At 39.8% G+C, this 264300-nt stretch overlaps 1 protein-coding gene and 1 long non-coding RNA gene across 3 annotated transcripts; one reads left to right on the top strand and one right to left on the bottom strand.

The window, feature by feature from the left end:
• Nucleotides 1–65659: 65659 nt before the first annotated feature.
• Nucleotides 65660–226195, bottom strand: FOXO3 (forkhead box O3). Of its 2 annotated transcripts, XR_014174515.1 has the most exons (4): nt 224180–226195; nt 98438–99874; nt 87724–87911; nt 65660–66051 (listed from the first exon to the last, which is right to left on the bottom strand). XR_014174515.1 is itself a non-coding variant. In XM_081942861.1 (3 exons), the coding sequence occupies exons 1-2, from the start codon at nt 224741–224743 to the stop codon at nt 98474–98476; spliced, it is 1965 nt and encodes a 654-aa protein (XP_081798987.1). In that variant the 5' UTR covers nt 224744–226195; the 3' UTR covers nt 85558–87911; nt 98438–98473. The 2 variants fall into 2 exon arrangements, 1 of the variants encoding a protein (XP_081798987.1); XM_081942861.1 differs by lacking the exon at nt 65660–66051 and having other exon boundaries at nt 85558–87911.
• Nucleotides 80918–83903, top strand: LOC309386924. The gene is made up of 2 exons (XR_014174517.1): nt 80918–83493; nt 83564–83903. It is a non-coding gene; the product is annotated as an uncharacterized lncRNA (long non-coding RNA).
• Nucleotides 226196–264300: the final 38105 nt, after the last annotated feature.

Here is a 264300-nt window from a genome sequence, read left to right as displayed (position 1 = left end):
CATAAATACGGTATGAACAAGTTGCCAAGAATCTGAAATCTGATCATGACTATTGGTGAAAACGGTCATAAGTCTCTTTTTTTCAGTGCCATAACTTTGAACGGTCACTAAACGAACTGTTGTAAATCGAGAATTTCCTGTAAATATTTTCATGACAAAATACAGAAAATAATATTGTGGAATAGCTATAAAATAATGTAAAAACTGAGATTTGGTTATTTGCCACTAGTGATTTTTAGCAACCTGAAAAACTTTGGCTGTGCTAATTTTATGGCTTGTTCACAATTTACACTCCCCATTTTTATCCTACGCCCATAATAGAAATAGCCTCTTCCTACATTTTTGTGTTGCACATGGCCATGTTGCATAAATTTCATCACACAATCCACTTCTCTGCTAAGGAAGTGCGTTCATGTAAATAGACCATAGCCTGGATAATCACTGATATATTCCTCCACCCCGATTACATTAAAAAAAGAAGGTAACTGTATTATAGGGGGAGGGGAGGAAAAGACACACAATAGTTGCAAAATACGGGCGATTCATGCAGTTTACTGATGAAACACAGATGGAACTCAAAACATTCAGCCATAGCCTTCTGTGAAGACAACAGTCATATAAGATAATGATGAAAGGCTACCTGATATGAATTTTAGCCATCCTCCTATCCTTGTTAGTTCCAGTTCAAAAATTGTCAGTGAAAAGACATTTCCTTCCAAAATAAACAGCAGCGATAGAATGCAAATACACTAAACCTGAAGCCATAATAAGGAAAAAGTTAAATTTACTTATCTGGTTTAGTTCTTTGGTTGGAAAAGTATAAGTATTTCACATGCTGTTTGGCCCTGAGATTTATGCTGAATGACCTATTTATGCTGATTTTTTTTAAAGTCAAGAACTGGTTAAATAGACACCTCTATTTCTAGAACTTTTTCTCTTACTTACTAAAATACAAAATTAGTCTTAATTAGATAATAGTCAGTCAGTACAGTAGATTTGAATCTAACCATTATGTAATATTTGTGGCGTGATTGCACATATTAAGAGAATGAGCCCTGTAAACAAGATCTTCTGGGTACCACCAATTTAGAGGTAGAGCATACCGTATTTTTCAGAGTATAAGACGCACTGGAGTATAAGACGCACCAAGATTTTGAAGAGGCAAATTTTTTAAAAAAGTTTTTGCACTTTGCAGACCTCCCAAAAACGGCTCATTTTTTTCAAAAACAGGCCCTTTTTGTCAAATAAAGGGCATGCATAGCCTTTGGGAGGCTTGTAGAGTGTTCCTGGAGGCTGGGGGGGGCAAAATGGCCCCTTTTTGCTCATTTTCGCCCTCCCCAGCCCCCAGGATCACTCTGGAAGCCTCCTAAAGGCTATGTACGGCCATTTTTGCAAAGGGGGTGAGGTTTTGGGAGGCCAAAAATGCTGTATTCAGTGTATAAGACGCACCCAGATTTTCAGCCTCTTTTTTGAGGGAAAAAGGTGTGTCTTATACTCCGAAAAATACGGTGCATCACCAGCAAGGATAACCTTAATTAGGCTCCAGAAATCTGAATGACTTCTGGTTGGCAGAAATGTAGCGATTATTCAGAATTCCAGAGCCCGGATACAGTAACTCTATTGATCAGTTCAATCCACTAAGACTGTAATTCTCCATCTGAAATTAAACATTTTGCTGGTTAAAAGCTAAGAACCTGGCATACTGGAAATGGTCTCATTCCACAATTTTCAGCAGTCCCAAGTGGAAAGAAAAACCTTACAGTAATTTTCGATGTGTATAGAATATAATATAGAATAGAATATATATTTATTATGGTCATAGACCAGCAATAGGCATCACTTTTTACAATATATTAAAAAAATAGTTTTAGGAATGTAAGCTAACAGTTGGGTTAGCAATATATAAACCAGGATGGTAGCACTGTAGCTTTAAGTACTGCTGTAATGTGATTGGTTGCTGTTACCTCAAGCAGCCATAAGAGGGAGACAGAATGACTGTTAGCTCTCTGTTAGATGCTGATCGGTGTATCATGAGGTACTGTGTTTTTGCTACTGTTAGCTGCTTTGTGTGCTAAACTGATTATTTGATACTGGACTGTGTTCAAAGGATCATTCCTTAACTGAGAACATTGATAACTGACTGACTGAACCGTGCATGACTTGGACTGTAAATTGAACTCTGAATACCTCTATATTCCATATAGTAAACTACTATATTTTATACTATTCAGTGTCCCTGTATGCTGGTTTGTGTGTGTTCTTCCATACCACTCTCACTACGCTTCTCTGCACACTTGCTCTCCTAATGGGGAGCTTACTAACTTAACAAATAGTACTGACATTAATAGTGGACCCCTGTTATTTTTGATGTGAAATTTTAAGGAGATAAGAGGAAGAAGAACATCAGGAGTACTGAATAAGCTAAGAAATGAAGATGAAGAAAGAAGCTTTATTTCAAAAGCTTGATTGCTAAGAACCAAATTGCTGTAATGGCAATAGTATAGGCAATCTCCCCCCAAACTGTGCTCTTGAGATGTGTGCTACGCTATGACATTTCAGGAAATGGCCCCTTTGTGCTTGTTCAAAGAAAATAAATACAGTTGAAAAAAAACCCAAACCAGCCCTGCCATATGTCAAGTGATGTCGATCAGGTTTGCTCATTGTTGCATGGGTTCTCCACACCAATTCAGCTTTGACTAATGTTGAAAAGGGGGCCATTTTAGTACTCGGATGGTAGACTACCAGAAAATTCCAGGGCTGTTGATTATACTTGAAAGCTGAAACAGGGGGATGGCGGGAGGAGAATCCAGAACAAAAGACCACAGCATTGTCATCACAAATACTGGAAATGCCCCTATGGAAGTCTCTCTTGCTGCCGATCTTTTTCATCTCCTGCAAAGATGTGAAGGTTGTTCCAAAAAGAGATTGAGAGAAGATAAACCCATCCCCAACCTATTCACAATGATCTACATCAGGTTCCTGTTGAAGGCAAGCAGGAAATAACAGTGATCAATAGAAGAGAATATTGGTAGCTCAGGCTTGAAATGATGGGTCCTTGGCACTCTCTGAACTTGGCGGCTTTCTTGTAGACGTTTCATTACCAAACTAGATAACTTCATCAGAGCTCATGATGTTATGAGATTTGGTAAGGAAATGTCTGCAAGAAAACCACCAAGCTCGGAGAGCACCAAGGACCTCACAAGTATCAGCTAATCATCACAAAGGCAAAAATCTACAGGAAGGGGAGTATTTGTAAACAAGTGTCAGCAGCAGATGCCTTTTCCTCTGCAGCATGCAACATGACACATTAAACTAAGCTAATATCGCATGAGAAAATGTTCATAATAAACATAAGAATCAGATTCTGTGCCCCCGGATGTTCTTTCTGACATCTTAAATGACATCTTCCCTTTTATTATTGTTAGATTTGCTTGCTGAGGTTGATCAAGCTATAATCCAAGCCTGCCAAAGGGCACCCAAAGGGACATTTATCTCCTGGTGCTCTTCAATTGTGCGAGCTATCACAAGTTCAAACTGGAGTCCTAATTAGATGCCATTTAAAAACAGTTACAATAAAAGCATTTTCGTGACTGCACACTCTTTGTCCTATGACATAGTTGCAAAGTTGTAGTGCCATTGCTACCACAATAAAGCAATGAAAGAAGCAAAATGTTAAAGTATGCACATTATGCCTCTACAGTTTGCATCATTTCTAAAAATGGTATGTTCTTTGATGGAAAAGTAACTCAAATGCCACATTTCATTTAAAATGAAAAACTGGTGTCTGGTATTTTTCTAACTAAATGCTAAAAACCTAATTTGTAAATGCAGCTTAATTTGCAAACAATAAAAACAGTTTCTAATGCTGAAGTCAAAAGTGCATCTCAATTTTTTTTTACTCTCGCCTGTTAAGCCACTTTTTAACCAAACCAAATTTATATGGTGCTAGTTCAAAATGAGCTGCAGAGGTTATTATTTGATTTATGTTTTTGTTTTGAAAGCAGGTGAAGAAATAAAGCCATAAAAAAAATTTAAAACAATTAAGATACCACCACCCCAATTCCCTGAAAATAAGACCTCCCCAGATAATAAGCCCAATTGGGCTTTTGAGCGCATGCGCTAAAATAAGCCCTCCCTGAACATAAGCCCTCCCTAAAAATATTGCAACATAGCAGCAGCCATGGGGTGACCACATTCACCACTTCCTGCACCTCAAATATAATAAACCTCCCCAAAAATAAGGCAAAGCGCTTATTTCAAGGGTCAAAAGAAAATAAGACCCTGTCTTATTTTCTGAGAAACACGGTAGTACAAAATAAATACATATGGCGTCAAGTAAAACTGTTACTATGGAGGCTAACACAACCAGGAAACAGGGCCCTTAACACACTCAGGGCCCAGGCTTGGATACAGAAGGCCAACAGGATCGGGGTCACTCTGATATCTAAAGGTCGTATATTCCAGAGTAGAATCCCCAATCCCAGGGCCGTGGCCTGTTTGCAACTGGGCCGCACAAGCAGCGGGCACTCACATGTGCAGTTCCACTTGCATGAGCAGCAGGCACTTGTGTGCGAAGCTCCACTTGTATGAGCGGTGGCTGCTTACACATGAAGCTCCATTTGTATGGGCAACTGCAATGAAGCTGTGCGTGCTTGTGCGCACACCTTCCACTCACATAGAATCATTCCCTCTCCCCCACAGATATTCTTTGTCTGACAAAACAGGATCCCGACCTGCCTGATCAAATTGAAAGGTTAGGAATAACTAGGAAAAGACGGTCCCTTAGGTAACCTGCCCCTAAGCCATGAAAGGACTTTAAAAGTGATTACAGCACCTTCAATTGTACCAGGGGTGGGTTCCTGCCTGTATTACTACTGAAAATCAAGATGGCAGCACCGAGCATAGAACCAGTTCGGGTGCGTGTCCAGCTCAGTTACTATCTACTCGGCCGAAGCAGGTAGAACCGGACGAAACCAGTAGGAACCTACCTCTGAGTTGCACCCAGAAACACACTCTCAACCAATGCATTTCACAAAGCAGTGGTGTTACATGTATTGAATTCTCAGCATCTTTTACTCCCTTGTAGCCATATTCTGCACCAGCTGAAGCTTCCAAATACTCAAGGGCAGCCCCACATAGAGCACATTGCAGCAGTTTAGATAAAAGGTAACAAGAGCATGATTTGCCATGTTCTAGTCCAGGGGCACCAGGGACCCAGTCCCGTGAAGAGAGATTTTTCCATGGACCAGAGCAGGCGTTATTTCATGTGCTGCCTGCATCTCATGGATGGGACTTTGCTTGACCCTGTTTCTGGCATGCCGGAGCCTGATGCCGGTCCACAGACTGGAGTTTGGGGACCCCTGTTTCCCCAAATCTTTGTGGCCTGTTTTATATATATTATAAGCTATTAGCTAATTAATTATTAGCAGCCCCAAGAGTTGCTTTGTAGGCAGGAAATAAATACATGAAAACTCATATATTTTGCAAACACATATTTGGATCCTAAATGCTTAAACTGCAAGGACTTTTCCAGGCAGTTATCAAGAGTCAACAGTGACTTGAAGGCACCAAAATATGCCAATATATAATGCAAGACATCTGGAGTGCTAGGTTACACACTGCAAGGCAGGCAGAAGAAAAGAGCAGCACTCTCTCCCATGCATACCCCTGCCCTGCTTTGTCATTTCTCAACACTCTAGTCAGCATCTTACCAGGGTTTTTCTGGGCATGTTTGTTAGAACACCAGTAAATCTTCCCTTCCAATGATTTTACTGCCATTGGGAAAATACAAGAAGCTGGTGCAAGTACAGGCAGCTCTTGAATTAATAACAGTTAACTTAGTTCAAACTTAGGGCACTGAAAAAAGTGAATTATGATTATTTTTCATAGTTACAACCGTTGAAGCATCCCCATGGTCATGTGATCAAAATTCAGATGCCTGATAGCTGGATCATACTTATGACCATTGCAGTGTCCCAAAGTCATGTGATCACCTTTTGCAACCTTCTGACAAGCAAAGTCAATGGGGAAGCCAGATTCACTTAACAACAAGGTTACTAACTTATCAACTGCAGTGATTCACTTAACAGCTGTGGCAAGGAAGGTTGTAAAATGGGGCAAAACTCTATTAACAAATGTCTCACATAACAACAGAAATGTTGGGCTCAGTTGTAGTCGTAAGTCGAGGACTATCTCTAAAGAAGGGAAGGGAGGCTTGTGCCTTGTCCACTGACTTGCGATGCATTCCAGAAAGACGTGAGCAGGCTTAAAGCTACAATTCCATGTGTATACATCCAAATAATGAATCTTCTCAGAGATCACATAGTCTAATAATGTGTAATCCCCAACTCCCTGCCAAAACTGAAGTATTTTCCCCTAATCTTCCCTTCAGGAAGAAGGAGTATGAGAAACTGGAGAAGTACTAGGGCCTGAATAAGGAACTAGAAGGGGTGTGGAAAGTAAAGGTAGGAGTACTTAGGACTGTGTTTCCTAAACTCGGACAGTGGCTCCAACAATTCCAGGAACAACATCAGAACTCTCTGTCCAGAAGAATTCAGGACTAAGAACAGCTAATGTTAGATCGGGTAAAGGAAGACACAAAAGGCTAGCGATAACAGCTCTTTATTGAAGTACGTGCAAACATCCACTCAGGAGATGGTCGGCCAGCTCCCCTTTTTAAATGGGAGCTGTCCAGCCTCTCAGCCAATCAGGTGCTCCTCTGTTCCCGTCGGCAACAGAGGACCTGAGTGGAGACTTCTATTGTTTAGCCGCAATAGAGCTGGGAAGTATCTAACACCCCTCCCCTCTAGGATGGAACATTCTAACTGGTAACGTAGTCCCGTAAGTAGGCGGGCCTTTGCGTTGCCCGGCTGGACCTGCACAGTTCAGTTTGCTAGTTGCCCTCGCGCAGGTTGGAGGGACCTGGCGCTTCTTCTGCTGCTCGAGTTGTGGAGGAGTCACTGTTGGTTGTCGGAGTGGGGAGTTGGTTAGTCGGCCCCGGAGTTGGTCGATGTGCCTCCTCCAATGTTGTCCGTCCTCGAGTCTTACCGAGTAGGATCTCGGGCCGGTGATGCCGACGATGGTTGCGGGTATCCACAGCCCCCCCCTCGTGTAATTGTGCACGTATACTGGGTCGCATATGCTGAATGATCTGACCTTGCTCGTGGAATCTGGGGGTGTTTCTGTGGAATAGTTGGGGTGTAGCCGGTCCAGGTGGGACCTGAGACGGTGACCCAAGAGGAGTTCGGCCAGGCTTCTTCCAGTGGTGGCGCTGGGTGAAATATGTTGTATTAGTAGATAGTGGTCTATTCGCGTTTGCCAGTTGCCAAGGCCCATCCTGTTGAGGGCTTCCTTTGCGGATCTCACCATACGCTCCGCCTGCCATTGGAAGCCGGATGAAATGGTGCGACCAGGGCATGTCAGATTCCTTGTGCCACTAAGAACTCCTCAAAACCCCTGGCCGTGAATGTGGGCCACTGTCTGACACTAGCACGTCAGGAAAACCGTGAGTTGCGAAGAGCTTCCTTAGTGCCTTGATGACCCCATCAGTGGTAGTAGATGTCATCAGGACTACCTCTAGCCACTTGGAGAATGTGTCCACAATTATGAGGAAGGTTTGGCAGTGGACTGGCCCAGCAAAGTCTATATATATTCTAGACCACGGTGCTTGGGGCCACTCCCACCCTTTTACGGGCGCCTCTGGGGGAGCTGGTCTGGATTCCTGGCAGGGTGTGCATGTGGCTACCCACTCCTGTATGTCTCTGTCCATGTTGGGCCACCACACATAACTCCTTGCCAGTGCCTTCATCCCCGGGTGCCCCATGTGAAGCGCCTTCAAGATGGCTATTTGTAGATGTTTAGGAATGACCACCCGGTCCCCCCATAGCAGACAACCCTTGATTGACAACAATTCATCCCTCTTTGAAACATACATTTTATATTCCGGCCCAACCAGCCCCTTGGGCCACCCCCTCCACACCCAGTTCAGAATCTGTTTGATGATGGGGTCCTTTGTGGAGTGGAGTGCGATGTCACGAGAGGAGACAGGTCCGGAGTCCAGGCAGTCAAGCAGGAGCACCACGGCCTCAGGGGTGGGGTCATCCAGCAGTTCTGGTAGGGGGCAGCGGCTCAACGCGTCGGCATGTCTTAGTGTGGTGCCTGGGTGGTGGATGAGCCGATAGGAATAGGCTGCCAGGAAAATAGTCCATCGGGTCATTCGGGGGGGAGAATGACACCGGAGTGGGGCGGTCCCCTGCCAACAGTCCCAGTAGAGGCTTGTGATCTGTAATTAGGTCAAAGTCCCTGCCGTACAGATATTCGTGGAACTGCTTGACTCCCGCCACTTCAGCCAGGGCTTCACAGTCCAGCTGGCTGTAGTTCCATTCCACCATGGACAGTGTCCTTGAGTAGAACACGATGGGGGATTCTGTTCCGTTCGGTATCCAATGGCTCAGGACAGCGCCAACACCGAAGGGGGAGGCGTCGCAAGTCAGCCCCAAGGGCAGGGTCTGGCTGTATTGCACGAGGAAAGAGTCCTCCGGAAAGCCACAGCCCACTGCGAGTTCCTCAAGCTTAATCCCTCCACTCTTACATGGCATGATAAAATCCTATTTGTTCTTATGGAATTAAGGGGAAGATGTGAGCAAGCTTGGATGTAATGAAACACAAGAAAGAATTGAATATATATTTTGTCTCATACCTGAAAAACATTTAAAAAGACAGATGGGGTTTTTGAGTTGTGCCCTATTTGGGAATCAACATTTTATGGGCTTAGTGGTAAATTTAGATTCTCACAACCTCTATATAGTTTTTCAAGCATCCCAAGAACAGTTATGTCAAATCACAGTAAGAATGATATATTTATATTGCCTAAATGCTTTTGCTTACCTAATTTGTATATAAATGCAATAAAAGTGTATTCCTTGTAGAAAAATAAAAACTGAAAATTGGAGAAAGAAATGTGATTTTTCCAGCATGACTCTTAAAATTTCCAATTTCTGTGTTATAATGATTATTTATATCCATTATAAGTAGACAAGCTTCATTTTTAGTTTATCTCCAGTTGGTACCTTTCTAATGAATTTTGTGTATAGGTATTGTATTATAAATCTACCCTGACAAATAAAAGGATAACTTGTGACTAGTTGAAAAATGCATTTTAAAAACACTATATATTGAACTCCATGGAGAAGATTGCATTCCAAGGCAATTACCTATTATATATTCCTATATAGTTATACGGCAAAGGTACTTAAGATTTTTTTTAAATTGGCTCAACTGGAATGTCCACAATTGCAAAATCACCCACATCTCACTAGAACTAAACTAAAACTAAATCTCAGAACAAGCTTTGTTTGGGCTTGATAAAGTGGACAAGGATGGCAGAGAAACATGCAGCTTCAAGAGGATTGCATGGGGCAAGAATCATAATATATCAAATGTACAAATGATCAGAAAAGGGAAAAAGTAACTAAGGACAATTTTAAATGACCTGCCATTCCCCCATATAAAGTTCTTTTCATCCCATGGCTAAAAAGCAATCAAGATTAAGTCAATTACATTGACTATTTCTAAGAATATTGAGATAATATGAGAATTCACGTGCTTGTAAGTCTATAGAATTGGCCAAGAAACATATACTTACCTCTCTGCACAGGATAACAGAACTAAGGACACACAACCAAGCATACCTCCCACATTTACCCCAAAATACCTTTCTAACCATTCTTAGTTGGGATGCCGTGGCTCAGTGGCTAAGATGCTGAGCTTGTCGATCAGAAGGTGGCAGTTCAGCAATTCGAATCCCTAGCACTGCGTAACGGGGTGAGCTCCTATATATGACCATGGAGACGTCTTCAGCAGTGCTGGCTTTTCAGCTTAGAAATGGAGCTGAGCCCTTAGAGCTGGAAATGAGTAGCATGCATGTGCAAGGGAACCTTTACCTTTTAACCATTCTTGAAGGATGTTCCTGCATCACTTAACGTTCCAGGTGTCCTTGTTTTCTATTTATCTGATCCAATGTTGAAAGCATGTTTTCCATCTTCTTCCAACACAGACCATGAAGTGCACATGATATATGGCACAGACATTGTGGTGAGAGTGAGGCTTAGGTTGGGATCTGTTCAGCTCCTATGGGGTGTTTTTTTGCCACCCTTTCTTCCAGACACTGGTAACCCTCCGCCATGGCCATTCAACAGCAATAGCAAGATAATAAACTATTACAGAGTCATAACAAGATCAGGCATCTATTCATATAATGCCTTTGCAAAGTTCCATTGGGAGCCATTGTGTGGTCCCTCCTTATCTAAACAGGTCTATCGGTCTCATATGAGACCACTAGACAAATGTAAAAATAAATGCTCTGACAGGTAACATTGACTGATGTGGCTGAAGTCCACCTGCCAGTGTTTGTCAAGAGACCCCTGTCACTAGTAGTAGTACGTAGTAGTAGTTAAACAGAGCAAGAGTGTGAACAATTGAGAGAACGTGAAAGAACACAAATGAGGGAGCAGAGAAAGAATGCAGGGGACACACATGAGTGAGCAAGACAAATAAGCAAAAGACGAGCTAATAAGAAACGAGTGAGATCCAGAAGTGAAGGACTGAATGAGCATTAGAGCAAGAGACTGTGAGTAAAACAGACAAGCAAGAAAGAAGAGAGAGAATGAGAAACAGACAAGAGAGTGTGTGAAAGTAAGAAAGAGAAGTGAGCATAGGTCATCCAGAAGTAGGTGGAGACTTCCAGGGAAACTTGTCCAAACTCACTCTCTCCCTCAGTTCCATTCCCACCCCCCACTTGTTGGGGAGAATGATTGGTGGGTGTTTTCCCGCATGTCAGGAAATCCACCAATCATTGTCCTATAACAAGGTTTGTAGTAAAGCACTCCTCTAGCTGAGGCTAACTCGCAAACTCTGCTGGCAAACTTTTGTGCTGCTCCACAGATTGGAGGAAAGCACATTAAAGCAGATACCTGGATACTCCTCTAACAACCAATCAGTGCTTGGTTGCCGGCCAGAAACAAGTTACTCTTCCTGCCAGCATAATTTTCTTTCAAACATTCTTCCCCTTCCTTTCAGAAAAGATCACAATTGTGGGTACTTGTGTGATCACCATAGAAACAAGCTTCCTCATTGGGCTGACATTACTATAATACTGGGTGGTAGTACCAGATCATCATACTGTTTCCCAAAGGGCTGGAAGGTGAAACACGCCAAGCATTTCTTTCTCTTCACCTCACAGCTGTGAGTCTAGGCTGAAGATGCCATAATTAAAGATGAAGCAGGCACATAAACAGAGAGAACAAAAAGTCAGCAATTTTGTCTAAAAGATCCTTTAAAAGAGGTAGGGAAAAAGGAAACAAATTGATAAGAAAACATAGGGGGGAAAGTCACCAGAATCAAATAAAGGAAATTGGGCTTAAGCACACAGAAACCCTCCCCCCATCCTCTCCAATCCCATCAGCAGACATGTAAATGACAAGGCAAGAATAGCTGCCAGTTCTAGGAATCAACCAAACAAGAACTTTTGGGCATATTAAGAGGACATGAAACCCACCAACTCAAGCCATCTCCAGAATTGGTGGCTTCTGTCCATCTAGCTAGTGCTTAGCTGCCTAGTTAATAAGGACACAGGTAAGTGTGGATGAATGTGTGAGTGTGAAAAAAAAGTAAATGCACATTGTAACCAGTAAAATTTTACTGTTACTTTAAATTCATGAGACTCTGTATTCCAAAGAACCTGATGTAGAGCCTTAGAAGATCTGCAAACCTCAACAGGCTGTGAGTGAGTGACATAAGCTGAACCTAGGTGTGCGTGTAACACAGCATAACCCAGACAGTCCTTCGCTCAGGAAAACATCTTATTCACTGCTATGAAACAAGAGTTTTCCATTTGATAAATGGATCAAGCCTATTTTATCCACTGGGGAAAGCTCAAAGGTGGTTCAGTAATGGAATTGTACCCTTGCATGGAAGAACCCTAATGGAGAAGGTAACAATGGGGGGTTATGTAACTATAAATGGTATAAAGATTAAGTAAAAATAAATGTCGGTATTATTCCCTGAAATGGATGGGCAATAAACATTAACAGCAGGCATGGGCCTTTGCCTTTATTCACAGTTTGAAGACTCACTACTGGCATTTCTCTCCACTGTTGCTAAGGAATGCTGAACTTAATACATAGATTCATAGAGGTCTTCTAGTCTAGTGGTCACCAACTAGTGGTCGGTGGACCTCTGGTGGTCCATGAGAAAATTTTGCTAGTCCACAGAAAAATTATTTGCATTTTTTATATTGCACTAAATCATGGATCCTCGAAATACGACCCCTGGGCAGGATACGTACAATGAACATTTGTGTTGCTGCAGAAAGTCTCCCCCTTTGGGGTCTTTTTGTGTGGGGCGGAGGGGGGGAGAAATTCTTACCTGGGGCCTGCTTCAGCCTCCTGGTGCGGGGTTTGGGCAAAGGCTGGAGGGAAGCACCACTGGTGGGGAAGAGCTGGAAGACCTTGTTTCATGGGACTGTATCATGGCTTGGAATTGGCTGACCATCTCAGCCCACTGAGCCTCCAGGCACCGGTACCTGGTCTTGCACTCCACAGGCCCTAAGGAGCCCAGGTTGGGAGGCAAGGAGTGGCTGGGAAGGGAGGGGCGAGTAGAGGACAGCGAGGCCCCCCTTGATATGAGTGACATTGAGTTGGCCACGCCGACCCAGTCACATAACCACATAGCCGTGCCCACCCAGCCAGTCATTAGGCAGATCATATTAGTGGTCTGCGGGATGTAAAAATTTAAAATTATAAATTTAGTGGTCCCTGAGGTCCGAAAGGTTGGTGACTCACAATCTATTGTGCAGGACAGGAATATTTAGATCATCCCAGACAAATAGCTATTCAATTTTTTTTTGAAAGCTTCTACTGAAAACTTCTACTGATGGGCACCCATAACTCATAAGTGAGCACTCCAGGGTACATCCATGCACACAAATGGTAGGTTTGCCTCAACACATTTCCATCTATGTATGGACTTCGTTTGCAAGAAAAATATGTTACAGAACTACCTTGTTATTTTTGAGACAGTGGTCAGAAAGTGAAAAGAAGGATTTTGAGGGGGTATATCTTCAGAAGCCAAGCTTGGAAATCAAGGCAGAACCTTTCCCTGTCCACTTATGGCTGTCAGACATAAGCCCTTGATCTTTCAAGTCCACTTTGTATCTCATGTGAAACTGTAATTAGCTTTTAAACACTAAACCTATAAGGAAGTCACTTCACCAGGTAAATTCTCATAATTACCTATGCACAAGTATAGTGTAGTCCTTCAGTTTCAGGCATTAGATAAATCTCATCAAGTAATCAATCACTCAATCACTCAATCAACAAAAGAATAATTTTATTGTTTTAAGCATTAACAATTCTACTGTACTGAAAGTCCAATGAAAAACTGGAGAGTTTGCCCAATGACTGACTTTTAATTTTTCAAATGTTATTCTCCACACAAATAGTCAGTTCTGCTATTTGGGGATATCTTTATTCTAAAGAATTATGTGAAGGGAATCATTACGTTATACAGGATTATCATGAGAAGCAATTCCAAGTTTTCCCAATTATAAAGCTCTGCCCAGTTCAATGAATTTGCAAATGCAATCATATGCAGAACTCGTCCTTTATGCCAGGATGTAGCAAATAAATAAATAAATAAATACAAATCTAGTCCAATTTTATTTGTTTGTCAAACATATACAAGGTAACAGGTATAAGTATGAACGTAAACATGAGCAAAGGAAGTAAATACAGATAAAGGCAGGTACACTGGTGCACTTATGCAGGCCCCCTTTAAGGACTTCTTAGGAATGGGGTGAAGTCCACGGTAGACAGTTTAAGGTTGAAGCTGTGAGTGTTTGATGATGTAACAACGGAGTCGGGTAGAGCATTCCAGGCACTGACCACTCTGTTGCTGAAGTTGTATTTTCTGCAATCAACTTTGGAGTGGTTTACCATGAGTTTGTATCAATTGCTTACCTGTGTATTAGTGTGGTTGAAGCTGAAGTAGTCAGTAGTAGGACGTTGTAGACAATTTTTGTACTATGCTTAGGTCCGACCGCAGGCGGTGCAGTTTCAGATTGTTCAAGCCGAAAATTTCAAGCCTGGTGGCATAAGGGATTCTATTGTGAGCAGAGGAGTGGAGTACTATTCTCATGAAATACCTCTGAACCCGTTCAATCGTATTAATGTCCAATATACAGTGTGGGTTCCAGGCGGATGAGCTGTGTTTGAGAATTGGTCTGGCAAAGGTTTTGTATCCCCTACTTAACAATTCAATGTACTTGTTCTTGACAAGTATAAAGAACAAAATCAGTACTGCTTTATAATGGGGTGGAATAATTAAATCACCATGAAAGGAAGAAAGATTGGACTTTTTGAACTTACATGCGGATGGAATTAAAAATATGGAGCTTAAAATACATACCTCCATTCTTACTAACTGGCCATAATTCTTTGCAGTGATACTCTTGGACAAAATAGTGCCCTCAAATGTACCTATTTAATTTTCTACCTTTCTCTGTATGAACTTTTTATCAACTCAACTAGTATCCTAAGGCAACCATGGTGATGTAGTCAGCACAGCTGGAGATACTAGATTAAGAGATCACTGCTCTGAAACAAACCATTAAGCAGAAGATCTATAACACAGGTGTCAAACTCACAGCATCATGTGACATTTTGTGATGTTTTTCCTTCGTGGAGCTGGGGTGGGAGTGGCCTGCACATGATGCATCTGGCCCGCGAGCCACCAGTTTGACACCCCTGATCTATAATATCCACCACGCCACCATTTTTAGCAATGAACCGGCATTATTTTTCAAAGATATCATTTTAAAGCAAATGTACTATATGAAGATCAATGCTTCCTTACTATACTGGCAAAAGTATTTAACAAATTGCAAATGAATCCCAATGTTTTAAAAAATATAACCAAGGAAGAACATTATCTTTGAACTACATGTGAAAAATTGCTAAAATGGTCACTTTTTTCAGTGCCATTGTAACTTTGAACGGTCACTAGAATAGAATAACAGAGTTGGAAGGGACCTTGGAGGTCGTCTAGTTCAACCTCCTGCTTAGCAATAGTAGTAGCACTTGGACTTATATACCCTTTTACAGTGCTTTACAGCCCTCTCTAAGCGATTTACAGAGTCAGCCTATTGCCCCCAACAATCTGGGTCCTCATTTTACCCACCTCGGAAGGATGGAAGGATGAATCAACCTTGAGCCTGGTGAGATTTGAACTACTGAACTGCAGCTAGCAGTCAGCTGAAGTAGCCTGCAGTACTACACTTTAACCAGTGCGGCATCTCGGCTCTGCGCCACCACTGCGCTACCTTAGGCAGTTAACTCTATACCATTTCAGACAAATAGGTATCCAAGCTCTTCTTAAAAACTCCCAGTGTTGGAGCATTCACAACTAAATGAACTGTTGTAAGTCGAGGACTATCTGTACCTCCCTCTTACTGAAAGAGTGGGGTTTTTAAATCCCACGCCAATGGAGGGGTTAGGGTGCCCCAAAAACGTTACAGTGAGGATTTACTGTGGTGATATGGTCCTTCACATTTTGCTTCCAAAAGTCTGTAGAGATTCTCAGTCATCCAGGTCATGGTTGTCCAAAAGGTGCTTTTTCGGGTGGCAATTGGACTTTCTTGTTTGTTCTTTGAAGACGTTTCGCTTCTCATCCGAGAAGCTTCTTCTGCTCCGACAGGATAGTGGGGAATGGAAGGATTTATACTCTAGAGGGGGGAAAAATGCAGACTACAGGAACCAGGAGCATTACTCAGGTGGCCCTGAGGACACAGATAAATCTCCAAGTGCTTCAACAACCCTCTAGTACAGGGCTGGCAAACTCCCAGCCTGTAGGCTAGATGTGTCATGTGCTGGCCATGTCCAGCTTAGCAAGGGGAAAAAAGTCCTGATAAGTCACGTTACGTCACCGTGACATGCGAGTTTGACATTCCTGCTCTAAAAGGATGCAAATTTACTTGTTTATTTATTTATTTTAGTTTGTCAAACATGTAAAAGATAACAGGCATAAGTATAAACATAAATATGAACACACAGTAAACAGATACGAACAAATGGAGACAGTAGGACAGGTACGCTGGTGCGCCTATGCACGCCCCTTACAGACCTCCTACGAATGGGGTGAGGTTTACAGGAATGAGGTGACCAGCTCTCTGCAAGGAATACAAATCCTTCTATTCCCACTATTCTGTCAGAGCTGAAGAAGCTTCTTGGATGAAAGGCGAAACATCGTGTTTCAATAGTAGTAAATGTGAGAGGGATCTTGGAGTCCTAGTGGACAACCATTTAAATATGAGCCAGCAGTGTGCAGCAGCTGCCAAAAAAGCCAACACAGTTCTAGGCTGCATCAACAGAGGGATAGAATCAAGATCACATGAAGTGTTAATACCACTTTATAATGCCTTGGTAAGGCCACACTTGGAATACTGCATTCAGTTTTGGTCACCACGATGTAGAAAAGATGTGAAGACTCTAGAAAGAGTGTAGAGAAGAGCAACAAAGATGATGAGGGGACTGGAGACTAAAACATATGAAGAACGGTTGCAGGAACTGGGTATGTTTAGCTTAAGAGAAAGAAGGACTAGGGGAGACATGATAGCAGTGTTCCAATATCTCAGGGGTTGTCACAAAGAAGAGAAAGTCAAACTATTCTCCAAAGCACCTGAGGGCAGAACAAGAAGCAATGGGTGGAAACTAATCAAGGAGAGAAGCAACTTAGAACTGAGGAGAAATTTTCTGACAGTTAGAACAATCTATCAGTGGAACAGAAGTTGCCTCCAGAAGTTGTGAATGCCCCAACACTGGAAGTCTTTAAGAAGATGTTGGATAGCTATTTGTCTGGAACAGTATAGGGTTTCCTGCCTAGGACTAGAAGACCTCCAAGGTCCCTTCCAACTCTGCTATTGTGTTTGTATTTGTATTTGTATCTTCAAAACAACAACAACAAGAAAGTCCAGTTGCCTCTTGCAAAAAGCAACTTTGGGACATTTTGCCTCCAACCATTCCGATTTAGTTCGGTCAGGTGTATGTCTCTTGCTCTATAACTGCTCCAGCTCGCTTTTTGCCTACTTTTTCTGCCCCTTTGCAAGACCGCGCGTTTCTCCGCGCGGGCCGCCTGGCCTCCAGCGCTGACATCACTCTCGTAGGATCGAAATAGCTCCTCGTGCCATGTTTCTCCTGGAAACAAAAGACGCGATTGGCCGGCCTGACCGCCAGCCTTTTCCCTACCAACAGAGCTAAGCTCGACCCGTTCGGCCAATCGCAACAGAGCTTGCGCCGCGGCTGAAAACCAATGAAACGTCTGTCACTAAGGGAGGGAAATACATAGAGGCAATAAAAGGTCTGTCGGCTGTTCTGCTTATTTTCATGGCATGTCGGTGGTTTTATTTTCCTTCTGATCCTCGCGTCTTTCAAAGCGTAGATTAAAGGCTTAAATGAGATCCTCTTGTTAGCCAGAAAACAGGAGGCGAAGGTGTTGCATTTTCGGGTTTGCAAAAGGGGGAAGGGGGCGGAAGTCAGCACGAGTGGATTGTAAACACAGTTTCCTCGCGTGTGTTTTCAGTGTTTTAACCCTTGGGATAAATGGTAGCGTGATGTCGGGCGGAATGTATTTGCTCTGTGCTTTATTTTCCATCCATTTTAGTTTTCTTGGAGGGTTTAAAAGGACAAGCAAAACACAAACAACCTAGTGCTGACTTGTGTGGTTTGTAAACAAACAGCTGGGGGTCTAAGTCCTACAGTGAATGTTATGCAAAGAAGACAGACAAAGGTAAATAACTTGTTTACATGGAAACGTGCGTTTGTCTGTGTGTGTGTGTGTATGTGAGTCTGTTATTCTGTGTTTTGGGAAAACGAGGGAGAAGGAATTCGTCCAGTATATTATATATACTAATAAGTATTTTGGTGGCTTGTTTTTAAGTAGAATAAGGAGGAGAAATGTGCCCCGTCGTAAGTTATATAAAAAATGAAATAAGAATTTGCATTACTTAAAAACATGAGGTATAGTAGGCAGACAGACAGACAGACAGACACACACACACACACCCGACAGACACACACACACATTCACTCACTCATAACAAATCCAGGCTAATATTATTGATGCAGGCTAGCACTAAATACTTTTTTAAATCTTGTTTTGTTTCCAACTGAATGCAGCAAAGAAATAGATACTTCTCCCTATATGTTTAAATAGATAGAATGTAGCAAGCAAGTGATATCGTATGTAAATACAGCGTTGTATTTCATTTAGAATTTCTCCATCAAGACATAATGTAAAAAAAAGGGGGGCAGAATTGTTGGAAAGGGATTTTTACATCCCAGAAATGAATGCATATATATGCAACATTATAAATGATCTGTGTCAACACAGATTTAATTCTGCTTACCTGTGTTTCAGAGATGTGCATTTTAATATGGATTAAACTGTAAACATAATGTTCGGTACACAGCACGTACCAAACGAAGTTGAGATGGCAAAGCTTTGGTATTTACTGTACAATTGCTAGAATTCTCAGGCAAAGTTGTGTACAGGAATATTGCTGATAAATTATAAGGGAGATCTTTGATAAAGAGGGATATGGGAATCTGGACACTTCAGCTACACCATCTAAATGATTTTGGTGGTGTTTTTCCCCCTAGACTCTGTCCTTTAATCCTTTTACTTTTTTAAGAGAGACAGAGATAAAGGCCATAACAACAGCTTTCCATAAGCCTAACCTGGATAAAACAAACATTACTTAAAACAATATTAAAAGAAATCAACCAACATTAATAATTCATAAATTCTATTTGCACACATATAAATGAAATGTTAGGAGAACACCATGGCTAAATTAAAAATCTAGGATTTTCTTCCATTACAGATTGCTCAGCTTCTTGAAAAGACAGGCCTAGATGAGCAGAAATATATTCCATAACACAATAAATAAATAAATAATAAATAAATATTTATTTCTTAGCCGCACCCTCTCCCGAAGGACAATGAAGGCTCTGGGCTTGTAATCTCATGCCAGTCATATTTATGCAGTCTCCCTTACTTTGAAATGTGCTACAAACATCAACAGTACTTAGGACTACATTGGCCACTTGGAAAAGTTGTTTGGAGTGCTGAGCATTTGTAGAGCAGCAACTAGTTTTCTGTTTTTCTCTCTGTCTTCCCAAATGTGTACGTCACATTTGGGGAAAGCAGAAACAGGACATATGTTTACTAGGGCGTGTTTATGTTAAATCTATATAAACATATTTGTATTGAAATTGGTACAAAAATGAAATAAAATGTACATGTCTCTAGATGAATAAAGATCTTTTTCATAAAGCTTTTTATCAGAATAATAAAGTAATCTTACTCTGGTGTTCTAAAAGACAACTTGGGGCTTGTTAAGTAACTTCACAGAACGTTCTCTGCATGCTCTTTATAAGTCTAGGAAATAATAATGACATACAGTGCATGGGAAGAGAGAAAACTTGCATTGGGATGGAATGTGGGTAATGGAGAATTCATTGAACGCAAAGTGGGAGGGAGACCACAGACAGCAGGCAGTCCTAATCTTCAAGCCTCCAATCTTAGAAATGTCTAAGAACAAACTTAAGCAGTACTACATTGAGTGTTGATTTCTTATCTAGGCACTTTATGTTTTCTGAAGTTACCTATTACTCTCAGCATGAGGCATGAAATGCGGTTGGTACCTGCATTTAAAGATACGCAATAATGCCAAAGGTTAGAAATAAATTGGGACTGGTGATAATAGATTCTTCACAAGCTTTTTATACATTGCCTGTGATTAAAATGAAGAAAAGTAAAATAAGCTCTTATGTAAGTGCATCTTATATTCTTCTTCTAAGAAAAAACAATGTGCTTTGCCTATACTACTTTTTCTTTCAGTGGACTTGCAGTTCGTGGAAATGATTTTTTAGAAATGTGTTCATACGTAAGTAAACCAAATGTATAAACCAATATTAGTTTAGTTCTACTTTATGGAGAATCACTTAATATGAAAATATTTCAGATACCCAACATGCATCGTGAAAGGTTTAGAAATATTGAAGGGCTATTTTTAATCTTGAACATTTTCTCATATAGTTTGGAAGACAAAATATATGTATTATCTTCCTCTAGTATTCCAGTCAATGGAAATTTAAAAAGTAGGAAATTGTGTTTAGCAATGTTGATTGTTTTTTGCCCATATATTATATAATAAATCTTTGTGATCTGTAGATGTTGAGGCCAAATCACATTTGGTGTCATTCAGCAATATTTGATTAAACCACTAGGGGACCTGTTGGCACTAAATATTAGCAGGCCTTAGGAAGGTTGGCACTCTTAATTTCTATTACTTAAAACCTAACTTCATTCTTTTGGACTATGCTTTTTACAGGAAGGTTTCTATAATAAAAGCTTTTTAGTAATTTATTCCTGCAATTTTTGGAGACAGTGACTTCACCAAAGGAATTTCTTAGTGAGATTTGGATTTCATTGTGCTCTTTGGTCCTCCTGTTTCTTTTTTAAAAATTTAATCTATTTTGAACTTGGATTAAAGTGGAGCGGGGGAGGGTATACATTATAAACACCAAATTACATTGGATTCTCACATTTCCATGTAATTTCTTTCCATGCATTTTCTAGAACCCTTTTTCTTCCCTAAAGACTGTCCTGGCATTTCTATTGCATTTTGAGCTCTGGAAGAAATCATAAATGTGATAAGGCCTTCTCATCATTAAGATTTTTTAAAATTATCTAACACAATTCTTACTTTGTTTTGTATTTTTCTGTAAAGCTTTCCTCCTCTAAAATAATACATAGATTTTTTTAAAAAATCACTAAATATGCAGCTCAATTCATGACTACCTGGAAGTAAGTCCCAATGAGGTTAAGAGAAGAATGTTAGGAAACATTGGATTACATGCTGGAAAAAAATGAGAATACAATTTAAAGGCAATTTAAACATGGCCAGCTAAGGTGACAGAAATATAAAAGCTTGCCAAAATAAAATATCCTGGACATTTGAAAGAGTGAGGGGTCCTTGGTGGTCTCTGAGATGGCTTGTTTTCTTGCAGACATTTCATTAACTAGGTAACCTCATCAGGGCTAGTAAGGAGTACTGTTTGCTGTCAGTTTATATTCTGGTGTCTTGCCTGTCTGTATGAACGGGGGCAGTCTTAGAGATTCTTTGGTTGGGCTGTTTACTGATGGCTCTTTGGCAGTTTCTTGATTAGGATATTGTTTACTTGATTGTTGGTGTGAAAGAGCTGCAGAGAAGTGATTCTCAAGCTTGTAGTGCCACTATTAAAAAGGCCCTGTTTTAAATTGTGGGGCACACATCTCATCTTCCATTTTGAAATCTCTCTGAAACAGGTACTGAAATAAGGAACAATTTATAGGGTAAAGTGATAAGTACAATTTCCTCAGACTCAATCCAGACTATACTGATTGATTATAGAGACTGGTATAGAATTAGAGGAGCTGTGCACTTTGCACACTGGATGTTATGCAACGAAGACAGTTATATAAAGGGAAAAGATGTCAGCTTTTCCCAGGACACAAGGCTTTTCAAATATAGGCCATAAATATAAGAAACTCCACAAACCCTTCAGCATCCATTTGGCCTCTTACAAGTTTCTTTTATTTCAGATCAACAAAATGTTGCAGTAAGGCTGGCAGTAAAACAGAAGATGCACACCAAGGCACAGTTTTTATTATTTGGAATCAGTCCTGCTATACAGGAAATACCCAGGTTAGACCACTGCAGAAGTTTCCCTTCATTAAAAATGACAATAGACACTTTCAGACAGATTCAGATTTCTGCAAGAAATTTCATTGTTCAGTTTAAAGACATTTTTTAAAACATACATCTGTCCCGCTTTTTAGTTCTAAAAGGAAAAATGGGGATAGAGAAAATCCACAAATCTTTAACTGTCCTTTATCTTTATTACATTATTAGACTATAAATATTAGACACATATATTCTAGAATATGGGTCTATGCATGATTATATAGTTATATACACAATCTTTTTATGCAACTTACAAAAATGATATGCAATTTGACTTTGGTAACATTGCAGGTGTTGTGAAAGAATCTTGTTGCAAAGAGGTAATTATCTCTTGTACCCTAGCTGTATGCCAATATCATTCATGTGCTTTATCTTTTAAATCTATTCATTAGACAATATAATATACATTTGATATATTTAATAAAGTAATTTTAAATTTTACCTCTACCATATACAAAATATAGCAATTCCAATACCAATGAATGAAAAGCTAACATATTCTTTACTGATCGAATTTGGAGATCTGAATCACTATCTATATCCTCTTTTTGGATCAGAGGTGAAATAATTATTTTAGATACCTTTTAGTAGACTTTGTATTGATTCAGAGGTACCAGATCAGCTTTCATTTACATAATGCATCTATAGTTACTATCACTGAATTCTTTGCTAAATTTCCAATAATTGTTTTATAACAATTATATAATTTCCAATAGTTGCTTTAAAACAAAAAGTAGAGGGTTTCAGAAATGTATCTGTTTTATGTTAGATTATTTTAGTTTATTAATTGTTCTACAGAATGTGAAGAAGCTTATAGATGTTATCTTAACAAATTATGAGACTATCTTGTCTTCCAATCAAATGCATTATCATATATATGTTATACTAGCAATTACATAAGTATGTTCCGTTGCAATATATAGAATTAGCTTACGTGTTATGGAACAGATTTCATTAGATTAGAACTTCTTTGCATTTGAAAGTAACAGTCTGGTTAATCTAGAAGCTAGCTATGCGGCAGTTGAAACATTGTCAATGATGCAATTTAGGTGCTTTCATAGTTTGGAAAAAGGAAGAGATCCCTTTTTCTCCTTAATTAAAATATGAACAACCCTGACCACAAAATATTTTCTAAAATAGATCTTGGATACAAAATGATTAATGAATTGGTTTTGTAATTACAGCATCTCTCTTTTAATGTTTGTATCATTCTTCAGAAGGAAATATCTAAGGTTGGAGATTATTTATATTAATTTTGTGATGAAGCCAAATTGTTGACATTCTTCTCTAAACCTTTCCTATATAAGACAGACACTTCATGTTTATTTTTTTCTGTTAGTATATTTTTAATTTTAGTTTATGCATTATCCCCTTTTTTAGGAAATTTCTAAAACGTTTCTTCTTGTCCTTCCCCAAAAATACTTCTTTTTATTGGAGATTCTGATCAGACATCCAGCAAATGGATTGTTCTGTGCTTTTCACAAGTGTTGCCACAAAGTGCTGGTGACTTAAGAGGGCATTTGCTACATTGACATAACAACTATAGTGGCTAAGGATGGTTTTTCCTCCCCAGAATGTTTAATCAACTTTTGTAAAGTTGATAATTTACCAAATAAACAAAATCTATAATACAAAGTGCAGAGGGCAGATATAAACCTAAATATTAGAACTGAGAGAGATTGTCTCAGAATGCATCTAAAAATTATATGGTAGATGAAAAATTTAGCTAAATTGAATACATGGCTCTTGTGAGACTTTTAAATAAGAGAACTGAGTCAATAAGGATTGAAGGAAAAACTGATTAAAACCAACAATGTTTCTATAGCCTATATTTTTCAACACAGATTTGGTAGCTGTACTTGAAACTGGCTATAACACTAAATGGAATTCTTCATTACTCAAAACATATAACATTGTGCTGCTATAATTTTCCCATAATATTCAATTAACAAGTTTAATTTATAAACAAATTATTTTACAGATATCTTCATCAATTTTTTTAAATTGTCTAGTAGTGCCCATTGTATAATCTAGCCAGTTTACTGCAGTGCAGTTTTTTAAAAATCCAGCTACATGCTATTGTTCTTAGATCATTTAGGAATCAATTGATTATCAAAGTATATCACAATCCTCCTTTAAAATAGTATAAAGCTAAAATTATATTTCATTTAACTATTTGTTGACTTTTTTTAACAGTGATAATGTGACACTTTATACAACTTGCTTTCTTGTGTGCCTCTTTTATATCCATTTAGTTTTTGATTTTATATGTAGAATATCAAGATGAAAGCAGTTCCTTACCTTTAATATGTAAAGGCATACTCTATATTCCTGTCAGAATAATAATAACAACATTATTGTTATATTTTGACAGGAATATTTCTGATGCATGGAAATATATTTGCTGCATAAATACAGTTATGGTTATGTAATGCTAACATATGAACTATTTTTAATAAATACCCAATCTAACTTTTTGAATACTGCTATTATCTATATCTTCCTTACTTGTGGAAAGCAAAATCTAAATGTTCTTACCACATTTTTGGATTTATTGTTTTTCCTATTTCCAGCATGCAAGTAGAAATAATATACTAAACGTATGAATTTCTGTAGTTGATGAAGTAACACAGAACATTTAATGCTGTTTATATCCAAATAAATTTGAAAATCGTGGCCTATTATAAATCTTCTAATTTGAGTATGGAAAAAATAGCCTTGTGGTAGGTTTGCTAAGTCTTAACTTATACCCATAGATGGCAGTCTGATTTCATTATAGAAAACTTGCACTCTTAGTTCAAAGTGTACACAAGGTGTGAGGGAAATTTATGCTGATTATCTGTAGGATGCATGTACTGTATATATTTAGATTGGATGAGAATGGACAGGTTCTGTGTTTGTGAAAAATACAAGAAGTTAAGTGACAGCTTATAATTATCTTCATTAATGAATGTGGATAAATTGCTCCTTCATAAAACTTACTGTGGACCTTTAAATGTTTAGTGGGAAAGACTGAAATGCAGTGATGGAATTACAAGGTATATATTAAAAGGATAAATCACTGAAAATGAGGACTCCCAATTCTTATAGCATTACTACTTGCTTGCATAATTTTTCATCATTTTATGTAATGTCCCAAAAAATAAAAATATTGCAAAGCACTCTTGTGCAATGTTTTCCTATATTTTCCTAAATATTCACTTACATAAACTATGTTATTTTTCTTAATTCAGTTCTCTGTGGACATTATTTTTTGGTACTTCCATAGGAGACAAAAGAGCTAGGGCAGCATGTTGAATTAGCCAATTTATGCTAGGGGAAAAACATTTTTGGTGAGATTAGGGCCTTTGTGCTTTAGATTACCTACCTACCTACCTACCTACCTACCTACCTACCTATCTATCTATCTATCCAGTGTGTGTGTGTGTGTGTGTGAATATAAATATAAAACACAAAATGCAAAGATTAAAGGAAAAAGGGAAGGGGATAAAAAGATAAGGTGAAAGAGTGACCAAAAATACATACGTTATATATGGTAAATTTTTACCTCTGGCTTTCTTCAATATAGACAATAAAATACAACAAACTCCTCGAAGTTTAAATAAATAACCTCAATATTTTAAAACCTTTAAAATACAAATGATCAAGGTTAATAATATTCATATATTCTTAATTTAAATTTAATCTAGTACATATATAAACTATATATAAATATATGATTTATCAACTGTCTATAAATCATAGCCATATACTTAACAATTCAAAATATTTCTTTAACCAAATTTGATCTAATTCTCAAACCCAGAGTCCAAAATCTATTTTCCTCCTTTTCTTGTAGGAAATCTAACAACGGTTTTCCAAGCCTCAAGAAGTTTAGCCAGGTTACTGTGTCTAATCAAAGGTATCACTTTGATCATCTCAGCCAGTTCCATTAGTTTCAAGATCTATTCTTCCACTATGGGTATTTCATTCGTTCGTTCTTTTGTCCGTTTGTTCATTCAGTTTCTATAGCCAGCCATCTTGCTCAATGATTATGGTTGGTTTACAATTCAAAAAACGCAATTGCAATTAAAATATTAAAAGCATTTTAAAACAATAAAAAAGATATTCCTCTTTGAATCTTTGTACATATAATATTTTTGCAGCAGATGTCAAGCATAAAAACAACGTTCTATGTTTTCTTTCCCCTGTTTATCTGCCAACCCTAGCATCCCCACAAGTATTCTCTCATTGAATCATAGATCTAGGGAACTGGTCAATCTTCACTTTTCACAATGCTGGTAGTCCTTTGTTTAGCAACTGTCTCATTTAGTGACTTTGCAGTTATGACAGTGATAAAAAAGTAACTTTATGACCAAAGCTCGCATTTATGACCTTTGCAGGTCTATAAAGCAAAGGAAAGCTGAACCAAGATCATAATAAGCACAGTCACAGTTTCACTTAGCAACTGTTTCATTTAATCAGTGAGTTGCTTTCCCCAGTTGTGGTCACTAAACTCAAGAGTACCTATAACAGAACAGCATTCTACCCACCTATGCAGTAACAATAGCACTAGCACTTAGACTTATATACTACTCCATAGTTGTTTACAGCACTCTCTGAGGGGTTTAGAAATATCAGCATATTGTCCCCAACAATCTGGGTCATAATTTTACTGTCCTCGGAAGGATGGAAGGCTGAGTCGACCTTGAGCCCTGGTGGGATCAAACTCCAGGCTGTCAGCAGAATGCTGCATTCTAACCACTGCACCATCACGGCTCCGTGCATCATGATGTCAGACACCTCATGCATCTGACTAGATGTGTTTTGGAGAGATTGGTATATTCAATAAGCTGATTTATTATTTTTTTGGTCCCCTCCACACACACACTCCTTATGGAAGAAGAACAGCATAAATAAGATATGCATTATACAAGTCTCCTACATTACATACCGAGTAGGGACGTGCGGTCAGGGGAGGCAGGGGAGGCAGAGCCTCACCTCTCATCATGAAATAATATATAATATATAATAATAATATATATTTCCTCCCATCCCTTTTACACGGCTCCCGCTAAGCTCCGGTAAGGAGAAGAGCCTTTGGGGAGTGAAGAGGAAGAGGAGGGAGGAGGAGGAGGTGTGCGCGTGGGCCGGTGCCAGCTGGGCAGGAGGGCTCTTGGAAGCGCCAATAACCTTCCTGCCTCCGCTGTACTTTGCGCGCTCCTCGTGACTGCAATAGACATCCAGAAGTGGCAGGGGCTGTTGGGCTGGAAGCCCAAACCCCATTAGCCACAAAAGCCGCTTCTGGACGTATATTGCAGTCGTGAGGAGTGCACGAAGTCCAGCAGAGGCAGGAAGGTTCTCGTCATTCCCCAGTCGCTTTCATGGCTTCGGCATCAAGACGAAGTCTGGGAGTGCCGACAACATTTCTGCCTCCGCTGGACTTCGTCTTGATAACGTCGCCGCAGCTGTCGGGCGCGACAGACGGAAGTAGCCAGAGTGGCGCCGAGGCAGTCCAGCGGGCGAGCGACCAAGGATCAGGCTGCCTGATCTTCCATTGCTCGCTCGCTCTTTCGTCCGCCCGGACCGCCTCAGCGTCGCTCTGGCTACCTCCGTCCGGCTGCGCCCAGCAGCTGCGGCGACATTATCAAGACGAAGTGGCTTGGAGGCGAAGTGTTTTTCAGTGCTTTTCTGTGCGTCTGGCGTTTAGGTAGTTAACTGGATGTCCTAAACGCCAGACACACAAAAGCACTGAAAAGCAGCTGCTGTTGGGGACCGCAAAGCGTGAGCCGGCGGAGCGCGCTCAGGAAGGCAGGGAATGGGATCACGTGTGCTGGTGGCTGAGGCAGCCTCAGCCTCCAGCATACGTGGTCCCATTCCCCGCCTTCCTGTTGACGTCACCAGCCTCACCAGCCATAAACCTCACCGCACGTCACTGATACCGAGGACATGTGGGGTTGAAGGAAGGTGCTTGTACAACATCATCTACTACGCTGCTCAGCCTTTTAATCCATACGATATGCAAACTATTACGTTGGTTTGATTAATATACTACATGCTTGGTACTACACTCAGTGTGTTAGGTATTACATAAAACGTACAAATTTCATTGCCAATCAAGAATGCCAGTACAGGTAATCCTTGACTTACGACCAAACCTGAGCCCCAAATTTCTGTTGCTAGGCAAGACAGTTGCAATACAGGTAGTCAACATTATGATGCTTACTGCTCTTGCTTGCTTCTTGCCATTTCCCTTGAGTTTTGCTCCATTTTACGACCTTTCTTGCCATACTTGTTAAGCGCATTTCTGCAGATGCTAAGTTAGTAACATGGTTATTAAGTGAATCTGCTTCCCCATTGACCTTGCTTGTCAGAAGGTCAGAAAAGATGATCCCAAGGCCAAGGAACACCGCAACTATCATAAATATGAGCCAGTTGCCAAGCATCTGAATTTTGACCATATTGTAAGTTGAGGACTATCTCTGTAGAAAGGGCAGAAGTGAGCAGAAAGGACAGGAAGTAAGCAAATATAGTGAGCATAGTAATGTTGAAAGAAAATTTTAAAAAATGATATGAACATTGTGTCTTCGTAAGAACTTTGCCCAAAAAAAATGAAAATAGGAAGCAGATGACTTGAAAGATAGTAGTAGAGAAAAGGCTATTATAGAATAAAGACATGACAATCAGAGGACAGAGAAAGGGTAAAAAACTTAAGAGGAAGAAAGGGAAATATCCACGATTTGTATTTAAAATTAGAGATTGCACCCACTTAAATGAAAAGAATAAGAATTTGAAGATGTTTCAAAGTGCCAATGAAAATATTAACAAAATGAGAAAAAAAGATAGGAAAGATTAACGCTAGTGGTTGTCATCTTTCCTCATTGTTCAGAAAGCATTTGCTTTTGGTTTCCCTTACCATCTATTCTTACAAGGTGTAAAGGTGTATTTCTACTTGAATGTTCCAAGAACATCAGTAGAACAAATATTACAGTCATGATACCAAAGCATTCCGATACACTTTTATTAAAGATACCTAGAATTTGATGATAGGTACTGTGCTTTCTTCTTTAGATATGCAATTGAAAATGAATTTTTACGGTGATTGGGTGAAAGTGTCTATTGCTTTATAGGTTAGAACCCCAGCCAACAAAAGAGAATAATAATAATTTTGAGGAAAATGTAAGAGACATGTATTTGTTTTAGTTTTCCTATAGATTCTTTTTTAATGAAGATTTTCATACAGATTTCCTTTTTGCTATATAAACAAACTCTAAAATTAGACACAAAAGTGAAACCTGTTCATTTTCATATAATCAGTAGTGTTAGAATTGTAGGATATTTTTTGAAGGCCCAAAAGACAGTGAGAAAATAAAATGTTAAAATTATTTAACTGGTCAAAATATATCCCTTTGTGCTGTTACAAGCAATAGAAACAAAGTATATAGAACTAAGATCCAGAGCCAAGTTGTTGGTTAACTACAACTGAACCATAGAAAAACCTGACCTGGTAATATGAGCTTTGCAGTTTTAAAAGTGAAAGATGAATAGTTAATTATTATTTTATTCTTCACCAGCTTAATCCTAACACTTTTTGTTATAGGCAGAATAATGAAGTCATTTATATACTTGGTTTATAAATGACCCATTCTTCAAAAAAGTTATTTGATTCATTTGTAAGGCTATTAAACAACTTAAATTAAGAAATAAACACAACATAAAAATGGAGAGTTTTCTCTTAATTATTTGTGGCAACCATGTTCTATTAAATGTATGTGAATGTTTGTGTATAAGTTATATATTAAGATACAGTCAAGGGATTTATACTTGCAATTATTTTATTTATAAATACAATACTAAATACATTTAAAGGAAATTATACATTGTATTCAGCAAAGTACAATTTATGCCTTAACATAAGCAGAATTGTTCTGTAAGGTAATGTTCTGTAAGGTAACAATTATGCATGTTGCATAAAAATAGGTTTTGTAACAGGAAATTCTGAATTAGCATGGGCTCAAATGTACTTTAATATCCTGGTACGACTGCTTATTTATAAATTGTTGCAGAGTTTAAAATGTACATTTGTAGTTTTGATAGGCTATGGAAGCTGCTTAAATTCTGAAGGACATAAGTTTTGGGTGCTTACCATTTTATTTGCATCTTAAGCTGATGCTGAATATCTTGAAGCTTTTCAAGTCCTTATTGATGCAATGTATGAATTCTAAGTATTTCTATGAGAAAGCAAAGGTGACAGTAGGTTTTCTACTAAGGTGCCTATGGCTTTATGCTTCTTGATGTAATTTCCCCATCTTTGGAAAAAAAATACATACTGTTATATAGTTGACATGTTCTGCAGGATCGAGTTGCACCATACAAAGCATCACAGTTGAAGGCATATTCCTGCCTAGCTAAAAGAGACCTAATTTCATGTTCACTGTTACATAATGAAATATAGACAATCATGAAATAGCACGAATAGGAATCTTGTTTAAATGTAGCCATTTGCTTTATTTTCCAAATTGAAACCATATTGTAGGGGGCTTTTTTGAAAAAAATAACAAAATGATTTAAATTTAAAATAGGTAAAACTGCCCTTGGCTTTCTTATACTGGAAAGGCTGGGATTCTCTTAATTTACACTGAGTTGAGCATTGCTCCTTTAGAACAGAAGTATTCTGGAAATATCAGACATAGCTCAACAAATTGCCAGATTCACCAGGATACATTTCTTCTTATTTATCATATTTTTGATCCACATGTCCTGCACAGAATTAATTACTAAAGTTTTAGCTGCTGTTCATTGGAACATTTGAAATTGAATATGTGACATGTTGTAATTTTCCTTTTTTTTTCTTTTTTGCTCACATGCATTTAAAAAAAATCATGTTTTGTTATTGATAAATGAGAGATAAATATCCATAAAGTCAATATGTTTATAGCTGTGTATGTTACAATGTATTAAATCCAGGTTTATGGTAAAAAAATAACACAACTGTATCATATCCATATGCCCCCCAGTATTTAGTCTCAAAAATTGGTAACATTTTAAACCCTTACATTGATTTGCTTTTATATTAGCTTCTTTCTATTATGTAAAATAGTATATTAGCTTCTTTCTATTATGTACATTAGTACATGCTTTGAAAAACCTTCTAAAAAAATTAGTTGTACCTAATTTTTATGCATGCTTTAGCTTTAATCGAAACTCATTTTTAAAAAATACTTTAAAGTACAGTTGTTCATACCATTAAATAAACTCCTGTTTTTTTCAAAAACATTTAAACTATGGTGTTTTAATATATTTGCTATGTATATATAAATTAAAATAAGAAACCTGGAAATTGTGATGATAAATTTTAGATTGCTATAGTTTAAAAAATGTGGATTAGAATTGATAAGGAAACATAATTATGGAGGATAAAATATCTAATTGGGCTAAATAGCATTCAAGAGTTAAAGCATGTTTAAAGGATAACAGCTCTGTATTTTAACAGTGAAAAATAAATATATACAAAAATGTTTTTATTTTTTGTTATGTTATCAGTCTCTGCAATTGTGAAAATTTTATTTCACATAAGAAAAATAGATCTTGCAACAATTTATAAATCGTATCTCTTTGAATTATGTTTAAACAGTTTTTTTCTTGAAATTTGCCAAACCTGATTCATACACCATTGGATAAATATAGAAAAATCATATTCTTTCCTACTGAAAAGGTGAAACAAGGACAAGAGCGGAAATATTTGTGCAATATGGGCTGTCAGATTTTTTAGTTTAAAGGGCTTTCCTTATTTTAAAGGTTTGTTTCTTATTCCAGAACATTTTATTTCCATTAACATAATCCTAATGTCCATTTGAGTTTCATATAAATTCAGACATTTCTCTTTAGAGGTCTGTTGTGCTTTTGAAATGTTGATGGACAATTTAATTAAAATAAAATTTGCAACAATTGCATTCAGGATTGAACAAAAAATAGCTACCAGCCTTTAGCTCCTATTGCAACTGTACACATACCTCACTATTCTAGTTTAATTTTCCTCCCTATTTTCTAATTGCGATTACTGACACACAGACAAACACACTAAACAATAGCAACAACAATTAACGCTAACATTCTTTTATACTTGCTGCTAGATCTGGGAATTCACTCTCAGATGCGTTAGTTCATTATAAAAGTTCCCAGCCAAATATTGTTCTCATTTCATTCTTTCTATGTAGACACAGTGAGACTAAAAACACATTGTTGTCATGATGGGCAAGCTTGAACATGTAATACTTTTGGCTATAATCTCTATAAACCTACTTCAGCTGTGCCCATAATTTTAGCTATGTCAGTCATAATTTTGATATCGAATGGATGACCTTAATTGTATATCACAAACAATGTTTGACTCCTAGCTTCAAGCTAGGGGTAATGTGCAGTAAGGTTGCTCTCCAGAATCATCTTTGTCATATTGAAATAGTGCAATACGGGTTTTGGGTTTCTTATCATCATTGCATCTTTTTTTCTTTCACCACAGCATCTTACTTTAAATTGCAGTTCTTTTTGGAACCATAACATTTTCCCCGAAATACAACAGTTATTGGATGGCTAAATTGAAATGATTTATTTTCTTCAACAGATCTTTTTTTCATTTTGAGAATATCTTTGTGAGCTCAATTTGTTTCAGGAGTTTGTACTAAGGACAATTATATTCACTTGGTGCTCCTATAAGCTCCTATAAGAAATTGTAGTTTGAATATTAAACAAAGTATATAGATTTCTCTCAAAAATATTCCAGGTTGAAATCCCAAACCTCACTTTTAATGTTTCTTCTAATGCTTCCTTTCCAGCTTGCCAAATAACATAAAGCTAGTGCTCATCATCCTTTTTTTAAAATTTCAACAAGCTTCTACGTTTTTAAAAGTCAAGAATGAAACTGATGATAGAAAGTGAATAGTTTTAATCTACGTATGCATACGCAGATAAAATTGTTCTAATAGATTATGGATACCACGTTAGAAGAAATAATCTTCATAAGAGTGAACAGCAAATTGAAATAAAATTATTTGATAGGTCTGCTACCCCAATTATTGAATGGCTTCAAGATTTCCAGGGTGCATCAAGAAGTTACTACAAAGTAAGTAATAATGAGAATCCTGGATTCCATATTTCTTTTGTGTTTAGTCTAAAAAAATAGTGTGCTTTAGTTTCTTGAAATTTATTTTAATGTGGTAAAGCAAATATTATTGGGAATATATAAAACTGCAGTTTTGAATGCAACCCATTTGATTAAGTTAGTTTATTTAAAACGTTATTCTGAGATACACGAATAAATAGAATTTATAAAATTAACAAGAGAAGGAAAAAAACATAATTTTAGAAGAGAGACATTTTCTGTTTCCTTTCTCATGGGTTTCCTCTGTGATCTATTTTGGTTGAATTTAACATTATGTGACTTCCATATCAGTCTGCTAGTCCTATGCAAATTTATATAGATCTAGTTCCCAAGTGAAATTAGTTCCTAGGTTAAGTTTGTAAGAAGAATTTAAATAACATTTTTATAAACTGGATGAAAATGATATGAAATCTTACACTGCAAATAAGATCAACTTTTAAAAACATTTTATCAGCAAATATAAAAAAATAGATGGTTCAGAATTCTGAATTTTACAGTGCAAATGTGTGCAAATAACATAGCTGTCTTGTAGATTTTTGTTTTTACTGTACGATTGCTCTCCTTGCGGTACTGTGTGGTGCATTGAGGTTGTAATCTTATGCCAATTTACTTAGAAGAAAGAGTCCCCGAATAAGCTACTTTTGAGTAAATGTACTATATATGGAAATGCACTTATAGTACAAAACATATAACCTATCAACATAAATAAAATTGTAGCACATTTGAATCTATAAAATTTATTCATATATTAAATTGCATGTATTCAGTTTTATAATTGAAAATTAATACTGCATCTACCTATGTACACTCTATTAGCTGATTCTCCATCAGAATCAAAGTCATAGTAGCTATTGTATAGGATAAACTGTTATAAATGCGTGTTCATTTTTATCATTTGATCAACTATTCTGAATATCTTGCACTATATATGCACCTTATTTATGCACTTAATGGAATTTGCTGTTCTCCGTCTCACATTCACTGGTAGTGCGGTTTGGTTAAAAAAGCATTGTTCTATTTAAAGAGAAAGGGCAGCAGAAACTAGCCAATTATGAAAGGCCATAAGAAAAACTAATTTTAATTAAGCTTTCCCCAAGCTTTCTTAATTTATAAGATATATTGTAATAGTTCTGAAGGGAATCAAACTGGAGAAGGTGGAACAAATCATTCAGGCAAATCCAAATTATTTTGCCTTCCCTTGTGTTTCTTGTCAATGAATTCAATATCGTAAGTCATAAGATATTGAGAAACACTGTCTGTGGCCTGGCCCCCCAAATAAGGTGCAGGTCACTATAAGCAGGGCCATTGGGCAGCAATCAGCAAATGCTGATTGTTGTCACAATGATGGCCTGTGTTTAGTTAGATTCACTTTTTTCTTTTTCCAAAGTCACTTCGGGGATTGCTTCTGGTACTCCCTCGGGAAATCAAGGTACACCGTGGGATTGGCAGATAGAGAAATGCAGCACAGGAGCAGTCTGGTTCAAGGTCTCAGTCATCCACTTATTCCAGGCTGCTACCAAAGCCTTGTCTGAAGGGCCCAACAGATTTTCGGGGGGGAAACCCAAAGTCTCTTTGGAGCTCCATGAGGTCCATCAATCACCCAATGTGGCAAATCTAAACAGCTCTTGTCTCATTTCATCATCGTCAGAAGAAGAAAGTAAATCTATAAGGGGGTAAACTATATGAATAATCCCGATATCCTGATTTTGGCATTGTGCAGCTTGATGCCTCCAAATAAACCAAGAAAAGAGCGCAAGTAGATTAATCACATCAGTGTCTTTTTTTAAAAAAATGCTCTGAACTATTTATATAAATTTAAAATACAGGTGTACACATGCAACCAGTATACCACCAACTTGTGTATTTTGAAAAAACAAGGTGCAATCTAAGACTATTTCTGGATATTTTTTTCTCCCAAAACTTAAGTTTAAAAAGATGTACATAAAAACTTCATTTGTTGTCCTTTTTCCCATAACATATCTCTAACTTACTAGTGCATGATCTTTTCTGCAGTTCACAAAATGTGTTGTGAAAAAAATGAGTGTGGCCAAAGTAACTGGGGATGTAACTGGAATAAAAACCGCATTTTTCTGTACCCACATTTTTTCCCATAAAGATGATTTCCTCTGCATCATTTATTTACCCTCTGGTCTGAAAATTTCTAAATTTAATCCAATCTTTTATTGAAAATCTGTAGTGGAGACCATAGAAAAATATATGATCCCAGCCTATAGCTACTATGTAATGTTGGTGGCAAATTGGGAAGCAATCTGCCGAAAAATATCCGGATGGAGTTTGTGTGATTTATGGGTAGCATACTTGAGATCTATAAACTTAGAAACAGGCAACAGTTTAGAAACTTGCACCAAACAAGAAAGGGAGCAAAATGTAATCCAATCAGAGTGGCATGAACAATTTCAGAAATAAGAATTGCCTAATCTTTTATGTTCTAGAGCAATCTGTTCGAGAGTCAACTTTTCCTAGGGAGCACAGGAGATGCCTTTATGTCCATGAAACTGACTTGAGGATCAGAGAAGAGAGGAAACACAGCATTCAAAAATCTCTTAATTGTGCAGAAGCCCGTCAAGTCTTCCATTTCTTTGTAGGCAGATTTAGTTGACAAATATTCACACTTTTGGAGGCTTGAAGAAAGAACAATGACCACATCTCCAGATTTTCTCAGATGAAACTACACTTAAAATATTGAATTGATTCTTCAGCAGTTGTGAGCAGGTGACAAAGGTAGACAGGCTGGAGTGGCCTCCTTTTAGCTGCAGTTTGGCCCACACACTCCACCAGAGGAGCCCATCTGTAAGGCTAAAAGGGAGCTGAACTGGAAATACCAAGCAGCCATGAAGGGAAGGGTCCCTAGGAGGCATGACTCTTTTTTTAAAACCCAAGGCACATTTTAAACCTTCCCTCAGGCAGCTCATAGTTGACTTTTAATTATTTAGCAGACCACCTAAACTGACAATAACTTTGGCGTCAATACATGAGGAATAGCCACAAAAGAACGAAACGTGTATCTTTTAAAGCAATCTCTAATATACTGGATGCAGATGGGCTTTTCTTGGTCAGAAAGCAGGCATGTCTTGATGAGGCAGCAGGGTTGCTCTTGTACAAAGGTAGCTATTGTAGACCCAAGCGATAAATAAAGAAACGCTGCTCTCCCTTTAAGCCTCTGTTTTCCCCTTTCTTACACTTAATGTGTCCCAGAACACTGGGGCCAAAGAGAAGAACCTTGTTTTGTATCGGGCCACTCCGTTCTCTCTGCGTGTGCGCACACACATTTGCAGGCAGGCATTCTTTTTTGCCTTTTAATGCTTTCAGTGTTATAGGACACTAGAAGGTTTGTGAAGCCCTTGGTGTGTTTGAAACACTTTGTGCCTTCGCTGTTTCCCCCCCCCCAAAGTAAACAATGTTGTTTTGCTACCAAAAAGAGTAAACAATTTTTTGGCAGCTCAAGATGAGGCGGTAGCAGCTCCTTGGTGCTAGGGAAGTGGGTGCACCTGGTCCATGGCCTTGAATAGCTGCTGAGAATTTTCTCACACTCTGCCAGTGAACCCTCCCCTTCATTTAGCAGCCCCTTGACAAGGCTGGCCTCTGTTCCCCAGGCAAAAAGGGGCTGATGGGGGATTCTGAAAGAATCGGCCACTTGGATGAGTTCAGGACTGGTGAGAACAAGCAAAAGAATACAGTTTAAGTGGCAAAGGGAAAGGCAACCTTGTGCCAAGTATGGCTGTGGTTGCAAGCTCCAGAAATCACTTCTGATGCTCTTCAGAAAATCCATGACTCTTGACAAGGGACCGCTTTGTTTTTAATTGAAGGCATAGGTGCTTCCAAAATGAAATCTTTTTTTTCCCGCAAATACTTATCTAGGTAACTCCTAAGAACCTAATCTTGTGGCGGGATGTCAACTGCAGTATGTCACAGGCCAAAAGCATAATTCCCGAATGTAGACACTTGGTAGTGGACAATTTTTAGAAGTGATGCTAATTTCCTTTTACAGTATGCAAGCACTGAAAATGAGGAACAGCTTGGGCCTGAAAAAGATGATCAGGCAGTTGATAAAATATCAACTATACTAAACAGCTAGCTCAAATTCTGGGAAGTAATTTGATCATAATTGCAGCTCTAAGTCAAAGCTGTTTTTGTATCAGCTCTTTAAATTGTCAACAATGACCCACTGTTCTAATTTTTTTTACATTTTTGTAGAAGGTAAACTATGTGCTCTATCAAAACCACAATTCTTTATTTCCTTCTGATCACAGCATAGATTGAAGGTCACACTATTACGGAACAACCGGTGATACAAGGACAAGATGGAAATTGCTGAAGTAAATTGTTAAAAATAAGCCACAAGCAAGATCTCGCACACCCCAAAATTATTCTGTGCATTTCATTTTAGCAGGGCTTGCTCCTGATCAATTTTTTTGTATTGGATAATCCAGTTTTACTATATATATTTTTTCATTTGTGGAAGAATCTGAATCTAGAGGTTTTCCAACAGCAACATTCACCAGTTCTTTCTTCAACCTGCAGTCCCCAACATCATTGTCCCAATGCTCTAAAATGCCTTCCAGTCTTCTGGAATCATGTAGCGGGAGTATTGGGGTCAAACGCTAAAGTACAACAATGGAAGGGCTACAAAACAAGATCTATTCTAAAAGGAAATTGCTAAGTGCCTGCTAGGCTAGAAACCAATAAGATATACAGCACATCTATCAAGAATATTAGATATCTGGTAAGCATCAGTAACTGTAATGTACCTATACTACTGCAGAGGAAGTGGAGGAAACTATCAAAGAATTCTGTACACAGTACAATTTTTGTATAAAATTATATAAAACAAATACATAGGAGGTAGATTAATAGGGGTTTGAAAAGTGATTTTTTTTGGGCTTATTGTCATTAATGTTTATATTGCTTTCAGGAATATAAGCATGGCCTTTACATGCAAACTTCATTGAATTGACAACAGTGGAACCAAATCAATTGCATAATAGGATACAAAAGATGAAGAAGTACAATCCAGTCAGCCAAATACTTTTGGGGCAGATTATTGACAAACCATTAATTATTGGTGTTGAGTATGTAGGTTAAACTTAGAGAATTACAGACAGCAGATGTGCCATTAATGTATGACCTAGAAAATACGCAATCGGAATATAAGATCAATGTTAGAAATAAGGTCCCATATGGTGAATACATGTGAAAAAGCAACTGAAAAGCTATGGGAAAAGATAAGAAACACTGATAAGAAACATACTACCAAACCAAACCAACATTTTAAAAAGAAAAAAAAATCTTCGTGACTGGCAGAACAAGCCAGCATGACAGTGAGGGAAAAACAAAGCTCTGGACAATGACTGTAAACTCCCAATGTCCAGCAACGAAAGGCTAAAACATCTTCAGTATGAATGTTAACATGCAGAGGAATGTAACAATAGAAAAAGTGAAAGATCTTTTTAAGAAGGTCAGAAGAATCATAGGAAAACTTAACACTTATGTAAGGAATACTTAAAAGAGTAATTTTGGAAGAGATCTAATAGAGGCAAATTATTTTAAAAGATGATGTAAAGAAAGCCATTATGAACAGGAGTATAAAATGAAAGATTTTAGAATCATCCCTAATAAAAAATGAGGAATAGAGTTGCTGTCAAATATGGAAGCATCCAGAATAGATATGAAAATATTTAAATATTTAAGCCTGTAGAGTAACATCTATATAACACTTAACAGAGAGCAGGCAACAGAATTTCATTTTTAATGTGTGCCAGAGTGCCCAAAGAAAAAATGACAATAAAGATTATCTTACAACAAATGTGAATAAAGTTGTATAATAATCTAGCTTTTTTGACGTAACTCCATTTATTTAATTTTGGCCATGCTTGTAAGTGGAATGTTGCTTAAGATTTACAAAGAATAGTAGAACCATGCAGAAATAACACCTGAAAAAAATCAGGCTTTGGAAAAGGCAGAGGGGCATGCCTTCAGAAGTGAAGGCATTACAAGGAGGAGGTTTATCTTTACTTTATTGAGAGGCCTTTCACAAACAGCATCTTCAGGGGTGGGTCAAAGACAAGATGGTGGTTACAACATTACAATTAAAGCCTCACCACTTTTGTAGGACAATAATACCTCCAGAATAGCGAGGTTTTAACTGTGTGACTTTGACCATCATCTTGTCTGTTTTGACAGATTTCCCCTGCCCCTGGATGCTGCGGCACTTGAGCTGTTTGAATCACGCTAGCATGTATGTTAAGGTTGGTGACTGTGACAAAACATCTGATGATTATTCTAGGGAATCTTTACAGTGAGCAAGAAGCCTCCATAAAAATTTAATCTGGACAAAAACTGAACACTTTAGAATATGAAAGGGAGATGCTTATTGGCCTCATAATCTACTAAATCTACTCAGTGAATACACAGCATGAGCACTAGTAGAGATGAGAGCTACTAGGGACTTCTGGGTGAGTGTTACAGATGTCTCTATGAGTGTCTGTGTAAGTAGAGACAGCCCAGCAGTGGAATTGCCACGGAGGAGATGGTTGAGGTTGACAAATTTCTCCAGACGAAAGAGAAATTAGGAGATCACCCACACAAGCTCTGGAAGAACTGTGTCTCTCAAGGAGGCTGCAGGATATTCGTTTCTTATGGTCAATCGTCAGTCAAGCGGCTTGGGAGTTAAGGGATTTACAATGTGCCCTAAATTGCCGGGCAGCCTTTATAGTCTTTTGACCTTGCAAATGCCTCACCTTCTTAATAACTATACAATTTAATTGCTTTATAACATAAGAGAGATATTCCAAATAGCATCGAAGATCAAAGACTCAGTGAGTGCCTTCTTTTTGAAATTTAAGAAGAGAAAAATAAAACCCTGCTATTTTAGAGGATTTTAATTTAAAAAGCAAAAAGCTTAACAAGATTATGATATAAGAAAGTTTTACATGGACAAGGGGGACAATGTTTTTTTTTTAAATAAGAAAAACTATTTTTACTGAGAAACTGTCTTTGAAAATAGAAACATTAATTAGACTAACAAATTGGATCTTTATGGAAATATTGATGGTTTATTTTTAAGGATAGTAATAATGGATGGATTTTACAAAACAAGATTATGAACTTCTTGTTATGAAGAGTTATGAAGAGTAATATGAACTGGACTGTATGACTGAATATGGAGACACAATTAGGACTAAATTGTTAAATATAGGAAGAACAAAACAGAAAAAAGAAGCCTGCCTTTTACTTTCTCTGTAGTAATTAACATTTACTTTCTTACCATGGCAACCACAAGGAAAACTGTCAAATTGGGAGAAGAACATGGGGTTCATTGGAACAACTTATAGATAAGGCCATTTTGTCAGATTTATTGCAGAAATTGTTTGAACAATTTGGTAAAAAGTTAAAAAGGTAAAAGAAGAAAGATTTGCTGGAAAAAAGATCAGAAAGAAGTTTAAAAAACTGAAAAATTTATAGGACTTTGGCTACAGATTTCAAACAAATTATTATAATACAATAATACAATAATACAAATTATTGACAAAGTGGAAGTTTGGGGAAGCAGGATAGAAGTTATAAAGAGAATTGGAGAAGGATTCAGACAGTTTGGTATTATTGGAACTCAGAGAAAAAATTGCTTAGGATTTAGAACAATTCTAGAAGAACATGGAGAGGATATCAGAGAAAAGATTGCCAAATCTCTGTTGATTTCCTGAATTGGGATTGGGACGTTATACTAAAGTCAAAAAATATTATTTTGCAGAATGGAAAGATTCCTGATAGTTGGAAAGAGATTATAACGGTATCTAATGAGGGAGAAGAAATTATCAACCAATGTCTTTATTGGATAATGATTACAAACTCTTTTGGCTGAAAGATGAAAAATAATTTTACAAGATTTTATTAATGAAGATTAATGCAGGTTTTTACATAAAAGGCAATTACAAGGTAATGTTAGAAATGTCAATATTCTGCAATAGTTGGAGAAACATAATGAGAAATAATCTGCATTGATAGATGCAGAGAAGGCATTTCACAATTTGAATTGGATTTATTTTTTTGTTTAGAATTCTGGAACATATGAATCTTGGAAATAATGTTATTAAGTAGGTAAGGTCAATTTATGCTTCTCAAAAAGCAGAGATAATTGTTATTAGAAAACTAATAAAACAATGCTAGATTAAAAAAGATATAAGACCAGGATGTCCGCTGTCTGCACTTTTGTTCATTTTGTTCGTGAGATATTAAATAGAGTCATAAGACAGAAAATTATGGGAGTTAAGATTTAAAAAGAACGCATTCATTGAAGACATTTGCAGATGATTTTTGATAAGATCCACTCAATGGACTAGTAATGGAAAAATTAAGGGAGGATGGTACATTAGTAGGTTTCAAGATTAATAATCAGAAGGCAGATGTTGACAAAAATATGAAATTAGAAGATAAAATAGAACTGATGGAGAAAACTGATTTTGAGAAAAAAGTAAAATACTAGGTTATTACTATGCTAAATATGAATTGCTATGTTACTTCAAAATAATAGTATTAAGACACTGTGTGAAAAAGATATATTAAGATAGAAGAAATTGAAATTGTTACTGTTGTAATGAATTTCTGTGATAAAAATGTATGTTTTGCCTAAAATTTGTTTCGGGCCATACTAGTTTTGGCAACTGATGCATCATTTAAACAGTGGCAAACGGGGAAAAAAACACAAGCTAAAGTGTTACAAGATGCAAAGGAAAGGAGGCTTGGCTTTCCTGAATTTGAAATTGTACTGGTTGTTGATTTGTCTGAATGAAAGAATGAATATTGCTGAGAAATAAGATACTTTTACAGTTAAAAGGTCACAGCCTACAGTTTGGATGAAATGAACATTTATGCAATGATAAAGTTAAAATTAACGTGGACAGTAAAAATCATATTAAAGATGTCATCTTGACAATATGGAATAGATATAAACCAAAATTGTGTCTGAAAATACCTTTATGGATCTCGATTCAAGAAGCATATAGTAGAAAAGTAAAGACTAATAAAGATAAACGGTTGAATTACTGGAACTTATTTGAAGACAATCAAAGGGGGAATTTAAAATCAAATCAACAGAACAATTATCTGAAAGACTTAAAATGAATACAAAGACTTATTGTATGGAGCAAAGTAAGGATTTGAAATACAATTGTGTACTTACGATAAGCATTAATTGCTAAAATGTACAAACTGTTTTGAAATTTGAAACAGGAAGAACAGGTTGATCAATGGATGATAAAAGGGATTAAGAATTTTGGTTATAGTATACAGATGGATCAATGGGAAAATAAGTGGTTAAAGGGTTTGAAATTTATACCATATTATAATCTCAAAGAGAATTTTTATAAAATGATATACTGTTGCTACACGATATAAGAGAAATTTTCTAGTATGTGTAAAGGCGCTTCAAATACATGTATGAAATGTGAACAACATGAAGGGACATTTTATCATTGTTTGTTGAGATACAATTTTTTTAAAAAAAAAATGGATTCAAATATATACCTTGATATAGAGGATTTTGAAGATAAAGATGCAATTAAAACCAGAACTTTTCCTTTTAGGACTAATGGATAAACAGAAAAAAGCCATTGAAGATTATTTCAATCTATGATTATGAAAGCAAAGTTACCATACACATAAAGATGGAAAGATTCAACATTACCCATTCTAGATAAATGCTTGGTGGAATTGTCAGATTTTACTGAAATGGATGAATTGACATCTTTGATTATATAAAAGTTATTATCTATATTTATTGTTGATTGGAAGCTCCTTACTGAAAATAAATGGATTTGTGATCTGTGGTTTGGTTAGATAGGATATAGAAAGAAAAGTAATATGATGTAAATTTAGAAAGATATTAAAACATGTTTGTACTTATAATTGCTGTGAAGAACATTGACCATTTCTTTATTTTTTTAAAAAATGTTTTTTGCACTATTTGCTTTTTCTTTCATTTATTTCTTTTGCTTTTTACATTCCTTATATCAGTTTGTGTTACTTTTTAAATTCTTGTTTCAGTTTTAATAAAATAATTTGCAAATTATGCAAAAAAGAGATGTGAGCTATAAAAATGGATATTGAATCAGTAACAACTTGAGCTACTTAGAATATTCCACTTTATTGGCCAAATATAAGGAAGACTGAAAAGTGCTAATTATCAAAATAGGAATGTAAAGTGAACATCTGGGATAAGGTTAAATATTAAGAAGACCAAAGCAATGTCAATTTACAGTATTTAATAAATTTACAGTTTATGGCAAACAAATGAAGGTAGTAAACAATTTTATTTTCTTGGGCTCAAAAGCTGAGCAGTGCATGAAAGATCAGAACAGTTGATGCAGTAGTCTTTGCAGTATAATTTACAGCCATGAAAGGATGAAATATTAAAAAGTGAATATGCTTCCCAGATTAAATTATATTTTGAGGATAATTCTAGTTGACATATCTAGAAAATATTTTCAGAAAATAAATTCTTTGTTTAGAAAATTTCTATGGGGTTCTTTAATGCCAATATAGAAAATGCTATTACCAATGAACGAGGGAGGATTCTGAATCTGGAGTTATATCATGAAGCTTACTAACCTACTGTAAATGAATGCCATATATCATTATACAATGTTTACATCAGAGGTGGATTGCTCCCGGTTTGGCCCGGATTGGGTGAACTGGTAGTGGAGGCGGCGGGAGGCTCCACATGTGCAGAAGCGTTGCATGAGAGAGAGATAGCAAACCGGTAGTAAAGAAAATGGAAACCCACCACTGGTTTTCATTTATAGGCATTCCACTCAGAGGTGGCAAGTATAATGAGGTCTTCAATCCATTGAGTCAATGGAATCATACATTTATACTTCCAGTGTTGTAATAATCACTTTTTGGCCCTAGAAAGGGCAGGGAAATCCATATACACTGTCCAGTTGTCAAATTCCATAATTCAAGAGAATATTATACTCTGACTTTTAGCCCACAATTCCAGCAGAATTTTATGAGTAAGGTTTGAAACCTACCTGAACGACTTGACTGCCAAGATAAAGGCAGGTGTACTATATGAACCTTTCTGATGAAATCTACGAAGATATGCCCAAAGAAATTGGTATTATCCCTTTTTTCTTTGCATAATTTCATTGAACATTTTTGTTTTCTCTTCTTCGTGTTGCTGGACTAGGTTTTTCACATTTCAAAACTATTCCACTCCCTTCCCATAAGTGAAAATTGATCTGTATTAATGCCTTGGAGGTTAAAACAAATATATGACAAATTGGCACAAAGGAAGGTGTATCTTTTCACACACATGTATCTTTTCACACACATGTAGTCCAGAGTTTGCTTAAGGATTACGTTTTAATTTACAAGCTTTACATAAAATGTTTTTTTAAAAAAAGAAGCTATAGGCCCGTGATGGCGAACCTATGGCATGCGTGCCAGAGGTGGTACGCACAGCCCTCCCTGTGGGCCCGCATGCTGTCGCCAGCTGCTCTTCTGGGTTCCGTTGCAGGCATGCATGCTGGCCAGCTGGGCCAGCACGCATGTCCACCGGCCAGCTGCTCTCTCCCTGGTTCCGTTGAGCGCAGGAGCATTGGCCAGCTGGTCTTTGCGCAAAAAACTTAAAGTTTGGAAGACTTTGCACAACTTCAAAGTTTGACTTCAAAGTTTTAAAGACTTCATGTGAAGACCAAGAACCCAGAAGAGAACAGCTGGCTACTACGCTTGTGCACCAGAACCCAAAGAGCAACTGGCTGCCACGCACATGCACACCAGCCAGCCGCTCTCTTCCAAATTCTGGTGCTCTGGAACGCACATGTACACATGTGCATGCTCCAGTTTCGTCACTAAGTGCTGAAAAAGTTAGCCATCACTGTTATTGGCTATAGGTTCTTAAACTGTCATGTTCTCTAAGAATTCAGTATTTTTATTAATGCTGTTACCCAAATTAAAATTGCTTATTTCATAATATGTCTCTTTTGCAGCTGGCTCTGTCATTCTGACAAGAAAAACATCTCTACAGATTGTACCATTTTGGGGAAACTTTATGCTATATAGAAATGTATACCATGTTTTCTCAAGTTACATGATCTCAATTTCTAACCAAAATGTAATGAATCACCAGCAAAGTACTTTAAAAACAAATGAACCAAAGAGCTGCTGTTTTACTCTATTGGACACCAACATACTGCTACAAGTTGTGATCTCCTTGATCAAGAACCTTTTGGATGAGAAGAACACACTCTAATTTGTTCAGATGCATGTCCCTTTAGTCATCTTGAATCCTGATATGGAGAATGGAATCCATAGAATCCATGACTGTGTCTTGCTGAACTTTAGCCCAAAAGAAAACCACATTATTTTCTTTTAAAAATCATCAAATGCAGCAGACATTCTCACATTGTTTTTTCACCAAACTTTATTCCGAATACAGTTAGTCCTCAACTTAAGACATAAGCCCAAACTTTCTGTTGCTAAGTGAGACATTTGTTCGGTGAGTTTTGCCCCATTTTACACCCTTTCTTGCCACAGTTGTTAAGGGAATCCTTGCAGTTTTTCAGTTAGTAACAAGGTTGTTAAGTGAACCTGGCTTCCTCACTGACTTTGCTTGGAGAAGGTTGCAGAAGGGGATCAGATGACATCGAGACACTGCAATCGTCATAAATATGAGTCAGTTGCTCCCGTGACCATGGGGATGCTGCAATGGTCATAAGTGTGAAAAACAGCCACAAGTCACTTTTTTCAGTGCTGTTGTAATTTTGAATGGCCACTAAATGACCTGTAGTAAGTCAAGGACTACCTGAGTATGGTAGCAAACAGTTCTGATACAATCAAAGAGAACGAACAAAGTTGGGCCCATAACTTCTTTTCATTAATTTAGTAAAATAAGCCAAGTTAAAAACAATAAACTGAAGTATTCATATTTGAATGCCATCTACTGATATGACTAGAGGGCTAACATTATGCGTGCATTAAAACCTCCATAAAAACAATTCTGTACTAAACTGTAAAATCAAGGCCTGTCAGTGTTCTCATTTAAAGGGTCCCTCACGGAATGTCTTATGAAATAAGGAGAGTTTTGCCTGCTTCTATTAAGATAAAAGGATGGAGGTTAACTTAACCTTGGGGTTAATGAAGAGTCTGCCATTGATAATACTATTTACTGGGTACGTGCCCTCTCATCTCTCTAAGGATGGGACCCATAGTCTACATTCTTGGCTAACTATGTAGAGAAGGCAGATTCTAGAGAAGATGATCCCAAAGATAACAAGGGCCCAAGTCAGCATGGACTTTAGCGACTGCAACCCCCTGCTTGAACTGAAGCCTTCTGGCAATCAATGCAGCTCCTCCAAAATAGATATTATTCTGCTGGAGTGATTAGTGTTGGCGGACAAGCAGACAGCTGCGTCCTATGCCAGCTGGTACTTCCCAAGTCATCTTCAAGGGCAGGCCCATACAACATAAGTTACAGACTTCTGTGTCAGCTACACAAACATCACAAAATGTCAATCAAGATGAAATACTAGAAATAGAAGGAAAAGAAAAGGATCGTTTCTAATGATGATATCCTGGTAATTCATAAAAAATTAATAAAATTTTAAAATGTGGAGGGTGCCCAGGCCACACGATTAGTTTTCTCCTTATATAGAAAAGGACCCAACTAGAGCTAGACCAATTTAGACAATTCATTTAAAACAAGATACAAAGATCTCAAACAATGTGCCTTGAATTTGTGATTCTGGAAATCCATAAATGGCTGTTTGTGTGTGTGTGTGTGTGTGTGGGTAAAATCAGAATTCCATAAAATTAACAGGCCACTTGCCGACTTTCACAAATTATTATGGGAGTTTTTGCGTCAGCTTTTTAAAATAAAGAAAGTTTTAGTTTTTATATTGAATTCCATACCATCTGCAGTCATAGTTATCTATTCTATTGGAATAAAGACAATTTTACATTTCAAAGTTTTGTTTTGTTTTTAAACAAGAGAAACAAATGATCGAAATGAAAATATGGTTCCAATCATTCCCAGTTTTGTTTAACTGGAATAAGATGAGGATTCATAGGATTTGATAAATGACATAGTAAAACATTAGCTTCCTTTGCTTTTTTTGAATTTTTTTTAAAAGAAAAGCCAACGTTAGCTTTAGTTCCTCCAGTGTAAGTTCTGCAAGAAGAATTTACTGTATAACAAGCTAATTGCATTCCAAAATGTTTTTTTTTTGGTTTTGTTTTCCCTTTCTCCCTTACCATCCAATGATGCCATTGTTTCTCTTTTTTTTTAATTTGCCTCTCTACATCTGGATATCATATTATTTCTTTAACTGCATATATGACTGCATATAATATTGTTCCAATTTGCTTGTGCATATGGGCTATTTATAATTGCACTCTTCTCTATTTACATCCTACTTTAGAGATAAGGAAAGGGCTAAATATATACTGGCCAGCTTTCTTTCTCTCCGAGACTGGCATATGCTCTGTTTTCAGCACTGACTGACAGAATGTTCTGGGATCCCTGAGATGTCATCTGTGTTGAGTAAGCAAAATCTTCTCCCAGATCTCATCCAAATCTTCCTTACAGCAAAGTTCTCCAGATTTTTTGCTTGAATTAACAAGCCCTCCACATTTTAATACAGGCCAATTTAGGTCCAGCAACCAATATTGCTTTTTATTGAAACCAATAAGAAATCCTGAATAGTTGCACACTGTCTGGATCCATTTTTCTTTGTGCCATCCATAATGCATGGACACACTGTCCAAGTTCTCTTTCCATTTTTTATCACCCAGTTGCTGTCTGCTGTTTTTTAAGAACCCTCCTCTGATCCCTCTTCTAGCTTTCTTACCAGAAAGTGTTCTATTCTTTCTGTTTGTACTTATCTGCAAAGTGTTTCAGTGGATATATGAACAGTCCGAAGGCAACAATGGCTGAATGCAGGCTGTCAGAGGCTAATTTCATGGCCTCTTACTATAAAACAAATCAGATTTTAAAAAGTGATAATTTCTTGTACTTCTGTTCAGTGAAATGCATCCAGATTTACTTTGGTACTGGAAGAGAATTTATCTACCCTATTTTGAGCAGAATAAAATGCAGTCTATGGACAGGCATGGTATGCCGTTGTTTGGCAATGAAAAAGGAAAGAACATGATAAATAGGTGGAATGAAAGAATATTGCAAAAACCTCTTCACCCTGTGCACATTCAAAAACAAATTTGTCCATAGAGACATTTTTGAAGTTGTTTGGATTAGAAATGAAAGTAGGAATATCTCAAACCGATGAATCTACACATGACTAAAGACCATGGCAGTGAGATTCTTTTTCCCCATATTATGATAAAAGGTTTGGATGGAAAACATTAATATAATCCTATTTGCTTCTATACATTGGCAGCAGCATTATGCTACTACTGGTACTTAGAGAGTGATTTTTATTGAGGTGATATAGAAACATTTGTGGTAAATAAAATGATGCCCCTGGACAATTTGTGAATTGGTAGCATCCATGTAGTTTACTGGCTACCATAATACTGCATTTTGGTAGCCTTTACAAAGAACTTTAGGCCACTTCTGATAAGATACACTGAATTCCAACTAAGCTTAAATATAGTTTTGTATGTGTATTTCAACATGTTTTCTCCACCTGTATATAAACTGAGCTGTATGCACTCACACAAATTATGCCTTATTTAATAAATCATGGTTAGTCAGTCAATGCTTAACATGATCCATAAATTCAGTCAAAGGAAATGGAAAACAGGAGCAGAAGAAAGAATTAAGCATCACGTCAGTGGCTGTGTTATTCCATTTTCTGAGTTTGCTGGTTACATGAACAATAAAGTAACCACATTGACTGGATTCACACAATACACTGAGGCACAAGCTAGCTAATCGCATTCTAACCTAATATGTTCTGCAAACTGAACCATTCACTAGATTAAACTATTTCCTTTTCCTGAGAATGTGATCAACTAAATAATGTTACCGTTCTAAATCAGGAAATATCACAAAATGTCAACCAGGTCTAACTTGACAGGGAAAAGAAAGAACAGAATTTGAAATGTCAGTCTGTGTTTCACAGGTTGATAAAACAGCCTAATTATCATTGATATTATGATCTTTGAAGACTGAAGGCAACTATAATTTAGTTCTTATTCACATTTTATTTGTTCTATTCCCGGGAATTAAGTGGATAAAGAATTAGTAAAAATAATTTCTTCACAAGTTTTAAATAGTAATGTAGATCACAGTGTATGATCTTTTAAACAGAGATAATGTAACACACATGTGACTTCTAAAAATAAATTCACTTTATATTAATACTTTAGGAGAAACTAGAACAGGGGTATCAGACTCAAGGCCCAGGGCTGGATCCAGCCCACTGGGTGCTTAGATCTGGCCTGCGGTGGCGCTCTGGAAACAGTGAAGGACCGGCCCACAGTGCTTCTGCATGCAGCTGTCCTGATCTCCGTCTTTGATAGCAGAGGCTTACAGGAGGCCATCGCAGTTGAAAATGGAGCTCGCAAGGACCACAGGCAGCACTCCCAAACTCCATTTTTGCTGACAGAGGGTTGCAGGAGGCCGTAACAGCTGAAAGAGCTTAGGAGTCCGTTTTCGCTGGCAGAGAGCTTGGGCCACCATAGGCACCCCCGACAGGAGTGACGTCAAGCTGGCCATGTCCAAACTGCCCCTCCAAGGTCACACATAACCCTGATACAGCCTTCAAAGAAATCCAGTTTAACACCCCTGAACTAGAAGGTAATTTTTTCTAATGTTTTTTTAATATACACTATGCATCTGAACGGGACGCGGTGGCTCAGTGGCTAAGACTCTGAGCTTGTCGATCAGAAAGTTGGCAGTTCAATGGTTCGAATCCCTAGTGCCACATAATGGAGTGAGCTCCCGTCCCAGCTTCTGCCAACCTAGCAGTTCGAAAGCATGTAAAATTGCAAGTAGAAAAATAGGGACCACCTTTGGTGGGAAGGTAACAGTTTTCTGTGTGCCTTCGGCGTTTAGTCATGCCGGCCACATGACCACGGAGACGTCTTCGGACAGTACTGGCTCTTTGGCTTTGAAACGGAGATGAGCACTGCCCCCTAGAGTCAGGAATGATTAGCACATATGTGCAAGGGGAACCTTTACCTTTACCTTTATGTATCTGAGACCTCTGGAAAACAAAGTATCCAATATACAGTTTTCAATATACCTGATAAGCCTCTAAAATAAGGTCTCATTCATCACCACCTGAAAACAGATGAGCTCTTAATGGAATTAATTTCAAAAATCACTAACTACAGGAATAAAAATTACAGTTTGTGCTATCACTTCGCAAGATCATCCAGTCAGGTAGCAGATTTGATATGAAACAAAAGGGAAGCAAATACAATAAAAAGCATCTTCTCTCAATTTGTATTAAACATCTCTGTTGCAACATAAAAAGACTGCCAAGTTCAGAGATAACCGATACTCAGAAAAGCAGAGTAAATTTGCAATAATTAGTAACAAAAATGTAGTTATTAAAGTCTTACAATGAATAATGTTCTTTTTAATTAATATTTCAGAAGGTTCTGGAAGGATTTACTGTCCCAGACTGTACTTCCATTAAAAAACAATACCAAGGGAGATTAAATACTGAGAACCAAGAGGATGTAGCCTGACGTGGCAAAACAGCGTGTAATATAATAATTGCTGTAAAATACCTCTGATATTAGCGATTGGCTTTAGCGCTCTTGGCAGCTGAGCTCTCATTATTCCTAACTTTTTCAGCCTCTTCTCTCGGAGATGATGGAGATAAAAAAAAAATACAATTAAGATCACCTATGTCCAAATCACTAATCATGCCCTCTCAGTTAGCTTTAAGAAAGAAAAATTGGCTATTCCACATTAAAAAAAATACAAGTTTATTGCATGGCATACATAAGAATAGCTACAATTCCTACGATCCATTCTTTTACTTTTGACCAATATTGTGAATAATCAAAACCACTATTCTTCCGACATCTTATACTATTATATGTGCTCCCTCATTTCCAAAGTCTGCACTGCTCAGCAAAGGAACACAAAGATTCCAATACCCTTTTCTTTGCTAAATAGTTAATAAGCAATGAAGTTGCAATTCTATAGTACATGCATCTAAGAAAGCTTGGGAAAGCCTCCAAGATACAAAGATTGAGGTCATACATTATCCTAAATTATAATGTCTTTACCCCAGACTTTTTAAAGAAGCTTTCGTGGCCTGGTTCAAAATATGACACGTGGCCCAAAGTGTGAGTAGCATCATTTAATGCTGGAGGGAAAAGGAAATGAATCTACACTGCTTTAAATTGAAGAACATCAGGTCTGGCATGGTAAGGATCCTGTCTAGCAAGGAATGTCATCTGATGGGACCTAGGAGGAGAGACTTTTCTGCTACAACACCTGTCCTGCTAGACCAAGTCAGCAAAGCAAAGGTGGCTGAGGAATTCTGGGAGTTGAAGTCTACAAGTCTTAAAAGTTGCCAAGGTTGGAGACTCCTGCTTTACAACATTGTCCACCTCCTTCCCCCATAGGTGAGATGGGCCCCATCCCTGTGGGCCTTCTAGAAAGCTCTTAAGATGTGGTTTTGTCATCATGCCTGGTGGTCTGATAGTGGTCGAGAGCCTGCTGATTAGTTGCTTTGTTAGTAATATACTGTACTCTCTCACAAATTAGTCATACTGTTTTAATTAACTTTTAATTATTTTAATGACTTTTGTTGTGATTGTATTTTAAATAGTTTTTAAAATTATTCATTGCATTAATTATTTAATTGAGTCACCCTGCGTCATTCAGGTGAGGTGGGCAGCAATATAAATTAATCAATAATTAAATAAAATAAATAAATACATCATTTCCATCCACCAAACCATTTCTTTCATGGTGAAGAACTGAGCACGGATCATCTGGTGTTCCATTTATTTCTTTATTAATGAAATTTGTTTGCCACCCACTCTAGGGGCCACAAAGACTGCCTGTGCCTCACTCTGCACCAGTTGAAGCTTGCAAATGCTCTTCAAGGGTAGCCCCTTGTAGAGTGCATTGTAGTAGTCCAACCATGAGATAACCAGGGCTTGAATGGCTAAGTGCAGGGACTCCTGATCTAGGAAATGCCACAACTGGCACATAATCTGAAGTTGTGCAAAGGCTCTCCAGGCTGCAACTGTCACCTCCTCTTCAAGCAAGAGTCGCAAATAAAGGAGTTGCGGACAGGGTCTGTCTGATGTAGTGTCACCCTATCCAGAATTAAAGATGTCAAAAGTCCCAGATCTTGAAGCTCCATACACCCAAAGCCATTCGGTCTTGCCAGGGTTCAGCTGAAGCCAGTTGTCTCCCATCCAGGCCTCCACAGCTTCCACCAGAGTTCAGTGATAGCATCACTTGGGTCACCAAGAGATAAAATAGCGATATTTTCCATCTCTATTCGGCAGTTGTTACATTATATTGTCATAAGGCTGGAATAACCAAAAGTCATTGTCTTCGGAACTATTCATGCCGCTTATCCACGATATGATTTCCAGGGCCTCTGGAACTTTCTGCCTTTTTTTTGATATTTAGATCTCAACATAGGTAATGCAAATCCTTGCTTCTTATTCGTGTTTCTGTTTCTCTGTGGTTTTGCCTGCTTTTTACCCTGTTTTTCCCACTTAAATTTTATTGGTTTGGTTTGGTTTGGTTTTATTGGACTTATATGCCGCCCTTCTCCCAAAGGACTCAGGACAGCATACAACATAAAAACACATATGACAAAAGTTCAAAAAGATTAAATAGGAAATCCAATAACTTTCAATTGACAATTTACATCAAATTTAGGATTAAATTAAAATTTGATAATTTAAAATTAATAATTTATTTTATTCTATTCAGGCCAGGCCGGCTTGCTGAAAAAGGCAACTTTTTAGGGCGCGCCGGAAGGACCGGAGGTCTGGGGTTATGCGAAGCTCCGGGTGCAGCTCATTCCAAAGGGAAGGCGCTCCCACAGAGAAGGCTCTCCCCCTGGGGGTCGCCAATCAACACTGCCTGGCCGACGGCAACCTGAGGAGGCAAACTCTGTGGGATCGTACTGGATGGTGGAAGGCTACCGGTGGCAGTAGGCGGTCTCGCAAGTACCCTGGGCCTAAGCCATGGAGCGCTTTAAAGATCATAATTAACACCTTGAATCGCACCCGGAAAGCAAACGGCAACCAGTGCAGGCCGCCTAAAAGAGGTGTAACATGGGAGCACCTAGGTACCCCCATGACAACCTGCGCAGCTGCATTCTGGACCAGCTGGAGCCTCCGGCTGCTCTTCAAGGGCAGCCCCATGTAGAGAGCATTACAGTAGTGCAGGCGACAAAGGACAAAGGCATTCGTGATGTGCACAGGGCATCCCGATCCAGAAAGGGGCGCACCTGGCATACCAGGCAGACCTGGTAAAAGGCCCCTGTGGTCACAGCCGTAAGATGTTCTTCTAAACTAAACCACATATCCAGGAGGACTCCCAGATTATGGGCCTTCTCTGAGGGGGCTAAAATTTCTCCCCCAATCATCAAAGATGGTACGTGATGCACAAATCAGGATGACAGGAACCACAGCCACTCAGTCTTGGAGGGATTAAACTTGAGCCTGTTCATCCCCACCCAGATCCGCATAGCCTCCAGGCACCGGAACATCACGTTGAGGGCATTGTTGGGGTGGTTTGGGATAGAGATGAAAAGTTGGGTATCATCAGCATATTGATGATACCATACTCTGAAACCATGGATGATCTTGTCCAGTGGTTTCATATATATGTTGAACAGGAGGGGTGAGAGAACTGAACCCTGGGGCACCCCACAAGTGAGGCGTCTTGGGGTTGATCTCTGCCCTCCAGTCAACACGAACTGCGATCGATCTGAGAGGTAGGAGGAGAACCACCGCAAAATGGTGTCCCCCACTCCCAACCCCCCGAGTCGTCGCAATAGGATACCATGGTCGATGGTATCGAAAGCCACCAAGAGGTCTAACAAGACCTGGACAGAGGAACAACCCCTGTCCCGGGCCCGCCAGAGATCATCAACCAATGCGATCAATGCCGTCTCTGTGCTGTCCCCGGGCCTGAAACCCGACTGAAATGGATCCAGGTAGGCTGCTTCATCCAGGTACTGGGGAAGTTGACGTGCTACCGCACTCTCAACAACCTTCGCTACAAAGCGGAGGTTGGAGACCAGACGATAGTTGGCTAAAGAAGCTGGGTCCAGGGAAGGCTTGTTAAGGAGAGGCCTCACCACTGCCTCCTTCAAGGTGGTGGGAAAGAACCCATCTCTCAATGAAGCGTTGGTAATCGCCTGGAGCCAGCCTTGTGTCACCTCCTGGGAAGTCGAAACTAACCAGGAGGGACACAGGTCCAGCACACAAGTGGCAGCACTAAGTCCTGTGCTGGGATACACAATAATCCTGTCCACGGCCTCGGGAGTCACAGGATCAAATTCATCCCAGATAGTCTCCACAAGATTAATCCCCGTCGACTCACCCGAATCTACCCAGTCAGAGTCCAAGCCTGTCCGAATCTTAGCAATTTTGTCCTGCAGATACTGGACTAATTCCTCAGCCCTACCCTTGATTAAATAAAGAATGGGTCACCATAAACAGGGCGGCTGGGCAGATAAGAGCGGAAAAATGTTCCCATTTTGCTGCTTTTATCGCCACTAAGTAGAACTTAACATGAGTTCTTACTAGTGTTCGGTCAGATTCGGACCGTCTGGCCCTCCAACCACTCTCTAGGAGTCTTCTCTGGTGCTTCATCGCCCGGAGCTCCTCAGTAAACCAAGGAGCTACCTGGGATCGGCACTGAGTCAGAGGCCGTAAAGGCACAATGTGGTCCAAGGCCCCAGTGACCGCCCTATCCCAGGCTTCCACTAGGGCCTTGGTCGAGCTGTGAGCAAGGGATTCAGAAAAAGTCCCAAGCTCCATCAGGAACCTTTCAGGGTCCATCAGACGCCTGGGGCGGAACCATCTAATCTGTTCCGCCTCCCTGTGGCGGGGGATAGCAGTATGGAAGTCAAGCCTGAGGAGGAAATGATTAGACCATGACAAGGGTTGAATAACAATATCCCCTAAAACTAGATCATTCATCCACTGTCCAGAGACATTGACATTTGCTGATGCTTATTAAATAAACCTCAAGCTATATTTTTGCTAGCTGTATTGAATGGCATATATGATGATGCCAGTGTAGATATGAGATTCATCAGGAATGAATGAATAGGTACCGAGTTTTCAGCAAAGTGCTGAAAATAATAGTTGTGGGGAAGAGCTTTGCTGAGGAGAACCTTTGTCTATGAACATTGTTTGGACAGTTAAGTAATTTTACTTCTACCTTCCATACTTCCTTTAAAGACAATAACATTTCAGGTATCTGATAAAACTTTCATTGTTTTAGTCTCAAAACAATTCTAAGTAATGCAATTTTGTGTGTACTCAAAAGTAGTAAATCCCACTAAATTTAGTTGTGCCTACTCACCAAGATCTGCTTGAGGCAGGACAATTGGGGTAGAAGAGTCTATTGATTATTTCTGCAACACAGTTCACAGGTCATTCCCACACAATGGACATTTGTTGGGTTTTGACATTCCCCCCTCGGGATTCTTAACCCATTTAAACCCATCAAGTTTGCTTGTTTATGGCTTAGCTTAATCGGTGATCTCTGCACTGTAACAAACCACAATTAAGAAATGTTGATTGAGCTCAACATATCAAAAAGATTGTTACTTTGGAGAAGAGATTGATGTTTTATTTTGATAAAAAAGGAGAACAAACCTTTGACTTTGTGAAGACAGAGGGGGAAGAAACTATGCTGTTGTTTTCATGCCACAATAAAACAATAAAAAGAGCAACGTGCCTAAAACTTAAAACTGGTACAAAATCATGAAATAGGGAGGAGAGAAAGAAGAAAGGATCAAGTGTCGGAAATCGGGAAAAGCAATGTTTTCCTATTTTAGTGTACCATAAGTGAACGGGAATGAAATCATTCTTCAAATTACAGTATTGAAGCAAGTACAGAGATATCCTGATGTTCACAGCAAGAAAAATGTACAGAAGTGGCGAAAACTCCCCTGCTTTTGCCCAAATAAACCCTGATGTATGTCATGGAACTATGTTATAAAAACTAGATACCTTGTGTTGTTTCCATTAATGTGTGTCTACAGTGAAATGGCATAAAATTCTGTTCTTACTTGCAGTGATTATGAGTCACAAAATTTCACTCTTCTTGCCCTAAAAAAGTCTTTCTACTTCAGAAATTGAGATAATTACTTCAACCTGGTCCCCTGTGATGGGCCAACAACGGGACCAAATGTTAAAGCAATCAGATAAAAATTGCCATAGATATAGTTACAAAACTTCAGAAATTGACTCAACTCTTCTTTTACTGACAGGCATCTCATAATTCTTTGGCAGTCCAAGGGGCACTACTGATGTACCGGTATTTCATGCTGACCTGTATGGATTTTAGTTTAAATATTCCTTTAGATATCTAAGGAACAGTTCAAAAACCGCTTGGCTTAGAACGTTTTAATCTCTCTCTCTCAGCATCAGTCCCAAAATACAGTATATTCTTACTATGGTAATCTGTAAACTGTACTTCGTTCAATGGGATGTAGCAGGGAATAAATCACAACAATGCTGCTGTTTCCCTTCATATTCTACAAGCACAATGTGTATGATTGCACAATAATATCAGGCACGTCTCCTATGTAATCAATTTTAGCGTCTCTTTTTCTAGCTTTCTGCAGCTTCTGTCAACATGAGACAACCTTAATTTTACTGCTAAACTGCAGGAATGTATTTTTATTTTGGTGATTGAATATTATCCATTTCCTTTGAAGCAACAACCACAGCAACAATGCCTCATTTAAAAAAAAAGCAAGGTTCTTGCATAGATTTTGCCTTCTCTTTATTGAAAACAGAGCTGGAATATAACTGCAGCTGTTAAGGTGCAGGATAAATCAATTAATATGTTAATTTTAAATGTGCGTACTGTGGAGGAACATTTAAGTTATGTTATTTCATCATTATTTTAACATCATATATTAAAATTATAGTGTTTTATGATGTATTTTGATTGTTTCAGTATTTCATTTGGTAATTTAAATGTGTTGCAAGCTATTCTGGGAAAACGTAGTTTTGAAAAGCAGCATGCCCGTTTAAAATTACATGAAATGGAATAACACTATAAATAATCATCTATTCTCCAATAAGGACTAGATATAGTTTCCCTAAGAAAAAGACAAATCAGCAGTAAGACTACTTTCAAAATTCTTTTCTTCTCTATATTTTTCTGATCATATGTAAACTGTCTTATGTAAAACAGCTCATGAAGGAAATGTGCACTTAAGGAATTATTATTATAATTGTTATCTTTGATTATTTTGCATCTTGTTATATTGCTAAGGCCCCTCCCCAAACCCCCCAAAGTATTTATGCTATGACAGACAACGGGTAATTCCTTGTAAACCATAATGTCCTGCATTTCATTCTTCTTGAAAACAGCAAATGACATTTATAAGATAGGAATATATGACCTGCCAGAGACAAAGAGAAGGGCAACATCTAAATGAGAAAATTGCTTGCAAAACGCATTTCCCTGGTTTTCCCATTTAGTGAACTTTTGATAATCATTGCATCAATTAGGCCTAATCTAATATTATTGGCATAAGCACTGCTGTCTCCTAAAGCTATTTCACTTCTATGCTTTCAATAGTAGGAAACATTATCCTTGAAAATGGCATGAAATTGTAGGCTCTTTCAGCTCAGTAAGAAGGGCAAGGATGAGATAAAAGATAATTACAGCTGATAAATCCAGAAAATACATTTGAAGTCATCTGGTATTTATTGGCGGCCAAAGGTACAGGTTAATAAAGTCTCCTGGTACCCTAAGAAATGCAGTTTTATCCCTTCCCTCCTACTCTTACACGGCATTTGAAGTGCATTTTCTTTGCATTTTGAAGAAAATTATGATTTATGAAATGGATCCATTTGACAGGGTATTTGGGGAAAATCCTGCACCAGAATTAGAAGGTTATTGCAGAGAAACAGTGGAAAAATCACACTCGTTGAATGCATTACAGGAATATGTTCTGGTTTTGCCTCCGCAAAATTTACATATACAGTCTAGGGTGTGATTTTTTTTTGGGGGGGGGGGGTATTTTTCACAGAACCAATCCAGAATACAATTATGCCATCCTTAAATCGATAGCCTTGACTATGATCATCATTTTGGCCACTGAAGACCAAAAGGGCCTAGGAGAGGATTCCCTCAGGGACTCTCTCCTTCCCCTCATCAGCCGTTCAGCTTTTTGGCCTATCATTTTCACCACCACCATCATCATCAAAATACTTTAGACTCTGCTCCAAAGAAGGCCCATTCATGCTTGCTTCCCCAAAAACTTTTGATGTATTAAAATAGATATCTTATATTTTTAAGTGAAATCCAACTTCAAAGAGCTAACAATGTAAAGAAAATTAATAAGTCGCTGTTTATAACACATATATTACAAACAGTATTTTCCCTTCCTCTGCCCTGCTCTTCCCTCCACATTTTCCCCATTGTAATTAGGATGTTTAACCTGATTCTATTTTCAGTTATGTAATTTTAACACTTTTGATATTTTTTGCTTTTGTTATTTTAAATTGGTATAAGCTGTTTTACTTGACTGTAGCTCAAAAGGGTATACAGTTTAAAATAAAGGTAAAGGCTTCTCCTGTCTAGTCACTTCTGGCTCTAGGAGGTAGTCATCTCCATTTCTTGGCCCAGGGAGCCAGCTTTATCCGAAGACACTATTGTGGTCATGTCTACATACCAAGGAGCACAAAATGCAGTTACCTTCCTATTGAAGTGGTACCTATTTATCTACTTGCATGCTTTCGAACTGCTAGGTAAGTGGGACCTGGGGCAAGTAATAGGAGCTCACCCCGTCACATGGCGCTCGGGTCTCAAATCTAGGCTGCCAGTTTTCCAGCCTGACAAGCTCAGCAGCTTTAACCTCTGAGCCATCATAACCCCCTCAGTTTAAAATAAACATTTACAGATATTTTGTTTTGCTTGATTAAAAATGTCTAGGAGAAAACAGTAAACTGAATACTTACAACTAACTTTAACCCACCACTTCAAACTTTTCAGGACACATATTGACTGGTGAGTTTCTCTGCCAGCAGGGCTGTTTACTTATATAGACAACACTGACCATATCCTTGAAGGATGGGGACGCTGCTCCCAAACATAAAATATGAGGTAAGGAAGGCCATAAAAATTGCAGACCTATGAGTCTTATTGATATAACAATAAGATGTATGCAAAACATCTCTTGAGAAAAATCAAGGATTGAGTAATTGAGAAAAACGTATTAGTGGAAGAACAGACAGGATTCAGACCTGGGCACTCCACAGTAGATCTGTTTTGTGCCATACCTATTTATTACTAAATATGCAACATATAGTAAATATGTGTTTACATCTTCCATAGATCTGAGCACAGCATTTGACATAAGAGATACACCTTATGGAAGAAACTGGCCAAACTAAATATAGAACCCAGTCCTGGTAAATACCCTCTATTGCAGCAATTCTCAACCTAGCAACTTTAAGATAGGTAGATGTTCTGTCCCATGATTCCAATGAATATGCAGACAGAGGCTTGGCTGTCTGCCATGACTAATTACATAGATAAAGCCACCCCTTGGCTAGGAGCCTAGAAAGCTAGCTTCAAGAAACCAAGATTAAATTTACGGAATGCTTTCTCAATGGCTAGTAAAATGGACTGTTGTTTCCTGCAAAGATTCCCTTCCAGTCGCTCCACCTATAAACTCTTTGGGAGGGGCCACACCCTTAGCCAGCTGTCCCTACTTCCTTCTATGACGTCTTCTCCACAGCTGTTCCTTTCTCCTCTCAGCTCTGCACATACGCATATCAGGAACAACCTCCCTCTTTTCCTCTTCACTGCTCACTGACTCAGATGCCACCTAGTGGCCAACAGGCCTCTCTATTTCCTGCTCTGACTCCAAACACCCTCCAGAGTCTTCCTCATCCTCGAGAGTAGTCCCATAATAGTCTGAGCTGTCAGAGTCCACCAACAGCTCAGCCGGCCGCTGCTGGGCCACAACAGGTAGACTTCAACTCATCTTGGGTTCAATGTTGTTTAACCTTTATGGCAGTGACATCTCTACTCTACTGATGTTCATGGGCCCAAAAGCCTTAACACACAAGGACAAATGGCAGGGTTCTGATAGTACATTTACAAGTGGATCTGAGAAGTCTGGTGGGAAAATGCAGTGCTTTTTTCACTTCTAATTCTTTGAAGATTAATAAAAACTAATTCCAAAGTGATGGTTTTTGGAAAACGGTGGGTCAAATACAACTGACACTTGAAAAGGAAGCCTATAGAACAGTGCCTTTCTCATATTTAGGAGTCATTTTTTACAAACACAAGACCTGGGGCTAACCACTTCAAATGAACTTCAATAAAGACCACAGCAAGTTCTAAAATGCTAACTAAATTGCTCATTTATAACCACCAACCACTTGCACCCCCCACCTTTATTAAGATCCACAAGGCAAATATCATATAATTGCTAATTTATGGTGTACAGTTGTGGGTCTTATCAAAGGCCCGCCTACTTGAACAAAATCAAACACATTTTTAAAGTTTTATTCTGGAGATCAGCAGGAATACACTGAAATAGGCCACCACTCCCTTTATTGTCTAATAGTAATCAAAATCTTTAACTACTGGTGGATGACTCTACAAACTATCAAACAAACTACCTGACAAACTACCAAAAATTAGCTTTGAAGAACAGATGGGGACACTTCAACACACCATTTGGATGCATCAAAATCTCCAAATCATCTCACCACTTGGCTTCTCAATCTACTCTCAGCTGGACATCAAGCCAAGGCAATATTCAAATAAAGAATTTTGGACATTAACATCCAAACCAATATTGAGTCACTTGCAAACATCAGATTGTTGAAATAGTTAGCCAAGAATAAAGTGTCTTCAAACTGAAAAATACCTGGCAATGGGTTACCATAAATTCCCGCTAGGTAGCCTTCACCAAAGCAAGATTTGAGAAGCTAGGTTCTATGTTTAAATATAGACACTTCCATTAAATGCCAAATTATGAGAGAACATGTGTTTATGGACCACCAGAAACAGAAATAACTGTGAATTACATGCTCCAGAAAGAATTCCATCTTTACCAACACTACTTGACAGAACCATATATTGAGACCATAACAACAGATTGTCTTATTCCCATCATTATAAAAATTTTACATCTGATTTTTGCTTCCCATCTTTTAGAAGAAACACATATTAGCAACCTTCTAATGTGTTTCCCCGAAAATAAGACAGTGTCTTATTTTCTTTTGACACCCCCCAAAATAAGCACTTGGCCTTATTTTCGGGGAGGTCTTATTATTTTTGAGGTGCAGGAGACAGCGAGCATGGTCACCTCATGGCTGCTACTGTGTTGCAATATTTTTGGGGAGGGATTATTTTTAGGGGAGAGCCCGATTGTCTTATTATCTGGGGAGATCTTATTTTGAGGGAAACAGGGTATGTAGTATCTGGGAGATTTTTAAAAAAGTATCTAACTAGTGGGATCTACCCTTCTGAATTGATCAGATTTTGTCAGTCCTGAACAGATCAGTTTCTCAGTGTTAAAAGAACGAAAATGAAATGTTCTATTATAAGTTTCCAGAGGTTAAGAAAGTAACAGAGCACAAACACATATAGACTATTTTATCTTACATTAGGTTATCTCATTCTTTTATCTTTATTTTATCTTACCTTATTTTATCTTATTTTACCATATCTTACTTTATTTTATTGTTGTTTATTGTGGTTGACACCCATTATTTTGATGTGGTCAATTGACTAATAAATGAGGTTTGCTACAACTCCTACAGTCATTATTCACCCAAGAAAAGATTTCCTGATTCCAGTTCTAAAAGTCTGGGCTTTTTAGGGAATTTGTTTTTATTACTTTATTGCTGGCTCTGGTGGAATGAATAATTTTATTCCTTTTTTTAATTACTTATTTATTACTATTTTAATTTTGTTTATATATTACTTTTATTGAAACTTTTCTACAAGAAGATAAAAGTAACAAACTAATATCTAAAATAAGGAACAAAAAAATAAAAAGGAGGATATAAAAGTAGAGTGCGAGAAAAGAAAAACATTGAAGCAAACTAGAAAAGAAAGAAAGAAAGATTTAAAGTAGTGGCTTCACAGCAGTTATGGGTATAAATATATTTTAACCTGTCTAAAATTACATCATATTACTCTTCTTTCTGTATCCTATCAAATCAGAAAAACCAAAAATCACAAGTTTGTTTTTTTTCTTTTCTTTTTCTTTATACAAAAAGTCCATTTTGCCCTTGTTCCAAATAGGATGGTTAATCTGTCAGTATAAAGTGACAGGTGATTGACACTTTTACAGCCAATAGTAATGCCTACTTTGATTTCTAGTTCAAAAGCCAACAATGGGAACTATGGGGACAGCTCTAGATACTGAATGCAGCCAAAAGTGATCACCACCTATTCAGATAATTTTTTCAGATACTAATAAGCAATAATCCCTTACTTTGATTCAACAGATTTCTGTGATAAGGGGAATGGGTGGCCATTCCACCACCTTTTCCAGGGATCCATCTTCTACTCATGTCATAGTTCCAAAGTTGAAAAGACAAAGAATGGGATAACTTACCAGGGCCAACTTGCCATGGCCAACTCGCTACAGGATAGCTCATCGATTCCATTTAATTATTTAAAATAATATTCAAATTATTTTAATTTTTTTGTCCTTTACATTTCATTTTGTTCTTTCCTTTTGCATTCTTTCTTTAATGATTCTATTCCACCTTTTCTTCAATATTATGTAACTTTTGTCTGGCAAGTTGTCCTGCGGTGAGTTGACTGTAGCAAGTTGGCCAGCAAGTTGGCCATGGTAGGTTAGCCATGACAAGTTGGCCATGGTGTGTTTGCCATGGCAAGTTGGCCGTGGTGAGTTAGCCATGGCAAGTTGGCTATGACGAGTTGCCTATGGCAAATTGTCCTAAACCTCCCAAAATAGGTTTGTTAGATGGGTCTTCCTCTTGTCTATCTTGAGGAGGAAGAAAGACTCAAAGCTGCTGAAGAAAACTGAATGGGAGAAACTCAGCTATGGATTTGCCATGTCCAAATTGAGAGGATGAGATGTAAGTTGGATTGTTGTCCAAAATCAGTCATTAATTTGAACAAAGGAGAAGCTGATTCTGAAGGCATCTTTCCCTGCTTGCATGCGGAATGAAGATATATTTATATTTATATTTATTAAATTTATACACCGCCCCCTCTCCCCGAAGGGACTCAGGGCGGTGTACAGACCACACAATAAAAACAGTATACAAAATTAAATATTCTTAGATACCCGTAAAATCAAATTAAATACTAGGCTGTACAGTATGATTAAAAATTAAAACAACCTAAAAACCTACCCCTAAAAATTTAAAATACAGGCTAGAGGGACACAAAACTACAGTTAGGCCAGGCCAGCTAAGCTGAACAGGTGGGTCTTAAGCTTCTTATGGAAGGAGCGGAGATCGGTGGTTATTCTAATATCGGGGGGGAGGTCATTCCAGAGGGTCGGGCCCATCACAGAGAAGGCCCTACTCCTGGGCATCGCCCGCTGGCACTGCCTAGTGGACGGCACCCGGAGGAGTCCTTCCCTGTGAGAGCGAATTGGCCGCAGGGATGTATGGGGCAGGATGCGATCCCGCAAATACCTAGGTCCTGTGCCATGGAGCGCTTTAAAGATGATAGTCAACACCTTGAAATGCACCTGAAAAGCCACAGGTAGCCAGTGCAGCCCGCGCAGGAGAGGTGTTACATGAGAGTACCTAGTACCTCCCATAATTGCCCACGCGGCCGCATTCTGGACCAACTGCAGCCTTCGGGTGCATCTCAAGGGAAGCCCCATGTAGAGGGCATTGCAATAGTCCAGTCGGGACGTCACTAGCGCATGGGTGACTGTGTGCAGGGTGCTCCGGTCCAATAGGGGGCGCAATTGGCGCACCAGGCGAACCTGGTGGAACGCCCCCCTTGCCACGGCCGTCACATGGTCATCCATTGACAGCCGGGCATCCAGGAGGACGCCCAAATTGCGTGCCCGCTCCAAGGGGGCCAGCTGTTCGCCCCCGATGGCCAGTGATGGAACCCACTGGTTGAACCGGGGTGCCGGTAACCACAGCCACTCCGTCTTGGAGGGGTTGAGCTTGAGTCTGTTACTGCCCATCCAGATGGGTATGCCGTTGTCTATGATCCAAGCACTTGCCCCTGATGCCAATTGACATTGCCTTTTTCCTTCCTGGAATTGTGGACTAGTTGGAAGTGGGGGGAAGGTGGCTGGAAAGGATGGTGAAGAGATTGATTTTGTTAGGTAGCAGGAAGAAACTGATACCATCTGTGGTCAACACTTCTCAGTTGGAAATAAGTACGTCAGAGGCAGATAGCAACCACGCCCAAAGGATGGGATGGGCTGCTTTGTGTCAAGCAGCACACATACACCCACGCCACCTTTTTCATTAATCTTCTGGAATGTGGTCCTGATCTGGTCACACTCCAGCCTCTTCATTCCTCATCGGTATTGCTAGGGCCCATTACATGAGCATTTTTTACCAAACCCGTAGCTGTCAAAAAGGCATCAGATATCTTTGTTTTCAATTCCACTGAATAAATTTCTCAAAGAATTTCCAGATTCATGGGAATTTACAAAGAGCCAGGATTAAACACAGCCCTTTCCTTTTCTTCTGCTAACCCTCAAGGATGGATCGAAGAGCATTTCTAGACAGCCATTCATATTATTCCTCAGATGTTTGGCAGATGTTTTGTATTACTATGTGGGTATCTTCACTGCTATTTTCTAGCCAGCCAGTGGGTCACCAACTGACCAATGCAAAATTGGAGGGGGGGAAATTACCCCTCATAAACGCTTTTATTTGTCTCTTCCCATGTGGTTTTTCTTTTTGTAAAGGAAGCACAAATGGAAGGGAACTTGAGCTATCTAGAAGGGAGCATGTAGCAAAGATGTCCCTTGATCCAAGTTCGAAGGATGGAAGGGTGATGGCTAGATGCCACATTGCCTTGACTATAAGAGGGAGGAAGAAAATCCCAGGAGCTGGATGAAAAGATGTGGAAAGACTTCCCACTAATTAAAATGCTAGGCTTTACAACTACCTTTGCAAAACTGTCTTTGCAGCATTCAGTGGGAGCAGGAGCTGAGCCAATAGTTAAATTAATTGGCTCAGTTTCTTAAGCCTTGGTAAGCCCGATGGTACAGTTGGGACAGAAGGACACAGCTCCAATCTTGTCAGTGCAGTGCTTCTATGTGCGAGGAGTTTATTTTTTTACACACACACACACACACTACAAATACTGTATAGGTCTTGTTTGTGCTTTCTGCGAATTACCTAAGTCTTGCATAGAACCGGATAGAATGGATGACAACTTTCCAAACCTTACATAAACCATTTGCAGACTTCAGTTCAAAATCAGGTTATTGGGTTCCTCCTGCCTTTTACCACTTTTATTAAATGAACAGCAGAGAAGTTGCAACGAACAAGAGGCAGGAAGAAAAATAACTCTTGTCTAAGTACAAGATAATTGCTTCCATATGCTTACGCACACGGGCATACACACATGTCTGCACACACTCTTACATTTATATAATACCCAAATAATTGGAGAAAAAGACAAGATAGATAGATCACTTCATGAATAACTAGAAAAAAACAACAACCATCATTGTAATAGATTTTTTGTGCAGGAGAAGCAATGAGAAATGTATGTTTATTCAAACAGGTGTGTCACCGAATGAAAATGCATGTAGCTAAAATTGGACAGGTGATGCAGAGTCCTCAGTTTTCTTTCCTTCTCTTCTTGAACAACTCGCTGTCAAAATCCTAAAGACGCAGAGATAGGGGGCAGCAGGTCATCTCTTTTGTACCAGCTTCTAAGGTCATGTAAGGACAGTGACAGGGAAGGCTGTGGAAAGAAAAGAAAAATCAATAATTAGTCTTGAGGGTTTGAAGAAGGTATGTCCAGTGACAGATATCTGGTCTGCTTGCATCATGTGTTTGGGTACGTTGTGTGTCAAGTGATGTTTTCGACTCCAAAGCTTCAGAAGGTAGAAATACCGCAAGATGAAGAGATAATTAAGAAGATATTAGATTGTGCAGAAATGGATAGACTTACATTGAAAATCCAACAGAAAGAAGACACAAGATATTATCAAACATGGAACTTATTTTATCAATGGCTGGAAAAAAGAGGTGAAGAGTAAGAAGGGAATTGGTATTGTTAAGCAATCTAAATACACAGACAACACGAGGTTTACTAAGCACTAAGAAATGTAATGAATAGAAAATGAATAGAATTTATTTAAAAAGAAGAAGAAGGTAATCCTGATGGCATTGGCCTGGTGAGACGGGATCTCCTCCTCCTTCTTTTGCACAAGAGCCTATGGGCCACGTGAAAGGAGCCCTTGTTCTCCCACGGAGTTCAAACTCTGCAAAGACAAGCGGCCTCTTGGCAAGGCAGGTTTGGAACCGCAGATTTGCTGAGGAGGCACTATTTAAAAGATTACGGTGAAAAGGGAGTGAGAGGAAGGGAGGGGAGCAAGAGGAGGAGGGAAAATGAGGTTAAGAGCTTGGAGGATAACGTGAGAAATCTGGAATGAGCAGAATGAAGATTTTTGAGGCCCAGTTCGTCCTAACATCTACTGTGTGAAATAGTCACTAATTGGAGTAAGAATAGCCTTGGCTTATTTTTCTTTCCTTTTCTGGATATTTTTTTCCCCACAGGCCCTGCCTGCCTGGCTGTTTTATTTACAATGTAGAGTTGTTAAGATTCTATTTGTCTATATTTACCACAATTTATTTTAAAGAGTCTGTGTACTCAAACAGATTTTGTTTCATAGAGAGGAAATACTTAGGTTAGCTATATATCGCCTAGGCCAGGGGTGTCCAAACTTGGGAACTTTAAGACTTGTGGACTTCAACTCCCAGAATTCCCCAGCCAGCATGGCTGGCTGGGGAATTCTGGGAGTTGAAGTCCACAAGTCTTAAAAGTTCCCAAGTTTGGACACCCCTGGCCTAGGCACATATATGACCAGAAACAGATGCACACCAGAGGTGGCATTCAGCCAGTTCTAACAGGTTTTGGAGAACCAACAGCGGAAATTTTGAGTAGTTCGGAGAACCGGCAAATAGGCTGGCCCCACCCCCACTGCTCCCAGCCTCCCAGCTGATCTTCTTTTGTTGCCCTGAACAGGAGAACGGAACTGGAAAGCAGGTTAGTGGGGTGGGGAGGGAATGGGGATTTGTAGTATCCTTCCCCTGCCATGCCCACTAAGCCACACCTACCAAGCCATGCCCACAGAACTGGTAGTAAAACAATCTGAATGCCACCACTGACGCACACCCTGAGGAGAGCAAGCCAAGATTAATATGGAGCATTCCAACACTGCATGGCAAAATCCCGGTAGAACAAAAAGAAGCAATGAGCAACAATTACCACTCTTCCTGCTTTTTCTGTTGTCTTCCCTTAAATCCCATTGTGACGGGAATTAATGTGGGCCAATCAGGAGCATCTGAATCACGGCATTGGCGAAATGAGCTCATTTTTAAGAGAAAAGTCCAGTTTGGCGCTGATGTAGCCATAAATGATCCACTGCAAGGCTGATGGGAGACCTGAATTCCAATCCTGCTTCTTTTTTTATTCTTTAATGGTCCAGGAGTCCATTAAATGGGACGTTGTGGAGACTGAAGTAACTCTTGTTCTGATGCTGCTCTTATGAGCAGGATAGAAAGCAGGATGAGATCATACTTTTACAAAGATTCTGCAAATATAAAATTGACCCTAAGCGCCAGGATAGAAGGAGATGATTTAATCCAACCGCTTGCCCTGTTGCACAGGAAACCACTCCTAAAGCATGCCCAACAGACATTTAAATATCTCCAGTAACTCACCATCTCCTGAGGCAGTGTGTTCCGTTGCTGATCACCTCTCACTCTGAGGAATGCTTTTCTTGCTCTCCAACTGACACCTGAATCTTTGGCAATTATGCTGTATTGCAAACGGCATTGATCTTCACTGTCAACACCCTCCTAGGCATGTTCTATGGACCTCTGGACTATTATGCTTTGTTCACATGGTCGTCTTTCACTTGAAAAGCTTGTTTCCTTGCCAGAGGTATTGAAACAAACCCAGCTGCTTTGCACAAAAATAATTGTGCATAGGCTGGAGCACAAGAGCCCAACAACTACTCATCTTTCATACCGCCACACACTTTTACATTGGATTTTCAGGACTTACCAAACCACCAACTAGACAACCACACTTTTAGCTTAGTGTGTCTTCCGGATGCATTGCATTATAGTTAGTTTCTTTTCAGAGTGTCGTGCAAAAACTGACCCCCCCCTCCAATTGAGCTCTTCAAGCATGGCTCCATATATAGATACAGAATCAGATCAATGTATGAGCGTAGGGGAGAGGGGGCATGGGCATTTATTATATCTATGACCTGTCATCCTTGTACAATAATGAAATGACGTAATTAGCTTCAGTCATCTCATATGACGCAACTGAGACAAATTTGATGAACATATATGATATATCATGAAGTGCATGATATCATATTTGACATCATATCACTTTGACGTCATGATGTCCTCTCATGGTTGTGCATGGAAAGGAGCTCTTGGCCAACCTGGCTGAGGATGATGGGAATTCCAGACAACATATGAAGAACAGAGTAGGTTGAGACATGTACATGAATCACTACTCTATTTTGATATAAAGAAGTCAAGCACTTACCTGAATGAAGTCAGTGATTCTGATTTTATTATCTAATTAGCAGAAGTCACACTAGCTTAAAGACTTCCATATTCTTTCTACTGGCAGGTTATGTTTAAGGCTCATACCTGAGATTTGGTGTTGGTTAACCCATGTTGCTTCATTCAGCGTCAACCATCATTTGGAGCACTTTCCATTTGATCTTTAGCGTTGGGTTGAGCTCATAAAGCCATAGCACAGTCACTCACGCGCTGGTGACGTCCCGCCTAGACTACTGTAATGCTCTCTACATGGGGCTTCCCTTGAGATGCACTCGAAGACTGCAGCTGGTCCAGAACGCGGCCGCGCGGGTGATTATGGGGAGTACGAGATACTCCCATATAACACCTCTCCTGCGCGAGCTGCACTGGCTTCCTGTGGTCTATCGGGTGCGTTTCAAGGTATTGATTACCATCTTCAAAGCGCTCCATGGCACAGGACCTAGCTACATGCGGGATCGCATCCTGCCCCATACATCCCTACGACCAATTCGCTCGCACAGAGAGGGACTTCTCCGGGTGCCGTCCACTAAGCAGTGCCAGAGGGCGGCACCCAGGAGTAGGGCCTTCTCTGTGATGGGCCCCGCCCTCTGGAATGACCTCCCGCCGGATATTAGGATTACCACCGACCTCCGCTCCTTCCGTTCAAAACTCAAGACCCACCTTTTTCAACTAGCAGGCCTGGCTCAACCATAGCTCCATTTTATTCCTCCTGGCAATTTTTAAACTTGTAATTTCCATTGGGGTTTTAATTTTAACTTATTTTAATATTTCTATGTTATTATAATTATTGTATTGTGTTTTATACCTCCTCCGTACAATGTGTAATTTTATAATATGTGTTTTTATTTATTGTACGCCGCCCCGAGTCCCTTTGTGGAGAGGGAGCGGCTAACAAATTTAATAAATAAATAAATAAATAAATAAATAAATAAATAAATAAATAAATTTATAGACTTCTATAGCACTCCATAATGGCTTTACAGAACTCTCTGCGCAATTTACAAACTCAGCAAATTGCCCCTAACAATCTGGGTCTTCATTTTACTGACTTTGGAAGGATGGAAGGCTGAGTCAACATTGAGCCCCATCAGGATCGCGCTTCAGGCTGTGGGCAGAGTTTGCCTGCAATACTACATTCTAACCACTGTGCCACTACGGCTCCTTAGATTAGTTGTGTGATTCTTGTCTACTTGGTGTTTTTTAAATTGAAAATACTACTGTCCCTTCCATGGATATCAAAATCTGGCTCTGGCAAAAAGAGTGGCTGTTCACAAGGTGGAAATTCAAAGTCAACTCAGAGAGCTTGTGACCATTGATTTCTGTTTGTAGTCGATAGCTAGAGTCTCTCTGGATAGACACATCAGTTTGGTCAGCAAGCAAAATCACCCAGCTTCAAGACAAAATGGCTGTGGAATACAGACAGGAAAGGAAAAGAAACACTAACATAATCGCTGCAGGTATACAAGCATCTTCATGTTGAAAAAAGAGCAATCCAATAATTTGCAGAGGTCTTTCTTATCTATGTATGTTGTGCCTTGGATGAAGGTGTAGCAGAATTGAATTCCAAGAGACTTATCAAGCTATGGTTGAGTGTCTATGGACTTTCTTGTCAATGGGGCAGACATTAATGCTGTTGTCATACTCATGGATGTGTCATACTAAGAGCCGGTTCACCAATGTTTCCCACTTATCCACAAAGGTAAGAGAATTTATCGTCATCAAATCACCAAGCCATTCTCTAGGTTTTACCAGAAAATAGGCACAAATTATTGTCAGATCTGAAATCACTGAAGCCCAAGGTCTTTGCCTAAAACATCTCAAGTGTTTCTTGCTGACCATTTTTTTGTGAAAGGATAGGCAATTCTTTATTCCATTAATTCTCACACCATTGCCTATTGAATGTGTAACTTCTTTATCTTTAGCTCTGTGCCCTGGTTTCCTTGATGATATGAAATGTTTGAAGATGACGTCTAGATTATCATGCTCTCCTCACATCTGTATGAACTTTCTCAGTTCACAGGATAGACGGCTGAAGATACGTTTTGTGGAAGAACCTGTTAGGGCAGTTACATTTTCCCTTTACTGGGGTTAATTCATTTTGCCTGGGCTGACGTTGCCTGGGCTTGGTTTGATCAATATAAAACATGCAGAAGTGTGCTTTAGTGTTTCCTGTCTTCACATGCCCATCAAGGTGAGTTATTAATGACAAAATTAATAAGCAAATGGAAGAAGGTCAAACCAAACTATTTTGGAAGGAATTAATCTTGATCCTCAGCAATTAGATTGACCTGGCTACATTTTTTTAAACGCGATGCAGCCTCATCACTCCAAGTAGATCACAGGAATAATTATTTGTTTTTATGCACAGAATAGAAGACAAGAAAGTTTTGGATTATTTTCCCGTTTTTGCTTGAAACAATAAACACAGAATTTTAAGCTTGGACAATTGAGTTAATGAACTGGCTGAGTTAAAATATTTGGGCCGAGATATTTTTTGTCATTGACATCACTGCGTAACAACCTGATTCACAAACCTAATTATACTGGAATGTCTAGATTTAAATCACATTAGTTCCATTGACGTAAATGGGTGTAAAACTGGCTTCTGTCCAAGCATTGTGGTATAACTAGTTTTTGTATTATAACCGAGATAATCTGAAATCAAAATACGCAGGCTTAAATTGCTTGTGGATTTAACTCTGGTCCTTATCCAAAATATACCTAACGAAATCATTTTTCAGAAATTTGCTGGTGGTTGTGAAGTTTAAACCAGCTCCAAGATTTCGCAGCCTCGGTCTTCAAACATTACATGGCAATGAGGAAACACAGGGGGCTAAAAATGCACAAAAGATTAGCATTGTCCCTTGCAGACAAGACAAGTCAAAGTCCTCAAGTGAACTCATGAATCACCAAACCACAAGTCTGTAGCTGACGGAGTTCATCTTTAGAAAACTGAAGGGCCAATTTGCCATGAATGCTGACCTCTTGAGATGCCTCAAAGGCAGACATACGTGACATTATTGGTTATCCCTCACAGAGAATCAAAAGATTAAGCACAAAACTATGGAGGAAACAGTTAAGGAACTTTGGCCCATGCTTGAAAGATGACCTGCACCAGAATTATATAAAGGTTTATGAAGGCTGAATGGAAATTTAATCCCCTTTACACACTTGAAACAGAATATTCCTTGAACTGCAAAAAAAAACAAAGACACTGGGAGTGAGGTGAAAAATATGGTAAATCACTAACTTCTCAACTGAAACAATTGCAAACTGTACTACTAGTACTAGTTATGACCAAGTAAAATATGTAACGATTCTGATGCAATAAATGCACTTGCCAGTTGCAGGACTGCTTTGAGACTACCGAGTGGAGCATATTTGAACATTTGCAGATGCAAGAATTCACTGACACTGTACTCTTATACATTAAAACATGCACAGACAATGTAACAGTGAATAAGCGCATCAGAGTTTACAGTAATCGTAAACCCTGGATGTCAGCAGAGGTACAATCACTTCTGAGAGCCTGAAACTCCACCTTCAAGGCAGGAAACGAAGACAAATACAATGAAGCCAGGGCAAACTTGAGAAGAGGCATTAAAGCGGCTAAACAGAAATACAAACAAAAGGTAGAGAAGTATCTGGAAGATAATAACTCAAGAGAGGTGTGGCAGGGGCTACAACACCTAACCAACTATAAGGGCAATACGAAAAAATAGCCAATGCTAATGCCCTGCTAGTAAATAGCTTCTTCACCCGCTTTGAGGTCAAAAGATTAGTCTCTATGGCTCTAGCCCAAAGGCCCTCTGACCTCCAGCCACTCACCCTGGATGAACATCAAGTGACAACTGAGCTGAAGGCTGTAAATCCCAACAAAGCTGCAGGTCCAGATGGGGTGTTGGGGAAAGTGGTAAAAACCTGTGCTGACCAATTAACAGGGGTCCTGACAAGGATTTTTAACCTCTCCCTGCAACAGGCTAGAGTCCCATTATGCTTGAAAGCAGCCACAATTATCCCAGTTCCAAAGAAAGCAGCCATAAAAAGCTTGAATGACTATAGATCCATTGCACTGACGTCTATAGTGATGAATTGCGTTGAGAGACTGGTCCTACAACACCTCAGGTCCTGTCTTCCACCAAATTTTGATCAACACCAGTTTGCTTATAGAAGCAACAGGTCGACAGGGGACGCCATCGCCACTGCTCTACATATTGCACTGAGCCACCTTGAGAAATCTGGGAATTATGTCAGAATGCTTTTTATAGACTATAGCTTGGCCTTTAACACCATCTTACCAGGCATTCTCATTGAAAAGTTGACTGACCTGAATTTCCCTCCCCTCACTTGTGAATGGATCAAAGACTTACTGACGGATCGTCCACAAACAGTAAGGGTTGGGTCCTTTACATCTTCCATGCTGAAGCTCAGCACAGGCTCCCCTCAGGGCTGTGTGCTCAGCCCATACCTGTACTCGCTGTATACATATGACTGCATATCCTCTGATCCATCCAACATCATAATAAAGTTTGCAGACGACACAACAGTGCTGGGTCTCATAATTGGAGGGGACGAATCAGCATACAGGGAAGAAGTCCAGAAGGTATCCGCATGGTGCTCAAAAAACAACTTGCATCTAAATACTAGTAAGACAAAGGAGATGGTGCTAGATTTCCGGAAGCAGAGAGAGGAACCTGCCCCACTGTATATCGAGGGGGGCTGTGTGGAGAGGGTTTCCTCTTTTAAATTCTTGAGAGTGCTTCTTAGTCAAGATCTCACCTGGAAAAACAACACGTCTCTGGTGATTGGAAAGGCCCAACAGAGACTTCATTTCCTTAGAGTCCTACGAAAAATTCAGGTGGAACAACGGCTGATGACCTCTTTCTATCTGTCCATCATAGAAAGTGTCCGCACATATTGCGTTACAGTATGGTATGCTGGTTTAACTGCTGCGGACAGGAAGGCCCTACATAGAGTGATCAATTTGGCACAAGAAACCATTGGTTGCCCTCTGACACCACTGGATGACATCGCCAGGTATCGCTGCTTTAGCAGAGTAAGGAAGATACTCAGAGATGATTCACAGCCTGGTCAGTGTTTCTTTGCACTTCTACAATCAGGCAGGAGACATCAAAGTACAGCCAGCCGAACAAACAGGTTTAAAGATAGTTTCTATCTTTGGGCTTTTAAATACAACCACAATCACTCCATGCACACGCTAGTTTTTTTCTTTTTCTTTCTTTTTTCATTTCTGTTATAATTTTGCACCAGTGAGGTTAAAACCAATTTCGTTGTATTTAAGTACAATGACAATAAAGATTATACTTATACTTATACATACTTAACAGTGTAATGCTAAGTCAAAGGTAACTGAAGAAGAAATTAATACATTGGTGTATAATCTTGCTGTTCCTAAAATTAGGCATGATCAGGTTCTACCGTACTTAGATGTATCTTCATGTCTTTGGATTAAAACATAACGTAACATCTATGAAGACAGGAGACGCTCACAGTCTGAATGGTTAAGCCACCGAGTATGATGTGACACGTTGAATGTGACATATGTTGAACTGATGGCTATATCACATAATATTGGAAGAAGAATGCCACAACACAGAATTTGTGGATCTTGAAACTGATTTAATCTTCACAACTGCTAGCAATGTCTGAAAAAATATATATTTTGTTACAGGTAATTTGGATAAGGAGCAGATTTAAGCCCACAATGTTTAATAGGTTGAATATTACATTGGAGGTTTAGAACTGTCATCTTCATAATTCTTTTCCAACCTCCTTCAGTGACGCTTATATAATTGTGATTTTGAAGACTGGTAATAACCCTGCTGACTATGCAAGCTATCATTCAATTTCTTTATTATATGTACATTGGTGCAACGTAATTGATAGTCCCTGTTATGTAGATTACATATATTATACATTCTGCATAATCTCATTCTATAAAAGGTTACAAGCGTCTGATATTGTTAGATTACAACGTGACAATCTATGTATACATGTCAAAAAATAGGAATTCAGTAGTGATTTTGGATGCAGATAAAGCCTTTGATATAGTACATTTGATAAAATGTGGATTTTATATATTTTGATATAAATGTGAATTTTCTCCTTTTCATTACCGGTAATTGGTGGCACTCTCTTCCTTTTGCTATAATAATTATAAATAGAATTATCTTTCCTTCTCACAAGATACTTTGTGGAACTAGTCAAGGATCTCCTGCTATCTTCTATTACGAATTTGATATGAAAACCATTGATTTATGTTTCAAATATCAGAAAATATTTCAAAAATGTAAAACTGGAGTTTAACAAAAATATTATTTGTTGAACATAGACTATGTCTTTTGATAATTATGTATTCATATTATACAGCAGTTTCATAATTTATTGGGTTATAGTAACTGGGATAGGCCAAATTATAAGCTCAAACCTGTGGTCTTAAATATAAAATTTGTAGTAATTAGGTTGCTTGGATTATTTTAATTATCTGAGAAAAGTAATTCCAGGGCATTTTTTCCGCATTTTTAATGTAAATACATAAATTTTAAAATTTCAGATTAAAATGGACATAAACAGATGGTTAAAAATCCCACTGGGTTTATAGGGAAACATAAATGTTATAAATATGAATATAACTGTAGTATTGCAGGATTGGTATGCTTAGGCTAATACCATTAACTAATTTTAGGCAGATTGGTAAAATAGGATTTTTTCGGAAGTCTACAGTAGCAAATTATTTACATAATGGTTGCTTGAAAGTTATCAGTCTAACAGGAACTTTTACATTCAATTTAAAAACTGTAGGTGGGTCTTTTTATTAAGAAAAAAAATCAAGTATAGGTATTAATTTTACTCATCTTATTCCCAATCAACCTTTTATACCATCTGAGTTATTGCAAGAGGAACTTGGATTGCATAAAATTACAAAATAAGACAATACAATACAATAGCAGAGTTGGAAGAGACCTTGGAGGTCATCTAGTCCAACCCCCTGCCTAGGCAGGAAAGCCTACACCATTTCAGACAGGATATTTAATTAGAATGACAGAATATTTAATTAGAATATTTCTTCCTTTTACAATTTTATCAAATGCACCAATCTTTGGAACTCCTGAATTACTATAAACATTAAAATGTGTTTTGAATTATTCTAAACATTTCAAAACAAACCATAACAGTATTGCTAAGGTGAATATTTGTTATTTGCAAGAATTTTGGAATAAAGAATGATGCTTTCTCATATTAACAAATTAATGGTGAAAGGTTTTAATATTTTCTTATTGTAGCTTGCGCGTTATAATTTTACGATGGATTCATTCAATAAAAGATGATTTCTCATGTTTTCTAGTCGTTCCCAAGTCTAGGGGGTGGTTCTCATCTCCATTTCAAAGCCAAAGAGCCAGCGCTGTCCGAAGACTTGTCTGTGGTCATGTGGCTGGCATGACTAAATGCCGAAGGCGTACGGAACACTGTTACCTTCCCACTAAAGGTGGTACCTATTTTTTTATTTGCATTTTTATGTGTTTTCAAATTGTTAGGTTGGCAGAAGCTGGGACAAGTAACAGGAGCTCACTCTGTTATGTGGCACTAGGGATTCAAACTGTTGACCTTTCTAATCAACAAGTTCAGCGTCTTAGCCACTGAGCCACTGTATCCCCATTGGAAAGATACCACAGCCCAAAATTTATAGATTTGAATGTTTGCTCGTGGCTTACTAATGGACTTTCTACTGTCATTGAAAGATGGAACATTATTATTTTGTGTGTTCAAGATTTAGTGATGTGTTAAAAATTGCCTACACGATTTCTTCTGTGTAATTTCTTTTGGTTCTTCCTTCCCTCCCACCCTCCCTCCTTCCCTCCACCAATAAAAGAGTGACAAATTAGGTCCAATACAATTTTATTAGTAGATCAACGGGAAGAATTCTGCATGAATATACGTAACCTGTACGAAGTAGTAGACATGTGCTTATTGTGTGATTCAGGAATGCACTAGTAGGCAAACAAACCTGGGAGGAAATGGACGTTATTTTTTTTTACCACCAAAGATGGTACGCTATTGAGTTCACCATCATAGCAGACAAGAAGACCTCACCTCGTTTTGTACATCTTTCTAGGGGAGTGGTTCTCAATCTGTGGGTCGGGACCCCTTTGGGGGTCAAATGACCCTTTCACAGGGGTCTCCTAAGACCATCGGAAAACACATATTTTTGAAAAAATACAGAAAACATAAAATAATTTGTGAGGGTCACCACAACATGAGGAACTGTATTAAAGGGTCGCGGCATTAGGAAGGTTGAGACCCACTGTTCTAGGGGATGTTTAATGAGCAGTATTTGCAACGCTAAGTGCTAACTTGGCTGAATCCACATTGTAGTTGACAGCGGTTATTTCATCTAGAATGGAGAATTTCTGTCACACAATATTACCTTAGATGTCATGTGAGGATTTTCCTTGGTAGAGAAGCAAAACTTTTGTTATGGACTGTGGTACTCCTTATGCAGATTGACTGAAAAGCTGCACAGGGTCAGCTTAAATTAAGCATCAGGTTTTGCCACTGGAACAAGCCACACAAGCGTATGCCTTCAACGAAGCAAACAATATTTGGATCCTATCAGCTCGCCAAGGATGTCATAATGTGGCAGAATATATTCCTATGTGAGTCTGTGGCTCTGATGTTATACCGACTGGATTCTGACATTTCTAGTTCAATCATGATCTATTGAATAAGCCACAATCAGGTGATTTCTGCATGAAATCCTAAATAATCAGTTATGATTTACAGATCACAATTGAGTTCAAACAATTCATTGAGCTAAACTGAGCCAACTACATTACCATACAATGTATGGCTGTTGTAAGTGCTTATATTAATGACCTATTTAAATAGGAATATTTTTATCACGTTTAATTTGTCCATGCTTCATTTTATCCATCTGTAAAATGCTCAGATACTCGAAGACTTCACCTTGATGGCCTGCTTATTGGTATTATAGCATATTTCTCCAGACCAAATTTCATTGCTGTATCTGTGCTAAAAATTCTTAGTGATTGGATTTTGATTTCTCATTTTCTATAAAGCTTCAGATCATCCTTTTAAAGCAAATGTGAGGGTTTTGCTTGCATTTTTTTGCTGCTTGGAAGCCAAGATTTATTTTCTTCCAAATCATTGAAAGTCGGATCACGGCAATGACAAATAGTAAGCTAGATAATGAGTCAACCTGGAAGATTGACATTTTTGCTTTTTTGGGTGCTACTTTCAATATTGGCAGTTCTCTTTCTACTGGTAATCCTACATATGTCATAATTTTCTCTTTTAATTCTTCTTGTCAGGGGCTCAGTTTACAGGTCGCTTCAGTGCTGGCATGTCCTGGCTCTGTTATTACTTCTTCTAAATGATAATATCTGTAGTTCAGATCAGCTTTTTTCCTTTATATTTGCAATTGTTAGCTGGGTTTTTTCTACTATTGTTTCAAGGTTTTCCATTTTCACAGTTTTTCACTAACACTTCGCTAATTTCATTATTTTTCTGAACGTCTTCCAATTCTGCATCCCTGAATATTTTATTTCTGACTATGAATTTGAGTCTGGGTAAATTCTTTTCCAATGCTCAAACATTTACTTCAAGCATCCCTGCTTTGTTGGTTCCGATATATTACAGCAGACGATAATGGTGCAATTTTCAAACACAGCGTATTTTTGTCTTGTCTGTGGTTGTTCTTCCAGTAATCCTATAAGGCCGTGATGGCGAACCTATGGCATGCATTCCACAGATGGCGCGCAGTGCTCTCTCTGATGGCATGTGAGCCATTGCCCCAGTTTAGCTTCGCCCACGCATGCGTCTCCCACTGGCCAGCTGGGTCTCTGGTGCGCATGCATGGGGGTGGAGTGCATGCGTGGGGGTGAGCATGTGCAGTGGATGGGGGCGTGCAAGGGGGATGCATGCAGAGGGGTGGGGCACATGCATGAGGGATGCACACACATTGCATTTCAGGGGTTCAGGGGTGCACACATGCACATTCGAGGGTGCTCTTACGTGCTTTGGGCACCCGCCTCGTAAAAGATTAGCCATCGCTGCTATAAGGCTAGTCCTTGGTTGCCCAGCTATAGCTTCTGAATCCCACTGCCCATTTTATTGAAGATGCTCAATAACATCCGACATGATCCTTGTTGACCTGGGTGACCAACAAACCAGTATAGGATTCTTTTTCTCTTTTCTCACCGTATTAAATGGATACTCTTAGTCTCTTCTGCTAAGACCTATTTCTTTTGGGTGACCCTTGTGGTAGAATACACTACCACCAGCAGAGTTCTCAACTTCATCAGAGCACCACAACTTTCCCGCCCCCTAGGAGGATTATTACAATCACTATTAATGCACGAGTGCAGATAGCTATCAATCTAAAGGTCGAATTTACAGAAGGTTCAGGTTAGCCTATTTTTTCTTCTCCCTCCTTGGTTGGACTTGCAGCAGAGGGAGGAGAGGACAAGAAGGTTATTTGAGAATATATAGAAGATAGAACACTTGGTATGTTTCCATGTTGCTTTAGCATTTCCAGAACACTTTATACCTTTATTTACACATATGAGTAACAGCTTTGAAAGTTGAAATAACAATATAGAGCAATAAAGCTGAAAATTGTAGACACAGATGAAGTAAGATTTGGATGGGGTCTCCCACTTCATGTTCTTAAATATTTATGGCACATTATTCAAATATGAATGTGTTTGCCTAGCAATATAGGGTACTTGAGCTCAGTGACTTTTTTCAACTTTTCATTAGCCCTAATTTAATAATAATGTTTTTAGACAATTCCTTCTGCACATTTGCCTTCAATTACATACCCTTACATCCCTGAGGTCTCATCCAAAGCATCTTGAGAGAAGGTTGCTAAAATAAAACCATCTATGTGTTTTAAGCCACTTGGGTGTGGAGTTAAGTCAATGTTAATCATACCTCAAGGTCAAAAGTTACATGAGGACACAGCTTGGTGGAAGCCATTTGAAGCACGTGAAAAGCTGATGCATGTGTAAAGTCTTGATGTGGTAAGGCTAAACGTTTCACTTACATTATTTCAGTCTTTGAACTAAACATTTTGAACTACAGAAATATAGCAAAGATCTACTTTCTATCTCCTGAAAAAGAAGCTCAACCATTTTGATACTTTTTGGGTTTCAAACATTGAAAGTAAACATCTTCAGGGTTCTATTCAATGCCCCAATTCCAACAGATTAGATTAAGTGCATTTTTCCTAATTTCATTCATCCAAGTCTTCTAAAGATTAGAAGAAATTAGAAGAAATTAGAAGAAATTAGAAATATATTCTCTAACCCCCCTGGCAATTTTAAAGGGTAAAATTTTTAATTTTAGGGTATTTTTAATTGTTTTATTTTATTGTTACTGCTTTTTAACCTTATGGCTATTATTATTATTTATGAATTGTAAAAATGTTGTATGTATTTACCTCCTCCGTGCCATATGCTTGTATATTTAATTGTACGCCGCCCCGAGTCCCTTCGTGGAGAGGGAGCGACTTATAAATTGAATGAATGAATAAATAAATGAATAAATAAATAAATAAATAAATAGTTTTGCGATTTTTACCTTGTTCAAGGGGAATGAGTCTATGAAATGGGAGAGTTATGTAGATTATCATGGTACTTCAGCCAACCACAGTGGGATTGGAAGTCTAAATGAGTTTGGCTAAAAAGAAAAAAATAAGCATATAAATGGAAAACAGTAAGTCCTCCGCCTGCTTTCAACATGCAGGAAGCGTAAAATTGTAAGTCGTGGAAAGGTTAGTTCCTTCTACAGAGTTAAAGTATCAGTCAGTGTGTTTGTTTTTCAACTATGCAGAATTACCATGAGAATGATACTAATCTATAACAACAAATGATACATTCTATCCAGGAATTATTATTATTTTTTCTCTCTCTCTAAAGAGATCTGATTTCTACAAACACAAACTAAATAAAAGACAAACGAGTCTATACTTTCAGCATAGAGATCCATTATGCTTTATTTACATGCATCACACTTTATTTTACAAACTAGATTATTGTTGAGAATGGAGTACACAAGGCAATATCTACTAACATCAAGTGGAGTTAAGCTCTGCACCACTATTTCGTTTGCAAAAGGGAAAGATTTCCAAATTAAACTGACATCCAATTGTTATGTAGTAAGGTAGTATATTCACCTATGTCAGCATTTGGTTTCAGAAAAGCCTCCTCTACGTTTATGACAGTGCCAGCTTTCAAATGAAAGTAGCTCATACAAAAAGTAAAAATTGTGTACCCCTGTAAAAGATGGCCATGTACTAAGGCAGTGATAGAATATACTCTTCAAAAAGTATGTGGCTCAACAGTGAAAGAAATAATCCAGATAAGACAGTTTACAGATACTGTATACATGTTTTGTCCACTCATACAACTTTTTTTAATTAAAAAAAGTTTCATACATGAAGCCAAAATGTACAATATATCCCGCATCCCTCCTGATAGCAAGTATCTGGTCCCCTTCCTTATCAGCTGGTATTTCTGATATACATCATGCAAATAATGTAATGAACGGAGATTGATTGCCAAGACGTTATGTCATTTTCAAAAGCAACCTATTCCATTTCTTTTCTTATATAATGGGCAGCAGGTTGGTTAACTTACTATTTAGAAAAAAAAGTATTCCTGCAACAATAAAAACAGAGATGATGCAATCTAAAAAGAGAATGGTAGGAACTATTCAGAAGGCAGCTAAAAAGAAATTGCTTGTGTATTTGTGCCAACCCTTATCTCGATTTTTAAAGGGTTCATAATTCAAAAATTAGGGTGATGGAGGTTAGTTATTTAATTCTATTTTACAGGGATAGTTCCACTAATCGACCAACAGTCTTAGAATAACAGTGTCTAATTTATGTACATAAAAAGGAAACTCCTCAAGAGTGTGATCTCATGTTTAAGTGCTTTATAGCACCAGAGTAGTCAGAAATGTTCCGAAGTGAACCTTACGTGTTAATTGATGGATAGTTGGGGTGATATATGGTTTGCAAACTCAAATCATTTACGTGGAGCTTTGGGACTACTGCACTACAAGGACAGGGGTTGACATTTGCCTTTTAAAAGATGGGCCCTTGTTGTAAAAATTGTCCCAAGCAACTGATCAGCTTTCAGTGAACATGAAGTCATTTGGTTTGATGGTCAAATTTAAAATGTTGGGGTTTTAAAACACATTGCTCGGCAATTCTGATTTGTACTGTACAAATCAGCACAGTGCAAATCAGAGCTGCCAACCAATAGGCTTATTGCCTGATTGGGGAATTCTGGAAGCTGGAAACTGTTGTTCCCCATACATCTGGAAGGTACGTATCAGGTAGGGGAACATTGTTTGCTCCTTGAGCCTTGACGCCTCCCTTCCTTGCTCCTCTTTCCTGTACAAAGTGAGGGAGTGAAGCACCTCATTGGTTGTAATGTTTTTATCCATTAGCGATTTTCAATTTGGTGTGAAAATGCACCGTAGATGTAAATGAATAAATGGGAATGTTCCACCTGATCCCAAATTAAAAACGGATTTATTCCCACCATGCTTATGCAAACAAACAAGGACCAAATTATGCAGACTTCTTGGATTTAAAAATGTGATGGTAAGCCATGATGTATTCCACACTGAATGTGAAAGTATCTGTCTCCTGCACGGTTTGGTCAAGAGGAAGGAATGTTCGGGACAGCCCATTCCCATAATGCTAAGCCATAATTTCATGCAGACGGGCATAAACCTTTTTGGTCTGAGGGGCTGTCTGATGATTTTCTTCCTCTAATAAAATGTGACATATTGCCATTTGACCTGTGGGCCATACACAGCCTTAAATCCTTGGTTTAGTATTATACCTGAACTAGACCAGTATCTGAGGATTTATTGGTTGTTTGCTTTTGTCTAGCACCTGACTCCTTTAGGCCAATAGAAACAGCATACTTATAACTAGGGAAGAATATTGGGTTAAGTCACTGTATATTTTGTGGCCATCCTAGTGGCAAAAGATAATACAGAAAGCTTAAGGCTATAAGCAGCAGTCTATTGGCTAGCAAGTATCCTTGAGAGCAAAGGTTTGCCATTGGGTTCCCAGTTGGGGACAGTACCTCAAATGTAGAGTTATTTATATTGTGAGAGGCAGAGGGAAAGACAAGAGGAAAAGAAGTGACATAGAGTAAATTGATGGATTTCCATGCAATTGCTGTACATTAAAGGTTCCCGTGACTGAGAAAATAGTGCAGCATACCATGTTCCCTAGCTTGGTCTTCAACTCTAGAAAAAAAATTACCATATTTTTCGGATTATAAGATGCACCAGGATTTTGAAGAGGTAATTTAAAAAAAAATGTTTTTGCCCTTCCCGGCCTCCAGGAGTACTCTGCAGGCCCCCCAAACCCTCTGTATGCCCCTTTTTGTGAAAAACAGGGCATGCAGAGAGTTTGGGAAGCCTGCAAAGTGCTCCTGGGGGCTGGGGAGGGCACAAATGTGATGTGTGGGTTGTTTTGGGAGGTGAAAAAAAGGGCCGTGCAGAGGGATGGGAAGCCTGTAGAGTGCTCCGGGGGCTGGGGAGGACAAAAATGAGCAAAAACAGGGCATGCAGAGGATTGGGGAGGCCTGTAGAGTGCTCCTGGGGCCGGGGAGGGCAAAAACACCCTCGTTTTGTAAAAAAAAAAAAAAAAGGGGGGGGGGCGTTTTCACTTGTTTTTGCCTTCCTCAACCCCCAGGAGCATTCTACAGGCCTCCCAAACCCTCTGCACGCCTCATTTTTTGTGAAAAATGGGCCCATTTTTTGCTTGTTTTTGCCCTCCCCAGCCCCCAGGAGCACATTGCAGGCCTCCCAAACCCTCTGTGCATCCATTTTTGCAAAAAACAGGATACACAGGGCAGAGTTTCGGAAGGCCAAAAATGGCTGTATTCAGTGTATAAGACGCACCCAGATTTTTACCCTCTTTTTGGGGGGGGGAAAAGATGCGTCTCATACTCCAAAAAATGCGGTACTTGCCAATCAGCCTAGTTAAGAGTCTGTTAGTTCCAATGCTCTGAATCTAATTCAGAGAGAGGGTGGTGGTTTGGGAAACATTTCTATAGCCTCTGAGACACCTGTGGGAAACCTGGATAGAATGAGGCTTATGTTTCACGTATTGACTCTAATAGCATCTGAATTTCAAATTACTGTGTTGTTTTTTTCAGAAAAGTGCAGTTTTATTGCCATTGTCATCCACTGGGCTCCTAGGATCTGAATTTATCCTGTTGAAGCCAATGTTATCAAAGTGCCTGTAGTACCACTAACCTGGCTGAAGAGGTTTGTAATTTTGCCTTCCTCCCCCCCAGAAGGATTCTTTGTTACCATCATCATCACTTTTAATATGTGCCTGGGATGCTCTGATTGTTCCCCAATCTCTCAAGGAACTATAAAAATTCAGGTCACAGCTGCCTTACATTGCATTAAGCCAAGGATTTATATAAGTTAATATTATTTGCCATTGATGGGCAGCATATTCCCAAGGATGCTTTAGGGCAGAACCTGGAACATGTTACATAAATGTCTGTTTGCTACACTTTGCTCGGGTTACTCCCCCCCTCCCCAATTTGTTTTTTATGATTGAAATAAAAATATTTAAACAAGTACAGATGCTAACTGAGCAGACGGAGGTTTTCCTATTGAAATCTATATGCGAGCATCGGCCAATACAACAGCACCATTAACTGCTTACTATTACAAACATGCAATCTGATTAATGCATGCTTACTGTAATGTAATATTGGGTTTAATAGGACTTTAGTCTCAGGACAGTCTCAAAGCCTTACTGGTATTTATGGTGGGCACTGAATTTGATTGAAATCAACGGGGTTTAAAACCTGCATAAATTATGGCCAAGTTAAAAATATGGTACTTTGTTTTATGTCCATTAATCACTGGGGTGGGGGCAAATAACAAAATAGCTGTGGCAATATCACAGAAAGATTGCATCTCATGTACTTGTGTCAGATGTCGAAATGCAAGTACATAATCATGGCATTTGTGTGATGATGTCACTGCATATTGGCTGTCATTTTGGTGTCATTGCATCCTGGTCACCTGATTAAAATTAGAGCTGAGAAATGAAGAATCTATTCCTTTTTCTGCATCAGCTTCCTGATATATTGCATTTTCAAGTATTGAAAGGAAACCCAGTCAAAGTAGAGGAAACCATAAACTTATACAGTACCGGATTTTTTTTTTATGCACAGAGTTTCTGTTGAGAAGACAAGACAGAAACTTGGAAATAAATTGTCCATCACCAAGTACATTTCCATTTCAAAGAACAAAATAACAACAAACACCCCAAAATATCATCATTGGCTTAATTCACATATAATGATGTGCCAGATACTCATATTTAGTAAAGGCATGTGAGCACATTCTTAACTAGCTTTGGTAATAGGTACCTGTAACTGAGTCTCTCAAGATAAGTCAATACTTTTCTCAAGCCCCTGGAACAGATGACATTTTTATAAGGTATTCCTTTCAGGGAAGCCCTTTCCAATGTGAAGAACAAGCACACACATTGGTTCTATATAATTAAAGAAACATGATAAACTATGCCCTGCCATAGACAAATATACCACCTTAATTATTAAAAAAATAGTCTGTATTTATTTGGAAAATGATAAAAATCATTTAACTAGTCTGAAAGTGTATATTCTATGAGATATTTAGAACCACAACAGCACAGAATTGTCATCATTTGAAGTTTATGAACTGCATGGTGGACTTCATGTGTTAACCTAGAGAATAGTGCAGCACGAGGAGGAGGAGGAGGCAGCTACAGTACAAAACAAAACTTTCATCACACAAGGAGCTGTTATTTCACCAATATTACCTCAGAAGTTGGAAAAGAAGAGCAATACGGGGCCCACCGCTGTATGTGTGAATGTGCTTGAATGGCTGCATGTGCACGCGCAGTGAAAGGTGGCGGCTGAGAGGAATCACACCACACAGGTACATGATTCACGTGCTTGTGGAAACTCATGCACTGAAACTTTGGGTTAAAATGCTAGGTCTGTTCTCTTAACAATCATGCATAATGATCTGTTTCTGTACATAATAAAATATATTTATATATTTATATGCATTCTGCTTTTTATGCCAAAAAAAGTTCTTCATATATCACTTTGGAGAAATATGTATATGTTGTCCTAAGCCAAAGTGTCTTCACACCATTAAAAAAAAATAAAAATTAAAACGTACCATCAGGTTTCCCACTATTTCTTTCTTCCCTTTCTTTGCCCCACCTTCACATGAAAAATACCAATAAAAAGTAATTAAACAGGACTTGCACAGCACCATAACTTTCAGTCATTATTACTATATAAATTTACAAAAAGAAATCCCTATAAGCAAAATATATAAAAACGACTTTGTTTTTCAATGGAATTTATCCAGTTACAATCTACGCTCCTATGAAAAGCTCTCGATATGGATTTTCTCTCTCTGGGTCGCCTTCCTAACCACCTTTTTTTTTCCAGTTTCCACCGTGTATCACAAGAGGAAAAGAATAAGGAAGAGAAAGATGAATAAATGATTATGAATGAAATAAATCATCCAAGCCTTGGATATTACAAATACATAAAACTCCGTTCTCATGCAATATACTCATTTTTTTTCTTTTAGGTTTTGTGTTGTTATTATTAATAAGAGTAATGATTTGAAAGCAAGCCGTTGCCTTCTATGTAGTTATATTTGGCAAGTGGTAAACAATGCACCTCAGATTGGCCAATTGCTAAGATAGAGGGACAAACAAAAATGCAAAAAAATATATGCAGCATTTGGGCAAAACTGCTCGCATAACCCTAGGCTAGATTTAGATAGAGTTACTGATTCTCCCCACAATGAAATGCCCTTTTCCCCTCACACCAACCTTGGTTAGGATGCAACATTAGTGGTGGCTAATTTTGTGAGGTAAAATCCACCCTCTCTTGGTACCAAAAATAAAAAGAAACACGTACAAGATTAGGATAATATTTGGTTGGAGAGTTGTAGGGACTGGTTGAGAATTAATGAGTATTAATGAGTTAGCTAGCCAATCCCTACATAAAAACACCAAAGTGAATACAAACATTAAGTTTCAAACTAACTCTTGAATTCAACTGGTTGGTTGTACTCTTAACGATTGCAGGAGTCTACAAAAAGTTCAGTGGCATATTAAAGAGCAACGTTTAATGACACCCTCTGCCCTTGCATACCTGGAAGGCTATCCTGAAGATAGAAACAAAATGCAGAGGGCATTGGTGCTTCTTGCATTGCATTTCTCTCTCCCCTTACTGTTTGCCATTTCTTGCTGTCCCTTACCATCTTATCTTAGAACCCGATCCATGTCATATACCCAATTTTCTAAGTCTTTAAAGTGCCACCATACTCATCACTTGTGTTGCTGCAACAGTTTAACACAGCTGGAAACTGTATTGGTATTCAAGTGCTGTTGATATTTCAAGCCTATTGTTGTGTATTTAATTTTCATGAGGAATTGGCACATTAAAAGGGGACAAGTAAAGGATAACACAGAGGGGGGGGGAAGCATCCCTCACACCTGAAGAAGGGCGGGCTGGGGGGGGAACCCTGAAGAACAAAAGCCAACCTAAAAGCATCCTGCAACCCATCACCATTTTGGAACGCCATATACTGATTGACAAGCACACTACTGTCAAGGCTACACAGTGTTCTGAAACAGAATGGTGGCTGAACCAACATATCCTCAAGTTGGTGGTGGATCACTCTACAGTAAGAAAAATTTGCATACTTCAAAATGAGTTCAGTTCCAGATAAGACAGTTCTTTCCTCAAGTTCTGGGGCTCGCTAACAGTCTCTGTTTTCATTAGGAAAAGAATGCAGGGTTCACCAATGCTGTAAACGATATCCCTGTCTTTGCTGACAGTTGATTTTGGCAAGGATTTTTTTTTTCTTTAGGATGCATGTTGGATGAAGGGCCTGGAAGGGAAAAAAAAGAACAATATAACATTTAGTTAGTCATTACCCACAAACGGTTGAGGAAAACAAATAATTCTAAGCATGAACTTTCAGAAATTTTCAAATCATCTTGAGGAAACCCAAATTTGTTATTTTGCAGGTATATTTGATACTGGTGTAAAAGCAAGCAGTGACAATATATCAGCACAGCCCAAGGCTGATGATTATATCCTAGTTCTAGAATTGTTGTTGTTGTTTTTAATTAGGAAATCATGGAAGAGTTCTACTAATAAATACATAATAAAGTTTTGGCTTGAGAGTCCCTAGTAAATGAACAGAGTTATGCAAATTGTAATACGTAATATTCGTTATAAGCAAAGCTTCTGGGAGCATAAATAGTTTCAGACATTACACAACTATGCACAGTTGTGTTTTTCATACTTCAGCTGCCTTAGCTGTACCTTAAATACAAAGGGCACACCTTCAAGTATGACAACTACTTTCAAATGCATCCTGTAAGAATTCTGGCAGACAATATTGGAGAATAATAACAAATATTGCATATTGGTGTAGTCAAACTTCATTATTACACTTTTTTCTTTTTTTCTTTTCTCTTACATTTAAAAAAAATTGTTATAAGACCAAATGTAAGCATCAAAGAGTTGGTTTGGTTAATAAGAATTCTGTTTAGTACATGATAAATATTTGTTCACCCGGGTAAATCAGTATGAGGATACATCTGTTAATTCTTATGTATCTTAACTTAACCTAAAACTCCATTAGCTCCCTTGATTCAATTTCGGGGAGAAAACTTTTGACATTTCAGTTCATTAATTTCTGCCTCATTGCATAGAACAAATCTCTTTCACCTTCTCCCTAGAATGCACCGTCATTTTACTTTCTGAGGTCCATTTGCGGTTTTCTTGGGTCAAAAAGGTAGAGCAAAATTGATCATTTTGATGCTCTCCGGATGCTGACTGGGAGAGATTCTAAGGAGTCCTACAAAATTTGCAAGCCAAAGAATTCAGTCATCTGCTAAACTCCATTAGCTGGGGATAGATGAGATAGTGAGAAAATGAGAGGTAATTCTGGTGAATTGGATTTGGAAGGCCAAACCACTCCTTCAACAGATATCTATCTCTAACTCTATAATCTATGTTTATAACACATAGATTATTTATTATGATCAGCTTGCACTCTGTGAGTTCTTATTTATTTTTTGGCCAATGTAAAGTGGTTTGAAAAAGAGAGTTGAAAAACCATGCAACTAACAAAAACATGGAGGGTTACAACCGCCAGCCGGCCAATGAAGTGGTACATTTTCTCTTCACTCCTAAAGCAAAGGAAAGGGGCCAGAGGAAGGAAATCAGGTGCTATTTGAATGAACATGGTTAATAGTGAAGACGACTTCCTTGCCTCCTACTAGTTTTTGCCTGTTCTATCTGTTGTCCTCTGAATTGCTTGCTGTGAATAAGTTGAGAAATGAAATCATTTCTCAATAGTTGTTGCAAGAATCCCTGCATTTCTCCTCAGACACAATGTTATAGACAGAAAATTTGTATCCTCTCAGACGCAATACTTCTCAGCAGCTTTAGTCCACAAAGGACTCATCCACCTGATAAGTTTTAACTGGATGTGCTACAGTTTTCATTTGTAAGATCCTCAAACAGATCGCTGGGAAAATTTTTGTGAAATTCTGGAAGCTCCCTTTCAATAAATCCTGAGTCTTCTGCGTGCAATGTAGATTCTTTGTGATAAATTTACGGTATCTCCATGACAGTGGGATGGGACTCAAGATCATCCTTTGCGTTTGGATTCTAAGAGTTTATTTAAGCAAGTTACAGGGGGAAAAACATTTTCTATGCATTCCTTTCTAATACAAAAATTCATTAGAAGGAAATTGCAGGTTTCTAGTTAAACAATGTGAGAATGGGGCTTAAGGGTCTAAGAAACAAGCAGCATGGCTTCCTGAAATATCCTTAAATTAACATTTTAGCTTAGTTTGCGGCTAAATCTCCTGAGCTTTCAAGAAATGCAAAGCAAAAATATATTTCTATATGTTTCCTATTTTTAATAACAATGTTATTACATTCTTAAACAAGTAAGGTAAAAGCCAACAATAACTGATAATTAAGTTGAGAGAAAGGGAAAGAATAAAGAAGGAAAGAGTTTTCTCTGAGCTTCCTATCACATTTTTAGTTAAAGAATACAAAACATTATGTTTATTTAATGTGAAACCAGTGCTTCAAGTTGAATTTTGGGGTTTTTTATATATGGTAACTGTAGCACCATTATTACAGGAAGTCCTCGACTTACAACCACAATTGAACCTGAAATTTCTGTTGCTAAGTGAGACATTTGTTAAGTGGATTTTGTCCCAGTTTACAACCTTTCTTGCCACAGTTGTTAAGTGAATCACTTCAGCTGTTAAGTTAGTAATATAGTCGTTGAGTGAATCTAGTTCCCCATTGACTTTGCTGGTCAGAAGCTCATAAAAGATGATCATATGACCCCAGGCACTGCAACCGTCATAAATATGAGTCAATTGCCAAGCGCCTCAATTTTGATCACATGACTGTGGGGATGCTGCAAGTATCATAAGGGTGAAAAACGGTCATGTCCCTTTTTTCACGCTGTTGTAACTTCAAAGGTTACAACAAACTGAACTGTTGTAAGTCGAGGACTACTATATGTACAAAAATAGAGAAATATTCAAACACCCATAATGGAGGAATGGATTGTGAAGGCAGCATAATTAGCATATATGGCAAAAGTGACCTATCTGCTCAGGGACTTTTATAATAAAATAATTTATAAAATAGTAAGGACTTTTATAAAAGACTAGAAACTTTTGTAGATGTTTTAATGAAAATGGAAAAAAGTGAAATGGTGATTTCTGGATTTGACTATTCAAAAAAGACTGAATAAGGGGCTAAAGAGACTATTGTAATGTAAAAGAGGAAAGAGAGATTATGGGGTTTGTAACTCTTATAAAGAAAGTCAGAAACATTAGGAGAAGACTGCTTCTTCAATTAACTTTTCTTTAACTGTACTGTTCCCTTCATTTTTTCATTTTTTCCTCTTTACAAATGTCTACATTTGTCTTTCATCAATATAAAAATGTTCAATAAAAATATAAATTTTGGGGAAGACTATATGGCATTATTAACTGCCTCAGTCTTGAAGCCAACCTGAACTTAGAACCTCAGTATGATGTTCAATAAGGATATCAGAAGACCAACCAGAAAAAAAACACCAAATTTCAAGTATTTCTCTGTGTACACCAGGGGTGGGTTCCAGCAGGCACTACTGCCAGTTCGCTTGTGGGTGCGCTGCACACACATATGCGCTTGATGCGCCCTTGATGCACATTTGATGCTGTGCATGCATGCACAGTGCAATAAAAATTGTTTTGCGCATGCGCAGAAGCAAAAAACAAGATGGTGGCACCTATGGCACTGCCTGGAGAGCCAATTCGGGAGCATGGCAGGCCTGGGTCACTGCCGGTTCCAGCGACCCAGGCCGCCAAACCACTACTGGTTCAGGTGAACTGGTCCGAACTGGTAGGAACCCACCTCTGGTGTACACACATTTGAAACAACAATAATACTCTATGTGGGTGAACCATTCAATAAAACATGCATATAATATGAAAATCATAGCTAAGAACATCTACTACTATTGTAATTCTTAGCAAATTGCCAGAAGGAGAGGAAAAGCAATGGCCAAAAGATTTTTCAGTTGATTTTGTAAGAGCTTTGATGATTAATACTTTCCCAAATCCATTAGCTTCTACGTCTGTGCTAGGCAGTACTAAAAAGTTCTGTTGCCTTCTGCACCAACAGCTACACCTTGTTCTATCTGTAAACTTACAAGGTCCTTCCCAAAAGGCAGCATCACCTGTTGTCTTTAAGCACTTTGTTTTTAAGGTCCAAGAGACCCTAAATACAATCACGAAGGTGGGGCTGGTTTACAGGATCATTTCGCATAGGGTGAGTTGATCAGAGTTCATATGAACTGGACAGAGATAGATAGATAGATAGATAGATAGATAGATAGATAGATAGATAGACAGACAGACAGACAGACAGACAGACAGACAGACAGACAGACAGACGTTATAAAACACACCTGAGAAATAGAAGTGGCTACAACTTGTGGTTCCTTACCATGCTTAATTCAATCCAATCCAGTGGAGTAAAACAATACTCTGACTAGTCTATATTTATGCTGCTTGACCTCAAAAGCTATAAGTGATCATCTAAATTCATTCCACAATGTTCACTCGGAATTAAACATCTGAGGTTCCGATCTCAACAAAAGTGGCAAAGAAAGAGTCCTTAAAATACTAATGATGTAGATTAGCACCCCATTTAGTTCCTGCAGTCTTTAATTATGATGCATTAGAAATTACAATAGTTAAAAAAGGAATGATGATCCCCTAATGTTCTCCAAAGTGAAAGAAATAGTAAATGTACTGCAAGTAAAACTCAGTTTCAGCTCACCAACAGGAAAGTCCTAACACTTTATGCTACATAAATTCTTAGAAAAAGGTGATCTTTGTGCATAGTAAGATCATAGTGTACGACAGAAAACATAGGAAGAACTAATGAAGTACAATTGTGTTCTTTCTCACCATTTTCAGGGATAAAACAAATTATATATTAATAAATTGTATTCAATCCACAAATTATTTCTATCGATTTATATGTTAGTTTGTTTGATTTATGGCTCTCACTAGATTGTTGTATTAATACCAATTACTTTAAATCAGCTCAATTGCTTAGTTTATTCAGTATTATTGTCTAAAATTTAGTGATATGATTGAATGATATAAATGGATTCCATCAGCGGGATAGGACATATGAACAATAATTTAGAGTAATTAGAGGACTTGTGTTTCCACAGCTTATAAACATTAGTATGAACATAGATATATGTCCATTTCCTATATAAGAAAATTAGTTTTCCACAAATATTTCATACTCTTAAGTCTTTTTCCCAAACAGCCCTTTAAAGAGCATGGTAGTGATTTAAGAATAGTTTAGTTTCCTGCTGTAGTATTATACAGTTATGAGCTAATTGATTTCATATCAACCATGAAACTCGCTGAATGTCTTAGGCATGCTAGTCTCTTCCCCTTGTATTAAAAAAAGTAAAATGCAAGAAAAAATTAATTTATAAAGATCTGCTGAATAAGAGCAATGGCAAACTACTTTGTATACCATTCATAATATAGGAAAAGTGGACCTTATTTGAAAAGGAGACAGAAGGAAAAAAATCTGAGTGGCCCAGTTCAAAGATTTCAAGTTAATCTATAAAGGTGCTACAGATTTCAACACTAATTGTATGAAGGTGACACTGCTTGGGTAAATTGTGGTGTCCTCTAAATAAGAGAGTGCTTTATTTGACACGAATCATTCAAAATGCACAAACATTAATGAAAACAGGCTACAGAATTAGCCTTTATATTTCCAATTTGTTATTCCAGAGAATAATTAGGCGCTCCTTGTTGCTATATAGGCATTCTTACCACTGTTTTTTTCCTCTGTTGTCTGGGGAAGCATACATCTTTATTATGGTTATCATGAAAGCAATTCTTCCTGTCATGAAGAACTCTCATTTGCTAATGTTGTTAAATGAATTTGACAGGTCAGAAAGCCAAGACAAATCATTTAAAAGGAGCCAACACTGTTGTGATGTGTCATAGGACATACAAAGCCCCCAAGATCCTTAATAACAGACAGCTCAAGAGGAAAAGTGTAATAAAAGATTCTCCCATAAATCAAACCCCTTCAGTCCTCCTCAAATTCAATTACTTCTCCGGGAAGATTAGAAAAACATTATTTTGAATGAAGAGCAGACAAAAAATTAAAAAGACTGGAAGATGCCAAATTAAAAAAAGAAGAAAGATTATATACACTAAGCATACATTAAATACTCTGCTATCTTTGCATAGTAAAGATCAGTGTAGCAAGATATATAAGGGAGGATATTTGCAAAATAAAAATTGGTGTAGGTCTGCAGTTATCATAGTGTATTAATTACAATCCGTATTCAATAGCAAGCAATACTGGGTGAATTGTCAAATGCTATATTGAGCTCCTAAAGCCAAACAAATACTGGCTAAATTCATACATGCTGCTGAGCTACAAGCAAATTACTACATGGCGTGATTTATATGTGAACATAAGCAATTTTGGCAAAGATCATTCAGCTACCAATTCTTTTACTCTTTTTCAATACCGAAGGGTAAAAAGTTCAAAAGCAAATTAAAAATGAAAGCACAGGTCATGACCATTTTTTACAGGTGAGTCAATAGCTATATGATATTTCTCTAGGATCTCTTAAGTAGGCATAAGGTAGAAACCGTAAGTTAGAGCAAATGTAATATTTAATTTGTGAAATATAGCAATTCAGCTATTCTAAAATTTAAATTTAAATGTATTTCAATTCATTCTTGAAAAATTCTGAATACTGTGTTACTCCATGATATGCTGCAAACAAGTTTTCTGTTTGTGCAATTCTTCTTTATAAATACAGTGACCCGGTCATTTCCACTCAGTGCTTCTACTCGTACAACTGGGCAAGCACAATGTTTTCATTCCTGGCCTCTTTGCCATGGGCCGCCAGAGTTAATATGGCTCTATCATCCATGAACTTTTTGGGTTATCATCAGCCAGGACATTGGACTGTTCCAAATTCCTGAGTAACAACTCTCAGAGAGTTACTATGGTTGAATGGTTACTCCTACTCATAGAATGAATTTGTGAGACTGATCTGAAAAGCATGCAGCTGTTGGTCATTAGTAACAAATTGCCACACAAAAGTAGCCAATACCTTTCAATCAACCTGAACTGGAAACTGAATTAAAATGAAACAATTTGGAGTAAAATTGTTACAGCCGTCTCCAGAAGACATTTATGACATGCAAGGATTTAGTCATTGCCCTTCCTACCTCCTCTAGCACACCATAAATTACCATAAATAGAATCCTGCATGGAAGAATGAAGCACAGGGCATTTGTTTTTAGTAGCTGAGTTAATTAAAATCATGGCAATCGTTTCCAGGAAAGTCTAGCGTTAGTCCTTGTTTTGCCGTACTTTGCTAGCTTGGGAAACAGCAGTCTTAAAGGCTTTGATTTGCCCAAGAAAAAAACATTACTGCAAAAAGCACTTTTGAAAAATCTTAGCGATTAACACTGGAGAAGGAAAACAAATTTGAAATCCTAATGTTAAACTGTGACAAATAATCACAGAAAAATTTCAACCCTATTTTACAATATGATCCTGTCGGTTTGATACAAAAGTGAATGCATTATGAACTCCACCCAATGTTGCTCTGCTTGCTATAAAAATATCAAGCGATGCTGTCATCCTATGCTATCCCATAATTTTGGCAACAGTAGGAACAGCCAGTTTCCAATTATCTTTCTTGAATCTTATGAACATAATGGCCTTCAGAAAAGCATAGAGAAAGTCTCCAATAACTGAAAGTCTATAGTGTATTATGCCCACAAAATAATTTACCAACCTATTCCTGGGCCTTGATGAGTGGTTTTTCAGGACTACGTACTATATAATCCTGTCCCTAAAGTTCTCATTGCTTCTCTGCAACGAAAAGGAAAAAACAGAAATGGGAGTTTCTGCAAAGCATTAAGAGACTGCTGACTTTATCTTTAAACATAACTACTGTAAGAGAAAAAAATGAGCAAATCTGTATATTCCAAGGAGAGGGTTGGGGGGGGGAGCATAAATAATGGCCAGCTAATGAATCAAGTCACACTTATAAAATATAATATAAAATATAATAATTGGTTCACCTCCTCCTGTGTTTTTCTCTAGCACTGACATGTATGCTTTTGAATGAATGCTGCCAGTAAATCATGCTACAATTGATGCTACAATACGGGCTAATCAACTTTATTGTGGTTGTCCTAAATGGCTTTAAATTACAACCACAATATTTTTGTTTTACTCTTCGCTTTACTGTAAATATAGAAATTTGGGACATAAATTATAAATATGTATTATGTATTAACGTTCATGTATATTGGTTTTAGTTTTGAAGGATAAATAGTTTTTTGTTTATTCTGAATTTGTTTATTCTGCTAAAAATCCTATTGGGTTCAATGGAACTTATTCCTTTGTGGGAGGCAGGCAGGCAGGCTAACTCTATCCCAAGAGATGATACACTTTCATGATGGAACAATCACCTCATTCTACTTTCATGGTGTGAAAAACGAAATGACAAAAGTATTTTTGCCAACAACATTGCTCACTGGAGAAAATGAGATGTGAGGACTTTTTGCCAGTCAAACTACTGCTTAAATCTAAGCAGCAGTGGTCAATAAAATGCTTAATCTTCTTGAAAATCTACCTGAGCATTCTTTGATAGGAATTTGATAATCATGGCTACATCCTCCCTTAGCATTTTCAACCAAGGATTACAGTTTTAAACTGCATGCCACAGGGAATTTGTAATCCTTTTAAAACTCATACTATATATGATCAGGTACTATGCTACTTACATTTTTTGTCAAACCCAAACTGGTCCCAAACCAGTTTATGTGAAAAATGTCAGGAAGTTTTTATTTGGAATACAAATAATCTCTTCAGAGTACCCCTAAATTTGATAAATGATATTGGCAAGGGGAATCCCCAAGATTTTATTAAGGACTCTACAACTGCTTTTTCTTTTTTCAAAATCATAGAAATCAATTTTCTCTCCCAATATCCTGCTTTGAAGGCTTAATTTCTTTTTTCAAAGCATGAGCTATTATTGCAAAGTAAAAGAGTCACATAATCTTGTCACAGTTCTTATCTGAGTGGAAAAGTAACTTTGGAAAGCACTTTGACAAGAAAAACAACGTGCAATATCTGGTTTGATTCTCACTTGGTAATTGTAATTGTTTACAGTATCTTTACTTCTGACAGGAAAAAATAAATGAATGATAGCATACGTGGTAACAGCTTCATCCAAGGAAGCTAGGATGAGATCGCCTGCATATCAGATTGGAAAATTGTAAGTCTTTCTGTGAATTTATTTCAGAAGCTACTTTGGAGATAAGATCTATATCCGTAACTTTTTTCGCTTCTTCCTTAATTCACTTTTCCCTTAAAGCCTTTTCCCACTTGCACCCAACCATGATGCAACAATGCCTTGGCAACATCTTTTTTCTACCGATGATGATGATGATGATGTTGCTTTTCTTTCATTGGCAGCCTAGGAGTGAGGCAGATTTAAGACCTTCTTAGCTGAAGTGTTAAAGGGATGTTTTCCCTCTTTAGCCAAGAGCATGTAGCAGCAGCCACAATGTGTATATAACACTTGTCGTGCTTTGCCACCATTTATATCAGGAATGAAGTGAGATGACCAGTAGCAGGTGTGGTTAGAGAAGCTCTAACTGGCTGTTTCAGGTTAATATGGGCACACTCCCACCCTCCTCACCCCTGGCCAACCTTGTCCGCCATCATTCTGCTTTGTCTCCCCCTAAAGGTGAGTGCTGTGCTGTTAGTTTAGCAGAGTTTGCAAAAACAGCAGACTGTTCAGCCAGCAGTATTGTTAGAACTTTTAACTCCATGACCCTTACCAGTTTAGTACAAGACCAAGATAGGAAACCAGAGGAATGAGTGACCAACCCTTCCGCCTTGCCTCCCTAACCGAGCATGAAGTCATCCTTTATTATCTATATACAGAACGGAAAGGAGGAGAAGGGGATAGAAATTTTAAACCAAAGAGCAGCAACTCATTACCCTTTGCAATTATGATGTTTTTTAAAAAATCACCCATTCGGCTTAAGTTACAACAGAATGAGGTGTTAAGAGGAATGACACAGGAAGGAGCCTAAAAAGATGGACTGAATTCTGTAGATGGACCTGCCCGCTTCTGCTCTGGTGCCGTGACTGTCAGATAGCATCCCTGATGGTTGGTGATTACACAGAAGAGAAAGGACAGCAAAGCCAGATCCCTACTTGCTTATCATGCACCCCACATGACCCTATTGTCCAGCAGTGCATCAAAACAGACAGGTGAGAGGCAGAATAAAGGTTGGCCATGCAAACAGCAAATGTTGTTCTAATATAGTGGTTTTGTTTGTTTGTTTGTTTGTTTGCCAACTTAAGGATGGATAGATAGCCCTTTATCTCAATGATTTACCCCATAATGATGCAAGTTGGAACTAACATCACACTAACAAACCCCATGCAGTGATTTTTGGGGGGAAATTGTAAAAAAAATCATCAAGTGGGAAGAGCAAGAAAGAAAAGAGTTTTCTGAAAAGTTTCAACACTAATCAGGAGCGGATAGTGGGTAGAGCTTTGGAATGAATTACATCTCTCAATATAGTATGCCCACAGAACACAATGGAGAAGACTGAAATTAAATCAGCCTTCAGTTATTTCTATGGGAAACTCTTATCAAAGCTGTAATCTAACCCCGAGTTAGGTCTGGGTGTTTGCTGTAAAAGCTGTACTTGTCCTCTTTAAAAGCTATATTTACATATTGTCAAGTACAGTACCAAATGCAACAGACTAAACATTGCTAACCTGCTTTGCCCATTTTCCCTTCTTTGCATAAATCCTTCAGCCTGGAACCCAACTCTGTGATGAAGCTTGCTTAGCACCAGTGAAGTTTCCCACATTCAGTGTAACAACATTCTGGGCTGAGATGAGGGAATCAAAATTAAAATCCAATCCATCTGCATCCATGAGTTCACTGCGGATAATGGACTCCATATCGCATTCCAAGCTCCCGTTGAAAATATCCAGATCCAAATCACTGGGGAATTTATCGTGCCCCATGACCGGAAGGCTCACGCTGTTGGCATACAAAGAAGAGCCTGAGAGGGAGTCAGAAAGTGATTGCATAGACTGGTTGGCAGGTGGCTGTTGCTGGTGTTTTGCTGATCCAAGGTTGGTGTCACTTAAGCCCATAGTACCGGCAGAATTTGACAAGGCACGGCTGCCACTGAGAGAGGAATTCTGGGATTGATGCTGGTGGTGGAGCAGGTTCTGATTGGTCAAAGAGCTCTGACTTGGTTGAGCAGCAAACGACATCATTGGATCATTTCGAAGCATAATATTCCTGCGGGCGTTTTGGGCAGACACAGCGGTGCTAGCTTGTGACATGAGTGGATCAGACTGAGTCATCATGACATCGCTGTGGCTATGTGAATCCGATGCCAACAGATCCTGCAGAGTTTGGTTATTGTAGTGCGAAATGGAAGAAAATGTAGCTTGCTTGTTCTCTTGGATGGTTTGCATGGGAGACTGACGGAGAGAATTCAGAGATGATGGTCCAAACACAGCATTGTTGAAACTACTGGATGGAGAACCAAGCCCTGAACCTTTGGAGCCATACGGAAAGCTTGGGTTTCTCTGCATGAGACCTCCTGTAGGTGACTGCTGGGAAGAGGGAAGGGTTATATTGTCCAGGAGGTCATCCATAAGATTATCTGTCAAGCCATCATTCAAGTTCATCGTGCCTGCCATGTCAGTCAACCTAGGCAGCTCAACGTTACTGGGCTTGCTCACTGATGGGGACATGCTGGGTGAGCTACTGTACAACATGGGAGAAAGGGGAGCATCATCATCCTGCACCTCATCTACCTCGGTGCTTGCCAATATTGGGGACAAGCGGCCACTTATTGTACTGGCATTCGAGTTGGTACGAGACCGGAAATCTGTCCACGCATCCAGTTCGTCACTGCTACGGGAGGTTGGGCTACCAGGCCACTTGGATAGTTGGGTGGGGCTGTCGTCACTTGTCTCCTGGGCAACTTGAAGGGCTGCTTTTTTCTTAGCTGCTCGTCCTCGGCTCTTTGTGTATTTGTTGCTGTTGTCCATCGATACAGCCCGTCTGCGTGGTGCTTTCCCTCCTTTCCCACCATCGGGGTTGATCATCCACCAGGAGCTTTTCCCAGTTCCTTCATTCTGTACCCTGATGAATCGACTGTGAAGGGACAAGTTGTGTCTGATTGAGTTCTGCAAAGACAACACACAAAATCCCCCAAATTTAGAATATGTCAAGTAAATGCTGTTATTCAATATAATGCTTAAGACATAAAAAAACATAAATAATTTTTCCCCCATTATTGCTAAAAGTCTGCAGAGATTCTCAGTCATCCATCCAGGTCATGGTTGTACCAAAGGTGCTTTTTCAGGAGGCAACTGGACTTTCTTGTTTTTTCTTTAAAGACATTTTGCTTCTCATCCAAGAAGCTTCTTCAGCTGACAGGATCCTGCCAGAGCTGAAGGAATTTCTTGCATGAGAAGTGAAATGTCTTCAAAGAAAAAACAAGAAAGTCCAGTTGCCTCCTGAAAAAGCACCTTTGGGACTTCCATTATTGCTATTACTTCTCTAGTTTTTAATAAATTGTTCAGACACTAGAATAAATATAGATTTTAGTAGGAATCATAATGAAATTCAAGATATTTCTGCATGGCATGAATATAATGAACGTTTGGATAAACCCTTTCCTGAGAAAGAGCATTTAGTACTGATGCTACTGTTGTAAGCACATAGCTTTAGTGATTTAGTGCACTTTTCTAAACAAATTCACTTAAATTATGTTCATTAGCTTAAAGAGAATCTCTATCTTTTATTTAAAAAGCCTCCCATTAAAATAGTTGCCAAAGTAATCAGATGCATAGAAAATCAGGATAATTAATATAGATATTCTATGATCCTAAGCACTTATAGTCAAGAACCAGTTCTGCAACTCACTTATTTCTAAATCATAGTGTACAAACTGAAAACGCAAAGTAAAACCTGTCTGACATGTTGTAACCTAATGATCTTCTGTAAATAGCAACAACTATGTTTATTACTTTTTTTTTTCTCATCTTCCCTTTTCCTTTCGTGGTGTCTGAGCAAACTAACTTGGTTAATATTCTACCCTGAGCCATTGCTGTAAGTTTCCAAAGAGAAAAACAACTGTATATAATATAGCACAGTCACCAACTATGTGGTTTTTACTAGTGGATATGAAAGAGCTGAGCAAACCAAATTCTAGTCAATTGCTGTAAGAAATGCAACAAGTCAAAAAACACTACTGACACGAGAAATCCCATTGCCCCAAAATCAGCATGCCATTTAGGGTCATACTAGAATGAACGGATGGTTGCAAGAGACATGTGCAGCTAAGTCTAAAAGCTATTTCCAGCCATTCCATTGAGATGTACTTTAGGTTTATAGTAGTATAAAAAAAAGTGGCAGGGGAAGGACTTCCAGCTAAGGCTTTTATTGTCAAAATATCAAACCACACTCTCAGAATTTTTCAGAGAACTGACTGGAAGATTTCTTCCAATAATAAACCTCTTGCACGTTCCCACCATTTCTTCTAGCTATTTTAAATACCATATCAGAAAATAAACAAATAAAGGGAAAGGCAGAATAAGCTGGGAAAGGTGGCAAAGGCAGAATGCCTTGTGGTTGTTACTACTACAACCCTCTGTCTGGACACACCCAAAGGAAGATGAGACTGGTAGGATTACAGCCTATATAGTCCAAATATAGTCCAATTGTGCAAAGGAAAGCTAGTTCGTTGCAAAGCACAGAGGCCTAGGCGAAGCCTCTCTTTTCAGATTGCTAAAGCAGCCATGTCATTTGCAAGTCCTGGCTGGCTGCTTCCGAAGTTGGTCCTTGTTACTTTAACAATTAAAATGAGCAGCTTTGTACTGTGCAAACCTTAAAAGTATTTTGGAGATAAGAATCTTGAGGAAACCACAGTATGACCTGGTCTCTTTAAATGTGAGGAGGTACTTAAAAACTACTGGCAGATGTGGATCACATCCATGTGGAAAAGTGAAATGCTTTTAAAAACATGTTTTGAAAACAGGATAGTAAGAATTCACAAATTGCTGATTTTTTTTTTAAAAAATCTATTTTATAATGTACAACGGGGTTTGTCATTCAAGCTCGATGATTCACATTGGCATTGCTACATCTGAAATAAAGAAGCAGGATGACATTAAGTTAATGAAAAACATCTGGGGTGTGCAAAGACATGCAGTCTACGTGCTTTTTATTCATCGTGTAAGTACATAAAAATGTTTTGTCTAAGGCCAGGTCCAGTAAAGGAAAAAAATAATAATAAAATTCAAAGCCAGGGTTTTCTCCCTTGATCACAGCAGATATATACTGTTGTCTGCCTAGAATCGTTTTTTCATAAGATGGGCAGCCACGTAAATTTGACAAACAAATAAATAAAATAAACTATCACTTCAAGCAAATATAAATACATACCAAATGCCACTCTCCCTTTGTAAGTATAAACACACGCCTTTAATAAAGTAAAAACTCTGGAGTGTTTTCTTTTCACTTTGCCAGTTTATGGTTTTGATTCCAAGCACTGCAAATACTCTAACGGGTGCATACAGATTTTCTATGAGTGAGGGTTTTTTTTAATCAGAAGGATTATAGCCCTTCTGTGTACCTCCTCCATCTATATGTAAGCTCTCAAAATCTTTCAGTCATCTGTAGTAGGTTATAATATTAAAAACAATAAAGTAATAGTCATCATCTGTGCATTGGATCAGAGTGATTTACACTGCACAGAGTTTGATGAAAATTTTATACAATTTACTGAATTTTAGAGCATTAATGCAACTGTGTGTCAAAGTGTCAGGCTTTTACCCAACAAATATTCAGATTAAGACACAGTTCAAATGCGTTTAGCCTGAGTGACAAAAAGCAAGCTATTACAACTGTAAGACTTGAGCTTTACCTAAAGCCAAACCCCCTATCAATCAAATCCTGTGTTTTGGTCATGGGTACACCACTTTTTCTCAGTGGCAGAAGAAACTAACACCTTATTGTAATAGACCAGTCCAATTTTAGAAGCTTTGGTTATGGTTTTTTCAATTTTTTCCTCACACAAAAGTAGCTAGTGGTTTTAAAAAAACCACTTCATATTCATTTTCTTACCTCACAGCAATTGTTAATTATGTTGTTTCTTGCTGATGGGCAATTCTATGTGATTGTTGAATGAATTAGTTTCTTAAAACTAATGTACACTGCCTACCCCTGCATTTATAACTAACCAACCTGAGTCAATCTGAATGTACACTAGTAGTTCCCTCTCAAGCTAAGTATCACCTCCACTATCTCATATAAGGTTCCTGCATTTCAACATTCAAACGCAACATTCCATCCTGGGATCAAACCTGCCCCAAAGATCAGAAGCACCAGGGATCCCTCTCCGCCATGCTTCCAGGAACGGTGTGTTTAGCATAACTTCTAGGGCAGTGATGGCGAACCTATGGCATGCATTCGGGAACGCACTTCCGGTTTGCTTGGAGGGTCATTTTGAGCGCTCCGAAGGCTTCAGGGAAGCCTCTTGACAGTCCCTGAAGCCTTCGGAGCGCTTAAAATGACCGAGCAAACCTCAGAGGGTCGTTTTGACTGCTTTGGAGGCTTCAGGGAAGCCTCCTGAAGGTCCCTGAAGCCTCCGGAGGGCTTCCCGGGGGGCGGGGGAGGCTGTTTTCGCCCTCCCCATGCTCCTATAAAGTATCTGGCGCCTGGGGAGGGCGAAAAAAGCATGCAAAAATGGGAGGGGGTCGCACCTGTAGTGCACGCATGCGCACTGGGGGGGGGGGGTTTGCACATTGCATTATGGGTCCGGGACGCTTGCACACGACCCCCCCTGCACTCCCCCCACTTATGGCAAGCGAGTCAAAAAAGGTTTGCCATTGCTGTTCTAGGGCCAATGGGCACATATTGTGTTATGTCAACAACAGCCACCAAGCAACCTGAACAATTCTGGGAATTTCAGTTCCTCTCCAAAATTGTCATTGGCATAGAGAGGAATGCTCCACTCGCACTAATGAAGATTTCCTTTGAAATATAAACTGAAGCTTTGCAGAAGAAATATTAGCAAAATGGTAGCAAAAAGAGAAAGATATACATGTTAATTATACATAAGCTGTGGTGGCGCATTGGTTAGAATGCAGTACTGCAGGCTAATTCTGCTGACTGCCAGCAGTTCGATTCTGACCAGCTCAAGGTTGACTCAGCCTTCAATCCTTCCGAGGTCAGTAAAATGAGGATCCAGATTGTTGGGGGCAATATGCTGACTCTGTACATCCCTTAGAAAAGGCTGCAAAGCACCGTGAAGTGGTATATAAGAATAAGTGCTGTTGCTACCGTGTTTTCCTGAAAATAAAATAGGGTCTTATCTTCTTTTGACCCCTGAAATAAGTGCTTAGCCTTATTTTTGGGGAGGTTTTATTACTTTTGAGGTGCAGGAGGCAGCGAGCATGGTCACATTATGGCTGCTGAAGTGTTGCAATATTTTTGGGCAGGGCTTTTTTTTCAGGAGAGGGCTTATTTTAGCACATGGGCTCAAAAGCCCGATTGGGCTTATTATCCAGGTAGGTCTTATTTTCAGGGAAAACAGGATAATTACATTCCCACAGAAAACGTGTGTCCATTCTCCCAAGCATAAGGAACACTCCTTAGTGGAATTAGCCTATCCTGTTACAAATAATGAAATGTATGCACTTGCACATGCTTTGCCGTGCTCGTTCATAAGTTTTATAAGGACAGTGGAAGATTGTTTACAGTTTTGCTGACTCAATCAGAACCACTGTTTCTCATATTTCAGAATTCTATTTGCAAGTGTTTCACTTGTTTGTTCTTTATTTCTTTAGTTTAGGAACATTGGCAGATCCTTTTCTACAAAAATTTCCCCACTCTTCTGAGCTCAGTTTCTGTTTCAGTCTCTTCCATGCTGTGTTTACCTTATGGGACTTGCCCATTAATTCAGACACCAGCTGCATGCACCTCGCCTGGAGTACAGAGGCTTTTTGTCTGGAAGGGACATGTGGTATCAATTTATCACTCTCCACAACAGAACAAGGAATCCATTTGCTGAGGGGGGGGGAAGGGAAGAACTGTGTGACTTCTCTTAAAAGCACCCCCACCCAATATTTTTAAAAATAAACCTACAGATTAGCAAGATGAGATACAGCTGGTGGATGTGGAATCCTTGTTATATGATTGACTCTGTAAATTTAATACCCCAGTCCATTTGCAATGCAAAATAAAGAGTTCCAGTATGCTGTATATTCTTCAACTAGATACAAACAATTAAAATAAGCCTTGCAACATATCTTTTCACAATACATGATTTGGAAGTGATAAACAGTTAGCAGCAGCTTCTGATTAGTTACTTTAAGTGCTTGTTTTAGCCTCCTTGAATGGCTTTCTGAGCAGGGCAAGCAGGGGTAAAAATAACCTAGAAGCACTGAAAAAAATTCTCTAGTGGGGTTGTATTCTAAATGCATTGTGCAAACGGTATGCATCTTTATTATGGAAAAATATGTTACTCTTATATATACATATATTGTTTTTAAATAACATTTCCAGACATCTCCCTTTCAGGTCACTGATATATATCTGAACTTGGGGTTCTACTACACTATTAAATAATTTCAACTGAGGAAGGAAGGAAGGAAGGAAGGAAGGAAGGAAGGAAGGAAGGAAGGAAGGAAGGAAGGAAGGAAAGGAGGGAGGGAGGCTCCCACAACTGTAAATTTTTAATGTGAGCTGAATGATGAGAAGAAACAGACAAAACTCTTAAATTTAGCATTTTAAAAAAATGGCCACTTAACCATTCCATTCCTGAACATGGTTGTCCAATGAAACAAAAGGTTTGGGAGGTGGAGGGGAGAACAGGGGAAGGGAAGGGAGGTCCCCAGTATATGTGGCAGACAGGCAGGCCAAAAGCCCAGGATATAGTGGTCATTCCAGCACAGCAGTTGTGGGCTTCAATTTATTTTGCTACTGGTTTGATCGTGTGCGTGCGCTTGCTCGCGCATAACACTTTTGCGCATGCGCAGAAGCGTCTGGGCAGGTGGGCGGAGCCTCTTGCCACCGCCACTATTGGTTTGCCCGATCCGGGGCGAACCAGCAGAAACTCACCTCTGCAGCACAAGGTCTGAAAGGGAAGTGGCATTCCTGTCACAGCGCCCTCAAGCCAATAGGGCCACAGGCATACCTGCAGTGGATGGAAGTACGAAAGAGGTCCATTTTGCCTGGCTTGCATTGGCAGAAGTCAGAACAATATTATTTTTAATGTGGAGCAACAAAAGGTGGGCAGAGGTTCACCTTTATGGGAGGAGTGGGAGTTTGGCATTCCTGTCTTGAAGAAATGGCCAGTGGACAATCTTTTTGCTGGGGCAAGAAAAAAAATCATTTCAGCTCTGAAGAGAAATAAAGTTTCTTAAGGCCTAAAATATAAGGGAAAAGGAATTATTTTCAAGTTTTATTCTAAAGCTTTGAACACAGAGACAATATTAAATATTTATTACACTTATATCATATCTTGTTTGAAAATCAGCTCATGGTGGAATTTATTCCTGTGAAATAAATTGGCTGAGAGGCAGCAACTGAACAATGGCCATCCAGGGATGAGCGATTTGAACTCCAAGCTCCCTAGAATGATCTGAGTACTTGTGCAATGTTCACACAACATACACACACTTGGTTAATGTAACCATGGCTTACTCAGTTAACTAAAATTTCTGGATGTGCAGGATATAGTGAATCATAAACAAATAAGATAAACCTGTTATCATTGCAAAATAGCCTTAGCTAAAATGTGACTCTTCAATTTGTAGATCTGTGTATTTATGGCTCAGTATTTACAAAATTTGCTTCTATTTGTCTTTAAGAATAAAGATGAAAAGGGAGATACTGGACTTAGCTTCTCCAGGTTCTAATGTAATTTAACCTTCCCCAGGTTCAAATGAAGTCTATCAACCATGAGAAGGACACTAATTTGCCTTCTCTTAGCCCAGTGTTTCTCAAACTTGGCGACTTTAAGTCCTGTGGACTTCAACTCCCAGAATTCCCCAGCCAGCTATGCTGGCTGGGGGATTCTAGGAGTTGAAGTCCACAGGACTTAAAGTCGCCAAGTTTGAGAAACACTGCCTTAGAGCTAGGTTCCCCAATTCCGGGGCCACAGTCCACTACCAAGCCTTGAGCTGTTCAGAACCAGGCCACAGAAGTGACAGGCGAGTGTGTCCGTACGCATCCCTACTTGTGTGGGCGGGTGGGTTCATATGTCCGCTGTTCACACAGAACCATCCCCTCTCTTCCCCTGCTGGTCTGCAAAGCCAGAAAGATTGGGGAACTCTGCCTTAGAGGAATAAGGTACACCCTTGAGATGACCTATGGATCTGCTTAGAACTACCTTGACACCACTTCTAAAGTAAGTTTATTGGGGGTTAAGGTCAAAATAGCAATCAGGAACACTGATGGAATGGAAAACAAGCAACAGAGGGGATAAGGAAGTAAGAAATTCTTGTAAGAAATACTGATAAGTATTCTCATCTTAGTAGAGAAAAGTGCTGGAAGGAGAGTCCAGCAAATAATTTATTCTTTCTAATAATGTTAGTAAACTTGAAGGGATCCAGGGGATTGGAGATAATGAACATGACAGGTTAAAGTACATTTCTGAAGTTTATTGAGCATTATAGCCTTGCTTCCGAAAAGCACTCTGTCTTACCTAAATACAACAATTAAATTAAAATCAGTAGTTGCTCTATATGGTGGTATTTTTTTTGCAGATCTTTCAGAAATGAATCAACAAATGGATGGGGGCATAAATGAATGAAGGGGAGACTTTGATGTTTTTCTTCCCAGAATTTCTCCCTCCGTCAGTCCCTTTTTATAATAAAACATGAGAGGCTGACTGTGGAAGAAGAGTTATAGCTTTCCTCTGTGAGGAAAGGTACACTGCATGGGCATAGTGGCCTTTTATCCATTTTTCAATTCAGCCCAGTCACTTATTATCTGTTCTAGAGAGACACCCTGAAGAGTTATGATTCTAATTTAGCTCAATTTACAACTGGGTACCTCTTTCAGCTCTACCTTAATTCCTTTAATTGCTAACATTATCAGACAAACATATTAATTTATAATTTCTGTTGGTATAAACACTTGCATCCTTGAGAAATTTAGGGGCTAAAATTATCTTAAACTGCTTTCTTGTTTGCTGAAAGGGAACAGTGGGTGGTTGGAAAACACACCAGAAGAAAATTTACAAGGCATTTCAGTTTTCCCCTTGCCAGAATGACTGCTAAAACCTTTTGACTTTAGAGCAGGGGTGTCCAAACTTGGGAACTTTAAGACTTGTGGACTTCAACTCCCAGAATTCCCCAGCCAGCATGGCTGGCTGGAGAATTCTGGGAGTTGAAGTCCACAAGTCTTAAAGTTCCCAAGTTTGGACACCCCTGCTTTAGAGGATTATACCTGGATCCAAGTCAGTGCTGGTGCCTGATGACTGCCTGAGCAATCCCTGAATTTTTCTTAGCAAGATGGCAGAAAGTGATTTGCCATTGCCTTCTTCCTTGAGCTGATGGCCCAAGTCACCCAGCTGCCTTTATGCCTAATTATGGGTTTAGAATTCCTGTTTCTATTCTGATCTCTTAAATTTAGAGGATTACATTGAGCTATTTCCCCTTAATATTCCAATCTTTGCACCAACTGATGCAAACAAGGTTATCTGTGAGTCAGATGAGTGGGTGGTATAGAAACATGAATAAACAAACAAACAAACAAATAGAATAATTTGTCACTGGTGTCTTTGTTTTGCTTTAGTATTAGTCTCTCTCCATGTCTTCCCTTTTTCCTTTCTTCATAAATTGTAATTTTTAAGACTGCCTAACATGTGCTCACGGGATTATAAATTATAATCCCAACAGCACATGTTAGTCAATCTTACGAAGTGGCAACTTCTATCTATTCTCATCATGGCCACAATGATGGACATTGGGCACCCATTAAACAAAGAACAGAAAAAGTTGCTTTCTTGCATCTCTTAGTCCTCAGGATACTCCTCTCTAACCCACAGCTGGTCTGTGTCCTGGGGGGAGCAGGGCAGATGACATCCTTTCAAATTATTGGGCTGTAGCCACTCACCATTTTTATTTTCTAAGAATGCCTACAGAGTCAATTCCATGAGATAATAAAATAACTTAGAAGTATAGTTTTGGAATACTGGAGGCACAATCTGGGATGTCTGAGAACTACAACTGAGATATTTCCCCCCCTTCAGGGCCTGTATGTAGCATTAGACAGTGGATTTGAGGAAACACTAAAACACATATAGAAAACTTATCCTTGCTGAAGGAAAGATACACATAACCTACCTGACCTCAGCTGGAAAAAAAAAACCCTGCACTCTTTCTATCCCACACAATCAACAAGATCTTTGGAGACAATCAGAGATAAAGCTCAACAGATCTGGAAAAATACTGAGCTATATGGATTATGAGACTGTCTTAAGGCATCTTTACAGTCTGACTTTCACATATTGTGATTATCTTAAAGTATCTCTGTTGTTAAGAGATGTAAAGCAGATTATAAATTGAGGTCCTTCTGATTGCATTCCCTGCATATGGAGCCTCACCCAAGCGTCTCCCTCTTCACACAAATATTATACACATCAAGTGAAGACCTCTTTTTCAGAGTGCCCTTAAATTTCTAAGTGTACCCTATAGACAGCCATCCGCTGACCGCAGGAGACTTCTAATAAGTAACATTTGTTTTGCGTAGTGAGAATGATGCTTGCCATTTACTTTTTTCTGCTGGGAAATGTGTGGGGGCAGAAGAGGTGGGGGATGATGGGAGAAAGAAAACACGAGCAAAATGTTACCGTAAAAATACCCAAATGCTGAATTTTTCAAAAGACTGATCAAAAATGAGTGGAGGAGCTGAAGCTGAAAGGAGGGAGGGGTGGGGGAGAAGAAACAATGAACTGTTTCTTCCCGTCAAAAGAATCATTCCAAATAGAGCTTTATGAGAAGAGATGGCAATGGTTAAACAGTTGTGTGGCGTTTATTTTTCAAAGTTAGAAACCGTCTTAGACTCTCAGTAGCTTCTTGCCCAGCTGTTTTTGTTCTTGGAAAACTACAGAGAACATTCCATTCCATTCCACTCTACTCCACCAAACCTGCACTTCCGGCACACGCTTGGACACTGGAGCCAACTCTTGCAGATTCTCATTCTCTCCCTCTCTCTCTCTCTCTCTCTCTCTCTCTCTCTCTCTCTCTCTCTCTCACACACACACACACACACACACACACACACACACACACACACACACTTCACCCAGTACAACGTCTTTTGACCAAGCGCTCCAGCAAGACCTGATAATACAGGCTGTAAATGTGCATTTGCGATTTCTGCACAAAGGCATTCTTGCGAGTATTCCAGTGCATGCATTGAGCTTCCAATACCTATTGTATCATCAGGGGCTGCTGCTCTCTGTGTAACAAAGAAGCTTAAGAAAAATAATTTGGAATATTGAAGGAAGGGAGAGCTTGTGGTTGTAGAATTCAAAGGGGCTGGCAAGGGTCATTTCCCAGAAGCAAGCAAATAAAGAAGCACCTGGTACAAGGTCTGTTTCAGAGCAACTCTTAGGACTGCAGGCGATTCAAGGCCTTGGTCAAGTTCCAATTGAGAACCTTTGTGGGAATTAAACTGTAAGGGAGTCTACTCGGCAGTTCTTAAGATTAAGAAATTAATCAGGAGTGCAGAGTTGAATGGTGTTTGAAAAAAGAAATTCTAGGTCTTAAAATGTTGGATATCTTTCAGGCTATACGGCTGCTAAATCTGTGTTTTAATATTCACTCCCTAGGCAATAAAGTAGGGTTTCTTTAACTTTTCTTCTCTCAGGACTCATTTCCACTGTTAAAAATTATGGAGGACCTCAAAAGAGCTTTTGTTTCAAAGGGTTGTTTATTGATATTTACCATATTAAAAATTAAGATTGACACATTCTCCGTCAGCATCTCTTCTAGTTTGATGGGGGATTTTAATATTGTATTATTTTTCAGCCTATGGTGGCAACTCATTTTGATTTCGTGGACGCCTTGGGTGTCTTCAGACTATACTTTGAAAAACACTGTAGTAAGGCATGAGCAGGGATGTTACTTGGCCATTTCAATCCAGCTAATGGTGACTGCTTAATTTTTTCTAAATTATATCCTTTGTGTTTTGTGATAAATGTAACATAAAAACGTTATTTTTATAACTTGCAGTGAAACACAATTGAATATATATGGGCCAGGGGTGGGTTGCTACCAGCATTACTGCTGGTTCGGCATGCAAAAACCCGCTTCACTTGCATGCCAAATGTGCGTTCTACGCACGTGCGCATTTACACCCTAAATGGTCTGCGCATGCGTAGAACGTTAGAAAAAAAGGGGGGAAATTACATTTCTGCAATGGGGATTGTTCTACTCACGCGCAGAACCAAAAATAAAGATAGTGCAGCCGACAATAGAACCGGTTTGGGTGCGTGGGCGGCCGAGTTACTACCTAATCGGCCGAACTGATCTGAACCGGTCTGAACCCATTTCTGATATGGGCATGCTTGCAGGAAGACTCCATGGCACAGGACCTAGTTACTTGCGGGATCGCATCCTACCACATACTTCCCTGCGGCCAATTCGCTCTCACAGGGAGGGACTCCTCCTGGTGCCGTCCACTAAGCAATGCCAACGGGTGGCACCTAGGGGTAGAGCCTTCTCTGTGATGGGCCCAACCCTCTGGAATGACCTCCCCCCCAATATTAGAACCACCACCGACTTAATAATAATAATAATAATAATAATAATAATAATAATAATAATAATAATAATAATAATAATAATAATAATAATAAAAAATATTTATTTCTTAGCCGCACCCTCTCCCGAAGGACTCGGGGCGGCGTACAACAAACATATGAAATAAATATGTAAACAAGACAAACATATAACAGGGACATATACGGAGACATACACAAGGAGAAGGTCGGCTGAGTAAAAACAATTAAAATACAGTGTTTAAAACCCCTAAATAATTAAATATAATTAAAATACCCAGTTAAAAACCCGTCAGGAGCGATATGGTTAGATCAAAGTTGAGCCAGGCCAGCTACTTGGAATAGGTGGGTCTTAAGCTTAATACGAAAGGAGCGGAGGTCAGAGGTATTCCTAATATCTGGAAGGAGGTCATTCCACAGGGCTGGGCCCGCCACAGAGAAGGCTCTACTCCTAGGCGCTGCCCCCCGACACTGTCTAGTGGACGGCACCTGGAGGAGGCCCTCTCTGTGCGAGCGGATTGGTCGCAGGGATGTATGGGGCAGAATACGATCCCGCAAGTAGCTAGGTCCTGAGCCATGGAGTGCTTTAAAGATTGTTATCAAAACCTTGAAACGCACCCGATAGACCACAGGAAGCCAGTGCAGCTCGTGCAGGAGCGGTGTCACATGGGAGTACCTAGTACTCCCCATAATTACCCACGCGGCTGCGTTCTGGACCAACTGTAGCCTCTGGGTGCATTTCAAGGGAAGCCCCATGTAGAGAGCGTTACAGTAGTCCAAGCGAGACGTCACCAGCACATGAGTGACTGTGTGCAAGGCGTCCCGGTCCAGTAGGGGGCGCAATTGGCGCACCAGGCGAACCTGGTGGAACGCCCCCCTTGCCACGGCTGTCACATGGTCATCCATGGACAGCCGGGCATCCAGGAGGACGCCCAAATTGCGCGCCCGCTCCACGGGGGCAAGTTGAATGCCCCCGATGGCCAATGATGGAATTAATTGGCTGAACCGGGGAGCTGGTACCCACAGCCACTCCGTCTTGGAGGGGTTGAGCTTGAGTCGGTTATCATCCATCCAGATCCGTACGGCTTCCACACACCGGGACATCACTTCGATGGCCTCGTTGGGGTGGTTCAGGGTGGAAAAGTACAGCTGAGTATCATCAGCGTACAGATGGTATCCCACCCCGAAACCACGGATGATCTCACCCAGCGGCTTCATATATGTGTTGAACAGGAGTGGCGAGAGGACCGACCCCTGTGGTACCCCACAAGTAAGGGGGCGTAGGGTCGACCTCTCTTCTCCTGCCAACACACGCTGCGTCCGGTCAGAAAGGTAGGAGCCGAACCACCACAAAACGGTGCCCCGGACCCCCAACCCCTCCAGCCGGCGCAGCAGGATACCATGGTCGATGGTATCAAAAGCCGCCGAGAGGTCTAATAGGACCAGGATAGAGGAGCAGCCTCTATCTCTGGCCCTCCAGAGATCATCCACCAACGCGACCAAGGCCGTCTCCGTGCTGTGACCGGGGCAGAAGCCGGACTTCCGCTCCTTCCGACAAAAACTGAAGACTCACTTGTTCCGTTTAGCCGGCTTGGCCCATTCATAGTCCTATTTCACCTCCTGGCAGATATTTTTAATTGGGTATTTTTTAGGGGTTACTTTTAAACATTGTTTTTAACTACTTTACTTTGGGTACAGTCTTTTATAGCATCCTCTTTTAGGCACTTAGTATTTAACTATGTTTGTATTTTTATGTATTTATGTGTTTTAATCTGACTGTACACCGCCCCGAGTCCCTCTTGGGAGAGGGGGCGGTATAAAAGTCCAAAATAAAGTAAAGTAAAGTAAAAGTAAAGACTGTAGGAAGATTTGGGGGAGCAACTGAAGTTAACAGTTAACATCCCAGTTGTGTTGCGCTTATTGCGCTTACGGTGTGGCTGTGCAGATTCAAGTCTTGATACTGAATCTCCTCAGGATCATTGGGTGAGGAAGGAGCGTTTCTAGAACGGACATGTGTGAATGATGTGCCTAAATACTGGTTGGGCAAAAAAAGATTATAGAGGCTAAAAATTACACAATCATTTCCTACAGCAGCATTTGGTTTACAGAGTGGCCAAAGCCTACGGGCATTTAGATTAAAGGACGCGCCAGTTTCCATTCCTGTATTTCTAGGTAGTCCTACCTATCTTTTCTTTTTCTTCCGCATCTCCTTTATTTCATCTTCATTTGGGACAGCTGCTTTTCTATAAGTTCATCAAAAGCCTATCTGAGATGCATTTAAATAGCTCGTGTGGTAGAACCAATAGCAGTGGTAGTGCACAAGGCCTCTCAACTGCAAAATAAAGAAACGCTTTTGTAAACTACAACTGCTGAATTTTTTTTCAAAAATGGAGTGCGTGTGGTATGCAACAATTACTCATTTGTGAACCCTCTCAGTATATCCTACCATCATTCATATGCCTTTGAAGATCTAATTTGCTTGTCTGCAGATTTTCCCAATCAGCTAAGATTAACCTACTACAGGGACGATCTTGACATCCGTTGCATTATTCCCTGCCCCCAACTCCTTTTTGTTGCTTCTGAATATTTAATCATCTTATTCTATGAAGACCTTGGTTAAAACTCAGAAACCCACCCGCTAATCTTAAATTTTCAGTTGTCCTAATCCGGGTATTGCCTCAAACTGGATTTGGGTCATTTATTACCCTAATGGTCATATGGCTTTTCTTTTTTTATAATAAATGCTTCTAGCATATGAAGAGAATGCATTGAATTCCAGCTACAGAATATAATGACACCAGAGCAACATATTATTAACTGGATATTGAAAGAGGCTGATATATGTTAATAAAACATTATTATCAACAGCACACTTTGTGTGTTGAAAATGAAAACTTAAACGCAATTTAAGTTTAAGATGTTCTTAAACGTCAAAGATATGTACACTGTTCGGAGAGTTGAATTTACAAAAACAGAATTAAATTTCTGCTTATCTCCATTTGTCCACACAAGCTTTTTTATATACATAATCAATTATTGTTCTTTTGGATGGTTCCTTTTCAGGAAAGGAACATAAGAAGGACTCACATTTCTCCTTCAATGTTATGTCTATGTCCCGCCAATTTCTTTCAAGACCTCAATGTTACTTTTCATGCAAAAGATTACAGAGATGAGTCAGAACTAGCTTTCCTGTTATGAAATCTACCTACTTTTGGAAATTGTGACTAAACTCTAGCTACTCTCTGACAGGAAATGCTGTATATTCATGGGAAAGGAGCAAATACTAAAACTAATCAAACCAGTGTGTCAGCAAAGTCTAAAAGAGCTTGATCCTAATAAACTTCTTGGGCAAAATGTGATGTCCATATGCTCCATCAACCAGAGCAACCAAGTTATACATCAACGTAAGTTTTATAACATGACTTAATGGACTTGTTCTCCTAGAAATCTGAAGAACAGCAGATGGAAATAACATTTCTCTGTAATTATGTACTGCTTTATACATAAAATGCCATGTTACATTGTATGGCTTTCTATACTTACATGCTCTAGTCTAGAAACTATCTTGAAGAGGTGATAAGAGATGTTTTAAGGGAACAATATCAGATTTTTACCATACAGGTAAAGGGGAGTTGGGCATGATGGGGATTATGGGTGCCAATCCTGGGGTGACCAGAGAAGAGAAAGCAGGTGTAAGGAATGTCACATTGAGAAAATGCAAGTGTGTATTTCGCCCTTGTTCACATTAACATTTTCACACATCTCCAGCATTCACAGATCAACAAGACTCATGGGTCATAATTTATGGGTGTAAGCCTTATGGGTCATAATGTATTTCCCTTTGGCTGATGAATTTATGGGTTTCTGTTCACTTCATCTGTAATGCTATGCCACAATGTGGTTGGTTTGATTTTGGCTTTGTTCAATACAGGTAGTCCTCGTGTTATGACTACAGTGGAGCCCAGAATTTATGTTGCTGAGTGAAAAATTTGTTCAGTGAGATTTGCCCCATTTTATGACCTTTTTGCCACACTTATTGAGTGAATCACTGCAGTTGTTAAATTAGTCACACAGTTGTTAAGTAAATCTGGCTTCCCCGTTGACTTTGCTTGTCAGAAAGTCGCAAAAGATGATCACATGACCCCGGGACACTGCAACCATTATAAATATGAGTCAGTTCTCAAGCATACGAATGTAAAGCATGTGACCATGGGGATGCTACAATGGTCATACGTGTGAAAAATGGTAATATGTCATTTTTTTCAGTGCCTTTGTAACTTTGAACTGTCACTAAATGAACTGTTGTAAGTCAAGTACTACCTGTGCATGAAGCCCAATTACTGGGAACAATGATTTATAGTTTGGATATTGTCTGAAATCATCAACAAATCAAAGTTAATGTCAACCCTAGAAATAGATAGAAAATAATATACAAAAAGAAATTGAAACAAAAACAGTGAGATCAAACAAATCAGTTATTAACTATTATATCAAAACAAGAATCCAATAAAATATAATAAACAAAAGGGAAAACAATCTCCAAAACATATTAAACTGCATAAATGTGCATCTTTTAGTGTAGATATGCTTAGCAATCATATAAGCAAACTGTGAGTGAAGTTTTCAGAATTCAAAGTCTAGCTGTCTGTAATGTTACTTTGTCCTAAGTCAGTGGGTCTCAACCTTCCTAATGCCGTGACCCTTTAATACAGTTCCTCATGTTGTGGTGACCCCCAACCATAAAATTATTTTGCGTTTTCCATATTTTTTTCAAAAATATGTGTTTTCCGATGGTCTTAGGCAACCCCTGTGAAAGGGTCATTCAACCCCCAAAGGGGTCCCGACCCACAGGTTGAAAACCACTGTCCTAAGTAATATTCTCCCATCTCTGCAGTATTAGTGGTGACCACAGAAATTGAGATTCTGTTCTACTTTGAAAAATTGATATTTAGGAGTTTGGATATAACTGGCCATGCATAACCGATGTAAGGGGGAAGTGGCTTTTAGATCAGGGAAGCAAATAAATTGGAAACAAAATCAAAATGCCAAGGGTAAACTTCCCTAAAGAAATATAAGTTAATGTTAAAATGATTAATTCCACATGTTTGAAAGAAGTAAAATATTTGTATTGGTATTCGGTTCTTGCAGAAAGTACTAGTATTGGTCATTAAACATGATGCTCTGTAATGATAAATTTATATATACAGATCCCATTAATTTTAATGAGCTAGATGTAATTTGTTCTTCACTGACTGAAGCTCAACATTTTGAAGATTATTTCAACAATCTCAGTTAATACTGAAATGCTAGTTCAGCAAAAGATTGTATTAATTAGCTTCCTTGAGTTTAACATAATAACTTTGGCATTTGGAGATTGGATTTAGTAAGCATGTGACTCATTAGATCTAGTGTATATAGTATAAAGCAACCATGTTTTAGCAGGTCTGTGCAAGTCCATCAATAATTTGCATAACATGATTGTTCTTTTACTAGAGGTTTTAAGTCTCCCGAATTTCCTTAGATATAGTATTTCTTTTATGAATAGTAATCTGAAACAGGAACCCTTCTTCCATGCAATTTCAAACATGCAATTAGTCTATCACTGAACAGAGAAAATAATCAGATTTTTAAAAAATCCTCTGGAATTTAAAATATGATACAGTTCAATTGCCAACAGTCAAAAACTTTTGAGTTATATTTATATCCCTTTGGAAAGAAAAAGAACAGCTAGTATTTAAATGTTATTTTTCAATATGCATGCCTAAAAACTATTAATTTTAAAGTAATCACTAATTTAGATGGAAAAGAACCTAAAATATAAGGTTTATTTTAAAAAATCCATCAAATCAAAATCAATGCACCAGTTTTTAAAATTTGATCTTACAGTTATTAGTATTATGTTTCTACATATTTCTATCATACAAAATTCTTCTGAAAACAGTATATTATGTAGATGTTTACAGATTATATGAACTCTTGCTTAACTATGATTTATTAAATAAACTTCAGTGACTTAGGTTTGCCCAAAAGCTAAGGAATAAACACTAAGTTACAAAGAGTAAATCTATCTAACATACTAAGCTAAAACCAAACAAGCACATAATAAATTGAAAGTATTTGAGTTTTTAAGACTGATGCCTGATACAATTATTCACAGAATAGATGAACTTTGCTCAAAGAGCTGGTAAATTCTCTTCACCTGATGAGTTCAAGAGGCTAAAAAACATCTATAAGTATCCTTTAAACCAGTGTTTCTCAAACTTGGTGACTTTAAGTCCTGTGGACTTCAACTCCCAGAATTCCCCAGCCAGCTATGCTGGCTGGGGGATTCTGGGAGTTGAAGTCCACAGGACTTAAAGTCACCAAGTTTGAGAAACACTGCTTTAAACCAAAGAAGACATAATGTTCGCGTAATGTTGGAATGTAGTCAATCACTTTTGATTCTTCCTTGCAAACCTTTGGATTTAATCTATAGGTTGTAACAGTAGGACTATACAGAAAAAATCTCAAGAGAAGCCAAAGGGGATTACTTCAATACTTGGGTGGCAGAATTGACACAGTGAAGAAGGCAAAGACCTGCTCTTTACTGGTTAATTGTAGGGAAGTTATTAACAATAATTTCACAATTAATCTAATCCTCTAAGAAGGTAATCAGCTCTTCTTTGCTGAAGGTTTTGAAATAGAGAGTGAACACAACAGCATTCAGTGAATTTCTTGCATTGTGCAGGACTGTGAGACTAATGGACATGCAGTCTCCTCTGGATTCTATAATTCCACACCAGTAGTGGAATACAGGTATGGTCTGAAGCAGGGGTCAGCAAACTGCGGCTCTGGAGCCGCATGTGGCTCTTTCATCCCTCTGCTGTGGCTCCCTGTCACCAGTCGATACCACAATTTTGAGAGGAGCTTCTGGTTGGGGGGGGGAAGCAGGGCACGCCAGGAGGAGATTCTATGGCAAGAGGCGGGTTTTCCAGTTAGATCCACAATTGATAGGGCTTTTGGTTAGGACAGGTAGAGGAAAAAGGACGGCATGCTAGGAGGAAACTCTATGGTGGGGAAACCGGATTTCTGGTTGGCTCCAAAATTGAATGAGGGGCTTCCAGTTAGGACCTTTGTGGCTCCTTGAGTGCTAGGAGGAGACTTCTGGTCTAAAGTAATATCCAATGAGATTCCCCCCCCCCCCCCAAATAATCATAGAGATAATGAAATTGGGAAAGAGAAAATGTCTGAAATATGAGATGAAGGCCTTTGGTTGCTGCGTATGTATGTATCTATCTATCTATCTATCTATCTATCTATCTATCTATCTATCTATCTATCTATCATCTATCTATCTATCTATCTATCTATCTATCATCTATCTATCTATCTATCATCTATCTATCTATCTATCTATCTATCTATCTATCTATCTATCTATCTATCTATCTATCTATCTATCTATCTATCTATCTATCTATCTATCTATCTATCTATGTATGTATAAAAGTAAGAATCCCCAAAAGGTAATAACAGAATAACAATGTTTGTGATTTAGAAAATGGAACAATTTTATAATTCTGGAGCAATGGAATTCCCAGATGGCCTCCAATATGGAGTCTAATTTGGGATTTGAGATATCTTGTTTAACCACAAAAGATAAACTGTTTTCAAACAGTTATTGCAAGAAAAGCAAAACTTACGAAATCTCATATAAACTATATCTCCTAATAAAATAAGCAGGACAGTTCTGTAATATCCTTTATATAACATTGATAGCCAAGAAACAAAACACAGATAAGAATGATGGAAAAATGTTAATGCTGAATATGTGAGAAAACAATGGCACAGAAAATCAACAGATGGCAGAAGGTTAGAGGTTTTGTATCTCTCTGCTGCTATCTAGTCATTTTCTGAATTTGTGCAAGTCAGATCTGGGAGTCAAAAGTGTAAGATATATAGTTTCGCTCTTTCTTAGCAAGCATTAGCTGATATAGTACAGGTAAAGCTTCCCCTCACACATATGTGCTAGTCGTTCCTAACTCTAGGGGGCGGTGCTCATCTCTGTTTCAAAGCCGAAGAGCCAGCGCTGTCCAAAGACATCTCTGTGGTTGTGGCTGGCATGAATAAACACCGAAGGCGCACAGAACGCTGTTACCTTCCCACCAAAGGCGGTCCCTATTTTTCTACTTGCATTTTTACATGCTTTCAAACTGCTAGGTTGGCAGAAGCTGAGACAAGTAATGAGAGCTCACTCTGTTATGCGGCGCTAAGGATTTGAACTCCCGGACTTTCTGATTGACAAGCTCAGCGTCTTAGCCACTGGTTCACCGTGTCTCTTTAATTTAATTTAAAAAGTTTTCAAAAGTCGGACCAAAGAAGTAAACAAGAGGAGCATTTATTAATATGGTAGTTTAAAAAAGCTCGATAAAGCTATATAAATTTCAAAACAGCAAAATCTATGCACTTCATTTCATTTATTTATTTTTATACCATTTTTAATATTTCTGTAAATAAGTCAAGGTGGTGAACATACCTAATATTCTTTCCTTTTCCTATTTCCTCACAATAACAATCCTGCCAGGTGTGCTGGGCTAAGAGAGGGTGATCGGCCCAAAGTCACCCAATTGGCTTTTGGGCCTGAGGGGGTGATAGATCTCAGAGTCTCCTGGTCTTCTAGTCTGCTGCCTTGACCACCAGACCAAACCTGCTCTCAATTTGCATAACTCAGAACTATTTAATACTGCTCATATTCCACTACGCCGTACATCTTTGTGCCTATATATACATTTAGCAATTGTAATCTGTAAACCATTCTGTACGGCCTGACATTTCTGAATGCTTCTAGAACATTATACAGGTAATCGTTGCATTACGATCACAATTGAGCTCAACGTTTATGTTACTAAGCGAGACATTTGTTAAGTGAATTTTGCCCCATTTTAAGACCTTTCTTGCCATAGTTGTTAAGGGAATAATTGCAGTTGTTAAGTTAGTAATATGGTTGTTAAGTAAATCTGGCTTTCTCCATTGGCTCTGCTTATTAGAAGATCGCAAAAGGTGATATTGCATGACCCCGGGACACTTCAACCATCATAAATATGAGTCAGCTGCCAAGTGTCTGAATTTTGATCACATGACCATGGGGATGCTGCGACGGTCGTAAGTGTGAAAAACGATCATGTCATTTTTCCTGTGCTGTTGTAACTTCAAATGGACACTAAACAAAATGTTATAAGTCAAGAACTACCTGTAATGTTTTTCTCATCAAGAGTCCAAGCTGTGTTAGATCTTGCAATATTACAGACAGGTAAAATGTGTGAATGAACGTAGCCAACCTTGAGCAACAAGATACGTTTGTCAAGCTCTCAGAATATACCTATTACTGTACTCAGCTAGGGAGGTATAACAGGCCTCAAGGTTTAGGGTTGAAATAGGGACTAAATTTTCCCAAACAAAAGTTAGATGTAATCATACTTCAAATGTAGCCTCAAATATTTTAATGCAAGCACATTTGCAGAAGTATCTTCTTCCATTGCTAAATACTAGATATGTAGAACTGTACCACAGTAGCTACTACTCATATTAAAGGAAATGCCACTTCAGTTTTTCAGAACCAAATTTATAGTAGGAAAAACTAACTGTAACAATTTTTTCTTCTCGTTCCTTGACTTGGAACTACCTAAAAGACATACTTGGCTATAAAAAGACCATACTTATTAGTATATTTCCAGTAAACCTGTTAAACAAGCATGTGGACCTACTACAATGGTAAAAAACATAAAGAAAATATTTGGCAAATGGTGAGAATCATTAAATGGAACATTAAGAAAGGAGACAATGTTACTAATGGTTTCAGGAATGCAAAAACTGATAAATGTGGATTACAGGAATGATTTGAATTGTGTAAGAGATAGCTTAATACTGAGCTATTTGATATTGTCTGGTTTAAGTAACATAATGTAGCTTCTATATATTGACGTCACTGCTTGAGCAACATAACGTCTGTTTCAACTACATAATAGAAGACAGAAAATGAAGAAGATTGAGGGACAGACTGTGAAGTAAGGCATAGGCTAAAAGAATAAGTGCACTAGCAACATTATTCCGAGAGAACATACATAAAAATATAAGACCAATGAAATAAACAGATTCCATATGCTTACCTTAGATGAAAAAGAACCTGAGGAACCATGGAAGAGATAAGAGAGAGAAATCTCTCCCAAAGAGATTTCAAAGAGGAAAAGATCAAAAGCAGCTTTGAGTACAAGCTATGATATCCAAAGATGAGAAAGCCTTGAGCACCATGAACGAGGTACAACATCTGAACGTTAACTCTCCACATCAAGAAAAAAAAAGGCAAGTATGTGAACAAATCAAGGAGAGTAACAAGGAAAGACAAATGAGATACGGTTTTAAGAAGTTCAGTGAAACCACAAGAAAACTAGCTACAATAGGAATACTTCAGAGAAATCATGAAAATCTGATAAAGGCAAATAAGGCTAAATGAAGATGTTAAGACTATATAGTACTGATCTGCTTTACAAGCAGGATGACAGAATGATATAAACCTTTGAAGAAAGAGAATATATTGTAGAACTGACTCTTATTACAAACCGAAACAGGAGAGGCAATAGATCAGTTGCAACATAGGAAATAAAGGACACGGATGGAAATACCTACTGAACTCTTTAAAGCTGCAGGAGAAGCAGCACTCAAGTGACAAAAGCTGTTGTCAATGAACATGGAAGACTGTTTAACTTAGAGCTGGGAAAATATCAGTGTATATTCCTTTATACAAAAAGGGAGATGCAAAACAATAGGCAGCTACTGAGACATCGCTTTACATGACAAGTTTTGCTTCATAGCTTATAAAAAGAAATGGTGATACATAGAAATGCCAATGAGCAGGCAAGACTCAAAGCTGGGCACAGTGACATGAAAGCAGGCAGCTAAATCAAGACGGTTAATGAAGAGAGCAACAGAATACGAAAAAAAAAGGTTTATATTTGGTTTATTGTTCGTAGCAAGATCTTGTGAGGAATCCTTATATAGAACAAGAAACTACTGCAATAACTGATTTTTTTAAAAAAATGATGTAAAAAGAAGACGAAACAAGAATAAAAACTGTCCGTGTGTTTGTTTGCCTTATCCTATATTGCGTGTGTATATTGTCACGATTAGAAAGCTGGAAACAAAACTGGAGTCTTAACACTGATAGTTTGAGATAATCTGGCACCATCATTTTGTTGTCATTATGAAAGTGTTATTGTAAAAGTGATACTTGGAATGTGAAAAACATTTGTCATAATATTAATATGACAAAGTTATGTTAAGTGCCTGCTGAATAAACTTATAGATGATGGCAAAAGATGGTAGCTAATTTTGCTTTCTTGGCTTAAGTATAAAGTTGTACAACGTGCAAGGAGAAATAAAGAGAAAATTAATTTTGTTTTAATTTAGGACAAAATTAGATAAAAGAAAGAATAAAGATGTTTATATGAAAACAAAGATCAGCCTAATTGTAAAAAATTTACAGTTGCAATGTATGTCTATAAAAGCTGAACGTGAAGAAAGATAGCAGATGACTTTAAAATATGGATCTGGAGAATGTTACTAAACACCACGATCTTCAAGAATAGTTCACACGTAAGTCCTGGACCAAATAAAGACTGACTGTTTCCTTCAACAGCCAGTGAATAGAACTCAGATATTTTGAAGTGAGCAAATGATGGATTGGGAGGAAAAAAAAATATTTTTGGCAAATAGTAAAGCAAACGAGGCTAAGACACCGGATTAGTGGCCAGATAGGTTCAAAGAAATAACAGAATAGTCCTTGGGAGAAATATAAGTTATATCTAAGAATAAAGTGAGATACTAAATATTTACTGGTGTAATCACCAAAAGTTGATTTGAGTTTCATTCTATGCCACATAAGTAGTTTTGCCTTACGCCACCATTACTTATAATTGATATCAGGGCTTAACAATCTTTTTCACCTTAGGGCTATATCTGCTATTGGGTAATGAACCACAAATAGATGCATCCAGATAAACAAGCTATATATACTTTCAGTATAGCTCAGCAGTATTGCTCAAAAAAAGGAAGTAAGCAGCAGTGAGAATTCAGCCCCTTTAAGCAGATTTCCTGGGATTTGTCTGTGTGTGTGTGTGTGTGTGTGTGTGTGTGTGTGTGTGTTGTTGCAGACTGCTGCTTTCCCTCTCCCAAAGGCAATAGGAAACTAGTGGTCTTTAGCAAGGTTGTTGAAAGAATGGAGGAACCAAAAAAACTTCTTCCTGGTTGCAATTCTATTCCCACAACCTTTGAAAAGCAGAGATATTTTCTTTGATGAATAGCTAATTATGTTGAATACCTGGATGGGCAGAAAAGTTGGGTGGATCTCCAAATGGCTTCATAAAAGTATGATTAAGGGCTGCAAGCAGCCTAGATTTGACCTATCTAGGATTTGCGTAGTTCTACTGTTTTACATTTGTTTTCTGACACCCCATTAAATTAGCACATAATTATTGCTTCAGTTTAGAACAGTGGAATTAAGAAATCTCACTTAATCCAGGTTTTAGCAGCATGTTAAGAAGCAAACAAGGATTTAACTATATTTTGGAGACATAATTTAAAAAATCTTCAGAAATGCCAGAGTATTTATCAGACTGGCAAATCAGTAGCCCAGTAACTTTTTAAACTCTCCATAAAACTGTTAAGTTAAACTCTTTTATTTCTTATATTTAGGGCAATGAATTACATTTTTCTCTATTGCACAGTACAAAGATTAACATGTTGTTGGCTTCAAGTTGTGAGTTTGAAGGCCATTGTCAAAATTACAAAAAAATACAACCCAGGTATTGACTAGCTATTTTCTTTCTTACACCAAATCTTCAGCAGTAGAAGCAAACCAGACCAGAATCCTTACTAAAGTGGTCATCTATGGCAATTGTTAATGGAAACAAAAAGCTTGTAGGCTGTTCTTAAAGAGAAAAAAAAGTGCATGTATATTACATGGTGGAAGTTGGGAGAAAAGATTTAGACTAACCTTATGTACATTTATTTTTTTGTCTAGTGGAACAGTCAATCCCACAAACTCTTACCCTTAAATCTGAATCAGTATAATATATATTCTCTGGGTTATTCTAAATTTAGCAGATAATCAAGATTTTAAGGAGTACAGTGGCTCACGTGGTTAGGTTGCTGGGTTGGAATTCAGTAAGGCCGTGATTAAGTGTTGTGGGTGGGGTGAGCTCTCATCCTTTGCTCCAGCTCCTGCCAGAGAAAGGAGCCCCAAGTGGGCATCCCTTGGGCAGTGGTCATGTCACTGGCTAATCCTTTCAAACCAGAAACGCCTCAATGCTTCTGACCTGAGTGTGATCAAGATTTTCCTATATCCCTTGTATGTAATATGTATTTATCTATAGGTGTGCATGAGTAATAATCTTATCTATTTATATTTAACAATGAAAATGGTAAGGAAAGAAACAGCAACCTTCCCTTGATCCATTCTTACATTTTGTCTTTTCCTTAGCAGCTGGGAGACTTACAAAAGACTTTCTCTCAGCCACTTTCTCAAAAAGATCTGACATTATTTAGAGTACAGCATAGAACTGTATGCCTGCGAGTAAGAAAAATAAAAGAGAAGGCAACTCTCATGCACGCCAAGCAATATTTGTGATTACAAATCTACAGGGCTCATTTCTTGAAAAGAAATACATCCTTCCTTTCCCAAAGCAGGTATGTACACTATAGGTGGGTTTCTTCTAAGCAGCATGGCTTCCGCTTGCAATAAGGTTTATTTTCTTTTTTATATTTCAATTCTTTTGTCTTGTCTATGAGAACTAGGGTAAAATGGCAGCGATGTGGATGTCTTATGGGCTTGCACTTGGCTCACCACCATGTGAGACTTAGAACAAAGAGAGAAGATGCCCAGATCCCTCATATATATATATATATATATTCTCAGCTCTTTTCCTGAATGTGGAAAGCAAATATGAATCCACAGATGCTTAGTAATTAAACCTGTCTTAGGGCCTTAGCAATCTCTTTGAATCTTTTGCCGTGCCGGAGAAACCAGCAAGGGCAACATTTGCTCTAATTCCATGATGAGCCTGGAAAAGGCTGAAGTGGCCAGAGATGCTCTCTACATTTCTGCTCTTTATGGAGGTGTTGCATGGCCCTTGGCAATCCCAGAGGTTGCTAGTCCTACAATACAGGAGCATGGAGAACAAATACCTAACACAGTAGGAAGGACATAGGTTGTCTCCTTGCTCTAGTCCAGGGGTGTCCAAACTTGGGAACTTTAAGACTTGTGGACTTCAACTCCCAGAATTCCCCAGCCAGCATGGCTGGCTGGGGAATTCTGGGAGTTGAAGTCCACAAGTCTTAAAGTTCCCAAGTTTGGACACCCCTGCTCTAGTCCAATGCTTGGGAGAAATAAAAAAAGTCACAATGTTTGTTTTCTGCATCAATTCCAGAAACAGGAAAGAGCCTTCTAAATCCAAGTGCTGAACACTTCAGAAGGAATTTAAGGAAAATATTTTGTGTTATTCATCTATAAAGATTTGCTAAGAGAGCTTTGGAAGCTTAACATTCCTTCTTTTCATCTCAGAATTTGGTCCAAACTCTACTTTTCATGTATTCACTGGAAATAAACAAGCAGGGAACATGGATGAGTTTCTACTTATTCAATTTACTGAGGCATTGGCCATAAAAAAAATATTGATGGGATTCTAAAAGACATTTTCATGGACTTCCAAATTATTCTTGAATAATTTTAAGGACAATGCCTTTTAGTTCAGGGTGGGATTTCCCCACCCCTTCCCTCTACAACTCTCTTCTCCTGACTATTCATATGCTTCTCCTTATTTACAACTTGGGAAGAAAAAGACTTGTAAATGGTTATGATTAAGGAAGCAAGAAAGAAAAAGCAACAGCCATTACTCATATCTGTGTAATGGGAGTAGTCTATGCATGCCAAACAGGGTTTGCGATTACAAATCTACAGAGCTCATAAAAAAAGATTATCTCTTATACAACCTAATTTCAAATGGATCCATTTCGGAATTATGCTGATGGCTTCACAAATATGTATACATCCCATATGCACATCGTTATGGTAACATTTGCATTTCAAACAGTTTTAAATTCCTGGGCTGTTCACTATGTGCCAAAGTAATCTATACTTGCAAGAAAGAATCACTGACAATTACAAGACAGTAAAGTAGCTCTTCCTTCTCCTTATGTGGCATCTGATCTGTGAGCACAAATGCTTTTCCTTTGCTCCCTGCTCTGCTCTCGGAATCAGGACGTTTTAATTTGATATGATGCTGGTTGTGGCAATACGTGACAAGAAACAGAGCTACCACAGGCCAACGAGATCATTTCTCAGACTCCCTGTGATAAAGCACAGCAACTCTGCTCAAGAGAAATAGCCGAAAGGAAAGCGCTTGGGCTTGAATTTTTGGATTACAGCAAATGTACTGATATGCATATACAGTATCCGAAATAAACAAGCAGGGAACATGGGAAAAATGATAAGTAATCTAACATTTTCTTTCCAATGCACATAGACTGGCTAACCTGCCAAAAGACTAAAACTGTTTTGATTTATGCATTCCTCCAAGCGGTTACTAAAAAGCTAGAATAAAACAAAACAAAAGATCGGGATTTACTTCCAGGATCCATCTAGCACCAGAATTTGGCAAACTTCTGATATTAGACAAGTCTTTCTTAGGTTAAAATTGAATGCGGGCTTCTCTTTTACACTGTAAAATAGTTTCTTTCATACTTTTTACCCTATAAGAGTTTAGGTCTTTGTAATGAGTTTGGCATGCAGGGGTGGGCTTCAAAAATTTCAGCAACAGGTTCTCTGCCCGGTCGATGGGTGGGCGTGGCCTAGTCGGCCTCCTGCACCACGATGGGTGTGTGTGTGTGTTTTTTCACCTTCCCAGGCTTCGGAAGATTTTCTCGAGTCTCTGGGAGGGTGAAAACTGCCTCCCCCCGGGTTCCATAGGCCTTCCAGAATTTCCGCGAGGCCCGCTTTCCACCTGCCTGAGCCTCTGTGCAGGCCCTGCACTTTCCTTACATCCAAAATGGGCCGCGTGAAGACTTCTGGGAGGGGAAGGGCGGGTGGGAGGGGCTGGGTAGGGCCAGCCAGGGGTTGGATTTGGAGGTTCTCCAAACTGGCCATAACAGGTTCTCCTGAACCCAGGCAAACCCATAGCAGCCCACCCCTGGGCATATCTAAGGCAAAATAACTGCAACCACAGCAAGTTACTTTAGATTGGTCTGATTCATTTTCCTTATGGCGAGAAATATTTTTTAAAGAAAGAGATTTGGAGAACTTCCTTATTTTTTAACAAAGATATTCCATTTTTAGGACGTTTTTTATCTGTATTTCACCACAATGTGGTAAGAAACCATATCTTCTGTTTTTGGAAGTCATTGTCAGCAGTGGGCTTGGAATCTTTCAGCTTTTCCTGTCCATATTTCAAAGTGTATAGCTTTCTGAGAAGGAAAGGACACCAAATGTGTTGCAATGGGGGAAAAAAAACTACGTAACATCCTGAGGATCTCTGAGTTTTAATAAGACTCTGTTGGGAGTCATCAGCTCCTTTCAAAAACTTTGACAGATGAAAGTAGGCCCAGCACAGCCACAGAAAGTTTAGTTACTAATGACGTAATATCATGATTTCCTCTGCCAATCAAAGGATTTCAGGCTCAGGAGTTTTAAAATGACCCATTCTGTCAAATGTGACTTCTTAACTTTCCAATAATACTGTTCAAAAACTGAAGTTCCCACCTTTTCTAGCAGCAAATGTGTGATGTTCATTTGGTGAAATTATATACTATACTTACTATATAGTCAATTATATGCTATAGAGCTCTCTATATATAGAAGTTCTTCCTTTTGACCATGAAAGTTCTGCTTAGTACTTCCTGGTTTCTGAGCTACTGCTGATATAGTATTTGTTCCTTGCAGTTAGGATGAGTAGTAATGGTGTAAATATCAATGTGTGTGTGTGTGGGGTGGGTGGGTGTCAGGCTTTTGGCCTTCACCTAAAATCAAAAGTAATTCTTTTTGACAGCAGGATTCTCACAGAGTCTCTTCAGCAAAATTTATTAAGAAAAATGAGATGATTACAAGAAGTGAAGCAATTAAACTATTTCCCATCTACAGTGGACATATTTCCAAAATACGTATGGACAATCTTCCTCCGTTTCTTTTTATTGCCTTTCCTGTCTCCTGGACCCTTATCTGTCTGGGAACTGGCCATTACGTAAGTTGTTGTCACCAGACAATTACAAATTAATTGGAAGAAGTGTTCTACACGAGCTGAGATGAATAGACAAGAGATGCAAACACAGCTACAGATAACTAGATGTCTTTGAAGGTTGGTAATTGCTTGTTTGCCTGGCGAAACGTATTCTTTTTTTTAATGCCACAGCAGAGTCTTTTCTCTGTGTGTCTCTTTTTTACTCCTTTGTTTGCTAATTTCTTCCCCTCACATAATTCCATCCAGCTTTGTTTCCCACTTCTCTTCCCAATGCAGCTAGCCAATCTTCTCTTCCTTGTCAGTTCTTTTCTGGAAGGATGGAAGCAGAGATGGGTTGCTCCCTGTTTAGCCCAATTTGGCCGAACTGATAGTGGAATTCAGGCCTGGGTCGAGAACCAGCAGCGACCCAGGCCTGCCATGCCCCCGAACTGGTTCCCTCGCCGCTGCTGGGCTGCCACCATTTTGGTTTTTAGTGACTGTGTGTGTAGTTCACTGTAAATTGTTCTGCGCATGTGCAATTTACCGGTAGTAAAACCGGCAGCAACCCACAGGTGGTATACAGGTGGTCATCAACTTATGACCACAATTGACCCCAAAATTTCTGCTGCTAAGCGCAACAGTTGTTAAGTGAGTTTCCCCATTTTTACGACCTTCCTTGCCACAGTTGTTAAGTGAACCACTGCAGGTGCTAAGTTAGTTACATAGTTGTAAAATGAATCTGTCTTCACCATTGCCTTTGCTGGTCAGAAGATCGCAAAGGGTGTGATGACTTGAATCTGGGACACGGTAATTGTCATAAATATGAGCCAGTTGCCAAGCATACAAATTTTGATCATGTGACTCTGGGGAGGCTGCAACGATCGTAAGTGTGAAAAATGGTCATAAGTAACTTTTTTCAGCGCTGTTGTAACTTTGAACAATCTCTGAATGAACATACAGGACTACCTGTATGTGTATATGGTTTTTCCTGAATAATAACGTATAGATAAATAGAAGATCAATTGAGTTTATAAAAATACCATAGTGTACAAGTATTAATCTTAATTAGTAATTGGTAAATCAATTTTCTTTTTGTCCTGGTTTACCTTTTTTAAAAAAACTATGGCTTTTGGCAAGTACCTTACAAACAGGTTTGTGTGTGTGTGTGTGTGTGTGTGTGTGTGTGTGTGTGTGTGTCTATTACTAAAGGTCAAAGAGCACAGTGAAAAAATGAAATTAAAATTAAATATAAAGACCAAAGCAATGACAACAGATAGAACAACCAGTCTCAGAATGGGCAGGAAAGATATAAAACTGGTGGACAGCTACTACATTTTAGGATCAATCATCAATAGTAAAGGAACAAGCAGTCAATAATAAATATACACCAGACTAGCACCAGGTAAAGCAGCCATGAAGGCTTTGGAAAAGATATTCAAATGTTGTGGTGTGGCTATGTCTACAAAGACTAGAATTGTGCAAACCTTAGTATTCCCTCTGACACTCTATGGAAGCAAAAGTTGCACTTTAAAGGAGCAGGATAGGAAGAGTATTTATGCCTTTGAATTTCGATGTTGGAGAAGACTCCTTAGTATACCATAGAGACAGCCAAGAAAACAAACTGATAGATCATTGTTCTCACTTGAGGCATAAACGACCACGCTCAATTTATCCTACATTGGACACGTTATGCAAAAACCCAAGCTCTCTGAAAAGGCTCCAATTGTAGTAAAGGTGGGAGAAAATAGAAAGAGAAGATGATCAGAAGAAAGATGAAGGCAGGTACAGTGACAATGAATGCCATTGCTGGGAGATTTGAAAGAACAGATCAGGGACAGATTGTCATGGGAAAAAAATCTATCTACATGGTCACTAGGAAACAAACTTGATGGTCACCATGACAAATATGAATTGTACATTATTTCAAAATAAGTATCTTAATTCTTATGGAATTAAAGACAAATATGTTAACATGGAAGGAATTACTATTGATGAGGAGAATTTCTATGACACAAATGAATGTCTTGAGTATTTTCTACTTAGACTGATGGTTTTGTTTCAGGCAATGCTTGCTTGGACATGGATGTACCAGAGATAGTATGCTGCTGGTTTGTGCCGGTTCAGGCGAACCGGTAGTGGTGTCGTCATGAGGCTCCGCCCACCCACCCAGACATCATCAAGAACCTTCAGCGCATGCTACCGAACTGGTAGCTACCGGTAGTGAAGATAATAGGATACCATTACTGAGATGTACCCTTTTAAACAGTGACAAAAGGACATACGATATCTAAATTTTACAGCAAGGAGAAAATGGGAATTAAATATAAAGAATTACAAGAGGCAAAGGAAAGAGGAAGACTGGGTTTACTTGATTCAAAATTGTATTTTTCAGATTGCGGTTTAGTTTTGATGAAAAGTGGGTGTTGCTGGAAAATAGAAGACTTTTAGAGTTAGAAGGACATGACCTGAGTTTTTGGTGGCATGGACATTTGCAGTTTAATAAATTTAAGATTTTAAATAACTATATTAGACATGCCACCTTGAGAATACGGAGTAGGCACAAATCCAGGTTGTGCCCAACAACATCTTTGTGGCTCTCAGCATAAGAAGCATTTTATAGATGGTTACCCATAATACACTAGACGTTTGTCAAGGGAACAAAACAGAAATCAAGAGAACTGATGGCAGAGGGACATAATTCTCAATAGCTCTTTTATTAAGAATTCTCAGAAAGAATCAAAGCAAATCAAAGAATTATTTGATTACTAAATATTCTAAGACTGACTTTAAAATGGAATTGTGTACTAATGGTGAACATATGATTCCTAAAATGTATAAACCTATATTGAAATTTGACAAAAAAGAAGAATAAGTGAAAAAATGTATGATAAAATGGGCTAAAATGTTAGTTATGATATACAGATGGAACTATGGGGAAATATGTGATTGAAAGGATTGAAATTTACATTATGTTATCATCCGAACAGAATTTTTATAAAATGATATACTCTTGGTGTGTGACACCAGAAAAATGATCTAGAAGTATAAAGTATAATGATATTTCAAATCCAGGTTGGGACTACTACAATCAACAAGAAGGATCACTTTACCACTTAGAAAAGTGTCGTGGAATTTTGTTTTTATACATAATAACGGTACGCACCAATGTGGAAAGATTTGGGTATCGCTTGTTCTTCATAGCACCATAATGCAGCTCTTTTTTTTCTCCAAATAAGAAAGACAATATAGAAATAGAAATAGCACTTAGACTTACAGACCGCTTGATAGTGCTTTTCAGTCCTAGAAGTATTTTACAGAGTCAGCGTATTGCCCTCAACAATCTGGGTCCTCATTTTACCCACCTCGGAAGGATGGAAGGCTGAGTCAAATATTTGCCTAAATGACAGGACATGCAGATTTGAAAAGAACAAAAGTGTGCAACATAAATTAAGGCGATTCGCTACCCTTCATTACAAACAGGCCTCATCAATCTATACTAACAAGAAGCCCTGCATCTTAAACACAGCCTGTTATTATGCATATTATTGTAAAAGTAATAACCATGACTGACATATGCAACTGAAGCTTGCCGAGGCACTGCCTTCTCCAACTCCTTTCTAGATGACAAATTACAGGTGGTGACCTACCACAGCCGGTGCTGATGATACTAACAGCTTGGAGGGGGCAAGGCCAACAGTTTTTTGATGGATAACATCTAAACATTTTCAATAAAATACACATAAAAAGGAATCTGGCCACCATAAAATTCAGAAATTTAAGATAAGTGATAGTTATCTATTGACCTGGGAATGTAGAATTAATTATAATGTTTATATAGTTAACAATGTAAAGGAAGAGGGAAGGAACAACATTCAAATAGTCAAGTGATAGGTAATGGAGGGTCAACTCTGTGTCAGGCACAACCCGTCTGTTTCTCTATCAATAAAACAAAAGGGTACAATAGTTAGAAAGGGATACAGGTAGTCCTCAACTTACAACAGTTCATTTAGTGATCATTCAAAGTTACAACAGCACTGAAAAAAGTGACTTATGACCATTTTTCACACTTATGACCTTTGCAGCATCCCCATGATCATGTGATCAACATTGATGGTTGGCAACTGATTCACGTTTATGACCGTTGCTGTGCTCCAAGGTCATGTGACCACCTTTTGACAAGCAAAATCAATAGGGAGGTCAGATTCACTTAACAACCGCGAACCAGGGCGTAGCGCCTGCAACCCACTACTGAACCAGAGATACTTTATGGACCATTAAGCACCCATTTCATGGCTGTCATAACATCGACTGATTGCAAAACAACCAGTCATTAAGCGAGGACTATCTGTATGTTGCTTGTTATCCTGGAGGTGATGAACAGACATTAAGACTAGATAGCCTTACTCTCCTTGAATCTTCCTGTTTCCTTTTTGAAATCATCTAAATTGATGGCCATCACATCTGAAAGCAATAGATGCCACATTTCAACTATGTGTTTTGCAATGAAGTGCTTCATTTTATCACTCCTGAATCTCTCTCTGCATTTATTATTAATGAATGACTTCACTTTTAAAAATGTATGCGGCAGAAAATTTTCCTCTGCTCACATATTCCATAGCATTCATAATTTTATATCTTCCCTTATCTGCCTTCTGTCAAAGCAAATTTTCCCTCTGTGTTTTTGACTTTCCTTATAGGAGCTACTCTAGCCTTTAATCATGCATCCCCCCCTCCCCCCAACTTTTTCTGCAGCTTTTGCAGCTTTACAACTTCCTTTTTCAAGTGCGGTTTATGTACACGATTTCAAATCCAGTCTCACCATAGATATTATACCACAATTACAATGTTGGCTGTTTTATTTTCAATCTCTTCCTAATGTTTCCAAAGCATTTGCCTTTTTTTTAAAAAACCAACTTGCATATATTTTAAATGAGAGATCAGTCATGACTCCAAACCCCCTACAACAATCTCGCTTTGAATTTTCTTCAATTTGAAAGCATTTCTATTTAGAAATAGAAACTATCTATTTCTATCACTTCCTGCTCTTTAGCAAATTAGCAGTTCCTGAGTGCACCTGTCTTCTTATAACCTGGGTGCAGAGTTTACTCATGAGCCTTTGATGATAGATTTTTAAAAAATTTAAATCAGTATTGTTATTTATGTGGGAATCTGTTTTTTTTAAAATGAATATATAGTAATGTACACATCCAGCAGAAATAAGGATCTGGTGTTTTTTTTTCTTGACAGTCCTTCAGAGATTTCACTGATATTTCAAATTTTAAAAATGTTACGTAAAAAGGAGGAAGACCTACAGATGTTAGAACATGGGAGAGCCATAATTATTTCTCATTATATTTGAGGCATAGAAGTCATTTTTTTTAAACATTTAACATAGTTTTAGATGCTACATCTAACAGAATAAAATATATAGGATGAGAATGAGAATGTAAAATGAAAAGAAGACTCATATTGTTCTAGTTTCCTGGAAGAGAATGGCTTCTACTGTACAGCGCAGCGGAGTTCCATGGTAACGGCTTCACAGTACTCCACAAGAAGGCTCCCTCTGGTAAGGGGGAAAATCCAACATTAGAAATTATGTTTGGTCCAGTTATTTTTTCCTTATAAATACCCGGGCAACCCCAGGTTATCAGCTAGTATATTATAAACGCTGGAAACGCTTCAGTAACAAGGATTTGTTTGGCAAAATTCTTGAGAGGAAAAATGTATATGCCTACTTTTATGTAGATGGCTCCCAATTCTAGGGGTAAATTTCTCAATCTAGATTATTCCTATCAATTTGCTTCCCACCTTCCAGTTATGCCCAACTATCCAGCAAATGAAAGGTTCAGCAAGTAAATAAAATAGTTCTAGCCAATAGTAAGTTGTTCTCCATGCCGCCTGATCCACTAGAATTATACTTACTTCAGCCTTAATGTTTCCTCATCCAAACTTCCACTAATCCTTGATTTCCAAACCATCTATCTAGTCTATAATTGTCAGGTTTTCAACAGCTGTAAAATGCTGCCAGAATTGGTCCATAAGTTCCTCCACCTCTGCCGAAACCCTTAATCACGCTGTAATTACTTCCCCTTTATAGACCTTCAATTTGTTTTTACAATCCGCCTAAATCTCTCTACCAATCTCAACCACTCCCAAATTGAAAGGTGGGATACTTAAAGGCTGTCTATTCACTTACAACATTGCATATTAAAACATCTGTTTTTCAAGTTGTGTTTATTCCTTCTGTGAAATCTGGGGCTGTGACTGAAAATTCTTGCAATGAGGTTATAGCATTCAATGGCTTTATTAATTCTGTTTTCCTTTCCCTCTATTTCATACTCCTGCAGGTATTGGCTGAATTCACAAACAGTAGTAAGCCATGGTTTATTCAATAATAAACTACTATTAGCTGGATTCATAAACACACTAAGCCAAAACTAAAGAAACCACACTATGATTCAGTGAGGTGTGTGGCACTAGTCACTAAACAAATTATGACCCACAGTACCCAGAAATCTCCTTTTGTCCTGTTTAGACTCTCTCTTGCCATTGCTGATTTTCCTAATGCAGGAAAATCTTTCCTAGTGACAACTGTTCTCTTATACTCTTGTGGATTAACGCGGATCACCTTTTGCCTACAGATCTATTGCCTATTCAGTGGTTTGATGATGGTACTTCTAGCCACATGATAGTAGACAAGAGCAATACAGTTAGGGGGGGGGAGTGTATTTAAACTACACATTAAAATTCATATTTTTAATTCAATTTCAACATGGAACTCAAGTTAATTATTTGATTATATACTCCTGGAATAACTATATTTGCAATTATGTTGGAGAAACTGAGCTTACTGTATTTAAAATATCGTTACTTGTGCACTTTAAGGCTAAATACTGTACAAGAAAGTACTTAGAATCCATATATTGGCTCATGTAGGTCTACAAAAGCATGTTAAACAAATAAATAATATTACAAAAAAAAGATTTTGATCTTTTTCCCCTTTTAGAAAAGGTTGAAAAGAGCTTGAAGCAAACATCCAATCAATTGATGCAATTTTTAGGTGATAACTCACCATACGACTCCAAATATTTATACTTTCAGAATGTAGCTGGAAACGTGTGTGAAGTGGAAAAAAATTAATCAATGTATTAATAATATTATCCTTTGATCAAAAGTATATTTTTCACATCACATTTGTTCTTTCAGTGTTATTTCTTGCTTACTGAACAGCAGAATCCTTTACATTTATGTAAAACAAGTATATCCTATTTTCTTATTATATATTTTTTCTACAGCAAAACTCTTCAAAATAATAATTGTAAGAATTATACCATGCAGTTATGAGTCTCAAAGAACTCTTAATGCACATTCAGACAGGCACTGAAACTCTGCCATAAACACAAATTTAGGCACAACTAACCAGAATTTATTTACTGTGTATATATTCCATCTTTTATTGCTTATTTTTTCCAGTCTTTTATTCTTAAGTTTTTGTTAAACTGCTTAAAGACAACTGATTGCATGTATATCTGTTTTAAGTCTGTGTATGGTGTGTTGTGTTTTTTTTCTGTGGTGTGTGTGTGTGAGAGAGAGAGAGGGAGGGAGGAAGAGAGGGAGAGAGGGGGAGAGAGAGAGAGAAATGGAACCAGTAAAAGCTGAACTGGGATATATCTTTTTTATTGCAATCTTTGACCAAAGCAAGACAAACAGAAGTGCTCAAACTGGCATATTGTTGTGGAATTTGCTGGACTGAGAAGGCAATTATAAGAAAACCATTAATGTAGTTACCTATGAGAAATAATTGAAGCAAAATAAGTTTTAGACTTCTGTGCTATAATACAAGCTATAACAATAATAAAAAGATCCTTGCCACTGACAGTTCAAATGTATTTACATTACAAAATATGAGGGCCTTAGAGGAAGTCATAAATATGAGAAAGGCTATATACTAATGAAGACAAAACAAGTATCTAAGTAAGTGTTCAGTTCTTATGACTCAGAGAAAATATAAAATAACCTGGAAAATGTGGACCTACACAAAAAAAGTTAACAGAGATGGAGCTGAGATGGGATTTGTTTTTTTAAAAATCTAGTCAGCAAGACTTCCCAAAAACTCTCTCTCCGGGTTTTAACTGATAGTAATTGGCCTTGTGCAATTGCAATTTAGGCCAGAGGTCTTTTATAACTAAAAATTGAGGGAGTGGAAGAGAAGCTGAATGACCAAGAAAAACTGCTGATCCCAGATCATTCCTGTTTCTTGTTAAGAGTCTTTAAAAACAAATCCAGAACAAGAATAAACTGAGAATTCCCCACCATCAACTGGTGGCTGGGAAAGATGGAAGATGTAGATCAGCATACTAGATGGGCACCAAATATGGGGAAGACTCATCTGACTCTGATTTGTGGTTGCTACAACAAGAAGCCATCAGTAAGATATTGTTTCCAACTAAAAAGAAGTGAAGAATCGATAAATAACTGTCCTGGTTTGTGGTGATGTAAGAATTGCTTGGTTAATCGCAGCTCCATGCTCTTCGCTGGCATGAAGACCTCACAAAGGTGCTTCAGAGTTCTGGAAATTCCCATATTTGAATTTAGATTAGGGATAGTTCTCTTCTGAGAGAGGGGCGGTCTAGAAATTGAATAAAGTTAAGTTAGTTAACTGCATTTGAAGCCTGGGTGACGGTAATTATGGACAGAATAGTAATGGGTAGAAACATGTCATGCAGATGGGTTGGGAAAGTTTTCTCTTTTTTAAATATGGGGTTATATGTTATTTTTTCCTAAAACCTACAGAAAGCCTGTTTAAGGTTTATACTACAGCTTTTTTAAAAAAAAAACAAATCAAAATTTAACAATGCAGCCAAAAGTTCAGATGGCATATATAAAGGAGACATGTGAAGACGTGTGAGGTGTTTTTCTGGCCTACTTCAATTAAATAGTTTTGAAGTCTGGATCTAACTATGTTTATATTGGTAACTGCAAGAAAATATGTACTTTTATCTGTTGCAAAAATACTAGTTGGGGAAAAAAAAGCAGATGCCAGAAAAGACAGAGTTTGTTTTTGTAACCATAAAATAAGAGGTCATTTTGTATTTGTAATTATACCCTCTGTAAAGGAAATTGAAAACAACTTCTATTTTTTTTCTATTTTTACTTTTGCACTTTTGATTTTTTTTTCTGTGTTCTTTCTCCTTTCCTTTTACCTTGTGTTAGTTCTTGCTAGTTTTTAACTTTTGTTTAAAATTCTTAATAAAAAAATATAAATAAAGTAGTTGATTATATTTAATAACGCCCAATTATACTGGAAAATGTTTATCACATCACATTTTTAACCTATATCTTATGTACTATAATACATAACCACTAATACTTATTTCATTATTTCTAAATAATTCTTTCTTATAATAAGGCAATAATAAGGCTATCTCTGTGGAAAAGCAAAGACAAAAATAAAACTCAAGTGCTAAAAAAGAAAGGGGAAGGGGAAGAGAAGATCATACTCCCATTTTACTTCTGCATATAGATGGCTCTTTGAGGGAGGGCGGAAGGATCTAAAGAACTCTGCAATATCAAATCTAAGCATCAAATAAAGAGACACCAGATTTCTCTAATCCCATTTTGAGAACGAAGACTATCTGTTTGTTATCATTCCTTTCATTCAAACTTCCTTTTTTTCCTTTTTTGTCATTATAGTGGCACAGTATGTACTCTTCAAAATTGCTGAGTCAAACAAAAATAGTGCAAGCAATTAACATTTTTTTAAAAAAGGGGCAGACACTGTCATGGAATATCCACTAAACACATTTTAAAACCACAGTGCAAATTATGAAGCAAACCAAAGAGAATATGGGTTTCTTTTTCATCCCAAACCACAAACTTGTTCTTTCGTTCCTCTTATATAGACATGCAGAGTCAAATACTTGCTACTGTTTTGGAAAAAAAAAAACCTAACATTTTCATTTCTATTTTAACACTTTGCTAAGAGATCAAATTCTGATTATAAACTCTACTTATGAACCCATCTTTTTTAACAATATGCACATTGGATGTCTTTAAGGATTGATTTGCATGGAAGGGTTATTTTTTAAATGAACTTTTAAAAGATTTCAGTATGACATTTACTTTTTTTAAACATAATACCATGTTTCCCCAAAAATAAAACAGGGTCTTATTTTCTTTTGACCCCTGAAATAAGCTCTTAGTCTCATTTTCGGGGAGATCTTATTATTTTTGAGGTGCAGGAGGCGGTGAGCATGGTCACCTCATGGCTGCTGTGTGTTGCAATATTTTCGGGAAAGGCTTATTTTCAGGGAGGGCTTATTTTAGCACATGTGCTCAAAAGCCCGATTGGGCTTATTATCCAGGGAGGTCTTATTTTCAGGGAACAGGGTAGATCAAATTTATAATATTACCAATGTCCCTATAAGAATGAATAATTATGATTCTGAACAATTCCCAGTCTCAAGAACTCACAAGCAGTTCTGTCCATTATATATCTTATTATTTAATCTCATTATAGGGGCAGCCAATTAGGGACAGTCTATAGGGGCAGACAAAATAGGGGCAGTCAGGCGTAAAATAGGGGCAGTCAGGCATAACACAGGTTATGTAGAAAGTAAACACAGGATCAATCAAAATGGACTCAAATGTCTATACGCCAATGCACAGAGTATGAGGAATAAACAGGGCGAATTAGAAATTCAAGTAAAAGAGGGCAGATATGATATTGTTGCCATTACAGAAACTTAGTGGGATGAAACCGACAAATGGAACATACAGCTAGAAGGATTTAAATTATTTAAAAGAAATAGACCAAATAAAAGAGGAGGTGGAGTTGCACTATATATAAGAAATAATTACCTCTCTACAGAAATAGAGCACAACAATGATGAGAACTATCTTGAATGCATTTGGGTAAATATTAAAGGTTAGGGGGGAAATGACATTGCCATAGGTCTATACTACAGACCACCCAACCAAGCAGAGGAAGTAGATGAACATTTTGCTAGTCAGCTAACTAAGTATGTAGGAAGCACACCACAATAGTAGTGGGGGATTTTAACTACCTTGACATCAACTGGGAAACAAACTCTGCACCAAGTGGAAGATCCATCAGGTTCCTAACAAACCTAGCAGACAACTTTGTTTCCCAAAAAGTAGAGAAGGGAATAAGGGGATCAGTCATATTGGACTTAATTCTCATTAACAGAGAGGAAATGATAGAAGGTGTTGAAGCCACAGGAACCCTGGGGGCAAGTGACCATGCAATATTGGAATTCAACATTATGCAAATACAAGCATTAGAACAAAGTAAAACTAGTCTTGTACTTTAAGAGAGCTAATTTCAATAAACTTAGAGAGAGCTTGATAAAAATTCCATGGATGAGAATCCTCAAGGGGAAAACAACTCAAGAAGCTTGGGAAATTTTGACAAATGAGATTACAAAAGCCCAGTCTAGCACAATACCAGTGAAGAAGAAAAATAACAGCTCCCAAAAGAAACCAGGATGGCTGCATAAAGAACTCTCTGACAAACTGAAAGACAAAAAAGATAAGTATAAAAAGTGGAAAGGGAGGGACATAACTAAGGCAGAATATCAGCAAATAGCCCGAGCATGTAAAGATGAAGTGAGGAAGTTAAGGCGCATAATGAAGAAAGACTTTCCACAAAAGTAAAAAATAACAAAAAAAAGCTTCTTCCAACATGTTAAAAACAAGAAAAAAAAGTTAAGGAAACAATTGGTCCATTGCTGGGAGAAAGTGGCAAGAAGGTGAAAAGCAACAGGGAGAAAGCAGAATGATTTAACTCATGTTTTGCACCTGTCTTTACACAAAGGGATAAAACAATCCAACCTATCAAAAACAGCACCACAAAAATCAGATTAGGAACACAAGTTGAAATAGGGAAGAAAATGGTAAGTGAGCACCTGTCTACCCTAGACGAGTTCAAATCACCAGGACCGGATGGATTACACCCCAGGGTTCTGAAGGAACTGGCAGACGAGATCTCAGAACCACTGAACTATATCTTTCAGAGATCCTGGAGCACAGAGGAACTACCAGAGGACTGGAAAAGAGCTGATGTGGTTCCCATCTTCAAAAAGGGAAAAAAACAGATCCAGGAAACTACAGACCTATCAGCCTGACCTCAATACCAGAAAAGATTCTGGAAAAGATAATCAAGCAACGAATTAGCAAACACCTAGAAGCAAACAAAGTAATAGCCAAAAGCCAACATGGGTTTGTCAAAAACAGATCATGCCAGACTAATCTTATTGCATTCTTTGATAATGTGAAAAAATTAGTGGACCAGAGGAATGCCGTCGATATAGTTTACTTGGACTTCAGTAAGGCATTTAATAAGGTAGACCATAACCTACTACTAGATAAAGTAGCAGAATGTGGGTTAGACAGCATCACCACCAGATGGATTCGTAACTGGCTCACCAACTGCACTCAACGTGTAGTCCTCAATGGAACTGCATCTACATGGAGGGAAGTATGCAGTGGAGTACCCCAAGGCTCTGTTTTGGGCCCAGTACTCTTCAACATCTTCATCAATGATTTGGATGAGGGAATAAATAGGGAACTCATCAAATTTGCAGATGACACCAAGCTGACAGGAATAGCCAACACTCCAGAAGATAGGCTAAAGATACAGAAGGATCTTGACAAAGTTGAACATTGGGCACTATCTAATAAAATGAAATTCAATGGTGAAAAGAGTAAGGTTCTACATTTAGGCAACAAAAACGAAATGCACAGGTACAGTACAGGTAGTACCTTGCTCAACAGTAGTAACTGTGAAAGGGATCGTGGAGTCCTAGTGGACAACTATTTAAATATGAGCCAGCAGTGTGCAGCAGCTGTCAAAAAAGCCAACACAGTTCTAGGCTGCATAAATAGAGGGATAGAATCAAGATCACATGAACTTTTAATACCACTTTATAGTGCCTTGGTAAGGCCACACTTGGAATACTGCATTCAGTTTTGGTCACCACGATGTAGAAAAGATGTGGAGACTCTAGAAAGAGTGCAGAGAAGAGCAACAAAGATGATTAGGGGACTGGAGACTAAAACATATGAAGAACGGTTGCAGGAACTGGACATGTCTAGTTTAATAGAAAGAAGGATTAGAGGAGACATGATAGCAGTGTTCCAATATCTCAGGGGTTGCCACAAAGAAGAGTGAGTCAAACTATTTTCGAAGGCACCTGAAGGTAGAACAAGAAGCAATGGGTGGAAACTAATCAAGGAGAGAAGCAACTTAGAACTGAGGAGAAATTTCCTGACAGTTAGAACAATTAATCAGTAGAACAGCTTGCCTCTAGAAGTTGTAAATGCCCCAACACTGGAAGTCTTTAAGAAGATGATGAATAGCCATTTGCCTGAAACATTATAGGGTTTCCTGCCTAGGCAGGGGGTTGGACTAGAAGACCTCAAGGTCCCTTCCAACTCTGATATTGTATTGTATTGTATTGCATTACAGAAACATTAAGAGCCGTAGTGGTGCAGTGGTTAGAATGAGGTATTGCAGGCTACTTCTGCTGATTGCCGGCTGCAGCAGTTTGGCAGTTCGAATCCCACTGGCTCAAGGTTGACTCAGCCTTCCATCCTTCCAAGGACGGTAAAATGAGGACCCAGCTTTTGGGGTCAATATGCTGACTCTGTAAATCACTTAGAAAGGACTGTAAAGCACTGTGAAGTGGTATTTAAGACTAAGTGCTATTGCTATTAAGAGTAATTGTTCATAGCAATAAGGAACTTAAAGGATAAAAGTAGAAGATAGAGATTAGCTATTAAATTTATTTGTGGGTGATGTTATGTTGATTTGCAACTTCGGGTTGAAAATATATTAAAATGGCTTTGGAAGGATGTACAGACGTACATACTGCAGGATTAACTGTAAATTTTCAAAAGTCACAATTGATGTTCTTCCATAACTCCCCTAAAATACAAAGAAAGACAGCCAATATTTTAAAAGACAATGGAAACGAAACCCTTCAAATGTCTAGGAATTAATTTCACAAATAAATTAATGAAATGTTTGATAATAATTGTACACAAATGTGGAAAAATTAAAAAGAATGAATGAAAATCTTGGAAAATAATATTTAATCTGTGTCAAATTGGAACAGCTTAAATGATAGCTTTCAAAATTAATGTTTTTTTTATTTCAATCTCTTGCAGTAGAAATGCTGTATAAATATTAACATTATGACAAAGAAGAATTGGTCTTTTTATTGCAATATTTAAAAAATTAAGAATTGATATAAACATTATATAGACCTCAGGAAAAAAATTGGATAGGAAATTTCTTCTAAAAAATTCTATTGCTAAACAGAAAAGAATAACAGAGGAAGTGACCTTGGAGGTCTTCTAATTCAACCCCTTGCTCAGGCACCCTATACTATTTCAGACAAGTAGTTGAACAATCTCTTCTTTAAAATCTCCAGTGTTGGAGCACCCACAACTTCTAGAAACAAGTCATTCTAGTGATTAATTCTTTCAACTGTCAGGAAATTTGTCCTTAGTTGTAGGTTGCTTCTCTCCTTGATTAGTTTCCATCCACTGCTTCTTGTTCCCGTCTTCAGGTGCTTTGGAGAATAGGTCTTCTTTGTGGCAGCCCTTTAAATATTGAAACACTGCCATAATAATAATAATAATAATAATAATAATAATAATAATAATAATAATAATAAATATTTATTTCTTAGCCGCACCCTCTCCCGGAGGACTCGGGGCGGCGTACAGTAAAACATATGAAATAAATATATAGACAAGACATACATACATATTACCAGAACATATAACAAGACATGTACATGTACAGGAGGAGGTCAGCTAATAAATAAAAACAATCCAATACAATATTTAAAAACAGTATTTAAAAACCCTAAATAATTAAATCCAGTTAAAATACCCAAATAAAACCCGTCAGGAGCGATATAATTAGATCAAAGTTGAGCCAGGGCAGCTCATGTCACCCCCTAGTCCTTCTTTTCATTAAACTAGATGTTTTATCTGGGAGAACCCGGGTGGAGGGAAGGCCTGAGGCAAGCCAGATCTCTTAATGCTAACAGTTAATTGCCAACAGGTTGCCAACGTGGCATTTCACTACGCGCGTGTCTCAGATAATGGCAACACTGAGGCCCTGCTTGACAGCTCTTTATATATGCCGGCTGTCAAGCAGGAACCAATCAGAACTGAGTATGGCACCCCCTAGTGGAACCAGGAAAATGTCATACACAACACTAGACATACCCAATTCCTGCAGCCGTTCTTCAGATGTTTTTGCCTCTATTCCCCTTATCATCTTTGTTGTTCTTCTCTATACTCTTTCCAGAGTCTCAACATCTTTTTGTAATGACCAAAACTGGATGCAGTATTCCAAGTGTGGCCTTACCAAGGCATTATAAAGTGGTATTAACATTTCACCTTGTTTATAAAGAGTTATTAGCACTAGTAGGCAGCACATTTGGTCATCTTATTCCTTCACACTGGAAGATCCCACAAGACAATGTATACAACTAAAATATATATATATAAGAAGCACATACCGGTAGTCAGATGTTTTTTCTTCAAAACACTTCATAAAAATTGATTGAATGAACATGCCATTGAGTCATTTTTAACTTCTAGCAACCAATAGAAAATAAGATATTAAAAAAATAGGTATCAGTCAGTGGTGGGTTCCGGCAGCCGCTACTGCCGGTTCGCTCAGAGACACGCATACACGCATGCTGCGCGCTGCGTGCGTATGCGCAGTATAATGAAAATTGCTCTGTGCGTGTGCAGAAGCCAAAAACAAGATGGCGCCGCCGTAGGAACCAGGAGAACTGGTTCAGGGGCATGGCAGGCCTGGGTTTCTGCCAGTTCCAGCGACCCACACTGCCAAGCTACTACCTGTTCATCCGAACCGGTCCAAACCGGTAGGAATAATAATAATAATAATAATAATTTATTAAATTTCTAGACCGCCCCCTCTCCCTGGAGGGACTCGGGGCGGTGTACAGGAATAAATTTAAAAACATACAAACAATCATATACATAGCTAAAAATCAAATTAAACAACCCCTGTACGAATTTATAAAAATTAAAAACATTAAAAACAGACCCTAAAACCAATCCTAAAAATTTAGAAATAAAACTGAGGTGGGAAGATGGAATTAGGCCAAGCCGGCTAGCTGGAATAGGTGGGTTTTAAGTTTCTGACGGAAGGAGCAGAGATCCGTAGTCATTCTAATGTCGGGGGGAAGGTCATTCCAGAGGGTCGGGCCCATCACAGAGAAGGCCCTTCCCCTAGGCGTCGCCCGCTGGCACAGCCTAGTGGACGGCACCCGGAGGAGTCCCTCTCTGTGTGATACCTACCACTGGTATCAGTATTATGTTCACAAAAGCTACATTTTAGGATTGGTAAAAAAAGATACTCAGCTTTGACAACATCTTCCCTCTAACACCTTTACTGGGATTGCCAGGATTCTCTAATCAGGACAGCTGAACATAACTGAAGCCTGAGAGATTTCAGCAGCAGTAGAATAAGAGATTTCTACAATAATAATAAAATCCTATTCTGTAAAGAAGAGATTTAGCTACAAATACATTCTCCATCTATCTTTGCTAACATACTCTAACTTAAATCCTTTTTGAATAAGACAAATACAAAAGAGTCAGCATCTCATTGTTCAACTACTTTTGAAAAATTATTAATCACCCTTCTCAATACAAAGAAACTATCTCAAAAATGTTGGATTTATTAGAACTAGAGGAGAGCCTTTAGGTTTAAAAGAAGCCTGGGATACAGATTTAGAATAACAAATAGAAGGAACACATTGGCAAACACTTTGCAAATCAGGTAGTTTTCTATCAACTTCTTTATAGGAGACGCAGTAGAATACATCACTGATATTTAACTCCAACTGTACTAGCACAAATGTCATAATGGTCAGTGGTGGGATTCAAATTTTTTTACTACCCGTTCTGTGGGTGTGGCTTGGTTGGTGTGGTGTGACTTGGTGGGCGTGGCATGGTGGGAGTGGCAGGGGAAGGATATTGTAAAATCTGCATTCCCACCCGACTCCAGGGGAAGGTTACTCCAAAATCCCCATTTCCTCCCGATCAGCTGGGACTCAGGAGGCAGAGAATAGATGGGGGCAGAGCCAATGAGAGGTGGTATTTACCGGTTCTCCGAACTACTCAGAATTTCTACTACCGGTTCTCCAGAACTGGTCAGAACCTGCTAAATATCACCTCTGAAATGGTACTTCAAAATGTTAGAGAGTTGCAATCAGAATGGAACATTTTTTTCACATCAGCTTTTGTGAATAAGGGGTGCCTTATTGAAAGATAATATTCAAAGAAATTAAATTAATTTATTTCAATTTATATGGCCACCCTCTCTATAAAAACATAGAACAATAGGGGGCGGGGAGTCACAAATACAATCAAAAGCCAAAATAAAAGAAACGCCACCAACAAATTAACACAACCACTGCAGGGGCTCTGTCATACATCCAGATCCCCATGCCTGATGACAAAACTGCATCCGTAAGGCCTTGCAAATAGCCAACCAGATAGGGGCTGATCTAATCACTGATGGATGATCTTCCTGGGCCTTGCCAGATGACATTCTGTAATAGATGGGACCCAGAACATGCTCTTCCAGGCAAATCAGACAGGAAACACGACAAGATGAACTAATTCTACTTTATTAGAAGACTATATTAACAGAGTCTTGCAAGTCTGAAGGCACAAACTTCTCATCTCTACTGTTAACTACTTGTCCATTAGGCTGGGTCTTTCCTAAATTTCTTTCTCTAGCCTTAAGCAATTGTGGGCTCCTTCTTTTTTGCCTGATAGTTTCCTTGGCAGCATTTCTTCCTTTTTTCCCTCAAGGTCATTCATACATTCCATTAAAATTATATTTGTTTATCCAGTTATTTAGTAGTTCTTCATTGCTGCCCAGAACCAAAAGCAGCCTGGAGAACAAAAGAAATGGGGTATAATCCTAAATTAAATCTGCAAACTAAGGCAGAAGGGTACTAGAGTAAATTATTTAAAAATCTACAATACTTCCATTGTATATCCAGTATCCCAAACTTTACATAATAATAGTTACAAATAATCAATTTCTACTCAAAACACTATGAGTTAGGAGAATATCACATTGTTTAACATCACACCCCAAAAGAGAAAACTGGAATTGGGCTAAGAATAAAGTATACCAATGTAACATATTTAATCGAGCAAACTTATTAGTAGGAATGACATTTTTACTGTTTCCATTGTTATGTCATTTTATTTGTTAGATTTATATTCTGGCTTTCCTCTGGGAGCTTAATATTCCCACTGAAAATACTGCATAATAATCCATTCCTACTTCCAGATAACCATGCCACCTGAAGGGATCCCAAATAATGAACATGCTTTAAAACTCATACTAAAAAGCATCAGAATATCAATAATATTTCCAATAAAATATACTATTACTTGATGTATTAAAATATATTAACTGAGACCTCAAATGCATATGGTAATAGTGTTCCTTATTAAATATAAAAGGAACATTATATTTTAATTCTAAACAAGGAACAATTTTTTGAAATATGGAACAGGTGGTAAACGTGGTCTAGACATGAATTGGTTCCCATTTGTAACTCACCTGTATTTTCTTATTGCTTATTTTTTAAGTTAGAAAGAGGAAACTGCTTAGATGTGAAGACAATATAGTTGCAGGTTATCTTTTGACTGGAAGAACAAGGAGCTCCTCCATCTGGAAGCAGCTCCTCACAAAAATGCTTCTCAGTCAACAGGCAAAGGGGCACCACAGTCAAAACTCTGAAACCTTTTAGTCTAAAAAAAAATGCAGAACTGAATAGGACAACAGATGGAGAAGTCTCAAAACTTGAACTTTTTTTTATTGTTGAGGTAAGTATCTTTTTCACCTACTCAACATGGTTTGGATCAGTGGTGGGTTCCTGCCGGATCGCACCGGATCGCGCGCTCCCTTTCGGCGCTAAACCCGGAAGTACGGTCTTGCCCCACCCCTGGCGACGCAACAACGCTTGCCTGTGCTCCACCAGCTTGGTTGGGAACGGAGACGTTTCTCTGCTCAGCAATGTCTTCAGTGGAGTGGTGGCAGCCTGGCAGGCTGAGTCTGCGTCCCTTTCAGGCGCTCCGCTCCGCTGAGGAAACGTCTCCGTTCCCAGCCGAGCTGGTGGAGCGCAGGCAAGCGTCGTCGCGTCGCCAGGGGCGGGGCAAGACCGTACTTTCGGGTTTAGCGCCGAAAGGGAGCGCGCGATCCGGTGCGATCCGGCAGGAACCCACCACTGGTTTGGATTTATTTGCTACAGCCAAGTTGAATGATCTGACTGACTTGAATTATGTGTACTTATCTCTGAAAGGGGGTTTGTTCTCAGACAGACTACTTCTTGGTTCTCTTTATATATATCAAACTACAACTACCATAATAATCCAGCCAGCAAGGCGGGGGGGGGGGAGTAAATTCCAGATGACCACTAGATGACAGAAAAGAGACACAAGCAATTCTAATTCTTAGACATCTTGTAGTTGTCTGAAGCTTTGCAACCCAGATAAGGAAGCCATGAAAAGAAGGAACAGGTTCTCCCATGTTTCCCCAGTGGCTATTCAGGCTAGAGAATTATGGAAGTTGTTATTTATAATTACCTCCAACCGTAGTAAATAAATCCCTCTGCTTCCAAACCTATTATTCTGCTATATTTCTGTTTATATGTTAAATGCCTCACTCTCAAAATATTAACTCTGCAATTCTGTTCCAAATTAAATTCAGAGTAAGTCATCCTATGTTTAGATCTAGTCTAAATATCTAGCGCTAGATTCAGCAGTATTTTGTAAAAATGAGGAAAGAACATTACAATCAATATGCCAAGTCCTTATTTTATTTATGTATTTAATTTTTCTAAATCCTTCCTTTATCATTTTTGTAAGTAAGGTGGTGAACATAACTAATATTCTTCCCTGCTCCCTTTTTTCCCACAACAACAACAACTGTGAAGTGAATCAGGATGAGAAAGACTGACTGGCTCAAAGTCACCTAGCCAGGTTTCATCCCTGAGGCAGAACTAGAAGTTTCTGGTTTCTAGCCTGGGTGCTTTAACCACTAAACCAAACTAGTTCACATATAGTAAAGCTGTTTTGCCCAAGTCAGTGTGATGTGGTGGTTAAAACACTGGAAAGACATCAGAGAGGCCCAGGTTCTAGTCCTACCTCATCAACAAAGTTTTAATGGGTAACTTTAGTCCAATTTATCTTTCAGGGGGTTTGTTTTATGGGAGAAAAGAGATATTGTACTACACTTATACATGCAATACATGCATACTAAATAAAAAAAGATACATAATGCTAGTACTTATATGTCTCATTTGTGGCTGCCCTGAAGCTCAGAACTTAGAATAACTTTATTGTCACTTTCAGGGCCGGATTTTCCTATAGGCTAACTAGGCTTCAGCCTAGGGCCTCAAGATCAAGAGGGGCCTTTTATTTTTATTTATTATCCGTGCCACATTTTTTATAAAGGTTAGTACCAATTACAACATGTTTCATTTAATATATTGATATATATCACAGTAATGATGCATTTTATTATCTCTCATGTAATTTACAAACTTAAAAATGGGAGGTGAAAGGGCTCCATAAGTGGAATAGCCTAGGGCCTCTTTTCATCTAAATCCGGCCCTGGTCACTTTGAATGCACACTAATCGGCATACATTAAAATGAAATTTTGTTGCATACAAAGGGTCACCACATCCAATATATACTACATAAACATGATTAAATAAATAAATACAAAATTATGCATATAATCACCTATATTATATGACATGAAGAAACAATGCAGTCTAGTTCGGATGTATACATGTACGTGGTGAGAAAAACAAACCTTGTTTACCAAACGGGTGGCACAAGGAACAAAATTGTTACAGAATCTGGTAGTTGTGCTAGAAATACTTCAAAACCTCTTACCAGAGGGGAGTAACAGAAACAGACCATGAAGTGGGTGTGGGGGGTCTCCAACAATGCTTTGAGCTCTAAGCACATTGTGCCTTATTCTGAATAACAGGAAGAGAGCTTCTTATAATCTTCTCGGCTGTCCTTACCACTCTCTGTATGGACTTTCTCTCTAAGGCACTGCAGCCACCAAACCAAACAGTGATGCAGTTTGTTAAAATGCTCTCAATTGTGCCTCTGTAAAAAGTGGCCAGGACAGAAGGAGAAAGATGTGCTCTCCTCATCTGATGTAGGAAATGCCGGTGCTGGTTTGCACGCTTCACTAAGGATGACATGTGGAGAGACCAGTTCAGATTGTTAGTTATCTGCACTCCCAGATACTTAATACTGTTGACTATCTCTACAGCTGCATTCTTCATACCGAGTGGAGTGTGACCATGTCAGCTCCTTCTAAGATCTATGATGATCTCCTTTGTTTTATTAACATTTAGAACCAGGTTACTTTTATTGCACCAGTTCACCAGAGCCTTCCCATCTTCCCTGTAAGCATTTTCATTGTCATTCCAGATAAGACCCACCACTGCCGTGTCATCCGCATACTTCACAATATGATTCATAGCAGATTTGGCACAGCAGTTGTGGGTCATCAAGGTGAACAGTAGCGGACCCAAGACACAGCCCTGTGGGGAACCTCTCCTCAGGGAGATGGAGTTGGAAACCTTTCTTCCAACTCGCACAAACTGGGGTTTATCAATAAGGAAATCCAGTATCCAATTACTTAAAGGAATATTAAAACCTAATAAGCCAGTTTGTTTCCCAATTGCTGAGGAATGAACAAATTGGAAATGATATGAAAATGATGAACTTTTTGGTTTCCTCCCATTAATCTCTTTATGGCCTGTTTAAGGTTTTTTTTTAATTGCTTCTTTTCAGAAAACGTTTTTCATATCAACATGGATAAATTCAGTGTTTTATCACCGAAATAATGTGCTGTGGACAATCTATGTGGCAAGACCAGCACCCAGCCTGTTGTATCAGAAGATGGTGAACAATTATCCATCCATAGTTGTTAACGTTCATAAAATGGTACAGGGAAGTGGGAGATGTAATCCAGGGGTTTGCAATTGTGGTAGAATATAATCTGAATTCCCAGGAGAGAGGGGCTGTTTCTGAGAGGGCAAAGAGGTAGCAGGGTTTAGAAAAGTTGGTTGGTAGAAAGAGAGCTAAGACAGCTCCTCTCTAGTTTTTCTAAAAGGATATATATATATATAGTTATGCAAATAGTTTTTTTAGTTGGGAAAGATTCTGTCTACAGGAAAACCGCAAAAAAGAAAACTACTGTAAAGTAACTCAACCTGTCATTCTTGGGATATGACAGGAATAAGGTATTACCAACCAGCTGATGACACAGAATTCTAGCTTTCTTTGTTATATAATTCAAAAACATTATGGAGGACCTATGCTAAGCTGATCTCTGGTCTTTATTACACACTAAACAAAGTCCAGTAAATGTATCCTTGACAAGATGTGGTGCTGTGGACAGAATTTGTTGTATACAAGCAAACAAGTTCTAGGAAACAAGCCAGGCTTTTCAGCTTAGAAAGCCTCGCAGAAAGAGGAAAAAATGTTTCTCCTTGCAATGTCAACATAGAAAATATTTCCTTAAGAATAGGAAATGGCACAAATAGGAAAAGTCAAATATAGGAAATAGCTCATTGGACTTTCGAACTACAATGGTAAATTATTATATACAGTATGGCACTATATTAGAACAGGCCAGTAAGTGGATGAAACTAGTATGTTCAATAGAAAAAAGGGGCAATTCCAGAAGTAGTAATGCTAGATATCCCATTTTACAAAACTGAACTAGAAGCAATATTAATAGTCATTTTCAGATATACTTTTTTCTGTTCCATTCTCTATGCTATACTACAATTGCAAACTGCATTTATGTTTGACAAATATAATTCAAGTATCTGAAAATAGCACGTGCATTTACAGAGGAAACCTTCACCAAAACGAAAATGGTTTTGTCTTTGCTATAAAAAGTTTTAAAAGTTTCATTCCTTGTATCTTTTTCTGAACTAACAAAAGATTGTCCAAATAGCCTCTATAGTTCATAGCCTAATGTTTAGATTATATTCATGTTTAGTGAAAGTTATCACCTGCTATAAACAATTATTTGTATAACATTTACATTAATAAAATACACAAGTGTTAGAATTGGTCTGCATTCATTTTCTTTTTCATTGCTATATTTGGACATGCTTAAAAAAATTCCAAAATGCAACTTTATGTTATATTAATATGTAGAGTACTGTGGTATAGAGGATTCTATCCAACTTCTTAAATATTTCTAGATCTCAACCATATAACTGCCATATACTTTTATAAGTAATCTTCTCCTTTCTACACTGCAGAAAAAAGGACTTTTTAGTATTTCCAAATAAACTAAAAGAAATTATCTCTAACAATATTAACTAACAGAAATAACTCATCATAAAGAGTTTGTAGCCACTAATAAAATATAATACATTTATATCTTTAAACATGAATGGTTCAGAAGGATTCAGGCAACAAAAAATTTCTTTACAACTGTTTGCCAGGTACACATGGGGGTGGTGGGGTGGTAAAATATATCTTATAAGAATTAATATAAAAGACTCATCTTGCTTATGAAAGTATAGAAGTAAGTACAGAATATGGATGTACTTTCAAACTGGAACATCCAGCAATTAAAATCCTGCTCTCCATAGGAATCCTTTGACCTTAATGATCTATGTAGAAGAAATAGGGTTGTAGATATATTGGGTTGTAGATATATTGGGTTGTTGATACAGTATATTTTTATTCATTAAAGTTTGTATTAGAGAATATGACTCTGGATCAATCACTGTTCTTAAAAATGCATACTTTGGAATCTATCAAACATTAAAAAATGGATTTTCTGGGCATTGGCTCTGGTTAAAAGATTTATTATATAATACTGGAAGGAAGAATCTTTTGGTCTGCATTCAATTGATTATTGATAGGTACTGTTTGTTATGAAAAAAGAACTAATTTGAATATTAAAAGGCATGGAAGAAGAGTTTTTAAGCAATGTGGCCTACTTTTTGGAGTTCTGTTGTTTATTACTTTTCCAGACTTTTTCTTTTTATCCTATCACAATTATTTATTTTGACCTTACTTTATATTCCACTTACATGCACACATATCTTCTGTTAAGTAGTTTATAGTGTGATGAAGGGAATTTGGCTTTTGGATCCTAATGTATTTGTCCAAGGTCTGACCTTGTCTTTTTGACAAGTCTTTGTCTCACATGCCAACAACAGGGAACCGACTCTTGTTATGGCCCACATATGTTTCTGATGCTTAGTGAAGCCCTTTTTAAAAGACAAAACAAAATACACTTTCATCCAGAAAAACAAAGACAAAAAACTAACTTGATTCATTCCATCATACGAGAAATCATTTTTAAAAAATGACTCATGTTTTCCTGGGTTATGTAGGCTTTTTTTTTCCTTTAAAAAAAGAAGCTAGTATGAAGCTCTAATGTATTCTCTTACAAAATACAAACAAAATGCATCAGATTCTAATTGGAAAGTTTATTTTAAAAATTGGAAGATCTCATCCACTTGGATAAGTGCCTGTATGCTAAGCCACTCACTTTAGATACCTATAATCTACGTCTTGAAATAAACCAAAGCAATGAGAATGAGAGCTTTGTACAACATGTATGCTGGGAGATGAACTCTCAATAAATTCCTTTTCCCTAAGCAATTCCTGGCACTCAATAGAGCAGGGAATGAACTCTCCTGAAAGGAGCAACATTTATTACACTAGAGCCAGGTGATTCACCAAGCACAGGATGAGCCCAATTACTGTATATTTTCTCAATCCTATTTCATCCATTCCAGTTACCCAAGTCAGGAAAGGTGCAGCGTTTATCCTTTCTCATTTGTTCGTGAATGCTGGCTTCATGCCAAGTCATCCAATTTGTCTATTGGAAGAAGCACAAGCTGATTATACCTATATTGCTGCTATGCGGGAACCGAGGAAAAGAAGAAAAACAGTTCTGAGTTTTAACTTTAGAGAAAATGTGCTGCTCTCTGTCCCTTCTAGTTAGTTCCAGCTTTACAGAAACTCAGATTCTGAGCACGAGTCTATGGGTAGCCTAAACCATAAAACACCTGGTTGCTCAAGAGGACATCCTGTTGTGTCTGTCTACTGTTTCCAAGAAAAATACATGTTCATGTGCCTGTATGTACACAATGGGTGTGTGTGTGTGTGTGTGTGTGTGTTTGTTTGTATGAGAGACAGAGACAGAGCGAGAGGGAAGTGCGATTCACTTACCTTCACTACTGGTTCACAAATATGGGTACACTCGCATGCGCAGAAGGTCGTGCATTACTTCAGGTGGGTGGGTGGCGACTCCCGCAGCCGCCACTACTGGTTTGCCCAAATTGGTAAGAACCGGCAGAATACCACCACTGGTGGGGGAGAGGGGTGGCATGTGTGTAAAACAACTCAAATAGAATTTTGGTTTGTGTATCTATCAGGTTGCTACAGGAATAACAGGTCACAAAGTGGTAATAAATAAGAAATCAGGAGTGACCTAACATTTTTACTTGTTCAATATTCAACTCTTTTGAACAAATAGAGAATTATATATCTACTGCTAAGGTAAATACATGGGTGGGATTCTACCAGTTCAGACTGGTTTGGGCGAGTCAAGAGCTCCGATGATCAGCTAGGAGCAAATCAGTTTGCCCCGACGATCAGAAGGACCCGCCCGCCAACCCGCAATATTTTCCTACCTTTATCTCCTCAGCTGATTCGTGTGGTAGAGTAGATTGCCGCGTGAATCAATACAATACAATACAATAGTAGAGTTGGAAGGGACCTTGGAGGTCTTCTAGTCCAACCCCCTGCCTAGGCAGGAAACCCTATACCGTTTCAGACAAATAGCTATCCAACATCTTCTTAAAGACTTCCAGTGTTGGGGCATTCACAACTTCTGGAGGCAATCTGTTCCACTGATTAATTGTTCTCACTGTCAGGAAATTTCTCCTCAGTTCTAAGTTGCTTCTCTCCTTGATTAGTTTCCACCCATTGCTTCTTGTTCTACCCTCAGGTGCTTTGGAGAATAGTTTGACTCCCTCTTCTTTGTGGCAACCTCTGAGATATTGGAATAATGCTATCATGTCTCCCCTAGTCCTTCTTTCTCTTAAACTAAACATACCCAGTTCCTGCAACCGTTCTTCATATGTTTTAGTCTCCAGTCCCCTAATCATCTTTGTTGCTCTTCTCTGCACTCTTTCTAGAGTCTCCACATCTTTTTTACATCGTGGCGACCAGAACTGAATGCAGTATTCCAAGTGTGGCCTTACCAAGGCATTATAAAGTGGTATTAACACTTCACGTGATCTTGATTCTATCCCTCTGTTGATGCAGCCTAGAACTGTGTTGGCTTTTTTGGCAGCTGCTGCACACTGCTGGCTCATATTTAAATGGTTGTCCACTAGGACTCCAAGATCCCTTTCACAGTTACTACTACTGAGTAAGGTATCACCTATACTGTACCTGTGCATTCCGTTTTTGTTGCCTAAATGTAGAACCTTACTCTTTTCACCATTGAATTTCATTTTATTAGATAGTGCCCAATGTTCAACTTTGTCAAGATCCTTCTGTATCTTAAGTCAGATAGATATCTGGAGTGTTGGCTATTCCTGCCAGCTTGGTATCATCTGCAAATTTGATGAGTTCCCCATTTATTCCCTCATCCAAATCATTGATGAAGATGTTGAAGAGTACTGGGCCTAAAACAGAGCCTTGGGGTACTCCACTGCATACTTCCCTCCATGTAGATGCAGTTCCATTGAGAACTACACGTTGAGTGCGGTTGGTCAGCCAGTTACCAATCCATCTGGTGGTGATGCTGTCTAACCCACATTCTTCTACTTTATCTAGTAGTAGGTTATGGTCTACCTTATCAAAAGCCCTACTGAAGTCCAAGTAAACTATATCAACGGCATTCCTCTGGTCCACTAATTTTGTCACATTATCAAAGAATGCAATAAGATTAGTCTGGCATGATCTGTTTTTGACAAATCCATGTTGGCTTTTGGCTATTACTTTGTTTGCTTCTAGGTGTTCGCAAATTCGTTGCTTGATTATTTTTTCCAGAATCTTTCCTGGTATTGAGGTTAGGCTGATAGGTCTGTAGTTTCCTGGATCTATTTTTTTCCCTTTTTTGAAGATGGGAACCACATCAGCTCTTTTCCAGTCCTCTGGTAGTTCCCCGGTGTTCCAGGATCTCTGAAAGATATAATTCAGTGGTTCTGAGATCTCGTCTGCTAGTTCCTTCAGAACTCTGGGGTGTAATCCATCCGGTCCTGGTGATTTGAACTCGTCTAGGGTAGACAGGTGCTCACTTACCATTTTCTTCCCTATTTCAATTTGTGTTCCTAATTTTGTGGTGCTGCTTTTGATAGGTTGGACTGTTTTATCCCTTTGTGTAAAGACAGATGCAAAACATGAGTTAAATAGTTCTGCTTTCTCCCTGTTGCTTGTCACCTTCTTGCCACTTTCTCCTAGCAATGGACCAATTGTTTCCTTAACTTTTTTCTTGTTTTTAACATGTTGGAAGAAGCTTTTTTTGTTAATTTTTACTTTTGTGGCAAGCCTTTCTTCATTGTGAGCCTTAGCTTTCCTCACTTCATCTTTACAGGCTCGGGCTATTTGCTGATATTCTGCCTTAGTTATGTCCCCCTCCTTCCACTTTTTATACTTACTTTTTTTGTCTTTCAGTTTGTCAGATAGTTGTTTATGCAGCCATGCTGGTTTCTTTTGGGAGGTGTTGTTTTTCTTCTTCATTGGTATTGTGTTAGACTGGGCTTTTCTAATCTCATTTTTCAAAATTTCCCAAGCTTCTTGAGTTGTTTTCCCCTCGAGGATTCTCATCCATGGAATTTTTCCCAAGCTCTCTCTAAGTTTATTGAAATTAGCTTTCTTAAAGTCCAAGACTCTAGTTTGACTTTGTTCTACTACTTGTGTTTGGATAATGTTGAATTCCAATATTGCATGGTCACTTGCCCCCAGGGTTCCTATGGCTTCAACACGTTCTATCATTTCCTCTCTGTTAGTGAGAATTAAGTCCAGTATGGCTGATCCCCCTGTTTCCTTCTCTACTTTTTGGAAAACAAAGTTGTCTGCTAGGTTTGTTAGGAACCTGTTGGATCTTCCACTTGGTGCAGAGTTTGTTTCCCAGTTGATGTCAAGGTAGTTAAAATCCCCCACTACTATTGTGGTGTGCTTCCTACATACCTTAGTTAGCTGACTAGCAAAAAGTTCATCTTCTTCCTCTGCTTGGTTGGGTGGCCTGTAGTATAGACCTATGGCAATGTCATTTCCCCCACAACCTTTAATATTGACCCAAATGCATTCAAGATAGTTCTCATTATTGTTGTGCTCTATTTCTGTAGAGACGTAGTTATTTCTTATATATAGTGCAACTCCACCTCCTCTTTTATTTGGTCTATTTCTTTTAAATAATTTAAATCCTTCTAGCTGTATGTTCCATTTGTCAGTTTCATCCCACCAAGTTTCTGTAATGGCAATAATATCATATCTGCCCTCTTTTACTTGAATTTCTAATTCTCCCTGTTTATTCCTCATACTCTGTGCATTGGTATATAGACATTTGAGTCCATTTTGATTGACCTTGTGTTTACTGTCTACATAACCTGTATTATGCCTGACTGCCCCTATTTTCTTGCCACTTGTGTGATTCATGCACATGGTATGACAATCACTATTACATGCTTGGTTTTGCTTGACAGCAGGAGTGATAATCTTACCCACACACACATCTATGTTACATGCATTTATAACCTTATGAATTTTAGTTTGCTGGGGACAGAGATGTTCTGTATCTATTAATTCTCTGTCCCCGCTCTTCAGTTTAAATGTTTATCAAGAAAATCTGTGAATTTAATGCCAAGTAACTCAGTTCCTTTCTTGGATGGGTGCAACCCATCTCTTTTGTACAGTTTTTCATTGGACCAGCTACAGGCTTCATGACTAATAAAACCAAAGCCTTCCCTTTTACACCACTCCTTTAGCCAAACATTAAACTCTGCTACACGCTGGCCCTTCCCTTTTTGTTCCTTATATACAGGTAAAAAACCTCTGAAAAGATAAGCCTACAACCTATACTATTAAGTTCATACCCCAAGTTCTGGAAATCATTCTGCACAGAAAGTACATCTTTCTGGGATAGATCATTAGTGCCAAGATGTATAATAGCATCAACGTCACAGTCCTTACTTGCATTCTTGACTATCTTAAGAATACGCCTCTTGTCTCTGCTGGCAGTAGCACCTGGCAGACACCTGACCTCTTTTAAAACCTCCGTATCCTCTCCTAAATTAACATCTCTTACGATTGAATCACCAACCAGAAAGTGACTTCTCTTTTTACATACCTTGATCTTCTTCTGCGACTGATGTGTGATACCTGGTTCCCCTTTTCACCTTTCCGAAGAAAGTTCTTCGTTTTGGACCACGATCCCCTGCTTATTTGAGTCATCATTATCACAACTGCCTTGACCTATCTCTTTAGTGTCCCCATTAAGGTCAGCAAGGGCACTATATCTGTTTTGCTGGGTCACAGCAAAAGCTTTGGGTTTATGGTTCACAGCTCTCAACCTGCCAGATCACACAGTTGTCCAGACAGCTCTTCTCCTGCAAGATCTTTGTGGTAGAGGGGGCTGATAGTGTGGCTTCACCATAGAGTGGAATGGCTGACGTAGACACATAGTTTCTGCTTGGAGAGCACAGATTACAGATTCTAGATAGGTAATCTGCCTATGTAGACTCGTAATTTGTTTACAAAGGGAACAGTATCCAAATTTGAAAAGAGTACTGCGAAAGACAGGTGCAAAACAGCTATTACATTGAACTAAGCCAGTCATTTTGAAATAAATAAAATCACAATCTCAAACACACTAATCCAGAATGTATTATTGCTATTTTGGTTTATAGATATATGATTCGCGCGCCGTTAGGCGCGCGGGCCCCCACCTCAGTGTCTTTGTCTCTGTGACTCACGCCCCCTTCTCTCCAGCAGAAGATCAGCTGTGTTAATCCTCTGAAGAAACCCGGAAGTGAAGATTTCTTCAAACTACGCATGCGGTCAAATCACATGATCACCGAACCGGTTTCTTAAACCAGGAGGATCCCACCACTGGGTAAACAATTACATCAGTTTAACTAATAATGTATACTATGGATGTGTCTTGATCAGGATGTTATCTCATTTATATATATAAACTTTTATTTATAAACTTTATATAGGAAATCAAGGGAAGAAAAAAGTAAGGGGGAAAGAAAATATAAGATACAAGGGAAGAAAGAAAAAGGCATTGACTTCCAATGTTGCCTCATTTTTGAAGGTTTATGCTCAATTTTCTAGTTAATTCATAAAACAATAAAAAAAATGAGATGAATGAATAATTCCCTCCCACCGAACACCTCCCCCAAACTAATTTCCCATATCCCAATGGTGGGTTACGACTGGTACGCCCTGGTACAGGCATACAGGTGCCTGCTGGGAGCACCGGGTACCGTTCCGGTATGGGCTCTGGAGGGACCACCCTCACCAGTATTTGAGCTCTTTGGGGCTTCCACGCACGTGTACGGCGCCTGTGCGACGCTCCACCGAGCAGCTGGAACATCGCAGAAGCACTGTGGAGGCGTCACGGAGCGTCACAGGTGGTAAGTACGTTGCGCACATTCATGTGGTGGATGCCGGGCCCTGTTGCACCGTACCGGTTCCAATGGGATCCGGAACCCACCACTGTCACATCCCACTATGCTCTAACATTTATCAGATGAACAAATCTCATTGCCAGAAGTTCAATTTATATAAAGCTTTTAGCTATGCTTTTCATGAAAATCCAAAGGTGAGAATAAAGGAGAAACTAGTATTTCCTGTTTATTGAGAAATTTAAAAATACTGTATAGAGACACAAGTCATCTACAAAGCAACTGTGGCAAAAAATAAAATGCAATGCAAACATCCTTTTTTTCCTTTATTGTCACTCTAGATTTTGCCATGTAAAGTGTTGCCAATGTTGCCATGTCAAATATCTTGCAGGGATGACCATATTAGTCTTTCTGTGTATACATAATGTTTGGTTATGGTTAAGCAAATACCTAAGCTTCTACACTTCATATTACACACTAATATTTCGGTGCTTGGAGTTGGGGCTAAGTAATTTGCAAGACACAGCACAATTGCATGATGAATAAAACAGAGTTAAATATTATTTCTGCATTAAGCACCTCAAGTATGAGGCAGATTTCCTGCCACTCCAAGATAACCAGCAAATATCTTAGGATACATGTAAAACATGGCTAAGACAGAAAACGTAATAGCATAGCTGCATAATAACCATGTACATGCTTGCTCTCTTCTTTCAAAACGAATTCATTCTGATTTTTAAAACTCTTGATTCTACCAAACATTCAAATATGAACCATGTCACCTGATCTTATATTGAAAAGGCTGATTTGGAATAATGCAGAAATTTGGACTGCTTTGGGGGATGTCACTTTCTACCTATTAACAATCTCATTCCTATCACCTTTTCTCCAGGAACTCTTGGCCTCCCCTCATAATAGAAAGGTGTTGAAGTGTTAACATTTTAAGTTAGTAATTCTCAACTTGTGGTCTGCAGATCCTGGGGGGAATGTGGGGGTGATGTTGTCACAGGGTGTCTGCAAAGGCTTGAAGAAATGTTACAACTTAAATCTTGAATTAAGTCTTGATGGTCTGTGGCCACAAAAGGTATTTAAAAGGGTGAAGAAAAGGTGAGAACCACTGCTCTAAGTCACCTAGTTTATTTATTTATTTATTTATTTTATTTATTATTCGTATTTATAGACCGCCCCCTCTCCCGAAAGGGACTCGGGGCGGTGTACAGTCACTAAAATGCGTTATAAAATACATACATAAAACAGTTAAATAATTAAATACGTAGGTGGAGGAGGCTGCAAGACTGTATATAGAATAATAAATATAGTACATTAAAAGCTCTAATAACCCAGGAGTTAAAATATTACCCAGAATTACCCATTAAAATATATCCACCGGGAGGTAAAAACTAAGAATGTGCCAGGCCAGCTAATCGAAACAGGTGAGTCTTTAATTTTTGACGGAAGGAACGGAAGTCAGTGGTAGTTCTAATGTCGGGGGGGAGGTCATTCCAGAGGGTTGGGCCCATCACAGAGAAGGTCCTACCCCTAGGCGTCGCCCGCTGGCACTGCCTAGTGGACGGCACCAGTAGTAGTCCCTCCCTGTGAGAGCGGATTGGTCGTAGGGATGTGTGCGGGAGGATACGATCCCGCAGGTAACTGGGTCCTGTGCCATGGAGCGCTTTAAAGATGGTAATCAATACCTTGAAACGCACCCGAAAAACCACAGGTAGCCAGTGCAGCTCGCGCAGGAGAGGTGTCACGTGGGAGTATCTTGAGCTCCCCATAATCCCCGCGCGGCTGCGTTCTGGACTAGCTGTAGTCTTCGGATGCGTCCCAAGGGAAGCCCCATGTAGAGGGCATTGCAGTAGTCCAGGCGAGACGTCACCAGCGCATGAGTGACCGTGCGTAGGGCATCCCGGTCCAGTAGGGGGCGCAATTGACGCACCAGGCGAACCTGGTGGAACGCCCCCCTTGCCACGGCTGCCACATGGTCATCCATAGACAGCCGGGCATCAAGGAGGATGCCCAAATTGCACGCCCGCTCCACAGGGGGGAGTTGTTCACCCCCTATGGCCAGCGATGGAGTTAGCTGGCTGAACCGGGGTGCCGGTAGCCACAGCCACTCAGTCTTGGAGGGGTTGAGTCTGAGTCTGTTGTCCCCCATCCAGACCCCGACGGCTTCCAAACACCGGGACATCACTTCGACAGCCTCGTTGGGGTGGTTTGGGGTTGAGATGTACAGCTGCGTATCATCAGCGTACAGATGGTATTCAACCCCAAAACCACGGATGATCTCCCCCAGCGGCTTCACATATGCGTTGAACAGGAGGGGCGAGAGGACCGACCCCTGCGGCACCCCACAAGAGAGTGGCCTCAGGGTCGACCTCTGCCCCCCTGTCAACACACATTGCGTCCGGTCAGAGAGGTAGGAGCCGAACCACCGTAGAACGGTGCCTCCGACTCCCATCCCCCCCAGCCGGCGCAATAGGATACCATGGTCGATGGTATCAAAAGCCGCTGAGAGGTCTAATAGGACCAGGATAGAGGAACAACCTCTATCTCTGGCCCTCCAGAGATCATCAACCAATGCGACCAAGGCTGTCTCCGTGCTGTGCCCGGGTCGGAAACCGGACTGGCGTGAGTCTAGATAATCGGATTCGTCGAGGTGTCGCGGAAATTGCTGCGCCACCACATTCTCAACAACCTTCGCCAAAAAGGGAAGGTTGGAGACTGGACGGTAATTAGCTAGTTCCGTTGGGTCCAGTGAAGGCTTCTTGAGCAGGGGCCTCACCACCGCCTCTTTCAAGGCGGTTGGCAAGGATCCCTCACCCAACGAAGCGTTCACCAGGCCCAGAAGCCAGCCTCGTGTCGTCTCCCAGGATGCCAGTACCAGCCAGGAGGGACACGGGTCCATTGAACATGTGGTGGGTCGCAGCCGTCCACATAACCTGTCCAAATCCTCGGGGGCAACAGAGTCAAACTCCTCCCAGAGTGGTCTCACAAGACTCGCTGTAGTGATTTGAAACCGTCTCTCTTGGGTCCTAGAGAAGGCTCCAGTCATGTTCTCAAGCAAAAATGCTTTGTTAAATCAACAGAATAATGGACCATTTTCAAGGATTGGTATCACCACCAATCTTTACAAGTGCATCGGAACTCATGAATTGGATTCTCAAACCTCAGAAAGAGACCTTTAATGGTTAACCACACCAAATTAAAATGTGAAAACCATTAATCACGCTCTCCTGACTGCAAATAAGACAGTGTATGCTTGTGTAGATTCTTGCCTTTAGCTGTAATCAAATGATATTAACCTCTCAATGAAAAAGAGCTGCATAAGGTAGACTGTAGACGTGACAGAACCAAAGTGGGACTGGCAAAGGTCAAATGCACTCACTCTGTATTAAATGACAGTTATGTAAGAAATAACTTAATGTCTGAACACAAATGGTCTGATTAACATTCATGAAATAAGACTCATCAATCCTCTCCATAAAAGCAAAGCAAAATTTTATGTCATAATTCCTTATTCAATGCATACCGACAGCAGAAGTCCAAATGGGTCTTTACCAAGACATCATGTTCTGCAGTCAAGGAGCAAAATTATCTGATAAAGCACTTTCATTTGATTCATAGATAAATGATGAGTGTTAGAGAATGTTACATATCAGCACAATTTGCATCATAAACCAATGCTGGAATTGTCTAGGTTACTGTTCAGAAAGTCATTAACTCACATCTTAGTATCATGTAGTAATTTTGTCTATTCACTCCTTGATGATTTATTCCTGTGGTAGGGGGGGAAATATCTTTCAAAGAAGACCAACAATATAGAATTCCAAACAGATTAGAAAAAGTATGGGGAGCTTGTGGTAAAGTTTATTATATCTGGACTGCAGAAATCTGGACAACTAGAAGCTAGCAAAGCAATATAGAAAATTAGTTCTTTTCTTTTCTACCATTTTCCTGCTTAAAGGCATAATAGATTGGGATGGCCTATAAATCGAATGAATGAGGTGATTGAAAAAAAGGGAAGAAAGAAAGGAAGGAAAGACCGAAAGAAGGAAGGAAGGAATTGCTGTGCATATTTTTTGCAGCCCTAGCATTTGAGGTTATCCCAAACCAAATCACTTTAGGAGTGTTTTAACAGTAAGCAACTAATTTAGTTCAAGTTGAGTTATAATAGACCATTATACTGGGGGACATTTCTTTTTCATGTAGGTCAGATATGGCATATTAGATAACCTAAGTTCTCAGAATTGAATTTTTGATCCAAAAATGACATCAGGAGCACTGTCAATTTATATTTTTCTATAAAATGCTTTCCCTATTTATGGTTTATTGTTAACTCAAAAAACTGTTGTTTACAAGTAATTAGTAAAACCAAAGAAAAGCTTCCTTTTGTATTCCTGAATAAGCAGGTAAAGCGCCTTTTATTTTAGGACAGGCTAACAGAGATTTGTCATATGTTTCCTTTCTAAAGTTGCAGATCCAATCTGGTGATTTGGGTAAAGTTTCTATAAATTGAAAAATCTTACATAGCATTTTTCTATGCTTCGTGTTTTAAAAAAAAGATCTGTGTACATCTCTATTTAAGAAGGGTGATGCTGAAACAGTAATACAACAAATTTTACAAATTCCCTTCTGTGATATAGATTTAGTAAGCTATCCCATGCTGCAACTTCAGTCGCTGAAAGGACTTTCCCTAGGCCAAAACAAAAATAGTAAAGTATTGACATTTATTTCTTTTGTAAATACCCCAAGTGGCCTCAAATCATTTCGGACAATGGCATCAATGCACCCACAAATTACCTCTGCAACCTGCACCTGTATAAGCTATCTGTGTATAACTCTGCTAGGAAAATCTTAAAAGCTTTCCTATTATATATACTTTATTCTGTCTCTGCTAATGTGATCCCTACTTTATAAACAATGTCAGTGTTTTCTTGAGAAAAAAAGATGATCTTGCCCCAAAGGACAAAGCATTCTCCTAAATGACCTTCTTCACAAGCTGCCTCTCAAGCCAAGAGTATATTCTGCACATTATAAATAGCTAAAGGTAAATTTCCTGTGGTACAGAGGGCCTAAATGAGAATGGTTGCACCAGATGCCCAGAAGGAATCATTTGTCTATGATATCTCAAAAGCATTCAGTCCAATCAACAAAGATACCCTTGTTCTAATGCTTCTCACTCCCATTTCTTGGAACTGATATGATCACCAAACAAACTGCCCCAAGTGCCCATAACTATTAAGGATTTGGCATGTGGTTCCCTCCAAGAATCACTAAAATAATTCTTTTTAGTCGGCTCATCTTTCATCAGAAAGTGAAAAGAGAAATACTGCAAGAAACAATTATTTTGTCTATATTCCATTTTCAGGTGACTGCATCAACTTCCTTTGCTAAGTAGCTCACTTTCCCCTCTTTTTTAGGCATCTAAAAATTCTGAGTATAAAGATGGTAAGTAACATGATACTGTCATTATTTCTTAAACCATGATTTGTTGAAAAACTAACAGTAGCTTAGTTTACATATAATTCTAACCTATAATGGAATGCTTGTCTATCATGTTTAGCCAAAAACAATAAACATGCTATATTTATGCCAAGCCCAACAATACACATTGCATTTTACAAATAAATCAGCCACACATTAACTTTGCTTATATGTTATGCTAAATTAAACTATGGTGTCATAACTGCAGTTAATTGGACTCATACAACACATTAAATCATAAAATTTGATTTATAAACTTTTGATGTTTGTGTGTATATTTGTTTTTATAGATTTTCACAGGTGTAGGTATGCTGGTCTTGTTGTATTCGGGTCTTTTCCCGTGTAAGATTGAGATTGTCTTGGCAACGTTTTGGCGAGGTCCCACTTGCCATCTTCAGCGATAGGTTTGCGATGACGGGTGAGAAGGGTGATCCCACAGGTGCTCCTTCTATCTGTTTGTATCTTTGTCCATTGTGGATGAAGTATGTGTTGGTTAGGCAGTGGATGGTCAGATTAGGATGTGCTTAGGGGGGTTGTATTTGTCTTGGATCACTGTCAAGGCTTCTTTAATAGGCACTTGGGTGAAGAGGGATATGACATTGAAGCTCACGAATAGGTCGCTGGGTTGCAGGTTATGTTTCTTTATTGTTTCTATGAAGTGGAGTGAGTTTTGTATGTGTGAGGTGATGGATTCTGTGTAGGGCTGAAGTTGTTTGGCAAGAAATTTGGCAAGATTCTGTAGAGGTGAGCCTATGGAGCTGACTATGGGTCTGAGTGGTGTTCCTTTGTGTATCTTGGGGAGGCCATAGAGCTTGGGGAATCTGGATGATTTCTCTCTGGGGATGATTCTTTGCTGGATCTCTTCACTGATGGGAGAGGCTTTTATTTTGGATTTGGTGGTTTTTTCCAGGTAGGTGGTGGGGTCTGTGTTTAGAGGTTTGTAAGAGGGGTCTTGGAGTAGGTTGGATAGTTTGGCTTGGTAGTCAGATGTGTTCATCACCACAGTGGCATTACCTTTGTCTGCTGGGAGAATTATTATGTTGTTGCCTTTCCTCAAGTTGGTGAGTGCTTCTTGTTCTTCTTTATGTAACTCTTACCCATCATCGCAAACTTATACATGGAACATTTTGAAACCAACGCCTTAGATAAATCTGAACACAAACCCAAACTCTGGCTTAGATATGTAGATGACACTTTCGTAATTTGGCCACACGAGAAGGGAAAAATTGGACAACTTCCTCACATATCTCAACAGCCTACACCCCAAAATACAATTTACTATAGAAATAGAAGCTAACAACCAACTTCCCTTTCTGGATGTCCTAATCTATAAAAAACCCAATGGCTCCCTAGGACACACCATCTACTGAAAGAAAACACACACCAACCGCTACTTAAATGCACAATCCCATCACCACCCTGCATAGATCAACTCCGTAGCCAAGACCCTTATATCCAGAAGCAAACACCTAGCCGACAAAGACCACCTGAAAACTGAATTACACACTCTCACAAATGTATTAATTTCCAATGGATTCCAAAGAAACACAATTACCAACCTAATCCAAAAGGAGACAGCCCTCAAGAACCGAGACACAGAACAGGACAACTGCATTGCCCTCCTCCCTTACATCAAAGGCACCACAGATAAAATATATTATATATTATATTTATTACATTTATAAACCGCTCCCTCTCCCCGAAGGGACTCGGCAAAATTCTCCACAAACACAATATCAAGACAGCTTTCGGTACTGACCAAAAAATAGCCAACATCTTAAGAAACTCCAAAGACAAGATCCAGCTAGAAAACCAAGGAGTCTATGAAATACCATACAAAATCTGCCCAGCCACATACATCGTACAAACTAATAGGAGAATAAATGCACGCATTGCAGAACACAAGAACACAGTAAGAAAAGAAGAAAAAACTTCCTCCCTTTTCCAGCACCTTAAAGCAACAGGACATGAAATTGATTTTGAAGGAACCAAATTAATCTCCAAAACTGAACACTTCAACAAGAGAATAATTATGGAAGCCATCGAAATAGAGAAACACCCCCACAACATGAATAAACGTTACGATACCTCCCGCCTACCAGACATCTGGAAACTAGCCCATGTTAACAAACGAGTCCCAGCCACAAAAACCGACACTGGACCCAGAACAACACAGGACGCCACCACCAATCACCCTCACCAGACTCAAACCCAAACCCATCCCATAGACGAAATGCAACCACCATCCAGAAGCCAAACCACAGTGGAATCACCAACTGCTGCCCCCCCAACTGACCCCCACACAAAGCAAACTGACACACGCCATGAACACACGGCCAGACCGCAAACTCAGAGCCAAACCAAAGCACGGGATGTTATATCACAGCCATCTGCTCAGGATATTACATCACAGAACTCAGGAGGAAAAGACCGAATACATCAAGACCTGCATATGTGTGTGTGTGTGTGTGTGTGTATACATACATACATACATACATACATACATATAACCATATTATGTCTTATTATACAAATGATATTTACAAAATACAATTCAAGATATTAGATCTGCTAATTTACTAATTTAATTAATCCCACTAATACAAAATCTTGCAAGTTCAGAACAACATACTTCATGTGCTCATGATATTAGTCCTCTATTACTAAGTATTATTAAATACTCTTCTAATATTAATAGAGGTAAGGGCTTATTGTTATGCCAAGATTGAAGATAAATTTTTATGGTAGTTATTGGATAGTGTGGCCCTTTCAGGTACTGTATTTTATTAATTAAAAAGATGGATGGGATATGTATTGTATTGTATTGTATTGTATATAATAGTATAGTATAATATAGTATTAATTATATTATATTATATTAATTATATTATATTATATTATATTATATTATATTATATTATATTATATTATATTATATTATCCTTACTTATCTCCTTTTAGTAGGCTTTGTCTTGCTGTAAAAAATATATTGTGACTGGAGAGACAATGCCAGAGAAACAGGTTTTTAGGACACTGCTATTTTCTGCTGCTCAATAACTTCTCTTAAAAATCCTGATTTCAATTTTAATTCAGAGATTGCTATAAAGTCAAATGGAACACATTCATAATCTAAAATGCTGCAAATTATGAAGACCCAGTTCTTCCAATGAATCTTCATTAAGGTCAATGACAATGTTCAAGATCAATGAGGAAATCTTTTTAACTAAGTTGTCAGTGTACCTGCTTCTCTTATACTCTTAAGTCTCCAATTCAAGCACATTTTGGAAGTATTATAAATTCTGCTCATCTGGATCAACCTTCAGTTGTAGAAACTTCAGTTCCCAGAATTAACAGGATGGCTATTCTAGAGAAGCAAATTTGTCTTATCAAATAGATTGACTTAATATTTAGTCCTTTAGAAATGTGTGTTGATGAAGATGTTATGATTTAGCCCATTTTTGTAATGTGCTCTCTTTGTGATTTATCCTGCCAAAGCAAAGTATCAAATGTGTTGAGTTGGAAGAACAAAATGTTTTCCAGTATTAAATTAGAAAGGTACTTGACATATTTAGTTCCTTTTGAATGTGTTCACACCCATTTTAAACACAGTGGCTAGATTTACAAATGCATTAATTCGTAATGAATGGGTTCCTACATGACACAAAGCCAAAGGTAAACCACATTACAACTTAATTTTACGTATGAAGCAGTAGTTTCAAACTATAATATACGAAAGCACTTTTGTATAAAGTACAACTCCAAAGTAGTTACTTTGTGAGAAGTTACTGCCATTTTTAAAAAATCAAAAAAGGATAGAGGAAATGTATTTAAACCTCATTTTTAGAGGGGCTAAACTCCAAAATGCGACATGAGAAAGGCTGTGGTTATTCACAAAGTTTACTGATCTTTAAGATAAGCCTTATAAGCTGAGCCTCTGAACATGGTTTTAAAACACAGGCAGATTCATTTGAATGTAGGCAAACTTTTAAATAACTTGGACCCAAAATATTAATGGTTATAAATGACAGAACTAGCCATTTATGCCTCCACCAATATAACCATTGCAAGGTTAGTGCAATGTTTGTCTTCTTGGGGGTGCATTCTGAACCGAATGAAGTTTCCAAATTAACTTCAAAATAAGCCCAACATTACAGAATACACTATAGAAGTTAAACTGAGGAGGTTAGGACTGAATGATTGAAATTAAATCTATTTATGCTTGCAGAAATGAGTTCAGGAGGAACCTCAAGCTATAAACCTGGTTTTTCATTATTAATTATTTTTCATTTAATTATTATTATCATTAGAAACCCTTTATCTAGGTCAGCATGTAAAAATTGTTAAACCAAAGATAAAGAAATATCTGCATGCACAAATTATATATGGTATATATACTTGTATTTTCATGTACTTTTAAAAAAAATAGAAAGCAAGAGAAACAAACTGTTAGAAAATGTGCACCATTTGAATGGGGGAATAATAAAGGAAAGATGATGCTTAACACTTTGTCCACAACTATTTTCTCTCAAAAAATCTGTTTTTTCTAAGTAAAACCAATGTGGAAAAGCACCTGGTAGGTGTGAGAAGCAGTCAATATCCACAGTTGCTTTTTCATAAAAGTAATGTCAAGAGGAAATAACTCTAGCCCTCAGTTGTCTTCAATATAACAAAGTCTCAACATAATACTAATTCTCTGTATGAATGAGTACCAAGCTACAAATACATATATGTATATAAAAGAAAGACTTACAGGTAAAGGTAAAGGTTCCCCTTGCACATATGTGCTAGTCATTCCCGACTCTAGGGGGAGGTGCTCATCTCTGCTTTAAAGCCAAAGAGCCAGCATTGCCCGAAGATATCTCCATGGTCATGTGGCCAGCATGACTAAACACCGAAGGCACACGGAACGCTGTTACTTTCCCACCAAAGGGGTTCCTATTTTTCTAGTTGCATTTTTATATGCTTTCAAACTGCTAGGTTGGCAGAAGCTGGGACAAGTAAAGGGAGCTCACTCTGTTACGCGGCACTAGGGATTTGAACCGCCGAACTGCTGACCTTTCTTACTTACAGGTAGTTCAGTGATATTGATCATCAAATTATTAAACGTGGTAGGTGACAGATGTTCATCAACCCCAGAACCAAAAGTTTCTCTCAAAAGATTTTCAGTGGTATTTCTGACACCACCAGCAGCTATGATGCTTTACAGAATTGTCATTGTTAGATACTAGCGTCAGCTATAATGGTTTTCACCAAGGTCCTCTGTTCCGGCGGGAACAGGGGTTTAATCTCATTGGTCTAAGGGTCTGACAGCTCCCTATAAAAGGGCTGCTGTCACTCAACCTTCACTGGATTGTACATAGTTGCTACTGAGTTAATAAAGAGCTGTTGTTACCGTTAGCCTGTGTGTGCCTTTCCATTACCCGATCTAACAGTCATTGTTTTGTTTTAAAACTGCAAGCAAAGCTTCAGGGGAACAGGAAGAGATAGGTTGAAGTGACTCTTACAAGCATTGGCTACAAGCCTTAATAATCTGGATAGACAAATACATTGCACCACTAGCTGATAGACAAGTCATAGATATAAACTAGATCAGTGCTATAGCAGTGCAAATGAATAATAAACATGCTATTGAAATTAGAAGGGATGCATGTTTCATGTTTAATCTCTTTCTTAAAGATCTGTGTTAGCATGTTGGCCTGCGGTGCCAGAAAAGTATTCTGCTACTATGTCATGCATTTGCTTCAATGCAGTGGTGGGTTGCAGGCAGTACGCCCTGGTATGGGCGTACTGGTTCCTGCCCAGAGTACCGGATACCGTTCCAGTATGGTGCTCCGGAGGGCCCGCCCGCCCGAGCTCCTTACCTGTATTTAAGCTCTTTGGCGCTTCCGCACACATAGTGCACAGTGCCTGCGCGATGCTCCGCCAAGCAGCTAAAGCATCGCGGAGGCTTGCGGAGGCATCGGAAGAAGTAAGGACGCATGCGCGCGCTGCCACCCTAATCCACCACTGATTTACTTCCAGGATTTGCTTCAACATGAACATGTATAGTAACTTTGCAAATGAGATACGATATCCCACCAAAGCCCAGGCATTGAGCTTCTATTTTCTGCACTTATTCTCACATTTCTCTTCATCTCTTATTGTGTTTGTAATATTGTAATAATTTAATACTACAGTGCCATGATCCTTAGTAGTGTCCCTTAAGAAATTACTGACTTGTAATTGAAAACATTGCAGGAAATCCTTCTGAGCTTCTACTGCTGTGCAGTCATTATATATAAGCACGCAGAAAGTATTTTTAAATGCTTTTAAAACTTATTTTTTTAAAAAATGAATGAAATGCGTAACTCAGGACTGCAAAAGTTCAACTGTATGTATTTATAAATCTAAGGCTACTGAAATGGCACCAGCCTACAGGCTACATATGTGCACTACAAGTTTCTAAACCAAACACAGGCTGTTGACTTTGTGTTTTCATTTCAACAAATAATTGATTCTCCAATTGTATGCCATGTACTTTTTAAAAAAAAATTGCATCAAGCATTAATTTGGTCACAACCTGCACTGATTTTGCTGGCTGTAAAGAAAACGTTTGGAGCTACTTGGACTCCAATATAAAAGATTCGATGATCTAATTCAGGTATGTTCAACCTGCGGCCCATGATTGGATTGGATTGGATTGGATTTATTGGATTTATTGGATTTATATGCCGCCCTTCTCCCAAGGACTCAGGGCGGCGTACAGCATTAAAAAACACATAGTACAAAAGTTAAAAGGAAATTAGAAACAGTCCAAAAAACAAACCCAATTTATATAACACTCACATTTTAAAAATTAAATAAAATTAACAGGCCAGGCCGGCTTGCTGGAAAAGCCAACTGAGCCATATGTGGCCCTGGACAGCTAGTAATGCAAACCCCAAGGTCACAATTTTTTATTTTAATACTGTTGCATATTTTTAGTGATCTTTATATACATTAACTACATTATATATTTTATATCTGGCCCAAGACAATTCCTTTTTTCTTGGCGAGAAACCCAGGCAAGATTAGACACCCATTATCAAATCAATTTTTCAATAATAGTACTGTACCCATAATCATATATATGAGGTCATTTCCAACATTCATTCATCATATTTCTGTTAGGCATTTCCACTACACAACAGTGGTCAAGATAGCTCACAATAAAATGCAAACCAGGACCAATAGCAATAGCAGTTAGACTTATATACCGTGCTGTTCACAGTGCTTTATAGCATTCAGCAAAAGTAGCTTGCAGAACTGCATTCTAACCACTGGACCACCGCAGCTCAAAATTATAATTAGAACTACATGAATTGTAAAAAGTTCAACGAAAAACCTTTAGAACGTCTTTGACTACTAGACAAAGAGCCAAAGGAGCAGCTACTGAGAAGGCCCTTCTTCCTTTTCAGAAGGTAATCCTCAACGTACCAACAGTTCATTTAGTGAGCATTCAAAGTTGCAAAGGCACTGAAAAAAGTGACCTATATGACCATTTTTCACACTTACCCCCTTTGTAGCATCCCCATGATCATGTGATCAAAATTCCTCCACATGAACGGGCACAGTGTGTACATGCGTCGTACCTTCCAGCGACGCCTCCACAAGTCTCCATGATGCTCCAGTTGCTCGGCGGGACATCGCACAGGTGCTGTATGCACCATGCGTGTGTGCGGAAGCGCCGAAGGTTTTAAAGGACAGGTAAGGAGCTCGGACGGGTGGGTGGGCCCTCCGGAGCACCGTACGGGAATGGTACCCAGTGCTCCGGCAGGCTCCGGTACGCCCGTACAGGGGTGTACCGGTGCTTTTTCAAGAGGACACTGGACTTTCTTGTTTTTCTTTGAAGACGTTTCGCTTCTCATCCAAGGAGCTTCTTCAGCTCTTGAAAAAGCACCTTTGGGACAACTATGACCTGGATGACTGAGAATCTCCCTAGTCATGATGAGATGCAATGAGTATGTGTATGGAGGCACCTCTACTAATTACTTTTTGATAACAAGGTTTGTTTTCTTTTGGTTGTATAAACCTAGCCAATATGATTTATAAACCATAGTTTATGATTTAGCATAATTTGATGGCTTAGACTTCAGGCCTTGTTGAACATATCTTGGTAAAAGAAACTATGGATTAATATAATGCTTGTGTGTAACGTACACAATCAGCGTCTTGTAAAACAAGGGCTAACTATAACTACTCGTGTAGCATGACAAAAGGAGAAAATGTATGACTCCCATATTTCAAAACACAACTTACATGTTGAGGTGTTACTCTGGGACAATTGCAATCTACTTACAAAATGCCTTCATGCAGAAACCTGGAGAGAACACTTGGTTCCCAATATTCAAATCAACCACAAAAACAAAACAAAAAGACATAAGAATTACTTAGACAGAAAGTTAGTCTAACTTTCCAGCATCAACATATTCATAATGTACTCAATGATCAAACTTAATTTTAAACCTCACAGCTACATAATACATTCAATGAGCATTCAAGTGATATTTTTCCCACTGAGTTGGGGATGGGATGAGCTGAAGAAGAAAAAGAAGAAGAAGAAGAAAAAAGAACCTCTTTTGAGAAAAGGCTGATTGTAAGTAATAAAAGAGATCCTGTGACAATAGTACTGCTGTCTATCCTGCAAGCTCCTTTGGAGCCAGTCCAACTTCTATGCAAGTATTGCCATTTTTACAACAAAGCAGCCTTATTGAAACAGGCAAGCTTCATCTTAATTCTGGCACCACTGAATGTATACACATTGACTAGGGAACAATGAACCAAATAATAAAAAAAGAAGAAGTTACAAATCTCTAGTGACAACTGCACGCAAAGAAAAGAGAAGATTCATTATGATGGAATTGTTTATTACACTCCTTCCAAAGGACAAACAGTTGCTTCTTGCCTAAAAAGTAAAAGGAGATTTCGGCTGAATTTATCACACACATACTGTATTTTACTTCTTGTCTGGCTCTCGTTTCTCAGTGAATTCAAAACTACGGTACTTCACATCATTTCTGAAGGCTCCGTGGAAAGAAAAACAATCTTATATACTGCCGTCTTTTCTTTTTCCTGTCCTCCTTCCCGCCTGTTCATCCCCTCTCCTCCCCCCCTAAAAAAAACCACTTGCATTTTCAGCTGCCTAAGAACTCAAGTCCATCTATATTATTGCAAGGACAAAGAAATTAAGGGTGTAATTAATTTGTAATTAATTTGCCTTAATTATATTTTCTCTGAAATTCCATGCAATTTTGTTGGCACCAAAATATACTCAATGGAGGAATTTAAAGCTCAGAAACCCAAGCATAATTAGATTGAAAACTATAGAAGAGGGCCTTGTTATTTCAGCTTTCCATTCTTGACCTGAATGTTCTATTCTGCCTGCTCGGCAGAAAGCAGCATACATATATTTACACACACACACAGACACAGACACAGACACACACACAATATATATTGTATACATCAATAGAATTATTCTGTTATTTAAAACAATTCAGAGATAGAACTTCACCCTGCACATTTTAAAACATAGAATTAGATTACTTAAAATTTGGAAGTAACTTTTTTAACTGGTTCAGCAGCAGCAGCAGAAGATAATTTGGGATACCACTTATGGAAATATACTTTATATATCATTCTGCTACATGTACAGGTAGTCCTCGGCTTACGATCAGTTGTTTAGTGGCCAAAGTTATATCAGATTACCCCCAAAGATACTTATGACTCCATTCCAAAGTTCTGACAGCATCTTCCCCTCATGTGTGTGACCACATTTTGGGTGCTGGGCATTTATGACTGTTTGCTGCATCTTGTGGTAACACTGCTGCAGTTTACAACATATTTGCTGAATTTGCGGCATTTGTTTTCAGCAAAAATGCTGCAAGGGACCAATAGATTCGCTTAACAACCGGCATGCTCACTTAACAACTGCTGCAAATAAAGGTCGTAAAATCCGTTTGGTCACATTATGACTCACTTTATGACTGTCACGACTTACAACAGTACTTAGAAGGGCCACCATCGTTGGAAGTCAAGACGTAAAATGCAACCCTGGACATCTTATAAATTAGCCCATGATTTACAAATTAGTGTGTTACATGTAGAACCTTCTCATTCTGGACTATTAAACAAATTACAGACACATTAAATTGCTATTGTTTAAATGTTCTCAAAAACTGCAGCCATGCCTGCTTTAATTTAGTAAACAGAACGCAACTTTTCTGAAGGAAGATTTTTTCATCACATGAGCTTTTCAGAACTCTTCCACCTTTCTTCAATTCCTTGTTTCTCCAAAAAACGAAGAGACAAGGTAAGAAAATGTCAACAAGAAAACTCTTTGCTCAAAGAAAATTAAATATAAAATTTGGATAGTTGTGAGTGGGATGGATTTTGTAAATGATATCGTAGATGCAATCTTGAAAAACATCTTTATTTATTATGAACCTCATAATAAATCCAAATTTTGATATTTTTATCAGTGCCTGAGAGGTGCCGGTTAGATAGCACACCAAGGCCTACCTACCTCATGGTTTAGGTTTAGTCCCTTCGGGGAGAGGGGGCGGTCTAGAAATCAAATCAAATCAAATAAATAAATAAATAATAAAATAGAATATTCGCCTCTGTCCATCTGTAGTACTTCCTATTTACACTCTCTTACTTCTATGCCTTATGGTGTTTCTCCTCTCTACTTTCCTTTGATGCCTTTGTTGTCTAACATCTACCATTCATTCTATGTCTATCCTCATCTATTTGGTCCTGCCTTAATTCAATTTGTTACAAGTTAAGTTGTAAGAATTTTATAAACAGTCCTAAATTTCAGCAGCTCCACCCAAACTATGCCTTACTAAAGTGAGCACAGAAATAGCAGAAAGCACTTCATGCACATAAGGGTGAATATATATAGAATATATAGAATAACAGACTTGGAAGGGACCTTGGAAGTCTTCTAGTCCAACCCCCTGCTCAGGCAGGAAACCCTATATCATTTCAAACAAATGGGTTGTCCAATCTCTTCTTAAAAACTTCTAGTGTTGGAGCATTCACAACTTCTGGAGGCAAATTGTTCTACTGATTGTTCTGTCAGTAAATTTCTCCTTAGTTCTAAGCTGCTTCTTTTCTTGATTAGTTTCCATCCATTGCTTCTTGTCCTACCCTCAGGTGCTTTGGAGAACAGCTTGACTCTCTCTTCTTTGTGGCAACCCCTGAGATATTGGAACACTGCTATCATGTCACCCCTAGTCCTTCTTTTCATTAAACTAGACATACCCAATTCCAGCAACCATTCTTTATATGTTTTATCCTCGAATCCTCTAGTCATTTTTGTTGTTGTTCTCTGCACTCTTTCTAGAGTCTCAACATCTTTTTTACATCATGGCAACCAAAACTGGATTCAGTTTTGTTTTACCAAGGCATTATAAAGTGGTATGACATGTTTCGCCTCTCATAACTCATTCAAACAGAATGCAGCCTGACTGGATTTCTGGTCATCATGGCCATTATATTATATTGCGTTTACTCACAGCCCATCAAACTTTTCTGATGATGGAAATTACTAGAATAGGACTATAATGTCTAATATTATAATTATTTTATTTTTTATTGATTTTATTTTAAGAAAAAGCCAGCCTTAGCCTAGAGTGGCAAAATCCCAGAAAAATGACCCCAAAATGCAAAGAATAATTAATAATACCAAAGATAGGGGCTGAATCGATGAAAGTTAGGCACTTTTAAACCTAATTCAGTCGAGAGCCTTGAAAGCATGCTCACCTCTACCAATTAAGACTTACTCAATGGATCTAGAAATGTGTCTGGCCTATAATACATGTAAAAATGTCATCAGCTTATAGCTGTATCACTTTTTTAAAAGATAGAAATAGAAACACATAGGCTTTTTTAAAAAAAAAGATAACACTTCGTTCCTTGTGTCAGAACACTAATGAGCAAAAAATATAAGGCTGGTCAATTTAAGGCAGGGGTGTCCAAACTTGGGAACTTTAAGACTTGTGGACTTCAACTCCCAGAATTCCCCAGCCAGGCTGGCTGGGGAATTCTGGGAGTTGAAGTCCACAAGTCTTAAAGTTCCCAAGTTTGGACACCCCTGATTTAAGGTTTGAGTAGCCTGAGACCCACAGACAGCATCCGGCCACTAAGTTCCTTTTTTTTTTTTTGCAGTTCCTGTAGAAAACTGGTCTAATTTCTCATCTCTCTGAGAGCAGAAAATAGACAAAACTATCCGGGCTCAATACAAATGTTTTGTGTTGAGTTCTCAACGATTGTTCACAACTGAAATGAAACTATAGTATCTACCCATACTTGTCCCAGTCTTGAGGCCTGTAGCCTATTTCTATAAACCAAGGATAAGCAAACAACTGCTTTCATAGTGTTTTATTATCCGCAACACAGACCATGTGAACTTTGCTTCTTCAAACAACCACAATAAATGTGTGGCTGTCCACAAAAGTGGGCAGAGATGGTGGAGACTCTTTTGAGTAGAGTTCCTGACCGCAGTGACACTGTGCCATTTTAGAATAAATCATGGAAACATAACACTACAGAGCACGTTCAGCTATCCAGCTGGTCTACGTGTTCTTGATTGTTTTATCTAAGGACAGATCATCATACACAGACTAATAACCAACCGCTTTTCAAACAGGAAAAACTACATGATTCTTCATTATAGGGAAAGAAATGAAGACGTATAAAGAAAAACCTACATTGAGGAAGAGGTGTTTTCATTTAAGTTATGTTTTAGTACAAAACTTACATGCAAATCTTCTTGCAAATCTGCCCCCATACTATGATTAAGACAGTCATCATTTGCAAATGTGGATTTATTATTATTAACAGATTAAGGAAGCCATAATACCAGCAGAGCAGAGGTTCTGACCCGTAGGTGGTAACTCGGCGTGCCAAGAACCCACCCCTGCAGAAGAGCAATTTCTCCATATAAATCTGAATGTTATTTATATTGTCTTTATATTGTTATTTATCATGCGTTATGCATTAATGATATTAATGACATATCCTTGCCAATACAAGTCTCTCTCTCTCTCTCTCTCTCTCCCTCCCTCCCTCCCTCCCTCCCTCTCGCTCCCTCCCCCCTCCAAGGAAGCCAAGGTGAGGCACTTTCATTTCACAATGAAATACAATGATTTCTCATACTTTTTATTGGATACTGAGCACTTGCTGAAATGTACACTTTCTAAAGGCAATTTTATAAATGGCCTCCCTAGCGGCAATATAAACAAACCAAGAAACATAATTTCCATATCTATCGTTCCCATACAGTTTTCCAGGATATATTTTTTTCTCCATAACATTTCTTTCTCTAAAATAGAAACCCTCAACTTACTTTACTCAATAATTGCTTTGAGTCCGTTATTGGTCTCCTTAGACCTTGCTATAGAAAGAGGCTGGGGAATTAATAAATAAAAGATACGCAAGATTTCTGATAGACGTGCACAGGATTCTACAATAAATCAGATCTACAACATTTCAAATATTAGAGAAGTTAGATCTTTTTTGTTTGTTTGTTTTGGTTTTAAATCAGAATGAGCCATGACCTCTGGCTGCAAAATATTCCAGGATATTAGAATATCAGAGTTTTATCAAATGACCCCCAACAATATGATTTAATCACAATTTACTCTCATTGAGAAGTTTGGTGAGCAGAACTAAATTCCACTACTGTTGGAAGGAAAAGGGTGTAGTGAATTTAAACTGATGTGGCATTATTATCGGTAGTCCTTGACTTTAAACCACAATTGAGCCCAAAAGTTCTGATGTTAAGTGAGACATTTGTTAAGTGAGTTTTGACTCCTTCTTCTTTGTGGCAACCCCTGAGACACTGGAGCACTGCTATATCTTGTTTTAGCCTCCAGTCTACTAATCATCTTTGTTATTCTTCTCTGCACTCTTTCTAGAGTCTTAACATCTTTTTTACATCCTGGCAACCAAAACTGGATGTACATCCTGTAATTGCATAGATATATGTTCATTTTTTAGTTGTACGCTACCCAGATGTTTGAGAGTCAGGCAGCCAGTAACTTAAATACATATGATATATGCAGGTAGTCCTTGATTTACAATCACAATTGGAAACAGAAATCCTTTCATAAGTCAGGGCAGTCATAAAAACAGCCATCAAGGGAGCAAACCTAATTTTATGACCATTTTTACTGCAGTCATTAAGTGAGTCATGTGGTCGTTAAGCAAATCCAATTTCCCCCATTGCTTTTTGGGGGGGGGGGGTCAGAAACCAGCTTGGAATGTCACAAATCACGATCATGTGCCCGCAGGATGCTGTAACCCACCATAAATGTGAGCTGGTTGCCAAGCAATCCCTTGACCTTTTGGGATGATCCAATGGTCATAAGTGGAAGGACAGGTCATAAATTACCTTTTCCAAGGCTGTCGTAACTTTGAACCATTGCTTAAACAGTCATAAGTCCCAAACAGTACATCAATGTTGTTTCAAGCTACATTCATGGCTCCAGTTTATATGTAAACTTTATATGTAAGTTTAAGTTGTTCCCCTTAGAATTGTTACAATTCTAATTGATAACTAGAGTTTATAAAGATGTGTCTGTCAAGTTATATTAATTGCTTCTTCCACAATAATCCCCCTTCCCTAATTTCTTCCAGAAGGTTGGGACAGCTTCCATAGCCACATGAGGGATACAAAAGGCTGAAGAAAAGGAAAAACTCCCTCTGCAAGTCAAAATATTTTTGATAAAACACATACAATATTTGCTGGTTCTAACTGCAGTTGCATCATACTTGCCATCTACGTTTCTCCATATTTGGGGATCTTATTATAGCCTAGCCAAACATGCTTAAAACCAAATCCAGTAAGTTAACTGATGTTCTCATTCAATTAACAGTAAACAAAACAAAAGCCAACCGAAAATGAATTCTGGGCAATGCTCCCTTGCATATGCCCACTGTTAAAATATATGTATGTTCACTGTAATCGTTTGACAGCCACTGAAGCTGACTTTTAAAAACAACATCATTCTCAGCTGAGAAGATAAGAATTGCAGCCCAAATATTTATCAGCTCTGCATCTCCAGTAATAGAGAATTATTTTGGAGACCAATAGCATAGTAGCATTTGCTGTTTCACATGATATAATTCTAGTAACCCTGGATGTCAGGGACAGCACTGACTGTGAATTTTTGCATTTTATTCAACAACTGTCAGGCCTCAAACCAAGAAAAACACATGGCAAGTCTTCCAAGCCGAGTTCTTTATTGTTTCACATCTACATACAGAATCTTGCCAGACTGAAGGTTCTGCTATCTGCATCTACAATATTCTTAGCGAACTATTAGGGAGGGGCTCTCTTTATCTTCTTTCTTTCACACACGATCTCTGTGCTAAGTTGCCTCTTACTCCTCTGGAAGGCAACCCCTCCCTCCTGGAGAGTCCACCTCCTCATCACACCACAACAAAAAGAATTATAAAGGTAGTCTTCATCTTATGACCACAATCGGAACCAGACTCTCAGTTGTTTAGCAAAGTGGTCATTAAGCAAGATGCCAGTTGCAATCATTAAGCAAAAGCCTGGATAGAGGGCCCTCTCCCTGCCACACCAGGCCCAGGAGCCCATGCTCTCTCCCTGACCAGGTCCACTTACCTTTGCCTTTCCTGTAACTGCAGGTGTGCCGAGCCAATGTGAGACCAAGGGGGCCTTTCCAACTATCATGAGAACAATTTCAAGAATACAATCATTCTGAAGGACAGAAATCTTTCTAGGCTTTCTACTCTTCCTAGGGCTACAAAGCTAGCAAGCACTTTAGCCTTCAGAATAGAGGAAGGCAGCAGGACCCTATTTCAGTTTAGCAGAGTGATTCGTTGAATTCTTCCATTCACAAACTAAGTTTGTATAAAATGTTGTTAAGCTATGTTTTAATTACCTCATTATTCAACTCTTTCATTTTATCTCTTTCACCCATTGCATTGCCTTTATGGAATGTAAGACTGATGGAAACGGTTGTATAGCACCTGTAGGTACATCATCACTAATGGCCAAGAATGAAGAAGCTCCAGATTCTAGGGCTACTACTGCAATTGAACTATAGACAAATTCTTGTTTATGCAGCACAGAAAATATATGCACTTTGATGGTTACGTTTTTCATTGTGTAGATGTAAAGAGAATAATAATAAGTAATAAAAAAGTGAAGAAGCAAAAGTGCTGTGGGTCTTTAGAATCCACACAGCAAGCACCTGCCATATAATTCCCTAGATCAGTGGTTACCAACATGGGGCTTACGCCCCATAGGCGGGCAGTTTGATTTTCAGTGAGGGCTATTTGAACCTTGTTTAAACCAAGTTAATGGCCTTTTAGGCTTCCTCCGAAAAAAGTAAATAGAGTTCACTTTTTAAATAAAATAAGAATTATATGTACGGGGGGAAGGGGGGGGGTCAGGATTTTAGAGATGCTTAGATGGGACATGGCCAAAAAAAGGTTGGGAACCACTGCCCTAGATGTAATAATTGCCAATAAGACAGACAAAAAAGTCTGGATAGTAGACGTGGCAGTACCTGGAGACAACAGAAGAGAAGAGAAAGAACTGGATGAAATAACAAAATACAGGCGTACAAATAGAAATAGAACCACTGTGACAAAAGAAAGCAAAGGTAATATCGATAGTTTATTGGTGCCTTGGGCACAATCCTAAAATATCTGGATCATCACTTGAACATCACCAGTATTGACAAAATCATCGCTGAATTGCAAAAGGCAGCTTTCCTTGGAATGGCTTACATCCTGCGACGATAGCTTTAACACTATCAAACAACAACATCTGCCTATGGCAGGTTATTGGGAAGGACTCAGTAGGTGGATAAAGATGCCAAATCTAATCTAAACATCTGGCTGACTACACAACCAATCATCATAATAAAGAAGCAGAAATCTTTCTGGAAGTTATGTTGTCTCTGAGAGTTTCTAACTGTCTCCAACTGTTTCTTCGTTTAGCTGAACTTTTCTGTGAAGTTAAAAACTACATGTTTAAATAATTGTTAAGCATTAACAGGCTAAATAAGTTAATAACCACAGTCCAGCAGACAAAAAGTGTTTTGGAACTCAGTGGCTAGGTTTTAACTCCGTACTTATCCATGAAATCCCCAGCCCTAAAGTCTGCTGGGTGCTGTAATCTGTATCAACTGTAATTTTTAAAGATTATTCAAAGCATTCCACTGCATGTATTTAGACTAATCTAATCTAGAGTTTACCATTATATAAATGACAAAGGCCAGCCTTTATCTTGCGGAAAAGCTGGTAGAGCTGACAGATCTGAAAAAGACATTCCGTGTGACAACTAGTTATGTCCCAATGCTGTTAGGAGGAGGTTGACTCTTTGGGGAGTATTTATTTGTACAGATTTATACAGTTCATCTTGTTTCAGTTTACAGGTAGTCCTTGACTTAATAAGTGATTAATATTAAGATTATTATCCTTAGTGATCGGCACTGAAAAATGTGATTTATTTATCACATTTTTCAAAGTTATGACCTTTGCAGGAGATCATGTTCATGTGATCCCTTTTGTGACCTTCTGACAAGCAAAGTCAATGGAGAAGACAGATTCACTTAACAACCAGGTTACTAACTTATCAACTGCAGTGTCCCACTTAACAAGAGTGGCAAGAAAGGTCGTAAAATGCAGCAAAATTAACTGAACAAATGTCTTGCTTAACAAGAACTTTTGGGCTCAATTGTGGTCATAAGCCAAGGGTTAGCTGTAAGCAATTAACCATGAGCATCCTTCATTAAACTTGAAATTATTAATCCCAATCCAATCCATGCTACTTCCAGACACATGATGGAAGCTGCATGGGAGTCATTGTTATTCATATTTTAAAGTATATGCTACTATAACAGAAGAATCTCATCTCATGCCTGCTAGGATACAAGCAGGTACATGCTACATATTTCACATTAACCTGTTAAAAAGAGTGAAACAGCACATGGCAGGATCTGACTGACAGTCTAGGATTGGAAGCTAAGTAGATTTAGCCTTGATTATAACTTGCCTGAGAGAACTCCAGAGAATGTCAGAACTACTGGCAAAACTGGCAGCTGAAAAGTATTTCAGAACTAAGGGCAAATCATTTCTATATGCTCTCAGGAAAATTGCATGGTCATGTCCCTAGAGTTATAAACCATCCGCCTCAACTTCAAAGATTTTACATGTATTAGTTACGTTCCTGAGAATTGGTGGTTCAAGATGCTAAAGTTCCAGGTTAAGTCCTTGAACAGACTGCATCTTTGCTTTCTGAGTCCTTAGACAGCAGACAATACTACAGGCTAAATGTGCAAATAACGGGGCTTGGCTTAATCTAGAATTTACTTCTAGAATTCTAACAATAGAATTTCCTTGGACCCAGCTACATGGTGCAATTAGGGGAAAAGATAATACTTTTCTCAATGCTTTAGAATATTTGTGAAGCCAGAATCCTGGTTGGAAGAACTAGTAGGTGAGAGAAAATAAATTTATAGTATATTAAGCCATAATACAATTTGGTTTTAACTTGTGTTTATGTGAATACAGCCTATTTTATTCAATAAGCCATAACTAAATATAATGATTTCAACATGTATGAACTAGGCCATAACATGGTTAGCTGAACCTTTTTCTTTTAAATGGATTAGATTATGTTTTCTCTGCAGAAATTGGGCTCTTTCTCTAGATAAACTTCTCCACTTGATGAAATCCAGATTAGTTGGAACTTTGACCATAACCTCCCCTCTCCATTAATATGGCCTTTATCCTTGTTGACCAGTAGGACATAAGTTCAGGAGAGCTGATTTGGACACTGATAAACTGGTTTGCAAATATTTATCTTTGAAGTGCAATCCAAGGTGCTAGTTCCAACATGTCTTAAAGACTATTTTCTCCATGTACCTTACATTTCAGTCACTAAATAAATTGATAGGTTGACATTTTTTGATCTTCCAGTGAATTGTGAAGGCAGCACTGATAAAAGGAAGTAGTACAGAAGTAGGTGGCTCCCGATTTGGCCCGGTGTGGCTGAAACGGTAGTGGAATTTAGGCCTGGGTTGCAGAACTGGCAGCAACCCAGGCTGGCTACACACCCCGAACTGGTTCCCCGGTTGCAGCTGCCATTGTCGACATGTTGTTTAGTAGTGCGTGTGAGCGCGCAGTTCACTGTAAATTGTTCTACCCATACGTGGAGAATAATTTCATTGAACTGCGTGTGAAGTGCGCACGAAGCAACCAGTAGTAAAACCAGGAGCAACCGATCTCTGAAGTAATACTACAGGATGTACCGTGTTTCCCTGAAAATACGACCTGTCCTGAAACTAAAGCCTTGCCACATTTTTTTGCGTGGGCAAAAATATAAGCGCACCCCTGAAAATAAGTCCCCTGGACACACACACTCCTCCGGCCCAGCAGAGCACTGCTCACCGACCTAGCGGTATCCCGAAGGCGCCAAGCTGCGGGAGCCGGGGGGAAAGGGACTCACGTTGCTTGGCGCCTTCGGGATACCGCTAGGTTGGGGAGTGGCGTTCTGCCTGGTCGGAGGGGGGAGTTGCTGGGCAGCTGCTCCCTTGCGAGCAGGCTCCCGAAAAGCCGGGCACAGCCTCAGGAGCGAAGCAGCAATGAGGTGACCACGCTTACAAGCAGCCGCCTGGCAAACCCCTTCTCCAGCCGGGCAGAGCACCATTCACTGACCTAGGGGGTATCCCTAAGGCGCCAAGGCATGTGGCGCTCTGTCCCCCCAGCTCCCGCGGCTTGGCACATTCGGGATACCCCCTAGGTCAGCGCATGGAGCTCTGCCCGGCTGGAGAAGGGGTTGCGTGAGCGCTTGTTCTGCCCCCGCCGCACTCCGAGCATAACTTCTTCTCCTGCTTCCAAACTCCAAAACTCGGTTTAAAAAAAGAACAGAGAATAGAAAGAAGGGACAAAAAGTGCAACAAAAAGGCAGAAAAGAAGAAAAAAGTAAGACTATAATAAAGAGAGAAGAAATATATCAAGACGTTATCTTCATCACAAAAAGTATAAACAAATGTAATGACTCTTCACCTCTTCTAAGATAAACATTTATCTCTTCATTCCATAATCTTTTCACTCCTGGTGTCAGTGGAGAAGCCATAAATTAGAAGTAACAGCATATATTGATTTAACCTTGATTAAGTAAACCAACTTTATACTCCTTCTTGGTACTGCTAACAGTCATTAATTTTAGTTTATCAAATGCCTGTAATGTCAGAGAAGTTGATTTCTGATCATTGTTTTTTTATCCCATTGCATAGAGTTCTGACATTGTTGATATTGTGATATTGTGATATTTCTATTTGTTCTTCAAACGGCTTCTTCAGTATTTTCATTGGTGCAACATTTTGCAACATCTTTCTTCTATCTAAAAACTTTAGTCCCCTCTAGGGTCCAGTTTTTGACAATATGAAATTGTTTCTCTTTATTTTGTCTTATAAAAATCAGAACAGAATATCTTTCTTAAAAGAAGCTGTTTGTTCTTTATAATTAAGTTCAAAACCGTGTTGTAAAAATATTAACATTCCAATTTTAACTATTTACCAGTATAACCTTCTAACATCAAAATCTTATTTAGCTTTTTCCTTGTACTAAGTTTTTTTTAAAAAAATGTTAGCCTAATCATGAAGACTTTTATTTATCTATTTGTTTGTTTGTTTCTTTATGCCACCTATCTCTCCTATAAGGTGACCCTTTTGTACAGGATTTTATTTTGTTTAGGACTAAAGATGTTTTCAAACTTGTCCATCTGAAGGTTTTTAATAACTTAGAAGTAGTTAATGAGCAATTTTCAAAAGTGAATAGAAAGTCTGTTCTTTAAAAGTTTCTGCTGCAGTTGTGAGAAAGATGACTAATTATGCAATCTCTTTGTAAGGAGCAAACTTTATGGAGCACTTGTGGGCAATCTCCTGTCCTCCTTATCCAGGGTTTCCAGCAACCTCTTCCAGCGAATGACACTATTTTCACGTGCTGCAAATAAAATTGCACTTCATAAATTACTCTGGAGAACCAATTAAACTGATCACATGTGCTTTGCTATCTCACCTCATCTAATTTCATGAAGGTTGGAAAAGATGAAATGTATTCTAAACATTCTGAATTCCAGCTTTTTATGGAAATGCAACTGTTTGTAGTAGCTAGAGAAAAGGGTTTTAAAAAAAAAATCAAATATTCATCGGCTTCACTGTTAATTGAAGAAAAACTTTTGTTCTATACCACATTCCTTACTTACCTGCAAGACACGTTGTTATAAGGCGCTTTATATGTGGTTTGCCTTAAGAATGAATTAAATGCTGCAGAAATTAGCCAGTGCCATTGAGGCACTTTGACCATACTACATTTTTGTCTGAAAGGATGAAAACCCTAAATTTAAGATCACTCCACAAAGCAAGCATAATCAAGAAAGTAAACTAAAAATACATACTAAAATCCTGTGCATTGCCCAGCTCTCCCATACTTTTAACACAGAGTGGTGACTCAAGTAAAGCAATCTTGGTCTTGTATATGTATGTGCATATACCTATGTACATATATACATAGCCTCTGCCGGAAACCACCTTCCAAAAAAGGTCAAGGTCAGAATAATCACTTATTAAAATTAGTTGCTCACAGAATAAATTAACTAAAAAACAGATTGATCCCATCTATATATAACATACATTCTCCTTCACACTCATTAATCACTTTCACATACAGACCCATATAAGAGGAGGCGAAGAACAACAATGAATAAGTAGAGATGAAATAAGATAAGAATGAGGGGCAGTTGCAGTGGCAAGAGAAGGTGGGGAACAAAATGAAATGGTGGTAACTAGACCAGAAAAAACACCAAGGTTTAAATGCTCTAGAAAAGCAATGTTTAAGTGTTCTTTTAAAAAAAAGGATTAATGCCTAGGTCAGTGATGGCAAACCTTTTCGGCACTGAGTGCTAAAAACGGAGTGTTGACGCTCGTCTGGGCCGCAACCCGGAAGAGGAACCGCCCAGGAGGCATATGCACGCTGTAAAATTAACTTCCCGTTTAGTCTTTCGGTTACGTGTGCGCTTGACGATCAGCTGACCAGCATTCATGCTAATGCCAGAAAACGGAAGACCAGCTCTTCCAGTTTCTGGCTCTACCGCACACACAAAGGCTAGTTGATCATTGTGCGCGCATGCGTGCCAGAAATTTGGAATAGGAACGGGTGATGCCGCGCGTGCCAAGCGACATGGCTTCGTGTGCCACTTTGGGCACACATGCCATAGGTTCGCCATCACGGGTCTAGGTAAATACCCTTCCGAAGCAGCAGCTAATCTTCAGGTTAAACGTCAAGAGTAGAAGCAATTCTACAACATGTATCTTCTGTCCATTTCTTTTCTTTCAACAACTTGTGATCCTATCAGGATATATAAAATGATCCCCTCACCTTATTCTTTGGTAATTGTTCTTGTTTTGGGGGGGAACAGAAATCCTATTGGGTAAATATTGTAGTGGACTGCATCACTGCTTCAGATTCACTAGCTGCTTGCTGGGGATTAGATTTTGTTTAAGGTGCTGGTTTTAGCCAATAAAAGTCCTAAATGTCTTAGGACAAGCTAATGTAAATGATAAATCCCAGTTCTAGCAACTGAATGCCTCACTCTCTCATCTACTAGCTGCTGAAAATCAAGAATATGGAATATTCTATAGTGGCCCCATTTTCTCTCAGCAGAAAATATGTGTGTGTTCACCCATTTCCCAAGTTATAACCGTTTCATCATTCCTGCCGTCACATGTTTGCAATTGGGGAACTTAGCAATCGGCTCCCATTTATGATAGTTGCAGCTTCCTGCAGTCACATGATCGCAATTGGCAACCTTCCCAGCTGGCTTCCAAGAAGTAAAACGAACTGGGAACACAGCTTCACTTAACAGCCACGTGGATTCACTTAACAACCATAAAAATGTTTGTGAAATTGGAACCTGTCACATGATGACTTGCTTTAGAACCTCTAATCCCACTTTTGAGGACAATCTCCTTCTGTTAACCAGTAAAAGGCATTTCTGATAAACAGTTTGGGATAATGAAACCATTTTAGAAGCTCTGCTTTACAGCTATTTCATCTATTAATGTTATTTATATATTTAAATATAATATTTACATATGCATTGGGTACTATGACCACACTGTGAAGGAGGAGACCTTATAAAGGTTGGATAGTAACATTTAAAAATAAATGTATACATATTTGGAAATACACATAATTACACTATTTCTACAAGTAGACTTTCAACCATACAACTATGCTCAGCCTGAGGAATCTTGGAAAAAGGATCTTATAACAAAAAATCCAATCCTGTTACAATGCCGTGGAGGTACACACCTCCTGAAAACATTAAGTAAAACACTTTCCATAGACAATGCCTGTAAGGCAAAGGTAACCCCTCTCCAAATGTAGTCACTTTTTATGCAAAGAAATAGAAATGTCCATGACTCTACATCTGTCTACATCAGTTAACCCAAATCAAATATATTATTTTTAATCAAATATAACATAAACTATTTATCAGTTGACTAAAATATACTTTCGGGAGGTGGCGGGTAAACAAAAGATGTTGATGATAGAACAGGAACTTTAGATATGGCCTGAGTTAGCTTAGATAATACTATGAGTAATGAAGCATTTTGATTGTACAGTCCCAAGTGCCAAAACTTTGACAAAGATCACTTACAGTTGGGTTCTTGCATGGTTCTCCATTCACATTTTATACATATGCTAGTTTAAAGATGCAGGGTACTGTAATAGCATAAAAGACTTTGTGAATTCTTTTTGCTGGCTCTCCCCAGTGCTCCCATGCAGGCTTGCTTTTTAGAATGACGGAATCATAGGAAGACAATCTCTGAAATCTTCTAGGGCACGGGTGTCAAACTCATGGCATCACGTTGCCATCACGTGTTGTATCACAACATCCCCCCCCCTTCAGAACTGGGGTGGGCGTGGCCTATGCATGAGGCATCCGCCCTGTGGGCTGCCAGTTTGACACCCGTGTTCTATGGCAACCTCTACTCAAGACAGGGTACCATCTCAGACAAATGCCTGTTCCAATCTTTCCTCGAAACTTCCAGTAATGGAATACCCACAATATCAGGAGACAGGCTATTTCATTTCATAACTTTCAGTCAGGAAATTCCTCCTTATTTCAAGTTTGATCTCCTTCTGTACAGCTTCCCCCACTGGCTCTTGTCTTACACTCAGGTGGAGAATAAATCCACAACTTCTTCCTTTCTTTTCTTTGCACTAAACATATCAAATTCCATTAACAGATATTTGTATGATTTAATCTTCAGGGCCCCTTACAATTTCTGCTGCTCTTCTCTGCACTTTTTCAATTTCCTCACCTTTTTTTTTTTTGTATTGTGGCAACTACAACTGAGCACATTATTCCAGGTGTGATCTGACTAGTGAATCATCCAACGTGCTATCTTAGGATGTAACCTTAACAGCATGCCTCTATTGAGGCATTCCAAAACAACACATTAACAACTATGGCACATTGTTAGCTTAAGTTTAAATCTGTGATTTACCAAGATACCCAGATCCTTCTTGCAAGAACTCCTGCTAATCCAGATACTATCTATCTTGTACCTTGGCATCAGGTTTTTCTTGCCTAAGTGCAGAACCTTACATTTCTCAAAACTAAACATCATTTTGTTAGATAGGGCCCAATATTCAAGCCTAAAAGACCTTTTGAATTTAGAGCTTGTCTTCTAGTAGATCAACAATCTCCCCAGCATCTTTCTGAAGTATCCATATATTCTTTATTTAGGTTCTTCTTCACACGCTATTAATAATCATCTCCCCAAAAGGTCAAGATAAAGGTTCCCCTCGCACATATGTGCTAGTTATTCCCGACTCTAGGGGGCGGTGCTCATCTCCATTTCAAAGCCGAAGAGCCAGCACTGTCCGAAGATGTCTCCGTGGTCATGTGTGACATGACTAAATACCGAAGGCACACAGAATGATGTTACCTTCCCACCAAAGGTGGTTCCTATTTTTCTACTTGCATTTTTACATGCTTTCGAACTGCTAGGTTGGCAGAAACTGGGACAAGTAATGGGAACTCATTCCATTATGTGGCACTAGGGATTCTAACTGCTGACCTTTCTCATCAACAAGCTCAGCATCTTAGCCACTGAGCCACCACGTCCCTTTCACCTCCCCAAACCTGGGCACAAAAAGCATTTATCCCTGAGAATATACATATCCCATAAAGAGTCATAAGGTAGCATATATATTTAATAAACTAGACTAATACTGCCTTTCCCCTCAAACTGACATCTCAAATGCAGAATGATCTTAGCAGAAGCAGAAGCATCTCGAAGAAAAATTAAAGGGCAAATAATACTATACTGACTTTAGAGCCTCTTTTGGACACACATTCAGTGGGTAAAATCAATATTCCAGAGGCCCAGCTAGAAGATATTTATATCCAGTCCATAGAATTGACTGTGCCTATAATGGAAGCAATAAAAACTTCACCTGTTTAAATGAGGGCCAGCTCTTAAACTGCAAGGCATGTGCTGACAGTAAACAGAAGGATCAAAGCTTTGTTTTCTCACCGCACCAAAATGAACTTTTGAGCTAGTGACCTGATTTTGGTTTTAGATATATTTGGGGTGGAGGGAGGAGCAAGCAGCTTAAGCTCCTAAAGCTGGCTGAATTGGCCAACATATTAAACTTTTATGCCAACTCTTTACATTTTTCCTTGGGTTTATTTAGAAAGAATTCTAACCCAATCTCTCCTTTGCAATCCTTACATTTTTGCTACATGAACAAAACAACCTAAAAAAGGTATGTGTAAATTTAAGTTGCTTCTGTTTTTTAAAACTGTTCATTCCTAGAAGGGGAAAATGGCTAAATTTCCTCTCTCCAATATATTAAGGAATTATTAGTTAAATGTTGCCTATCTCTAAAGCTTTGTTCTGTGCTGTTCTCTTGTTGCATAGGAGCGAAGGGTAGAGGCTTTATAGAGCTGGAAAAATGCCAGATTAAACAAAGCTGAATTCTGGAATGAGAACAAGTCAATTCTACATTGCTATACTGACCTATATCAACTCCCTGTCAGCTGAGCTGAGCTAAAAGCTGTTGGCCAATGGGGCAAAGGGGAGGGGACCAATAAAAGCTTGTGGGAAAACAGCCAACAAAGCATCATCAGGTCTACTTTCCGTGCTGCAAGAGCTAATGGAAGAGGCAGATAGAGGAACAAAAGCAGCAGTGTGGGTGAAATCTTCAGAAAAACCTAAATAAGACATTAACTCTCAGTGTAGAAGACTCTACTGCCAAGCCAGACCGCACAGCCATCCAAAGCAATGTTTATTAACAGGAAATAAACAGCAACAGTAGAAAACATACCAAATCAAGAAAGACAACCAGAAAATCTGAGGGTTTTTTTTTTCTAAGCTCATTAATCAATCTATGGACATGCATGACAGTTGTTGGTATTAATCAGCCTGGTATTATTAATTTTTTTCTATAAAAAAACAAAAAAAAATGGGTCTCACCCAATCTTTTCCTTTAGGTTAGCAACATATATCTGAGAGTTGTTCAACTATCTGCACTGAAAGATAGCCACACATTAATTCAGTTGTTAAGATTCTATAAAGAGTTGAGTGACCAACAGCAATGCAAGACAGAATATTCACAAAGTATCACACAAAGTCAACCATGAGTGTATATCCTTGCCAAGTGGCATAAGGAAATCTTTTTTAAAATATGCCTCTTTCAAATTCTTTCATGGTCACTGTCTTTCTTTTGTACTTACTACAGCTCTGGTTCCACTAAAACAGTTGTAATCTTTGGCTTGTTTTCAAGGCAATCCCACACTGAGAAGATTCAAATGAGAGGTTAACACCACGTGCAGTTTTGAGGCCAAACTATATATTTTTTAAACTTTCAAAAAGGCTTTTTAAAATTTATTTTACACAATTTAAAAATGAAACGATGTGTACACTCTGCTTCAGGTTTAAAAAAAAAAACCACCTCTTTGAACATTTGAATTAATACAATGGACTGTAATCACATGATAGACAGATTATAATGTTGTTAATTGGGTGTAAATCCTAATCCCTACAGTTTGGTGTTACCCATCAAGATGTCACTTCCTATTCACTGACAATCAGCCATCCACCTATATAAGTCTATCAAAAGATTTTCGGAAAGTATTAGTTTTGCTACAATTGTATTCTGTACTTCTTACTCAGCAGACTATTCAAAACATAGATAGGAGCTAAACAGTGATCAGGAAAGTGCCCTAAGAATCAATCTCCATTATGATGTCAGGAAGGACATAACTCAATTGGGACTGACAGGCACAGCTGACATCTTTTGGTAACAGTTGTCTACCTAAAATAATCACTGTAACAGTAGCCATGTTTCATGTCAGTTTAGACTTGCCCTTCCTAAACTTGAACAAAAGGCAATATAATCATGCTCTCATGTTATTTTCTCATAAGAAAACCTAAGGCGTGTTTGAATACAAGCCACCCTCATTTCTTTCTTTAGCATAATCACTCTCAGTCTTTTCTTTCCTGTAGACCGCTACAACATCATCAAAAGAACCAATATATAAAGCCAAAGTTTCAGCAACAAAAGTCCTGTGGTATCTGAAAGACCCCAGAATTAAGTCTTAAAGAATACACAGGCTGAAATTTCAGGAGATTTTTTTCGTTTTGTTTTTGCCTGATAGCTTGTAATCTGGGTAACAAAATGCACTGTGGGAAAAGAAGAGAAAAATAAAAATCTTGTGCCATATGCACACAATTTCTCCTCTTAATTCTAGCCATATGTGCGGCAGCCCTGATGCACAGTTGGTACGTATTGTGGCCTACATACTATATCATACATACATACTGTATCTTCATGGCCATAAGTTGGAAATCACTGATTTAGCATATAACCAGAGAATGACAAGCCATCATAGAAAGTTTATGCAGGCCACTCAGGTAAATGTCATAGGTGTGTCGGGGCTGTGGCACTTCAGACTCACATGCATAAGTGTTCCCTCATTAATATAAATATCTCATAACACAACAAACTAAATGTCAGATACAAGATCTTAATTCAGTTTTCTCCCTAACAAACCAGCTTGCTACATTAGGAATATTGCTGCTGTTTAAATTGTAGATCGGGGGTGTCAAACTCACATGATGTATCCAGGACTTTTTTCCCCTTGCTAAACTGGGCGTGGGCATGGCTAGTGCATGACGCATCCGGCCCACAGGCCAGGAGTTGGACAGCCCTGCTGTAAATGAATGAATGTATTATTTTGTAATCAAATGTGTTGATTGCCATGCCAGGTACAATTTGGAAAGTCCCCTGTCTAAAACCAGTTAGTGTAGGTAATACTGAATTAGCTGGAGCACACAGGTTTGCCAGATTTACCACTTAATTTGCAAGAGAGAATAAAGTTAATATGTCTATTTCTAGTCTAGTGAAAATAAGGACTACGGGTAACATGACAGCAGTGTTCCAATATTTGAGGGGCACAAAGAAGGGGGGGTCAACCTATTTTCCAAAGGATCTGAAGGTAGGATAAGAAGCACTGGATAGAAACTGATCAAGGAGAAAACTAACCTAGAACCAAGGAGAAATTTTCTGACAGTTAGAATAAATTATCAGTGGAATGACTTACCTCCAGAAGTTGTGAATGCTCCAACACTGGAGGCTTTTAAGAAGAAATTGGATAACGATTTGTCTGAAATTGTATATAGGGTTTCTTGCCTGAGCAGGGGTTTGGACTAGAAGAGCTCAAATGTCCCTCCCAACACTGTTATTCTCTTATTCTTATAGATAATGTATCCCAAGCCAATAGTTTGTCTATTTTCATGATGGTTTTTGTAATCTTTCTCAGATTGCAGAACTATAATCAGAGGCTAAATAGAATTACAAGTTCTTATTATAAACTTACTAAATTCACAAACATATGTACAACCTTAACTTTCTTTTACTTCTTGAAAAAGTTCCTCTCCCCACAACCTGCTAGCTAATTATAGAACTTCCTTGTTAGAAAATCAAAAATGTCATACAGAATAGTTGGGTAGATTTAAAAACAGAAGTGTGCATGGTTAACTGGAAGCAATTCTCTTAGAGGAAAGTTAAGTTACATAGGAATCTGCTCGGGTTTTATTTCATTTTAGTGTGCGCTGTAGAAAACAGGAAAAAGTTGTATAGGGGGCAAAGAAAATAAATACACAATACTAGTGCAATTTTTGAAAAAGAAAACAGAGTTAGAGTTAGTATTATAACATTGAGAAAAACCAGGAGTCTGCCTTGTATGAAATTTCCATAACAACAAATTGTGGGTTATACAACAGAAAGGAAGTAGTATAAATATGCACACTTTGTGAGTATGTGGGGCGTATATATTATGGATTGATTTGTTTATATTATTTAAATTTATATGACTCTGAGTAGCTAACAAAATTAACTATCTGGAAAACAAGAAGCAATATGAAAAACCACCAAATTAAACTCAACCGTCAAGGTACAAAATCCACCAAGAGCATTTACTACAACCACTGAATGGGCTCTACCACAATCAGATACCCAAACCAGGTGACAAAACTATGTCTTTAAGGCCTTATGAAAGTATCACCCATATTTTTCACCCATTAATATAACTATTTAACATACACAATTAATACACAATATACAAATAAACAACTAGACCATGCCTAATAACATGATACATTCAAGATAAATAATGCTGTACTATTCCTTATAAAAAGAAACGCCCATAGACATTAATGGGGTGTACAGGTTAGAGAGAAAAGAAACGAGTATACTTGTTTATATATCAGACCTTTCAGGAATTCCCAGAAAGGCTCTAGGACAAATTGTGCAATCATACAAAATGTTAAATACTAACTTATTGTGCATAATAAATATCAGCTTTTTTAAGACAGGTTTTCAAAAAATGTGCAATTTCTGAGTAATTGGGAGGAAGTCAAATGATAAGTCTGGAAACAGATGAGCTGGACGACAAATATCAGAAACAGTGGGATTCAAGCTTTTCTCTTAAATGCAACATTTAAGAATAGATCAAGGTTCTCCTCTGTACTCTTTGACAAACGCAGAAACTTTCTGTCAATTATAATGGGGGGGTGGGGGAGAGACAATAATATGGTGCAATCTAAGAACAAAATGTGTGGTTGCAGATTAATTACTTTCCAAGACTGGAAAGCAAAGATAAGAGAGAGAGATAAATCTGTCCTATGTTTATGCAAGCGTATCATACTTCATAGTACTGAATGTCCCAGGACTTACAGAGGAAGTAAACAATGTTCTCCTTGTTTATATGTATACACACATCACTAAATATGATCGCTTGTTAAAAAAAAAAAAAAGCTTAACTTACGAAGCACAGGCCTCAGATGTTTCTGAGTTTTTAACTGCAATATCATTGCCTGGATTTTGGGGAAGAGGGGCTAGAAAACTTTTTTAAAAAAAGTAAAAAGGCATTCTATACTGGTAGTCCTCCACTTACAACAGTTCCTCTGGTGACCATTCAAAGTTACAATCACTGAAAAAAGTGACTTATGACCGTTTTTCAGAGTTACCACCTTTGTAGCATCCCGGTGATCATGTGATCAGAATTCACATGCTTGGTGACTGGTTCCTATTTATGATCATTGCTGTGTCCCGAGGTTATGGGATCACCTTTTGCAACCTTTCGACAAGCAAAGTCAATGTGGAAGTGAGATGTACTTAACAAACAGGCTACTTACTTATCAACGGCACTGTTTCACTTAACAACTGCGACCAGAAAGGTCGTAAAATGGGGCAAAGCTAACTTAACAAGTGTCTCACTTAACAACAGAAATGTTGGGCTCAACTGTGGTTGTAAGTCGAGGACCACCTGTATTTAAGGGTAGGGTAATTCAATCCTCCTCTACAGCTGAATACCAAACATAAGGAACTACGCATTTTTTTCTGTCTTTTCTTCCTTATTCCAAAAGAGAAACTATGGAAGCTGCAGCAAATCATACAAGCAAGAGAAAGAACCAATGTCTAAAATTCCATCCATGAGACATGGTGACTGCATATTAAAACCTGGTCTGGAGGCACCTGGCTCCAAAGGCAAGGCAAGCGTACCTACTCTGAAGTAAATCTCTTCAGGACTGTGATCTACATCTATAGCTACACAGCATGTCTTGTCCCATTGCTATAATACATTTAATTCTCCAAATCCAGAAGTATATCTATACATATCTTTCCTCTAGTTGAGTATTTCTCATGACGTGCTCTACTCTAAGGGAACTGGATACAACCTTAGCACTTTTTTCCCCCAATATTGATTTTTGTGTTTCAGATTTCATTTTAAATCTTGTTTCCTGGATAGTTTAAAAATATTTCAATAAGATATTAAGTACTCCATTCCAATACACCCATATTTAAAAGGACGCCCACAATTAGCATATAATGCTATGCTTATATATTAATGCGGTAGGTTGGCTTTGCCAGACGAGTTGGTATAAATAAATGCTGCATTAAGACTAGTGACCTGATTTGTACATAATGTTTAGACAGTTTATTTAAATATTATTTAAATAATATTATTCTCTATGGACCATGCCATGCAGCTAAAATAAATGATAAGACGAAAGAAACCTAATAGCTAAAAAATCATATACCTCAACAAAGAACAATGAAAAAAATGACAACTGGATATTCTTTCTTTGTCAGCCTTGGAAAAATGGGATTGGAACCTTTTAAGTTTCTGGATTGACCATCTATCAGAAATCTCTTGGGATCTGTAGGTTATTGGAATGCTTCTGAATTTCCACAGGCAAAACTCCAAAGTATGCCACAGGTGGCATGGGGAGCCATTTCTCAGGGCACACTGACCTCCGGAGGTCAAAAAACTACCCAACACGCAAACCGGACTTCCAATTTGTGCGTTGGGCCGTTTTTCGCAGTCCGGGGGCTTCAGGGAAGCCTTCTGAAGCCTCTGGAGGGCGAAAAACGGCCCAACACACCTCCCGAAAGTCCAGAGGCTTCAGTGAGGCCTGCGCGCACGCGCTCAGGGGGGAGGTGTGCGCATGCATGGGAGGAGTGTATTGCATTATGGGTGTGGGCAGGCGATCCCTCCCACGCTCCCCACGCTTTTGGAACGCCTCGACAAAAAGGTTAGTCATCACTGATCTAGATTCTTTAACAAGAGTCTCTACTAATATACTTACTTATTAACTTCTTACACAATTTATATTCCACCAAATCAATAGACTTAAGGTGCTTTCAATAATCTCAAAGCAATAAAACAATCATTAAAATTGAGTTAAAATAAATTAAAAATTACAAAAGTTGGAAAAGACAGCAAAATCATCACCCCTGAATAGCCTAATCTCTCACCTTCTTAAAAGCAAGATGGTGCGGGGGAACCATCCATACCTCAAGGAACATGTCATCTCACATGACTGGGTAAATAATCAAATATGCTTGTTTCTTCACTGCCATCTCTCTAACTTCCCAAATATAGGATTCCACAGCCCCCAGAGCCCCCCCCCCAGGTCATGAACTGAATGCACAGGAAAGGAAAATTCTCCTTTGGAAAAGTCCTAAGGTAGCCTGGATCAAATAATGTAGTCTTAAAGCATCTGACCAGCATTTTGAATGGAGGGAATCAAAGGCTGTAGCACTCACAACACTGATGTGATACTGCTAAAATGCCTTTTACCAAGCTGCAAGTGGGCTGTTGAATTTTGCATCACCTGAAGTTCTTGAGTTATCTTCACATTCTCAATTGCAGCATATTTCAATAATCTGATCTGTAGATAATAAGGACCGTACTGTTGCCAGGACCATCTGCTTCAAAAACAGTTTCAACTGGTACGTCAGCCAAAGTCAAGCAAATGCTCAGCTGGCCACTGGTTCCACTGGTTACGCAAGCACAAGTTCCAAATCCAGGAGAAACTGCAATTCACATAGCTGATCTTTCAAGGGCAATGTGACCCCATCATGAGCCAACTTGGAGCTGAGAGTGACAAATAGCATTCTGCAGGGATTTAATCTAAGCTTGATTGTTGCCATCCAATGTCTTACAACCCCCAGGTACAGTTAAACCACGGACTAGAATATATTTCATTGTATATTTATTAGAATTCTATTTCATCACAATCATGAGAGATATTCAGTTGGATATCACCAGCAACTTGATATCTTAGCCTGGACCAACGGATTAATTTCATTGGATGTATATTCAATTAGCCTTCTAATAGAACTCATCCCAATTACTTAGACTTAAGCCATACTAATAAGACATATATTATCAACGAAAATAAGACTATGTGGTCTATGTTTATTGCTCGTTAGTGAAAGCGTACAAAAATATCACAATGTTTTTGCAACATGCTTTGGGCTTGACATATATCCAGGGGACCACATACATATATTACATTCCTATATAATACTTTTGAGTTCATTCTAAGAGAAAACAAATAAAACAGTGGCCATATTTAGTCCACATAATTAAAGAATCTGGAGTGGGAAATTATATATTTTCATATATTAATTAGCTCTTTTGTTAAGAAACACAAGCTACCATGAATACGAGCACAAGCAAACACTACCCAATAAAGTTATTTTGTGCAACTCAAACATATAGGTACTCCTTGTACGTGTTTGCCATGTGCGCCATAGCTTTTCAAAAATATGTTCTAGCAATACTAAACAAATCTATGGATGCACTGTCATTATCGATAACACAATTTTGTTTGAATGCGACTTAAAAAAGCATAAAAGCTTAGTTATATAGTCAAAGCAATAGTTTTACAATAGTACAATAAACAGGAGGGATGAATACTGGTTAAAATGACATGTCAGTTATTTATATGTACTCCTATCATTCATTGGTTGCCTCAATCCACATTCTTAGCTTCAGTCAATAATGCAGCCTCCAGACAACTATCAGAAAAGCCCAAGAGGAATCTTTTCTCCCAGCCAATTCAATGTGAATTGCCCAGCTATGACCGATACTCTAGGTCATGGTGTTCCCAACCTACAAAGAATGTGATGATGTTGTCAAATCTTATGAACTTGTTTTTAATTGTCCTGCTTCTTAATCTTAACTAGGTGTAATTAATACCCTGCTGACCTCTAATGATGAGGTCATCAGGGAGAGCATTTATCTGCTGTTAATCATTTGAAGAGTTTCCCCCCTAAATTTCATAGAAAAGTAACTGATTAATAAACACTTTTTCTTTGACGTGTCTAATTTTCTCTTATCACATTGTCATACGATAGCATCTTTTTAGATCATCACTATAGCAATCATTATAACAAAATAGGTGTTCCAATGGGAAGGCTTCAACACCAAAATGACTTAAGCCCCTCCCCTTTTTAAATGTGGGAGATACATCTGACACCTTAAAAAGAGCTGAGTTTCAACCACCCGCTTGTGCCCATCGTTTTGACATTTCATATTGGAACTCCCTGTTCCAATATGACCCAAATTGGTACAAGAACTTCTTACCAGAGAAGGTCAACCTGATATAATTGTTAACTCTTACCTACCGTATCTCTTTTCAACCTTTCCAAACCATGCCTCCAGTCTTGGCTGTAGCTAACTATAGTATCAGAGGAATAAACTGGAATAAAATCTTCTTGACACCAGTAACTGAAGAAAATGAGAACAGGATACTATTGTGGATACTTCCCAAAAGCAGTTGGCTGTCCACTGTGGGGACAGAAGCTTGAACCAAATAACATTCTTGTCTAAACCATAAGTGTTCTGAAACTTTCGCAATTTGAACTGCTAACACACTTTATCCATAATGCCATACTGTAAGATAAACCATAATGTGATTTATGGGTGAGTGTATGGTATAAAGGAAGTCAGCTAGGTTTATCCAATAACAGCTTGTCAAGCATGCTGTTGATTTACTAAGGAGTGCTCCTGGTTTACTCAGTTTTCTAGAACTTCTCAGGTAGATTAGTGTGGGACATAGTTTGGGGGCAAAGGAACACTAGACCCATATTAGAAATAGTCTAAGACAGAGGTCCTCAATCCCAGGTCCGTGGACTGGCATTGGGCTGTGCTATGCCAGAAACTGGGCTACGCAAACAAGCGAAGCCCCATCTGCGGGATACAGATAGCATGTGAAACCACACCCCCTCCAGTCCATGGAAAAAATCTCTCTATGGAACCAGTCCCTGGTGCCCAAAAGGTTGGGGGCCTAAGTGGTTGCAGGTCATTGGAAAACTCTGCCAACATGAATAGCGCTGCCCTGACTGCCAAGCCATTTCTGATTCAAAAGAAGCCAATGGTGCTCTCCTTACAGTTTTAAGGCAGGAAAAGTTAAGGAAAGCCATACCTGCAGCCTGTCACTTGAGCAAATATTTAAAGGGCGCTAAATGTTCATCCTAAGCATCCCACGACTAGCACTGATGATGTTACCTTGTTTGGGTAATGAAGTGTCTTGCAAGAAAACACCCAAGCTCAGAGAGCATCCAGGACTCCTCATTTCAACACTGAGCTACAAATATTCTCCTTTATTGGCATCTATCCCACTCCATGTTATGGAGAGCTATTGATGTTGTTTTTCTCACCAGCAACTGCCGCTTGGTAGGAGGGCAAACAAAGCCAAGTGAATCCACTGGTTGCTTTTCTTAACTTTTCCTGCATTAAAACTGTGAGGACAGCATCACTAGCTTCTTCTGAATCAGAACAGGCTTGGCAGTCAGGGCAGTGCAATTTATGTTGGCACCGTTTTCTGCTGACTCAAGGACTAGAGGGGTAACATATGAATACAGTTGTCTGGCTACACTCTAGGAGAGTAATGCCTCTTTTGTGTTGTTTCAACAAATGCCATTTTGCTATCCATGATAGTCACTGCAAGAAAGGACTAAATACTTTTGAGACCCAGAAGAAATGAAGTTGTTAAGACTTACACTGCCTTATCTTTTGTGATGTTCATTATAAAAAAACACCCCGCAAGTAGTGAAATCTTGCATGCTACCTGAATACAGAACAGCTTTCTTTGTGGTTTAGTTTAGATGGATCTGTTAACCTTAAGACAATCTACTGGAAACCAGAGTTAGACTCCAGTGTTTGTAGTAGTTGGAAATAATAATGTGCATTCTGTATTCATATGGCATAACATTGCCAAACCATAGATATGTAGTTTGAAAACCATATATACTATTTAGGAGGAGTCAAAAGCCTAATGCAGAACATTAATGCAATATATTACTTGCAAGTCAGCCATTTATGGTTGACTCTGACATACAAATCCAATTCAAACAAGTGGAAAACTACTTTTAAAAATTTGAATATAAAGTTTATGATTTTTTTTAAATTGATGAAACTTGAATCTTGTGTTCCTGGGTTTTTACTGCAAACTTTATTAGTGTTAGGTTCCGTGGTCCAAACAAATCTATATAGACCTGACTACAAAATGCAGGAAAAAAAGGGGGAATTATGATACATACTTTGTAAATGATGTACAGATGTTTATACCATATGTCCATGTATATAAATCCAGATACTTTTTGCTGATTAGAAAGTACAGACAGCATGAAGAGTGAAAAGAACTGGATTCTTTCCTGACTACCACAGATATTTCTATTTATGTATTTGTAGAAGTGCAAATGGGAGTTCACAGTTTATGTGTGTGATATCATTAGGAGTAGGTTCACACATGTTTATTCTTAAGTGCAAAATACACCAATCCTTAGAAATATATTTCTAAAACATTGATACCTTGCAGTTTTATTAGTAGAAAATTAAGGGCAGCTAAATAAAACAATAAAATATGTGAGATGCATATCCTTCAATAGAATTAAAAACCCAAGAAGGCTATTTTTATGTGTAAATTCCCTAAATGAACAAGTTGCTTTCAACTCCTAAAAAAAAGCCTTAAAAAAGTTTTCTTGGAACAGAGTCTTGACTACATAGGTTCAGATATACCATATTTTTCACACCGGAGTATCAGACGCACCAAGATTTTGAAGAGGCAAATTTAAAAAAAAGTTTTTGCGCTCTGCAGACCTCCCAAAAACGGCTCATTTTTCATTAAAATGGACCATTTTTTTGTCAAAAAAGGGCATGCATTTCCTTTAGGAGACTAATAGAGTGCTCCTGGAGGCTTTGGGGGGGGGGGTGAGCAAAAAACAGACATTTGTTTCCTTATTTCTGCCCTTCCCAGCCCCCAGGAGCACTCTTGAAGCCTCCTAAAGGCTATGCATGACCATTTTGGTGAAGGGGGAGGGGTTTCGGGAGGCCAAAAGTGCTGTATTCAGTGTATAAGCCAGATTTTCACCCTCTTTTTTGAGGGAAAAAGGTGTACCTTATACTCGGAAAAATGCGGTACCCAGAGTTCCAAGAAGGTGAAAAGAATATGCTTCATTATATTGAATTTCAGTTTATTCCTCAAAAGGGGATGGCAGTATGCTCCAAACCAAAACTATAATGAAGAGCATCAGACTGAATTATTTGGAAGAAAGAGGGAGAAAATAATAGTGGGAGGGAAGAATGATTTATAACATAGAAGGTTGTGTGAAACCCAGCCACTGAGGCTTATCTGACAACCCCTGATTAAATCAAAATATAGTTTAGCACACTGTATGAACAGAGCCACAAAATTCTGTGAGAACTCTGCGTTCTTAGTCTGTTTCTGGCTTTTGAGATCGAGCCAAATGTAGGACACTCAATATGTACAATGGCATGATTTCCTCTTGCAGCTAACCAACATATGCTGATATTCTACTGTTTGCTCTAATTACTCTAATCCACAAATACTAAAGTCAGTAAACAGGCACACATGCTTGCCATTTTAAACAGCAGTTTTTCTAAGATATCCATTTTTAAGTCCAGTAAATAAAATTTAATTGGATTTGCAAAAAGGAAAATACATATAATTGTGTATTCAATCTATGAATACCTGAAATTAGAATTTCAATGACTGGGTGAAAAAAATAATGTTCTTTACACCGATGCAGCCATAGGATTGTAAAAGTAATTCAGAATAGCTATGTTGGGTGCCTCTTTTCATCACTAAGTCAAAAGTAAAATTTGCAGTTAGGAGGTGGAATCCACAGAAACTAATTTTTAAAAGCTTTCTCATGCAGAATTATATATAATTAAAATATATATTTCTACAAAGAAAACAGCTAATTATTGTTGGAAGGAATCTTCTAGAACTAGAATGCAAAAATTGAAGCTTTCATGTCTCATGCAAACTTACGCAGTTCTCTTTCTCCAGAATCCCATGAATCAAAATCGGCAAGATGATGAATCAAATATGGGTATAGGATTTCCTGCTTGAGCAGGAGCTGGACTACAAGATCTTCAAGGTCCCTTCCAATTCTGTTGTTCTGTTATTTCCCTTGTTCATACAGTGCATGTTGTGTCAGTCAATCCAATTTTTTCCCCAACAACTATGGCTTCATGAGAATTCAGTCTGGAACTATACGTTTGCCCTCACAAACCAATTGGGAGGAAAGTCTCTAACTGCCAAATGCTCCAAAACCTCAGGATTTTAGTCTTAAAATACTTCCAAGTATATCAACAGAGTTGGAAAAAGGGGTTGACTATTAAGGCCCAAGGTGTAACTTCTCAAGTTTCTAAAGAATTGTTGAAAATATGTTCAGTTAACATACACCCCTTTCCAAAACTGGTTCCCACATTTCAGTTCCTAATCTAGACAAAAAGCTGGAAGAGACAGCATATTGTAATAGCCAGACAAAGATGGACAAATAAAACAGCATGAATGCACAAGAGAAATGCATAAATTCACAGGGTCATTATGGAAGATGCACATTATTTTACTGCTCACGATAAGGAGAAAATAGCCCTAATATTAGCATGCGTGATCTCCCTCCCCAAAACCTGTATTTTTTAAAAAATGGGTGTAGTCAAAGGCAAAATATAGTCCAGATTCACTCCGACACAAATTATTCTATCATCATCGTTTTCTAAGTGGTGAGAAAGGGAGGCAGAGGAGGTTTTGAACACACTTCCATAAAATTCTCCCTTCCTTTCTTACACAGTTTCTCTGATTACTACTGTAGGACTACTAGAAGGAAGCGAGACTAAAATGAGTAGTGGAAAAGTTCAGAATACCAAGATTTCTGATAATCAATTATTTTACATTTTGTCAAGACAAAAACCTAAATATTCTACACACTATGAAACACACAAAAATGTACAAAATATTTAACCATTTGCAAAAATGTTGTCAAGTTAAAAAAAACTGGAATATTTTAACAAATATTGATTTCCAATATACTTTTACTCATTTAAGATGGAGATTCACTAATATCCAGTGCATATACTGTGATTAAGAAATAAAGTTTAGAACACCGAGAAGATGTGTAATATTTAACAGTGCTGTATGAAGTTATGCCTTCTTTAAGGAGGCATAGTTGTCTAGGTGTGTATTGATACAACAAGCAACCTAGCTTAATTTGCAAATCATAATGGATTGGTTTATACAACTCAAACCAAACAAACCTTTTTTTTAGATTTATATGCAATATGAATTAAAATAAAATAAACTTAAATAACCTGATTCTCCTCTTAAGTTAAGAAACTACAAGATACTCTTTTAGCATGCATTTCAGTACAAATGCAATATCAATACAAATTAAACATAAATCCCACTGAATTCAATACATATTTCTTCTCTGTTAAGAAATCTGTAAAACACATCAAATTGTAACCAAAGCTTTAAACATGATATACATCTATTCCCTTTCTTGTTTTTGCATTTTAATTGAAATCAGTAAAAAAATACTATAGTTAACTCTGGGAATAAAAGCAAAGCTCCTTTATGTAAAACTTCTAAATTTTGGGTGCAAAATGCTGATCAATAAACTAGGCATCCAAGAGTTGAGAGTACTGTAGTTTTTTTAACTGTCAATCAAATGATTATCTGGATTGCTGAAGTTTCTATCTGGTAGCCCTCCTTTAAAGAAACTCAGAAGACATTTTTAAAAAGCAGAATGGTTGGGGTAAATTGCAATACAGAATTAAATTGTCTCTATTGCCATTCTCTACTGCCATTACATCAATAATAAATAGCAGAACACCTTAATTTTTAATAGTGAATCCCTTTGAAATGTGTGGTTTCCTTTACATTTTTTCCTTGTGTTTTTCTAAAAGAAAGTCTTCTTTAAAGTTTAAAGAAAAGGATTACTTGTCATTTCTTTAAACCAGTTTCTCAACCTTGGCGGACTGAAGTCCACACATTTTCAAGTGGCCACGGTTAAGATACACTGCTTTAAACTACTCTTCACCTAACAATCGAATCATAAACTTTAAACATAAATTTAAAGAAAAATTCTGAAGTGATCAGGCACTTCAGCATACAGAGATCATGGGGCAAAATTAAAGCTATCAAAGAAACCCAGACTCACAAAATTCAGTTTATCAGGAAAGCCACTCAATATGTCCAGTACTTATCAAAATCTTGACATGTGCCTCCTACCAACAAATCTACAGATGGTAACTCCTATCTTAAGGTTCTGTTCACATTTCCCTGCCCAAGAGTCATTTTTATTCAAACATGATTAACACTTTAAGAGCCTTCAGAAGTATGGGGACCATTTTATCTTTTAACTGCACCTATCGTTTTAAGGGGGGGGGGAAGGAGGGAGAGAACACACACAGCTCTATATGAGATGCACTCATACAAATTAACAATAGGCTTCCCCCCCCCCCAAAAAATGGAAAGTTTTACACTGGTACAATGTTAAAAGTGCATTTTAAGTATTATATTAATATATTGCTTCCACCAAACCAAAGACTTTCACCAAGTCTTTATTTACAGTTTAGTATCTAATTAACTTCACTGTTGGAATACATTGTTCCCAATAATAATCATTTCTATTTTCAAAGCCTAACATTGTCTTTGTATGGTACACTGTATCGCTTTTAGCTTAAAACATCATCAATTTAAACTGAAAGTTACTCTATATTGTTATAATAATCCAAGGAAATGCTTTTATAAGTTTCACACACAAACCCCAAAACGTAGGATTTTATATTGGAAATGAATGCTTACAGGTACTTTAGGATCAACCATAGCAAATTCCAACACACTTTAAGTGAGAAAGTGCACTGGCCTAACATGAGTTTAGGTGAAGGTGAGGCCCCAAGAGATTTTCCATAGCTCATCTCATGCATATGGCTTTATAAAAACCAATGCGATTATTCAGAGAATAGAAGTGAGATGTACTGTGTATATTTTCCTATTAATTTGCAAAGCAATCTTGAATACTTACCCAGAATTTGGAAAAAGGCAACCTTAAAAGCAGTTTCCAAATTTCTGTCATTTAACTATCAGCTTCAAGTGCGAGATGGACTAATATATTCAACACCTACACACACACACACACACTCACTCACTCACACATACACACCATCTGTGGCATCCCATCCTGTCCCAACGCAATCTCTGCATAAAACTGCTTAGAGAACTTAACTAGGGTTCTAGGATGCAAAGTTCTATTATTCCTTGCCATTCATTTCTAAGGAAACAACAGATACATTTGAATTTAATAAGATGACTGAGGAAATAAGCTTAAATTAAATCCAGACAAGAGAGGAGGCTGTTGGTAACGAGAAGACTGGACTTAAGGATTGAGGTTCAGCCTGTTTTGGATAGAGCTACACCCTTCCTGTAAAAGCAGGTTTGCTACCTGGGAGTGTTTCTGACCCTCATGAAGTTATTGGTGGTGACTGTGGTGAGAACTTCCTTTCCACCATTACGTTTGATCTACCAACTACCTTGCTTATGCTAATTGGATTTGGATTTTTTTCCCCCACACCTTGGTTACACCCTATCGTATGCCGTGTAATGTGCTGTCAATCGGGACTTATCTTTGAACAACAGCTGAAAGTTGGAACAAAATGGGGCATCCAGGCTCCTAATCAGTACAAAGTACATAGATCATATGATCCCTGCACTGAAAGATCTGCCATTTGCCAATTACATATCAGGGACAACTTCAGCTGTTCGTGCTGACCATCAGAGTGTTATGTAATCAAGAAACTAAGAACTGCTTCTACCATTGCCAACATTGCTAGCTGTTAGAAACTATGAATGCAATTCCTACAGGACTATGCTAAGCAGCCTGGGAGCAACCTAAGAGAGAGGCCCACCTTCGTGGCATGAAGGACGGAGCTTTCTCCTCAGCTGGGACCAGGCTCTGCAATACATTCCTCAGGAGTTGCTTTCAGCTCCTCTTTCCCAGCCTTTGGGAAGAGGCTATAAAACTGTCTCAAACTTTTGTTACATAATTCCAGTACAGGTAGTCCTCGCTTAGCTGCGACAATTGGGACCGGTAATTTTGTCGCTAAGGTGCACCGTTATTAAGTGGGAAAATCACATGGCCATAGCAGAATTATGACATCACTTCCCATTTGGTTGTTAAACAAGTCTCTGGTCATTAAGCAAAACACATGATCACAATTTACAATTAATTATGCTTCCATCCACATTCTCTATTGACTCTGCTTGTTGCAAGTTGGTTGAGAAGCAAAGCATATGACCAAGCAACACTGAGAAAGTTTTAAAAGCAAGGATTGGTTGCACAGCTGTTTTATTAAATACCATTGTAACTTTGAACTATTACTAAACCAATTGGTTGGTAAATTGGGATCAATTTCATTTTAACCTGTGATTTTAACTTTTTAATATTCTGTTTTGTAACAGAATAATAGAAAAAATATAAATCAAATTTTAGATAGATAGATAGATAGATAGATAGATAGATAGATAGATAGATAGACAGACAGACAGACAGACAGACAGACAGACAGACAGAGAGACCTTAAAGCACCTGTATGTGATGTGTACTTCGCAAACAGATTTGCACAGGTTACTATCTACATACCCAAATATATATGTATACTTAAATCAGGGACGTGCGGTCAGGGGAGGCAGGGGAGGCAGGGCCTCACCTCTCTTCATGAAATAATAGTATATAATATTATATACTATATATATATATAATATTATAATATTATATACATCCGTCCAGCCGCGCCCGGGAGCTGCGGAGGCAGAAATGTTGTCAGCGCTCCCGGATGACGAAGCCACGAAAGCGACTGGGGAACAACGAGAACCTTCCTGCCTCTGCTGGATTTCGCGCGCTCCTCATGACTGCAATATGCAGTCGCGAGGAGCACGTAAAGTCCAGCAGAGGCAGGAAGGTTCTTGTCGTTCCCCAGTCGCTTTCGAGGACTGTGGAGCGCGAGCTGGCAGAGCACGCTCAGGAAGGCGGGGAATGGGATCACGTGTGCTGGAGTCTGAGGCAGCCTCAGCCTCCAGCACACGTGGTCCCATTCCCCGCCTTCCTGATGATGTCACCAGCCTCACCAGCCATAAACCTCACCGCACGTCACTGACTTAAATGCTATATATATCTCTGTGTGTTTTATATCTACTGAAGAGCACAACATTTGGAAGGATTCTCCATTATTAGCCCAAAGGCAAATCTTCATTACAGAGGATAAATAATTACATGTTTGTGTTTGCACTGCAAAATGTTTTTCTGGATTTCCTTTATGCTTAGCATCTATATTTTTTTCAGATACATATAGGAGCACCAAAGCCACTCATGTTACTCATTACAGTGAATCAAATCAGAACTGAAACACAAGCGGCCCTTGGCATGATATCCTTTAAAACAAATGAAGTTTTACTTTTAAAAGACAATTATCAGCAGTTATTCTTTATGTCTTATAATAAAGATAAGAGTATCTAGTGTAGAATAGTTAAGTTTATGTGCAAAAATGAAATACGTAGCAAGTAATTTGCTTCTAAGTTCCGAAACAATGAATTATTTTTCTCATACAGCTAATTAAATATAGAGCCCTGTTCATGCAGCAAATATGGCACTTCATCAAATGAGAGATGGCACTGTTGCCCAGGTGATGTCCATTAATGGGCAATTCAGACAAAAATCAAATGGTTCTGGAGAAGTTTTAAGCATCTCACTCTTATTCTGATTTTGTCTGGTGCATGGATTTGCTTAAAGAAGGACGAGAGGTATATGTACATTCTAATAATAACAAAGACAGCAGCTGAAGATGTTTCTTCGATCTACTTATCTGAATTTGTCTGTGAAAAGATGCCCATCTTTATTTCTACTCCTGAGTTCTCCTTAAAATAGAATAAGATAACTTTTTCATCTTTTAGTTTACCTGTTTGTTTTCATTTCTAGGCCGGAGTGATCATAGGCAATTGTTTTAATTTGAATAATTTGTAAAATATTCTAAGGAGAATATTGTTTTCCTCATTACAAAAACTCCAACTGACTAATATTAGCAAAACCACAGTGAATAAAATAGCACTGACAATCACACAAACAATGTGTGCAAATAAAGTTCAACAACAAGCCAACCACATGAATTTTTTTTAAAGGAAAAGATGGCCAGCATATGTAGTTTTTAGGAAAGAAGAAACATTATCCTTTTACCCCATCAGCTATTCAGAGGAGTGTGCAGATTCTGAGTCATATAAATAAATCATTGTGGGAGATTTGGAAATCTGTAGGTGAATGTTAAAATAGCTTGCACATATGTTTAGTAGAATGTAGATGGCAGGAGAGATTTGGAGAGATTTACTAGGTAGCTTTGCTGTGCATAGCCATCTAGCAATCTAGCAATATTAGTTATCTACAGTTCTAAAGGGCATAGAAGGATTGGCTTGTTGGTGAATAAACTGGACATTTACAAGAGAAGTAATGTCATACAACCTACTATGAATAATTACTGCTCTCTTATTACAAAGCCAACACGCCAATTAGGTAAGTGCCAACATGTTTCTAATGCACATTAAAAAAAAGTTAATATGCTGCACCCATTTTAATTATGTCCATATGCCAACTAAATTTATTCGGTATAAATAAAGAATATGACCATTGGCTTACCTGAAGGGTCCTTTTCTGTACACCGCGGGAGAGTCCAAGCAATGGGTTAATTCAGTCTGCTTGCCCTTAGGACTGAGGAACTATTTTTCCTTAAGCCACACCTCCTCCTGGTGTGCTCAATCCCCCAGAATTCTTTGAAGGAGTCAGTTCGTGCGGACGGAGCGAAGCGTCCAAGATGATGTACTGTTGACACGAGGAACCCGAATCCCGGCCTTGAGAGCCAGGGCGGGTTGGACTCTCCCGCGGTGTACAGAAAAGGACCCTTCAGGTAAGCCAATGGTCATTTTCCTGTACACCGCTTGGAGAGTCCAAGCAATGGGACATACCAAAGTTATTGTCCATCTGGGTGGGCAGAAGAAGGCTCCCGGGATTCGGTCTCTGACACAACCGCCTGGAGCACACGCCTGCCGAAAGACGCCTCAGCCGAGGCGAAAATGTCCAGTTTATAGTGTCGCACAAATGGAGAAGGAGAGGACCACGTAGCGGCCCTGCAGATGTCCAGGATCGAGGCCTGGGTGGCCCAGGCCGCTGAAGTAGCAGCACTTCGTGTGGAGTGTGCAGTGATGCCGCGCGGAACGGCTTTGGATTGACTTTCATAGGCAGTCGCAATGCAAGCGCGAAGCCACCTGCCAATTGTGGAGGAAGTGACCTTCTTCCCTAGGGAACCGGGCTGGAAGGAGAGGAAAAGAGCCTCTGATTTCCTGAATTCCGCAGTACGAGCGATGTAGACCTTCAGGGCCCTCCTGACATCAAGATTGTGCCAGGATCGCTCTCTGGGATGCGACGGATGAGGACAAAAATTTGGCAACACAATGTCTTGCGCTCTATGGAACCATGAGTTTACTTTGGGGGTAAAGGTCGGGTCCAGCCTCAAAATGACCCTGTCAGGGTGGATGACGCACAGATCCTGGCGAACAGAGAGAGCCGCCAGCTCCGAAATCCGGCGAGCTGACGTGATGGCAATCAAGAAGGCCGTCTTCAGCGTCAGGAATCGAAGAGAAGTAGTGCGTAAAGGCTCGAATGGAGGGCCAGAGAGGGCCCGCAGGACCACGGACAGCTGCCAAGTAGGATAGCGATGAACGGTGGGAGGGCGAAGGTTAGAAGCGCCCTTGAGGAAAAGACGCACCTTCGGGATTTTGCTGAGAGGCAAAAGGTGGTCGCCCGACCAGACAGTAGACAAAGCCGCCACTTGGCGTCGAAGGGTGTTCGGGGCCAGGCCCTTGTTGAGTCCCGCTTGAAGGAAGTCAAGCACTCTGGGAACAGGCGCGGTCGTCGGCTCGATGAGCAGCTCCTCACACCACTTGGCGAAGGCGGCCCAGGACGCATCATAAATCCTAGTGGTTGAAGGGCGTCTAGCCGCCTGAATGGTGTTCACTACCTCCTCCGACAGGCCTTGGTCTTTTAGTTGGTCCCCCTCAAGTGCCAGACGGCCAACTGGAGCCACTGGGGCTCTGGGTGAATCACGGCCCCCTGGCTGAGGGAGATCTGGTCCGGAGGAATGCGCCACGGAGGAGACACCGACAGGTGGACAAGGTCGGCAAACCACGACCTGCGGGGCCAATGCGGGGCCACGAGAAGGACCTCTGCTCCCTCTGCGATGACTTTGGAGATGAATTGAGGAAGGAGAGGCAGGGGAGGGAAGGCATACAGTAGCTCGCGGGGCCACTTGCAACGCAGTGCGTCTGTCCCCTCCGCCCCCGGGGTGAAGAACCGGGAGTAGAAGCGGTCGAGCTGCTTGTTGTCCCTTGACGCAAACAGGTCTACGGCCGGAGTCCCGAATCTGTCGGACATCTGGTGGAACAGGCGAGGGTCCAGTTTCCACTCCGCAGGATCTATGGTCGTCCTGCTCAGCCAGTCGGCCTGTGTGTTGTCCACTCCGGAGATATGGTCGGAGCGAAGGGATTCCAGATGGCGCTCCGCCCAGCGTCCCAGGGACTCCGCCTCTCTCATCAGTGCTCTGGATCTGGTGCCGCCCTGACGGTTGATGTGGGCCTTGGTGGCCACATTGTCCGTCATCAGAAGCACATGTTGACGATGGATGGGCCGGCTGAAATGTCGCAGGGCCAGGCGAGCAGCTCTCAGTTCCAGCAGGTTGATGCTGTAGCTGGATTCCACTTGGGACCACTTGCCTTGAACAACCAGGGACCCCATGTGGGCTCCCCAGCCGGAGAGGCTGGCGTCTGTGGTGATGATCAACCTCTCGGGTTCCTTGAATAGGTGGCCCTTGAGGATGGCCGGAGACACCCACCAGCGGAGAGACCTCTTCACGTCCGGGGGAACTCGAATCGGCCTGGTAGAGTTGCTCCTGGATGCCCTCTGGTGCGGCAGCAGCAGCCACTGAAGAGACCTGGAATGCAGGCGGGCCCACGGCACGATGGAAATGCAGGAGATCATTTTTCCCAGCAGCTGCGACAGAAGGACCACTGGAGCCTGCCTCAAGCTCAACACCTTGTGGGTCATGGACCTTAGACCGGTCAACCTGTCTCGGGAAAGGAAAACCCTGCACAAGTTGGTATCTATCACCGCCCCCAGGTGTACAAGTCTGTTGGTTGGAGTGAGATGGCTCTTCTCTATGTTTAGAGTGAAGCCGTGATTTCTGAGGGATCTCATAGTGGTTTGGAGATCCCGAAGGGCCTGCTGCCTGGACGACGACTGGATCAGGATGTCGTCCAGGTAGCACTGGAGCCTTATGGGCCTGCGTCTTAGCTGAGCCGCCACTACCGCCAGCACTTTGGTAAACGTCCGAGGAGCGGACGAGAGGCCGAATGGAAGAGCTTTGTACTGGAAGTGGCGACCCGCATAATAGAAGCGCAGGAACTTCCTGTGCTGAGGACGGATGGGGATGTGGAGGTATGCCTCTTTGAGATCTATAGATGTGAGAAGATCTCCCTGTCGAATCCCCGCCAGAATGGACTGCAGAGACTGCATCTTGAACCTCCGGTAGGCGATATGCCTGTTGAGGTTCTTGAGGTCCAAGATGGCTCTCCACCCCCCCGAGTTCTTTGGTACCAGGAAGAGGATGGAGTAAAACCCCTTCCCCTCTTCGCCTTGGGGAACTGGTTCCACGGCCCTGATGTCCAGGAGATGACGGACTTCCTGGTCCATACGCTGCCTCTTTTGGGGGCAGGACGGGACAGGGCATCGGATGAAGGTCCGAGGGGGAAGGGACAGGAATTCCAAGGAGAGGCCTTCCCTGACTGTCTGCAGAACCCAAGCATCCTCGGTGTTCTGGGCCCAATGGGAGGCGAACAGCTGTAGGCGACCCCCGATGGGCGCCAAGCCCTGGCAGTCACTTTGACTTACGGAACGGCCTGTTGGAGGCCCCACCGCGGTTATACTTGCGGAAGCCGAACTGCTGCCTGCCTCTGTCCCGAAAGGGCGCTCTGTCTTGGGACCTGTCGCCCTGCTGGCCGAAGGACCTATTAGAGGGAGAGAAGGAAGAGGCAGAGGTGGAAGGCTCGGAGGCACGAAAGGACTGCCTCCTAGAGTAGGGAGCGGCCTTACGTTCCTGCTTTTTATTTAGAGAAGGTAGGATCTTCCTCTTGTCCTTGGACTCAATGAGGAGAGGATCCAGGGACTCGCCAAACAATTTGGACCCCTTAAAGGGGGCGGAAGCCAGTTTCCATTTGTTTTTCTGGTCCGCTTGCCAATGTCGGAGCCAGATCAGTCGACGGGAAGTTATGTTAGAACCGAGGGCCCTGGAGGCAAATTTGGTGGCATTGAGGGACGCGTCAGCGGCATACTGGGAGGCCGCGATTATTTTTGACACGTCCTGGTGGAGACGGATGTCTCCCGCCGGGAGCTTGTTTAGGAGCTCGCGCAGCCAGATCACAGAAGCCCTATTAAAAAAGGAAGCGGAAGAAGAGGCCCTGATGGCCCAGGCAGCCGCCAGATGGGTCTTGTGGCACGCCTTTTCCGCCTTCTTGTCCTCCGCCTTAAGGCCTTCCAGGAGGTCGGCCGGTAGCGAGGAGTTGGAAGTGAGCGCAGCGATGGGCGGGTCGACAGTGGGAAGGGCCAGAAGGTCCTCCAACACTGGCTCCATAGTATAAAGCTTCCTATCTACCCCACTGGGAGAGGATTGCGTGGCTGGCTGAGCCCACTGGCGCTGGATTAAGTCGAGGAACAGCCCCGGGACCGGAACCAGCTCTTGCTGGGGCGCTGGCACATCAAACATGACCGCATTGGGATTAGCCGGAGGGGCATCATCCGCCGGCGCGGTCGGCTTGGGCTTGATCCCCACCCTGGTGGCAGCCTTGACCTTGTGAAGGACCGATTTAAAAAGGCTGGGCTTGAAGAGACCCGCAAAGGCGGGCGCTTCGGGGGGAAGGTCCTCGTCGTCCGAGAGGCCTAGCACCTCCGGGTCAGGGTCCTCAATGGCAGAGGCCTCGCTGACCACCGAGGATTCCAGGGAAGGATGGCGAGCACGCTTGCTTGGGGGCGGAGCTGCCTGATCGGGCTTGGGACCCCTAGGGGCCGCTGCGGTAGGGCTTTTAAATTTCATGGCCTCCGTGATGCCCTTGGCAATGGCGCGGGCCATTAGCTCCTGCATGCGGGGCGATAACTCCTCAGAGTCAGAATCGGGATCCAAGCCCTCTTCTAGGGGGGGTGAAGCCTCACCCTGCATATCGTCTATGCTAGCATCCCCAGGGGGAGGAACCTGTTCACAGGCCCAAGAAGGGACCGGGGAAGCCGGCTCTGCAAATGACCTATTAGGGGATAGGTCCTGGGATTCCACCTCCTCGGCGAGGACCGACTGGAGATCTTCCCGGGAGGGAGGGGCTCCTGAAAGGGACTGCACCCTGTCTGCCTGGCGTCTGGCCTTCTCGAATTGCTTGTCAAGGGCCCGCTGGCGCCTTTCAGCATCCTTGGCCTCAGCTACCGAAGGGGTTCTGGAACGCTGTTTCCCAGAGCTACCCCCACCACTCTTGCCCGCACCCCCACTCCCCGAAGAGGAGGAACCCTTGCTAGGGGCCTGCGAGAGGCTCGGCCTAGCGTCTTGGGAATCGGGAGGACTGGGCAGGTCCATAGTCAATGACCACACAAGATGGAGCAAGGCTATGATAAGGCAGAAGGATAGATATAGACTGGGTGCTGTAATGGGAAACAAAACGAAATGATCGTTAAAATTGCCATATATACAATTAATCGAATCAATACTATGAAATCATCCCATGTTTCACACCAGTCGGAGGCCCAGGGGTAGGATTGGGGCCTGCACCGAGGTGCAAGGCTCCGCAGGAGAAGCAGGGAGGAGAATGACTATAGAAAAAATCTTCAGGCCTGCGCTTACTTAGGCCTCCTCCCTGAGCCGGTATGATGACCGTTGGAATGGCACAGGAACCAGCGCCGCTCGCAAAAATAGACAAATGGCGAAGGTGGCGATCCTAGCCCGAGAAACCCTTGCTAGGCCCTGCCACCTCCAGCGGCCTCCTGACAACGAGGCTGATGCAAAATGGCGGCCATGGCTGGGCGCGCTATTTTCGCGCCTAAAAATGGCCGCCGCAACAGCGTGGGGCTAAGGGAGAGCGAGGGGCGAACGCGCCTCGCAATGGCGACGATCGCCCACTCCTCCCTGCGGCAGAGGTCCTCTAGCAGGCCGGGGAGCGAAAAAACTTCGACGAAAATAACAAACGAGGGGCCTGGGGACTTAGGAACCTCGCCGCTGCAGCCGCGCCGTTTTAAACGACAAGCGGCAGGCCTCCGAAGCCGTCCCAAGAGGATCGGCTGAGGGGCACCCCCCACCACCTTGTAGCTTACCTCCTGGCCTTCAAGTGCAGATTCTATTGAAGAAAGTCGCAGAATTGAAGAGAGAAACGTCTCACGAGGTTGGGGAATATTAGAGAAAAAACTTTAAACGCAATTAGAGAGTCCAAGCCAAAAAAAAAAGATCAATTTAGCTCAGAGCTCTAACTAAATACGTCCAAACGGGCTGACTGAGGAAGAATTCTGGGGGATTGAGCACACCAGGAGGAGGTGTGGCTTAAGGAAAAATAGTTCCTCAGTCCTAAGGGCAAGCAGACTGAATTAACCCATTGCTTGGACTCTCCAAGCGGTGTACAGGAAAACTGTATAAGCAACAGATCTATCATGCTTTGAAATAATCCAGAAGTGCTTTGGACCACATTCAAGTACTCCTCCTCTCTTCAAAGTTATGATAACTCTTAAAGTAATAGTTCTGTTTTTCAAGGTTTATATAGAACCTGGTAACTGAATAGTCCATTGTGTTGTTCTCCGTAGCCCTTGATTGATGATCCTGAACCTCTGATAGAATAATGGTACCAACAATATCAATATTACATCCCTGTAATCACAACTTATTCAGGATATCTAATGAAGATATCATCACGAACAATCTACAAGTTGCAAAGAATATGGGGGAAATATTTTACATCATGATAGCTCTATTTGAAATAGGCAAGCTTCTGCCTAATATGAGTTTTTCCCTCCCCTGTTTCTGACTAAGACAGGGTTGAGGTATTAACTCACAAAACATTAAGCATAAGAACATTTCAAATTCTAGCGTGGTGTCAGACTGGTACTCCATACCTGAAAGGACATGAAGGGGGGGGGGGGAGAATTAGCATAAATAATAATACAATTTTGGAATCTTTACCTGGAGCATGATACCACATTTGAAAAGTCTGCAGTAACAAATTAGCATTAAATGTCTTATTCTAAATAACTATTTACCAGGCAACAGTTAGATACTACAGGTCTATCAGTTATGTAAGATGGCATCAATTAGGAATGCCTGCTGCATAGGATATCTAGTATTATAAGGATAACAATGGATTAGATTACTCACTAAGAAAACAATGAGTGGGTTAATAAAGTGTCATACAATTTCCTGTATTGAACCAGCTCATCTAATTCTAAAGGTGCTCTTTCTCTATTAACATACTTCAAATAAAGTATCCACGTATTCTGGAATATGAAGAAAAAAAATCTAAACCAGGCATTAAGACTCATGAATTACTATTATGCATAACATGTATATTCCTACACCTACCTTCGATTACTTTCATTTGGTTCTTTGCATTATTCACTTATTTCTCTTATTCACCTCTTAATTGCAGAATAGATAAAAATACAAATGACAGCAGCCTACACACATCTCCTCATGCCTTTATCTACTTATCCCTCCAATTTTGAAGCCGCCCAATTCATTGACAATTTTAAGTACCTTACAGATAAAAAGAAAAACCATATGGATATAAAGAAACCAAGGCTAACCAGAAGAACATGCTATATGGAAGAGTAACAAGACTTCCTTGGACTTGAGCTTGACCCTAATGCCTTTAAGTAAACACTCCTGTTCTTGTTGTCTGCTCAGCAATCACAGGGAATCGGTTTGTCATTGTCTTCTTGTGTGATTTTTTGCTAAATCTCACAATAATAGGCTTTCCTAGAAGTATCCCATCCAATATTAACTAAGCTCTACCCTGCTTAGCTTTCAAGCCCAGAAAAGTCAGGTTGGGTGCTGCCACAAACCCTCTACATATAGCCATTTAGTAGATGGATGGAAATTAATTTTAGGAGGCAATCAATACAGCAAACTATTAAGCACCATTTTTCCCCTTGTGATTACAAATGGCTTTCCAGAGTAGTATATAGTAACAATGATAATCCTAAACCAATTCACCTTCAATACTAACTGAAACCAATTACTCACACATTCTTAATAAAGATTATCAGCAATTATTCTATATTGCAATAACTTCCTCACTGAAGTTTCATACACGACATTGGAAAGTATAAAGGTTTAATTTTTATACAGCCAACCTAGAATGGTTGGAACCACAGACCCTTTCAGGTTAAATGATTCTAAAAAACTCAAATGCAGACCCCTTTCAAAATAGCCCATCAGATTTATCAATTCAATGTTACTATTTAATTATTTGCTATGTATTTAAAAAAAGCCAACAGATGAATATAGAGTGTTACTGCAGGTAAATTTCTGAGTATTTTCCTTTATCCTAAAATATAAACCTATTCTTTTTGCATTATTCTATATGGGGTATGAGGGATATATATGTTTGTGAGTATGTGTGTATGTGTGTTAATACTTGTTGATAGCAGGAGAATCAAACTGTTTCTGCTGACTTACTGCTAACACCTACATCTGAATCTAGTAAATTGCTTTAAATATTATTTTGATTGCCCAGCCATTTGTTTCTCCCAAAAGCAATGGAGAAAGACCAGATAGATGCAAGATCTAGGTATCTTTGGCTGATCTTAAAAGAAACTAAATAGGGTTAGACATGGCAAATACTTGGATGGGAGACATAAAATTACAGAGCTGCAGCTAACTAGAAAATTGGGGGGAGGGGGGGGGAATGGTAAATTTATGTAGTTGTTGCCAAGGAAAGCACATGGACAAGTCCATTAAAATTACTAGGAGTTGAATGCAATTCAAATTAGTTTTTACCTCGACTTCAGCCCAAAGGAGTCTGCATTTATTTTTATTGCTTAGAAAATGCTGGTTTTGCAAAATGGATTAAATTCAGTTTGAGACTACCAAAACACATAAAAACTGGAACAGGGTGGAAGAAGGAAGAGTTGTTTGCATTTGTCACTTGATTTCATCTTCAAGTATGAGCATATGTGAAGACACTGAGAAGTTTTGGAACTAACATGAGTCTAAAGACTGGATTTCGTGACATTTTAATTAGTTTGAACACTTATTGATGAAATCAAAATCACTTTAAAACTTTAAATTGACTTATTTTTCAGGTATATTCTATTATCTAATTAATGTTAGTATTTTGAGGACTAGCGGTCTCTAGATGCATTGGGATTAATTTCCAGAATTTTTAACCAGAAGTTTAAGGCTAAGTTTGTTATTACAGATAAGGCTCCAACCTATTACTCCACAACCGACATTTTCAGAATAATACCAACTAGAAAAGCATTTTTCCCGACCTGTACCTAAACTCTTAGAGGATTTTTGGGTCACATTTATGATTCTTATTACCTGCACAAATCACTCTTCTACATGGTAATGAGTATAAAAATACAAAAACAGAAATATATATATTTTGTGACATAGCTTTCCAAAGTTTTTAAACTTTTGTTCTTTCATTTTTTTAATGTTCCCACTGAATTAAAATGATACAGAAATTATGCACACCTCTCCGACTACAGAAATTATGCACATTTTTAGGACTATAGAAATTTTTCATTTACACTTGAATTTCTTTTGGGTGCCCAATTGAAAAATTGAGACTCATATAGGTTAATAATAGAAATATGATCTGCAGAAAATTTCCAAAGTACTTGTTTCCATTGTGTAAATCTAGTCTTCTTTAGTCCCATAAAGTGAAGATCCTCAAAAGGAACACACAAACTATGCAATTAACGTATGATTTCATTACATTTTTAGCAGTAGGTGCTACATGTGTCCCAATATTTAGCTGTTTCCATTTTTGGAACAGAAAATTGAGAACTGACATTATTCTTCATTTAATATTGCAGTGAATTTTATTTTATACCATTATTATATTTTCCTTCCAAGTTTCTACATGTTAACTCTTCTTAAAATAAAGTATCCTCAAATATCACAAATATGAAAATATAAAGCACAAATCAAAACAATGGCCTTGCTTTTTTTAAAAAATGAATGTTATGGAAAAACTCAAGACAATTTCATCGTAGAATACAAAATCTTCAAGGCTTATCAAGACAAGAAATAAGACCAATATACTGATTTCTCAAATGTCATAGTCCCCCATAGATTTTGACTAAGACCAATGGCAAAGATTTGGCTTTCATACTTTAGGCGTATTATAGTACAATGTCCATCCAAGCAAGTTCTGTGCAAGGAGACTCAAGTAAACCACAATATTTATCTTTATTATAACGAAAGCCAGTGCCTAGATAACAAAAAGAGGAAGTATAGTTAAACAGAGGAGTACAGAGCATTTATTATAGCATTATAATTTCGTTTTGTACTTCTTCAAAAGGTGAAATTGCATCATTTCCAATCCATGAAAATAATGGCTGACTGGTGTGAAGTGGAACGGGCCATAAGCACCTTGAAGCACACTTCTGTTACTCTATGCAGTTTAACTTCACAACAAACCTGTGAGGTCAGGCAAAAAAAGAAGAAGAAAAGGTCTCACAGCAAGTTTTGTGGCTATGTGAGATTTGAACGTAAATCTCATCAGACTTCTCGCTACCCCACAAATTGTTCCTTTTTGACAAAGGTGCGGAGCTAATGGGATATTGGTGAAGTATAGCTCTCTGCAGTCCTAGCAATTGCGTTCAAAGGAGAAAAAATATTGGATATTGTTGTCCAACAGTATCTCTAGAACTGCAAATTCCCCAGTAGAGCCCTACATTGATGGTTCTTTCTTTCCACCACATATGTGCCCCTGAATGATTGGACTGATGTAAGAGTGGAACATGAGCTGTGGGAGGAGGGGGATATATTAGATGAGCACATTTAAGATTTATTTTAACACAGAACCACATATAGACATGCCTTAAAGGGCAAATGCTATAATACATGAAAAAGCTGTGAGCTATTTCACCATCTGCTTTACAAAAACCACTTTCAAAAGTTGTAATCTTGAACGCAGGAATGGCACAGAAAGTAAGGCACTTAATAATCCTAGGTTTCTTCTTGAAATCAGCAGCCTTTTAGCTATAGTACTTAAAACAAACACTTAAAGTTGAAAAAGGCCATGAATGTTTCAAAAAGAGAAGTGGGCAGGCAAGAGACGGGCTGTGCATTGCTGTGTCTAAAACAATTTTTTTTAAAAAAAAACCAAAAGTTGATAGGTATCTAGTATTCCATTTGTCCATGTGAACAATATACTCAAACAACAAATCCGTACACACTCTTCAACTATAGCCTGGCTTATACATTATGAAGCTATCCCTATGTAAGTCAATGGGACATATAGTCTATAACAGTGGTTCTCAACCTTCCCAATGCCATACCCTTTAATACAGTTCCTCATGTTGTGGTGACCCCCAACCATAAAATTGGTGTCTCGGTTCCTAAGACCATCGAAAATATGTGTTTTCCGATAGTCTTAGGCGACCCCTGTGAAAGGGTCGTTCGACCCCCAAAGGGGTCCCGATCCACAGGTTGAGAACCATTGGTCTATAATGTCTCATAAGGCCTTCCCGAAAATGAATTTGTTTCCAAAGCAGCAGGGATCAAATCAGAATCCCATTCGATGCCATTTTGGGCTGAGTGAAATTAAACTATCTTTGGTACAAACAACGACCTGCATGCCACATATGTAAAAGAGCATGCTTTGCAAGAGCAGTACGTGGGTTTAAAATAAAAAAATAAAACCATGTCAGTGTTCCATGCCCAATACAATTCACCAGTAAACTATTACCAGAAAAAGACGGGTATAACAACTATTTGTTACAGAGTTAGATTGTAAGTTCAACTTTTTTACATTATTTTTTAAAAAAAACTTTAGAAAATTCCTTTATCTGACAGAAACAAGTATAGAGGCAGTGTGGCCTAGTGGTTATGGCACCTGGCTAGAAAGCAAGAGACCGTGAGTTTCTTATCTTATCCATGAAAGCCAGCTAGATGACTTTGGGCCAATTTTTCTCTCTCTGCCCAACCCACCTCAAGGTGTTGTTGCTGTGGGGAAAATAGGAAGAGGAAATGTGTTGAGTATATTTGCCGCCTTGAATTATTTTAAAAAATAATAAAGGTGGGATATAAAAATAAATAAAAATACCTAACGTATAATATGACCGTATAAGAGAACCTCTCTCATTCTTAGATAGCTACCAATGTTTCCATGTAATAACCAAGCAAAATAGATCAAAATAGATGCTGCCAGATTTTTAAATTGATTAGTATTATATTTTTGCAACACTTGTGGCTATACTTATCACTTTAAAAAAAAACAATATCTCTATTTACATTTGTTATGTTTCATTTTTTCCCAACAGTGAATTTAAATTCTGAAATGAACAGCGGACACAGCTTTCTATAGTCAGAGTATCAAAAGGTAATAGCTCTTGGAGGCCATCCAATCCAACCTCTGCTTCAGAGCAGGATTCGCTAGAGCATCTCTGAAGATGACCATCTAGCCAATCTTGACGATCCTGTTAAGGGAAAACGTGAATCGCCACTTCAAGTGACAGCCTGGTCTACTGGCTGATTACTCGTACAGTTATGAATATCCTCCTGATGTCTAGAATAAACCAACTCACTTGTACAGGTAGTCCTCAAATTACAACCACAATTGAGCCCAACATTTCTACTGTTAGGTGAGACATTTGTAAGTGAGTTTTGCCCCATTAGAGAACCTTTCTTTCCTCAGTTGTTAAGTAAATCACTGCAGTTGATAAATTAGTAACCTGGTCGTTAAATGAATTTGGCTTCCCCATTGACTTCGTTTGTCAGAAGGTCGCAAAAGGTGATCAGATGACCTTGGGACATTGCAACTGTCATAAATATGAACCAAACATCTGAATTTTGATCACATGTTCCTGGGGATGCTGCAAAGGTCATTAACTGTGAAAAACGGTCCTAAGTCACTTTTTTCAGTCCCTTTGTAAGTTTGAACTGTCACTAAATGAACTGTTGTAAGTCAAAGACTACTTGTAGTTTTAACATAACTGTTCTAATTTTGCACCTTGCGCAATAGAAAAATAAAATCCACTCCTACATTACAATCTCTCAGATACTGAACCCACTATGCAGTGTTTCTCAACCTTGGCGACTTTAAGTCCTGTGGACTTCAACTTCCAGAATTCTGGGGGATTCTGAGAGTTGAAGTCCACAGGACTTAAAGTCACCAAGGTTGAGAAACACTGCACTATAGGCTAAATATACACAGGACCTCTTAACGTCATAAGAATGTCAGAGAAAATATCAGCAACTTAAAAGTCCTTTCAACAAGAATAACAAGAAAAGATTTCAGGTGTGAATAACTTCAGAACCTGATTGCGCATAATGACAAAGGAGAGGCTGTCCTCATATAGCAATTAAAATTGGGGAGGGGGAAATCAATTTCCTATGTAGCCAAATAACTCACAAAAGGCACATGCATGCATTCACTGCCATCTAAACTTGACGGATATTATAATATACCTTCTATCCTTCTTTTGTTTTAATGCAAAGCTTTGAAATTTTATTGATACTACCTAACACACTCATTGTTGATATAGTAAGTTAGAAGCTCTCTACTTCGCTGCTGACAGTTGTGGATTATATTCAGCTCAGCTAAGACTAGGGAACAGCAGCTGCGACTAGAGAGCACATAGCAAGGAGAAAAGAGAATTATATCACAGAATTATTCTGTTCCCCCTACCTAGCGTTTTGTCTTTACCAATGTCACTAACATTCAATCTCACGCACTAGGCAGAATAAGATGAATTTGAAATAAGATGAATTTGACGTCATTCCTAGAAATTAGGAGCAAAGGTGCCTCTGTGGAAATATCCTCGGAGGACCCATTGCAACCCACTTCTTGGGAAAGACCTGTTCTTCCTTTTGGACTGATAACACAGCAGCAGTTGTGCACTCTGTACACCCTGTGTTATCTTCACTGGTCCTGCAGTAGTTGCGAGGCTTAAGCCTGAACTAAATCCTTCGGCAGGGCGCATGGACAAAGTGCTACATACAGGGAGCAGCTGTCCGATCATCATCATGCATCTTTCATTCAATAATAAGCACTTTTTAAACTCACATTTGACAACCAGCCTGAACTAATAATGGAAACAGTCTTAGTCTATTTGTTGTGCAAATAGACTAAGGGAGGAGTAAAGCGCCTCTTGTTATAGAAACATCCACTTTTTAAAAAATTAAAAAAAACAAAAACCCTAGCTTTCTAATTGTGTCAAAAAGTGGTTTGAGTGATAATCACAACTCATCTTTCATTTATTTTATGAGTTCAACCATCTTAGCTAGTCAGTTGAATGGACCAAAGGGGGATATTCTTAACAGACTTGCACCACTTTATTCTCCATGAAAATCATAGTTTAAAGAAAAAAAGCATTGTAAAAGCGAGGGTATTTTTCCCGCCCTTTGGAAAAACCGCGACCGAATGCAATTCTGAGGCTGCAGCCGAAAGCTGGGAGAAAGGCACCGGCAGATGCCGCATGTACCGTACTCGACCACGGGAAACAGGCTCTTCCATTCATCCCAGCACTAATTGGGAACCAGGAATATGCGAGGCTGGTAAGAGTCCAGCCGTAGCTGTACAATCCACGCGTCCGTGGGCTTCGCTAAACTCCGGCCACCCTTTCATGCGCCTCTCCCCACTTTTTTCGCAGTCCCCGCTTACCTTCCAGCCAGCCGAGCTGTTGCTGTCGCCCTTATCCTTGAAGTAGGGCACGCAGCGCACCATCCACTCGTAGATTTGGGACAGGGTGAGGCGCTTCTCCGGCGAGCTCTGAATGGCGCGAGTGATCAGGTCCGCGTACGATAAGTTCCCCCACGCGTTTCTCCGGGACGAGCATTTTCGCGGCGCGGCCGCTGTTCCCGCCGCCACTGGCTGAGGCTGCTGCCCGCCGTTCAAAGCAGAGGCGCCAGATCCCTCCCCGGGCAGTCCGGAGAAGGGAACCAGCAGACGGGCCGTGTCCTCCGAAGCGAGAGCGTCGCCGCCGCCGGCGGAGACGGTAACGGCGGAGGTGCCCCCTTGCTCCTCGTCGTCAGCGTCGTCGTCCTCTTCGGGAATCATGGAGGCGGCGTCGGCGGCCGCGTCTCCCGAAGGCTTGGCCGGGCTCGTTTGGAGCTCGGGCCTTTGCAGGGGCCACGTACAAGAGCGAGGACGGCTCTGGGGCTCGAACTCCGGGTCCAACTCCACGTCCAGAGGGGACAAGGGCGCGGGGGGAGACACTTCAGCCATCTTGGCCTCCCCCCGCTTTTGAGGCGATCCCTTCAGTCCTTCCCGCTGTCAGACGGGAACCCGATCCACGCTCCGGTCTCTTCTCCTCGCCCAGCTCCCTGCTAGAGATTAGCGAGCTCCAGCAAGCACGCCGCTCTCCATTCAAGGTCCGGCCGCCTCCTCCTTCCTGCCCGCCACCTCTCTCTCTCTCTCTTTCTCTCCCGTCTCCCCCGCCGGAGAAAGGAAAAGTTCTAAGGCGATCCGCAAGCGATCCGCGGCTCTCCGGGTTCCAGGTCAGCTCTCTTTCCGCTGCCCTTTGAGGCTGACCGATTTGGGAAGCATTTCCAAAGACGGCGGAGCTTGGAATCAAATCGCGGCTCTGCGCCCGCGCGTTTGTTTATCTTTCGCTACGCGCCCGAGTCCTCCAATAGCATCGCTCTGTAGCTGTTAAAGAGACCCACCATTCACACGACCCCCAGCATCATCATTATTTTTAAAAAAAAAGATGTTCGCGAGTCTCTGTTGCTGGTTTGATGGGCGCCTTCGTTCTTACAAGCCCTTCTTCCCACCGACTTCCCAGCGCCTTCACGGAGAGCACCGAAGCCTTAACACCCATCCGATCGCCGCTGCCCCATTTGGGATCGCTCTTTTTTCCTCCTCCGAAAAAGAAAAGAAATCCGAAAGCGGTGAAGGGCGGCAGGGAAGAGAATCCAGTCCCCCCGCTTTCTTTTTTGAACAAGGAGAGGAAAACTTAAAACGCCCGTCCTTCTCTCTTCTCCTTCTTTTAAATCCTCTCCCTCGGCGTAAAAGAAAAAAGTGACGCGGAGAATTCAAACAAGTTAAATCGCCGATCTTCCAACAGGTCCGGGAACCCAAGTCCTCCGCGGGCTGCCAGGGTTTCGCTCCAGCATCGGCGGCGGCAACACCACCACATTCATAACCTCCTCGCTCCTGCCGCCGCTGCTGCTGCCATCTTGACAGTTCCCCCCTCCCCCTCCACTCAAGTCATTTAAAAAAAAAAGCGTCCTCCAAAAAAAAGGGGGGAAAAGGCAGGGCGAGAGGTCAAGCAGGCAGGGCGAACGAAAGGAGTAAGCGAGAAACAGCGGTCTGGAAGGCGAAGCTCAAAGCCGGGCGCGTTGAGCAGGCGGAAAATCCAGCTCGAACTGCACCGGAGGAAAACGAGGCGCCGATTCTACCGCTGCTGCTGCTGCTGCTGCAGGATTCTTGATTTTGGAGCCGTTCCCGAGTCGTTCCACTTTAAGTAGCAGAAGCAGCATTAAAATGAGGGGGGAAACCCCACCGTTGGCAGCACGCTCCCTCCCCGGAGAGAAAGCAAGCGGCGGAGCAGCGGCGGAAGAGAAACCCTGGAGCTGCCGCCGTTCCCTCGAGCAACCTGTCGCCCTCCCCTCCGCCGACTTCCACATTCCTTCTCCTAACAACCAGGAGCGGCAACACAAAGTTATAGACACACGCAGGGAGACGCAACCTAACCCTGTCGCAGCCGATCCCCGCCCACAAAGGAGGCGGGCGAAGAGGCGAGAGAGCTCCGGCTCTCAGTACTACATAATACACCCCCCGCCCGGCTAGCTGAGGGTCCGTCAGCCAACTTGGCGCCCTTCTCGGCGCATCTTTCTTTAATTCCTCCGCCGCCAGAAGATCGCTGTTATTATTGAACTAGCCGTATACGATGTTGCAACCAGAAACCTGGGCATAAAGAGGAAAATATATTCCGAAAATCAATTTTCTCGATTGCAGTTTAAAAAAAACACCACGATGATGTACCTCTACGGTTCTTCGGCATTATATTTCGCTTTTTTTTACTCTATTCCCCTGACTTTAGCAGAGACTTTTGGAATGCATATAGTACCTCCGCAGGTCCATGTTGATCACTCTGTCCTATATTACGATACAGAGCAAAATTCTGCAGTTCTCTCGTTTTATACGAAGCATGGGTGAGTTGGAAAAACGTGCCTTTTCTTTTGGAAATTGGTAACTGTTAAAGCTTTCCACTACTGTGTATTCTATTGAGCCATTTCTAAGATGTGTTAAGGCATATGTGTAGTCAATCACAAAGACTAGGCCACTTTTAGCTTGGAAATTTTAACACTGTCTTTGTTAATTGGTAGATTATGTTTAGACGGGAATTTTCTATTTCCACTTTTTAGTCAGATGTCTTGATATAATTGCTCCTATAACAAACGCTGGTTTAGAAGTTCAAAATTACTAGAGAATGATGTGACACTTGAAATGTGGAGCCAGGCAGGTTTTTCTGCTAAGACTATGCTGGCAGTAAAATCTTAACATACAGAAGGCCCCAGGTAGGAAATATTTTCTTATACTAAAATGATATTCCACCTATTCCTCTGCATATTTTTGTTAAACAATTACACTTAGAATGCCTGGGGTGAAGGAGGTTAATTGCCAAGCAGCAAATCACTATAAAATCAAACTGAGTACAAAAACTTTAGAACATCATTAGGTCATGAAATACTGGCTAGGCAATTACATTTTACATAATCATGACTTATAATTACTTTTAGTGGGAAAAAGTTACACATTATCACATCTCCTACAGAAACACATAAGCACACTTTATTTTGGCAATCACATCAGCTCAATCTTTCAGCCACTAAAGGCTTGCTCTTAGATTTCATTAGAATATTTCATCGATTAAGAACACTACATCACAATATTATTAATGTGTGTCCTGGTGAAGTTTCTAGAATAAACGTTTTTCACCATGTATTTTAGCTCACCAAAAATCTAAGATATTTTCAAGAACATGAACTCATATGTAATTATTAGCGATTAATAATTGAGACAAACTCTATATTTTAGGCATACTGGAGATGTTTACTTCTTAACTCTGAATACATGTATCCAACTGGCATGTCTCCAGTACAGTTTATATATCATTTGATGATCCTATTGGAGAGTACCCTAGTTAAAATAACTTCCCAAGGGGTTATTTCTTTTAGAAAATTCTCTTTCTAAAGTAGCTTTCCCCAGTATAATACCTTAAGATGTGCCGGATTTCAGAGGTTATATAGGGATTATGGAATATTTCAGTGCATCTGGGGCACACTTAGTTGTGAAAGGATAGTTTAAAGAATACTTCGTGAATACAACAGGGAAACCCTGAAAGAGGCACTTTCCGTACTTTTTCTTTCGCCTATCTGCAGGGAAAATAAGTCCTGGCAACTTTTTTATTACTGTATCCCCATGATAGAACCTCTGTCTCTTCCCTATTTCATCCATGAGGCATTCTTATTGGTATTGAGGCTAAAGCCATTTTTTCCCCTTTGCCTATGACTGCTGTTGCCTGAAGGCAGTTTCAACACACACATGTCCCACATGTTACTCTGGAGGAAGTTCAGTGATATAAAAAAGAGACTATAGGCCAGACAGGGGACTAATAAAGCAGACAGTAAATTTCATGTTAGGAAATTGTTCTGACCACTCGTGGATTGGTGGAGATCATTTCACAGAAGGGAAAAGTCCAAACATCATTCAGAGTTAGCTTTGTCTGTTAAAATATACCATGTATCCAGATGGTAGCAGGTACTACCTTTCATGGGATTGCATATACGTGCCAACTTTAATTGACATTTTGTATAGCTATTACTACTATATTTAAGGTTTTAAAACTTGATAAGGTTTTCGCAGGTTCCCATTAGACTTGTCATTTTCAGGGTATCTAATTTTAAAAATCCCATAGATATGCATTTCTTTCATCAAAATCCCCACCGACTGCTGATAATTTACTTGTAAATTAATGTGTGTTCAGAACTATCTGCTTTATTGACATAAATTGGGGGAGTTTAAGGGGGTGGTTAAATTTCATGTGCATAGGAAACAAATAATGTAGCTATCTTGAGTAAGCGCTGATTGCATCACAGTCCAAATAATTCATGCAAATAATAAACAGAAGTGATGTTATGAATACACCAGTTTGGTGTTGTGATTAAGATGTTGTATTGGCAGAGGGGAGGCCCAGTTCAGGGCCACCCTTGGCCATAGAAGTTCCCTTTGCTTCAGCAGCATTGTCCCACCCCAACCTATCCCACAGAGCTGTTATACTGAGGAAGGAGGAAACAGTATTTTCACTGTTTTCAGCTCTTGGATGGAATATACCAGTGATGGCTAACCTTTTTGCCATTGCGTGCCAAAAGGAGGGGAAGCGCAGGGGAGTCGTGCGTGGGTGTGGCCACACCCATAATTCTATGTGTGCAACCCCACCCCACCTCTGCGCATGCGCACGCAACCCCCATCCTCCCCCCACTTTTTGCACGCAATGGGCCCATTTTTCGCACTCCCCAGCTCCAGAGGTTTTTCTAGGAGCCTGGGGACCGTGAAAACAGCCTCCCCCTCCTGGAGGCCCTCCGGAAGCTTCAGGAGGCTTCCCTGAAGCTTCCAGAGGGTGAAAAATGGCCCAACGCGCAAGCCGAAGTCAGTTCCTGAACTTCTGGTTTGCGCATTGGGTTGTTTTTCACCCTCCTGAGGCTTCAGGAAAGCCTCCAAAGGGAGAAAAACGGCCAAAAATGAAGGCCAAAGTCAGCTGGTGTGCGCTGGAGCTGACAAGGTAACGTCTGGCATGCCCTAACAAATGGCTCCACTTGCCACCTGTGGCACACGTGCCATAGGTTCGCCATCAAGGAAATATACTATAAACCTAAACAGTGACCTACATGAGCTTTCCACTACTCTACACTATTCTATGCTCGACAATCTCTTCATCTGTTGAAGGTAGAATTTGATACTTTTCTCTTTGTCCTTTATCTTTCAAAATTAGACCTAATCTGAGAAATACTAAAAAACCAACAGCCCTTTTAAAATTGTGAAAAAACATTCTTTTACAATAATCTTATATTGGTTTGGTTCATTGTCTCCCATAGCATCTTCTAAAAAATTGGGGGGGAAATTGGAACAATTTGAAAGGAAGTGGAACCTGGGTGATTAGGTCAAGAATTTTCCTGCTATACAACACACAACTATCTTATTATTCAAGGTCTTGGACTAGGTGCTTGTTCCACTGAGATAAAGTATGTCATTACTGTGATAGGAGCATTAAACCAACTGGTTAAATTTGGAGCCAGGGGCCATCTCTAGTGCCTTCTTGAAGAAAGGTTATACATTAGACAAAATGAAGAACCAAAATAGAATATGTGTCCTTGCATACACACACACACATATCCCTAATGGGACAAAGAGGGGAATATAAAGAACTTCTGAATTACCCCCCCCCCTCCAATGACTTCAATAAGGTTGTTCTACTAGAAAGCATTGAAAAGACTAGATTAGTGATCTTCAAACCGATCAATAACAGAATATGTGACATGGATATACCAATAGCGAAGGGTCAACAAGATAGGTAAGGAAACCTGCTCACAGTTTTGTACTGCATCAACAATTAACCCGGATGAGTGCCAAATATGAAAAGTCAAAAATATACACCTTAAATCGCAGCACTCAATGCTCTCCAGATAAAATTGGTGCAGAGGTATTTGTCTGCAATCAAATACAGTTCAATTATTACTAGACAGATGTTATTCAATGCCTGAGAAATGTGTGTTCAGTAAGGCAGCTATTGTATTTCTGCCCAAGAGGGGTGGAGCTCTTTGAGAGAGGGGATGGAAATGGAAATAGGGGATGGTTTTGGTCCTATTTGCAATGCAACTATGCTGCCCTTATCAATCTCAGTTTTTCTGGTTAATTAGACACTGGCCATAGACGTTTTTTCTATCTAACAATATATACCGGTAAGTAGCATTTCTCTCTTTAAACCAACATTACTCCACCAAGCTTCAATATGTTAAAATCTGTATAATTTCATCTGGAATCCATTTTCAGAAGTAACATCAGTTTTATTGCTATGGGCATGTTTAGCAAGCATCTTTTGGGAATATGCTGGTTTTTCTCCTCTGGCCACTAGCCAATTTCTACCACAATCCTTCTCTTCTTCTGTTACCACTTTCTGTCTGGGAATTTTTGAAATGCCATTTTTCAAATCAATTTCTCTCCTGCGGGAACACGAGATCCATCCTTTTTTTGGATGTGGAAGATGGCACATTCTAACAATGAAATTATTATGAAATGGGCATTTGTGAGCATTTTACTTTTTAATGAACTAACCACCCCGCTTTACCTGACTGTAATGTCCAGAAACTGTGAAATTCTACTTAACTTTTTTTTCTTATCTGCTAATTTCCCTATTTTTGTTACATTCACATAATATTCCTCCTCCAGTGTTCAATTACATTTTTCAGCTTTGCGAGATTCGTCAATAATGATGGCAGAGTCTGCTTCCTCCTTGTCTTGAGTTATTTCTGTTCTGCTATCTTTGGTGTCTTTCTTAACTATATCGCCCAAGCGGGTAGGGAATAAAGGGAGATAAAGATAGTCTGGGTATTGACAACAGGAAGAGTAGATTTTATAATAGCATAGTTTTGTGGCAATTCAAGAATGGGTGAAGAGCCCTGTAATGCAATGATGGGACAGGCCCAGAAGAGATGGATTGTACTTACAGAAGCCTGAATCATCCAAGCCATAATGTGGTTTGCTTGAGTAACCAAATGTAGTTTATTCAGTAAATCAGGACTAAACACACTGTGGCTAAATATAATGTGGCAATCATTAAGTGACATAGAAATAAAAGCAGGAATGGCATGAGGGAGGGAAACAGGAAGGCAAACCCTACTACAGTACTTTCATCTCGTGTCCTGAGGCCAATATGACAGTGTTGGCTAATTGCCCTTCAAAAGTTTTCCTATTTTAAATCACTCAAATATTTGACAGCCTGATATTATGGACTGACCCAGTTTTTCTGATAAGCATTACAACTTTAGTTAGAAGATGGCTGGGAGAGGCTGAGTAGGTTTGCAATCTCCAAGTAAGTTGCACCAGTAAAATTCCTAAGTAATCATTTTTAGAAATTATTCACAATAGTGCTATTGGCCAATTACTGAAAGGAATTGTTTTCTATCACAATTGCACATACATTGTTTCTTATTGTAGCTCATTGATTACAGCTACAGCTATGATTAGATACAATATAGTCTAGATCGCAGGTGTCAAACTCGCTATGTCACGGTGTCACGTGATGTCTCCCAACGTTTTCCCCATTCGTGGAGCTGGGGTGGGCGTGGTCTCCACGTGACTCATGTGGGCCACGGACTGCCAGTTTGACACCCCTGGTCTAGATGATGAGGGATGGAATTGGGTTGCAGAGATCTCCTTTCCCAATTCATTTTAAGATTTCAGTATTTAATATTTCATCCATTCAGATAAAAACACAGCAATAAGAGTACTTAGAGTACTTGTTATATTCATCTGAAGTATGGGAGGTTATAATAATGGCCTTTTCAAATCACCGTGAGCCTCCTTTCCTGATTATTCTAACTACCTTATTCTAACAGCGCTTACAGTAGAAAAGCTGGGAGAGTATCTGTAGCAAGAGCTTTTAGTATGTAATTGGCCTGTCTATGACTATTCTTAGTCATCCAGGTCATGGTTGTCCCAAAGGTGCTCTTTCAAGAGGCAACTGGATTTTCTGGTTTTTCTTTGAAGACATTTTGCTTCTCATTCAAGAAGCTTCTTCAGCTCTGACCCGCTGGTGGGGAATGGAAGGATTTAGACTCCTTGCAGACAGCTGGTCATCTGCATTCTTTTAGCGAGTTGTTAAGGCCACTTGGAGGTTTATCTATGTGGTCACCTGAGTGATGCAAATCAAACCTTTATTGTCAGTGCACAACGTGTACAATAAAATGGGTGTGGAGCTTTCTTGGAACTGTTGAACGGAGTGTGTTGTGGATGTGATTGACCTGCTTCTCTCACCGGGAGGGGTGGGGGGAGGACCAGATGACAGCCAGTCTCCTGGACGAGGAAACCCATATCGTACACTATTATGCCGAGCCTAGTTTTGTGCAATGCCACTTATGTGACCTTGCACAAGTGACCAAACCAGTTCCAGCCTCTGTTTGCTCACACTTAAAATAGGAATAATCATCTTTGATTACGATTAAGGCATGATTATTAACCATTAGCGCCCCGCATAATCCAAGTATTTCACGCAGCAATCAGAAGGCGCTCCGTTTTGCCTTGGCGCTTTGAAGCAGCGAAGTTAAGCAAGACAGACGCCCCAGGATCCTGAAACCCTGGGAAAAAAACCCCAATAATAATACAACTCCTTCGCGCTTGGGTCAGGCAAACGGTGGGTTGGGGAAGCGATCATTGGAGGAAGACTTAATTTGAAGGGCCAATCTGGCGCTACCGGCGCCTCCCCCTCTTGTTACTAGCCTCTAACTTTCTTCCGCTGGTGGTTCCCAGGCAGAGACAGAAGACGGGGAAGAGAAGCCCGCCTGGACAGCTCTGAGAGTCCGATCTTGCAGGCTTATCAAGGGCACTCGCCTTCCGAGCAATTGGGCGGGAATGTCCTCAAACACGGGTCTTAGGGTGGGGGGAAGACACGTGCTTCTCGCACTCAACCCCCTCCGAGGCTTTGGGTCCCCCCCCCTCCAGGTCCCCCCCCCCACACACACATACAGAGCGGAAGGTTTCCACCCCACGCGCCGTGCACCCGCGGGCGCGAGAGAGGGAGAGCGCGGGAAAGCGACTCTCCGCGCGACTCACGAGCCAACCCCATTTGTTCAAAGCGCCGCCTCGCGCACCTCCGATTCTCCTCCTTCTCCCCGCCTCCTTCCTCCCCCCAACCCCGAAGTCCTTCCTCCCGCCACCGCAGGCCGCGCCCCCACTACCAAGCTCGGTTGCCGCGCGCTAAGCGATGATGTCATTCCCTAACCAAGCGCGTGACCAGCGGACCCCGCCCTCCTTTCGCCCGAGCTCGAAAGCTGCCGTCGATCTTACAACACGGCGCCGGTGATTGGCCGGGCCATGCTCATCCCTCCCCCGCCCACTACAAAACAATAAACAATCGAGTACAATTCATCCTGAACGGGATCTGGTGGGAAAGGCGGATTTTTGCGGGGGGGGCGGGGGACCCTTTTGGCCGGCGCCCTAGCGCTGCTCGAGAGAAATGAGCGCGCGGCTTGGATTTGGCTTTTGGCTCGTCCCGCGGCTAGTATAGCTGAGCGGGCTTTTTATCCTAGGCGAGCTAGGAGCGGTTCGAAGTTGTCGGGTGGTTAAAGGGAGCAAAGCGGGCGAAGCAGATCGTAGGCGAGGAGCCTACTTGACCTTCCCTTGGCATCCAGGAAGGGGGGGGAGGCGAAATGGGGGACGAGAATGGTGCCGCAGAGCCCGCTTGCTTGTCCCGTACTAGCGGGTCGTCCCGGGTTGAGGAAGAAGAGAGTTGGCTGGGAAACGGCGTCCTCCTGTTGCGTCTGCACGCAAAGCCTGTGAGATGACAGAGCATTCTTCCTCCAGGCCGCGGATCGGAGGGAAGAAGGATGCACATCACCTCATGCCAGGCTGTGAGGATCACGTGGGATCGAGGGCCTCTGAGGGACAAAAGCCTCGCAGGAAAACGTGCAGGCTCAGGTGCCTGCAGCGGAAATCCACCTCACTTGCCCTGATTGCTAGCTGGGTGGGCCCTTGGGTTGCCCACGGCCTAAAGCTGAACCAACCGCATAGGCACCTTGCTTGGTTGCTGCACCAGAAAAATGCTAGTTCTGAAAGGGGGGGGAGTCCAATTTCCTAATTATGCTTTAAGACTTACCTTTTGAAAGAGGTCTCTTCATCTTTCAACACCCCAAGTTATCAATTTCAACATTTGTTACTCCCCCCCCCCCCCAAATGTCTGGGGATTACAGGAGCACATCCAGAAGAGAATGTGTGGGGCATTCATACTCCATCATCTTGTTCCATCTTTTTTTGTGCCGATAAATGGTGTTCTCTTTCGTTACTTTTTGTGGTCTGTCTTTATTTGGTGTTGCAACATAATGCCCGTTTGTTTTTATACAGCCATGTCAATACTTCAATAAAGCAAAGAGCAGGGAATCATGCTGTGTGCGTTTGTGTTCATAAACATCTCGTTCGTGGTTCCCTTCCCCTTTTTGGAGTAAAGTGAGGAGGCTGTCCAGTGCTGATGGTTGTAAGAGTTGTGGGGAAAGTTGGCAGAAACACCCCTCTTTGGGGTTCTTCGAAAAGTTATTGAAATTATACCGCAGGTCAAAGATCACCCTTAGGAATTTAGGATAATTGCTTCTTACAGGAAGCAAACTGCATTAAGATAGTGGGTAAAATTTTAAGCAATAGATTAAACCTATTTGTACCTCTTCAAATTATATGTTGTTGAAAAGGAATTGGCCCAATTAGATGGCAGCCCATGGTTGATCAGGTAAAGCAGAATGGGACTTGGATAAATCATAGAGCTGTAGGCTGAAGTGGGAAGTTTAAAAAATAAACTATCCAGATGGCATTCATGCTTCGGCTAAGAAATGTATGTGAAGATATCTGTAAAGTCACCTGGCCTTTTCGAACAGGAGAGTGTCAGCCCTGGAGGCCATCTTTTTCTTTAGATCTTCAGGGCTGCCACACTTCATGCTGTGGGAAACTGGGAGAGGAGGTTGCATGGACTTGCGGGGATATCTAGCCATAATAACATTCCTTTCTCCGAGAGCCAAGGACATTCGGCATGCACCTGGAGTGGCATGACCGGAAGGCATCTCCAGTTGGGACGGTGCATTGATTGGACCATGTGATGGACATGTGGGTGCAGGGGAAGGGACTTGGGCTTTCTTTTAGGTGGGGAAAACCTGGAAGCTTTCAGATTTGGTTTTTCTCAGATGTGCCAATATGGCATCTCTAATAAAATGGAATTTTGAGGAAACCCAAGCCTCAGAGTCTTCTTTTGTTAGGGGTGTTATTTGGAACCCTGACAGGGAGTTTACCTTAAGATATATTATGCTACTCGGAAGGATATCTGGAGAACCCTTTTCTCCCATTTAGTTCTCACTAACATTGCCGATTCAAAAATATGTTCATGCGTTAGCTTGATAAATGCATTCTTTCTAAGCTATAATGTGGTTTGTTTTATTCGCCATTGGCTCAGAGACACAGCCTTTGTTTATTAAATCATGGTTATGATTTGTACTGCATAAACCCAACCTAGTCAGTTAATTATAATTATTTTGTGCAATATGTGGATTCAGTCCGTTTAGCTTGGCTGTGGTCTGCTTGGACATTCACAGAAGTCCTTGCAGTTCTCTCTTGGCCCTCCTGTACTGATGGTTCTATAAATGCCCTCATGGCCCATGTGCCTGACATTTCTTTCCTAGGGATTTCATTTGATTATGATTTCATTGGCTGTTAGGTGCCAAGCAAAGTTGCTTGAGAATTTTGGAATATTTCTCTACTGAATGACAGCTATTTTAATTCTGCTTTCTATTTGCTTGCCCATGCTTACATTTCTATTATAGCTGTCTTTTTAAACATTTTGTTTGATGGCTTGTACATTTAGAGACTGAAATGTCAAATATAAACGTGTCTGTAAATATATCATTGCATTGGAAATGATCTTAGTGGGACAATTCATGCCATTAAAATTGATATAAACATGGAAACAAAAAGAGCAGCACATGTACAAATTGATACTAGCTTCCCTGGAAACCCAATCCCATGACCATTTGGTCTTCCATGAGGTTTGTCATCCAAATAAATAAGAATGACTGAAGCCCAGTTTTCTCACAGTTGCAATCTTTTATTTCTCTAAGCCAATCACATTGTTGGCACTTCTACCTTTAGAATCAAGTCATGTTTGTACAGTCGTTCACCATGTTTGTATTTCACTCAAAATCATAATCTAGATCCGTGATGGCGAACCCATGGCACATGTGCTGGAGGTGGCACACAGCCCCCTCTTTGATGGCACGCAAGCCGTTGGCCCAGTTCAGCTCCGCTGCGCATGCGCCCGTGCCTCCCACCAGCCAGCTGGTCTTCAGGTCTCTGCCACGCATACGCGGGGGTGCATGCACAGGATAACACATGCATGCATGGGGGCGCATGCGCGGGATGAGGCACATTGCATTTTGGGCGTGTAGGAAGTTATCACCCACCCCTCTCCCAGAAAAATGAAATATCCTAGGAAATAATGAAAAGGCAGAATATTTCTCTGAATGTGAAAAGGAAGAAACATGTTTTATAAAGAGAGAATAGCTCCCTGCAGCTTCCTGCCCCCACCTACTTTGTCAATGGGCTATTAAGATGTCCAAGCCACTCTATTCTACATAATAAAGAGTTCTCCCCTTCAGCTCCAGGGGGATGGTATTAAGGCATGATAATATTGGCCCTTTACCCAACTCGCCACATGGCATCTGAGAACTCAACCAAACCTGGATTCAAAACACAGCCTAGGGAGTTGCCCCTCCATGGCCCCATGGGAGTCTGACAACCAATCAGAATACATTTCTTACAACAGGAACAGGAAACAGATAGGTGAGGCCGAACAGATTATAAAAAACCTAGCAAGCCCCTTCTTGTGCTCTTCTCTTCTTCTCCACCAACACCTTTTCTGTTCAGGACTCAGGCCACGTGGTCCTGTCCACCATTAAAACCATCTTTCCAAGCAGCCTCCATATCCCCAGTGTCTTTTTCCCCACTTGGAGCCGAACCCAGAAGGACGTTTCTTTCATCAACCAAAAGTGCATGTGCAGAAGGGGCGCACGCTCACATTTGCGAACCGGTAGGGAAGGTAAGTGAATACAACTCCTGCACATCACATAAATTTGTGAGCTTTATTGCCGATTTACAGCCAAAATGCCCATTAGGGAAGTTGGATTGGCTTAATGACTACTGCAAAAATGCTTGTAAAGGCAAGCGACCCAACTTACAATCACAGTGACTTTAGATGGACATTGCAGTCCAGGTTGTATTGTAAATCAAAAACTATCTTGCCACAGTTGTTAAGTGGAATACATTGTTAAGTTACCTATAAAGCACTTAGACCAGGGGTGTCCAAACTTGGGAACTTTAAGACTTGTGGACTTCAACTCCCAGAATTCCCCAGCCAGCCATGCTGGCTGGGGAATTCTGGGAGTTGAAGTCCACAAGTCTTAAAGTTCCCAAGTTTGGACACCCCTGACTTAGACTCTTGCTTTTTGATTTTTCCAGTTTCAATGGGGGGGGGGGGGAAGCAGGAAGGTTTTTACAGGAGCCTGCAGGCTTTGTATGGGGACTAGTACTAATGTGTACCTTTTTCTTCCCTCCTTTTTACATTTGCAGTTTGCTTTTTACAACTGAGGGGTTGTTGGTTTTTTTTGCTTTATTTTGAATGTTGTCGCTTGTCTAAAAGGCTGCATGTTGTTTTTCCTTTCAAATGGAAACGTATTCTGCCCCAATTGAAAATGAGTAGTTTTGGTCAGCAGGGGAAGGAATGGGGAAGTTTGGATAAGAGTTGCAAGGGCCGATCAGGACACCTGAAATGGTGAAGAACGGTGGGAAGGTTAGAGGATGTAGCATCCCAGGAGAAGCACTCTGTGCTATCCTGATCTACTGCGGTGTGTGAATTCAGCCGTCATTGCTCTGTGATTGTAGATGTTCAAATTTTAATAATTTCTAATGTAATCATTAGAAAATCAGAACTGTTGGCTTCTCGGAGACTTAGAAGATGCAAGGCTGAGAAATGCTTTCTGAGAAGCCAACGGTTCTGATCTTCTAATTATTCATTTTTTTAAAATGTCTATAATAATTTTAAACATTTTGTTCTTGCTTTGTTTTATCTCTTTGGTGCGGCAAAGGAATAGTGTGATTCAGTGACGTGCAGTCAGGTGAGGCAGGTGAGGCTCACCGTGGATGACTCTGCTTAACCTCACTGGTGCTCTCCCTCCCCAAGTGTAGTGACTTCCTCCCCAGGCCCCCATTCATTTCTCTCTCACACACACACAGCTGGATAAAACTATATAAAAATCTAGCCCAGCTTCACTGATTACAAGTTTGAAAAGGCAACGTGGCTCCACCTGCAATCAAACTACACTTGGGGAGGGAGAGCACAAGGGAGCACTGAGGAGACCACAGGAGGAGGCAGGAAGCCAGGCAAAGAGCCATGCTGTAGTACACACACTTCCCCCCCAGCCTCTTTCTTTTGGAAGGCTCGGCTCCCCTCCAGCTTCTCTGCCTCTCCTCTCACCCCAGCCTGCCAGCAGGAGGTGGTGGGTGGGCTTTATTGTGTTCCAGGCATTTCCCACCAAGACAGCAGGCTGCATTTGCAATGGTGGAGGTGTTTGGGAAAGGCAGCAGGGGAATGGGGGGGGGGGGGGATGGCAGAGGAGCTGCTTTCAAGCCACTGGAAAAGATATCCAATCCAACTTTTGTGTGTGTGGGGGTTTGTTTGAGAGTGAGTGAGAGAGGGAAGGGGTAGGAGAGATAGTCCAATCCAACTTCTGTGTGTGTGTGTGTGTGTGTGTGTGTGTGTGTTTGAGAGAGGGGGAGGAAGGGAGAGAGGGGGGAAGGAGGGGAAGGAGAAGAAAAAGAAAAAGAAAGAAGGAGCAAAGGAGAAAAACAAATGCTGTCGCTTTAAATTGGAACTGAGCATGCCTGGCTGTGGAATACTGGGAGTTGAAGTCCACAAGTCTAAAAATATTTGAAACCCAGCACTGTGTCAGTGCCTCACCAGTCATAAACCTCACCGCACGTCACTGGTGTGATTGATATTAGTAGCTTCTAAAGGCATAACTCTAACAAGACCGTATCATCCCACACACGGGGCGGGGGGGGGGAGCGCAAGTGAAACATTTATTGTGGAAGAATTAGGTGGAGAAGTGCAAAAATCTGTTCTTTTAAAATGGGTTGTCTTCACAAATTGAGTGGGAAAGTGGGGTGGGAGTGTAATTCAGAGCTGACATATGTTCAAGCCCCAAAGGCTGAAAGAAGCGCATCCTCTATTTCTTTTGTTGACAAAGTCATTTCTAGGGGAAGGAAGCCTTAAACCAACCAGGCTGAGGTGGTTTCCTAGTATTTACTTGTTCAAGTGTAACATTTGACAGCAAGAAAGCTCCGGTTTGTCTGATCTTTTAGTCTGAGATCTCCTGTCCTTGTGTTAGGAAATCCATTCCAAGCCTTTTAACAGGAAAATTAAAGACAAATTCCAAAACAGTGGCACACTGCTTTGGGAAATGTAGACCATATGGTGTCCTTTGTTACTTTGCAGGTTGCATTCTGTCTTTTATGATGTCATTTTAAGTACTAGGGGAATGCAGAAAATCTTCTGGAGGAGGCATAAAACACCATTGTGGGATGTCAGATGCTGGATCAAAGTATAACAACAAGAATATCTCTGAAACAATTAAAAACTAACAACCGAAAGAGTGTCATGATTCCAGCCTTCTGCATAATACGTTTAATAGACATCTAAACACACACATATGTACATGGTGTGTGTGTGTGTATGTATGTGTGCACATGTATATAATTATTTAAACAAGAATTGATCATAAAATCTGTTCATTGTTTTTGTGCTTCTCTAACGTATGTAGCAAATATGGACTCAGAGGAATCAGGCAAGCACAAATAATTCTGCTTTGCTTTGCAGAGGATGTTAAATAATATTTTTCAATTATATCTTTTCCAAAATTGATGACCCCCACATTCCCATATGCAGGTAGTCCTCAACTTGCAACAGTTCATTTAGGGACCATTCAAAGTTACAACGGCACTGAAAAAGTGACTTAATGATCATTTCCCACACTTATGACGGTTGCAGCATCCCCGTGGTCATGCGACTTACATTCGGACCCTTGGCAACTGACTCGTATTTATGACGGTTGGAGTGTCCTGGGGTCATGGGATCGCCTTTTGTGACCACCTGACAAGCAAAGTCAATGGGGAAGCCAGATTCACTTAGCAACGGTGTTACTAACTCAACAACTGGAGTGATTCACTTAACAAATGTGGCAAGAAAGGTTGTAAAATGGGTCAAAACTCACTTAACAAATTGTTCACTTAGCAACATGAATTTTGGGCTCAATTGTCATCATAAATCAAGGATGGCCTCTGTATGCTTGGCCACAACTCCTGCCATCTGGTACGTTGATGGAAATTGTAGTCTAATACCTGCATGTCATCAACTTGATAAAAGCTAATTTTCCATTCCCCATGGACCTAAATAGAAAAAACAAAACTTCTTTTGCAATTGGGAGAAACAACAACTTAGGTTAATTTATTTCCTGTTGAGTGAGGTTATGCTTAGCAGTGGTGGTGCAGTGGTTAGAGTGCAGTACGTACGGCAGGCTACTTCTGCTGATTGCCGGCTGCCTGCAATTTGTCAGTTCGAATCTCACCAGGCTCCAGGTTGACTCAGCCTTCCATTCTTCCGAGGTGGGTAAAACGAGGACCCAGATTGTTGGGGGCAATAGGCTGACTCTGTAAACCGCTTAGAGAGGGCTGTAAAGCACCGTAAAGGGGTATATAAGTCCAAGCACCATTGCTGTATACACCAAAGATTTTTCTTGTCTAAAAAAGACCAGTAGATTGCCTTCAAAATTAAAGACTTCACTGTCTCAGCCATTCAGATAATAGAACACCAAAAAGAAATCTTCCCCTTAGAGACATGCACAATTTTGGTCTATAACTATATCTAACACCTTTTGCTATTTTGAAGGCAAAAAGTGTGAGCCTATTTCACTCTTATTTTTGGAGTTCCAGCTGCTTGCACGCAAACCCCTTTTCATTGCTGCTTTTGTGGAGTAGGATTAATCTGTTTTTTTAACTTCACATAATGGTCTTCAAGTTGTCATTTAGCTGTTCTCGGCTTTTAACTTCACATAATAAGTGAATATTTCCATTATGGCTTAGTATTATGCATAAACATGCTTCAAAATATCACAGGTTAATATGAAAAATGGCCACACTATTTTTAATATATTGTGATGTTACTGAGTTTTTTCCCCCCCTTTTAACTGAGCTGGCCCTTTACAGATAGTCCTCAATTCACAACAGTTCATTTAGTGACCATTCAAAGTTACAACAGCAGTGAAAAAATGACTTATGACCATTTTTCACACTTATGACCCTTGCAGCATCTCCATGGTCAGGTCATCAAAATTCAGATACCTGGGAACTGATTTGTATTTATGACCGTTGCAGTGTCCCAGGGTCATGTGATCACCTTTTGCGGCCTTCCGACAAGCAAAGACAATGGATAAACAAGATTCACTTAACAACCAGGTTACTAACTTCACAACTGCAGTGATTCATTTAACAACTGTGGCAAGAAAGGTCATAAAATGCAACAAAACTCAGTTAACAACTGTCGCACTTAGCAACAGAAGTGATGTGGTCATAAGTTGAGGACTACTTGTATTAGTTTAGTTGAGTTCAGTTTATTGTCATTGCATGTCATACAACAAAATTAAATACCACCTTCAGGGTACATTATAATTATAAAAATATAAAACACAAACACACATCCTTGACATGCTATATAATTGAAATTAAAAACGCAATACTGCCCTAATATTGCACTATACCGTAAATTCAATATAGTTACTGCCCTGGGATAGAAGCTGTTTTTCAGCCCATTTGTCCTTGTTTTTATTATCCTGTACCATATGCCAGATGGTAATAGTTCATCCCTGGGTGACCCTTGTGAAGGGCTTCAATGGCTCGCCTCCGCAGCCTCTGGGGTACGACGACTCTCTCCCCCCACAACAAGCAACCTTTGATAGTTGATAGTTCTGCTTGCTTACTCTGGTAGCTCTGGAACTCCTCACTCAGCTTCCCTATGGCCACCCCCTCAACACCGAGTTCAGAACCTTTCGCAACCCCTTGTCCTTTTGTGTGTGCTGGGCGATGTCCCAGGCTGGCTGGGTCGACGTCGATTAGCAGTACTGTGGCGGTGGGGGCGGGGTCTTCCATCAGCTCCGGTAACGGGCAACGGCTGAGGGCATCGGCATGGCTGATGTCTTTCCCTGGGTGGTGGATCAGCTCGTAGTCATACGCCCTGAGGAAAATGGCCCATCTGGTCATCCTTGGGGACATGTACGGCAGGGTTTGTTGGTTCCCGGCAAGGAGCCCCAGCAGTGGCTTATGGTTCGTGACAAGTTCGGAATGTCTGCCATACACGTACTCATGGAATCTCTTGATCCCTGCGACTGCAGCCAAGGCTTCCTTGTCGATCTGGCTGTAGTTGTGTTTAGCCAGGGACAAGGTCTTGGAGTAATAGGCTATGGGAGCCTCCGATCCATCTGTTAGGCGATGGCTGAGGACCGCTCTGACTCCGAAGGGGGAGGCATCACAGGCGATCTGAACCGGCAAAGTATGGTGGAACTGGATGAGCACGCTGTTGGAGGATAGGAGCTCTTTTACAACTGTGAAGGCCTGGTCTTCCCCTCCTTCCTTCTGTTCCCAGGACTTTCCCAGGAGCTTGTGCAGCGGCTCAGCAATGGTTGCCTTCTGTTGTAAAAAAATACTATAAAAGTTCAATAGTCCTAAGAAGGCTTGGAGCTCTGTCTTGTTCCTTGGGGTGGGGGCATTTCTAATGGCCTTTACTTTGCTGTCGGTGGGGTGGATCCCATCTTCATCGCCAGTGTTAGATCGGTGAGAAGCAGCAGGCGAGAGGCGAGAGTGAGCTTCAGCACTTTTTATTGCAAGAGTAAGTGACTGCGCTCTGCCGGCTGGGCTGCTGGAGCTCGCCTTTTAAGGAGCTCCGGCAGACCAGCCGGCCAATGACAGTAGTTTAAACTTCCCGGGGTTTGGGCAATCAGTCCCCGGTGAGCATGTGAAAACATGTAAATTAAGGAGCTCCGGCAGCCCAGCTGGCCAATGACAGTTGTTTAAACTTCTCAGGATTTGGGCAACCAACCCCTGGTGAGCATGTGAAAACATGTAAATTTAACAAAGTACGTCCATACCTAACAAGACATATCTGCATATTTGTTCAAAGACAAAATGTTGAACATGTTGGGGTCTCTTTCCTTCAGACAAACATTTCTACTTATTTTCATGTTTTCTACTTTTTTCCTTCTTAAGTTCATATTATACAGAGTTTTGTAGTGAATAACTTATAAATCTAACTTACAGTATTGATTTGATATAGTTATTTTTGTTTTTATTCTTTTCTTATTCTTTTTGTCATTGTTTACCTTTGTGACTTGTTTGTTACAACAAATAGGAGGGAAAGCTGTTAATTGCTGGTAAACATTATTTAGGAAATTCGTATCAGTGACCTGAACAGTGCAAAGATTGAGCGAATCCCATCACAAAGGGGACGAAATGACATCAGCCTTATATCCAGATGTTAATCTCCAAAAGATGTGGGCAAATATTTGCACCTTTTCCAGAAAGAGATTCCTGCCATACCACAGTAACATTCAAAGTATAACAAATTTTGTTTGCCTTATTTCTAGTGAAGTTATGACTTCAGCCAAAATTGTGAATTGCTTAATTGTGGTTTGGTCAATATAATTCAATTGGCTGTCTTCACATAGGATGCAAAGGCATAATCAACCACGGTGCCTGATAATGCTAAATCAAAAAATCCCATCATGGCTTGGTGTGATATGTGAGCTCAGCCTAAGTAGGCCCAAGGCATTCAAAAGTAAGCCTTCTTTGTGTTCTACTAATTAGTGTAGCTGCCTGGATATCAGTTGTTTACATCTGCGAGTCTTACTTCTAAGTAAGCATAGAGTTCTTGCACACAGCCATTGTCACTATTTCCCAGATATTCACGGACATTCTTGCAATGGCCCATGATTGTTTTCACTGAAGCCACTGAGAACTTTCTGTGAGGCAGTCAGACCTCCTTCAAGTTGATAAATGGGGGAGTGCAAAAATCAATACCCAGCCATCCCCACCCATTCTTCAGTTGCTACATTGAAATAGACACTTGTCATTAACTACAAATCCATCTTTCTGCTCCATTGAAGTTTGATGGCTTAGCAGCTGAAAAAGAGAAGAAGTTGAGAGGCAGAGGCTGCTAGGAGCTGTTCCCACAAGACACTACTCAAAGTCTGGGCTGCAGCTTGAAAAAGAGATGTTTTGAGATTGGTATTCATCCACATAGCTAAACCCAGACTAATGAAAGCCCAGGATTATAGTGGCAATCCGGGAACAGTGCCTGGGTCTTAGATGAAGCTGCTTCTATAGAGAATTGCATTGCAAAGCCACAGTTCTCGGGACACCTAACTTGAAGTAACACCAATGTAACATGACAGTCTTTTCATCTGAGTAAACACACATAGGCTTGCACAAGCAAAGAAGAGATATGGAACAAACAGAGTTAGGTGCAGGTTTCAATACTTCATTTTCATTTGAGATTTGTGCTTTATGTATTCCTTACACTGTAGAAAAGAAGTTTACAAAGGAACAGGGAAGTTAAAGCTTTTGCTGACATCCATTTCAAAGGAAGTGCTTTTGGCTCAAACGTATATAAAATACGACTTTTTCTGTAACTTTGTTAGGCCTGATAAAAAAAATCAGAACCATCGGCACATGCTCACAGGATAACCAGACACAGTGGACACGCACAAAAATTCCTTTCATTGCGTAACAGTTAAACTGCACATCAGGTCAGCTTCTAAATGTTAGTAGGTTTTGGGGTCTTTTTGTATTGCTAAAATCCAGTTTCCTTGAGAGGCTGGCTAATTTCTAAGAATCCATTGCTCCAACTCTGCCCTCTTCCACACACTTGCATGGCACTCTCAGGTCTCCAGAAGACTTCCGTTCTTCAGAAATGGAGCTGCTTCAGCAGGAGTTTCAGCTGTTCCACTTTGCACTATTACATCTTTGGGATCTACGGGAACTGCCTCTTTACTGGCCTTGCTGCTGCCATGATAGCCGCATGAGACTCCTGCCCTGGGAAGTTTTGACTGAGCAGAGAAGGAGTTTGCAGTTCCCCCTCACAGTGGCTGATTTTTGTTTTACTCAAAGGCTGCCCCGAAGGGTGATTGCACTCTCTTGTTGGCTAGCTGGAGAGAGCCAGGGCTAGTTGTGGGGAGCACTTGGCATTGCAACGATAGCAGGAGTGGTGACCAGGGCTGGATTCAGCCAGTTAGGACCGGTTTGGGTGAATCAATAGCTAATTTTGCATCCGGTTCGCTGAACCGGTTGTTATAAGGACTGGCTGGCACATCCACCCTCCCCTCCCCTCCCAGGAGTCTCCATATGGCCCATTCATCATGCCAGGTAAGTACAAGTCCAGTGTGGAGGCTCTGGGAGAGCGAAAAATGGGCCTACTGGAAGTTCCAGAATTCCGGAAACGGGACTGTTTCTGGCTTCCGGAGCCCAGGGGATGCCGTTTTTGCCCTCCCAGAGGCTCAAATAAAACCTCCGGAGCTTGGGGAGAGCGAAAAATGGGCCTCCCGGAAGTCCAGAAACAGGCACATTTCTGGCCTCCAGAGGGCCTCCGGAGCCTGAGGGAGGCCATTTTCGCCCTCCCAGAGACTTGAGAAAAGCGTTTGGAGCCTGGGGAGGGTGAAAACGCCCCAGAACCACCATGAGGAGGCCAAGGAGCCCCCCACATGGCCATGCCCCCCCCAGCAACCGGGCAGAGAACTGGTTACTAAAAATTTTCAATCTCACCTCTGGTTGGTACACTTCGGTGGTAGGGTCCAGATCTTGGTGCAACTGGTACAGTGCAACTGGTACGGTGCAACGGGCCCGGCGTCCACCACATGAACACGCGCAGCATGAGCGTACATGCGTGCAGCACACACATGCGTCCTTACCTCCTGCAACGCTCCGCGACGCTCCAGCTGCTCGGCGGAGTGTCGTGCAGGCGCCGTACACTCTGTGCGTGGAAGTGCCGAAGAGCTCAAATACCGGTAAGGAGCAGGGGTGGCCAGGTGGGCCCTCCGGAGCACCATACCGGAACGGTACCCGGTGCTCCCAGCAGGCACCGGTACGCCCATACCAAGATGTACCAGTCGTAACCCACCACTGGGACACTTTCAAGCTGTATCAAGACTTCGGGAGGTAAAGCTGGCAACTGTGTAGTAGGGCCAACATAAAACTAAAAAGCCATAAGCTATGAACCGATGAAGCATATGCTTTTTAGAGGGTGACATAGCTGTAACGTCTTCTTATCCAGAAGAATCTTCCTATGCTGGCCCTCTACAGACTGGGCATGCTAGAGGTTCTAGTTTGGAGATTTTGGAAGTTGCAATCTGGATACTTGCAGGAGAACACACTGTCAGAGTTTGAAAAGAAAATAAGTGGTGGTGGGGAAACAACCACTCTCAGAGCAGGCTTAAAAACAGACAAGAATTTCATGGCCTCTCACTTTGCTGTTCCAGATAGCTTTCAAATTTCAAATTTTTAGTAATCTGCTGTTTAAACATTAGACAACAAAGTGATTGTTCCTCACCTTATTCTAATTAAGTGTCCAGTAATAGAACCTCTAGCCTTTAATTTTAGGACTCTTATCCAGCTTATTACTGATTCCAGGCATCCCTCAGTCTTGACAATTGGCTTTTATTTTATTTTTCCATACTAATGTTCTGGATTACAATAAAAGCATAACCACTTTGATTCTAATCACAGCTTCCTCTGCAAAAATCAACACATTACATTTTTCATGACAGGACTAGAAATAAGGACGTTGACTTTCTTGTCCTCGTAATTCCAAACAGCCTGTGAAAACAAATGTTGGCCCTGTTCTGGTTGGCTAAGCAGCCAAAGCTAAGGTACATCCACTATTGCGTTTCCATTCTTAATCATCTTGTGTTGCTGGCATGTCTGAGGGCATTTGTACCAGGAGGGAATAAAATCCTTTTTGACCCTTGCATTTCTCTCTCTCTCCTTTTAATTCAATTAAGATCTAAAGGTTAACTCTTAGCTGCATGATAGACAAAGCTTTGTGCTCTTAGCTTGTTTGAACAAATATCCCCTTGGCCAGGGTTTGCAAGGCTGGCAACTCCACCAGCTGGATTTTGTGCAATGGAGAGCTGTGACTGGTTCCCTAGTGTTGCTGTCTCCCATATCTGGTTTCACACTTCTATTGTATTGCTAAATAGATGAGGTTTAAGTACAAAACCAGAGGCCTTAGTGGGAGAGATTTATGTATAAAGGTCTCTTTGCTAACCTTCTTCAAAATTCTCAGGTCTGTTGTTGTGATGGTCCAGAGCAAAGTGGAAAACAGCCATGGGCAGGGCTGGCTTCATGGTTATTAGTTCCAAAAAAAGTACTGTACACAAAGTGCTGCCGTAACATTGTTCCCTTGTAGATCTTTGGCAGATGGTCTCTTGCCACCTGACATTTCTTTGTCTGAGGAAGGAAACTCTGAAACCAGACAGCTTGCTTTGCAAGGCAGAGGCAGGTCTCTTGGTAAGCCGCAAAAGGAGTCAACCTCTTACAAAAGAGGAGGGGGGGGGAATACCTCAAGCAGATAAAAGGACATTGAACAACTGTGGTAAATCAAAAAGGCTAGCTGGGAGTTGCCAGAAGTAGGCTTAAATAACAATTTATCGGCAGATCTTCGGGGGCCATTTCACTTCCGCCAATATGCATTTTTGCTGTGCTGCTCAGAAGAGCCTTCAAACCAATTTGATGAGTTGAAAATATGCTAAGTATATTTATCCCTAGTCTCTGGATGGGAAATATTCAACCTCCATTAGGTATAATTTTCAGACCAGAAAACATTTTTTTCTTGCTTTGTATTTTGTTTTGTAGGAGGTTAGCACCCACCCCTCCCCTAGAAAAATGAAATATCCTAGGACAGTGATGGTGAACCTTTTTTGGCTCACGTGCCACAAGTGGGGGGAGCGCAGGGGGGTCGTGTGCAGGTGTGCCGCACCCATAACGCAATGTGCGAACCCCCAGTGCGCATGCACGCACAACAGGCGTTCCCCCATCCCATTTTTACATGCCTTTTTCGCCCACCTAGTTTTGGGTCAGTTTTGCCTTCAATACTTTTCAAGTATTGGCTATGCATAGCTTTGCTTTTCCAATTTTCAGCTTGCTTCTCAATTACTTCTTTCTTGTATTTTTTATTTTTATTATTTTTAGATGATGATGATGATGATGATGATGATGATGATGATGATGATGATGTGTTTTTATAATCTAGATTTGTTTTGCCAGCATGGGGTTTTTTTCTTTGTTTTCTGTTGAGAAAACATCTTTGATACTTGATGACTTCGCCCAGATTTTCTGAGCGTCCTCTAAAGGCTGCAAACATCTATTTGGTGGGTTACATTTTTTTAAAATGCAAAATAAATTCTATTCCTGGGATTGCGTAGCTTCTACAATCCAACTTGGGCCACAGAAACACTTCTCTGCAGATACTCTGCTGACATAACTAAATTCCTACCTTATTTATATTCAATGTCCTCAGATAAGCTGTACATCTCTGTTGGAACCCAGGAAAAGTGAAGCATTGCACCCAGTGCTTCAGTTGTTCTCTCTCATCCAGATACCTGACCATCTTTCCATCTAAGAGCTGCAGTGGAACAGTGGTTAGAGTGTAGTACTGCAGGCTACTTCTGCTGATTGCTAGCTGCAGTTCAGCAGTTCAAATTTCACAGGCTCAAGGTTGACTCAGCCTTCCATCCTTCTGAGGTGGGTAAAACGAGGACCCAAAATTGTTGGGGGTGATATGCTGACTCTGTAAACCGCTTAGAGAGGACTGTAAAGCACTGTGAAGCGGTATATAAGTCTAAGTGCTATTGCTATTGCTATTTAAGAATACAAGATGGCAATTGTTCATAAGAGTGGCTGACAGGATTCTAGAGAAAGAGGAGAAAACACAGGACAGGAAATATTTCTGCTGTCTCCAGTACCTAAAATCAAGGGAGTTCTGAAAAAATCACAGTTGCCTTTCAGATCTTGCAAACTATTTTGCTTTTACACTGATTTTCATTTTTAAATCAAAAAGGTTTCCTCAAACCAGGCAGTACTTTTTATAGCACAGGATATATTTAAAATAATAACAGCAGACAGAAAATGTTATCGCTGTAAAGAAACTGAAGAAACAGCGCACCACCTACTTAGCTGCTGCAAGAAAGTTGCACAAACTGCAAACAATGGCATGACAAAGTAGCAACAATGGTAGATTGGAATATCTGGAAGAAACATCACTTGCTTGTATGCAAGAACTGGGACCACCAAATTGACAAAATAGTAAAAAATGAAGCAACTAAAATGCTCTAGGACCAGGATGGCGAACCTATGGCACACGAGGTGTTGTCAGGGCACGCGAGGCGTTGCCCTGTCAGCTGGCCAGTGCGCATGCAAGCACTGGCCAGCTGAGTTCGGCCTTTTTTAAAGCCATTTTTCGCCCTCCCCAGGCTCCAGAGGCTTTATAGGAGCCTGGGGAGAGCGAAAACAGCCTCTCCCCGCCCCCCCAGAGGCCCTCTGGAGCGCAAAAAAACGGCCCTATGGGCAAACTGTAAGTTTGGGAACAGACTTCCAATTTGCTCGTAGGGCCAGTTTAAGCCTTCCAGAGCCTTCAGGGGCTTCCGGAGGCTTCCTTGAAGGCTCCGGAGGATGAAAAATGATCCTACGAGCAAACCGGAAGTCACTTCTGGTTTGCTCCTAGGGCTGCTTTTAGTCCTCCGGAGCCTTCAGGGAAGCCTCCTGAAGGTCCCTGAAGGTTCCGGGGAATGAAAAACAACCCTACGAGCAAACCGGAAGTCACTTCTGATTGCTTGTAGGGTCATTTTTCATCCTCCGGAGCTTTCAGGGAAGCCTCCTTAAGGTCCTTGAAGGCTCCAGAGGACTAAAAACGGCCTTATGAGCAAACTGGAAGTGACTTCCGGTTTGCTTGTAGGGTTGTTTTTCGTCCTCCGGAGCCTTCAGGAAGGCCCCTGAAGGCTCCGGAGGGCTTAAACTGGCCCTACAAGCAAACCAGAAGTCCATTCCTAAACCTCCGTTTGCCTGTAGGGCCATTTTTTTGCACTCTGGAGGCTTCAGGGAAGTTCCTGAAGCCTCCGGAGGGCCTCTGGGGGGGGTGGGGAAGGCTGTTTTCACCTTCCCCAGGCTCCTATAAAGTCTCTGGAGTCTGGGGAGGGCGAAAAAAGCATGCAAAAAATGGGGGGGTCGTGCCTGGCATGTGCGCATGCGCGCTGGGGGGGATTGTGCATTGCATTATGGGTGAGGAACACCCACGCACAACCTCTGTGCGCTCCCCCCACTTATGGCATGTGAACCAAAAAAGGTTCACCATTGCTGCTCTAGGACTTTAAAATTCAAATAAACAAACAAAATGTTAGCGTTCTAAATACCATGCAGAATTAAATCATTGTCCAAGGCAAAGTTATCCTTAAAGGTCCAATTTATTCGTACAGGCAAGTTAGCACGTCTATGGAATTCCAACACTGATTTTTTTCTTGGAATTCCACCCAGTTGAAAGTTCATGATCTATCCCCACACCCCATAATCCATCACATGTTCCAATCATCATCTTCCACGCTGGCATCTACACCCCTCTGCTTCCGGTCAGGTGTCGAGGTGCGGAGACAAAAGATGACCTTGGCTTCTATAAAAGAATGTCAACAATACATTCCACAATCCTACTCCTTTCTATTCCCCCCTCCCAACTACTACACTAATGAAACAGCATAGGAAATTATAAGAAAGTGTGGCAGGCCAAAGATCCTAAAAAGAACATAATTACAGGCCTGACACAAGAAACTGCTACACAATAAAACCTCATTCTTAACAACTATTGATAAGTAAAACCGAAAAGTCTGGATAGTAGATAACTCTAATACCTGAAGACAGCAGAAGAGAAAATAATTAGAGGGGCGGGGGGAAACCATAAAATCTAAAGACCTGAACATGAAATTAAAATTATGTGGCAAAAGAAAGCAAAGATAGCACTGACAGTAGTAGGTACCTTAGACGCAATCCCAGAACAGCTGAAGCACTACTTGACCACCATTGGCATTGACCAAAGCACCACTGATCAATTGCAAAAAACAGCTTTATTTGTAACAGGTTAACCCAACAATGTGTTTAATGTTATTAAACAACAACATCTGGCAATCCCAGGTCCTTGGGAAAGACAAAAATGCTAAATCCAGTCTGGACATCTGGAAATCATATATTCACCATGGATATGCTAAAGAAGCTTCCTTCAAGCTGATCCAGAGGTACTCAGCTTCCCAAAGGCCTATTTCCCTGATGGTGAACCTGTGGCACGCGCAGGGGTGGGTTCCTGCCAGTTCTAACCTCTTCTATAGAAGAGGTTCCACAAATCTACAGTGTCGTTTAGAACCGGTTCCAGCTCCCTCCCCCTGCTCGTCTGCACATCATCAAGATGAAGAGCGAGAGGAGGAATTCTGGGAGTTGAAGTCCACAAGTCTTAAAGCTGTGAAGTTTAAACACCCCTGGGGGTTTTTTTCTAAAGGGTTAGGGGTGCAAGGGTCTTGTAACTTGACAGCTTTAAGACTTGCATGGAGTTTCTGAGTCAACATTTTGGTTGCTAAGCAAGAGCGTTGTTAAGTGAGTTTCATCACATTTTACAAGTTGGCCATGCCCATCCAGTCACATGGCCGGCAAGCCACTCCCACCCAGTCACATGGCCAGCAAGCCACTCCCACAAAGCAGGCCACACCTACAGAAGAGGTTCTAAAAAAATTTGAAACCCACCATTGGGCACGCGTGACTCTGATGGCACACGGAGCCTTCTCTCCAGGCACACGAACCATCGCCCAGCTCAGCTCCACAGTCTGTTTTTGATCCCAGGAGGCTTCAGGGAGGCTTGCTAGGCCCAAAATGGGCCCTGGGGGACGGTCACACGTGTATGCATGGGGGGAGTGTGGTGTATGTTGTGCATACATGTGCAGGGAGGCAGGGCCCATGGGGTGTGTCATGCGTGCATTGCACTATGGGTGTGGGTGCGCGCATGCTGTCGTGTGCACACACTTTCGGCATGTGAGGACAGAAAGGTTAGCCATCACAGGCCTAGTTGATACAGAGAGGTCCTGGAATGAGGGAGATAGTTTAAAGTAACTCTGCACAAGCAGAGAGGAAACAGAGAAGGATATTTGAGAAAAAGCCGAAAGCAGTCTGGAAACAAGCCGTAGGATACTGTAAAAGTACTAAGAATGCCACCATCCTGCCAAAAAGGGCAGATTAGAGCAAAGCATGCAAAGTATCCAGATTTAATCTTCATTCTGTATATATCTCTTAATTAGAAGAGGTCTTTGGAAGTTAGCTCCCTCACCTCTCACTGTGAGAGGTAAAATAACCCCTTCCCTGGACTGAATGGTAGCTGCTTTGCTCCTTTTCATAGTCCTGACCATAGGGTGCGGCAAAGCAAGTCAAAATGGCAGCCACAATAGTGCAATGAAAGCTTGGTCTATTTTTTATATGCAACACTTCATTTGCACCATTGGGGCTAACATCTTGACTTTTATTTTTATTTTTTTATTATCATTATTTTTGCAGCATATCCTGCAATCACTGCTACCTGCAACTCTTTGTGGATCCAGTAATGCAAGATCAGGAAGAAAAACAAAGCCAAGATAGTGTCTAATTATAAATACTTTTTTTTACAAACTACACTTTAAAGTAGAAACTTTGCCTGGCCAGCCATTGATTTTACAAAATAACTTGTCTGTTTTTAAAGAAAGCAATCTATTCTCGGAGTAATATTCCGTCTCGTCGCGCTACCTCCTTCGCTGCTGGTTATAAAAACAGTGTTCCGTGCTATTTTAACCTATCAGGGTGAATAGGCTACTTGATTGGACGACTAAATGTCAAGATAAAATAAGGATACAAACAATCTCTTCATGCTTCATGCACCTCAAAGGGATGCTTCCTGAAATAGAGTGATTGGACTCTGCCATCTTGTGGCCTGCTTCAGATGTGCAGATAAATTTCTGCTGGTTTAAGATAAAAGTTGAAGATGAATTCCTTCTCGTATTTGTAAGCATACACACCCTGGAGTATAAACTCAAATAGGTCAGTTAACCAATTAATTGATGATACATCAGAACTGGTCTGAAGGCAAGTGAGGCCACAAGAAAGGTGACCCTTTCTGGGATGGGAATCCCCTGGAGAGCACAGAGCATCTAAAGAAAGATAAAGGGATGGAATAAATATAACATTGTCCTTTGATGTTCAGTTTGTGGTCCTTGTTAAAAAAAAACAGTAAAGAAAAAAAACACCACAACAGTGTAATGTAAATGAAAAAGGAAGTGAAAGAAACCACAACTAAAAATAGTGAGCGGAACATTTAAAAAAAAAAGTCAGGTCTGCTTATTGTTTTGATGAACAAGAGGCCAAAGGAACACTGTCGCTTTGCAGGAATGAAAAAAAAAAAAGCAGGGCCAGCAAGAATAACTTTTACCATTTTTGTTCCCCTCTGCAGCTGGCTTTTTGTTTATCTTAGAACTACATTAAACTTATTACAGTGCTCCGATTTACAGTTTTGGTATTTCCTAGTTTGAACTACAGCAGGGGTGTCCAAACTTGGGAACTTTAAGACTTGTGGACTCAACTCCCAGAATTCTGGGAGTTGAAGTCCACAAGTCTTAAAGTTCCCAAGTTTGGACACCCCTGAACTACAGTAAGGAACCATGTCATGAATCTTCTGCTTGCGACTCTAAAATTTTGCTGAGATGGACAGATCTCCAAGGATTGCAAAAAAAACCAACAACCCCACAACAGTGTATGCGAACATATGTATGGTCTTTTTCAATTCAAACAGTTGGTTTAATAAGAATGTATAGGCTACATTTCAAAGTGGAAAAACACTCTCAGAATAGTCCGAACAGTAGTTGTAATTTTAATCTGTATTTATATTTATATTTATATGTTTGCTTTATTACATTGTAAGCTGCCTAGAGTTGCCCTGAACTGTGAGATTGGTGGAATATAAATTTAACAAAACCTTAACATAAAACATTTTTATATAACCTAGCAACTTATTATATTAAATAACATTTTTTTATTGTTATGGAGTACTACTGTAAAGTGGTAAAGAATTGCATAGCAGCAAAACCACATGCTAAACCATTGATTGAGAAGGGGACACTTCTGCTAGTCTGAAAGCTATCGTCAAATTAATAATAAATATGACAGATCTTTGCTAAATTAACTGGTGGGCTTGTTGAGGGAGTTCTAGAATCTGAGAAAATGGTTGTGTCCCCCACAAATGAATTCGGTTGTGTCGAGCGAAAACGAAGGGAAGAAGCCAGAAAAGGGCAATTGATTTACAATAATACAATAGTAGAGTTGGAAGGGACCTTGGAGGTCTTCTAGTCCAACCCCCTGCCTAGGCAGGAAACCCTATACCGTTCCAGACAAATGGCTATCCAACATCTTCTTAAAGACTTCCAGTGTTGGGGCATTCACAACTTCTAGAGGCAAGCTGTTCCACTGATTAATTGTTCTAACTGTCAGGAAGTTTCTCCTCAGTTCTAAGTTGCTTCTCTCCTTGATTAGTTTCCACCCATTGCTTCTTGTTCTGTCCTCAGGTGCCTTGGAGAATAGCTTGACTCCCTCTTCTTTGTGGCAACCCCTGAGATATTGGAACACTGCTATCATGTCTCCCCTAGTCCTTCTTTCTCTTAAGCTAGACATACCTAGTTCCTGCAACCGTTCTACATATGTTTTAGTCTCCAGTCCCCTAATCATCTTTGTTGCTCTTCTCTGCACTCTTTCTAGAGTCTCCACATCTTTTTTACATCGTGGCGACCAGAACTGAATGCAGTATTCCAAGTGTGGCCTTACCAAGGCATTATAAAGTGGTATTAACACTTCACGTGATCTTGATTCTATCCCTCTGTTGATGCAGCCTAGAACTGTGTTGGCTTTTTTGGCAGCTGCTGCACACTGCTGGCTCATATTTAAATGGTTGTCCACTAGAACTCCAAGATCCCTCTCACAGTTACTACTGTTGAGCAAGGTACCACCTATACTGTACCTGTGCATTTCGTTTTTGTTGCCTAAATGTAGAACCTTGTTCTTTTCACCATTGAATTTCATTTTATTAGATAGTGCCCAATGTTCAACTTTGTCAAGATCCTTCTGTATCTTTAGCCTATCTTCTGGAGTGTTGGCTATTCCTGTCAGCTTGGTATCATCTGCAAATTTGATGAGTTCCCCATTTATTCCCTCATCCAAATCATTGATGAAGATGTTGAAGAGTACTGGGCCTAAAACAGAGCCTTGGGGTACTCCACTGCATACTTCCCTCCATGTAGATGCAGTTCCATTGAGGACTACACGTTGAGTACGGTTGGTCAGCCAGTTACGAATCCATCTGGTGGTGATGCTGTCTAACCCACATTCTTCTACTTTATCTAGTAGTAGGTTATGGTCTACCTTATCAAAAGCCTTACTGAAGTCCAAGTAAACTATATCAATGGCATTCCTCTGGTCCACTAATTTTGTCACATTATCAAAGAATGCAATAAGATTAGTCTGGCATGATCTGTTTTTGACAAATCCATGTTGACTTTTGGCTATTACTTTGTTTGCTTCTAGGTGTTCGCAAATTCGTTGCTTGATTATTTTTTCCAGAATCTTTCCTGGTATTGAGGTCAGGCTGATAGATCTGTAGTTTCCTGGATCTATTTTTTTCCCTTTTTTGAAGATGGGAACCACATCAGCTCTTTTCCAGTAGTTCCCCAGTGTTCCAGGATCTCTGAAAGATATAATTCAGTGGTTCTGAGATCTCGTCTGCTAGTTCCTTCAGAACCCTGGGGTGTAATCCATCCGGTCCTGGTGATTTGAACTCATCTAGGGTAGACAGGTGCTCACTTACCATTTTCTTCCCTATTTCAATTTGTGTTCCTAATCTGATTTTGTGGTGCTGCTTTTGACAGGTTGGACTGTTTTATCCCTTTGTGTAAAGACAGATGCAAAACATGAGTTAAATAGTTCTGCTTTCTCCCTGTTGCTTGTCACCTTCTTGCCACTTTCTCCTAGCAATGGACCAATTGTTTCCTTAACTTTTTTCTTGTTTTTAACATGTTGGAAGAAGCTTTTTTTGTTAATTTTTACTTTTGTGGCAAGCCTTTCTTCATTGTGAGCCTTAGCTTTCCTCACTTCATCTTTACATGCTCGGGCTGTTTGCTGATATTCTGCCTTAGTTATGTCCCCCTCCTTCCACTTTTTATACTTACCTTTTTTGTCTTTCAGTTTGTCAGATAGTTCTTTATGCAGCCATGCTGGTTTCTTTTGGGAGCTGATATTTTTCTTCTTCATTGGTATTGTGCTAGACTGGGCTTTTGTAATCTCATTTTTCAAAATTTCCCAAGCTTCTTGAGTTGTTTTCCCCTTGAGGATTCTCATCCATGGAATTTTTCCCAAGCTCTCTCTAAGTTTATTGAAATTAGCTTTCTTAAAGTCCAAGACTCTAGTTTGGCTTTGTTCTACTACTTGTGTTTGGATAATGTTGAATTCCAATATTGCATGGTCACTTGCCCCCAGGGTTCCTATGGCTTCAACACCTTCTATCATTTCCTCTCTGTTAGTGAGGATTAAGTCCAATATGGCTGATCCCCTTGTTCCCTTCTCTACTTTTTGGAAAACAAAATTGTCTGCTAGGTTTCTTAAGAACCTGTTGGATCTTCCACTTGGTGCAGAGTTTGTTTCCCAGTTGATGTCAGGGTAGTTAAAATCTCCCATTACTATTGTGGTGTGCTTCCTACATACCTTAGTTAGCTGACTAGCAAAAAGTTCATCTACTTCCTCTGCTTGGTTGGGTGGCCTGTAGTATAGACCTACTTAGTTAGAACCCTTTGGATATTTTGAAGGCTGCTTCTCCCATGGTATGGTCAAACTACAGTGGTCAAACTAGAGATAGGCCTCATCTTAACACCATAATGGAGCCCAAAATTTTTGTTAAGTGAGAAATTTGCCATGAGTTTTGCCCAATTTTACGACTCCTTTTGCCACATTTGTTAAGTCAATCACTGCAGTTGTTAAATTAGGTACAACGTTGTTAAGTACATCTCTTTCCCCATTGACTTTGCTTGTCAGAAGGTCGCAAAAGGGGATCACATGACCTTGAGACACTGCAATGGTCTTAAGTATGAGTCAGTTGCCAAGCATCTGAATGTAAATCATGCGACCATGGGGATGCTACAATGGTCTTAAGTGTGAAAAATGGTCATAAGTCCCTTTTTCAATGGTGTTGTAACTTCAAGGACTACCTGTAATGCAAATCAAACTTTTAAGCATTAGGAGGAGGTCAGATAACCTATTCCTGGATTTTGACATATTTTTCAAGCCCCTGATGGGACAAAATAATTTGGCTGTCACTTTGTTTTTCTTCACCTTTTGTCCATAAAAAGAGCCCTGCAAGGTAGAATTAAAAACATCTGTTTGCTGTCTGCCTCTAGAGCTGATAGCTGAAATAAAGACCAGGGATGTCTTCAATAAACATAGAAATGCTTCACTGAACTGCCTTGGATCACCATCTCCAGATTGCAGCTTCAAACTGAATGTGTTAGTCAGCAGACATTCTAGTTTCATGGAGGCACAGTACTGAACCCACAATGACCTCATACTTTTGTGGTAATATTCTAAGTCAATATAAATAATCATGTTTACACACTCACCATCCAGTATTCGTGCTGCAGTTGCTGAGGATTTTATTATTTATTTATTGGTTCATTGCACAGTCAGCCAGATGTTCAACCTGGATTACTGTTATTATTTATTAAATTTGTTTTCCGCCCATCTCGCCGTGAGGTGGCAATTAAGGACAATTGCAATTGCAGGATACTGCATTTGGTTCAAGAACTGTAAGAGAGTTGGCGTCTGCAAGAGATAAAATAGCAGGAACTGGTCCCTTTCAAATGGTTTGAGCTATAAGAAGCCAAAATCTCCATATGTTTTTCTTCCTGTTCCCTGGACATTCCCCATCTGTTCCAAATCTCTTCCATACAGGCCTCCACTGTGGAGGACCGGATACCTGTTACTTTATGCTTTGTTATGGTCCTGCAGGATGCAGTCCGTAACGGGCAGATCTGGGCAAGGGGATCTCATGTGTCTGCACTCTTATAGAGAGACAGACCCCATATTACTCTTTTTTAAACTATTGACTCTCTAAGATGGAGGTTATCTTTACCATACCCTCTTCTTTCCCCTATAGGTGGGGGAAAAGAGAACACCATCAACTGTTCAAGGGTAAAAATAAATACCAACAGCAGCAAAGTCTTAAAACTCAAATAGTGGGTAGTAGTTTTTCCCCCTCTCCTTGTATGTTTACAGCCTAGTTCTAATCACAGGTGTCAGAACAGTATCTAGAAACTTGAGCAGAGTCCCACTGTTCCAGCTGTCAGCTGCCACAATATCCAGCTCGATGCATTTGGGGTGCTTATAAACGGGCAGAATGGCAAAAAATATCCTTCTGGTCAAGTTCCCCCACTACTAGTACTTGGAGGCATATTCTAATATGTGGATAATACACATTAATAATGATTTAGGGCTCAGGGACATTTGTAGTATCACCTTTTTATCATTGACTCTGCCTGCCATATAAAATTGGATGGAGCTGTATCCTCCAAGCTTCATCAGTAAAGCAGTGACACCGGATGAGAGCCAAGCTTCTGGGTTGCTGGGCTCACCTGTGGAAAAGTATCTCCTCCAAAATCTATACAGCCCTGACTCTATTAGCTTTCAGGAAGGCAGTGGTGGTTCTGGTTCTGCTCAGAGGCTCTGGGCCCGCCAGAATGGTTGTTGCAACAGAAGTTTGTGTAATCTTTGATTTTGTTTTGTTCCTTGAAATGGCTGTCTTTTAGTGATACGGTTTTTTTAAAAAACTGTTGACTTTTTTTTAAATCCTCTGTAAGCCACCTGGAGCTGATGACAGCTGGTTTTGGAGATTAAAATAAATAACTTGCACTATGCAATAACCTCTTTTAATCACATTTTATTTAGTTAATTCAATTGTGTTCTGCCTTTATTATTTTTACAAATAACCAATGGCAGCAAACATTCTTAATACTCCTTCCTCCTCCTATTTTCCCCACAACCACCCTGTGAGTTGGCTGAGAGAAAATGACAGGCCCAAGGTCACCCACCTGGCTTTCATGGCTAAGGCAGAACGTGAACTCACGGTCTCCTGCTTTCTTGCCCATGCCATGGTTCTTGGCCCACTAGACCAGTGGTTGGCAAGCCGCGGCTCGCGAGCCACATGTGGCTCTTTACACACTTTAATGTGGCTGTTCTGTGTGCTGGGGCCCGCTCCCCTCCCTCTTCTCGGGCACTTCAAAACAAGCGCCCCTTTCCCTTTTTTCTTTTCGACCCACAATGATTAGGAAGGATCCTGAAGCGAGGAGGGAGAAAAAGAGACGGAGGCCAAGGAGCTTCTCCCCCCCCCCCCGCAAAAATCTTATCAGGGAGCCAGTGGGCAGTAGCAAATTAGCTGATCACGCGGCGTGATCGGCTAATTTGCTACTGCCCGCCCGGCTCCCCGGTTAGATTTTTGCTGGGAGGAGGCGGGGGGGGAAGCTCCTTAGCCTCCGTTTCTTTTTCTCCCTCCTCGCTTCAGGATCCTTCCTAATCATTGTGGGTCGAAAAGAAAAAAGGGAAAGGGGCGCTTGAAAAGAAAAAAGGGAAAGGAGGCAGAAAAAGAAACGGAGGCTAAGGAGCTTCCTCCCGCCTCCTCCCAGCAAAAATCTAACCGGGGAGCCGGGCGGGCAATAGCAAATTAGCCGATCACGCCGCGTGATCGGCTAATTTGCTACTGCCCGCCGGCTCCCTGATAAGATTTTTGTGGGGAGGAGGCGGGAGGAGAAGCTCCTTGGCCTCCGTTTCTTTTTCTGCCTCCTTTCCCTTTTTTCTTTTCAAGCGCCCCTTTCCCTTTTTTCTTTTCGACCCACAATGATTAGGGAGGATCCTGAAGCGAGGAGGCAGAAAAAGAAACGGAGGCTAAGGAGCTTTCCCCCCCGCCTCCTCCCAGCAAAAATCTAACCGGGGAGCCGGGCGGGTAGTAGCAAATTAGCCGATCACGCCGCGTGATCAGCTAATTTGCTACTGCCCGCCGGCTCCCTGATAAGATATTTGCGGGGGGGGGGGAGAAGCTCCTTAGCCTCCGTTTCTTTTTCTCCCTCCTCGCTTCTTGGGGCTCCACCAATGGGGGAGCAAGGCCCGCCCAGCGCCAGGCTTTGGGCTAACACAGAGGTCTGCAATGTTGGCTGTTTTAAGACTGGTGGACTTCAATTCTCAGAATTCTGGGAGTTGAAGTCCACCAGTCTTAAGAGCCAATTTTTCAGATCCCTGCCTGGGCTAATATGATTGATGCCCTTGGTGGACTTCAACTCTCAGAATTCTGGGAGTTGAAGTCCACAAGTCTTCAAGCTGTCAGGTTTGAAGACCCTGGGTTTTTTTTTCTAAAGGGTTAGGGGTGCAAGGGTCTTGCAACTTGACAGCTTTAAGACTTGCATGCTTCAATGCCAGAGTTCCTGAGCCAACATGACTGGAGAAGGAATTCTGGGAGTTGAAGTCCACAAGTCTTCAAGCTGTCAGGTTTGAAGACCCCTTGGGGTTTTTTTCCTAAAGGGTTAGGGATGCAAGGATCTTGTAACTTGACAGCTTTAAGACTTGCGTGCTTCAAATGCCAGAGTTTATTGAAACTAAAAACAGTGTACCATCCTATGTATTTTCAGTTTTAAAAATGTGGCTCTCAAAATAAATTTCAATCGTGGTTTTGGCGAGATTTGGCTCAGTTGAAAAAAAAGGTTGCCCACCACTGATGTAGAACAATCATAGTTAAATATTTACAATGTTCAAGGCTGATCTTTTTATTAAAATATTAACTGGATTGTGCCTCAAGCAAAATATATGTAGTATCAGCAGAGGTGTAAAAGAACTATTGTAGACAATGAACACTGGGTGGCGCTAGATGCCGACATATACCTATGCACCTAGATATCCCCAATGTTTAGTATACTATTCTACAAGTTGGATCAGAGATTGTAACAGAATAACACTTTAGGAATATTAACTTAAATATATATATAACTTTAAAATATTTCAGGATGATATTATTTCAGTATTTTATGCAGCTGTGAAACATCAGTGCAGGGCTTTTTTAGATTTTGTTTGTTGTGGATAAATCTGATTGACCATATATATGATGATATATTGAAATGGCTTCAATGTAGTGAGATGACAGTTCAGTTCACAGATATTTCCACATTTTCTTGAGAAGAAACTTCCTTTTCCTCTTTATACACTTGATACAGAGCATCCAAGTACCGTAATCTATGTCAATTTGCTGCAGATTATTAATTTTTTAATACATTTGTTCAGACATGATGGAAGGGCAGATAAGTTGCAGCATCAATCAAGATAGATGCATAAATGGCTACTTTAGGCAGAAAGGGATGAACTACAGTACCAGTTGCAGGTGCCAGAAAGCAAAAACTGGACACATCGAGGTGTAGAAGGTTCCATTACATTTATTCATTCCAGTGCCTGAAGCTTTTAGGGAAATGGCTTTAAAACAGTCACCCATGAAGTTTGGAGCTTTCAAACTATCGTATCAAATTAAAATGTCCAACCAAAAAGATAAGCCGTATCAGCAGTTAATGGCATTTGATCTTCCTTTAAACAGACAGGTTAGGCTGGCAGCTTCAGCTAAGGGGTTTAGGCAGCCCCTCAGGGGTGGGCTGCTGGGGGTTCGCACGGGTTCGGGCAATCCTCTAGCAAGGATTCTGCCCAGTTCAGCAAACACCCAAATGCCACCGCCGGCTGGCTCCGCCCACCCCTCTCCTCCCCGGAGTCTCCATGCAGCCCATTCATCATGCCAGGTAAGTGCAGGGCCCATGCAGAGGCTCAAGGAGGGGGGAACTGGGCCTACCGGAGATTCCAGAAATCCTGATTTGGGCTTGTTTCCGGCCTCCGGAGGGCCTCGGGAACCCGGGGAAAGTAGTTTTCACCTGGGGAGAGTAAAACATCCCCCCCCTGTCGTCAGGGGGCTGACTAGGCCACACCCACCATGGCCACGCCCATGCAGCAATGGGGCAGCAAACTCGTTGCTGGAACTTTTGAAGCCCACCCCTGGCCCCTTCCCCCTTAGAACAGCTAACTCCCTTTCCTTTCTCCTAGTATTCCATTTTCTGCCTGGCCAGTGAGCTAATTGAAGGGTGGGGAGTTTATACAGGAAGTTCAACAGCCATTGCCATGGTCTTCAACTTTCCCTCAGCCATCACACTCGTTTTTTCCTCCCTCTTTAGTGCAGCATTTAAGATCAACAGGTACTGAGTCTTACTCTCAAGGAGGCTGATGTGTTATCCTCGCCACAGGAGAAATAATTTTATTATCCACCCGGATTGAGGAATCCCCCAAAAATGCCAAGTTAGATTTTTTTTCTCTCTCAAGAGTGAGATGGTATGGAAGTGAACCCCAAATGTCTTTTTCTACTGCACTCCAGAAACCATAAAGAGAACGAGGCATAAAACTACATTGATACAGCAGGAGTGGGCAACCTGTGCCTTTCTGAGTGCTGCAAGACAACTCTCATTAGATCTAGCCAGGATGGCCAGTGATTACAGAATGGATATTGCAGTCCAACATCTGGAAAGCCACAATTTCTTCACATCTGTATTAGAGCTTCTGAGCAGGGAAGGTCAAATTCACCTCTAACATGATTACTAGTAAATAAAGATATTTGAAAAGTGCTCTCTTCTGAGAACTGAGGAGACCTAAGGAAGAAAACATTCTTGTTAAATAGTTAATAAAAGACCAGTATTATCTTTTAATATTGAAGCTAGCCTACATAGATATCAATATCATATAAACCTTTGCCCTCAATGCCAATGTCATTTTCTAATATAAATGCTGGGCCTTTTTTTCAAGGTAGCCCATGGGAATCATAGTATGGCATGATCAGTAAATAGCAAATGCTTGCAAGTTCACAGAAAAGCATTGAAAACACTGTATTAGTCATTTTATTAACCACTTTGTTAAAATAGGGGGATTGCAAATGTTTTTTTTAAAATAGCTTTAAATAGCATCATTATATTATAAAGATACAATATGTAAAAATACTGGCAGGGCTCACACATCACACTAAGTCAAATCCTGACAACTAAAGTATTACTTTGGCACATTTAAAGCCACCTTGGTGACTTAGGGGCCAATCACCCTCAGCCCCCCCCCACCCAACCCTGTTGTGGTGAAAATTGGAAGTGCATGCATTAAGCATATATGCCACCTTGAGCTATCAAATATCAAGGCAGAATAAAAATCAAATAAATAAATAGCAAAGTAGCGCAGGTTAAAATATTAATTTTGAAAAAAGATAATAAAAATGACTCCAATTGAGGAACAGCTTTATGGCATGAGCAAGCATTCTGGAGGGCACCCAAGAACAAAATTGAATTAAAAGATGGAGGAAGGAGACCACTGAGTAAGGAATAACATTAAAGGAGGATATGGCTGAAGGATCTGACCTCCCTTGTATTATTTGGAGGACCATGAATAGGTTGACAGTTGGGAGTACCTAAATGTAAAGCCAATATGCTCAAGTTGAGAGCCTTAGTTAGGGGTCCTCAAAACTTTTAATTAGGGGGCCAATTCACGGTTCCTCAGACTGTTGGGGGGACGGTTTGGCTGGGGGGGTATAGCTAGGTGGTCATGTGACTGGGTGGGTGTGGCCAATTTAGCAGTCCATTAAACAATACACACAAATTAAAGTTTAATTTGTTATGTTCCTAGAGGTGGAAAGCAGGTTAGCGAAGGGATGTGGCTGCCTTGGGGGTGGGGGGGGGTGAGGGACTTCTATT

Source organism: Natrix helvetica, assembly GCF_964273705.1.
Source record: "Natrix helvetica genome assembly, chromosome: 2".
Lineage (NCBI taxonomy): Eukaryota > Metazoa > Chordata > Lepidosauria > Squamata > Natricidae > Natrix > Natrix helvetica.
Note: the sequence above shows the minus strand (reverse complement) of the source record. Positions and strands in the feature narration are given on the sequence as shown.

What these genes read in the sequence shown, in the direction of transcription:
- FOXO3 (XM_081942861.1), bottom strand. Translation starts at nt 224,743, where the DNA reads ATGGCTGAAGTGTCTCCCCCCGCGCCCTTGTCCCCTCTGGACGTGGAG. An exon ending in ACAGCTCGGCTGGCTGGAAG is followed by an intron (nt 99,875 to 224,179) that starts GTAAGCGGGGAC and finishes TTGTCTTTGCAG; the next exon opens with AACTCAATCAGACACAACTT.